The 288,358-nt window shown below is 41.6% G+C and overlaps 1 protein-coding gene across 3 annotated transcripts; it reads left to right on the top strand.

The window, feature by feature from the left end:
- The first annotated feature begins 87,423 nt into the window (after positions 1 to 87,423).
- Positions 87,424 to 261,605, top strand: ARID5B (AT-rich interaction domain 5B). Of its 3 annotated transcripts, XM_032842308.1 has the most exons (10): positions 87,424 to 87,851; positions 88,312 to 88,566; positions 117,982 to 118,207; positions 174,555 to 174,785; positions 222,122 to 222,234; positions 228,279 to 228,483; positions 230,431 to 230,483; positions 239,920 to 240,017; positions 255,820 to 256,018; positions 259,411 to 261,605. In XM_032842308.1, the coding sequence occupies exons 1-10, from the start codon at positions 87,831 to 87,833 to the stop codon at positions 261,577 to 261,579; spliced, it is 3,570 nt and encodes a 1,189-aa protein (XP_032698199.1). In that variant the 5' UTR covers positions 87,424 to 87,830; the 3' UTR covers positions 261,580 to 261,605. The 3 variants fall into 3 exon arrangements, with proteins under 3 accessions (XP_032698199.1, XP_032698205.1, XP_032698209.1); XM_032842314.1 differs by lacking the exons at positions 87,424 to 87,851; positions 88,312 to 88,566; positions 117,982 to 118,207 and adding exons at positions 165,557 to 165,561; positions 165,686 to 165,690; XM_032842318.1 differs by lacking the exons at positions 87,424 to 87,851; positions 88,312 to 88,566; positions 117,982 to 118,207; positions 174,555 to 174,785 and adding an exon at positions 220,296 to 220,677.
- The last annotated feature ends 26,753 nt before the right edge of the window (positions 261,606 to 288,358 follow it).

Below are 288,358 nucleotides of genomic sequence, written 5' to 3'. Positions count from 1 at the left end.
TGCTCAGAGCCACATACGGAGAATCACAAACCCACACTGACCCAGTGATTCTTAGGTATCATCAGCAGGACTATGAGGACAACTGCTCAGGCAGAAGTCATAAACTGTGTCCCGATTTTTCCAATGCCTTCATCCTCTCTGCCTTTTGGTAGGCTAGGGCCAGGGTCCCAACCATAAGCCTAGGCTCCAGCCCCATTTATCCCTAACCTGACCCAATAAGTAACTCTTCGGTAGAAGTGGCCCTCGGGCATGCCAAGCAATCAGGCCGGTTGAAACTATCACATAGAAAATCAATTTTATCACAAGTCATCACCTCAGTGCAAATGAGTTCTGATCTTTACTTGTCCTCAATAGGCCTTTTGTTTTATAGGAATTAAGTCTTTTATTCCCACAAGCAACATAAAGACAAACCATCCCCAACCAACCTCTCGTGCCCTCACCATTTCATGATCACTTCCCCTCTTCCCAACAAACACACACTAATAAGAAATCACCTGACCAACTAAGGACAAGAGTAATAGTCCTCTTGCACAGCCCATCTGAGTCTTTCCCTCCCAAAGCTCTCCCCTTCCCACACATCCCCTTATGCCACCTCCCTGTCTTTCAGTAGCTCATTTTACATGAGGGTTTTGCAAGACAAACCCCATTGTTCTTAAAATAATCTACTGTCCTCATTAGGGTCCACCTTTTAAGGCCCTTTAACTATTTTGAAATTCTTAACACTGTCCTTGTTCCCTGATTTGTCAGTAATGCTGCCAGATACAACGTATCATTCAATAAATCCTATTGCTTGTCAAAAATAGCAACTGAATTCTCCATATTGCCAACTCAGAGCTTGATCTCCTGAAGCCCAGACACAAAAATACATTAAGCTCCACAAGGTTCAAATTGCATTTGGAGATCTTTGGCTGAAGCTGCCAGTTCCCAGGACCCTAAGGCCTAAAGTCAAGCATTAGGTGAAAAGTATGCCAGAATATAGGACATCAGGTCTAGAGGGGACCTCAAAGATCATGTAGCCCAGGCCCCTTGTTTTACAAAAAGAGAAAATACGCCCAGAAAGGTTAAGTGATTTACTCAAGGTTACCCAGCAACTTAGTGACAAGGTAAGAATTGGAACGCTTGCCTGGTGGGCACCCTACACACATGCTTGCACCTCCCTATCACCTCTTGTTATTACAAATATTCACAGCACATTCTCTTCAGAGGGCCTAGGGAAAAAATGGGGCCAAATTTCCAATACCAACTCTCCTCTGGTAATATTATAGGTTATATGTTAACATCCTACCTAATAACCATTTCCATTCCACCTTATTTTCCCTTATCCTGAAAGAACAAGAAAATCCAGTTGGGGCAAATTTTGCTGTTGTTGTTGTTGTTGTTGTTGTTGTTGTTTTTAATTTAAGTATCAGGTTTTGTTAAGGTCATGGGCAGTGTAGAAGTTACAAGAATAAGGGACAGACTGTTGAATTCATGTGGCTTGGGGCACCTACTGAAATATCTCCTTGGCTCAACATACTCCCAATTGCTGGCTATGGTATCTACGGGAAAGATGCTTTAGGAACTAAAGAGTGTTAAGGGAGGACCTCCCTGACAAAGCAACAGTTGAACAGAGACCCAAAGGAGGTGAGGGAGCCAGTAGGGTGGGTATCTGGAGGAAATGTTTGTTGCAGGCAGAAGGCATGGTATCTGCAAAGGGTATATGGCCAAACTGAGCAGAAGGAGCCAAAGGGAACATGGCAGGTAAGAGTAGGATTGGGAAGGGTGGGGAGCAAATCACAGAGGGCCTTAAAAACCACTTGAAGAACTTTAGATTTTACTATGAGTGATGAGCCATCTGGGTACTTAGAAAAGGGAGGGGGCGTGACACGATTTGACTTACATGTGTAAGGAACATCTAAATAATGAGAGATCACTTCACACTCACTAGGATGGTTGGCTATAAGCAAAAAGTCAGATAAAAACAAATGTTGGCAAGAATATGGAAAAAGTATAACCTTCATACATTGCTGGTAGAAATGTGAAATGATGCAGTCACTTTGGAAAACAATCTGGCAGTTTTTCAAAAGGTTAAACAGAGAGTTACCATATGACTCAGCAATTCCACTCCTACTTATATACCCAAGAGACATGAAAACATATGCGCATGCCAAAGCTTGTACATAAATGTTCATAGCAGCATTATTCATAATAGCCCAAAGTGGAAACAACACAAATGTCCATTAACTGATGAACAGATGAATAGAATGTAATCTATCTATAGAATACAATATTACTTGGTAATAAAAAGAAATGAAACACTGATCCATGTTATAATATGAACCTCAAACACAGCAGGCTAGATGAGAAGTCACAGAGGATCACATATTGCATGATTCTGTTTATACAAAATATCTGAAATAAGAAAATTAATAAAGACAGAAACTAGATTCGTAGTTGCCTAGGGACTGGGGGTGGGCAGAGAAGGTTACAATGAAATAAGAAGTGGCCACAAAATGGTTTGGGGCTTCTTTGTGGGGGGCAATGACAGTGTTCTAAACTTTATTGTGCTAACAGCTTCACGACTCTGTAAATAAACTAAAAGCCATAAAATTGTACATTTTAAATAGGTGAATTACACAGAATAGGTAAACAATATTTCGATTAGGCTGTTATAAACAGCAAATCAATCTATCATTAGGATCAGGGTGGCTTGGATAAAACAGAATGTCACAGTCAGAAGCACAGAAAACAATTAAGAAGCAATCTCTGAAACAAGGTTTGAGATGATCGTAGCTGGGACCAGGGTAAGAAGCAAAGGTGGAAGAAATCAGTAAGTATTATATACCTTCTGAAAGATGAGTCCATATCCTTCATTCTGATGGATTAAGTATGAAATAAGAGTTAGAAGTAAATGTCATTTTGGGGTCTAAGCAGATGATAGGGAGAGTTAGTATGGACTCTGAAGGGGTCACTGCTGGAGGAAAGCCTGGAGGGTCGGGGGGACCCATGAGACTGGAGTTTACTCTAGGCTCTGTTAGCTTTGAGATCCTATTAGACACCTAAGTGGAAGTGTTGAGTGGGCACCTGAATCTGATATCAGAGGAAGAGGTCAAAATTGAAAAATAAGATAGGGATGGTCAGCATTTAGATATTCTGAACCATGAGATGGAATATCACATGGAGCATGAGATCAATACAGAAGCTAAGAATTCTAAGGGTGAGTCCTGGCACTATGCCAGCATTCAACAGTTTGGGAAATGAGGAGAAAGCATCAAAGGATATGCAGAAGGAGTGACTATTGAGACAGGAGGAAAAACAGATAAATAAGGAATCTTGGGGCCAAAGAAAGAACATATCTCAATGAGAAGAACTGATCGTCATGTCAAGTACTTCTGAGAAGTCCAGGAAGTTCAGGACTGAGAATGGACCAATGGACGTAGTAGTTAGAGAGCATGAGTGTGACCTTCACAGAATTAGTTTCAGTGGCCTTAATCTGGAGGCAAAAGACTGATCGGAGTAACTTCAAGAGAGAACAAAAAGAAGAAAAAAAGCATAAAGACAACTTGTTCAACTAGTTTTTTCATAGAGAAGTTCTAAAAAATGAAGTGGCAGCTGGAAGAAGTGTGTGTCAGGAGAGTTTCTTTTTTAAAAATGTGAACTCTTGGGGCGCCTGGGTGGCTCAGTGGGTTAAGCCGCTGCCTTCGGCTCAGGTCATGATCTCAGGGTCCTGGGATCGAGTCCCACATCGGGCTCTCTGCTCAGCAGGGAGCCTGCTTCCCTCTCTCTCTCTGCCTGCCTCTCTGTCTACTTGTGATCTCTGTCTGTCAAATAAATAAATAAAATCTTTAAAAAAAAAAAATGTGAACTCTTACAGCATGTTTGTATGCTGATGGGAAGTATCTGGCAGATGAGTAAACAGGGAATGTTGGCGATATAGGACAAGAGGAGACAGTGACAAGAGTCAACTTCTCCATAAACAAGAGAGAAAAGTGGAAGTCTGGCACCCATGATGGTGATCCAGACTGAGACAAGAGCATGGACTGCCCATTCACCGTGAAAAGAGGCCAGAGAAGACAGCAGCCAGAGTTAGGAAGATGTAGAAACTGGAACGTGAAGTCATCTTCTATTGATTGCATCTGTGAGACAAGAAGCAAGGTCATTAGCTGAGAGGGAAGAGGGAAGAGGAGAGGTAGGGATACAGCATTTTGAGGAAGGAGAAGAGGAAAAAATCTTCCTCTGGGAAGAGAGGGAATGACCATACCAGATATTTCAGTGACTATTAATTAAAGCATTACTGTTCATCATGTATGTTTTCACTGGCCACATTTAATTGTATGGGTACAATCAGAGTGTGGAACTTAATCAAGGCTGAGGTTTTCCAGAAGAGAGTAATGAGGAGGGAGAGGGTGAAGTCGTTGATGGGATGCAAAAAAAAAAAAAAAAAATGATTATAATGATGGCCCAGGGACTCTAAGCTAGTAGAGTGAACTGAGGACATGGAGGGGATTGAGGAACAGTGAAAGGTTGGTGGGAAAATGGAGTGTAGGTCCCAGTGGGGAAGAAAAAATTTGGAAGCTTGAAGGAGGAAGAAACACATTAAGCCATTATCAGATATCACCACCTCTGCCTGAATTCATTTACAGGCACTTGTTAAATTAAATTAAACTTTAATGCATTAATACCATCGGCAATGTTACATGGTGTATTAGTTTCCTGGGGCTGCTTTAACTGGGTGGCGTAAACAACGGAAATTTATTGTCTCACAGATCTGGAGGCTAGAAATTCTAAATCAAGGCGTTGTCAGAATTGATTCCTTCTTAGGGTTGTAAGGGAGAATCTGTTCCATGTCCTTCTTCTGGCTTCTGGTATCTGCAGACATTCCTTGACTTATAGACAGTATACTCCCTGTGTCTTCAATAGTCTTCCCTTTGCATGTCTGTCTCTGTCCAAATGTCCCCTTTGTATAAGTACATCAGTCTTATTGGATTAGAGCCCATCTTCGTGACCTCATTTTAACTTGATTACTGCTGGAAAGACCCTGATTCCAAGCAAGATCACATTCTGAGATATGGGGGAGTTAGGACTCCAATGCACTTATCTGGGGGGACATAATTCAACCCTTAACATTGGTATCCTAGGACGTAATATACATAAAGAAAAAGAAGTAATATACATGTTGAGGACATACACAGGCAGGTGTATGTGCCAGCAGGATATTTTAAACTGAGAGTGATCAAACTTGGACCTAAAAACAAAACAAAACAAAACAACAACAACAACAACAACAAAAAGTCTTTTTCAGTTGTTGGATGTTCATTTGAACAGGTACCAAGTCATCCATTACCCTTTACCTCTACTGGTGGCAATAGGAAGGTGAGAGTACAGAAGTGGGGAGTGAGGGAATAGGAAAGCCAGAAAAATTACCTGGATAATGGTCCAAACAGAGGCCATGGAGAAAAATCACACAGAGGCTTTTAGTCCCCAGCTAGGGACCCGAAAAACATTCTCCACCAGAGTCTGAAGCTCCTTTTCCTTCCTCATCACTATCTATGAAACGGGTTGGCCATTCTGTACTATTGGCCCATGGATGGACTGGCATTCTCCCAGCCTTAGGAAATGTCAAGCTCACTACTGAGTCACGGCAAACCACATAAGCCCTCACACAAGGCACTTCTCTCTCCAAACTAAGGCACCTGCCAAAACAAATGCAGCCCCAGAAGTGACCAATAGATGCCCAAAGACCTTGTTGAAAATATATAGGAAGCAGACACCCAGTGTCTGGGCCTCTACTTGTGGAGGTATTTGCCAGAAAATCTACCTAAATTAGGATCTAATTGGAAAAAGTCAGGCAATCTGGTTCACCAGACTTCTAGAATTATGATTATCAAACTAAGACCAATGAGACCCATCGATCGGCTGCCATTTCAATGGAAGAAAACCAGTCCTGATTTAATTCATAGCCATTCGGACTATTTATTACTATGTGGACTATTAGAGGTCACTAAATTTTAGTCTTCATAAATTAAAGTCAGTGCATTACAAATGGATCGAGGATGTTAATTCATTGCTCTGCTAACAAGTTTGGCTCCCAGACAATGCTTCGCGACATTGCCAACTCCAACATAAGCCAGGTACACACAGCTGGAATTCCCACAGGTTTCAGGAAGGATCCATTGTTGTCAATGTACTAGCAATGTTGTTTTGGGTTGGTTGGTTGTGGTTTTCAAATTGTTGCTATTCTTGTTTTTTAATTACAGATTACTGTGGTTTCATTATATCATTATTAATTGTGTTTGTTGTCAGTTGTTTGGTAAACCCTACTGTATGTAATGGTGCACATTTGCACCGAGTATTTTAGGTCTATAATTATCCAATAACTAAACTTCAAGGCAAATATGAATCATTCAGACCATTGCTTCTACAGCAGATTATATACATGTATATATATAATATGTGTGTATTTTATATATATACATGTATGAATACATACACATAAATATGTACATATAAGCATAAATATGTAGTATATTTACATATTAAGTGTTCCTTCCAAATTTGCTTGTACAATGGCATTTTGTTGGTGATAAATATTTGTGCTTTTTTTTTACACAACTTCCATTATTGGGTTATTTTTGTAGGTGTAGGGCATTCTTTTATAATAAGGAATCATGTATTTATGTATCTTATCTTCTCTTATATGATAAACAGTAGGTTTTGAAGTTGTAAGAAATGGATTAGTGACACTTTCTTATTTTGTTCCCCATATAAGAGGATATAATGTGCTGCTTTTGTAGGTGTGTTCCCTGCCAGGATTTATGTCTGAGGCATCTGAGAGTTGGAAGCCTTGGCACTTATGTGGGATGACAGCTTGACAGAGTTATTGGGATGGATATGTACAATAAGGTGAAGCAGTTCAGAGCAAGGGCCAGATCAAATCCTGACCCTACATTCTAGTGACATGACCACAGGAAACTTTTTCAATCTGAGTTCCAACTTCCTCATCTGCAAACTGAGGAAACAGATCTACTTCACAAGGTTGTTACCAAATTAAATGAGATGAAGCATGCAAAATCCTTAGCACAGGGTTTAGCTCCCCAAAATGGCAATATTCTTATTGCTGGGGTTATTACCATCATTAACATATCAGCCAGGATGGGCTAGTTTATACAGGCCTAACAAACAGCACACAGAGAAAAGCTCCGTGGTTTCCAACAGCAAGATTTATCTCTTGAATTCACTACGTATCCATTGCAGTTTCGCTGCAGCTTTGCTCCAACTCACGTGTGCTCGGGGACCCAAACTGGAACATTGCTAGCTATTGTGGCAGAGGAAAAGGAGAGAAAAATGTTGCTGGCTCTTAAAGCTTTTGCCCAGGAGCCCATGCATCACATTGGCCCATATTTCATTGGTGGATGCAAATCATATGGCCATTTGTACGTTTAACAAGGTGGGAACATGTAACTGCCCTGAAGAAAAGGTCCAACAAGGAGAAGGGAATATTTGGGGAGCAGAGATATCATCAGCCATACTATTACTAACTCAAAGACAAGGGGAGGCAGTTAAATGATGAAATGACCCATCTGAGGTTTATTCATGGAACCATGACTGGAAATGAATGGTGTCAAGTCTTGGTTACCGTGGGCACAATCCCCACTTCCTCAGTCTGGGAGTTGACCCAAGGTAACTGTTAGGGTCCAAACTCCCTGCCAATGCAATACAAGCTATACTGAACAATCATCTGAAAACAGACCCTACAATGGGGGCACCTCTCCAAATCTCTCTTATATTCAGATCTGCCTTCCGCTGCCGTTTCACGAATGCTCAGAGCAGTGAGTTCAGGCTGTCCTAACCACTACTGCCTCACTTCCAGCCAGATTCTCCCCATGCCAGAGCTACTCCAACACCTTAACAAATGCAAAGTGCTCTTCCCCTCTCAATTTCTCTCCTCCCCTGCTTCCTGAAGTGGCAGGTCTTGCTGAACCATAAATGTCCCCAAAGAATAAGTAACTAAATTATTTGTGTAGAAGAGGGAGGAGACACATAAAAAGGTAATACAATTTCCTGAGAGCTGAACTTAGAGAAGCAGAATGATGTCCACTCTCAGGGGATTTGTTTCTACATCCATTATGGGCCTACCACAAGCTAGACTGGGAGCTAGACTCTGGGAATGTTCACATCTCAGTCAGCTCACAGTCTCAGATTGAGTGGCCAGTAACTCAAAGGAAGGATTTAGGGATGGGAAAGCCAGGGGATGGGAAACTGAGTCAGGAAGCAAACCTACACTTACAGCAAATCAAAATTTGAGCTTATGTCAGTTAACAAATATAAAAACACACCCAACCTTGATGACCCTTCCCCCAAAGCCACTCAGATGCAAGCCCATATTTAAAGACTGATACTTGGGGGTCTGACACTTCCTGGACTCACCTGAATGATGAGGATGAATACATTAAATTCCCCCCAAATTCACAAGCCATCTTGGCAAACTGTCTAAAGTGTCACCTGGACAGCATAAGAGATCTAGTCTAGACCTGGCTCCAGGAAGCCGAGATGGTATTGTTGTACCCCTTTAAAGTATGAAGTTGAGGCCCATTGAGATAAAGACATGTAGGGAATGAGTGAGGCTCTGGCCTCCTGTCTCTACGCAGGAGCTTCCCCAAACTCCAGCCCTTCCTCTGCTACCTGCGGAAACCACACCACAGCTACGTGCCACCTGCCGTATTATAACCTAATCCTTTTAATATTGAATTACTCTTTTTAAACTGAACTTAAATTTAATCTTTTCCTAATCATTAGTAGCTGTGAACTCACAGCTTTGATGTGCTAATATTTTGCGTGATATACTTGAAAATAAATAACTATTAAAATATTTTTAAAATGAGTCCATAAACCCCAGGCCCCACAGGTGATGTGCACACCAAGCTCAGAGGACGTACTCTGCAACCTGCTGCCTGTGCAGAGTCCCACTGTGTGTCTCCGTGAGGCTGGCCATGCCTTCATTCTTTCTCCTATTCTTCCTTTATCCATAACACAGACCCAAGCCAAGACTTATTTATTTATTTATTTATTTATTTATTTATTTATTACTCAGAGGTGCTTCAAGGAATGATTTGACAACTTTGGCTTCTCTGGTAGACTCCTGAATTTCTTTTTGAATGTTTGGCTCACCTGAACACCAACCTGTACGTTGGGGGATTCCAGGCCTTATCAGCCCATCTCACCATAAAGTTGATACAAACTCTACTGGGCTTCCTGCAGTGAGGGCACAACCATGTAGTTCAGACTCAGCTCATCTGATGATCTCACATAAGAATGTGAATTCAAAATCTGGTCACACAAAAAGTGCCACCAAGAGCCCATCTACAGAAGGTAGCAGACACCTCCATCCCTCTCCTCAACAAGTTCATGATCTAGAACGTTCCAAACAGATGTCATTGGATAATTGTAATATACTGAAATAACTATTCTAATTAGGACAGGTGCAGAACACTCGATGCAGAGGTTATAGGAAAAATCACCAGGGAGGAGATATTTGTGTTGACTCATGAAGGATGGGGTTTCCTAAAACACTAAGGAAAAAAGTAGCTTAATTCATGTTACCTATTATTATTACCATTCGTACAAGATTTGAGTCACACAGGCATGGATTCAAGTCACAGCTCCAGTAGGAAGGTTACTTTCTTCATCTGTAATCTTGCCCTATTTGGTTCTGCAAAGAATAAGTAAGATGATTTAAGTAAAACACAAACTAAAATACTTGATACATAGGTTCTTCATAACTGTTCTTTCTCTTCCCAACTCTACTTTTGGTTTTAGTTTTGGTTGTTATTGTTTTTTTTTTTTCTTTATTGGAATGCCTTTCTCCACTCCATTTCCAACCTAGAAAAAAATCTACCTATTATTCAAATTGTACTTGAAATACTGCTTCTTCTGTGAAGCTATTACTTACCAAGAAGACATAATCTTCCCTCCTTTGAAATCCCTTTAAAGTTCATCTTGACCTCCATAATGCTTTGCTTGTGGTTGGTACATATTTGTTGAGATAAATTAAATTGCCCCCCATTCTGACTCCTATTCATAGTCTTAATGTCTGCTTAGCTGTTTTGTTCGTTTGTTTGTTTTTTCAGTTCTTTCCATGTGCCCAGCTAGCATTATGGCCATGACAAGGTAAAACTGATTTTTTTAAAAATACTTGTCCAGCAGTTGGGATAACTAAACTACAATGTGTCTTTGATCCCAAGATTCTGCATGTCCCTCCACTCTTAGTCAGTCTTGTTCCAAACCTGTTTTCTTCTCTCCACATGGTACACAGCTACTGCTCCTTCCACATACCAGAGAGGGTCATAGGCACTTAGGATATGTCAGTGAATAACACAGACCTTGTTCCTTGTCCATGCTGTGAAGGAACTTATACTCTAGTGTGGGGAGAAGGTGAGCAATCAAACAAAAACACAATGACAATGGTGCTACAATGGAAAAGTACAGACAGACTTGTTCTAGGTCCGGTCTGTCTCTTGTCTTGCTTCACCTAGCCACTCTGCCATCTTTTCTTCCTCTCCACTCTCATCCCAGTATCTGTAGGTCTGAATTCTTATCTTTAAGGCTCAGTTCAGTGCCATCTTCTTCATGAATGTAGAGAAAAACTTGTGCACCATTTAAGCACACAGAGAGCTTTTCATGTGCAGCTTCTCACCCATACTACAAGCTCCTGAGGACAAGTCTTCACATACTTCATCTGGGTGCCAAGACCTCCCAACAGAAAGCCAAGAAAGAAGCACTCAGTAGCTCTTTATGAAATGAGCAAATGGTCCTCCCCTTGTCCTGCCACATTATACCTAAGGAACCCCCCATCCATATTCTTTGTAGGAAACCTGTTCTGTTTCTGCCTCCATTCAGGAATATATTCTTTATAAAAGGTAAATAAACACTTGCCATCCAGAGATGCCAAGAACTTAGAACATTCTACATCATGATTTCCATGGTAACTGAAGTTGTGCGTAAAGAACTCTGCCATGACAGTATCTTAATCCAGAAAGGCTGAGCATTTTTCAAATTAATTCTGCTACTCTGGCCATAATGGTTACCTGGATTTCAAGCTGCTGCATACATCAATACTCTGCATTTTTAAGCCCACCGTCACCGTTCCACTGCATAGCCACCACGAATGTAAAGTACTACTCACCAACAGATCATCTGAAGTTGTTATTGGAGCCCTGGATCAAGTCAACACTTATTGCTATTAGTAAAGAAACAGAAACTTATAGAACATTAGGCTAGGCTATACACACGTTATTCCTCAGTTCCTACAGAGCTCACGACTTTTCACCATATATTTGATTTTTATCTTAGGTGCTATGCATAAACAGAGCCATAGGCACTGCCATAAGGGCTGGTGAATGTGCACGCCTCTGTTTATTTGGGAAATGTCAGAGCTGTGGGGTTTTAATTACCCTGAGCCGGTAGAGATCAATTTGAAAAACAAACATATTAGTAAAAAAATCAAGTGCTCTTTTGCTGCCAGAGGATTACAATTGAAACCATAGCATCTTGGAGCTTTACAGCTAGAAGAAACAGAAACCAGGGGGAGCCAAGTCCCTCATTTTACAGGTTGGAAAACAGAGCCCCAAAAGTTGAAATAGCATGAACCTTGTTTAAGATCTTGGGTTCTGCTATGAGATCTTGCTCAAATCCCAGGTCCATGACTTAGCAAATGACCTGGAAAGTCACTTGACCTTTCTGGGCCTCAGTGGCCTCATCTGAAAAATGGGGACAGTGATAGAGTTGTCAGGATTAAATGTGGTAATGGATGTAAAGTGCTCAGCATGGTACCTGACGTAGTCAATAATCAAAAATACGAACTTGAGTCATTATCATCATCATCATCAACATCAACATCATCATCATCATCATTGTCATCATCAAGGTCACAAGGCTTATTAGTAACATTGTTTTTGCCTGAACTAATACCTCTTTACACATACTGAGTTTGTTTTTATAAAGATTAAGAAATAAGGATAAGTCTTATCCCAATAATCATATGGTCCAAATTAGTTTCCAAATCAACTTTTACAGTAATTCAGTATTCTCCAGTGCTCACTGAATCTGCCAGTAATTGTACGTTCTACATTGTCGCAGTTCTGGAAATACAGTTCACTCAGCATGAATATATTCTTGTCCTGAATGTATAGCCACTCGAGAACTAGGATTTGCCAAGATGTTTTACTTTAAAGAGTACAGAATCTCAGTATATTTGGCTACAATTCTTTTACCCTTTCCAAAGGCCCCAACTTAACAAAACACGATGCTCTTTGTGGCTTAATCTAAATGGATAATCCGTGACTCAGAAAAAGATGATTTCAGAGCATGACATGCAAATGCAGAATTCATGGCTGTTTGTTTAAAATCTGGGCCCTTTTCCTTGACTGCATTTACTATAATTAGAAGACTAGCTGTTCTCACAAGGGGTTACAAACACACCATGGGCAATGTTATATGTGCGATGCCAGAAAAAAGATTAATACATTTATGCTGAAACCGTCAGCCCCCAACACAACTTGCTTATCTAAAAAAAGAGAAAGAAGGGCACCTGGGTGGCTTAGTTAGTTAAGTGTCGGCCCTCAGCTCAGGTCGTGATCTTGGGATCCCTGCTCAGCAGGGAGCCTGCTTCTCCCTCTCCCTCTGCCCAACCCCACTGCTTGTGCATGCTTGCTCTCTCTCAAACAAATAAATAAAATCTAAAAACATAAATAAAAAATAAAAAGAGAGATTCCAGAGAAGGGACACACTAGGAATTTGGATGACGATTAATAGCCAGCCAAGAGAAGAGAACTGTTTACTAGATTCTCCGTGGGATGGTGGGAGACAAGAATGGAAGGACTGGACTATGTGATGATCCAGCCTAGAATAAAATCTTGCTTTCAGTGGCAGATTCAAGTTTTGTGGGGTCCAAAGCTCACATAATTGAGGAGAGCCTCTTTGAGTAAAATAATACAAAGTTATAAATAAAAACTACTGGGACCTCTCCCAGAATCTTACAAAGGGCCCTGGCAAGGGAAAGGCCCTGAAGCTTAAGCTTCATTAGTAAATCTGGTAAATAGTAAATAGTAAAGTTGATACCATTTTCACATAGGTCAGATTTAGTAAATTGACTAACGGCTGTCAAAGTTGAGGAACTGTGGTTTGACTCCTGGGTTGACCATTTATAGCTGTGTCTGTCACTTTAGGCAAATGTCTTCATGTCTCTGATCCTCATTTTCCCCAACTATAAAAGAGAAAAAATAAAATCAACTTTGTATGGTTATGCAAATTTTTAAAATTCATGTAAAATACTGAAATAAGCATCTCACTAATATCTAGCAGGTGTTCCAAAAATAGTAATATTGTTTTTATTTTTTATTTCCTATATTTCTCATCTAGTTCACATATTAATCCTTTTGGTACACTTCTAGAAAATAGGTTTTCCCCTTCAGTGTCAACCTTTGATAATCTAGGGATTACAATTGTCTAAGCCTATATCTCTTGCTTCTCTCTTTTGATGCCTCACTTGTTCTCATGAATTGTTTTACCCAAAAATGAGTATGGGGCAGGGTGAGAAATGGAATTCGAATTAGCTAGTTAGTATCCCGGAAAAAAGAAAAAAGAAAAAGGTACCTAGTGTCCGAAGTATTCAATCCCTTGGCCCCAGGCCAGCTGTTCTAGATCAGCCATTCCTTCCCTGTAATGGTCACAGACCTCGGGGAGCAGGGGTGGGATGCAGGTACACACAGGTGGGCTTCTGCATCTTGTTCCTTCCTTGGTCAGGTTGAGAAGATGGAACATGAGACTCAGGGGTTTTCCAACTCTATCCTTTCTCCTGGAGATACAGACAGTGTCTTCGGGTTTAGAAATAAGGACGTGTCCCTACCTTTCCACAGTTTGCTATTGTTGACATTGCTGCCATAAACACTGGGGCAAACCATGCGAGACTCTTAACTCGAGGAAACAAAGGGTTGTTGGAGTCTAGGTGGATGGAGGTTCTGGGGTAACTGGGTGATGGACATTAAGGAGGGCACTTGATGGAGTGAGCACTGGGTGTTGTACACAACTGATGAATCATTGAACTCTACTTCTGAAACTAATAATACACTTTATTATAATACTAAATATTACTACTAATAATACTAATAATACTGTTAATAATTGAATTCAAATAAAATTTTTTAAAAAAGAAAGAAGGGCACAAATTTTTCATTGAAAAAGAACAGCCTTACTTCCTGGGGGTGTCAGTCTCACATTTCGGACTCTGCAGGTGGAGACAAGCTTCAGCTCTGCAAGGAGACACATCGTGTAGATTTGAAGTCACGTTCCACTACTGACTGCTGGTGGGACCTTGGGCAAGTTAGTTTCAGGAGATGTAACAATCGCACCTACCTCCCAGGATTCTTATGAGGGTTCAATAACATATGTATGTAAAACACACAGTATAGTTCAGGGCCAGAGGGGAGTGAGAGGGAGGGAGAGGGGGAGAGAGAGAGAAAGAACAAGAAAAAGCACCAAAGAAATCCAAAGCATTCAGTTGTATCTCAAAGTATGAAGAACTAGGGCATGTCCCAACAGCTAAAGGGCCTTCACAGGGCAAAAAGACTTCATCCTTTTGTGCCAAGACAAGCCCTGGGCACTTACCACACTGTAATAAGAAGGATCTTAAGGCCATATCCAGGCATAGCAGGAAGAAGTACCATGATCTATGAATAATGTCTGCCATAGACATGGGACATAGCATCTTGCAACATATAGTCCCCACCTACTAGCTCCGCCTTCTCTGCTCCTGGGGATTCAGATCATTTTCCCAGGCTCTGCCACTAGATAAATATATGAGGTCGCTATTTTAGGTACAACCTCAATCTTCAGAACTAAGAAGACCTACCATTTATGTAAAAATTAAATAGTTCTTCACAATAAATATGCCAGGAAATAACCTAAACAATAGGAATCTCTGTTGTTCTTCCTATTGCTTTATTAGTTAGCTACTTGGACCTTCCAATTCCATTTAATTTCTGCAGTGCTCAGCAAAGTCTGTTAATTCTCTTTGGAGACAGAAACAACCACCACCACCTCCCTGATTTACAGATTTCTAAACATTTCAAGACAGATGGTGTTCATTTTAATTCTGTACTGTGGATCTCACCTGACACTAACTTTGGTACACAATAGGTGCTCAATAAATACTTTTAATGAATTAATAAGATCTATTTCATGCCAGCTTCTTCATTCCAATAGACACTTCTGAAAGATATGATCTATTACTCATTATTTGTTCGCTTGCCCCATTCCCCCAAGTGATTGACATAGTATCCAGTGCATGGTAAGAGCTTTATAAATATTTGTTAAATGAATGAAGTATTAACGGCAGGACTGCCAACCCCCATAGCTTCAAATTCCTTCTGCTATCTCTTCAGTCCTCTTGCTACATAAGTCTTTCATATCAGCGCATTAGAGTATTTGAGAATTTCCCATTTGAAAAGCTCACCAGAGAATGTTCCTCATAAAGAGGAATGGCCCCTGTATCACCTTATTACTCACTAAGTTCACCAGAAGTGCCATTTGCTGAATTCCCCCAAGCTACTTCCTTTTTTGTTTTTTACTTTCCCTGCCACTATCTGCCCGGTTCTCAGAGGGATTGCTCATTCTCTTCTAGCCACAAGCAGTCACTGGGAGCCAAACGCCTTCTGGTCCCACTGTAGCAAATGTCATGAGCTTCCCTGCTGCACCTTGGGCTGGAGAAGTTTCCATTTACCCAACCCAGTAAGCACCTTTATAGCTCGATGACTCAGCAACTCATTTCTAACACTCGATCAACGCATGCTATTTTTCCATCACGTGTTGGTTAAGCTTAACTTAAGACAAAGATTTCTTCACACTCTTACTCCATTTTGCTTCCATTTCCAAGGCTCTTTGTGTTTGTGCGGAAACCAAATGGGCTTTCCGCAGGCAGATGGATGCTGGTGTTTTATTCGACAGGTGTCTACCTACTACCTACCTATCTTCTCATCTTTCTAGTCTTGTTTTTTTCTCTCTGCAGAAACTTGTCTTTTATTTGTTTCAGTTCATTTAATCTCATTTTATTGCATTCATCTTTGTTAGCTACTCAAATCTATTTGAACTAATATGGTTTATACAACTCAATGAATGTATATATGTGAATGTATACACACACACACACACACACACTCACTCACTTGAGGAACAACACAAGGGAGTGAATGGCAGACAGCAGCAAGTATATACTAGTACACAGAAGGTTAATTTGAAGGGACATTCAAAATCATCCCTCTGAGGTTAGGGACACTGGCCTAAAGTCACACGACTGTTTAGTGGCAGAGTTAAAACAAGTTCTCAGGTCTTCTAACACCAAAATTTGTGCTTCATCACATCCTCAGTATCTTACCCAGTGCTTAGTGTTAAGACAAATATATGTAGTAATCCTTCTGGGCAGGTGACTCAACAGATGTGAGATAATCTGTCATCATAAGGCAAACACCATGTATCCTCTAAGAGTTATACAAGCAAATGTCTGCCCTTTTTTGTTTTTTACAAAAGAAAAAAGTCTTTTTCAATATATTTCTTTAGTCTAATGGAACTTATGGTACTATTTGATTGGCTGAAAAACTCTCTAATTCTGAATCAATTCAATTTAAATTTATGTTTTTGAAACACTCATTTCTCTTTAAGAAGTATTTGAAGGAGCTTATAGTAGGAAAAAGAAAATTAATAAAATAGGACCCAAAAGGGAGATTCAGTCTTGAAAACAGTTGGTAGCCAGCGACAATAGTTGTTATCTTTGCACTTTAAACATGGCTCTGAGCTTCCTGGAAGTCCAATCAAAACAGAAAATACAATTAGTTGTGTGGTTCTCTTTAGGGAGAAACAGAATCATATTTTCTCAGAAGAGAAGAAATTTCCTTATGTTAAATTCTGAGATAATTTTCTCACAGGGAGCAATATTTGAGGGAATGTAATAAATGGTATTTTCAATGATAATTCTCAGCCACATCAAAATCCACACAACTTTTCTGTAGCAATTCCAGCAAAGAGACCAAGATGATGTCTTAAATTATATGAGAAATATTCTGTGAGGGACCCAGCAGTCAACTCGATCAAAGGGGAAAGTGTAGGTAATCTAGAGAAAAGGGCAAATTACATGAGCCTTAAATTATTCTTCTTCAACTTTTCTTTCTTCCAGGCTCTGAACAGGTTGTAGATGTGATACAGTTTCAAGGCCTTACTCTCTAGCAAGAACACAGAGTGCAGTTATCCAGAAGACTGCTAATTGTGGGGCAAAGTTAAAATTTTGACAACATGTAAGCAGGTGTTAAATTTGATACTGCCTCGGGCAAACCGTCAAGCCCAGGCCAACTTCCTGCCTGAGTGAAAGATCTCCACCCAGAGACAGGTTAAACTTCCTAGTCAGGAAAAAGTAAACAACTCCATGCTGCCTTACTCAGGGCTGCCTCAGTTTCCTCAACTGTAGGATGGGAATAAGAGTTGGCCAACTCACAAAGTTGTCAGTGGAGAGTGACAGTGATAACATGAAAACATCCTTGGCACCTAGTGGATTCCCAATAAAATGCTACATGCATGAAAAAGTTTCAGTTGATACTATAGACTTCCACTGAATGTGAACTACTCATCACTCCAAAAGAGATCTCAAAACCAGCTTTAAAGGACCTGTGTGTTCTCCCTCCTTTTCACGTGTGGTTGTATCATGGCTCCAGTCATCGAGAGCAGAGGTCACCAAACTACTGCCCTTAAACCTAATCCAGCCCACTGCTTGTTCTTGTAAATAAAGTCTTATTGAAGCACAGCCACCACCGCCTGCTCTCCTGATGGACCAGCAGCTGAATAGTTACAACAAAGACCATGAGGCCCATAGAGTCTAAAATATTTCCTACCAGGCCCTTTACAAAAATTTCTTGCTGACCTCTGAACAGAGCAAATGTCCTCTTAGATGCTGCACATCATTTCAAACACGGAACATTCCAAACTATGATTTTCACCGGAGCATGCCCATTGATGAGCATCCATGCCGACTTACCCTTCTCAACCTTAGATCCTGGTTCCTATCATTACTGCTCCCATCTTCTGAACCCAGTTAATGAATCAAATCCTACCATCTTCTTTTTCCTTTAAAAACTCTCACAGTCTACAGCCTTTCCGTTCTCTACCTTTTCTAAGGTAGCCCAGAGGGCAACTAGACCCGCCCTTTATTCTCTTCCCCTCCCCTCCCCCTCCTTCTTCTCCCCGCCATGACCTCCCACACACACTCTCCTCCATACACCTGCCTGAGCCAGTGGCCTAAAATGCCATTTTTACCCTTTTCCAATCCAGCTCAAGAGTCTACAGTGGCTCCCACCTGCCTTTTACACCAAGTCTGACTTCACTATCTTGGCTTTCATAGCAGTTTACAGCCTGGCTCCACAGCACATGTATAAGTCGAAGTCCCACTCCTTCCCCATCCACACGGAGCACTGTGGTCTGGCCCATCTCCATCAGCACCCACCTTGCTAAAATCTCACCACCGTTCTTCATTCCTACCACAGTCTCTGTTCTGGATTGCATTGAGTCCTCCAAATTCCATATGTTGAAGTCTGGACCCCTAGTACCTCAGAATATGACCCTACTTGGAAATAGGGTCATTGCGGATGTGATTAGTTAATAATGGAGTAAGTGGGCCTTATAAGTGTTTTTATTAAAAGAAAAAAAAAAAAGAAGAAGAAAGGAGAAATTTGGAACTAGAGACAGAGGGAAAACACCATGTGAACATCCAGGTCAGATGTAACTGTAAGCCAAGAAATGCCAGAGGCGTCCAGCAAGCCACCAGAAGCTGACACAGGGGCCTGGAACAGATTCTCCCTCATGGCTCTCAAAAGGGTCCAAATCTGCCAACACCTTGCTCCTGGACTTTTGGCCTCCAGAACTGTTGCACAATAAATTTCCACTCTCTAAGCCCCATCTTTGGTACTTTGTTAAGCAGCCCTGGCAAGCTAATACAGCCTCCTACCTGCCCCAGGCTCAGAGGCTTCCTGGAATAAGATGGCCCTGAAGGCCCTATGATATGTGGCCACAGAGAGGTGACAGGTAGAGAGTTCTGTGAACAGCAAGGGAGCAATTAGGGAACCCAGCAGACTGGCCCCTCCCTTCCCAAAGGAAACTCGGCCTGCTTCCTCACAAGCCTGCATGCTTTCCCGGACGTCACCTCATTCCTACCGGGTCAGAGGTCCAGCAGGATTGAGGAAAGCCCAGATCCGGAAATGCATTCCAGGGATCTGCCTTCCTTGCCTTGCTTCTAAATGTCCACTCTTCCCCTCCCTTCCTTTCCTCACTGAAGACTTAAGTCACAAGTTTTGTAAAAAGCAAGTTCTGAGCCAAGCAAATCCGCTTCAGGAGTCCAGTGTCCGCCCTCGCCCTGCTTCTGTCCTGGAAGTCTGGACATCTAACTGGAGATGGCCGCAGTCCTTGAACGAAGGCCACCCGCGAGAGGCTGCCAAGACTCCAGCGTTGTCCAGGAACTTCAGGGAGCTAAATTGGGACCTATCAACTCATTAAGGAGACTTCTTGTAGGGAATGTGACCCTGGGGAATGAAGAGAGGCAGAGGAGCTCTGTGGCCCTGTTTTGCTCTTCTACTCAAGCCCACATGACGCTGGCTGGTTGTTGGTGAGAAAAAAAAACCTCCTCCAAGTCACTTGATTCCAGGAGGCCAAAGGCCAAGCCAACCGTTCAGCCACCGAGTCATCACAGACTGTGTGTCTGTAAGTGTATTATCCTCTTCCCCCAGGGACATCTGGTAAATTCAAATGGCTTGGTAAACTTCTTATCTCAAAGAATGTAGAGCGAGCAGTGATCAGATTTTCTTAATCCCAGAGAAGAAAGAAAGACAGTCACTCAAGTGAGGACATGGCTAATAAGGTAGAGGGAGAAGCAGGGCCAGCTTCATGGGTATGCAGTGTGTGCACAGGAGGCATGCATTTTTATTTTGCTCTGAATCCTAAAAATTATGTAAACAGTTCTGGGGGAAAGTGTGTGTGTGTGTGTGTGTGTGTGTGTGTGTGTGTGTGTGTGTTTAGCCAGGAGGTAGGAGTTGATGATGAGTGAGGAGTAGAGAAAGAATGGTCCAAATTCAACCTGGGAGTAAAGAATAATGAGAAGTCCAGTCTGTTCTCAGTATTTATATTTACTCGGGTTCAATAAAGTTGCCACAACACTGAATTTGTGAACACTGAACAATGCATCGCTCCTAGGGGAAATACAAGGTTAGGTTCCTGTGAGCCTCTGGTCCCAACATTTTCACCAATTTATCCACATACAACCTACTTTTGTATGTGTTTATGTTTAAAGACACCTTATTAAACATACATTGTTGGTTTGTTAACATAAAACTCACAGCCCACAGCTCTATAACTCAAACGGGAACAAAGCTTATATAACCCGTTTTCTCTACAAAGCACACTGCAGCTGGTTTGCACTTGGGGGCACCAGACAGCACTTCAGCACAGTGTTCAGGGGCCACTTTAAATAGTGAAATCACCAGCAAAAAGCACAAAAGTGTGAAAACACGACACTGCACTCACTGTGAAAAGGACACGTGTTTACACCCTGAGAGAGGAAACAAGGCAGATGTTGCCTCGTTCGCCCTCTGCTGGGAACATACCTGCCCAGTGACTCAATTCACCACTCTTCACGGGTCCAAAAAAATCTGCAAAACTGCCCCAAGTATTGGCTGGGAGTTACAAATAATTCGCAAGCCTGGAATCCACAAATAAGGAGGATTGAAGGTGTCTTCAATCAGGACAGGGCGCCTGTCGGACAATTTCTGCTCTATCACTGCTGTATGACCTTCAGAAAGTGATTTATCCTATCCATTGCTTTCCTCTTCTCCATCACTTGAATTTCTATTCAAACTTCAAGACACAAGAAGCACCATTTCCTCCATGAGGATTGTCCAACAACCTCAGTAGAAAATGAATTGTTTCTTTTTTTGTGGTCCCAAGTCACTACTTCTCCATGACATCTGCCCCGCATCTGTTACGGTGCCTTGGATAATAGCCATGTTGTTGGAGCATGGGGCAGCTTTATCTACACACACTACACCACTCCGTCTTCCTCCTCACTGCCTTTAGTTCCACTGACCGCTACCTCCTGGCTCTCATGGCCAATGACTGCCACGTGGCTGTGCACCAATCCCTGCTTTATATCACCATCATGACGCAGAAAGCCCACTTGGGTTTTGTGGTTGGCACTTGTGTTTTTGGTGTGCCTTTGTGATGAATTGTTCCTTTATCCTCAATATTTCTCATGTGTGCCCCTTCTGCCATTATAAAGATGATTTAATTATGCTTTACTGTAATTCATTGTTGATCTTCTCTTATTCCAGTAAGTAGATTATAAAATCTATTAGGAGAGGGATTATATCTTATTCACCTTTTTAGCCACAACACTAGTGAGCCATTTTCCACAATACAGGTGGTGAATAGGGATTTATTAATTTGAAATAGGAATAATAATCCTGGCCTTATCTATTATCATTTTTTAAATTGTAGTAAAACACCCTTAGCATAAAATTTATCATTAGGAGTATTTAGTACTTACAATGATGTACAACCATCACAGAATATTTCAACACCCCCCAAAAAATACAACAATCCCATACCCATTTAATAGTCATTCCCTAATGTCCCCTTCCTTTAGGCCCTGGCAAGTACTAATCTGCTTTCTGTCTCTATGGGTTTGCCTCTTCTGGACATTTCATGTAAATGGAATCATATAATATGTGGCATTTGTGTCTGGCTTCTTTCACTTCACATGATGATTTGGGAGTTCCATCATGTTGTATCATTACCAATACTTCATTCCTTTTTTATGGCTGAATAATATTCCATTGTGTGAATAGACCATATTTTGTTTTTTTCATTCATCAATCGATGGGCACTTGGGTTGTTTCAACTTTTGGCTTTTATGAGGAGTCTGCCATAATATTTTAATACTCTGATTCACTACAGAAATGTTAGTGATAATGACTATTTTTGTTACACATAAGGACTGCCTATTTACCAATCCCCTACCACATCCCCACTAGACTATAAGGTCCTGAGGGCAAGGACTTTATCTTGCTCCCTATGGATTCCCTAGGGTCTTGGCTAATTCTGGTGCAGAGTACATGCCTCAATAAATCTGCTGACTGATGAATGATTTCTGCTTAGAGGTTTGACTGCCCTATCACAATAGATACAAGACATAGCAAAGCCTACTCTCCTAAAATCATAGAATATTAGATCTTGAAGAAGAAATCATTTGGTCCAAAATTGCCCTTGAATATTTTTGGCACCATCACTTTCTAGCTGTGTGACCTTACATAAGTTTCTTAATCTGTTATTCAGATTCCTTATCTATAAAATAGAGGTAATAACTTGATCTACCCTCTAAAGCTGTTTTGATGATTAAGTGACTTAATACATATTCAATGCTGACTATTAGGAATGAGGAATTAAGATCAAAAAGGGTAAGCAAATTATCCAACATTGCACAGCTAATTAAAGGCAGAGCTGAGATTAGAACCCATATCTCTTAGCTTTCCCATCTGCCATGTTTGAAGGCTACTCAGAACCCATGGGGAACAGAGCTTTCCCCTATACTGAGATCAGTACTACTTCCACAACCATATTCTCTGGGGCAAACATCACCTTCCTTGAACAGGTGACCTCCAAGCACAGTGGGCTTTTTTTGTTTGGTTTGGGGGCTTGCTTTTGTTGTTACTGGTTTTTGCTTTTATTTGTTTGTTTTTGCTTTTGCCTCCTTCCACATGCCAAATCTAAGTTTTTGCCTACCTCAGGAAAATAGGACATCTCTTGGAAACTAGCACATTAAGTCTACTAAAAAGTTCTAAGAAATTCTACATCTAGATCCCTGCTCACCCAGCAGTTCCAGAGCATAAGGAAATAAGAAATCTTTTCTCAGCAGAGAATCTCTATCACCATACTTGGAATGCCAAAACAAACATAGTGTTTTGGCAAACACTGGCCTCAGTTGTCACCCGTAACATCAAATGAAAGAATTTTGTCTAGTTTATTCACTAGAACAGTACCTGGCAACAAATGCTTTTTGTTGAAGAAATGAATAATTTTTTTTTAATTTTTTATTTTTTTATAAACATATAATTTATTTTTATCCCCAGGGGTACAGGTCTGTGAATAGCTAGGTTTACACACTTCATAGCACTCACCATAGCACATACCCTCCCCAATGTCCATAACCCCACCCCCTCTCCCAACCCCCCTCCCCCCAGCAACCCTCAGTTTGTTTTGTGAGATTAAGAGTCACTTATGGTTTGTCTCCCTCCCAATCCCATCTTGTTTCATTTATTCTTCTCCTACCCCCCTAACCCCCCACGTTGCATCTCCACTTCCTCATATCAGGGAGATCATATGACAGTTGTCTTTCTCCGACTGACTTATTTCACTAAGCATGATACCCTCTAGTTCCATCCACATCGTCGCAAATGGCAAGAAGAAATGAATAATTTTAATGAAGGTAGCTACTTGGAATTTGAGGTATTGGCCACCGGTGGAGAAGAAGCCCACACATCAGCTGCTGGGTCTTCAGTCTAATTGTCCCCAAGCAGAAGATACCCCGTTGAGTTGGCTTTCTCACAAGAAGAAGGCTCCCATCTACCAGGCTACTGGCCTCTTGCTTTCCAAGATGGCGAGTCCTTGTCAGAGCAGCCCAAGGATGTAACTCCAGTCACTGCTACCTGGGTCACTAGACACCTTCCTCAGGTTACCAGTGTTTCCAAAGGCAACAGTCTTCGTGACTTCCACTTAAAAATCAGGTCCCTTTATAGATCTGATTTGAGTCAACAGCTTAAATAAGTCTAACCTGAACACTCATCAGTGAATGAACTCCCTTCCACTGGGACCTGCCAGTCCTTCTGGGCTTATCTAGGCAGTAGCCAAGAGCACTAGGGAAAGGGAAGGCTGCTTCAACTTTTCCTGGCAAAGGGGCCTTCCTTTTTAGAAACTTTAGCTCAGCTAAGTGGAGACACCTGGTGTTTGTTGTTGCAACTTCAAGAACAATACATCAAAGGCTCCAGGCAGAAAGTCAGGCTCCTCCTAAAAATTGCATCATCACAAAGACCGTTGGAGAAGAGGAAATGCAAATGGCTGGCCATCTCACGCCTAGGAGACTTTCTTCCCTCTCATATTTTCTACAGTCTCTGGTTTTCCTCCATACTTTTGCCTTTAAAACATAGGGGAAAACGCAATTACACAGCACCCAAATTTTGTGAGCCGCCAGGCAGGAGGAGAAAGCCTCCTTCCTGATTGTTTCTTTTTGTCAGGTGTCCTATCAGAGTGCTAACTTGTGAGCACTAACTGGCAATACTTAATAAGTAGCCGGCGTACCAGAGTCCCCCGCCCCACCCCCAATTTTTTAAGTCTATACAAGGCCAAAAGAATATTAAAGTTTCACTGTGGAAGAAATATGGCCACTGCCAAGAACTGATTAGTCATAAAATCCACAGCATTATCATCATCCATCACTGCCTTTCTTTTAATGACTGAATAAAGAGAGAGACATCAAAGTTTTCAAAATAAGGTTATAAAAACGCTGTACACAGATGAGGCCTCCAAATATTTTGATAGAACCTGAACAAAAAAAATACAGAAAAATCATTGAAACAAATCACAAAACATATGTTGTTATGTTTTGCTCTAAAAACCATGAAGTTTATCCAGAACCCTATTATGGTAACTGCTTAGCTTTTCATGCATTCCTAAATTACCATGTAATCTAAAACCTTGTTTTCAGCTGCCCTATATTGGAAAGTCCCTTAAAATAATCAGGATGATTACAGGCTAGTATTCAGAAAGAAACTTGCTTTTATTATAGTAAATGAAAGTGTTATTTATCAGGCAGGCTCCTTTAAAAAAAAAAAAAAAAAAAAAAAAAAAAAAAACTACCTCAGAAACACAATGTATTCAGGAAATACCTAAACCAAGGATTGCATTTTGGGCTCTCTACATTTTCAAACACATGGATAGTTGGTGTAAAAATATGTTCTTTTCCTGCAGGGACTTGACTGTAATTAGTGTATGCCAAAACTCTCTCACAGAGATTTCATTGTCTTATCTACTTACATCATCTTAATGCGATTTTATTTTACTTTGTCAAAGTCATATTAATGTAAATGTGTTCTTGATAGCAAACAGAGTTCTTTTTTATGCAAAACAGGATTCAGCTGACTAATAAAACAGCTTGCAGTCTATTAGACTATAACAGTAATGTGCTTATTTTGTTTCTCAAATCAAGACTGTGTCAGAAAGCTATAGACAGAGATTTGTCTTGTTTTTCACAATAATTGCTAGGGTGGGGTTACATTATGATCTTTAAATGAATAGTATCGCTTAGAACAAACACTTCATATATCTTTTATCTTCCCCTGCATACAGTTCTGAGTTTTCTTTGAAAATGCTGTGCTACTTTTCCACATAAGTCATCAGAATGTTTCCAAAGAATTTTAACTGCCAGATTAATTATATCTTGCAAACAAAGATAGATTGCTTACATTCTTTATTCAGAATTCCTGCCAGTATGGAGCAACTGGCAACAAATTAATTTCTTTTGCAACCATGCAAAATGTTTTGCTATGAAAAGCTCTGGAAGGTAAATGGATCCTTCAAAAAAAAAAAAAAAAAAAAGCAGGTTGCTCATTCTGAAAGGCTAATCTGTAAGCAAAGAACAGAGGATTAAATGAACTTCATGCTCTCTCTCCCCCTTTTTAGCATCTATGTTATAGCCTTCCGTTAATGTATTCAGTTAATTAAGTATTGCTGTGACCTGGTGGCAATTTTTGAAATTCAGGGAATTTTTCCCCCTCTAAATTCTGCTTCCCCCACAGAGCAGAATATAATCTGTTTCCAGTCAGTCTGTTTATGTCAGCTGTGCCTCTACTACAAGCCTCTAAAATGTTTTAATAAATTTATCAACCAAAAAATATTACAAACATTTCATTTCCTTTGATTCAGACACACACACATACACACACACACACACACACACACAGACCTCTGCCTTCATTGCAAATTCTTGCTGGTATGAATCATTCTAAGTAATATTTGCTTTAACTTTTGTGTGGTTCTACAAACAACCTTTATATGGCTGGACTTCAAAGCTAGGAGAAATAAAGGTTAGAAATGTGATAGGAGTAATCTATTATTAGGCATGAAACATTAAACCACTTTTAGCTATAAGTCTTAAAACTTGAATAATCTAGGTTTTTAATGTAGTGCATATTTATGGTGCTTTCCTTACACAGGCATTTATCACAGGGAAGTGTTTGGAGGAGAAATATTTTCCATTGCACTATGCGTCACAATTTGGTTTAATTTTTCCTAATATTTAATTTAGAAAAACGGTAATATTATAACAGGGTTCTCATGTTTCCTCGCCAAAATGCTTGGTGTTCCTCACAGAGTAAAATTAATGCTACCAGCCTGCTGACCTGTAAGTCAGGTTTCAGTAAAGTAGGCACAGAGCCGGGAGAGCAGAGGAAGGGGGTGAGTTAGGGTGGGTAGGGAGATAAGATCTCTTTCTTTGACTAGAAGGAAGAAAAAAAAAGGGCTTAGAGGAATGTCTCAACCCACCCATGCCATCAAATGACAGAAAATAAGCTAAACGTGTATTTGAGCTGGGGAGTGTTTGAAAACATTTATTAGCTCCATCCAGAACGACTTGCACTACAGGAATGTTAATTGTTAAAATCTGTACTGCAGTGATTTCTTGAAGCTGGGGGGCTACATGGAGTGGAAATTCAGCTCCTCGTTTCTCTTTTTCCTCCACGTATATTTGCTCTTAAAACAAAACAAAACAAAAAACAAAAAAAACTATGTTATGAAATAAGTCAATGTCAGATGGGGAGCTTCCTAGCACAAGGGAATGCAAAACAGTGTTAAGGATATATGCATATGCAGGAACAAAAAAACAACATTGGTAACATTTTGTTCTTGATTTAATTTGTGCTCCTAATACAGCAAATTAAAAATAAGTCCAAATGTTAAACACATTAGTATTCAGTCACTACCCATGTGCCAGGAAAGCAGCTATCACTTTGGACCTGGCCAGACTCTCTCTGTAATCTTGAGGAGACAGGAAATCTGACCCCCAGGAAATCTGAGTCCCCAAGTCCATCAATGACCCTACAGTTTGAGGATTCCTCATTTTCATCTGCTGATTAAATCCCAGAAGCTACTTCACATCTTCTCACACTGTGTCAAAACTGGGGTCTCTCAACAAAGCTGAAAGAGAGTATTGGCTTGGAAAGATGGAGAGAAAAAATGGCTAACAACCAGCCACAAACAAGATACTTTTCGAGGAAAATTCAAGTTAAATTGTAGTCTATTCGATAATTATTTTTGAGATTTATGTCCTTTAGAAGGTTGGTGTAAGTCCCACCTTCCACTCCCCTAGAATTTTATGACTGGGGCTAAAGATAGGATTTAATTCCTATATGCCTGAACTAGAAGACATTCCAGAGATCACAGCACTCTCTTCTTCCATGGGTGATGCCCCGGGAGGTTAAAGACAGGGCGTGACCAACATCCTACAGTGAATCTGGCCCTTTTACTAGACAGGAAACCCAAGCTCCGGTTCCCCCAACACTGTCTGTTGTATGATACCACACTGCCCTTTCACTTTGTTCAACAACAAAACAAAACAAAACAAAAAAATGAAGTTAAACCCATGGGTAAGAAAAATAATATATTTCTTCAGGTAATTACAACAATGGCTCTTTACCTAATCTGTGTGTTATTTCACCTGTATTTTTATTTTATTTTTGTTTAAAGATCTGTTTATTTTACAGAAAGAGAGAGTAAGCTGGGGGAGGAGCAGAAGGAGAGGGAGAATGTCAAGCAGACTCCCCACTGAGCTTGGAGCCCGATGCAAGGCTCCATCTCACGACCCTGAGAACATGACCTCAGCCAAGATCAACAGTCAGGTGCTTAACTGACTGAGCCATCCATGAGTCCCACACCTCTGTGTTTTTGTTTTTTTTTTTAAGATTTTATTTATTTGACAGAGAGAGAGAGATCACAAGTAGGTGGAGAGTCAAGCAGAGAGAGAGAGAGAAGAGGAAGCAGGCTCCCCATTGAGCAGAGAGCCCGATACGGGGCTCGATCCCAGGACCCTGGGATCATGACCTGAGCTGAAGGCAGAGGCTTTAACCCACTGAGCCACCCAGGTGCCCCACCTCTGTGTTTTTTAAGAAAAAGTATAGCTTCTTTTTTTTAAACGAAAATAGCAACTCTACAGTTCTTAACCCTCCTTCCCTCACACACATCCTCCTCCCCCAACTTCCCCTGCTCCCTCTCCAGTGTACTTTTTTGTGGTCTTTGGTCAATCTGGTTTAATAGTTTACCTGTTGCTGACACTCTCACTTCATACAGAAATGAAGCTCTCTGCTGCGACATGCTTTCTGGAAGCAGAAGCATATGAGGCTGTGACATCTGTAAGTCTAGGAAGTAATAGCTCCCCAAAAGCAATGCGGAGAGCTGCAGATCTTGCCGGAAAGGAAAAGAGTTAATTGAAACTATTTGGGGCATGCAGTATTGAACAAGGAGACGGTTTCTGAGCAACACATATCTAAACGTGGCTTGCCAAAGACCTGCACACTTTTAATTTGCTCTACAAATTTAGTTAGCCCTATAAAGTGCAAATATCAAACACTGGTCATGGAGAGCATTAAACATTAACCAACTGAGACCTTAAAGACTGGAGTAGGACATTATAAAATTAGAGGAGAAAGATAGACCAGGCAACTCTGGGAAATTAGGTTAAAACTCCAAAAAAGAATGTTTGTTGGCTGAGTAAAAATAAAGTAAAAACTATTTTGAGACTGGTAACCATTTGTCTCTGTAGACAGGCCATTTCCCCCTCTGAGATTATATTTTTAAAATCAGGCAAACTTACCAAAGTCTATTTGATTTTCTGATTATTCTTTAAGATGCAATGTATTACCACCCAAATGAACCCTAAAGAGGGTATTTCAATTGCCCTTCCCAGACCCATTACCTTACCTGGAACTGTGCATTTTATCCATTCGTGTGTTGATGTGGCTTCCATGTTTCTTCATCAGGGGTTCAAATTCTGTAGAGGTTCAATAAACTTTTGTCAAGCAGCAAAATAAAAATGCTCTTTAAGGCAGAAAGAATGGCTCCCAGGTTCACCCATTCAGATTGTTGGATAAACCCTAACACAAAAACCTGCTTGAGTCCCAGATGTACTATCTTCTCCACAAGGGGAATAAGCACTTCCTTTGAAATAGCAGGATTCAGAAAAAGGAGAATAATACCATATTTAAGTACCTTGTTCTCTAAGTATCCTTTGGCCCTGCAGGCCTCATAAAGTAAATCCCTGCACGGTAAGAAGAGTTTTCTCTCAGGAGAAATTTGGTACAGTATTTCTTTGATATCTATTAAGTGTCTAGGATAAAGTAGGTGACAGCTCTCAATAGCCCCACATAAGACATGGGGAGTCTGAAGTAAAAATAAGTTAAACCACTACTAGGCCAAGAATTAACTCCTAAGACAATTTAAATATGGCTGCTTATCTTCGTAAGATTAAAAATACCTACTCATGACAGAACAAAAGAATCCTTAGGAGCCCTGTCTTAACTCGGGTTGCCTGAATAGTAGCCCCTGAGACAAGGATTTGAGTGAAGACATTGATTTGGGAGGCAAAAGAAAAACTGATCAAGGACAAGGGAAATGAGACTGGATAGGGAAGCCAGCCAATAAGAGATGTATTGACGAGCCAACTATCACCGTGGACAACAGGCGCAAACTCTGAGAGCCAGTGTAGAATACACACATCTGTGTTATCCCACCACAGAGAGGGGAGCCGGGGTATTTATATACCAGCTGCCATCAGTCTTCAGAGGAAGTTGTTCCTGAGAGACACTCATTCTGGGGCACAGAACAGCTGGCCACGCAGGCCGACAAAGCAGGTTTTGGTGACCAAAGGAAGCTCTCAAGCAAGGAAATGCAGGAGATGGTAATTATTACACAAGTCACCAGGATGAGAGACTATGGGTAGGGCCCTCCAAGGCCCCTTTGGTGGACTCTAAGTATCAGCACTAACTTCCAAGAAGTTCAACAGTCGCTCTTTGTTGTGTTTAATAGAACAGCTAACACATCGTAGGGACTTAATATTTGTCAAATAAAGGAAGGACAGAATAAAACATCAGTTAATGATTTTTTTAATGCTTCAAATAAACACCTTAGGCTCTATTCAATATTGAACTTTTTTTTTTTCTAAGGAAGCTATATAATATGAGCTCAGGCTTGGTATCAGACAGGCCAGAGTTTAAACCCCACTTCTGTCCCTTTCAAGCTGTGAGAGCATGAGCACACTACTCTTCTTCTAGTCTTGGTTACGCCATTTGCAAGGTGCCTATTTCATAATATCAAATGATACGAGGCTAGAAAAGTAAGAGATACAAGGATTGGTACAGTAACGGATGCATACTTCATACTCAATGCTACTCTAAAGACTCAAGAGTCAGTTCTCTGACTTCATATCCCACTTGGGCCACCAACCATCTATCTTCAAGCAAGTCTTCTTAGCCTTCTGACGCAAACTTCCCTGTCTTAAAAGTGGAGACGAAAGTTGTCTGCTGCTCATTCCCCAGAGACTGAGGCCCTAAGCAGATATCATGACAGGGATAAGTCACACTGATGAAGCATGTCATAGGTTATACAAACCTTATATATACGTGTCATCTCATTTCCGAACAGGAAAGGATTCTGGACTTACATATCATTCTTCCAATTTAAGGGAGTGCTTCTCCATTTCTCCAAATGCCCCCCACCACCGGTTCTGATTTGTGCTTAGATTATGTCATAGACCATGAAATGATCCAGGGACCTAGACGAAATCCACACAGGTACCCTGAGGAAATAGAGTTTGACTCCCCTCCTCAGTGCTAGGTGAGGCAGTCCGTGTAGGCATGAGACTGGTGTTCAGCAGGGGCATTCCCAAGTGGATTTTATAAGTCTATGTCAGGATAGAGTGTTAATAAAGATTCCAAATGAGCCAAGAGTAGAATTTATACCAGCAGCCACTGAACCAATGAAGTCATGGGGCAAGGGGTCTGAGTGGGCTTGTCTGAGACGGGCAGGTAAGGTAGGCCTCATACACACAAAACCCAAAGACAGAAGCTTAAAACTTTGCCTGAGGATGATCCCAACAGAATGTCTGAGCCGTCATTATGTGTCAGGTATGGTAAAGGATACACAGATGAACCTCCTTTTATTATCTCTGTTTCCTGGTTGATAAGATGGAGGCTTAGAAGAGGAAGTTATTTGCCTTGGTTATGCAAAACCATGGGCCTGCTCAGCCTGATGCCAAAGAGAGACTGATTTGAGAGAGAGAGAGAGAGAGAGAGAGAGAGCAGGCATGGTGGCTGGGGCAGGGGAAAACCCTGGCTTTCCATAACATTGTAGAATTGATAACATTCAAAATAAAACTATAATAGATAAACACCAAATAAAGAAAATCTAGTTGATAATATATATTTTTTAACTTTCAACATCCTGAGGGAAAAAAGCATTTTACAACAAATGAATGGAATGAGCATTTGCATCAAGAGTACACTCCACAAGAGAAAACAAAGTCATGGCCACAGCTCTCCAAACGCCCTTGTTCTAAGTCATTGCTAAGGTTTGCGCAAGAATTTAGCCAGGTTAACACAAATAAATTTAAATAATTAGTCCTGTTTGTGATCAGTTTCCTTCATAGCATCTCAATGAGCTCACTTTAATATAAGGGGAATCTAAGAATCAATTAATAATTGCTCACTAACTAATTATTTGCTGAGCACTTACTTCGTGGTAGGGCACTGACTCAGTGCCCTACCTAGCTTGTCGCCTGTATTCCTCACCACATCCTTCTGGAGTAGGGGCTCTGAGTTTCTCCTTTTACAGACGTGAAACTGAAGCTCCGAAAGGTTGAAGAACTTCTCCAAGGTACCATTAAACCTAATGAATGGAAGTTTTGAGATCCAAATCCTGACTCCCTGCTTATAGGACCAATACACTCCTTATCCAGAGTGCTTGGCTATCTCTGGAGCCTTGAACTCTAGTGATGGAAAAGTACCCACTTTTATTTAGGCATTCCCTATTACATGGGACAAATATGGGCTTTTAAGTATTATAAACAACTTCTTTTTTTCAATGTACTTGAGCAAACTCAGTTCCTAGGAATTCTTGAGAACAGAGTTTACGTTCCAAAACAAAACAAAGCTTCCTAAAATGAGCCTGTTCATGACATAAATGTATAAAGAAGTCCAATATATAATTACATACAATATATGATCCCAATTTCATACACATTTTTAAAACTTTTGATAAATATATATTTGTAAAACTATACCTTCAGAAAACACCCTATTTCTTATGCAAGTTTATAATCCTGACACTTAACCTTATTTTATGAGTATACAATCTCCATAAAATTCAGCGTGGAATAAAACTCTAGAAAGAAATACAGTACAACTCAAAACATGATCTCTATTTCCTCTTATCTAAAAGAACAATTATTATACTATTATCAGGGGAAAAATGAGCATTAGTATTTTCTCTTTCACCACTATCAGGGATAGAGCTGGGCTTTTCTCATCTATTATCTCAACTAATATCCGCAACAAGCTTGTGATGTAGCTATTGTTTTGCCCATTTTATTAATAAGGAAGCAAGATTCAGAAAAATTAGGTGGCTGTCCCAGGGTCATATGACTAAAACCTGGCAGACACAGGATTCCTACTCTTTCTTATTCCAGGCTAAGAGCTCTTTGCACTACAATATGATGCATTTACAAATTATTTTTCTTGGCATCTATACATGTCTCCATGGCAAGATGATTTACTGAGATACTAATTTATGCTATGTTCCTGACTTTATAGGATACTGGAAGGAAAAGGCATTTTCTCCACTCTAAATCAAAACTGTGGAGAGGAATCATCCCAAGACAGGAGAGATTCCTAGGGCAGAGGTGACCTACAAGTGGAAAGGGACGGACAGGGTGTTGGGATCGTTGAAGGTATGAATGGGATGCTGGCTCTCCAGGGAGGCTGCCCACGAGGCCCCCAATCCAGGCATTTTGCCCAAATATCCTGCTGCTTCAGCTTAGCCCATGGCAAATAAGGCTGCCCACCTTTGAAACAAGGAACCCCAGGATTGCTCAGAGCATAACTAGAAAACCTCCAACCTGAAGAATTCAATGAATGGAACTTTCTCCTTCTCTGTCAGGTCAGGGTTCAGACTTTGTAGCAAGGCGTTTACTCAGACACAGGCACGAAGCCCAATTCACCAGGGCCTCTGAGGTGTTGAACTCATGGGCACCATACCAGGAAATTCATCCTCGTTGGTAGGACAGCATGAGAAGCAAACTCTGGTGAATAGCCAATAGTCCCCTGCTCCTGTTTTTCAAAAGTTTCTCCTGAGGCAATATGGCTGCCATTTGGAATGGCCGGAGCCCACCATCCAGCAGAAAGGAGCTGATTCCCGGTAGCCTGTGGGCCACGTACGCCATGCCCTCCCCAAAGAAGCCACGTTTCAGTCCCATCAGCAATTCCTCTAGCTGCGCCCCCCAACCCCCCGCGTGGGCTTCACGTCGATCATTTAGCAATAAATAGAAAATGCAAGAAAACTCCTCCCGGAAGTCTCCTTTTCATTTAAAACATGGAGATTTCATTGCTTGTGCCATGGCTAATAGCAGGCCACAAAGTGGCACGGCAGTTCCCCGAGTCCATTCTGTGGGCAGGCGCGTTACCCTCGGGAGCGGGTCTTGTCCGTGGTGCGCGCATGTGTTTTATGGCACATGGTCAGGAACTCAGGTGCTGGGCCTCTTTAACTCCAGCTTTCAGCAGCTGCCTTGGCACTTCCCTTTCACATAATTAAACACCCTATGGTACTTAACAGAGTTATAAGTAGCACATCAATAAAGCAATAAATAATTGTATTCAGGAACACTCCAGAACCATCATGCATTAACCAGCAGCTGTGAGCAATAGTTTTGATTAATCAATAAAGTTATATAATAGGAAAGCAAAAGTCAGGCCGGCCCGGGGAGGAAGCAGCCAGACTCCGCAGCCGTGAAGGAGTCTTATCTCTGAGGTAACTTGCAGGCAGAATATCAATTGGAAGCACTAACCCAGGGACTAAGTGCAGCAGCAGGAATCCCCACCTCCAGAAACTAGTTAAAAATGCTAGTTAAAAACAAAGAAGCGGGACAATTCAGCTCTAAGGCAGGAGGGCTGCCTACTGAGACTATGGAGGGAGGGCCCCATAAAAGCAAAGTGCTTCAACCTCAGAAAACAAATCCTGGCAGCTGAGCAAGGAGGGGGAGCAAGAAGCAAGGAGGGGGATCATGACAGCCTGCATCCCCATCAACGTGCCCACCGTGAACTTGCCCAGGTGCCTGTGGGAAGGTACTCAGACTCCTGCCAACAGGGAGGCACTATGGGACATGATCAGACCACCGCTCTGAGGGCTGAGGCCAGGACAGGGCCAGGGAAATCATTTTGGGGAACTGCTCAGAGCCCTCAGAATTGGCTGTGAAGTTTTGGGTTGCAGTGGCTTCCCTGGGCCAAGGGCCTGCAAGAGGGACCCAGGAAACCATATTTTTAACACACTTTCAGGTTGTCCTGCTGCACGTCCCATGGGGAGACCCTCAGGTTTAGAGACCCCCCCCCCATGGACTTTGTCAGCTGGGTCAGCCTTGCCACATGGGAGGCATGAGGTGGTCCATGTCCTTGGCTTGCCAAGCAAAACCCATTTCTGCCATTTCTAGTTTTGTGAATGAGGCAAGAGCTTACTTGTTTGCACCCATAGTGCAGGGCCCATGCTGCACAAAATCTCAGGGGCTCTTGTCCAAGCCTCTGAGATGTAGGATGTTCCTCCAGTGATTCTGATGGAACTAGCCTAATGCCACTCGTGCTGAGAAACATGCATTGATTCCACAAAATACTGAGGACCATCTACGTGCCAGGCACTGTTCTAAACTCGGGATCTTCAGGGATGAAAAGTAGTAATGATCCCTGCTCTCAGGGAGCTTTGTTCTAGTGGTGCCCCAGAGGATGTCCATGTCTCAGTGCATGCGCGGGTGGGGACTGAGCCAGTGGACCTCACCCACCCAAACTCCAGTGTAGCAAGACAGCCATGTTTTAATGGCAGAACCGTAAAAGTACACAGAAAAGTAGGTGGGTGGTATAGTGAACCCCCATAGACCTCCAACCTATGTCCACAACTCTGAACTCATGGGCAATCTTCCATACTCGCTGTCACCCCTAACACCCAGGTTTTTCTGAAGCAGCCCCAGAAAGCATATCATTTCATCTGTAAGCATTGTCAGCATGCATCTCCAGGACACAGATAACAATTAAAAAAAAATAATAACGACTTCTTTTCTTACCTAAAAAGTTAACATTAATTTTTTAATATCATTAAATTTACAGTCAGTGTTAACCTTTCCCCCAACTGTCTCATATTTTTTAAGTGTATGTATGCAAATCAGAATCAAAATAAGGTCCAAACATGGAAATTAGTTGATACGTCTCTGAAGTCTTTTTGGCTCTAAAACATTTCCTTCCTCTCTCTCCCCCCCCCCCCCCCACTCTCTGCTGAAATTTGCTGGAGTAACCATGTCCTCTGTCCTGTGTATTTCCTGTAATGTACTAGTTACAGCCAGACATTTGCTGGGAGTTGCTTATGACTTTTCGGCAAAAGTGTTTCAGAGGTCTATCAGGAGGCTTTTCATATCTGGTTGATGTTTAGCTTTTTGTGAAGTCAGCAGCCTTGTACGGCCATCACCTAGATCCCTTATTTCATTAGGGGTTCGTGAAATAATTTGTGAATCACTAAGAGAATTCATCAGAATCATTACATTAGATCCCTTATTCAGTTACTGATATTCTAATTTGGATAACTTAATTTATCAGCTGAATCCTTTTATGATGAAAACTTCTTATCAGCTTTCTGGTTACTCTGAGGGACAGGAAAAACAGGACAATGTTCGATTTCTTTATTATCAGTTTTCAAAATTAGTTGTTTCTTATCACCAATCAAAGGTTTTTATAAGTATCAGTATAAATCCATGGGTCCAAACAGTTTGATGTGTTTTACTTCATTGCAGTTAATGTCCTTCTGAGCCTCATGTTTTCACACCTTTGTCCGGTGGAGCTAACTTAGATTGGCTTCTGGGTCCTTGCCATGTGACTCAGTGAAGTCTTTGATGAATGCCAAGATGTTCTGGTATGCTAAGATGTTCTAGGTGCTTCTTGTACCTATCCTGCCTCTGGTCTGGAGTTAGCCATTTTCCCAAAGAACCCTGCTGTATTTTTAATGAGCAATGGTATTTAAAGACCATATTCTGCAGTCCCACTTTTATCAGTTGTATTTACTGGGCTTTGGCATGAGATCCCATAGAATAAAAGGGTTTTGCTACTTAAGCATTTCTTTGACAGTCTCTTGTCTTGGGAAGAAAAAGTTGACAAAGGGTTAATGTGGAATATATCATGAGTTCCTGACAATTAACTTAAAATATAAATAAGTCAATGGAAATATAAGCAAAAAATTTCAATAGGCAATTAAGAAAAAAATACAAATGTACAGGAAACACAGAAAAATGTTCAAGCTTCGAGCTGTCAGGGAATTACAAACTAAATCACTAATGAGGTAGTGGTTTTCAGCCTTCGATTTGGAAAGATTTGAGCGTTACATTTTAAGTGGTGCCAGAGGTAACAGACATAGACACTCTCATACACCAATGTTGGGACTATTAATTGACCCAACTTTTTCTGGAAAGTAAAATTTTTAATATGTATAGCCTCTGACCCTGTAATCTCATTTCTAGGAATTGAGGCTATGGAAAGAAAGTGCACATAGCATATATTTGGATTTTGTCACAGCATTGTTTACAATGAAATTGAAGGGAAAAAATACGTAAAGTCCACTAGGAGGGTACTCGTTGAAATTATGACACATGCTATAGAATGTTATGCAGCTATTTTTTAAATGTTATATATTTATATTTACCAATATGTAAACATATCCATAATATACCCATAGTTCCACAACTAATAGATGTAGAATAATCCTATGTATATATGGATGGAGATATATATATATATCCATATATATGGATCTATGTTTATATACATATGTACATATAATAGATAGGTGGTAGTTAGATAGAAAGACAGCAAAATGACTCAGAGAAGATGCACAGCAAAATGTCGAGTAGTTACCTTTAGTAGGCAGAATGGGATCAGAATGACATTTTCAATTTTCAATGCTTAATTTCATATTATTGTTAAAAAGTGATGACAATGTGAGTAGTTCTCTTTTTTTTTTTTTTTTTTTTGGTATAACACCCCAAACCAAAATAAAACAAAACAAAACGCAACCCACCACATTAGCTCCAGTTAAGACAATATCATTTATCAAAGAATTTGACATGGGTTATCAAATTCTATCTTCATAAATCCATGACAGATACTTACAGAAGAACGTGGTGGTCAAGGGTAATTGCTACTCACTTCGACCTTGGTATTTGCACCATGATTTAGTTTCTATGCCCTCCAAGCTTCTGTGATCATGATAGGATGAGATGTTTCTTCAAGGCACCCCTTTCCTTGCACTGAGTTAACTTTCTGTGCTATTGCTTCTTTCTGTTCAGGTGTCTGGGTAACTGTTCCCAATAAAACTGTTGCCTCTGACAACTGTGGAAGCTTCAGAGGGTGGAATGCTGAGTGCTGCTGCTGAACTGTAAATCTATAAATTGTTACTGATTTCCTGGGACTCTCCCCATGACACATTACCACTGATCCCCATGGACTAGTCAAATGAAGTTTTTACCAAGGTGTTGCAGAAATTAAGAAGAATATAAAATGTAATCGAACACATTAGGAAGGCTCATGGGTGGCATTAAGTTTAAGGCTCTCCAGTGGGTGCATGATAGCCTGTCCTGGCTTCCTCTCTAAGTCCCATAAATTTTCTGCAACAGAAGATGGCTATATGGCTCATCTCATTTGAATGTGTATGGAGCCCTTGGTCATCATAGATGAGGTTAATCAACCCAACATCCCAAGGACATAGATCACGGTCATAATCTCAGTGTAGAAACCTAAACGCTATACTGCAGGTTAAACCACTTCCCTGAGTCCTACAACATTCCCTTATGTGGACACTCCTACCAATATTGGAGCTCTTCTTGACATCCCCAGGTCAGTCAGTCCTCAGACACTCTTTTTGGCCTTATCTTTAGGGTCATCATCTCAGTAATAGTCACGTCTCTTTGAGTTCCAAGTCAAAGAGATTTCCATTTACAAAATCCCATTTATAAAATACCAACCACTTGCAAATTGAGACACCTGCCCATGCCATTGCAGTGGTTTTCATGAGACCCCACAACTGGCCTCTAGCTCTTACAGGAAAGGCCATGAATTCATTCCTTTGAATTTCCACCACATTCCAGGTGCTGTCTCTGTCCAATATCCCTCACCTTATTGGACATTGGGCATATGGGATCTAGAAGAAACTTGATAACAAGCTCATTCATCCCCTTTTTAAACTCCTGAGCAAGTAGTTAGGTGGTCATGACTTACAATATATCATAAAGATCATTTCATAGCAGCCAGGGCTAGCGACCCACTTAACATGTAGATCTCCTGGCTTGGTCTAAGCACGTATTTGCCTTCAGCATGTAAATTCAATGGCTCCTCTAGCCTTTCCTTTCATTTAAATGTTTTCAGGTCTTCTCCAACCTCTTGATTCAGACTTAGCTGCAATATTTCCTTCCTTCCTACAAGCATTCTTGAAATTCAATTTTTCCCAGCAAAACTCATTTTAGGCTCATCATTTCTTGTATGATGATATGACTGAGGGGGATTCTAAATAACAGGAAAAGTGACTTCTCTGGATGCCTTTCCTTTTGCATATCTGGGAAATAGCAAATTCCTAGTTACCCTTCAATACCTTACACAAGTATAATGCCTCCTCTTAGCCTTCCCTACTACACCCTTTATCCTCTGCTGGGCAGAAGTATTTTCCTCCATTTGTGCTGGAGTGATTCACAACATGCTGGTCTCTCCTGCTAGACTATGAACTCCCTACACAAGTGACCACATTCCTATATCACCCCTGGGGCTCAGTACAGTGTCTGGCACACGAAAAGTGTTTAGTAAATGCCTGTTGAAACAAAATAAAATGGATATATACCATCCCTCCTAATGAACCCCTCATTCCTTCCCAGGATTTATTTTTTAATCTATTTAATTTATAATCTCTCTATAGCATGTAATAGTTTCTGCTCTTAAATGTTACATGCCACCTACATGTAGTTGGGGTCGACAACATTTCTAATTATACAGTATCATCAAAGAATGGGACGTTTCACATAATAAAATTTTCACTCTTCTTTTCAGGATTAATATATCCTTCCTTTAATTAATTGTTGGTGACCTTTGTAAAAAGTATTATAAACTTCCCAGAATTCTTAAACAGAGCACAATGATTATAACATATTGTTTTCCTGATGAGTCAAGCAACCATAGGCACACCAGTTATTGTACTCTGATATCACATAATGAAGCCCTCGGGGGCTATTAAGGAAAGTAGATTTGTTGCTCCCCCACCCCCCAATTCAAGACCCTAAGGTTCAGTGTTGTTACTGCTTGAGTCTCATTTTGGAGCTTTCTGTTTCCTTATTCGAAGTGCCATTGTCACTCTGTTAGCATCAAAATGTGAGACTTGCCTCTCCTAATTCATATTGTGTTTTCAATAAGTCATTGTTGACTGTGATGAATTGGTTAAAAAGCAAGGACTTTTTGACAGCTACTCAGCTCTTGTTCCTACTCTTCAAGTAAGAGGGACATTACTAATGTGAGGACAGCCAGGCAGCCACAGAACAGGAAAAATGTTACGTAAGGATTGGATGCAGGGCTCATGATATGAGAAGAATCAGAGACATGAGAGAAAAATGGCAACATTCTACAGGATTCCAAGGGAAAAATAGGCAGAACTAGCAAATGAACTGCACCAATGTTTTTATTCACTGAATTCTGGGGCCCCCCACTCCTCATTTCCCAATTCTTACACCATGGTAGACATCACCGAGTCCTCTGGTCTTTTTATTCCTATTGGAGAAGGTCTTAGAATCTTTCTGAGCTTTGGTCTCCAGAAAGCCACCATTGGTCCATCTTCAACTATAGAATAGAATACTTTCCAATAGGCAATCTGGTAAGTAGTTCTCTCTACACAAACAATGAATCATGGAATACTACATCAAAAAAATAATGACGTGGGACGCCTGGGTGGCCTAGTCAGTTAAGCCGCTGCCTTCGGCTCAGGTCATGATCCCAGGGTCCTGGGATCGAGTCCCACATCGGGCTCCTTGCTTAGAAAGGAGACTGCTTCTCTCTCTGCCTCTGCCTTCTTGTGCGTGCTCTCTCTCTCTCTCTCCCTGACAAAAATAAATAAATAAATAAATAAATAAAATCTTTAAAAAAAGAAATAATGATGTACAGTGTATAGTGACTAACATAACCTAATAAATAAAAAAAACAAAACAAATAAACAAAAGAACTATTATTTATTAGGTGGGGGCCATGTGCTAAGCAAAGTCACAACCACTTTATATCATTTAAAGTCTGCAATCACTCTATGATATAAGCAACATTATTTCCCCATTTCACAGATGAGGAAACTAAGGCCCATGGAAGTGATGTAACTTCCAAAAAAGGCAGAGCTTGCAAGTAGTGGCACTGGTCTTTGAACCCTGGGTCTTCCTTACTCCAAAGCCCATGGTCTCAAACAAACCCTATCCTGTATCTCTTTTCCAGGGAACTGCATTTCTTATCACTGAAGATATTCAAACACATACTGAGTGCCTACTTGGCAGGGATACTGTTGAAGGCAATTAAGTATCATATGAGGTTAAACCAAATGACCATTTAAATCCCTGGCAATTCTGACAGTCTTATATTTCCATTTGCTCCTTGATAATAGAATTACTTACATGAGACAAGTCTCATAAATCCCAAATATCACTAGATAATTTCAAAGGTTTCTGTGTTTGCAGTTTTAAGATAATACATAGGAGGACATTGTTAATGACGTTTATCTAAGAGAAGCCCACATTTATTGAATTCTTTTACCAGTGGAATATAATGAGTTAAAGCAGGTAATTAACCAGGAGCTAGAGATGAACATTCTATAAAGCTGGCTGGGTTGGAGTGGAAACACAGAAATGCCGAGTTGGGCTGCAAAAGACCTCAGAATCTTTGAGTGGCTGACCAACATCTGTTTCTCTCCTTTATGAGAAATACTTATTCAGTGGCTATTATGACTGGGCTCAGGGGGTTCAGTAGAGGTTCAGGTAGACAAAACTCTGTCTCAGAAAGTGGCAGTCAGCTGGAGGCAGCCTCCTCTGCATCAGGACAACTGAGGTAAGCTACGAGTCCTGGCTTCCCTTTTGAGGAACCCGTGGAATATATCTGCTGTCTCATCTAGTAGATAGCCACGCGTCATCTACTAGAAGTCAACTGTAATATCTCCTTCAGGTCTTATTTTGGGGGGCTAAGCACTCCCAATGTGTCAACCATCTCTCATACCATGTGGTTTCCAGCCTGCCTCCCATCCTGAAGAGCCCGCCCTGGATCCATGTTAACAAATGGATTTAGAACTATCATATTCCAATTGTACTTTGACCAATAAAAAAGATGCTAGGCTTGCCTCCTCCCTCATTAGTTTTCCGACTTTTCTTATGGACCCAAAGGGAAAAAAAAAAATAGTCAAGATAGCAGGCAACATCCTAGGAATACAAACTACTGTCTGTTGAGTACCTACCCTGTGCCAGGCACGATGTTAAGAATTTTCCTTGCAGTAACTCATTCACTATCAAATATTTTTCCACTTTAAACATGAAGAAAGGAGATTGTAAGAGGCTGTAACTTCTTCAAAGTGACATTGCTAGTAAGCACTGAAACTGGAATTCAGTTGGGAATTCAGAATGGGAAACCAGAGTTTGCTGTCTCCCAAGGTCACAACCTTGGTTTGCATCAGGTGCATCACACCTTCTCTGTCCTGACATCTGGAAGGTGGGAAACTTCCGTGAATAACCGCTAAGGTGGAAAGTTCCTTCAACCCCCTGCTGTGCACAGTTGCCCTTCCCAAACCTCCTATACCCAAACAGCAAATGGGGCTTATTCTTTCACTAATTTATTTCCCAAATATTTACCTAACAAATACTATGTAACAGGTACCATTCTAGGTTCTGGGCCACCAAGGATTAACGCGACAGACTAGATTCCTACTCTCTAGGACATACATACCTATGTGAATGATAAACACAGGAACAACACCCTGAGGGTAGTAATAAGTACTCTAGAGAAAAGTAAAGCAAAGGAAGGAAATAGAGGACAAGTGTTGGTGTTTCAAAATGTACTTGGGATTTTGGTTTTATTTAGGTATAGTGAGGCAAACGGATTAGGAGACAATTGCCATTGAAAAAATAGTTACTCACAGTTCCCACTAGGAGGGGGTCCACCTGGTCAGACAAGGCCACACAGGGAAGCACCAGGATCAGTCAGAAGGCACAGGGAGCGAAGGGGAAGAGGGGGCAAAAGCCCCTGTTGTGGTTTTAAAGGAAAGGAATAGGTGAGTCAAGGCAAGCAGTTGAGCTGTGGGCTCTGGGCTACAGGGTGATCTCCACTACCTGGCCCTGAGTGATTTATTGCAAAGGGACAGCTATCTGTGACTAGTGGAGCTTGGTAAAGGAGATGGCGGTGGGGGGTGTAAATCTCAGGATTGGTTGGTTTACATATCAAAGTCAGGCTCCTACTCCAAGGCAAGTGGTTTGCTCTCCCTAGGAATTAGCCAGCCCTGGGAGGGGCAGTCTCCCCCAAAGTCCTGAAGGTCCTGAGATGCCAAAGCCTCTTAAAGTCAAGAAACAGAACAAAAACAAACAAACAAAACATGTTTAATGTAATGAGATTTAGGGAAAGACAATAGTTTATCTATTAGTCAGGGACAAAGGAGGATTTGAGCAGAAACCTAGAGAAGATGAGGCTGGGGAGGATCCTCAAAGGGCAGAGGAAACCCCAAAGCCTTCTGGGAGAACAGGGTCTTTACCTGAATAGCAGTAAGAGGGCCAGTGTGGGGCGAGTGGAATGCACAAGGAACAGGACTGTAGGAGCCAGACCTCTCAGAGCTCTGGAGGCCATTCTAAAGTTGAGCTGTCTTCTCAATATAAACAGAAGACACTGGAGGGAATTTGGGGTTTGCTTGTTTGCAAGTTGACTTATTATAGAAAATTTCAAACATTTACCAAACTAGAGAAAAATAGTATCACACATCCCCATATTCTTACCACCCTGCTACAGCTGTCAATTCAGATGGCCTAATTCCATCTAAGCCCATAGTATGATTTCAAAAGAGATCCTAGGCATCATGTCATTTTATATGTTAACATATATCTCTTAAAAATGATTCTTTGTTTAAAAACATGACCAGTGTATCATAATCAGACCTAAAATATAACTAAATAAAATAATACCTGAATATCATCAAATATTTAATCATGTCCCCACCACCCACGCAAACACAATTTTTATTTAAGTAAGATCTAAATAAAGTCCAACTGTCTGTGTCTTAGGCCTCTTTTATTAATCTGTGGGATCTTCCTCCCACCCCCGCCCCCACCACCACTGCTAAGGATGACCAACCCTTCAGGTTTGTGTGGAAACCCTTCAGTGGGTTTCCAGAATACTGGACTTTTCAAATAAGTCCTGGGAAAACAGGTACAAGTTGGTCCCTTCTTTGCTTTACTCCCCTTGGTATTTCTTTTTTGACATGGCCAAGTTATTTGTCCTGTAGCAGGTCCCACATTCTGGATTTTGCTAAGTGCATTCCCATGTCTCACTTATTAAATAGACCTCTCTCCCTTGCATTTCCTATACATTGACAATTAGATGTAGAAGCTAGGCCAGATTTGGATTTAATTTTTTTTTTTTTTTTAGATTTTATTTATTTGACAGAGACAGAGATCACAAGTAGGCAGAGACGCAGGCAGAGAGAGAAGGGGAAGCAGACTCCCCGCTGAGCAGAGAGCCTGATGCGGGGCTCCATCCCAGGACCCTGAGACCATGACCTGAGGTGAAGGCAGAGGCTTTAACCCACTGAGCCACCCAGGTGCCCCTGGATTTAATATTTTGACAAGAAAACTTTGTAGGTGGTGGAACATACATCCACACACTTTTTTCTGCCTAATCTTAGCAGCCACTACCGTTAGCTAGGTATGTTTTTTTCACTAGATAGTTTTCAAATGGTGGTTTTCTTATTCTATCATTGTTTCCTTCTTTATTAGCAGAAATACTTTTATAAAGAGAAACTTTTTCTCATCCATTCTTGGTTACTGTGAGATACAGTCACTGAAGGATTCTGAGAGGAGAAATGATAAACATCTCTGGATGTTTTTCTAAACATCACTCTGCTGCTGTGTGAACAACCGATTGTGGGAGTTTAAGAATAGAATCAAGTAAGGGACGTCTGAGTGACACAGTCGGTTAAGCATCCAACTCTTGATTTGGGCTCAGGTCATGATCTCAGGGTCATGGGATCGAGCCCCGGTGTTGGGCTCTGTGTTCAGTAGGGAGTCTGCTTGAGATTCTCTCTCGTCCTTTCCCTCTGCTCCTCCCCCTACTTGCTCTCCAAATAAATAAATACATAAATACATAAATAGTCTTTAAAAAGAGAGACAGAATAGAATCGAGAAAACTCTTTGGAGATTAACCCAACGTTCTAAGAAAGAGATGATAGAACCAGTAGAGGTAAGAAAAAGTGGTCAGACTTGGGATGGAGAGTCAGTGCTGAGGGCTGGAAGCAAAGTATGAAGGAAAGTGGAGGAGACAAGAATGACTCTAAGGGGGGCGCCTGGGTGGCTCAGTGGGTTAAAGCCTCTGCCCTTGGTTGAGGTCATGATCTCAGAGTCCTGGGATGGAGCCCCACATCAGGCTCTCTGCTCGGCGGGGAGCCTGCTTCCTCCTCTCTCTTTCTGCCTGCCTCTCTGCCTACTTGTGATCTCTCTGTGTCGGATAAATAAATAAAATCTTTGAAGAAAAAAAAAAAAAGAATGACTCTAAGGTTCTGAGTAACTGAGTAGGCAGCAGGACAGTTACTAAGATGGAAAGAACTTGGGGAGAAACAGATTTGAGCTCAGGAGAGATAGAAAATGGTACAGTGAAACAAAATCTCGAAGCCTAAAATGCATCAAGAGATTTGAAACCATTCCAGAGAATCTTAATAATATCACATTCAAGTGATAGTCCACTAAAGATATGAGTCTTCTTTTTTAATTTGTGGTTTCTGCATCAAATAAGTTAACTCTTCTAAATATTTAGAAGTTGTTCCATTTCCAGTCTACCACTAAAGCTACATCGCCAATGCCATTTATTAGAGCTATGATGTCCATGTAAACCCCCGAAGGTGAGCCGTGCAGTACAAACATCACATTCACACATCTGTGTAAAGCAGCCAAAGCTGTAATAGCAAATTTACTTAGTCCAGAGGCTAAACTAATATTTCATGAAGGCCAAGAGCAGCCACTTTTCTCGCTGCTGACACAGCCTTCCTTTCCAGGGCCATTGTGGATGGTTGCGCAGATTCAACTCTAGGGAACGCCCTTCCCATTGCAATCCGTGTTCTTCCGTCCCCATGAAATCTCACTTCCTCAGGAAAATCCTGAAAAGAAAGAGAAAGGCAACTCACCTCAGTAGAGATGGTGGCTGTTTTGTAGGTAGCCAGAGAAGCCCTGGGCAGCTACTCTTCCCAAATTCCTCTCCCAGCATCGCCTGCCTTCAGTCGTGCTTTGCGGGCATGCTTTTTCAGATGAAACACCACCACGCGTACATTAATACACTTAAAGAATGCCGTTCAGCCAGAGCTCATCTACAGGTGTCACTCCCCTCCTGCCTTTTGTTCAGCCGCACGTGACATTTTGAATTTTACAATCTCTGGCCCATTAAGCCAAATATAAAGTTCAACCTAGCTGATATCATTGGGGAAAAGAAGAAAAAGCAAACACACTTCTCCATGTTTGTTAGTAGGGATACGTGACACACTATCATTGTTGGTATAAGGAGTGAGGGAAAAATGTGGGTGAGCACATGCATAGGTTTATTTGTCAACGTATTGACCCTAAAAGAGCCTACAAGTTTCCCACCATGGAGTGGGAAGCCATCTTGGAGAGAGGCAGTGGCACTGAGCTATAAACTATTACAAGACAAAAGTAAATAATAGCTCAGAGATGGGTAACACTTGACGGAAAGGAGGACTGTTTACATCATCTCTCGAGACCTGTCAAACTCACCTTGTGAGTTAGGCAGGACATGTCGTATTCACCCCATTCTCGAAATGAGAAAAAATTAGGTTGGGGGAAGATAAGGGATTTGCATGATCCCACTGCTTATAAAACAACAGAGCAAAGGTTCACTTCACATTCTGGATTTAGGGCCTTTGGATCTGGGGGAACCTCTGGCTTGCCCAGTTGCAATTAGTGAACTTCAGGCTTCAGTGAGGTAGATGTTTCAAGTGTTAGTCTTCCCCAGAGCCCCTCCTCAAAACCTGTGATGTGAATAACTATTCTCACCCACTAATGCATGAGGTCACGTGGACACTCCTTCCCCACACTCTAGACTTAAGCCCAAGACCCAGTTACCATCTTCACCGGGATGCTTTATCCTGGAAGGTCGATGTCTATCGAAAACAGCTATTTTGGTTTTCTTGTATAATGTACCATATATTTTCTTCTAATTTTAAGAAGTGTTACAACTTCATTGTTTTTAAAAGGGAAAATGCAGAAATGCTCTCTCATTTCAGGGGTAAAAATAATATTATGCTGTAATTCAACTGGAATTATATAATACAGATGTTTCTTTAACTATATGTACTGAAGTCATAATGCTATTCTATTTCATAGCCTGTTTTTCCCCCTTTCTATATCATGAGCATATATACCAACCATTAAATATTTTACCAAACTATTATTTTTGACTTCTGCAGAGTAATTTTAGCCTACCATATGGAAGAACTGTTATGCACTCAACCATTTCTTTTTTTGATGGACTTGTTTGTCCAGTTTCAGTTTTCTTTTCCTTTTACCTTTTATCATAGGGAACAGGTGCATATGTACCCCAATATTTACCATACACTTGAGTCCTCTCTATTCCTAATTTCATACATCTGACCAATCACTGACTCCTGCTGCCTTAACTCCTGCCTTCTTGCCCTCTGTCTTTCCTCCTCCACATCTGTTACCAATGCTCCAGTCCAAGCCTTTCCACATCCTTCTCTTAGACTGGGTTCCCTAAAATCCATCTGGGCCCACCCCTCTCCATTTTCTAACTCCAGCTTGGATGGTCTAAAACTCTAGTTGGACTATATTGCTCCCCTGCTTATAAGCCATTTTGTGGCCTCCCGTAAGCTAAGGCTAATGCCCAGTGTCCATTATATAGAATATGATGCCCTTGATGGTCAGGCCCCTAGAAGCATGTTTTCAAGTACAAAGTTCCGCCCTCTCAACCTCCAGCTCCCCACACCAAATGTAATAAATGGCCCCCAGCAACCACTCCTGCCCTCTCAAGAGTCATACTGTGCATTTTCTAGATCTACCATATCTACCTATGCCGTTTTACTGTTCCTAAAAAGCTTTCTCCTTGCCTCATTTCCTCACCTGGAAAGCTCTTTTTAGTTGTTCAAAACTCTGATCAAGAACTTTTCCTCGGGAGAAAAATCTCCCCCACTTAATGCCTCCCCTCATCACTTCACCTACCTGCAAGCCTGTGCTAGTAGCCCTTCCCTCTTGGGTTCCCACTGGCCCCTGGGCACATATTCATCAAATGCTATCACACATCGCTTGCAAGGATGTGCACACCTGTATGTGTCCCTTGTTAGACAATAAAATAATCCAGGGCCAAGACCAATTCTTTTTTACATTTCAACACCCATAAGCCTATATACAACACTTGGCACAGCACCGATGCTAAAGAAATTGTTAGTGAATTCAACCAATTTATTCCAAGGGAGTGAGGCTCGTTGTGTGCTTAATCTTAAACTTGTCCCACCTACGTTGCTTCTGAGTCTCATTTCTTGAGATTGACTTAATCTGATTGTCTATTTTTGGTGGTTTACTGATTATCTACATGCTCTGCATTTCACACACATGACCTAAATTTAATCTTACCACAAACTGGCGGAGGTAGACAGCTGGTATTTCTGCCTCCTTCTAGAATTCACTCTTCTTTCATCTTATAAACTTACTCCAAATTTTCTCTGCAGAGCAATCCATCTCCTACTCCAGAACCAAGTGATTTTGCTGGAGTGAGTGGTGTTAACAGCACACACAGTGAGTGGGCAGGTGACTAAGGCCAACGCCAAATAGCATAGCACGTTGTCCTAGCCACAGCGATTTTTTCAGAGGTGAGCACGTGACCAAACGAGCCAGTGAGAGGCAAGAAATGCAGTTGGGCTGTTAAGATAAATGTACATTCTCTTTCCCAGAAATGATGTCAGAACTGCTATAGCCATCATGCCCCACCTTAGCCTCCAAATGACACCAACGAAGAGAAAGGCAGAGCCAAGAAAGGGGAGACATCGTTGTGATGATGTTGAATAAGCCCTAGACGAACGTGGGTTGAAAGCCACCCCTATGACCTGAACTTGTCACTTGCATGAGCGTATCAACTCCTTTTATCTACATAAGTCGATTGGAATTAGGTTTCCTATAATTCACAAACCAAAAGAGTCTTAATCCATATGCCCATGAAGGAATCCATATATCTATCATTACTGGAAATAATTATTGTAAATTAAGACTCCAGAACATCACTATAGGCAAATTATAGCTAATAAACAGCACTACTAAGATTCAAATTCAAGATTTTATAACTCTATACTTTGCTGTTCTCAGTTGTATGATGGGAAACCAACATAACGTAGAAAAGGGAAAGCTCACACAAGCACACACACACACACACATATACACAAACACACAATCTCTACACCCTACCACGAGGGTATGACCTCTGTGAGTCATTCTGTTTTTCTCTCCAATTAAGACATATTAGTGCGTTAAACAACTCTGAAGGTCCGCCTCACACATTACAGACGAGTATTTCCAAAAATGTGGGTACTCATTACTTTTTATTAGTCAAACGTTATTGTATAGAAATATTCTTTATTTAAAGGGATTTAATGGCAATCCTTCTGCGAAGTGAAGAATCTTAATGTTGAGAAGAAAATGAGTGCCATAATTTAAATCTGGGCATTGATCAATCAGGATCCCTTAAAATAAGTCTGATTTACAATTTAAAGAGAAGGAATCCTGACAGCATGCAGGTCATGTGTAAAAGTCAGAGCATATCCTACTTTGTGTTTCAAAGTTTTGGACAAATAGATCATTCAAAATGTCCAAATTACTTCCAAAGTCCTCCCAGGGTAGAGATCCTCAACTGTGTAAAGAAAATCTGATTTAAAGCAAAACAAAACAAAACCAAAAACAAGAAAACAAACAAAATAACTTCTGTTGGAACAATTGGTTTATCTAGCAGGCATTAATTTAAAAAGAAATTTTGGGGGGGAACATCCTGAATTCCAAAGATTGTGCTAGGTGCCTGGGATATGACATTAAGAAAAAACAAGAAAGCCTGTTCTCTCAGAGGTTATAGTATAAATAGTGCATTCTGTATGCTGTACTAGAAATTGAATATACGGAGATAAAGAAAAGTGATACTATCCCTGCTCTCACAGAGCTTCATCAAGTACAATAACTCTAATCTATCTTTTTTATTTTTATTTATTTATTTATTTGACAGAGAGAGAGATCACAAGTAGGCAGAGAGGCAGGCAGAGATAGAGAGGGAAGCAAGCTCCCCTCGGAGCAGGGAGCCCGATGCAGGGTTCGATCCCAGGACTCTGGGATCATGACCTGAGCCAAAGGCAGAGGCTTAACCACTGAGCCACCCAGGTGCCCCCTCTCTAACTTATCTTGATTGTTTCACCCCATTATTACAAAGACTCTTGAACAAGCATCCCTCGTGAATGTATATTTACTTGTTTAAGTAATTTAGCTTTATTCTAATTTCAAGCATGTGTCACATAATGTATATACATCAAAACCAACCAACAGAAAGCAAGAAAGATGAGACCAAAATCTAATATAGAGTCCTACTATTTCCTTCCTACACCCTTCATTGAAGAGCACTGGTCTAGTAGACTGGGTCTCCAATGGCCAAGCTTTGTCCTGATGGAATTATAGCTCCCTGCAGGCAGAGTCGATGACTGACCTGCACTCTAGGGCTGGGGCTGGGCTGAGTTATTTCTTACTTCGGGCCAGAAAACCACCAGTCAGTGTCTGGCCACTGTCCGTGATCCTGTCTGGGATTCACAGACACCTAAAACCATTCTTCAAAACAGGGCAACCATGGTCAATCAGTTGGATTTTTATTTTCCAACCTTGGCTTTGGCATGGGGTAGGCACTCTGCTTGCACAAATATTCCTCACAAAATATCTCACTTACGCACCAAGAAGAGCTGGTTTATCTGGCCAAGGTGGAAAAGTCACAGACTAAGTCTCCGGTGCATTCTCTCCAGAACTGCATTACTTAGACACAGCTGGCTGCATAGTCCAACCAGGCCTTCAGTTACAAAGCACCAGTATTCTTGGCATCCTCTACTTCTAAGACCAACACGTGGAGCCCATAAGCTACATGAAAACAGTGTTTCCTTCCACAAATTTCTACTCCTATTGCTGCAAATCAATTCAACCAACACTTATCAAGTGCCTACCTTGAACAAGACACAACAGATAAAATCTTATTTTTGCCAAATGATTTGAGCCAACATAGATATGTAGGTGAAGAGACTCAGTTATAGGCAGAGCTCTCACTTTAAGAAAATTATTTCACAAAAAAATGAATGCTAAGTAGAGTTTTCATGTCCATCTCCTGGCATCATCGTGAGCATACATTAGCAACCAATAGCATGCTTCATTCCCACATACGCTAATGAAAAATGATTGCTTGTCTTTCTAAAACCAAACCAATTATTCTTGTTTTTGTTGAATGGAAATTTAGCTTGTGTTTAGTGACAGAATAACTAAATCAGTCTTATTTGGAACCCAAGCGTCAACGTGGATCCTGTCACTTTACTGACAGGAACTGTAACCCAGATAGCTTATTTGATAAAACAGGGCTATTTTGGCTTTGAAACAAAAAAAACCTCCACTCTTCTGACTTCAGAACGAATGAACCATGTGACCTCACCTCCATCTCTCTCTTTCCCTGGCGCCTGTCCTCACGCAGCCCATAACGAGGCAACATTTTACATAACCCACAATATCTGCTCCGAGCGGGTACACAAATGCCTACCTGATTGAATATCACTGTTTCAGAAGTGCTGCCTAATCACATTTTTTCAGGCTGTGTGAGCAAAATAATGTTTCTTTAATTACATGAACTCTTTATTTTTGATATTTTAATGACATTTTAGAAGATAGAATGGCCACTTCTCTTAGATCGGGTGGTATTAATCAGGTGTGACAGCTAGTTATTTGATACATTTTTAAATCCCACTTGTATTTTCACACGAGTAATCTGGGACTTGATTTCTCACTCTTGGGCCTGTAATGGCAACTTGTGTTTCTGCCCATAATGAGCAAAATAATTGAACCAAATTAGCACTATCTATAATTCAGTGGTAGCTTAGAGGCCTTATTTTATTCTCCTTTTTTGAAATGAAATTAAAAAGCACTCTCCCCCCCATCACCACCCCGCCCCAGGATAAATGTTAATAAATAAAGGTCAGTGAGATCTACATTCTTCATCGCGTCAGTTCAACATACGTTTTTCCCAGGGCTGTGCCCAGTGGCTACGCTAGAAACGCGGCCGGTCCATTTCTTCACTGAGCGTGTTTTGTGCTGGAAAACTGCTCAGACACACATGGGGGCTCCTTGACCCGGGTCAGGATGCTGGGGACCATTTAGTGCCTCTTAGACGTTGTTTGGGGATCACAGAGGATTAGCATGGGATACGATCTCGGCACGCATTTGTCATAAGTGCAATAATTGTTAATTTCTTTGTCTCTCTGGTATCCTGAATCAAGAGGCCCCAGAGGACAGGCCTGGGTTGCCTCTGCCTCGCCGGACTTCAGAGCCTCAGCACCCAGTGTTGTGTTGCAAGCCCTTGTCTGGAGACCACACCACTAGTAAGTGTTTTTGTAGAAGATAAAGTGTAAATACTGCTTGGGCCTCTCGTCTGACAGAGAGAGATGAGGAGGCCCAGAGTAGACTTGATCAAGTCATAAAGCCCGTATACTTGAATTCCATTCTCAAGTCCCAGGCCAGTCTCCCATTTGCTATACTGACCATCTACATAAAGCTGAGAGTCCAAACATCCAGCTTATAAGAGCAGGGACACCTGGGTGGCTCAGTAAGTTAAGTGCCTGACTCATGATTTCCGCTCAGGTCATGAGATCGAGCCCTGAGTCAGGCTCCACTCTTGGCGTGAAGTCTGTTTAAATTCTCTCTCCTTCTCTCTCTCCTTTTGGCCCTCCCCCTGCTATCACGATCTCCATAAATAAATAAATAAATATCTTAAAAAAATAATAATACTAAGAGCAACAGAACAGTCTTTTGCAAATGCTAATGGGCATACAAATCCCTTCCGGAGCCTGTTAAAAGGCAGCTTTTGATTCAGTAGTCCAAGGCCAGACCCGAGATGCTGCTTGTCTAACAAGCTCGAGGTGACCCCAGGACTGCCTGTCTGTGGACCACACTTTGAGTAACCAGGCCAGAGAATAGAACGATTAATCCCGCAGTCTCTGGGGTCAGGCTGGAAGGGCTCAAATCCTGACTCTGCTACTTTCTGCATGTTACTCTAGGCCAAGCACAGTGCTGCTACTATATGACTGACCCTACCCTGTAACGTCTACAGAAGACAGATAAACAAAGCAGGCAGTAGGGAGTGGGGGGAACTGAGGCAAACTGGAACATCCGTGCTTTTTCTGGGTAGTAGCTGCGGTTTATCTTCATTTGATTATTACATCATGGGAACAAAAGTCCTTGCAGAGAAAAATCTGCATCATTGATTTCGTATTTAGGGAAGAAAAAGACAAAGACAGATAGACAGACAGACAGGAAGACAGTTCAGTGATATCTCTTCATTTTTTAAAAGTTGGCAACTACTCCGAACATTTCAAAACACCTTGCAAGCCTCCCGTGGGCTGGGTCCTGCCTCTATCTTGTTACTTCTTTACAAACATGGTCTCATTTAATCTTCAAAACAACCCCAGGAGGTGAGTATTTTTATGATTACCATTTATCATCATGGAAACTGGCCTAGAGCCATTCGGGAGCTCCCTCTCCCTGCATGCTTAGATAAAGGCAGTGCCAGGATGTGAGCTGGGAATGACTGATTCCAAAGCCCGATGACTACACAGCAGTGTCGATCGTCACCAAGTCCTGTCCAAATCTCTGTTTCCCAAATACCCCCTGGGCCATAGCTGATGTGCCATGTTCTTGCAAAAGGGAGCAAACACCAATGACCATTATAAGGAGTTTGCAAGCCCAGCTGGCCTGAAAGATCAAACTTGTGACCTAGGCCTCCTGAGCGCTGTGCTATCTTGTTTCTACCACAGGCTCTGTCCTTATGCAGGTGAAGGTTAACAGATCGAAATACCTAAAAACACCACCTTGAATCTTGGCACCGTGAGCCACATAATGTCTATAGCCCTCAATTTGCCATGATGCCTACCTCGTTGGGCTAGTATGAGAATTAAATGAGAGCTGAGCTCATGGAGCAACTATACCAGGTGTATAATCATGCTCAGTAAATAGCCACCATATGTATAAATAGCTCCCGTAATCTCCAGGGCATCTCTCCTGGGACCTGAACACAGAACCGGAATGTTCCTTGTATGTCAGGAGATCTGATTCACAGTGCACCTTTCTCAGTAGCTAATCAAGAGGAAATCTCAGGCCACTTGAACAGTGCCTGACCTCCCAGGGTAATCACTTCTTATCTCCCTCTTTTGTCTTCCTTGCCCCCACCAACCCACCGCTACAAAAAAAGCCTATGCTCAGGAGACAAGACAACCTGGTCTAGATCCTATTATGCCCCTGGCTTCCCCTCAGTCACATCACAGGGACTACTAAGAGGCTCAATGATCCCAATTGAGAATGTACAATAATCTTTATCTCCTAAATTTTCTTCTGTTTTTTGCAGGAATTAGATGAAATGATGTATGTAAAATGCCTGATACATAGTAGGCACTTTGCAAATTTAAGTTCCTATATCGCCACCTCCCAGCCCCCGCCGCAGGGCCAACCTTATCCCAGAATGTCATCGGGTAAAGAGTGAGCAGATTATACCAAACATACACACATTCTCTCTCCATGCTGTGAAAAAAAGCCTGTGGCGGAGGCAAAATTATACCACATTCAGCACTGGACTGGGAATGGAGAACTTAGATGTTTGTTTATAAACAAACAAAAAATGCAAACTCTCATTAACCCCATTTTAAGGGCAGGGAAACGGAGGTTTAGAGAGGCTAGGTCACTCATACTCTGCTATCAAGGAAGATGCAGAGTCTCATTCCTGCATGGGTACACGCCAAGACAAGTCATTTTACTTCATCCATCAAATAAAGATCTCAGCAATATCCAAGCATTTAAGAAATTCATAGTTTTGTCCTAGCTTCTGGGGAGTCTTCCCCATCAGATTCTTCACTGAGACTAGAACAGGATGCAGCCCCTGTTGAAAAGGAGCCTAAGGCCCGTGGCTCGCCCTCAAATACACTGTTCTGTCCTGTTAAAGGCAAGTCATGTTTGGTGATCTGCCCCAATCTCCTTTCAAGCTGGCGTGTGTGGACAGTTGGGTAGTCTCTCTCTTGGATCTAAACTATTTTCAAGTGGCTCAGATCTCCAGGATGGAAAGGATCCTTTTGATACAGATCAAGTTCAGCTTTGATCATTAAACCATTCCCTACTTCCCTGTGAATTTTCACCAAAGCAGGAAACTGAGCCAATGCATGCACGTCGTCTCAGAGGGTGGGTGCCAGGGATCAAGGCGGGACAGAGGTAGGGGCACAGCTGTCTCCTCTAAGCTGCATGAAGACACCCTGTCAGGACTGCAATCCAGGGTGAAAAGAGGCCCTTTAAATAGAAATCAAATACTGCTACCCTGTCTTTCTCCCTCTCCACTCTCTTGCAAACAAACGCACAAGGTTTATGATTGGATAACCATTTGGTTTCATTCCAAGTGTAGAAATGGGTTTAGAAGACTTCAGTTTCCTGTCTCCTAACTTTCCTGACCACAAATATTTTTTATTGTAAGCCATGAAAGCAAAAGGTTATTTAATAAATTAACACTTTAAATGTCTTTGGTTCATCTCTCAGTTAGTCCTAAACTCAATTATTGGCCTTCTATTCATTTAGCTCCGGCACTTAGACCTGCCTCGCCTGTCTCTTAATTCCTTCACCTAGAAAGCTTTAGCTCCTATCCTTACTAGATTCTATGGGTTTACAATACTTTATTCAATTGCTGTATTGTAATATTTCTGCCCTCCTCCCCCATCCCAAATAGTTCTTTATGAGGAAGTGTAGACATAGCCTGGAATGCAGTGAGGTAAGCGCAGCAGTCTTTATAGCGTTTCACAAATTACTCTTGGCCTCAGAAATCACAAAATAATCACATTAAACACACACACACTAACAACAACAACCTAGCCCTTTGCCTGCAGGACAATGCATGTTTTTTTATTAAAAGAGGAATTTGAATTCCTTCTGTGCGCAGACTGTTTTAACTAGAAAGACTTAGAAAATTAATTTTTGCCTATAATCTCTTATAGATAATGCTATAAAAATAGTTCCTCTTTAAGAAGCATATTTCATGCAAATATCAAAAAGCCTTTTATCTGTGTTCAAGATTTCTTGTTCTATTTCTGTCCCTTGTTTCCTTCTCATAGGAGAAGATCAGATTTCGGGGGCCCTGGATCCCAGAACTTGGTGCTAGGAGGCACAGTGCAGGGAGCAGGCCGCAGGTCAGCCGGCCTGCCATCTCACAGGCACAGAACCCCAGGTCCCCGCAGAACTTCCTACTCTGTGCTGGGTCCCTGGCCATGCACTGGGGCCACGGTCGGGGGTGGATTCAAAAGATGGAGAGGCAGCACTGCAGCTGGAAAGATTGCGAAGGCCTGGCGCTGAGGTGCCCGTGTAGAAAGAGAGGGAAGGGCAGGAAATAGCATCTTGGAAGCAGTGTTACCCAAACCACTGTCACTCGCAAACCACCTTCAGGGTTTCTGCACATCCTAATACTGCCTGTATTATTATTTATTTAATATTTTGTTCAGATGATTCCCTTTTTTCCTTTAGGTCAGCCTCATTCTAAGCAATTGGATTCAGTGAATGTCACTGTTTAATGAGCTGCTCTATGTGTGTTTCTAATATACATTAAAAGAAGGACAAGCCATTAAAATGAAATGTTTATCCAGGTGCCCCAGAAATGGTCTCAGGTATACCACCAGGCATCCCCACGACACATTTTGGGAAACCCTACTGTTACGGACTGAATGTGTTCCCCCACCGCTACCTCAAATCCATATGTTCAAATCCTGTGCTCTAATGGGGTGGTACTAGGAGGTGAGGACTTTGGGAGATAATTACGTATTGAGGGTGGAGCCCTTATGAATGGGATTAGTGCCCCTAAAGTCACAAGGGCTGGCTCTGAGTCTCTGCCCTCCACTCTGTGAGGACACAGAGAGAATGCAACGGTCTGTGAACCGGGAATCAAGCCCTCCCCAGGCACTGAATTTTCTGGCACCTTGATCTTGGACTTCCCAGCCTCTACAACTATAAGAAAAATAAGTTTGTTACTTAAGCCCCCCAATCTATGATATGCTTGTTGTAACCACCCGCATGGATGAAGATACAGAGGAAGACACCAGGAAAAGGCAGGAAGGAGACAAAAATAGCTAGGACTCAGCATTTGTAGGCAAAGAGTTTCCGAACCATGTTGGGTGGTGGGGGGACGCCTCACCTGTTCACACACTCCCCCGAGGAAGCCCTGAAATCGAATGCTTGAGATGCTTTCTGTCCTTCTGTCCCCAGAGCCCCAGGAGACGCAAGACCCTGCAAGCTCATACTGTTTGACAGGTGGTTGGGCCTGGAGAAATCTGCCCACCTGACCACCAAAACACCCCATCGGAGCACACCTCCTATCACTATAGCCCATGGGATAAGCTCTCACCGGGGAAAGACCGTGCTCGGTGATACTCTCATCTGCCATCAACATGGTTCATTTATGGCCCACAAAGGATATGATACCTCCCCATGCCCTGAGTATCGGACATTTTGGTTTGCTGATTTGCTGAAGGCAGTTTCCGGATAGACAGCTGCATAGACACAACAGGATACGGGCTTATGTGTAATTCCCAGCATCCTGGCTGTAACTCCGCCTCTCATCCCACCTGTTGTGTTTGAGTTGGGAATCTATGTTTCAGAGCAATAACTCAAGAAATAGGTTATGGAGTCAAGTCTCTCTCCTGCATATCTTCCCAGATATTGACCAGATGAGCTGTCTTGGGTCCGTTACGTAAATCCTGTAAACCCTGTGACTCCCAGCTTCCATGTCTGTAAATGGAGATAATGATCCATATTTCTAACAGGTTTTTTTTTTTTTTTGGAGGGGGGCTGGACAAAATGCCTAGTGTATATAAAAACATAATGCTTAACACATAATTTGAAATCACACAGTATATATATTTCTTAAGATGGACTACCTACCCACTAGAAATGATAAAATTATAGTAAGGAAGACTGTAAAGCAATTATCAGAAACTCGTAAGGTGATTAAAAGATATTCCAAATATTCCAATATTCCCATTTTAATATATTCCAGTGTGTGAGTTTATGTACATTCACTCTAATTTCATATGAGAAAAACTGTGCATATTTATGGACCAAGACAAATAAAACCATAGTAAAATTAAGCTTTTTGTGCCTTAGAGCTGAAGAGACAGTCTGGCATAGAAGTGAAATCCCGAGTCCACTACACTGGGCTTTAATCCCAGGTAGGCCCCCTCCCAAATGTTATTTTAGCTAAGTTACATAGTCACTCTAAACCTCGGGTTCTGCTTCAGAAAAACAGGAATATTAATAATAGTATTCACCTCACAAGTGGGCTTAGCTGGTCTCAGTAAATTCTGGTGTTGAGTAAATTTGCAAGAAATAGCAGTGATATTAAGTTCTTAGCATGATGGGTGACACTTCTACCTTTTAGGAAAGGATCTTTATTCACTATCGAAAATGTTAAGTAGCCAAATTACAACTACAGTCACTGTGTTTCTGTTGTTCAATCCCAAAGCTGTACTGTGGGAAAGAGCTAGAAGAGCAAAGGCAGGGCCACCACCAGGCTGCCCGATCAATGCTAAGCCACACCTGGGTAGCTTGTGACCAAACCAGAGGGACAAATGTTCCCTTCCCACCTTGCACAGTTGAATAGGACATAATCATCCAAGTGCTTTTTTGTCACACAGAACAAATGCATCTGAAATACCCCTGAGCTGTATGCCTACCCCTGCCACTTCCAATTTTACTTCGCAGCTCCATTGGAAAAATTTAAACCCTCTTCAATTTAAGCTGCTTTTATTTGTATTCAGACCAAGATAGAGTGTGGGTGCCGGGGGATAACTTGACCATTAAAAAAAATTCCATTTGACTACATATATTTTTTATCAATTTGGGAAAGCTATCAAAGCAGGCATTTTCACTTAAAAGCTTGGAAATAAAGCTGATATTATCTGGTTGAGGGAGGGCTGGGGAAATCACTATAGCAAAAAAAAAAACAACAAAAACAAAAACCCTTTTGTGTATCCAATTTCACATTGCTGTTGTCATGTACAGGATGTATATTCAAATGTGTTTGCATATTTCTAAACTGATCATACATCAAAATTAGAGCCATATTGTTCCTTTTACAGTGAAACTGTTTATATAGGAAATATTGTACCAAACATTCCCTGCCTCCACCCTGGGTTGTGACTGATTGCAGAGTGAGATAAAAGTACTTATGTCCACAAACAGGAGAAAAGCCTATATGCATGCAAGAAATCAAAAGAAGGTGTGATTTTAACACAAACACTATTATCAACCAAGGGAAAAAAAAAGATTACTGGAGTTTATGCAAATCCAGAGGAAGCAAAAAGCATATACTTACACACTGACAGACTGAAAATTAGGGGTTGGGTTAGATAACAGAATTCAGTTTGGTACAGTTCACAACAGCTCCTGGATGGTGTTTTATTTCCATGTGACCCACAGAATTAGAGTCATTTACAAGAGAGAGCTATGGCCCACCAAGGGGAATCCACGTCCTATTCCACCATGGGAAACAGTGATAGAAAGCCCGCCCCTTGGTTCTTTAGCATATCCTCCTGAAGAGCTGAGCTGGTTTCAGTAAGTTCAGCTGAATTTTCCCTCCTCCACACTCAGCCATTTCTCCCTTCTTCTCGCTCAAAAGCTTGCTCCAACAACAAAGTGAAGTGGGAAGCTAGCAATTATTTTATAAATCCAGGTTATGTTGTTTGGTCAACAGAATTGTAGATTTGATAGAGCTTAAAGGAATTTTAGAGATTATCCCATCCTGCAGCTTTCAGACTTTAAATATTTTGTCAATGAAATCATATATAGAACCCCCAACGGATAAATTAGACGTTAACGGTATTCGCCATAAATTTATTTTAAAAGCAGGCAAGGAAAAGTCCTGATTTTAACATTTCACCTTTTGCATAATCGGCAAATCATAATGATAAGACTGATTTGGTAAGTATAAAATATTGGTATGTGGATTTACGAATGACAATTAACAGTCTTACATCTGCCTCAGCATCTAGTGTGTTGCTTTTGAAAGCATCATCTCTCACACAAATAAGCAGTGTAAAAAAGTGGCAGTTTCACATTTTAAAAGTATAAACAGAAAACTTGATTTAAAAAATGTCAAATGGGGGCACCTGGGTGGCTCAGTGGGTTAGAGCGTCCGCCTTCAGCTCAGGTCATGATCCCAGCGTTCTGGGTTCTCTGCTCAACGGGGAGCCTGCTTCTCCCTCTCTCTCTGCCTGCTGCTCTGCCTACTTGTGATCTCTCTCTCTCTCTCTCTGTCAAATAAATAAATAAATAAATAAATATGTCAAATGTTGGGGTGCCTGGATGGCTCAGGTCTTAATCTCAAGGTCATGAGTTCAAGCCTCATGTTGGACTCCATGCTGGGCATGGAGCCTACATTAAAAAAAAAAAATTTTTTTTAAATAAATAAATCTCAAATGTCAGAGAACACTGTATTCCAAGGCCTTCATAAAAACAGGGAAACGTGGCCACATAAGATTGATAGTCCGTAGCATGCAGAATTTAGGAGACTATGGTTTTTGTTACTATGATTCTTAAAATTGAATAGAAATCAATTTTAAAACAAAAATCAAATTAAAAGGCTACAAAACTCTTGAATATGGTTTGAAAACCACTGATCTGGTTCAACATCCATATTCTAGAAGCAGGGAGACGACGACAGGGAATTGAAACGGCTGGCCCAGGGACGCAGAGTAAAGCATGTGGCAAGCTCCTCCGGTTCCCCCTCCTCTTACTTCTCCCATTTCTACATCTCTGTGGATTGTTCCTGGAGTTCTAATAGGTTTTATTATCTCCCATTTTTTAAATCGATAAAATAAACAAAAAGCCTCAATGACCCAATACCTCAACATCTTCATCATATTATTACCTGCCTTCCTACTCTCACTTTTTAAGTCTCTTGAAGAATATCCTGGAGAGCCATCTCCTCTTCCGTCAGCTCTGGTGTGAACACCCGTCCTCCCTGCCTACAATTCCCAGAGTCTACTTTCCTTTTACTAAACTTTATTGTCTGTCACCTACACTAGATTGCTAACTTTATTATGACAGAAATTTTTCCGTGTTTTGTTCATTGACACATCTTGATTACCTACTCACAGTAGGTGCTTAATAAATATTTGTTGAATAAATTAATAAGTCATGTTAGTGTCCCTATCATTTGCAACTAAATCTGATTATCAAAAATCTCTAAGAGCAGAGTACGATTTTCAAATAATCTTTGCTAAAGGACTGAAAGGGAAGGGATATGGTTGGTCAAAAACAACTGCCCCATAAGAATCATTATAAGCACAATCATTTAATGGCTCTAGAAACATTTGTATTAGTATAAGAGACCAAGGTTTTTTAATTTTTTTATTAACATATAATGTATTATAGCCCCATATATATATGATATATATATATATATATATATATATATATATATATATAACATATAATGTATATACCCCAGCTCCAGGGGTACAGGTCTGTGAATCGCCAGGTTTACACACTTCACAGCACTCACCATAGCACATACCTTCCCCAATGTCCATAACCCAACCACCCTCTCCCTACCCCCTCTCCCCCAGCAACCCTCAGTTTGTTTTGTGAGATTAAGAGTCTCTTATGGTTTGTCTACATCCTGATCCCATTTTGTTTCATTTGTTCTTTTCCTACCCCCCAAACCCCCCACGTTGCCTCTCAACTTCCTCATATCAGGGAGATCATATGATAATCATCTTTCTCTGATTGACTTATTTCGCTAAGCATAATACCCTCTAGTTCCATCCACGTCATAAGAGACCAAATTTTAACCCAGCTGTGGCACTCAAAGTCCTTCTCAGTCTGAGTTTTATTGGTGTAGATGACACATGCTTCCATTTTCCATAAGTCCTGAGATTTGGAGCTTTTATATGCCCTTTTAACTTTACCTGTTGACCTGTCAGTTCATTTTCAAGTTCATCTCTTCCATGCCACATGCAGCCAACAGAACCTAAGTATACTAGCAATATTCTATTTCCCAAACCCCCATACTTCCTGGTAATTGCAGATGACATCCGATCAGCAGCTTAGGATGATAAAGTTTTATTTCCCATTCATGCCACACGCCCGCTGCAGGACAACTGCAGCTCCGTCCCATGAGTCTTCTTTATTCTCAGACACAAGCTCAGGTATCCTCACCTTTTGGGGACATTGCGTTCTCATGGCAGAGGGCAAAAAAGCAATGGTCCCTAAAGCTTCCGCTCAGAGGATAAGACACTTCTCACGTTTCATTGGCCAAAGCAACTCACACAGCAAAGCCCGATGCCAATAGTTGGAATGCATTCTTGCCATGGACAGCGAGGTCCTGTAGACAAAGAAATCCCATAAAGATAAAAGCAGTTAAGGGGGTAGTAACTATTTGAGGAGAGAAAAAGTAATAATACTGTCCTCCACAGTGACAGTTTGAAATATTGAGAATGAGAGAAAGACTGGAGTCTAGAGGGACTCCCATGTTTCTAGTCTGAGGAGTAGAGCAGAGGATAACGCCATTCCTCCACTTCAGAAGTAGAGATGGAAGAGCAAACAGTGAAGAGAAGGGTTATGGGTTATATTTTCAAACATGTTGAGATATTGCTGGTTGTGCCATTTCTGAATAGATATGTTGGTTGGACCCCTAGTTACACTACACTAACTTGGATTAGAAAGATGGTAACTGTGCCAAGATACAGTTCTAGAGTCATCTGCATGCAGACTGTGGATGGAGGCACAGGAGTGAATGAGGTCTCCAGGGAGTGTGAAGGAAGAAAGAGGTGAAGACTGAGGAAAGCACATTCTTGGAACTCCCAATTCAGTTGTCAGCAGTGGAATGAGAGCCTACAAAAGAAGAAGAAGAATGAAAAGATCCAAGAGAGGCCCATGGAAATCAGTGGGAGAGATTTCAGGAACTTGGAAACAGCATCAAAATACTAGTAATTGAGGGCGCCTGGGTGGCTCAGTGGGTTAAAGCCTCTGCCTTCAGTTCAGCTCATGATCCCAGGGTCCTGAGATCCTGGGATCAAACCCCGCATTGGGCTCTCTGCTCTGCGGGGAGTCGGCTCCCCTCCTGCCTCTCTACCTACTTGCGATCTCTGTCAAATAAATAAATAGAATCTTTAAAAAAAAAAAAAAAAGAAAGAAAGAAAAAGAAATACTAGTAGTTGACTACTGAATGCTTACTAGGTACAAATCACTGTTATAAGCCCTTCACACATATTACCTCAATTAATATCCACAACACCCCATAGGAAGTAGGCTCTACTGTGTACATAAAAAGACTAAGATAAAGCTGGCTGGCCTGCCCATCCATGCTCACAGAGTAAATGAAGGAGGAGTGATGTGGAACTGAAGTGTATAACTCCAGAAATCACTCTCTACTTCAGAGGTTATGGAGTGAAGAAAAAGGGAGTGAGCTTGATTGTCAAAAGCTGTTGAGTGCATGGAAGGTGAGGAGATGGAGGTGTGGGAATCCAGAAGAGGAAACAATCCCTTTTGGTTGAGCTGACCAGGAGAAACTTCATGATATGGGTACTAAAGGATGGACATCATTTGGACATTCTTTCCTTCCTTCCTTGTCTTCCCCCACTCTTCCTTGTCAAAGCTATTGTTCAGAATTGTGATTTTTTTTTTGAGATTTTATTTATTTTTTTGACAGAGAGAGTGAAAGAACACAAGCAGGGGGAGCAGAGAGAGAGGGAGGAGAAGGCTCCCCGCTGAGCAAGGAGCTGGACATGGGGCTCAGTCCCAGGACCCCAGGATCATGACCTGAGCCAAAAGCAGACACTCAACAACTGAGCCACCCAGGCACCCCAAGAATTGTGATCTTCTAAGAACTCCATCTAAAGGGCAGCCACATGGGAATTTTTCAACCTGAATAGGTTGTCACTTCCCTGTAACGACTATCCTGCCTTTGGATCTTCTGGCAGAGATGGTTGGCTGGTCACCAGTGTTTTCTCTTCTTGCAAACACAACTACATTTCCCAGTACGCTTTGCAGCAGATATGGTCATGCAACTGAGTTTAAACAATTGTAGGTGGGAAGAAATACTGTATTCCAGGCTTGGCCCATAAAAGTTCCCCCATGCCATTCCCCCATTCTCCTCTCTCTTTTGCCTGCTTCTTCTGAAGCCCAACATGACCTGTGCTGAGAAGCCACATGTTCAGAATGGCAGAGCCTCCATTTATCTGGATATCCAAATGACTGCATGGAGTAACCACCCACCATTAATAATGGGCACTATCTGGATGAGTCCATTAAATCACCAAGAAAGATTTATGGTATTAAACCTCTAATATTTTAGAATTTGTTTCAGCAACTATTATACCCCTAACCAATACAGAGATCTTTCTCTATGACAACCACCTCGCCTTTCCATTCCTTGAATACCTTTGTGTTTTCCTGGGCACTTTGCATACATCTCTAAACCTTTATACATTATAAATTGTACAATCTCGGGAGAGCAGATAACAAGAAGATGAAATTCAAGTGTCTTTGGAGGAAAAGATCATATGTCTGTGTAGGTGTTTGACTGTAAATTCCTCCCCTTTTTCTTTATAGACAAAGAAGACTGTGGAATTGACATGGCCTAACTCTCTTTGTAGCATAAAGTTCTGTTTCTGCAGTGACAGGGGTGTCACCAAGAGCATGTAGTGGTGAACTGATAAGGTGTCAGTGAGAACGCATGCTGGTGTAATGGAAGGGTGACCAGACTCAGTCAGATCACCTTGTTCCAGTTGCATGACCTCAGGCATGTCCCCTAATCTCTCTGTTTCCCTCATTTGTAAAATAGGGATAAAAATACCTACTATGTGGACAATTTTGTTTATTCATCCAAAATTGATAAAGGAACAGAGAGGTTGCCTTACCACATAAAGGGAGCACATATGTATGTGGGGAGGTGTTCTGTCAGCAGAAAGCACTCAACAATTTTTTTAAAAGATTTTATTTATTTGACAGAGAGAGACACAGAGAGAGAGAGAACACAAGCAGAGATAGTGGGAGAGGGAGAAGCAGGCTTCCCTCTGAGCAGGACTCAATTCCAGGACCCTGGGATCATGACGTGAGCTGAAGGCACACCCTTAATGACAGAGCCACCCAGGTGCCCCAGCACTCAACAATTGTCGATGACTGTGTTCCCGTATCTCTCTAAATAGGTTCCTGCTAGTGTGTGTCTGTGCTCAAAACCAATAAGACAGAGAAGAATGTTCAATATCATTATATACAAAGGATTATAATCTGTCTTGGAGACTGCAGAAAAGGGCTTTGTAAAACTGGCCCCCGTGTCCCACGGGCCACTTCGTTCATTCCTCACATTAGGAACACAGGTTTCATTCCCTGCTTCTTCTTTGTGAACCAGCATCACCAACATCCGCGCTCTCACTCTTTTATAAACTCTATGCATCCCCAGGTACATCTGATAGTCAAGAGACAGAATTTCAGCCAGAGGTGAGCAGGGAACAGAGCCCATCAGTCTGAGGCGCCATGCTAACTCACCCTTGGGATCAGGGATTCACTCGCCACGGCAGCTCGTCCACATCAGGCGGGCACATCTCATTTCCAGTTCTTGCTGCATTTCAGGGCCATGTAGAAATATGGAACCAAGGAGCTTTTACTCTTTCATGACCACCAGCCTGTGCCACCATGGACATCGTCCAAGAAGGTTGCCTCAGATTTGGGATCACTGAATGTCAGGACAAGACGGGAGAGAGAGGTTGGTAGGCTATTTTCTGATTCCTTTTTTTTTCCCTTTCAGAAAACATTTCAAATTCTGAAATAGTTCTGCAGCTAAATAGCTACAGAAAATTTGTAAGGCACTGAAGCAAGTGTCACGAGGCAAGTGACTTCCTCTCCAATCTTCAGTGTCCTCAACTGTAAACTGTGGGATATATTACATTTTATTTTTTCTGCTGCACAGGTTTGTTGTAAGGCACAAATGAAATCATTTCCACAGATGGTGGACATATTATCATCAATATCTTTATCACTATCTTATTAAAGATCAGCACCAAAGACCTATGCCTCGAAATCATGTCATTGACAGGACATCTTCTAGGTCAACCATCTTGGATGTAAGCCTACATTACTTCATGTTTGAAAGATGCAGGATCTCTCCGGAATTAAGGTCTTGAATAAGAGTAAAGTCTCGGGAATTAAGACACTGCAAATTCAGAATCTCTCACTCCATGGAGGGAGCTAAACTAAACGTGCCTTTGCACCAGTTACAAAATAAGGACTGAATGTGTAAACAAGGATTCAAGGGAAGTATTGACCCTACTCTTGAGTTAATCTTCAAAGCATTTTGCTCAGAACTTTAAGAAATATTTTCAAAGTGACGTCTTCCTATAAATAAGTCATACAGCAATTCGGAAATATTTTTACTGCTTTGTTACGGCAAGTCCCACAAGGGCCTACTCATGAAGATTCTGTTCACTGAGATTTCTTAATTAAAAATACATTTGCTGAAAATATTCTATAATTTATACTTCATAGCAAGAATAAAAATTACCTTTTATTGAGAGCCCATTGGGGCACACATCATCTCATTTAACCCTTAGGACAACATGACAACTCCCAGATATATTGTAGAAGCTATTGTTTTTTTTTTTGTATCAGCAGGAAAGTCTGGTTTGGGGAGTTTAAGTAACTCATCCAGTGTCCTAAAGCTAAAAAATGATAAAGCAGGGATACAAACCAAGGATTATATAATTCCTAACCATTCCTTTTTCCTAACCATTTTTCTAATTTGTCTCTAAATACAGACAGCCTCTCACCTAGTGAGACCAACTTAGTAGACACTTTGCTGCAATGAAATATGCTCAAAGGGTTAACCTTCACGTCGTCAGCTGGCATGTTTCTAGAAAGAAGAAGCCGCACTGGATCAGATCTTCATAAAGTCCATTCGGCCTGGCTGGGTGTCATCATCCATGGATGCCACAGGAAGTCTGATACTCATGATCATGACTTCCAAGTTCCCCTCATTGTCAAGATACTGATAAGTTTAAGAAAGGACCTGGGTAAGGTCACAAAATCACCTAGCCACTGGACAGTGGGCAGAGCAGGTTAACTCAGGGCCTATCAGGCTCATTTACCATCTTCTCCTTGACCCTCTGGCAACACTGCTCCCTGCAGCAGCCCTGGCACTTAGAGGGAAGGACAAGAAACATTAGTCTTTCTCGATCCTTCCCAAGAAAGAAAAGAGACCCAGCTGGAAAGGGCAGAGCAGTTGTTTCACGGTAATGCAGGCTTGAGAGGGAGCTGGCCCCAACATAAGGAATGTGCAACTCTATCCGCTGCTGATTTTCTCCCCAAAGAGAGACCCTGTGGAACGTAAACTTCAACCAAGAATTGGATTTTCCTTACAATGTCAACAATTACTTTGTTATTAAAGAAAAAATCTGGGAGGGAGACAGCAGATGGGCACATCTGACAAGAGGCAGGGAGGAGGGAGCAGTGTTCCAGGTAGTGGAGAAGTTGTTCAAGGACAATTTGTGTGTAAAAATATAACCCCTATAAATCTGCCAGAGCCAACAGGACTGAAGACGAATCACTTACAGAAATGTGTCGTCTCTCCCCAGCAAAGTTGACCACGGGCTTAATTTAGGTGCACGCCCTGTTTGTACTGGGTTTCATATATTTTTTTAAGTGAGGCATGGGCAACAAAGAAGTAAATTGATATCAGTCCCCCTGCCTTGTCCTGTTAATAGCGTCTTTTGCCTCCTGGTATTTTTAGAGCTTTGATTCAAAATATAAAAGTCTATGCCATAATCCAGATCAGCGAGCATATCATTGCCTTGGCAGTAGAATACTGGCCTAAGAGCAAGACAGCCAACTTTTTGTTCCCAATGCCATCATCAACTTTCTTGTTCTTGTCGGCATGACTAAAAAAGATGGAAGAGCTGATCCATTATTTAACCAGTTGAGAATTGCCTAAGCAGCTCATTCAACCCATTAGGATATAAGTCACATTAAGGCAGAGATTCTTTTTTTTCCCTTGTTCATGCCATATCCCCAGTGCCTGAACCATGACTAGTTCCGAGAAAGAGGTCAGTCATTATTTGTCACATTAATAAATAAATCATCCATCCATTTATCCATCCTTGAAGACTAATGCAAAATAGGTATGGGTTTCCTTTCCATGTAATTGCAAATGATACTCATTATCTCGCTCAACTTTTTCCCTGAGACATGGGTAAACATATTTCCATATTACTTTAACTGCTGTTCCACAGTTTTGGAATAGGAGCTCCCCTCTGGGACTGTCTTGCACCAATGAACACTTCCACTTAATTTTCATACCCACCCCTACCAACTCTGTAGTAGTGGCCTACTTTCTTAACTTCATGTGCTCGACAGCTTGGATAATATAGGTTACAGACAATTAAACAGAGTTGGGCTCAGAATCATTGCTCTCTGGATTATCAGATTACAGTTTTATTCCATCATACTTTCTTAAAATGAATGATCTATCAGCTTATTATGGGAGGTTTTAGAAGAGAGACTTCTGATCTGCCCTTGGCTAAGTCACTGCCAACTCCTCATTTGGAAAGAAACACTTGGACCAAGTCAGAGTTTCTAAAATGGCAACACTCACAGTGGATGGAAACCATGGGCCCTTCTATTTGACCTACATGGAAGTTTTTGTTTCGTGTGTGTGTGTGTGTGTGTGTGTGGTGTGTGTGTGTGTGTGTGTGTGTATGCATGTGTGTGTGGCAGAGGTGAGGGTGGGGGCTGGGAGAAGAGGTAAAGAAGTTTAGTTGCTTAGTTGCCAAGAAATAAAGACATCTTCACCTATCAATCCAAAAATCCAAATCCCCCATCTTCTCTTTGGAATTCAGATCTGGCATCACTGGGTCTAAAGTCTCACACTGTTTGCTTTCTAGTTTGATCTCTCTGGTTCTACCTGTGCTCTATGACCCACATCACTCCTTAATGCTGACTCCCTGAATTGGGGGATCTCTGAAATTCCTTCCATACTGAACGTTCTATTATTATGGAATTCTATGTAATACTGCCAAATGGTATTGGTTCTCTAATAAGCATGTGATGAGAGTCTGCAGTGGGTAAAATTCTGTGTTGTCACTATATATGACTTATTTACTTTTTAAGATCCTGGGGACACTTGATGCTCTGAATCTGTTTCCTCATCATTAATGAGGGGAAGGGCCGCTAAACTAGAAACTCTGAGGCCGAGATATCCAACCTACTGGCCTCATTTTGAATGTAAAGCTAAAGGATTGGAATGCTACCTCATTGCTGCTTCTCAAATATGCCCAGGTATTAACTTTGAATGACTATCAACCAAAGAATTTGCTCATTGACTTTCTTCTAGTCGATGAAGTAGATAGTATATGTTGTAAGCCAGTACATTTTTCCCATGGAACTCAATAAAGCTATTTTTATTTTGAGTAGAAAATAAAAACAGCCCATAAATTTTGTTTCTTTTTTTTTTTTTCCTGAGTAGTCCCTTCTATTTCTCAAATTCTGTGATTCTGTGTTTTGTTTTGTTTTGTTTTGTTTTAATGTCTTTCTCCACCCAGAACAAAATAGTCCAAAACTGGAGATATTCTACAAATATCATCTTGGTAGAAAGAAATAACACTGAAATTGCCTAAATATACTCTATATGTTTTCCAATACAATTACCTTCTGGTCTCACAGGAACCCTATAAAGTAGGTATCATCATCTTACTTTTACTGAGAGGCCAGTAAGAGCTGGAACTCAGTGTGGTCTGATTAAAGACCACACTGTCATGGCCCCCTAGAAACTATAGACAATTACATGATTTTAGGTGGAAAGAAGCACCAGTGAGTTGACTATCCCTCCATTACTAATATTACTAAATAGATACATTCTTCTCAATAAGGAATTTAAAAAGAAATTAATAGAAACTTGTAAATCTCTCAATAATTTTATCAGTAATTATTTTTCATTGTTGAGGGGTTTTTTTTTAACTTCTTCAACATTTTTGTTTCCTCTGTATTTATTTCTTTTTCCTACATTCTACTCATTGCAAATGACACTGATTTTTCTTTTAGTCATAAAAAGTTTTAAAAATGAGTCACTATAAATAAATAGTAGCCAGGGGGGAAATACAGGTGGCAAAATGAGACACTAAAGATCAGAAAGAAATGCCAATGTTTGAAGTTGGAGAAAGACTAATCTGAAGGAGAAGGTGTGTGACCAGAGCTCTTGGGAAGGACTTACTCTAGTTATAAGTTAATGAAAATCCCTCCCCAGGGAGCTGCCATTTTATTGGTTGGCTGTGGGAAAAGACCAGAAATAATGAAGGGTCAACAAGGAGAGATATTACTCAGAGAAGAGATCTCTTTTTGTCTTTGTAGTGTTTCTCATTTCCTCCTCCAGATACCTCTATCCTGTCTTTTAACTCCACCCAACCCAGGGCCCATTATTTTTCTATTAAGAGGTGCATGCATCTTTAAATCCCACTTAATTGGTCACTGATAAATCTGACTCCTCTCTTGAACACTGAAGTCACTCAACTCAAGTAAAAATTAAAAATTTTCTTGTCTCCTTAGTAGAGCAAATGGAAATTATCTGCATAAAAATAATAAAATAGATAAATAAAAATTCCTTCTGTAAGAAAGAACATTAACAAGAACACAAAGTAGAAAATGCCAAGTGTTTAGCAAGACTTCAGCTTCATTTTATTTAAATGCTCCATTGTTTGTAAAAAATTCTTAATAGCTTGCAAATCCAAATTTTCCACTACCAATTTTATTCTCGGCCACTTGGCAAGCACTGGCTTTTTTTTTTTTTTCTTTTCCTTTTTCTGCCTCTGTTACCCTAGTACAGAATTTGGAGATTTGGATATGTGAATTCTGAATTCTGAATTATGAACCATTGCAATAAAAATATCATCTCTGTGCTGGGAATAGCACTAAGAAGCATCAGGACCTAGACTGTTACAAATTACTGGGAGCAGACTATCTCTCCACCCTGCTATACAACAGAGATTCAGAACACACAAAGAATAGAGACACAAAGTCTCTAGGGGTAGCTGATCTGTAGTGAAATCCTTTTATAATTTAGTACACACAATTGCATCTAAATTTTATACTATCCACATATCATTCATTGCATAATTATTTCAGGATTGAAAATGTATGATCAATGTGTCATAACTCCCCCACCCCAACCTACACCATGACAGACATTACTAATCAATCGTGGAACTGTTTCCTGTTAGAATGGCATTGAGGAAGGATGGCCAGAAAAAGTGTCCTGATCAACCCTTTTCTTCATAATAAAATCCAGCTTTCCAAGGACTGATATTCCCATGGCTGCCAAAATCAAAGCCTCCCCTTATAACGCTGGATAAATATCATTCAAATTTTCCTCTTTTGGTTCTTATTTCAGAAATCCCAAGCAGTTCATGAACATATTCTTTCTTCTGTCAGATCCTAATGCAATGGGTTGAGTTTCAGCTTTGGTCAGGTTACTGCCCTTGAAAAAAATTGAAGCTTCCTACCTATGTCCCTCTTAATGAGTCATACCTGCATTCTAAAGGCAGTGAGTAAAAATCCTCACTCAAACTTATTTGACCCATTTTTCTTCCTGAAAAGCTTGTTTCAAAGATCAAACCTCAGGCAGTTACTTTAAGAAAACTTGCCAGAGTAGTATTTTCAGCATATTAATATTCCCCCTTGAATGGATATGAGCTATCCTCCTCTCCCTATGCCCACTTCAGCCACTCAGGCTTTTCCTTAGTCGGTGTCATTTCCAGGTCTTTGACCTCATTGATCATACATGAATTCTAGGTATTAGCCACACCCTTATAACAGCAATCTCCTCTATAACATAGGATTTGGCTTATGGTTTAAAATAATGCCCAATAATGCCTTGGATAAAGGCCTTTCACTTCTCTTACCTTACTTTGCTCTCACAATAGTTCAGTTAGGTATGAGCCATTTTGTGTCATTTGTCCCATTGGCAGATGACAGAACTGAGTATCCAGGAAGTAACTGAGAACACCTCTTAGTGATGACCTAACCAAGTCTATAGCCCATATCTCCTACAGTTCATGTTTGACCTAGAAGCCAATTCAATCCTTGCACAGAATAAGTTCAACACTTTTCACATTGGACTTTTCAAACACTTGAAGATTTATGCATTGAAAGCTTAGTCTGGTAGATTAGGTCTAACTTTAAATCACTAGGCTTCTCTCTACTGAAATAAGTAGGTTTGCACCACCCTAGTCATTGCTGTTGTTTTCCCACTGTTGTTATTTAGTAGAGTTCCTGTCCTTGGAGAGAAGAACAGCGTAACTATGTAACTTATTCGAAGAGTCACCACCAAGAAAAGAAATACACGCTGCCTATGGAGTTCCAGGAACACTGACATAATTCTCAGTTGATAGCATTAGAGAATTCTTCATAGAAGAGGGGCCCTTGAGTTGGGTTTCAATGAATGATGAGGAAGGGAAAGATGAGTAGAAGCATTCCAAGGATCATACCATCTTGAACAAGACTTCAGGCCAGTCATGAAAGTTTTCCTGTCTTTTCAAGATTCTGGTTCTCACTATTTGAGACAGAATATTAAGGATCATCAATAGCAATAGTGAAAGGAATTCCTCTGTGTCTGAAGGCACCCTGAGAGTAGACAGAGACCCAAGGATGCCAGGCAAATTTTTTTTGCAACTGCTCACGAGTCATTACTTGTCCTTAGGACTAAGTCACTTATCTGTGGCCCATTTTCTGATGGACACAATTAATGTTTTCTCATTCTCATGCTAAGTGCTATGCAAACACAGCTTGGGAGAGTTCTCCTTTCAACCATACTCCCACTCTTAGAGCCCTTCTGTTTAGAAGTTCTAAAGTTCCTTCAGCATTTAGTACTTCTGTATTTCCCATCTAGTAGTTGGGAGAAACAGCCAGATATCAAAGGAGGAGACTCTTCGGGCTATAGGAGAGAACATTAAATGTTCATAGAGAGGAACTGGGACGGGGAGGAATGGGTGTCTAGCCAACCAATCAAAATTCCCAAATTACCAAAATGAATTGAATTGATCTACTCTAGGCCCCTCCTCATATCAGATACCCTTTGTATCATACCCAATTTAAGGGGAAAAAGTCCACCAGGAAAGCACTTTCTATTTGATAGAAAAGTTAACTGGCCATCAAAAATCACACAATATAGTTATTTACCTATGCTAGACCCCCTTAGATCTCAATTTCTAATAATGGATAGCTTAATTTTTAACCAGGTAAACTTATCCTCTTTTGGGGGTTAACTAGCCAATTCCCATTCCCCAGGAGATGGTGCCTTAACACCAAAGGGTCAACTTTATTTTTTTTTGTTTCTGAATCCTACAGATTATTCACATCCCCTTCGAAGCTTCCTCCTTAGTGACTTTGAGCAAGTTATTTAAGCCCTCTATGCTTCAACTGCTAAAAAGGACTGCTGAGAGTGCTTCTATCATAAGAGTTGTAAAGATTAAAAGAAATAATTCATTCAAAGTATTTAGTGGAGCTCCTAACACATAATGAATGCTCAATAAATATTAGCTATTAATTTTACTTTGAACCATCTCCGGTTACAGTCACTGCCTGTTCTGCACATTTGCACAAGTTTGCCAGTGGCTAAAGCAAGGAAGGCTGAGGGGTTTCTATTATTGACATAAACTTGTTAAGTTTTAAGTTAAAAGCATTTCCTTTTTTTTTTTTAAAGATTTTATTTATTTATTTGACAGAGAAAGATAGATCACAAGTAGGCAGAGAGGCAGGCAGAGGGATGGATGGTAAGCAGGCTCCCTGCTGAGCAGAGAGCCTGATTTGGGGCTCCATCCCAGGACACTGAGACCATGACCTGAGCTGAAGACAGAAGTTTAACCCACTGAGCAACCCAGGCACCCCAAAAGCATTTCCTTTTTACAACAGTATTTTAATATCTTCCCATGTCAATAAACATGTTTCTATTACATTCTTAATGTGCGTGTATTTTTCCTTACTGGGGTTGTGACATGATTTTTATAGCCAATCTTCTATTTCCATTACTCATATTTCTTCCAGATTTGTGTTATTTTAAACAATGTTCTGGTGTAAATTATATATTCCTTTTTGTGAACTTGTCCAAAATTTTCTTTAACATAAATTCAGAGACAGAGATTTTCTGAGTTTGAAGGTATGCTGTATTTAAAGGACATATTATTTCCTGCCAAATTGTCTTTCAGAAGGACTATACAAATTGGCCCTCCCCTCGTTGGCGCAAATTCCATTCTCATACTTCCAACCCAACACTGGCTACTCTTTAAAATCTTTGCCAGGTTGATAGGTTGTAAATCTAATTTCATTTTTTTCTAATTTAAGTTTTTTTTTAATCAAAAGTAATGAAGAAATAAGCTTAATGCATTCATAATATTTGACTTTTTTCCTCTGTGACGTCCCTGACAGTGTCATCAAAGAGATGGTAAAGTATGCGTGAAGGGCACAAACACTGCACTGGTGACCTGAGTTTGAATCCAGACATTATCTCATTCTAGCTGTGTGATCTGAGGCAAGTTTCTTCTCCTCTCTGTGGTGGTGCACAACAGACCCAGTGCCTTTGTCTAAAATGTGGTTAATACTAGCACTTACCAAGATGTGCTGGCATTTAGGACATTTTTTGCGTGTTTTTCAGTGAGTGTGTTGGACTTCTTCAGATGGATCTGATGAAGAAGACAAGGAGGAGGAGATCTAAGACAAGTAATGGCATAAACAAAGACATAAAGGAACATGAAGTGTCGTGCCCGCTCCTACATTTGAACCTTTCCAATATTTTCATAAGACTTAAAGAATGAAAAACAAACATGGTTTCATGCACTGTTTTTCACTTCATGAAGCCCAATTTAAACCAAAAAAAAAAAAAAAAAAAAAAAAGCCTTGACAAGTCTACAACATGAAATTTTCTTGGTCCATGCACGGCTGTCCCCCTGGGTCTAGCATCTCTGAAGTCTTTTACCTGTAATGACCCTTGTTGAGCAGGTGTGATGAAGTTCGCCTACACTTGCTTCAGAAGTCTTCAGAATTCTTCGGAATTCAGGTCTGAATCTCAAAATGTAAATTATACCAAAATACCTTTCTTCTCCTTATTATGCAGCAAAAACGGGGATGTTTAGAACCCAATTTTGTGTTCTAATGTTGTCCTCATGTGTGGGTGACACTACCTAGAGAGCAGTCCTGGAAAATTCATGGAGAATCGAAAGAAACCTCAGACTTCATCCAGTTCAACCTTTTTAGTCAAACTGAAGGTTCTAGACCACCCTGGTCACAACAGACCCAAGAATGGGGGTGCAGATCACTCAGGGAGGCTTCTAACATTTGAGTTGAGGAATAGTCTAAGTAATTTGTTTAAAAATGTGTAAACCCAGCCCCAATGTTGACAGATCAGCTAAACATGAGGAGCCACAATTACTTTACCCCATTTGCCCATACATCCTATCCCAGAATGGCTTGAGGCATTTTACAAAGGTGGAATATATTTGAGAACCACTTGTCTAATATGCCAAACCTCTCTTCCAAGAGCTTTGCCTTGCAGAAGTCATCCAACACCACTTTGAATCTCTGGGTCTCAGTTTCCCTCACAGGTAAAAACAAGGGTACAGTTCTAAAATGCCTTCTAGAACAAACATTTCAGGATTTCACTTATGGGATCATGATTCCCCTTATTCTATTTAGGCATATATATTGACTCAAAGAACAGACTTCCCAAGACAAGGTACTTTACCACAACAGAAAATCATCACCCCTAAAATTACTGTTTTTGAAACTTAGCCCAAGGGGTCAGCAGAAATTATCAGCCAGGCACAAGATACAATTCAGGGCTCCTCAATTCCAGAACATGAGAAGCCAGGTACACTCCAAACAGGCACTGCTTCCAAAAATAAAAACATAGGGGCGCCTGGGTGGCTCCATGGGTTAAAGCCTCTGCCTTTGGCTCAGGTCATGATTCCAGGGTCCTGGGATGGAGCCCCGCATCGGGCGCTCTGCTTAGCAGGGAGCCTGCTTCCTCCTCTCTCTGTCTGCCTCTCTGCCTACTTGTGATCTCTGTCTGTCAAATAAATAAATAAAATCTTTAAAAAAAATAAATAAAAAATAGGGGCGCCTGGGTGGCTCAGTGGGTTAAAGCCTCTGCCTTCGGCTCAGGTCATGGATCTCAGAGTCCTGGGATCGAGCCCCACATCGGGCTCTCTGCTCAGCAGGGAGCCTGCTTCCTCCTCTCTCTCTGCCTGCCTCTCTGCCTACCTGTAATCTCTGTCTGTCAAATAAATAAATAAAATCTTATAAATAAATAAATAAATAAATAAATAAATAAATAAAAACACAGGTACTAACTTAGGCAAGAGACATTTTCAAGGTAATCTTACCTGACTTCACAAACAGGACTTTTGAGTACTTCCAAGTAAAAATTTTAAAGCTGCTTTTAATACCTTCTTCTCCGTGATGTTTTCCCCAAGATACAGTCCCTGATTTCCTCCCTGGGATTCTCACCTATTATTGCACATTAGAATTCCCTGCTTGGTGAAGAGGTGTAAAAAATTCTTATGACTTGTGTACCTACCCTCAGAGATTCTGATTTAATTGACCTGGGGGCATGACACCAGCATCATATCTTAAAAACTCTCCAGATGAGCCTGGCAGGCAGCCAAAGTTGACTGCTGGTTGTCTAGAAGAACTGGCCCCAAAGAGAGGTGCCTACTCCATTGGCATGCTGAACAAAAGTTTAGTTTCTCTTATATATATTTCAACTCTTTATAATTTATATCTTTGACTATATTAGTATCTATTATTACATTTGTAATGGATTAGTGTAATGGCAAATGTATAATTTATAAACAAATACACATTTATCTGGTATGCATTCCAAAACAAGGGTTTTCTGATAGAAGTATGTCCCTGGAAAGTTCGAATCTCAATAATTCATTGGGTAAGTAAGTAGCCATTTCTAGTAAGTGGGCCTTTCTTTAATTATAGTCTCTGAGGTCTGTTTTTAGCTAACTTGTGTAGTGTTATCTGCCTTTCATTTGTGCATTATGTCTTGTCTCCCAAAGTAGATTGTAAATGGCTTTAAGGCAGAGACTCTGTTTCTTGCTTTTTGCTGTTCTCCATATTTCTTGGCATGGAGACCCATGGCTGTTCAACTTTGGGTAAGCCTCACTTAGCTCCCTCACTAAAAAAATATTGGTAATAATAGTACCAACTTCAGAGCACTTTTATGAGGGTTAAATTTGAGACACAGTTTCTAATATATATCATGGGCTCAGTGAATGGGAATGATTTTATTACTTGTTTGTTGAGTTGAACTCTTACCTCATATATATGGAATACCAGGTCCATTCTAGAAAATGAGGAGAAAATGCACAAGACATAGTTCCTTTTAAGGAACTCATAGTCTAACAACAACAACACCCTAGACATTTAAACATACATAAGGACACATAATAGATGCTCAGATTGGCATATGTATAAAATGCTTTGTGAATATAGCTAAGATCCCATCTTGTTTCACTTTTTCCCTCCCTACCCCCCACGATCCCCCACCCAAGATGGGACCAGGGAGGGAGACAAACCATAAGAGACTTAATCTCAGGAAACAAAACTGAGGGTTGCTGGGGGTGGGGGGGTGGAGGGATAGGGTGGCTGGGTTATGGATATTGGGGAGGGTATGTGCTATGGTGAGTGTTGTGAATTGTGTAAGACTGATGATTCACAGGCCTGTACCCCTGAAGCAAATAATACATTATATGTTAATTTTTTTAAAAAAAGAATATAGCTAAGGGAACAATTTTTCCTAGGGCCTTGAAGCATGAATAGGAGTTTTCCTACAGACGAGAAAGAGGCATATGCTTGGAAGAATGGCAAAAGTAAATGCAGAGAGTACTGGTTCTCATAAGTGTAGTCAGGGGACCTATGGGAATTCCTGACACCACTTTATGTGGTCCACAGGGTTAAAATAGTGATTATAAATAATTATTTGCTTTTTTCCACTCATATTCTCTCTCAAAAGTATAGTGGCATTTTCCAGAAGCTACATGACTTGAGTTATTCAAAAGTTTGAATGTAGAAGCAGCTATGAGAATCCAGCTGTCTTCCATTAAAGAGATTTGTAAAATGTAAAACAATGCTTCTCTTTTCACTAAATTTCTTTGTTTTGGAAAATACAGTTATTATTTATATAAAAAACATGTTATGCCGACATGTAATGAGTTTATTATTATTTTAAAATGAGTTAATGAATATTAAATTTTTTTTCTAATATTTCAGTTATAATTTCTAGTATGTTAAATATCAATGTGTGTGTATATCTATCTATTTCTACCTACCTATCTATCTATACACAAAATCACCATAAACAAAAGGTTTTTGAGGTCCTCAACAATTTTTAAAGGTGAAAAGGGTCCTGAGACCACTAGCATAAAGGCATAAAATTGCATGGTCTGTCCAAGGAATAAATGAATAAATGAATACATGCAGTTAGCTAGCTGCCTCCAGTTCTTTTTGGAAGTAGACGAGCATAAATTATAAATATATACATCACGCATTCGTACACAATGAATCTGATTATCATATCCTCTCAACCCATGAATAACAGATAAAATACACCAGAATGTTGAAAGAGTTAACCTGAATTTATTGGTGATTTTGGGAAAGGAGTGGGGAGCAGATTGAGTTAATCCAATGAAAGTCATCACATATAAATTTGCAAACTAAAATACTCCCTGGGCTGAGGTCATGTGTTTAATTTTAGCAAGCAGAGTGAATATGTTTGGGTAGGTATTTATACTAAGTGGTGGACTGAGCTGGAGATAGGTTTGGCAGTGGAAACAGTGATACAACCTTTATTATTTTCAATGCAAAAAAAAAATGAACTATTAATGTGATGTTCTGGTTGAGAATTTAAACTCTCAAAAAATCTGGAAATTCAAAGTCATGGTACCCATAGCAACCATAACTCTGCCCCCTTGCATGCCCAGTGTGGAGTATTTTGTATTGCAGTACATGCTGTGAAATCTATGCCTAAATGTGCTATATAGCAGAGTTACAGTTGCTGTGGGAACTGTAACTTTGAATTGCCTGCCTTTTGTGTCATTAAACTTTCAGCTGAAGTATTGCATTAAAGGAATTTTTTTTTTTCCTCCACTGCGTTCCCTTATTTAAAAAAAAAAATTGATTGGGCATTTTTTTAAAAGGATGTAAATGATGTTAGACTCAAATGGAAGGATAATGCATTCTTGTTTCCCAGATATATGCACTGATATAGCATTAGTGAATTACCACATTTACATATTTCAACCTGCAATAACAAGTCATAAAATAATCCTCTATTTATATAGCACCTTTAATCCTGAAGGGTCCCATCACACACATAGACACACTGTAACCGAACCACATTGGACAAGGAAGCTCAATAAATATTTAACAGCGCCCAACAAAATTATACAGTGCTTTAGGACCGGCAGTAGGGAAGAAAGGTACTGTCATCCTGTGGTTGGAACACAAGCCAAGGAGTGCAAAATCTCATGCTTCAGTTTTGCTTTTGCAATGGCATTAGCTCTGCCCTTGAGTCAATGATTTGAATCCCGCACCATTCTGGGTACTCCATTTTCTCTGCTTAGTGGAGGTCCAATGGCAAGGAAAGACTTCAAGAGGTCATTTGGTGGTGTCTACTATTTCCAGCTAATGAACATACCTACATATTCTTGAACAGGCCACTTGCACGAAATTCTGCTATGAAGGGTACAATAGTAAATATTTTAGATTTTGAGAGCCATACGGTCCTTGTCACAACTCCCCACCTCTGCCGTTGGAGCGTGATAGAAACCATAGACAATACAGAAATGAATAAGCATGGTTGAGTTCCAGTAAAATGTATTTATGGACACTGAAATTTGAATTTCATGTAATTTTTATATGTCACAAAATATTATTCTCCTAGTGATTTTTTTCAACCAATTAAATATGTAAAACACATTCTTTGCTCGTGTCCAAAAGAGGTGGTAGGATATAATTTGCCAGTCCTTGCTCTAGAAGTTTGGGTTGCATGTTGGGCTCAAGGCTACCTTTAGACATAGATGTGCTTCTAAATATTTAACTAGCTTCCCTTCTTTAAAAAGAAAAAAAAAATATGTGTGTGTGTCTGTTTATATCTAGATCTAGATATGTACATATGTATATATCTAGATTTGGATATATACAAATATGTGGGTGTCTAAGTTCATTATACATTTTGCTAATATACAGAAAATGTAGACTAAATGTACAAGCAATAATAAAATATATAATACTTTTCACTGTAAATTCCATATAGCCAATCTATTCTCATATACTGTTTTTGTTAACTATTTGCTGAACTCCTGTGTTCCTAGCTAACCTATGATTGCATTAACAAATGAGTATAGTTCCACAAAAACAAAACAAACAAAAACCGAGTGAGTATAGTTTCAATGTGAATGTCAGTTGATCTTTTCATTTATACTAAGAAGAAGGATGAAAGTGAAAAAACAATGATGTATCTCAGGACTTTAATCTTTCATAAATGACCTGAGCAACTTCTTTGCTGAGTTAGGTTATCACTTTCAAGTATTTCCTCCACTTTTTTGTACTATTGTACTATTCGCAGTATAATTGGTACAGACCTAACACACTTTCAAGTTAATTTATATATTAGTCAGGGTTATCTAAAGAAACAGAACCAATAGGATGTGTGTAGATATATTGGCTTACAAGGTTTAAGGAGGCTTAGAAGTCTCAAAATCTGCAGCTGGTAAGCTAGAGCCCCAGGAGGGCAGTCCAGTCTGAGTCCAAGGATGAAGAATCAGGAGAGCCAATGGTGTAAATTCCGGTCCAAAAGTCAGCAGGCTCAGATTCATGTAGGGCCAATGCTTTAGTCTGAGTTCAAAGGCTGGAAAAGACCTATGTCCCATCTCAAGTACTCAGGCAAGAGTTCCCTCTTACTCAGACTTTTTGTTTTATTCAGGCCTTCAACTGATTGGATGAGGCCCACCACATCATATGGGGGGTGGGGGAAGGGGGGCAATCTGCTCTACCCAGTTCCCTGATTCAAGTATTAATAGCATCCAAAAAATCCTCACAGACACATCTAGAATAAAATTTGACCAAATATCTGGGCTTCCCATGACCCAGATTGATATATAAATATAACAATCACAATCAGCAATGTTAACATTTTTCTCCATCATTTTCCTAAGTCTAAACAATCCTAAAAAAAAAAAAAAACTCACGCCCCGATTTGTTATGTTTGCTGAGTTCCATGGTCTACATACTCCCACCAGAGCCAATTGTAAGCCATCAACATGCCAATGGACACAGATTGGGAAGAGAACACTCAGTAGCACATCACCTTATAGTATTGCAACTATAAAAATACAAAAGCTAAAAATAACTTCAAGAGTATATAGATAATAGTAAAATGTAGCAAAATAATTAGAAACTGATGAGTTTTGAGTATGTATTACCTTTGTTTTTAATACAATACTTAATTGTGAGTTCTTATAATTTAATGTTTAATAATAGAGATTTTTTAATAGCCAACTTGCAAAATTCTTGAAAATGTAACAATCAGCTCTGGTGAGTAAGTAATAGTTGGTTCCAGCACACCTCGAGAATGGAATTGTGCAAGCCCTGGGTAAGGTTTGTCTGGTCCCCTACCTTCTTTGTGAAAAGGCTGACCAATTTCATTGGGCCAAAGCTTACTGAAGACAAGAACAGAAACAATCTCACTATTCTTCTTGGTATTATTTTTCCTCTGAAGTACTCAGATCTCCTTACACCCTGAGTGAATTACTACATTTACATATTTCAACCTGTAATAACAAGTCATAAAATTATCAGTCTGTGGCACGGCAAAATGTAGGTGGAGGCAGCCAAGGGACTTGCTGGCGCTTCCATGGGTTTGGTGGATGGCCTAGCACAGGGGGCTGCCACTCCACAGATGACCAGTCTGGATAATTCTGCCACAATTATCTGAGAAATCCTGACAAAGCCAGAATTAGGGTTTGAGTCTGGCAGATAATTATAGCTGTGGACAGGGAGACATAGGAAATCATTGAAGAATGGTCCCCTTGACTTTCAGTCCAGTGATTTACCTACCATACCCACTCTGCTTCTAAATAATGAGTTGCTTAATGCCTGTCAAGTAATTTTAAGTTACAAATCACCAAATACAAGGCATCATTAACGTCCATTTGAAATCGCACGGAGAAATCTTTAGTAGGCAGTATATGAGTCCCCCAGTAGAGCCAAGACTCCTTGTTGTCTGTACATTTTCTTGTCTTCTTTTTTGAAAATCAGGTATGGTAAGATGTTTTAACAAACCTCAGATGGCTGGGATCTCTGGTTTTAGAATGACCTAAGATAGCTGTCCCCAGAAATACCAGGCTGAGGGGCAATTTGATCAAATTTGGAAAGAATTGTGGATCACAAATGTGGATCACAAACGAAGGGGAAGAATAAGGAGCCTGGAACTTACCACCACCCATCCACCACCTGAGATGAAATGGTGTGTCATCCCAGTAGAGGAACAAGGTCATGATCTAGTCAAATGTCATATGTACACCACTGCAGTACGCGCAATTTAAAAAAAGAAGAAATGAAGCTTATTTATTTCTAAACCAAATAACCCATAAATATCAAGGCATTTGAAGGCAATGAATTGTTAAAAATTAAAAGGGTTTGGGTGTATCTGTGATCAGGGTGAGGGAGAGAGACTTGGCTATCATTCACAAACAAATTTAGAAAAATAGATTCAGCATTGCTACTATAACTGGAAATGGTTTGGATAAATTTAATCCAGCTTCCCTGAGAATACCTAATTAATCTCAGGCCCCGGAGGAACATCAAGATTAAGATAGGAAGTCTCCATCTGTACTGAGGGCAGAGGAACTTGGGGCCTCCGTGTCCACAAAGGGCATCCCATGATCCCTCCCTGGAAGATCTTCTCAGAGTGCCTCCCTTCCCTCCTGGCTTTGGCCTCAAGTCCATGAGAAAAGTGTACCCGGCTACAGACCTTACTGCTTGACCTGAGTTGGAGACCCATGCCCACTACAGCCCAGGAGACAGGCGACAAATACGAGCCCCATATTTAAGATGTAGCTCAACCTTTGACCACTAGAGGTCTCCTGGAAAGCAATGACCCGTATAACCCGGTTTATCTTCCTTCAAACCAATAGACTTGTTGCACTAAGACCTGGCGAGCCTGCTCTGCTGGAGGCCGCATTATTAATAACGCCACCCACCCCCACCGCTGACGACGGCGCCAGGCTAGGAAGGGGGAGGGGACTAGGCGGTGGCTGACCCTCAGACAGTGCTGGTTTTTCGATCCACGAATCAGTCTGCAGACTCCGAGGCTACCCCCTCGAACCCCACTTCCTAACCAAGCAAGACGGGAGGGAGAGCCCCTAACTCAAGGTCCCCAGGTGGGCAGCACGGAGTCCCAGGGACTTCCCTCCAGCGATGAACTAGCAAACGGACCAATGTGCAGAATCACTTAGTATCAGGTCCACCAACAGGCCAGGATTCACCCTCCCCGGGCTTCGCCCCCACTCGTTCCTCCCTGCCACCGCCCCCCCCCCCCCCCCCCCCCCCCCCCCCCCCCCCCCCCCCCCCCCCAATACCTCCCCATCTCCTCTGCCTCGGGATTGCCAAAGTGGCCCGAGTTTAGCCAGTGGAAGGAGATTAGGGAACCATTCACCGTTCCTGTTCTGATCCATGCGGTATTTTCTGCAAAAATTAGCGGCTTCTCTCTGGAAGAGGAAAGGAAAAGGGAGGGGGGAGACGAGGGGGAGCAAGAAAGGAAACAGCCAGGTTGAATTCCCAGTCTTTATCAAGCAATTCGCTCACCAGTGAAAGAAAGCTGCAGTGGCAGATTCGAGCCACATGCGGTAGTGTGTAGCAATTAGTAGATAAAATGCTGACTAAAGTGCTAAAACATGAAGTATTATTGTAGCCAAGGTCAAAAATGCTTCAGTTGTCTTTTGCAATTTGGGGGAGGGGGGAGGCCCAGAGGTGCGCAGAGAGGTTTGAATTTTCGAAATGGTTGCCTTCTTTCTTCAAACTGTACTTTTTTTTTTTTTTTATGATCCTGTTTATTATAGCCCAAGCTGCCTAATTATGTCACTGCTGGTTTTTGCAACTAACTTAATCCTCCTGATCCTTTATGAAACGATTCACAGGCTCTGAAAAAATGTGTTTGCTGCTTCCCCCAGCCCTTGAGGGGGTGAGAATGATTTTTTATTTTTTACCTTTTAAATAAACCAAATAAAACAGAGAGATGGATTTTGGGCTAGCAAAGCAGCAGGAATATAGATGTGTGGGTATAGGTCCTGTGTTTCAGTGTAAGAAAGAGCCCAGAAAATAGTGGGTCTTATAGACATATACTGCTTTCTTTCCCGCTCCTCTTTTATACACAGTGAGTTCCAGCTACAAGCTTTTTTATAGATAAATAAAGCAGTTGCTTTCATGATTATAACTGTCCTGAATGGATTGTCTTCTTACAACATTCAATCTGTTTATGAGTATTTACTTTACATTAGCCCAAGGACCCTGCACTGCGGGAGTTTGCCTCTATTCCCCTGGGTGTCGGTGTCTCAAGTCTTACATCTCCTCTGTGATTGATGGAGCCTTGAATCCACCTTATTACTCTCTCACAAGCAGAAATCAAACAGGCTATTAACTACATTACTTCAAAGAACTGTTTCAGTACAATCTCCTTATCTTAATTGAAACTTTCTTTGTATGGATATTTGCTACACAGATAATTTACAGGTGCCTATCAAGCATCATATTAAAGAGGTAAAATAGAGAATATTTTTTTTTGTTTAGTTTTTGTTTTGTAAACACACACCATTGTGATCTGTAGTTTTAAAAGCCATTTATAGGATTGGACCAGAGGTTTGATTTATTAGATTTTATTATGTTCGTGGGGGGTGGTTTTGCTGGTGCTGTAAAAAGAGAGGGGAGATACCCCTCTGATCCAGTTTTGAAATTTAGCATTCATCTGATTACAAGACTGCAGATATTCAAAAATGTTCAGACCCAGCTCCCTGCAATTGTTAACATCTGAAAAACCTTATCCGGAGTTTACGAGAAGAGAAGATTATGCAGCAAGCAGCCTAGTTCAGCGCCTACCTTGAAGAGACATAGAAACAGGGTTTCTAATTAGATGAAGTCCCTCACAGGCACTTAAAGACTTACAGCACCAAAACCAACAGAAGTTGCTTAGATGCTCTAAAGAGCTGTGTATTTTTTAAGAGAGATTTAATATACAATCCAGGGATACCCTCAGGCATTCTGTTGAGGTTTCCTGCATAAGTGCTGCTGCATTGGTCATACAGGAAACTGACTCAGAGTCGATCTCAAATATGATCTTGTCAAAATACTGCAACTCAAGTTTTTAAATATAGGATGTCTTGAACTGGATGTATATATTTATGCTAACAGGACAGAGACTAACTGAAGCCTTAGGCATCTCTCCTGTATTTAAGAAAAAAAATACGTAAAATACCCTTCAGTCAAGTCCATTCATATGTAAAAAAATGAACAAAATGGGTTATTCTAATCAAACGTCTGCAGAATGCATCATAAAGTTAAAAAGAGAGAGAGAAAGCATGAGAGAGCTGTAATTTCTCTTTGTAACCCATGTTTATAAAATAGAAAGATCAGATGAAATTTCAAGGAAGATAATTAAAGAGTGATGTGCAAGTCATAATTTGGCTAATGCAAAGATGGGAGACTGTGAATTGTTACATTGTCCTCCTTCATTGTGCAGAGTTGTGATATTACTTTAAATTATTAAAATAGTTTTCATCTTTAAGAATACTGGCTCTTTGGCATGGGCTTTTATTACTTATTGTAATTGGAGGATCTGCCATTTTCTTTCGTTTATCTCTGTGTGTATAGAAAGGAGATAGATCTTGCCTTTTATTACTTCCCCATGTTCTGAATCAAAAATGTGGTTTAGATAATGTTAAGTGCCCTAATTCTTACTGCAGCGGACGCAGACGTTATGAGAAGGCATAAAAATACACACAGAGGGTCTTTCCACCTCATGTCACTGAATATGAGGCATTTGTGCTCTGCCGGGTGTATTAACTTCAGCCATGTGAATATAATTTTCATTAAAGTAATCCTGTTTCAACTAGATGCTGTGACTAGAGGTGAAACGTTGCGAAAGCGTTAAAAATAGCTTACTAGTAATTTCAACATCCTGTAATTTTATCACAGATCAAGTTTCAACTGTCATACTATACAGACCTTATTCCCCATATAGTACATGTTTACTTTTTTAGCATGCCAGACCCACTTTAGAAAGATTGGTGCCAATATAATAAAATCGGGGGGGGGGGAGCGGGAGGTGCTGGAAGGAGTGGGAGGAGAAGGGGGAAGGGGGTGGGGAGCGTGGGGGAAGCGAGTACACCATTTTACATCAACACTGCGAAAATGCAATCTAGCCTGGCGGAGGACGGGCAGCTGGGTCGGAGCGAGCGAGGGCTTTGCAGTCTCTGCCTGTTCCTTGTTCTGTCGCTCTTAAGTTTCTCTGTGTTTGCATAATAGCCGTGCATGCAAACCTCGCAATGCTCCAGGGCTCCAGAACAATAAATATACACATTTAAAACCTTTATTGTCTTACGGTTCATGCCCCCGGTTTTCAATAGCTTAATTTCTGGTTGTATTTAACTAGTTTGCAAATGGATTTTTTCAGTTTCAAACTATTATTGAGGAAGCTCCCCTCCCTTTTTTGGCGGGGGAGGGGTGGGGGTGGGGTAGGAGTCGGTATATTATTCCTGTAGCGCTGGGTTATATAAACACATTATCATTTGAGAGCGCCCTTGGCGTCCATCAGCATTGTAAACACGTACTAGTGTATATACTTCAAAATTAAAGAATGCACACGCAGAACCGGGAGCCTGAATTCATATTCCGAGCAGACTCGCTGCTCGCATTTATTGATTTATCATGCATCGTTTATTGTTCCAGTCCCTAAATGCAGCCGCTGTCCGTTCAATATTGTTTGCAAAATCCTGAGATGTGTGTGCACTGCTCACTTGTCTTTCTGGTTTTTTTTTTTTTTTTTTGGCTGAGTATATTTTGCGAAGCGAACAAATGCATTAATATTTATATGTTTATATAATCGATAACCCACTTTTCCCTTCCATGTAAATAGGCATCAAAAGATAATTTAACAGATTAGTTCTCGAAAACATGGCAGTGAGGAAGCGTAATTTAACTATCAAACAAATCTACATGTCTAATAACAGCAAATCTGCTAAGGAGCATTAGAAAGAGGAGCAGCGCCCCGGAATCTCTGCAGGAAATGTTCTTTATATTAGACATATACAAGCAGGTCCTGTCAGATGCACAGCGGAGCTTGCTAGCTCTCGTCTCCTCCAAAAATCTCATTAGACGACACCCCCAGACAAGGGAGATTGGGAGGAGGGAGATCTCATCTTCACACAGTTTTAGGGTGGATTTTATTTTTACAAACCTTTCTATATGTTTTTTGTCTTGATCCATCCGCTTCCCGCCGAGATCGGACGGAACCTTTCTTCCGATTATGAATTTGATCATCCCATATTTGGAAGGAAACCTACACAGTTTTGACAGGAGCTGAAAATTGAGTCGTCAGAGAAATATTAGGACATATTTTCAATCATTTTGGTGCCGAAGGGGAGGCAAGAGCTCAGTTTTATATTGAGACATTACGCCAGCTGAAGGCAGAGAATGTTTTTCCCTGCCAGGACCTGATGCAATCCATTCAAGCCAACAAGTTTGGAGAGAATGTTGAGTTCAATCAATTCAGAACGTCGAGATGGAGCCCAACTCACTCCAGGTATTTCGCTCTCCTCCGCTCCTCCGATCCCGGCACCCCCCGGCACCCCCCAGCCCCCCAACTCACCCACACCTCTGCACCCACCCACACCCCCCACAAACTTTTCACCAAACTTTTACCCTCTGCATCCCCCCAAATCATTTTTATTGTTTAAAAAAATCCCTGCACTGATCATACATACATAATGTAATTTTACCGCCTCGGATGGAGAAGTAGGGAGAGGTGGCGGTGGGGGTGCCCGGAGTTTTTTTGTTGTTGTTGTTGTTTTGTTTTTGTTTTTGTTTTTGTTTTTTTTAAGGGAGGCAGAAAATTTGTGGGCTCTATTATTTTTACACCCAGCTTATATCTGTTGGCTCCTCTGTATTAAGAGTGTGGATGTCTGTGTGTAAATGTGTCTGGGAATAGATGTTTGTGCTCTGATGGCTACGTTATTTATTTGGTGCTTTTTTTCCCCCTGCAGTGGGTCGGCTCACCGTGTGGCTTGCACGGACCTTACATTTTCTACAAGGCTTTTCAATTCCACCTTGAAGGCAAACCAAGAATTTTGTCCCTTGGCGACTTTTTCTTTGTAAGATGTACGCCAAAGGATCCGATTTGCATAGCGGAGCTCCAGCTGTTGTGGGAAGAGAGGACCAGCCGGCAACTTTTATCCAGCTCTAAACTTTATTTCCTCCCAGAAGACACTCCCCAGGGCAGAAATAGCGACCATGGCGAGGTGGTAAACTTATATCTCCCTCTCTTCTTTCTTTATTACCCCCCCACCCCCCAGTAATGCTTATTACAGGGCAAGCTTGAAAATACTGTATTCACTTCTGCAGGCGAGCAGGATCGACTCCTTTTTTAAAGGGGTAGCGCCACTAGCTGGGGCTCGAGTATTTTGCCATTGTCAGAGTTTGGCTGTCAGCTTTACAAAGAGGATCCAACTGCTGATTTTAGTCAAGATCAAATAACTTGTTCGAGAAGGGTTTTGTTCAAGGATGTGTGTGTGTGTGTGTGTGTGTGTGTGAGAGAGAGAGAGAGAGAGAGAGAGAGAGAGATCGTTCGCTCTCTTGCTACTGCCGCTTGAACATCACATGCTTTTTATATTTTTTGCCTTTTGAAAATTTTACCTTCGCGTCTGGCTCAGTCGGGGCTGGGTGGATTTCTTTCGGTGGGTTTCGATATTGTTCACTTTTTTTTTTAAGTAAGTATTTGATATGTTTAAGAGGGCGGAAATTACGAAATGGAGGCAGAGTGAGATCAAAAGCTATTGAGTTGGCAAAGACGTGTTGAATAAAGTGATAAATGACAGGTACTGGAATAATACATTCAAATAACTTGCAGATCTGCCCGGGCGGATTTCAAAGCGGTCGTGTAACCGGCACAAACACGTTAAGCATTAACAACTATCTCTCGCCCCCACCCCCTCCCCCTCGGACAAGCCATTTGATGTTCTAGTTTTCAATTACTCCACGCAAAGTGGACGTCTTCCAGCGCAATCTTTGGGGATGTGTGGGACCGGGACCAGGGGGGGAAGGCAGAGGGGTGTGTGCTCGCCCACTGGCTCCGCGGGTCCGGCGGCCTCCGTGCCCAGACGGCGCTCCCGGGGAGGGTGGGGAGGGACCGAGCTTCGCCGGCACGTTTCTGGACGGCCGCGGGGGCGCTAGCCGCGCTCCCGGGAGGACGCCCGAGGTGAGCTGCTGTCACCGGGCGCCGGGGCGGCCGCCTCCCTTCGGCTCTGTCATTTCATATGTGACCGCAGTTCTGCGGGCTCCCCTTGTCAGCTGACCGACCTCAGCGCCGTGATACCCACCGGGGGAACTATTTTGGGGAGGCTGTGACCTCGGTGCGGTGGGGAGGGAGGGCACGCAGCCGCCTGGCAAGGCTTTGTGTTGCCCGAGCGAGAGCAGGGTGATCAGACTGAGACTTTTGAGGGCAGGTAGCTCTGTGCCAGGCCCTCGAGCTTTCGAGGTAGATGTAAGGATCTTTTTGTTAAATGAATGGTTCCCCCGTTTAATTCATCCCGGAACGTGGAGCTGCCTGCCAGTCCTTCCAGAATTCCTTGGTCTGATGGAGTTGATTGTACTTTTGGCATCGCCAGTTCACTCCCTCTCCCAGGATCGAATTTCCCATCAGTGGTCTATGCTGGTTAATTACTGGAGTTCGTCAAAACCTTCGCCCTCAGATCTGCCTCTTCGGAAATAAGCCCCGCCCTCCTCCCCGAACGTTCCCCCCCCCGCCCCGCCCTCTCCCTCCCGCTTTGGGTTTTAAACGTTCGTACTTCCCGACGTCTGCCTGCAATTTTACAAAGGTGTTGTTTGGAAATACTGTGAAAAATCCTGCACCCTACCAACAGGTTGAGCTCTTTCCCCCTCCCAAGGTCTAGCTCTGTCCCCTCCCCCGACCCAACTTTCCTGCGCAGCTGTCTTCCTCCCCTCCCCCTCCTGATTTCTTATTATTTGCTTTTCAAATTTATTACTTCAACATGGCCTGTGATCTGGAAAAGGGAAGGATTAAATATCCAGAAAAGAGCTGGTGCCTAATAGACTTCTGCCTAAACCCAGAAGGAAATTATTCAGTGTTTTATGAGATATTTTGTGGTCACTCTCCTTCTCTTTCTTTTTTTTTTAAATTGAAATTGAAATATTTTTAAAGACCCCGAGTTGACCCCACTTGGTCCAGTTTTAATTTCTGTCGGTGTAATTAAATAGTGAATTCTGATTTAAGAGTAAAAACCATTTTAGCCCAAGGTTACATCTGTTAGAACTGCTGATAATGCATAGATACACAGTATTTTTAAATAAACGATTTTTAAAAATTGTTCATTAAGGGCAAATGAAAGCGAGCCGTTGTAATGATCTGTACATTTCGTCACTGCTATATGAGCCATACCTAAGAAAATTAATCTTGCCATTTAAAAGTAAACTCTAGGGGGTTTGCGGAGGGAGATGGCTCTATTTATAATCCTCAGCTGCATATACATCGTCTAATATTATGCATGATTTGTTTCTTAATGCTAACACGGCTGGTAATTAGCTGTATGATTATACTTGTATATTTCATTAGGACTTTGGCTGATGTCATTGTGAATTATTCAGCCATATTAAAACAATTTTCAATTGAGATAATGACACGCCTCAAAATTATGCAAATGCAGGCTGCATTGTGCAAAATAATTATGACAAATGTAAAGCAGGTAGAAAGTTTCCCAATCCAGATCGGTTTTCCACCCTGGTGATGTCATTTCCCCCCTGGCCTAAGTTAGTCATTCATTAGCTGAATGGCAGCAGCAGTCTCCTCAGGAGGAGAGCCTACGGAAACCAGCATTTACTGCAGGCACCTAGAGGGGGCAACAGGGTCCTCTCATTAAGAAATTTGCTTTGTTTTCACTTACTCCATTAACTTGTTTATATACAGTGAAATGATTTTTGTTATTGATTTTAAATAGTTTTGAATGATGCATTTGCCATTTGCAAAGTGTAACTGAAAGAGAAAGGTTTCTTGGTGATGTGCACTGTTACTTGGAGAAAATGTTCAGCACATTTAATCAGCCAGTACAGTTTATTTTAAGTAACCAAATGGAGGTTAATAATTTCTTGATTGAGCTGACATCAGCATCCATTTCGAAAGGACAGCCAGGACTCAGTATGCTTTTTTGGTTTAAGAGAACCATTCTGTCTATTTATGATTTCTTGAAATGTAAAGACGTCAGTTCTAAAAGCAGGAAAATTATCATTGTGCGAGATTAGAAGTAGTGTCCCTGTGTGGTTTGCTATCATCTGCAGAGGGCCTTTTTGGGGAATATTTTATTGATCCTTGCAATAATTGTATGAGGCTGGATAAGGCAGGACTTTGTATGCCATTTTACAGATGGAAACAGGCTTAGAGAAGTTATGTGGTTTGTCAAAGGTCACCAAGCTAGAACGTAGGCCTTCCTAAGCTTTAGGATTGTTTGTCCCCCCCACCCCCCCGCCACTGAATCCTACCCTTGACACCAGAGTTTTAATGCAACATATTATATTCTAGAAGTATGCGCTAATATGGGCAAGTCCTTGTTCATTTTAGAATCATGACTAATCAATCCATTTTGCCAAAGGTCACTGGATTTTAGGTAGCAGAACCATTCTTATTCTATAAAGTTCAGCTGATTTGAGCTCATGGTATCTAATGAGAGCAGTTGTGTTTTAATACCATTATTAATAAACATTAATAATTTATTATTATTTATAGTAACTCTGATAATGACTTACTGCTGCCTTCACGTACTTCCCGTGCTGGCAACTGGTGTGGAGAAAAAGCAGTCCAGAGTCACATCTTGATTCCGCAACTTAGTATTTGTTCGACCTTGAACCAGCATAAACACTCTGAGCCTCAGTTTCTTCAGCAGCAAAAATGGGGACAATAATGAGGCAGACTGTGGATTGTTGTGAATATCAAGAGGCATTATATGGGCAAAAGTACTTTAAAAATGGCACAGTCCTTAAATAAATAGAAAAGAGTGATGACTGCAGCGGCTTTTATTATAGATGTTATAATTTATGAACAATAAGCAGAGAAACTAATATGCCTGTGTGGAGGTTCTCAGGCCTAATCATGATACTGTCTTAAATTACCATGAAAGTGAATAGTAGAGCCATATACAGGAGTTAAGTGTCTTTAGTGATTACCCACAATTGCCACATTCAGCCACTACCTCTTCAGAGGAGGAAAATGGCAAAGTAGGCGGGTAATTGGTTCTGTTACTGGGTAACTTCTGATTACATTCATTTTCAAATTGCCAAGCACTTCATCTATTGGTAATATACCCTTTTAAAAGAGGTAGATGTGCAAGCTTGGATTTCAGCCAGACTGTGGGCTGGATTCTACAAGAAGCTTTCCTGGTCACCTGCAACTGTGAGTGTGGATGAGTAAGCTAAAGATGTCAGGAAGTCAAGGTCAAGCAGATTCTAGGCAGTAGTCAGGATTTCTACAAGTGGTTACTATCTGGTTAAAAATGGTCAGAAATTCATATTCCAGAGCCCCTGTTGAAACTAACTCGATTGCAATCTCTGGAATTGGGTCCAGGAGCCTACATTTTAAGCATTGCCTCACTTTTCTCATCTATGAAATGGAGATATAGTACCTACTCCCTAGGATTACCTTAAGGATTAAATGAGTCAATACATGTAAAGTGCTTACAACTGAGATTGGCACATAGTATATTCTCCAGTAGTGGCTGACTCATTGTTACTATCATTAATATTTGTACTGCTGTTCTCATTGAAGTTTGAGACCACCACCACTACTTTCTTTCTTTCTTTCTTTCTTTTTTTTTTTTTTTTTTAAGATTTTACTTATTTATTTGCGAGACAGAGCACAGCCAGGAGGAGGGGCAGAGGGAGAGGGAGAAGTAGACTCTCCACTGAGCAGCGAGCCACACGTGGGTCTCGATCCCAGGACCCTAGGATCAAAGGCAGAGGCTTAACCCACTGAGCCACCCAGGTGCCCCCACCACCCCTTTTCCTAAAGAAAGATTTTCTCTGCGAGAGGACAGCATCTAGGTTAGTTTGCTAAGACAAATACCCAATACAGGTCTCCCCAAATCAGGTTGGCTTTCATCCATAGGATGTATTTTGCCATGTCATCAAAATAAGAAGTTCCTTGAAGATTCACATTTCAGTATCAAACTATGCTGTCCTCTGAATCGGTAGGATTTGTTTAAAAGATTGCCTGCTTGTATCACATCTCGCATTAGTCAGACATGTCTTGAAATCTAGGAGGTGCTGGACCGACCCTGTTCTAACTGTGGATAGCTGCTCCATCTCTGGTCTGTATCCACGAGCTGACTTTTTAAAAATTTCCAAGTGACCTCTTCAAGTGACCTCACTGGCCTTGGACCATTTCTTTAGCTTTTCTGAGTCTCAGTTTCTCCATCTGTAAAATGGATCTAATGATCTCTACTTTGTCAAGAGAATTAGAAACAGTAATGGAAAGGGCCTGCCAGCTGGCATAAGCACTTAATACAGGAGAGCTCAGCAAACAAGGGATGCAGTCCCAGCAGTTCTTAGTAGTTTTAGTCATGATCTTCAACTAGGAAAAGGAGTAACTTTTCTCTGACTGGCTGGCCCTTCTGAACTAGGGTGAGAACTAATGAACTGTCTGGTGAGAATTCAGAAGACTGTGATAAGCATCAGTGAACTACGGCCTGAGGGCTGAATTTGGACCACTGTCTGTTTTTATAAAGTTTTATTGGAACATAGTCAGACTTGTTTGTTTACGTATTGTTTATAACTGCTTTCAAGTTACAGTAGCCGAGTTGAGTAGCTGTGACAGTGACCATATGACCCGCACAGTGGAAACTGGGAAATAATTTAGTTTGGTCCTTTACAAAAATGTTTGCTGACCCCTGGTCTATGTAGTTGATGGATTGTATACTTTTTTCTCTTTCTTACTTGGGTTGGAGCAAGACCCAGTAAAATCAAGAAATAATTTAACAGTCATATGTCAAAAATATCTTGCAAACAAATCTCTGTTTCAGCATTGATTCTAATGATATTAAAATTTAAGAATCAGTAGAATGTGTACTGAGTTAGATTTTGTAGGTTCAGATCCTAACTCTAGCAAATGTTGGTGTCCTCTCTCTTGAATTAATCAAAAACTACTTGTTGAGTGCTAACCATGTACTTGGAGCTCGGCTAGGTACAGAGATAGACGAAAAACAGTTCATGGTGTGACCCTGTTTCTCAAGAAGCTTATCAATCTTCATTGAGAGATGAGATCAACACGTTTTTAAAAATGTAAAAACAACATAAGACGTTATATAACATGTTAGTTAGTGGATTGTGCTGACAATAAATGCCGTATGTGTTCAAAGGAAGACTCGCGATCTGCATGATTTTGGAAAAAGAATTCATTCAGCTCAGAGACGTTGGTTGAAGACCTACTGTGTGCTGGACAACAGGATACAGATATGAAGGAGAATGGCCTCAACCCTCAAAGAGTTTACTGTTTACTCCCGTGGACAGACAATGGTCACAGAAAAGCTGTCAGACTTTCTCTGTGCTCCTTAGTTAAAGTGTAGATTAATTAAAGCCACTATTTATAGCCTTTCCTGATCTTTCTGGAAACTAGAAAGTATTATCTTTATCTTTGAAGTCTTGATCACTCAGAGCATATTTGTAGAGCACCTACTTGGTGCCAGAGCCTGTTCTAGGCCCTGGGGATACAGCCTTGGACAAGGTAGGCAGGAATCCCTGCCTTCAGGGCTCTTACTGGGCTGTGCTTGGCTTGCCCTCTTGTACTTTGCACATGCGCGGTCTGTGAGGGTTATCTGCGTCCTGTTCCTTTTTCTGTCACACCCCCTGTCCACATCCCCCCTTTCCCACCCTAGCGGTGTTCTCAGGAACTACAGGTTGTGACTTCTTCACCTCTGGGTCCCCCCTACAGTATTCAGTGCCAGTCACTAAGTATTTATTGAATGACTGCATGACCTCAGCCATCTAAAACGTTCTTTCCCACAGCCTGCTTTCTTAAAGGTCAGCCTGGTTTCTTGCTGTCAGAGGACCCATGATGGGTCATTCCCATGTGGGCCAGCTGCAGCACACCCCCGTCACATGTGTTCTTTCTCGTCTAAAATCCATCATCGTTTTTGCACAGAAGATGTGAAAAAGTGTAGATTTTCTTTCGGAGTACTCACCAAAGGGAACGGTGCATATTTGGGACTGATGATAAGGCTAGAGCCAGCATCTTCGTGTTTGAGTACTTTTCCCATCTTCAGCCCTCAGCTCATTAAAAAGTCGGGGCTGTGCGGTGGCAGTCTGACCACACACTGGACGCCAGGAGACTGGTCACCCCTCACCTGAGTAGGGTTGGTAGCTCCCGTGAGCTGGCGTGCTTTCCAGACTGGTGGTCTTAACTAGGCCAGTGTTTGATAGTGAGTCAAAATTGTAAGCAATTAAATCCTCCCGTGACATTTAGAATGTCAGGCACATACTAGGGAAATGTTATTTTTATGAAGTACACGAGTCCATACATGTAAATACTTCGTTATTAATTATTAATAAAGCATACCATTGTTCGTGGTGGATGCTAGTGATACACAACTCAAGCCCATTTATCAAAGTCTCGTTTTAACCAATATCCAGAATATAATTGCTCGGATCAAATGCATTTGCTTGTCATTTTTTATAGCCAGGGTAGCTGGATATTTGCCATCTTCCACTCAGAATAATATCATAGCTAGTGATTACCCGTTGGTTTGGCTTTTAAAGAAATTTAAAACAAACTTATCGGCTGTTGGCTTAAAGATTCATTCGCCTCTCAGAAATGCGGTCACGGATTTCCTGCCTTTCTTGAAAACTCCGCTCCTGTGGCCTCGCACAGGCACAGATGGCTTTTTCCAGCCATGTCGTGGTCTGCGCCGGCTTGCCGGAGATTAGAACCCGGGCCTCAGCCTTCCGAAAACACGACTCACGTCCTGGACGGTGACCGTCGGATCGGCAACACATTTTAAACATGCAGATGATGATTATTACAGAAAGGGTGCTTTCGAATCATGCTAATGGCATCAATCTCCAGCACACACTTGCGTCAATTAATTCTGCTTTTAAAATCAGATGCACTGTTAGCCGCGTCAAAGATGGGTATTTGACATTTATCACACAGACGAGGACGTGTGCTTTAATTACGTGAATTTTCTGGAGCATCTCTGTGGCTGTATAAATAGACGCACAGGGGTGCGTGTCCTTGCACGCATGACCATTGAGTTCATGGCCCTTTCTCCACCCCTGTGCCACAGCGAGGAAAAGACTGGGGAGAGGCCACGTGTTACTAGGCAGTCCAGTGGCCCCAGAACCCTCTTCCCCCCTCACCATACCTTTCCTTTCTCGTGACTCCAAACCTACCCCCTCCTCCCCAGAGCTGACTTCCAAGCCTGATCAGTGGCACTAAACATTAAACTCTTGTCTTTGAGAATAATAGGCTTTGCTTTCCACACCCTCAAGCATGTTGAGCTACTGTGCAGGCTGGAAAATAAAAATGTTCTAATTGTGTCTTTTAAATAAGCATAGGAGTGAATTAATTAGACCATATTTTGTCTTTAGTTGCTTAGTTACACAATAGTATTCCTGAGCACGAGTAAGATAAATTGGCTCTTTTTCTGCTGCCTGTCCCTTAATCATAATTACTGTATTGCTTAGGAGAGTAAGGCATACATAGATTTTGAATTTTTTATTAATAGTCAAAAATATGCATATGATATATAAAGTATATGCTGTTCAACCTGTTTTATATGCTTTTATGTGGGAAGAAGTTTTATTGTGGTGGTAACATTTGCATTAGTTGCTCAAAGATGTAGTTCTGGGAAATACATAATTGAAATGTTTTTGAATTGCTTTTTCTGGCCTTTTCAATCTTATTCAAAATAATAGTGCCTCCAGTCCTGGAGCAGTCATTCTCATTTGATTTAACATCTTTCTTTGCACTTTTGTGAAGGGCCCGGCTTAACCCTGGAGAGCCTAGGCAGGGCTCAGTGATTCATAGACCTCAGACATAGTGCCTTGTGTTTTGGGGCTCACACTGTCGGGGGTCGGGGGCAGTGGGGTGGCAGAGCGTTAAATGCCCTTTGCCCTTGGCACACTTACACGTTTCTGGCAGAAGTTTCCAGAGTCAGAAATCGTTAAGACTTTTTTAAACCGGGGATGGACAATGCTATATGCTTGCCTTCTGGGGTCTTGCAAAATGGGATGTTGCTACCAGAACCTGGGCTTCTGGCCCCCTAACCTCTCCTACCTCCACCGAGAAGGCAGCAAGAGTTGGACAGCTTGATATAGTTATTGAACAATGGGAGAGTCTGGCTTAAGACCCAGAATGCATGCTGGGTAAATGTATGTGAAAATTGACCCCATTGTTCTGTTGTATTTGAAAAGCAAGTAAATTATTTACAGATATTTGCTAATTAAAGCCCATGTTGTTTTACCAGCATAAAAGAACACAGTATAACTGGAGACAAAGAACTAAGTGCAAATAATTTAAACTTGCTAATTCTGTGTATTTTTCTGAAGGGAGGAATATGTTTTAAAAATACATATAAATACATACATATTAGAGTGTGTGTGTCTATATGTATATGCATATGGGGCTTTTTGTTTTGTTCTGATGCCTACAAGGGAAGCCTTGCATACTACAGAGATAACAGGCCAAGTTATTACCAGTTACCTGTCGCTGGGCCTGCCCCAAGCCCCCTGTGGACCATGGGGTTGGAAAGCACTGTGAGAGTATACTTGTTTTCCCTTTAGTCCAAGCTTTGCTTGCCATCTTCTGGGTTGAGCTCAGCTCAGGGTACCAGTGGAAAAAACCAAACTACCTAGATATTATACCAGAGAATAAAAATGTTCTTACTCATTGCCTTGTTCTCTGACTTTCCTCCACGACAGGCTCAGGTTTAGTTGTTTTTCTTCTGTGACTACCCAACTTTGGCAACATTCTGGTTGGAAATTTGCGTTGTGGAATAAGGGCCTCTTGACATGGGGCGAAGGGTTCAGAGGCAGAGAAGGTCGCCCAGAACATTCTCAGACTCTCAGAGACCTCCTCCTGGCTGGATGTTGGCAGAGCCAACCGCACAGACATGTTGGGCTTCAGCCGTGACTGGCTGGACATCCCTTGGCTTTGTTGATCAAGAGGATCAGGAAGACTTCCCATGGTTAGCTAAGAAAAAGGCTCATGTCTAATTTGCTATGGGCATTTGAATAGACTTATAGGACATTTGAGAGAACAAGTCCAGCCCCTTTTATTTAATGGACACAGAAAGGCCAGAAAAATCTTGGGCCTAGCAGCCAGTGCCCTCAAGCACAATGGTCTGCTGCTTTGAGGAAGAAGGGCTACTGTCAAGGTTCTACTCTGAGAAAAGTAGGCAAACGTTTCCCATGGGTGTGTTCAGGTAGATCATCCCAGTGCCTTGTCTTAGACCAGTAGATGGTGCCTCTGTGGGACATGACTGGTATGAAATCACTAATTAGAGTGTGGACGTTAATGCCAAGATACTCACCCAAGGGTCAGTGATTACAAAGAAACCAGGTTTGGTGTTCACAGTCCCCTGTGGACCTTACCTTCATTCCCATATTCTTTGCTGAAGCTAGGATGGCCCTTTGATGGTATTATTTATATTGGCTTAAGAAAAGCTTTGCTGAGATGGCACTCTTGGTGGCAAACGAAATTGGCATTTCTTCCACTCTCTGATATTCACAGATGGTTTCTTTCATTCTGAAATGTTTATTGCATGCCTACTATGTGTCATTTCTCTCCAGGGGGGACATTAAGAGCAAACACAATGACTAATGCGCAGATAAAAATTTCTGTTCCCATAGAGCTCACCCATTCTTTCACAGTAAGAAGGAAAAAGCAACTTGGTTGATTGATCCAAAATGGTGGAAAACCATCCCCATACATTTTGGTCTTAGAACCACTTTCACACTTCGTTTTTCTAAAGTTTTCTCTTTTCTATGTATCCACAACCCAGAGAAAATGCCTCTGGCTTTCTCTTTGCCCAAACCATCGGCCAGAGTTTTACCCACAGTGTTTCCTATGAAGTTACAACATTTTCTGTTTATGGAGTAACCATTATGTGTCAGGCATTGCATATATATTAATACATAAATTAAATGCTCATTTAATTCTCAAAGAAATTCTCTTAGGTTGGTTGTACTGTGACATTTTCATACTTCAGAGATGGGGCAGCTGAGACCAAAGGAGGTTAAGTAACTTGCCCAAGGTCACGCATAGTTAAGACTCAGAGCCAGGATTAAAATCCAGGTTTTCCTCGATTCTGCCAGGATTGGTGACCTTCATGTCTCCCTATCACTTTATATTGAGGGGCTAATAATGGGACTTTGAGTATAGACTGACTTATCCTGTAATTGAGTCTTCATGAATATTATTTCTTCCGTCCTTTATTTATTTGGTCAGCATGTGGTGCTTGAACGTTCTCTAGGAATGTGCAGTCCCATTGGCGGTTGAATCAGTCATAATAATGTGCACCTGAGGAATAAAATGTTTAAAAGGGCTCCTTAAATCCCGCACCCCCAAAGACAGGCACGTGGTGCCTCTCATTCACAGGAGAGGAGACTCGTTCTCAGTCCCCCTCAAGCACCTTCTGTGTGCAGGCCAGCCTGGGGCGCTGGAGAGACAGAGGTGGGGAACCAGGCAGATCCTGTCTTCATGGAGCTGCCTGTCAGGTGGGGAGTGCGTACTTCATCCAACTGTCAGAAGTAATGGGTTGTTGTGTGGCGTGCTCAGTGTGATGCAGTAAAAATTCAGGACCACTGACAAGAGTGCCTGATCTTGTTCAAAAGAAACATTTGAACTCAGGTCCAGCAAGATTCTGATGAAGGTTGCGAAGAGATTTCTTGCCAAGATGTGGAGGTGGGAGCACTGTCCCTACAAGATGATTTCTGGGCTGAGCCTCATCTCAGTGAGTCCAGGAAACAGCTTAGAGGTGCCCACTTCTGCCCACTGGGGGTACCTGTTGTTCTCGATGTCACTGAGACACCTAGACAGCATCCTCAGAGCTGATTTACATTGGCCGGCTGTGGGAATATTGAAAACACGACGTTGGTGAACTAAAGCCCACTGGTCAACTCTGGCCATCTGCCTGTTTTGTAAATAAAGTTTTATTGGCACACAGCCGCACCCAGTTGTTGACAAATGGTCTCTGGCAGCTTTCACTCTGTAGCGGCAGAGTTGAGTAGTGTGACAGAGACTGTGTGACACACAGAGCCAAACATACTTACTATCTGGCCCTGGACTAAAATGATATTAATAAAGGCAGTAGTAAAACTAAATGCTTAGGGTTCATTCTCCTGACCTTTTATTTACTCCTTACAACAGTAATACTATGAGATAGGTTCTAGTGTCATCCCCATTTTGCAGTAGGGCAATCTGAGAAGTTAGGCGACTTGTCGAGGTTTCTAAGTTCCTTCACCAGGTAAATGACAGGGACTGAATGGGAACTTGAGCTGTCTTGGTTCCAAAACACTGATGGCAATAACATTGCACCATCCTGCTGACAAGAGAAGGAAACCCAGGCAGTATGAGCAAAGGGTTGTAGAACTCACCGAGGCATTTCTCTGTGAAGGAAAACCTCGCAACCTTACTCAAGAGCCACCTCCTCTATGATGTCTTCCACTGTGTAGGGGAGAAGGGGACCCAGAGCACACACACATGTGTAAATGCCCATGGGGCCCGGCAGGTGAGACCAAGTAGAATGAGCCAGGTCTGGAAGAAAATATGATGCTTGAGGGGCCTGGGGGCATGTGACTCACTCGAATGTTGCTACTCACATCCTGCTGATCATTGCTGGGCAGGAATGTCATTTCATAGTGCCAGGTCTTTCCGTTTCTCAAGAGACGTGTCAGAAATCTAGATTTTTGTGTGAGTGTAGTTGGCACTTTGGTCCAAGTTTCAAAAGACGCTGTGGGCCAAACAAAACATATCTTCAGTCTGGATGTTTCCCCCCAGCCTCTCCCCCAATCCCGGCTGTCACCTTGCACTCTCTAGAGCAAAGCTTTGGACGATTCAGTTTTGAAACCATTCTTGCATTTGGCCCATTTTCTGTGAAAGCAAAAGGAACCTATTGATCCTGAAAGAGAAGCAAAGAAATGAGAAGGGGAAAACCAGGTAGACAAAGCCCTCACCCTTCCCTCTGGCCAGAGTTCCAGAGGTCTGCAGGGATGGAAGGGGCGTCTGTACTAGGATAGCAAGGTGCTGTCCCGCACGGTCAGGCCTGCCGGTGCGGGACTCGAACTGTGGAAAGAAGCTTGTGTGAGTGGGAGCATGGCCTGTAGTCACGCTGAAGGTATTCTGGAAATGGGAATCTTGGGAGCAGACCCTTGGAAGTAACTAGGGCTCTCTTGTATGGAGCTTTTTTGAGGAATCACTTGGACAGAGGGGCAAACCCCTGACAGAAGAAGCCATAGGAAGGACACAGATAGGAAGGAGGGGCATAGCAATATTGAATATGGTCTGCACTGGGCAAAAGGGCCAGGATTTAGTGGAAAATAAGGTAGACCGAGGCCAGACTTCAGGGGGTTTCGCAGATCAGGCTTGATTTGAATCTGAAGGCCAGGGCTGATTAATACTTCCACGTGTGCATTTTGTCTTTCTGGTTGGAATAGAAACTCTTAGTCTGGAAGCTTGAGAAAACCAAATATGCATCCTTACTTTGCCAGTTCGTAGCTGGATGTCATCTTGGTCTACTTACTTAATCTCTTTGGGATCTCAGTTGCTTTATCTGTAAAATGGGTTCCTCTTGCAGGGCTGTGAATATCAAATGAAATCTATATGGGCACAGAGCACCAAACCATGGCCTGGCTTCTCCTAGGCCTTTAGAGGATGCTTGCTATTGATCCTGCCCTGGTCAGGGGCCAAATGGAACTTTATTGTCTCAAGGAAGTCTGTCATGGTGCTAGACTGTTAATAGCTCATTAATAAGTAATGTATTGCTTGAGCCGCTGGGCTACTAACTATTGTTTGAAAAATGGTAACTAAAAAACTATCCATTCGAATGGAGTGAAACTCCCTGACTTCCCTTCTGTCCTAGACTTTTCTGTTAAGGCGCAAAGTTTCTAGTCCATGTTTGGGGCTTCCGGTCAGGTCCCTGTTCTGTTTTGTACCATTTAGGTCTTTAAGGACCTTGAGGGTGGAGGGCGTCTCTCCCATCAGCCACAACCAAATGGGATGAGACGGGGGAATGCTGGAGTCAAGAGACCAGCTCTGCATTCCGGGTGTTCCATCTAGGTACGCCCACGAAAGTCCAAACCTGCTGCTTCTCAGGTTCTGCCCCCCTTGTGAGGCAACCTTTGGGAAACTGGTGAGTTTATTTCAGATACTCTCACTTTCCCCCTATTAAAAAAAAGCCTCTCCTATTTCCTATTCTTACCCACCCTATTTGAAACATGCTCCCCACCCCCGACACCTCCTCTCTGTCCTCCTCTCGTAGCAGTGGTGGTGGTGGTGGTGGTCGGCAGTGTCTTTCACACACATCTTTAAGACGTGCAAAGGCAGATTCTTTTAAAAAGCAATAAAAAGCACCAGTAAAGGGATGCAAAGGGAAGGGAAGGGGTCCCAGCCAACATGGCTGGGGGATCTCAGACGAAGGATCTTCCAAATGGAGACTGCCTGCTGGGCCATTAAATCCTTTTGCTTTGGGTTAATCCCACAGTGTATATCAGATTCCTGAATTCAGATGAAAACACTGCTGTAGTGCTCTGTCTCCTCACCAAATTATTCCAAAATCGGGTGTACATGGGTTATAAATACAGAAAATAATTGAATTCTGTGTGTCTTAAGTGAAATAATCTGTTCCATTCTGTTTCTTGTGAATATTCTCCATAATAGTCTAATTGTGTTTTGTGCTCCTGGGAGCTGAATGTGTGTTCAGCAACAATGTATTGGGTTGTAAAATATGCATCCCCAACTATCGGGGCAGGCAAAAAGAAGGACCTAGTAAAAAGGCTGAAGATGTTTTTCTTAATGCAAATTATATGAATCACCTAAATGGTCATGTCTTTTAAAATTATCAGCAGGCTTTCTTACTGTTGTGTTGTTTTTTTTTTTTTTCCCTTTCCGCTTACAGGTCCTGTTTCTCACTCCACATTTTTGATGTTATAGATCAGTAATTCAATAGACAGCCAAGCAGGTGTTCACATCACTCCTGACCCCCTGAATTCCTTAAATGACCCCTCGAAGCAGTGGAGTGAAAACATTCTGGGAATATTGAGATACCTTGGTTGCCTTTATTTATTTATTTTTATTTATTTATTTATATTATTTATTTATTTTTTACCTGAATTTTTAAAGGCAATTTTCTGGCCTTTTTGTTTGACTTTTGTTTGTTTCTCTTTTTAAGCAAAGAGAAGCCACATCTTGATCTTGGCCGTGAGGGCTGGAGGATTGTGTGCCTGTGGGGCCTGCAGACTGTGCTTATAGGCAACACAATTCTGACTGGGCAGCTGTGCCAACGGCCTTCCAAAGATGAATCTGGAAAAGGTGGGAGGAGAAAAAGAGAGACAAGGCTTGGGCTTCTTCTCTGGTAGCTAAGAATGTAATACAATACTGCTCTTGAAAAACATTTCTATTTTTAATCAGAGGCCTTTGGGCTGCAGATTTTTATTCAATTCAATTCAACCAATATTTATTAGTATATCCAGGGTACTGTGGGAGGTGGCAAACAGATGAGTAGTATTGGCCCCTTACCCTTTAGTTGCTTGGAGGAAAGAAAACATAAAGTTAGCCTTACTTGGCAAGATTATCTTTTACTCTTCCCCTTCCATCCAAGAAGATATGCTCGTATTGTTAAATAGTGTTCTTGGAAATTTCTGTGGGTCTCCCAAAAAAGAAGAGGCCTCTTGTACAGGTAGTTGCTCCAGGATTTAGGCAGTGGCAGGAAGCATTTTTCTGCTTCCCAGCAGAAATTAGCCTAATTTTCAAGCAGATTCAAAACTGGTGTTTAGCACCTTCTTTCATAGACTTTATTTCGTTATCACACAAAAATGTGTGCATATATCCCATAGTAAAGGTGAATGTATTAGTAATCTATCGTTGTATAACAAGTTACCCAAATTTTTGTGTCTTTGGACAACACTTATTATTCAGTTGTTTCTGTGCGGCAAGAGTCCAGGTAAGGCTTAGTGGGGTGCCTCTGGTTCAGGGATTCTCAAATTTGTAATCACGGTGCCCACCTGAGCTACGGTCATCTCAGAGCTCACTGGGGTCGAATCTGCTTCTAAGCGGCTCACTTGCTTGTTGGCAGGACATGGGTCCTTGAGGGCTGTTGGGATGAGGGTCTCATCCCTTGCTGGCAGGTGACCAGGGCCTCCCTCAGTCCCTTGCCATGGCCGGTGGTGTTCTCCATGGGCAAGTTCCCAACATGGTGCCTGACTTCCCTCACAGTGCACAAGTGAGACAGAAGCCACAGCCCTTTTGTAACCTAATCTCAGAAATGACATCCATTTGCCCAGTTCTGTTTGTTGGCTACTGTGTTACCCACACTCAAGGGGAGAGGATTACCCAAGGTCATGACTGCAGAGAGGTGGGCATTGTTGGGACCCAAATTAGCTGTCAGCAATGGAACCAGTCACTCTAGCCTAAGGCTAGTCTGATGAGGGTTGAATGATATTCTTCTTACCCTATCCAGCTCTTCCCCCCGCCCCCCCCTCCTTTTGTTGTTATGTATTCTCCCTGGGTGGTTCCTTCCAAACACTCTCCTCGCTCTTCTGGGCATTTAATTATAGAAGACATACATGGTAGACAGCAGATTGCTTTAATCTTTTAAAGATTTGTTAGTCTTAGAGCATGTCAACAAGCCGTATTGGGTCTTTCTTAAACCTAACGTCTTGATCAGTGAATTTGGAGAGTTTTGCTTGAAACGGCATCGTGTCTGGTGTGATAAGTCTGCAGAGAGAAGGGGAAGGAGGCCCCTGTAGTTGGTGTAATTAAACAGACTCCTTAATGTATAAGAAAATAGGTATGTTTCACGCACAGTGGTTGAGGAGGGATATTAAGTCAGGTTGGTATGTGTCCATGTAAAGACGTAAACATCCAAATGAAAGGGATTGTTGTCCCAGTTTCTGTTTCTGATGAGGGTGCCTACAGGTGATGAGCATGTCCTAGCTACCCACCAACCTTGTGCATGTGTCAGAGAGCAGCTGCCCTTCCACCTTTTAAATTCTGAGGAAATCAGCTATTTCATGGGAAAATTTATCTATTTCTCTTTCTGGGTAGATGCAACTTGGTTTTCAACCAAGTGTTCAAAACATATATATGTAGGCATTGAAGGTTTGAGAAAAAGATGACAGTAAGCAAATTTTAGTCAATTTTTAACAATGGAAGTTGATATATAGGGTAGCTTCCATGCTAAACTTACCTGAAACTTAAGAGAAAAGGAGCCTGGATTCAAATGTAGAAGCATGCATCAGCTATAAGACATGCACCTTGGTGTGTGTGTTGCACCATGTTCCTCCCAGTGCCTGTGTATCCTCTTGTTTTCTCTGCATGCAATGTCCTGAGTTCTCCCCCCTCCTCCCCTCCCCTCCTGGCCTTGCAAGCTCCTGTTCCTTAGGGTCTTAGTGGAGAGACCTGCCCAGCCACTGGATTTGAAATCATCCCCAGTTTCACCCTTAGTCTTCCATTATTGCCTCTTCTAGTCTTTTTGCTTCCAATTTTGCTTATTATCTGGCTCTTCTGCCCCACTCCTCTCTCTCCTAATACACAGACCACACACCATATACTACCTACCACACCTAATGATGGCAGACTCCAGGAAGGTAGAGATTTTTGTCTGTTTTATTTCTGACTGACTTACAGTTAGTGCTCATTAAATATTTGTTGAATGAATGAAATCACTTATGACAATTTCTCATTATATAAATCATATTTAGCAGAGGGCTACCATTTACCATCTGCCCACCTCCCAGACATGCATGCACCTATCCACCCGTCCATCCATCTAGCCATCCATCTGTCCACCCATTCGTTCATTCAGTCATTCTTTAAGCTCCACTTGGGAATGTACAGGATATTGGAAGGCACGGAAGGCTATGCAAGTTTCTGCCCTCCTTTCAAAAATCTTACCTTGAAGAAAACTTGGCCTTTATTCTCTGGGGTTTGTACAACCTCCCTGGAGCAACAGCAGAGTTGGAATTAGGCCGTTGAAGTTGCTTGGGTCTGTCCTCTGTGCCGGCCTGCCCACTGCAGTCTTTGAACAGGAGTAGAAAGGTCACCAACTGTGGTTGCAAATTGGCTCTTGCATTAATCCTGGCTTATTCAAAAACACTCAATATTTTTCCAAACTGAGTTTAGAGCTTTTGATGGAAGCCTGAATCATTTACCACGGCAGAGCATATCACCAGTGTAGGGAAAACCAGAACTGAAAAATACAAAGCCCCTTTAAGTAATCCAATATAGGATAATTACATTATTAAATAAAGCTGTGGGTTTCAAATTATTCTGCCGCCATTGTACATGTAAGGATAATAATGTGAACTCTGTAAAGTGAACAGAGCAAAAAAAAATTGTTTAACAAGAGGGAGCATGTCTAAATCATATGTTCATATTTAAACAGAGGCTACACAAAACAGGAAGGTTTACTTGGTTTCTACATTAAAGCATTCTACATAGGCATGAGGCTTTTGGTGATACTCTGTGAAGACGGCTCTTTTCGTTAATGATAGTAGTCTATCAAGACTCCACGCCAGATCACCAGTAGCCCTGAATAATTCAGACAGTGTCCACCATCCATGGTTTTCCTCTACTAACAGGGGCAAAGAGTTTTCTTCTTCCTTTAGGTGGAATATAGGCCCTGCTGAACTGTGTCCAGGAGGTAACATGCATGTAAAAGTAGCTGAAAAAAAAAAGATCGGGAGATGTTAAAGGAATGGTTTGGAGTCATTTGGCATATTAGATCATCTGTGTTGGGTGGTGGTTGAGTTTTATTGTTATTGTTTGTGCTTTTATAGAATGCTCTCCGCTGAACTTTAACAGCAAAATTGGTCTCGTTTATCTTCTTTTGCTTATGTTTTAATGGCCAGAGCTAAGAATATGGGTGCCAAGCTAGTTTTCATTATAGCAACCTGAAAATAGTTAAAAAAAAAAAAAATAGACTGTGGAGTTAAGACCATATTAATTTGGCCAAAGGGAAGGTGGGCAGCCTCAACCACTAACACATTTTTCAGTATATACCAGATACTTGACTATTTAGAGAGGAAATATCTAGGACACTGGGATTCATCTTCTTGTTCTCTGTGTAAATTGTTTTTAATCTTAGGGAGGGGAAAAAAAGGCTCATACATGGTCAATCCAAAAGGAAAGATATGAAACTGGGAATTGCTGAGAGGATATTTCTGGGGCTTTCTTTAGAGATGGGCTTCTAGTCAGGGGAGCAGGCTGCAGCCTAACAGGTTTTAAATTAGCTTGTATTAAAAATGTATTTAGGAACATAAAATATTTAGGATTTTTGAATTACTTGTTTGATACGCAAATGCCTTCGGCTATACCATGAAGGATGGTCGCATTACATCTGACAAATCACACCTCAGAACCGTCTTCTGTTTGCTTACTCCCTCTAATTGTGCCAGGGTGGATTTCCAAAGTTCATTGAGCCACAAGCTTCACCTAAATGTCTGGAGGGAGGGAAGGAGGAGGTTGAAAGAGAAGGGGCTGGCTTGGGAAATTGGAACCCAATACACTAATGAGCCTCCATGGCAAATCCATTTTATCATGTTCAGGGAGTCAAATTAAACCTTAGCGCATATTTGAGAGGATATCTTCATCACTCAGACAACAGAAAATTCTTCACATTTTTAAAAAGCACATGAATGGCAATTCCTGTAATCTTACTTTGGGGACAAAAACAATACCAATCAAAAATTAAAATCCCTTTTGCTTCAAAATGACCTTAAATCCCAACCCCCTTTCTCCCCAACTCCCAGGACCCTGTTAGGGGAAAGTTCCCTTGTCCCAGAGTGGGAGTAGCAAGGAATGTTGCTGGAGAAAGGACCGTAGAGACCGATTTGCCAGCAAGACGAGGACGCTGCCAAATCTGGTTTCTGGTTCCACCTCAGTTTTCTCATCTCTAAAATGGGCCTGAGAACACCTGCCTCAGATCAGATAAGAGAAGGTCTATTAAATTCATGGATTACTGTGTAGGTGAAGTAAAACAGCTCAAAGTTTTCCACTGCTCTGTCCTCAAGGACTGAGGAGAATGACTTAGAAGGCCAGACGTTAATTGCTTTCTGGGCCAGCTTCCCCTTGGTGGTACCCAACAGTAGCTACAGGGGTATCATCGTTCCCTGATAAAGAATTAGGAGAAGTTAGGAATACACACAGCTACTCGCAAGTGGTATATGGATACCCCTCGTCCGCACTCCCGCATTTTCAGTTAAAGCCATGTGACATAGTAATAGCAATAGCCCTTATTTCTTGGGCGCCTACTCTGTGTTGACCATTATACTCTGATAGCTTCAACATCCTTATTGCCCTAGGAGGCTCGTTTGTTTTTTTGTTTGTTTGTTTGTTTTCCCCCATTTTTTTTTAGTTTAGTTTTTTTTTAAGTAATCTCTACACCCAACGTGGGACTCAAACTCACAACCCTGAAATCAAAAGTCACACACTCCCCTGACTGAGCCAGCCAGGCACCCCACCCCCCAACCCATTTTTTAGATGAGACCTTGGCAAAATGAAATCATGTCCCAAGATGACTATGGACATTAGACCTAGCAGAGCTGCATTTGAACCTAGTGAACCTGGGGCAGGCGGACTCCAAAGCCAGTGCTCTCTAAGTATCCCTTCATTTCTGCCAGCATGGAACATCCAGAGATGGCGTACCATGAAAATAGGCAGTTTTTGTATGCGTTAGGCACAGCACAGTCCTTGGTTCCTCGGGAAGTACCAGAGAAGTAGAGAGATTAAGCAAGGCTACCTGCCGCTAAGAAGTTTCTGCAGTGCAGGTGTTTACTGTAGAACGTGGAATTATGCAATTCAGCATGAAATCGTGGTGCCTAATAAAGATTTACCATTATGTCACAGATAATAAGAACAGTAATTCCCAGTCCAGAGACCAACTTCGTGTTGATATCATTTTATTTTGTCTACTCAGGACATTAAAAAAGAACTGCTACCTTCTATTACCCTCCTTATTTCTGAGGATAAATGGATATTATTACACCAGATGGAGGAGGAGGGATAAAGTCTTAAATGGGAAGAGTGTGTAGGGGTCCCACTAGGTCAGCCCTGCCCCCTGCTCTCTGCTCTCTGCCCTCGGGTGCACTGGTTGGAGTTCCTTAACAGAGCGGCTGGCCCTGTGGTTTCTCATGGGGTTCGACCATAGAGGTGGCCTGCCAGGATAAGGATAGGAAGGGGGGTGAAGGCAGGGAGTTATTCCCCGTTATTCCCTGTGAGCTTCCTCCAGGCTGTTGGTATCCTTCTAAGGATGAGACACTGCCACTGGTAGAGGATCTACTCGATCCTGTAGGACAACCACTGGCTCCGTGCTTGGACACTTTGGCCTTCAATTCATGATAACTGACCTGCCCTTATCCCAAGTTCCTGTACTCTCTCGATCTCTTGTGGCTCCTCTACATGCCACCAACACCTTTGTCATCAGTGCCGTGGTAGAATCGTCCTTGGATCATCACGACACAAGTATTCTAGTTCCTGCTGAGACCCCACCCTGGTACAGGGATCATCCTTGAGATCTAGCAAACAGAGCTTCAGGAAACGCTTGCTGCGCTCTCTTCATTTTTCTCATTTCATGGCTGGCCCGTGAAAACGTCATCTTATCGGCCCATGTTACCTTTGTGCCCTGACTTTGTTGGCGCTCTGGCTGGCAACCAAGTGCCTGTAGAGTGAAACCTTTTTACCCGCTCTGTAGGTGTCCTGTTAGTGGAGCACACCAGCGTCTAACCGGGAGAGTGATCGGCCACACGAGTAGGTGCCTAGAATTGCAGTTATCTGAGGGGGGCTTGAGAGCGGGAGAGGGACCAACCCAGCCAGGCCCAGCGGTGGCACCGTGCTCCTTGTGCACCATGGGCACGCCTGCCTACCCTAGTGGTGAGGGCATGAGCGGATGTGCTTGCGCTGGTCTTTCTAAATGTTAGCATTGAACAGGGTCTTTTTCTTTTCATTTTTAGTTTCTATCGAGATGAAAATATCCCACTTTTGTGGAACCAATTGGACTATTATTTTGGTTTCACTGTTTATTTAGCTAAGATCACCTGTTGGTGTGTCTGTGTTCCCAACATTTATCACATTTCAGTTGCTACAGAGAATATTTTAAAAATCTAAGGTGTTTGGGAGGATTTAGGTGAATATGCCGTGTTTTCCTGTTCTCATTCCATCCTCTCCCTGCCAACCATTTTGATATTACATTTATGTGTTCGCAATCATTTGGGCTTTATTAACATAGATGAATATTGTTGTCCTTTTTTTTTTTTTTTAAAGATTTTATTTATTTATTTGAGAGGGAGAGAGAACAAGCAAGGGGAGGAGCAGAGGAAGAGAGACAAACAGAGGCAGGCTTGATCCCATGACCCTGAGGTGATAACTTGAGCCGAAATCAAGAGTGGGATGCTTAACTGACTGAGCCACACAGGTGCCCTTGAATATAGTTATCTTAAGCAATGATCAGTTATTCCTTACCACATGGTGTGTTATAAGGAAGGTTGTGTTCATCTTGTCTCTCCTGAAGAATGATATATTTATAAAGATAGAGGTTTATCTCTGTGTCAGAGAGACCCAGAATTAAAATCACTTAGATAAGTCAGGAGTTCAAAATCTCTCTTGGATCACAGCCTACAGGTAGATGGTTCAGGGCTGGGAAGGTGGCTCTCCTCCCTGAGGTTGCCTAGAGACCCAGCTCTTCTGTCTTTTTCTCTTGAGAGATTTGTCCTCATGTGTATGGTCCAAAGGCATATCCATTCCTTTTAAGGTCATGACCTGGTAATGGCACACATCACTAATATATGTATATTGGTAAGAACTTGGTCACATGGCTGCACCTGCTTATAAGGGAAACAGAGGAAATGGTGTCTTTATTCTGTGTGCATCAAATTAGCAGTTTATTACTAAAGAAGAAGGGAAGAATATATATTGGGGGAAAGCTAGCCATAGTTGGGGGGATGTTAAATTTCTCTTGTGTCGGCTAAGATCTTTTCTTATGATAAGCTAAGTGGGCCGTGCAGTTCCAGTGGGCTTGAGTTGATTCTGAGATTTTAAATTCACAACACGGGACTGGAGTCTAGATGAATTTTTGGAACCAAAATATAGAATGTAGTCATAGGATTAGAGGGCGAATATTGGAATTCCTATGGAGAATGATTTCTTCAAAGAGAAACATGCAGAGAAGATCTAGACCCAGACTACATCTAAGGATCTATGTTTCCTACATTTTCCTGGTAGGGAGATAGAATAATGAAGAAGAGAAATTGAACAAAGCAAAGGAAGATAGAGGTGGTAGTTGTTGGGTGGGTATTCTTCATGGATTCGTTGAGTATTAACACATCCCGTGAGCAGAGCCACTGACCACCAGCTCTGGACAGTCTTTTCAAGGATGCTTCTATAGTGAACAGCTTTGGGAGACAGAGCAAATGTCTTTCTCCAGAACAAAGGCAGGTGTGATTACGGGTCGGTATTAAAGATTTGGGTTCCCTGCACTCAGGGTCCTACTCCTATAATGCACCCCACTCCACATGCACGTGTCATCTCAACCCTCTTTGGACCTCATTTTGGGAACTGGGTATTGAAGAAACCACACAAACATGATACTTTCACTGTGGCTATGAGTAAGAAACCGTTCTTTATCTCTGACCGGGAGTCTTGTGTGTTCTGCCAGTGTCCATAGAACTGTGGCAGGCCAACTTATAAGTTTGGAAGTAGAGTAATATCTCAGACGCTTCACAGTTCTTAATGAGGGGGAGAGTTTTGTCAAAGGTAGGCTTGTTCATTATCAAAAGCCACTAAGAGGTCAAAGAAAAAGAGAATAAGAGAAGGTCTTGGTTTCGTGATATGATACAATGGTTTTCGAAGTTTTTGGACTCAGGACCCCTTACACTCAAATTATTGAGGATACTGAAGAGCTTTTGTTTATGTGAGCTATAGCTACTGATATTTTACTGCATTATAAATTAAAACTGAAAAATAACCTAAAGTACTTGGTGACTCATTTAAAAATAAAAACAATGTGACATCCGTATGTAGAAAAAATGAATGTCAAGCTGAATCTCAAACCTTATACGAGATTAAGTCAAAATGGACCATGCCTTTAAATGTAAAGCTATTCATCTTTGGGAAGGAAATGTAGGAGAGTCCTTGTGACCTGGGGTTAGGCAGAGAACTCACAGGTGCAAGAGCAAAGTCACAATTCAAAGAAGAAAAAAAAACTGATCAAATTGGACTTGATCAAAATTTAAAACTTTTGTTTTATTGAAGACACTGTTAGGAGAATGAAAAGACAGCCCCGGGACGGGAGGAAATATTTCCAAATCCCATATCTGACAATGTATTTCCAAATCCCATATCTGACAAAAGACCTCTATTCAGTAGATACAAGAACTCTCAAAACTCAATTGTAAGAAAATAAACAGCCCAATTTGAGAAATGAGCCATAGACTTCAACATGCGCTTCACCAGAAAGGATATACGGATGAAAAAGTAACACCTGAAAAGATGTTCAACATCATTAGTCATTAGGGAAATGAAAATGTAAAACATGATGAGAAGCCACTCCATACATATTAGAGTGGCAATGATGATTTAATTAACAAAGACCATATCAAGTACGGGCAAGGATGAGAAACGACTGGAACTCTCTTCTCCATTGCTGGTAGGAGTGCAAAATGGTACAGCCACTCTGGAAAACGGTCTCTACAAAATCAGATAGACTCTCACCCAGCAGTTCCTCTCCTGAGTATTTGTTATAGAGAATTGAAAATGTCTGTTCACAGAAAAATCTCGATGTGAACGTTCACAGCAGCTCTATATGTAGTCCCCAAAGTTGAAAAGAAGCCAGTGGCCCTCAGTGGGTGAATGGAGAAGCCATCTTGTGACACATCATTGTCATGGGAGATGCTACTCAGCAGTGAAAAGGAACAAGCAGTTGTACATGCAGCAACATGGATGGCTCTCAGAGGCGTTATGCTGAGTGAAAGAAACAGTCTCAAAAGATTTCAGATGGTATGATTCAATTTATATGACATTTGGAAAGGAGAACGCGATAGCAAGAACAGATCAGTGGTTGCCATGTGTTAAAACTCATAGAACTGTACATCAAAACAGGAAATTTTACTGGAAGTTCATTTAAAAAATAAAAATAGTAATATAAACCCATTATATAAGTGCCACATTTTTGTGAAAATTAACCATATTTTGAAAAACAAACAAAAAAAAACAGTAAAAACAGTAGCATTGTTTTCCATTTTTATAAGCTCTTTACTGTCTTAGCTTAATAGAGACAGCTGGATTCTCATATCTGCTTCTGCATTTACTCTCCTGCCGTACCATATGTCATATAGTGTCTGGAAAACCCCACTATACACTTGAAAGAAAATAAGACTGAAAAAAGCAAATAATGTCTTAGTATTATTATGATCTTTGTTTTGCTTCTATGGACCACCTGAACTAGTCTTGGGGATTCCCCAGGGTTCCCAGACTACACTTTGAGAACCACTAATATAATACACTGTCCCAAATTTCAGTCATTTTCATAGCATCTTGTCTTTTATTGTTTTTTAAAATTTTTTTTGCCATACCCACATGTCCTGTGTTTACTTAATGGTTTTGTTCAAATTGACCTATTTTTTTAACTTAAATTTATTTAAAGAGGAAACTTTCTAAATCTCCTATAAATGGAAAACCAGTATCACTTTCCCATAAATGGAAGGTAACCACAAAAATAAATAAGCAGGGGCGCCTGGGTGACTCAGTGGGTTAAGCCGCTGCCTTCGGCTCGGGTCATGATCTCGGGGTCCTGGGATTGAGTCCCGCATCGGGCTCTCTGCCCAGCAGGGAGCCTGCTTCCCTCTCTCTCTCTGCCTGCCTCTCCGTCTACTTGTGATCTCTGTCAAATAAATAAATAAAATCTTAAAAAATAAATAAATAAATAAATAAGCAATGAGTAACTTATAAAAAAAAAAAGTTTACCCATGTACCATCTAAACTCTCTGCATGGCACCATTTGGAAAACAGAGCAGAGGACTCATGACAATGAACATGTGACTAACACTGTCATCCCACTGCATTTATGTTAGCCCATTTAATCCTCACAATTACCACAAGAGGTGGATTGTTTTATTGTCCTTTTTTTTTTAATACATTAAAGAAAAATAGAAGCACAGAGAGGTTAAAGAAGTTTCCCGGTGTTCCACAGTGAGTAAATTGCAGGCTTGGGATTCGAACCCAGGGAAAGGCTCCAGAGTCCAGGAAGAATGCCATGTTGGCAGATAGGAAACCTGGAGGCTTGTCAAAGTTCTGTTGGAAGTTGGTACGAGGCTATGTCATTGAACCTCACTGTCCTTGTCAATAACATGAAGGAGGTGGACTAAATCAGGGTGTGCAAGTTTAACTGCTGGCCGGCTGCCCTGGGGCCAGGCAGATGAGGGAAATGTCGACTGACTTTAAGACAGTACCTGGAAATCAGAGATCTCACATCTTATCTAAAGAAAACAACCACTTTCAACTTTTTTTTTTTTTTTTTGGCAGATATCTCTCATTTTATTTTATCTTATCTTATTTTATTTATTTTATTTTACTATTTTGTTTTATGAAAAGATGGAAGTCTGGAGACCTTGTGTGAAGTTTCCCAATTTTTAGAACGCGTGTGGAGACCAGCAATACAGAGGCTAATTTGTGACTTCATGACTAGATACTTTCCTCTGACAGAGAGGATTCCAGGATGGTCTGAGCTGCTTTTATACAGTGGTGGACACAAAATCCAAATGACAGAAACAAGCCATTTAAAACAGTGGTGACAGGGGATCTGGATTTCGGTAGTGTCTCAACACAACCTCCATAAATATTGATTGGGAGCTGGGTTAATTGAAAACCCAAGGTACATTATGAGACTAACAAAGTGTATTTCTTTGTGCTTCTTTTGTGTTGTATTAGAGTAAATCAGCAATATTTATCCAGCGCTAATGCTCGGTTTGCAGAGAGCTACTGTAATCATGAGATGAGCTTATTGAAATTCTTTCTTGGACAGAGGCTTGCCCAAGAATGGCGAGTATTAGGAACTGTAGTCAGGGCTCGCTCAGAATAGTAAATACGAACATGTGATTTATGCCATTGTGTGTACAAAGCAATGTTTCCTGAGACATTTTCTATATATATGTTCGCTGTTTTGTTTTTTGGGTTGGTTTGTTGCTCCCCCCGCCCCTCCGCTTATCAGATTTCCTTCTAAATCCTGGCATTTGACAATGTTGCAAGGCCAGTTTCTCTGTGATTCCACAGTAAAACATACTGGTGGTTGCACAATTCATCCAAACTTGGGTTTATAGCTTATGCGTGTTTATGTGAATTCCTGCATTTGTTTTTATGTATGTGGGTATATTCATAAAGTCTGCTTCTGAGAGAGAGAAAAGGAGGGAGGACAAAATCTATAGACTGAATCTTGAAAGATGGGTTTATTCATCAATGACATCATAAGGATTGTATTTTCTCTTGGTTAATAAACTATTTGTTTGGCGGGCGCTGTAAGCCAGCCAGAGCTAGTCATGCCATTTCTTGGAAAAGATCTGAAGCAACTGGTAATTGAAATGATAATCATTTGATCATAGTTAGAGCTATTTGAAAATAACACTCATCTCCAAACTGGCCTAGTCTAAGGAACCATATTTGGTAACATTTTGCCAAATTCCATCTTTGCTAATGTTGAGACTTATATACCATGAGACTTAATTATTTTCTGGAATATTCTAAACTTGATTTCTCGTGTGCCCTGTCCAGAAGCTGTTCCCATATGCTTTGAAACAATACCCAGCCTGAATTTTCATTCTGACATTTAATAATCACCATGTAATAGCTATAAAATGCGTGACAACGACAGATCTTTTATTTCAAGAGGATGGTGTAGTGAATCTGAGTGAAATCATCAGTTGAAATGGTACTTTGTAATATGCTCCATTGTTTATAAAGTACTGAATTTTTTTTTTTTTTCTTGAGCAGAGGATAAAAACAGTTTCCACTTTGGGTCCCATTCAGTGGAAGTTCATATTCAATCCTGATAAGAGAAAGGACTCCATTACGAAAGTTTTACTTTTCATTTTTGAGAGAGCATTTATTTTGCTGCTGCCTAACAAACTTGGTTCTCAGAAGCAGCTTGGAACTGGATGAGGAAAAGTGAAATTTTAGATCCTACCTTAAAACATTTTTAAAAACTAAATCCAGGATTTCTCATTGTGTGAAGCTTATCTTAATAAACCCTTTTTTGTTTGCTTTGGAGTAGCGTGTGCAGTGCTGTGTGTGGGTGTGTGTGTGTGTGTGTGTGTGTAGGTGGGGGAGGAGGAGGAAAGAGTCATGTTTAACAGCAAAATTAGCCAAAATCACTTGTGAATTCCTTTTGTTTAATAGCTTAGAGACATCTTCCTGTTGTTGTTTGTCAAAAATATTTTTAAGATTTTGTAAGCTTAGGGGTTTTCACAGCTAAGCTTTCTTCAGAAATGTGAAGTAAAAGAAATGAAAGAAGTCGGTTCAAGTTGAAATGTCAAATGCTTCAAATAATTTAACTTAAAACCCAGTGAGATGATCTTCTTAAGCCTTTTCCAAAGAATCTTCGGGTAAGAGAGGCCCTCTCACTCCATGGATGGATATCTATTAAATATCTTAATGGATATTTAAAGTTGGTTGTTTCCTGGAAGCAATTAGAGATGCTTAAAATTCAAATTTATGATCCATACGAGAAACTTAAGTTTCAACTACTTTTCTTAGATTCAAAGGCTTTCTCCTCGTTCACCCTCTCTCCTCTTACCCCATATGTATTAAAAGAAAAAAATCAGTTCATTTCTCAACTTACAAAGTTTTTAAGAAACATGAGAATGTGTAAGTTTCTTTCAGTGGGAAGCACATAACATTTATGAAGTATTTCTTTTGGGATTACATCACAGTTTTATTTAATTTTTAGGACAAAAGTTAAATTCAATATTTGTGTATAAGCCAAGGGAAAATGTACCATAAACATAGGAATTTGGGGGTGAGTCAGAGTTCCAAGAATCCCAGATTTACTTAGACCATTTATATAGAGACAGGCTAACCATTAGTCACCTAGTTCTCACTTTTTACTTTTGCAATTAACTGCACCTAAAAATTAGCTTTCGCCCAAGCGATTGGTCAGATGGGCAGAGTGGGCTTTGGCAACTAGCATAAAAAATGGCTCTCAGAATTTCTGACTGCCCAATTTTTGGACACTCTTTTATCGTATAACAAATAGATCTACATTATTTTTCAACTAGACAGCTAGCAGTGAAAAGCCCTTGAAGTCAGTTATTGAAGATTCTCTGTCACCAAAAAGCGCATTGTCTGCTTGCCTGAAGTTAAGCCACTCAAAGCGTATTTCAGAGGGGGCTTTTGTTGAAAACTTACCATTGGCCTCCCAGCCACTAATAACGTTTTGTTCTTCCCTGACCACCTCTTGTAGGATGAAGTCATCGCTGTTTCTGAAAAGGTAATCGTGAAACTTGAAGACCTGGTCAAGTGGGTACACTCTGATTGCTCCAAGTGGAGATGCGGCCTCCGTGCTGGCGCCGTGAAGACCACGGCCTTGGGGAGGAATGGACAGAAGGAAGCTTTGCTGAAGTACAGGCAGTCAACCCTCAACAGTGGACTCAACTTCAAAGACGTTCTCAAGGAAAAGGCTGACCTTGGTAAATATAATTTGTACTTCTAGATCGCATGTGTGGGTGTATACAGTAACCTACTTTTTTTTTTTTTTTTTTTGTCAGAGACTTTTCTGGAAACCCTGTCATATAGATAATTTTATATATACATAAAATTTCTTTGACCTCAAAGGATCCTAGGAATATGTATGGACAGATTGCCTGGGTGTGTGAGGGGGTGGATGCTAGCTGCGGATCGCAGGGCCTTCTCCACCTGGCCTTAGGCAGCTTCCTGTTGGTGTAAAGGCACACGACTTCATTAGGGTGCCTGAGATTGAATTAATGAAGAGTTTAAATATTTGTTCAAAGAAGTTAGTATGGCATCTATTAACACCATGTCGGAATTTCATGTGTTTGTTTACGTTGGGTGGAAAACAGAGTGAGGAAGAGAGAGGAGTTACTTAATGGGGAGTAGGAGAGCGATGTCAAATTGTTTAACCTCTCGGCCTCAGGTTCCTCACATGAAAAAGATGGGCACTTTACCGTGTCACTGAGATTGAAGATATAAAGGGTTTAGCACAGGGATGATTGGTGCCTAGGAGGGGCTCCCGAATTAATTCTGTTGCTTTAACTTAACACTTTCATCTCCAGAGACTTTTTGTGACATTTTCTTTTTTTTTTTTTTTTCCTCTCCCCCTTCTGTTCCTATCTCCCTGTGGCGTACACTGACTTATTCTCCTAGCATTGCTCAAGACCAAAGTTGTTGACCTCTGAGTTAGACTAGCTATTTCCTCTTTAGGCAAAGAGGAACTTCACTTTTAACATATTAAGGCATCTTTTTCTTTCATTCTCGCACAATGCTGATGTTCATAGCCCTATTTTATGCCTTAATGTGACAACTTCCTTTTTTTTTTTTTTAGACTAGGATTTAACTATTACAACAAACCTAGACTATTTACTTAATTGGCATAAAGAAACTGCATAACAGCAGTAACTGTCTTCCGTGTGATTCTGATTTGTGATGAGCTGTACTGTGTGTTGGGAATCATATTAATATTTTCTTGCAATTTGAGTCAACGACTAACAGTTTCCTGTCATCTTTTGGTAGATGTCAGGCGGTAATATTCTGGACATGGCAGCCTGACGGTCATGTGTACACTTAGGGAAAATTATTAATCGGGTGGTTTTATTTTAAAGCCCCCAAATTGTTTTTTTACTTAATTTCCTATATATGCTGTTACACTCCCTAATTTCATGAACACACAGTGACTAGTCTTCGGATGTATGATAACGGTGAATAATACATCTGTTGTATTACTTTCCTAATGTATACCCTAAGTTGTATTGCTATTGTCTTGTGTTTTCCCTAACATTAAAACGTTTCTTTTGTTTGTTTGATTTTTTTTTTTTTTAGTTATGGAATATACTGTTACTAATAAAAAACTAAACAGGAAACCCCTGGGGGAACAAAAGGATGTGTAGATGGTTAAGCTTGATGTCACACATATAAACAAGAGTATTTATAGCAGAGTTGTTTTCTGTTTAAAATTGATAGTTTATTAATGAATCTGAAGGGAAACTCAATCTCTTAATTCTGTCAAAAGATTTAGGGGTTTGATCTTACTGAATTCTAAAAAAAATGCCCATGATCTACTTTTTAATAATTGATATCAAAAGAAATTGATTTATAGTGAATATTCAAAGTTCTTGGTGGTTTTTAAATCTAGTTGTTTTTTAGACTCACTAGGGGAATTTAAAAAATAATACTGATTGCTACGTCCAGCTTCCCCAGATTCTTCATTCAGCGGAATTGAGGCAAGGCCAAGGAATGTGGACTTATAAAAGACTTTCTAGGTGATTCTAATTTTGGGGGGGGGGGCTGGAGGGGTCTCATAAGGGAAACAGCACTACAATTAGTGCTGAGGAAGGGAAAATAATTAACAGATTTGATGGGGAGGCTCTCCTCTGGTGAACAAGAAATACCATGTGCTTTTTCTTTCTTTCTTTTTTTAATGTAAAATACCCCTTTAAGGATAGTATTTGGGGCCTTGAAATTCTACTCAGTTGGTATGAACTGTGGGGAATTTGAGACAAATAGCTTTTGTAATTGGAATGCACACTGTGTTGTAATAATGTGGAAAGAGAAACAAAAACTTTCCTTAATGTAATGAGTTTCCATTATCTGCCTGATCTAAGGTTTACAAGTCTACATTGTTAGGATTTATATTGGGGAGATAGGGGGTGTCATTTGCTGTACACATTCCTGTCCCAGCAACTTTCTCTTCAACCTCTTCCTTTCTCTGTCTGCAACATCAAAATATTTGTTGTCTGTACTTTTCTTTCTACACAGTGGTTTTCTTATCTCTTTTTCTCTTGGCCACACTGAAACCACTTCCAATACCACATTGTTAATGGAAGTTCACACACTTATTAGGTTTTTCCTTCTGTAGAACACTTCCAACTCCTCATTGTTCTTACCAAAGAAAGAAGATGAACTCTGAGATTATTTAAGACCCCCCTCTTTTTTTTCTGGTGGAAGTAAGCAAAGAATGGAAAGATCTCACCTTTCTTGTGGCTAAAATAAAACTCCAGTACGTTATGTTTTTAACCGAAGTATTTCATCACATTAAAACATCAATAACGACAAAATAATTAGGTTGACTCTTAAAGAAGGGATTTTGCCATTTAAAAGCTAATTAAAGAACTCTTCTTGCTCAATGTTTAGGTAGAATAAGTTCCCTTTAATCCCAGTTTGTGTCACTTCCTGTCTCTCTCTGAAGAGTAAAAAAACAAGAATGTTCTCACAAATGTGTGTCTGCCAACAAATTAATACTCCACAAAGAGAAACTCTGCCCCAAATGGCAGCTTCCAATAACTGCTCTGATTCGAAACACAGCTCCTGTTTTTTTTTAATCTCCTTCCCCTTCAAGGACAATATTTATGGATATCATGTTTGCTTTTTACAAATCTCTGCAGTTTTCGTTTAAGATTCGAAATGACTGGTGACTAAAATGACACATCTAGATAGTGGGAAAACCAATAATCTTCAAAAACACTCCTGAGATGTGTTAGAGGGACTCTGTCCCCTTACCTCCTCTTTGTCCTTTTCAGAGAAAGAAAGTTCAATATGAAACCAATTCAAATTGTGACTTTACTCGGTGAGATGTTTTACCTTCTCTCAGACAGTTTCATACTGAAGTTTATAGAAAAAGAAAAAGAGAGAGAGAGGGAGAGAGAGAGAGAAAGGAGCTATGTTAAAATAGGAGGGTTAAGGAATGTATTATTCATAAGCATAACGAACACAGGAACCTGTTTTTCCAGAAGAATCGGGTTGATTAAATCATTCACTACACAAGCTTCTAGTTATTTATTTTTGTCTTTAGAATTACTTAGCTTTTGTAATAAAGTGGACTTGATACCCATATTTGGTATGGCAGTAGGAAGTCGTCAAATGAAGAATTATTTCATTTTTCAAATTTTTAGCAACTAAGGAATATAAACACTATCAGTTAAACATAGCAAACTTGCATTTTTTATTCCTTGGGCTATAGTTTGGAAAAAAAAATCAAATTATTTTATATAACACTGCTTCTTACAGAGTTCCTTTAAGTGAAGTATGAAAGCTGCAGTGTAAGCTTTATTGGCCTATAAATATGTCATTATAGTTGGACTACATTTATATGCTTTGGATTGTTGTTTAAGCCAAGAAAATATGTCTCTACAGGTTGACTTTTTATTGAAACCCTTTGAGGCATACAATAGAATGTATTTTAGGCCAAGGTTATTAAAACAGCATTTTCATTTTTTTGCAGCAGACTCATTGTCAATTATGCCGCCACAAACTGTCTGTGGATGGGCAGTTATGAATGGTTTCATCTCCAAATGTGTCTCTAGAAAAAGAAAGAAAAGATAGAAGTGTCTGAGCTGAAATTGAGAAAAGAGGCCAGAGGATGTGGGTGTGGGCACAGATGAATTTAATGATGGGGGTTCCCTTGGTTCAATTTCTGTTTCTAAAGGCCCATCAAATTGAGAAAGTGTGGCTTCCCCCTGTCCCTTCTGCTGCTCGGATTTTATTGTACTTTGGGGAATAAGGGGCCCGATGGTGTTGAAAGCACAGTGGGTGGGAGGTCAGGAGAATCTTGGCTCCACCTGTCCTGGCGATCTGTCACTTCCTGGAACAGTCACTGTCTCTTTACGTCTTTAGGTTTCTTGGGTGTAAAAGAGGTGTAATAGCGTGTACCCTGCTTTATCTCACTTGGTGTTTGAGAATATCAAGCAAGGAATAATTAGTTAGTGTCAATGGAAGCATTTATGATACTGAAGTCCTAGTATGATGAGCGTGTTATTATCAGAGGGAGATTTTGTAGGATAGGGAGCTATGCAATATTTTAGTTTATTTGTCCCTTTTGAACTTCCCTAATCACATGGTGTAGTGTTGAGGACAGGGTTTACTCTCATTATTATCTGCCTCAGTAGAAGACTATTATTAAAATCCTTCTGAACTTTTCATACATACATATGTGTGTGTGTGTGTGTGTGTGTGTATATATAGACACACACGTACATACATACTATAAAATGATATTTTCTATGTATATTACATATTAAATATAAAATATATCATACATATGTTTTATATGTTTCTTTACATATAGATATGTATATTTTTATGTGTATAACTTTTTTCCTCTTGAAAATTTTGTCAAAACATGCTGGGCCATGAGTGGCCAGTCACGTCAGTGACTTCTCAAGTACTTTTGGTTAGAAATTGACTATATAGTCTTTGGTTGGAAATTCTGGAGGCCTTGTATTTCAACTGGTTATTTCAGATCACTTTTGCATTTGATATGTCAAACTGTTTCCTGGGGTGTGGATGTGGGTAGGATTCTCACTCTGCATTGAAGAAAACATTTAAATGTTTCCAGTAAGAAGCATGCTAAGGTGCTGACAGTTTATCATAATGAAGATTTTTCACCTGATACATCTCATGAACTCACTAAGCTTGAAGACATGCTTATTAAGACAATCCTTTCCTCCCTCCATCCCTCCCTCCCTCCCTTCCTTCCTTCCTACCTTTCTCTTCCTTCCTTCCTAGGTGTAAACTTTGTATGTATATCAAACAGTCTTCTGAGCTTATTTGGTGTTTATATTTAAACTTCCATTGCCCCATTAGCTATACTACTGCCCTCAAGGTAGAAAGTTCTGAAGTTTCTTAGATGATATGTTGTTGAATTATTCTATTCATGAACACCATGAGGAATCCCTACAAAAGGGTCTCTTCGCTGAAATGGATCTGGCCTTTATAGAATCCTTGAGTTCAAAATAGAAATCAATTACCTATGGAGCTTATCAAAAATTTATAAATATATTTTCCAAAGAATTTTCTTACAAGGCCCTCTGACAGTATTTTTGTGTGAACCACATATTCTTTAAAGAAGCTCATTGTGACTCAGTTAACACTGGAGAAGTATGCTGTCGGAGGGCCAACATGGCTCTTCTTCATGAGCTCGCTTCATGCCATCATAAACTGACAGTCCAAAGGACTTTGTATGTTCACATTTCCAGGAGTCTGTATCCAAGACATTCACAGCTTTAGGACAACTTTTATAAGGATCTGGGAACAGATCAGAAGCTTCTTTATTTTCATTTTAAAGTTAAAATTCAGCTTGCCCATGTAATCAAACAGTTGAACATTGTCCTGAACTAATGGTAGAATGCATGTGTAAGAAGTGTCTTGAAAAAATGACAATCCTGTATTTTGTCTGCACTCAGCCATCTCGGCTGTTCCTGCTGGAAAGTCAGTCTGCAAAATCCACGCATGTGTGAGCCAGTCAGCAGCTGCTCATGGATATTGCTGTCTGGATACTCGTCTTGCCATCACTCATGATGGCTCATTCCAAGTTAAGACCCTCTCATTTGGAATTTCTGTTGACTTGTGGATCTTTTAGTGTTTTCTAGAGTCATGAATGCTTTTTAGAATTCCGTATGCTGTTTTCTCTTGAGAGTGGACTGAAGATGGATAGTCAACGGAAGAGAATTTTGTAGAATTGAAGAGTTTATTCTTTTAAAATTGGAGATTTCAGGGCAGAAGTAAGGGGGAGAACGTGAAATTGGAATTTTAGTGTTATTTTTAGTATTCAGGTTACCAGTATTCACCTCTTGACTACAATGCATGAGCAAGGTAAGAAACTCATGCTTTTTTCAAGGTCTTCAGAGAGTTTTCAGGCAGGACGTTGGTAGAGCTGATGCTTGAAATAGTCCTTAAACCTCTCTTTATTTGCCTAAACAATCCCAGTTTTTTCGATTCTTCCCCAGGATGTGGTTTTAAAAATCCCTCACCATCCTAGTTACTCATCTTAGGATCCATTTTGGGTGTTCTTTTTACACCTGCTTACCCATTTATATTTTATGAGCTCATCTGTGCTGAGAAACCTAGACCCAAATGAGGAGTGGCTTCCAGTGGAAGAGGGACAACGATACCCATCCATCCGGCTTGGCAGCCTCCAGGTAGATCATGACACTGACTAAAGTATTAGTCCCTTCTTCTCTCCAGCTATATGACCTGGACTTCTAATTCTCAGAGCGAAAAGGGGGAAATATGTTATTTAGCCACTACTCCCTAATTTCGGTTACCTGGGTATTTGGTTTTGTTTTGTTTTTAAACAGTAGCATTAAATGTAGACTATTACCTAATGAAAATCTTTGTCCGCGGATATGACAGGAATCTCTGGGCCTCAATACCAGTGCCGTACTTTTCCAGCCTCTGTGATTCCTGTAGTTGTGTATTATAGCATTTAAGGGAGTACTGGCCTCAGCTGGTTTTTGCCTCATTAAAGGTCCACAGTTGAATACCAGTGTGGTGTCCAGCTTGTTTAACCTGCTCCGATCAAATAAGATAAAGACCAACAAGTATTCCCTAAGTTATCATGTGTGTTTGTTGAATGCATCGTCCTCCTCCTGGACTCTAGCTGTTCTGGCTTTTTTGTTTGTTTTCATTTTCTGTTTTTCTGGCATTTTGTCTTTAGTCAGGTACTCTGTGGTCATTTCTATGGCTAAAAAAAAGGCCACGATGGAGAAAGCAATCAACCCGTAATTTTGTTTCAGCTTCATTAAAGAGAAATGTTAATTTCACAATGAACTACCTGTGGTGTCACCAGCTGATGGGAAAGTAACCAAAGATGGAAGAAATTCAGCTGCGCTCTGAGTCCTTTGCTATATGTGTGTATGTTACCTTTTGTTGCTGGTGACATACCTGGGCTCCACTGGAAAACGTCTTTGGGTAGCCTTAGCTTCTCGCACGCTCATGACTTTCTGGTATCATAGATAGATGGACGAACTTGGAGCAATAATTCTATTTACCTGTGGTGGAAGGAATGCAGCACTGACTCCGTGCCTCAGATGTGCTTGAAAAATGTGGTTTGATTCATCAGCTCCCCTCCCGGCTGGAGATGCATAATGCTTTTCTCCTATGATTGCAACTCTGAAATGTTTCTGTTTGCTCTCCACCTCTCCTCTCTTGAGCCACTGCATGTTACTGTAGGCCATTATTATAGCTGTTATCACGATGGCATCACCTTGGAACACAAAGCACATACATCCTACATGTGAATTGATGTGACTTTTCCAGAGGGTTTTGTGAGCAGATATTTGATTTGGGCATTTAGGCTTAATTCTCTTTAGTGTTGACGCTGATTCTCCCAAACAGCTCGTTTATCTTTTAGAGTACTTCAGATGTGAGGTTTTATTGCAAAACATTAATTTTCCTAAATGTCAAAGATTCACTCCCCTTCTCTCTTCCAGCATTATGGGTTTAAGTCTATAGTTTGCACAGGTCACTGCAGAGAAAAGCTGAGGTTTGGACTTTTACCCCATTTTAATAAATATATTTATTTAGGACAGACGAGAACAATGGCGGGTTTTCAAAGCTTTTCTGAAGTGCTTCATGCACAGTAGGGGCTGAGCAAATAGTCCTGCCATTTCGGGGTTTCCTGATTGCCCCGCCCCATGTGTGTTGGCCATTAGTGGTGATCGTGCTGGGGTAAAGTGGGGTCTCTTCGTTCTCCCCTGAAATCCCAGAACCGAGCCTTACCTCCGCCTTTCTCCCTTAGGACCTCTCCACCTGCTTTCTAAATTTTTAATAATTTCTAACATTTTTATACTTTGGACTCTTTTAAAATACTGGCTTTCAGCCTGTAGCCCCGTCCCTTCCTCATGCCTCCCGTAACCCCATGCCTATCGGATAAAGTACAAATGTTGTAGGCCAGCATCCAGCGATGACCCCAAGCTCCAGGGCTTTTCCTTTTTTATGAAATAACTTTCACTGGTGTTGTTTTTATTACCAAGGCGCTCCACGATCATGTTACAGAATGTGGGCCTTGCCGACAAAAAGCAAGAAAACGTATGTGGCTTCTTTTCCTCCCATCCAGAAGTAACTGCTGTTCGCGCTTTGATAGATGTACGCACTGATGTATATATAATGTGTGCAGAGACCTGAACGCCTATGCATGTACTTTCTCCCTAGCAAAATCTCATGTTTACCTCCCCGGTGTACCTCTGGACACATGTTTTGTGACAGTGTCCTCAAATGCTCTCTACGCTGTTTTCTTTCTGCCTGCATCATGTTTCATGACAGAGGTGTTTCTATTGTTGGATGTTTCGGTGGCTTCTGTGTCCCAAAAACTCGCTGAAATTCTTGGTGTTCTGCACAGAACTGTGACTATTTCCTTATTATCTGTCAAGGTGGAGCCGCAGGCTCGAAGTACACCCAGAATGTTAAGACCGCCTATCTCTCTGCCTTATCTCCTATCCTTTATGTAAACCTGCTTCAGTCTAACTAGTCTGACTGCTTGGTCTCCTTTCTCTTGAACAACGCCGACCTCCCCTCCCGCCCTCGATTCTGCAGTGCCTTTTGCGTGGCTCCTACCGTCATTCATTCTGGAGTTGCCCCTTCCAGGACTCTCTCTACCTGGCAGGTTAAGCCCTGGAGCCCTTGGCAGCCCGTAGGATTTTCCCTGCTTACAGAGCTCTTATCGTCCTTAGTGTCTCTACACCCACCGAGCGCCTCACTCTGTGAGGAGCAATAGAATGCAGTATCTTTTTCTTATGTGTTTGTCTTATCTTCCCCTTAACGGTCTTCAGTTTATCAGGCAGGCAGCTCTGACTTCAAAGCCATACCTGCTACGTGGAGTAAACGCGCCACTTTTATGATCAGCCTCGGAAATCTCTGGAGTTCTCTGCTCTGACTTGAACTGGGACCCCTCATGCCTTCAGTGGTTGTCTTGACTTCTTTCCCAGCTCTTCCTAGGATGACACCCTCTAGCGGAGGGGCTGTCTCATCGGTCCCTGGTAGGAGAACGTTCTTGGGAAGATGGGGGTGGGGGTGGAGTATGTCCTTTTTAACTATTTTGGCTTAATCTGTAGCCAGTCATCTATAGACTTTTTCTGGAAAACTCAATAGGAGAGATTTTGAACATGCTCGAAGCCAGCCCGTTAGCCTGAGGATTTTTGGTGTTGTCGGAGGGGTTGGTTGTGTGTAGACACTTTACATATTAATACTGGCACTTATTAATTCACGCCTTCCTCAAGGGGATCTTTTACATGTTTCAGGATTATAGCAGTCACAGAAGTGTGCAGGGAAATAAACAAATCCAGACTGGACTTGCTCTGCCTTATCTTTTTTATTATCGGCTTGTTCGTAATCTGTCTTTTTTTTTAGGCGACAGGTTATTAAAGAGATGGTTTTAGCATGACATCTAGTATTTCGTATTCTAGGCGATTGCACTGTTTTAATCCTCGCCTCCCTTAAAATGGTTACTTACTAATCATGATGGAGGGATTTCTCCACCTTCTAACTACCCATTCTGCTTCTTCGGTTCACAAAGAAAGTATTCTATTAGGCCCTACAAAAACAATGCTTCATGCCTGGCCTATTCACTCAATAAGAAATAAAACATTGTTTTCACGGCAGTGCTGATAATAAGGCAGATTTCAAAGCATGATGAAACGTATACTTTTCTAGCAGAGAAAAACCTGTAGTTACCTGGCTAATTACCCATCACGTGATGCTTGTGTGTAAATATAGGCTTCTGTACAGGTTTCTTTTTTCTTTTCTCTCTCTCTCTTTTTTTTTTCCTTAATTGAGAACACTTATTTAGATGACATTGTCTTTTCTTAATGTTTTCAACCAAAGATTTAGAATGACCAAACAGAAGCTACCATTTTAGGGTGCTTTCTTTTTGACCATTGTACTAAACCTTTGTAGCGTGGACTTTAAAATAAGACAGGCCTGGACTCAAATTTTTGCTCCATCAGCTGTATGACCTTAAAAATCGTAATTCTGCTTTGACTGCTTATCTGTGAAGCAGAGTTAACAATACCACAATACCTGTCTCAAGGGACTGGGGAAGATTAGATTCGAGCAGGTATGAGGAATCACCAAGCACACGGTGGGAGAATTTAGGCAAGAATCGTTTGTTTGTTTGTTTTTCCTTTCTTCCTTCCTTTAGAAAAGTAAATCCCACAAAGTACTATTTTCTCCCCCAGAAAGCAAAGTAGACAATTGCGACATAAAAGAATTCCAAGATATAGATAGAGTAGTACCTACTTCAGTGAGGTTCATTCATAAACATTTGAGTTATCCATTATAAGGCATAGAAGTTGATTCAAGGTTAAATAACTCATGACCTCAGTTTTCTAGGGGTCCAGAAAACCTCGAGGGTTATTTTGAAGTGCTTTCAGTGTGATGTTTTAAAATGTAATTCTTTTTGTCAGAGTGTACCTGTGTATTGTCCTGTAAACCATCTGCTTTGACTTCCTTAGATCATAATTAACAGCTGATCCTTAGTCGGTTAGAAAATTTGATGCCAGAAATTCAAATATATGTTGAGCTACCACACGTGAAACATGGCAATTACTGGCATCATCTGATGCTTCTCTGGCTGTGACCTCGCTGTTCTTGTGGTATATTAAGTGTGTATAGGGAGGTGTCTGGTGTTTGTGTGTTTGTGGAATGATCCAACCTGGAAATCTGTTTGTCCTGGAGGTGCCTAATTATTCTGCAAGAAACCAAAGCGTAGTATGAGGGCATGGATTTCTGTGTTTTCTCTAGGAGGTCATGGGCAAGAATTTTCAATGTACATCAGGACAGCGTGCATTACGCTACAGGAACAAATATCTCCAGAATCTCAGTGGCTCAGCGCAACAAAGGCTCATTTTTTTTTTTTTTTGATCTTTGCACAGTTAGTTGTGGTATACAGGACCCCTTCAAAACAAATTTTCCCTCTGTGCTGGGTCCACATCGGTGCTTGCTGCTTATAGGAAGGAGAACAGACATGGAGAGCTGAGTACTAGAGTTTAAATGTTTACACTTGATAGTAACATGAAGGAACACACATCACTTCTGCTCACACTTCACTACTCATTCAGATTAATTCCATGGTCATGACTTACTTCAAGGAGTTTAGGGTTTATAATCCTACAGCATTCTCCGAAGGAAAAGGAAATTGGATGTTGAGTACACATTTGTAATAGCTCACCCATGCCCGTGGGATATTGATCAATTTCATAGAATAATAAAATCTCAGAGCTGATAATTTAGTTACAAGATTTTAGTTATGACATCTTTCCTGTACTTACTGCTTCTTAAATGTCTTCTGCTGAAATCTTGATTAGTTGACCTTTTACTATTTTCTTTCTTTCTTTTTTTTTTTTTTTTAAGATTTTATTTATTTGCAGAGAGGCAGCGAGAGAAGAACACAAGTAGGGGGAGTGGGAGAGGGAGAAGCAAGGCTTCCCGCCAATCAAGGAGCCCAATTCGGGGCTCAAACCTAGGACCCTGGGACCATGGCCTAAGCCGAAGGCAGACGCTTAATGACTGAGCCCCCCAGACAACCTGACCTTTTACTATTTTCAATGATTGGGAACTCATTACCTTATGAGGCAGTTCTGGCCCATCTTTGATCCATCTCTGTGTTAGAAATGATTACTGTGTATGACTCAGTTTGAAATGTGTACAGTTTATAGTACAAACTACCGTATTCATGGTGTACTGTTGTTACTAATTCTATTCTTAGAACAACAGAGAGCAAATCAAATTTTCCTTTTCCTTGACAGTGTTTCAAATATTTGAAAAGAGCTGTCCCCACCCCCACTTTTTCATTCCCCAGCTCAAACACCAACGGCCTCAGTCCCACATTCCGTATGTAGCATGGCTTCTCATTCCTCCCCCTTGCTGGTAGTCCTCATCTAGAGGAATCTCAGCTGTCCCTGCCACTCTCAGAGTGTAACTATATTTGTCTCTACTTAAAGAAAAGATGGGACTACCACCCCTTAATTTTTTTATAATGTAAAAATTTAAACCATTCAAGTAAAAGTCCTTCTTCGCCTCTTTCCAGTTCCACTCCTTCTCTTAGAATTTACACATTACTAACAATCAGTGGTTATTCCTCCAGTTATCTATGTGTGTGTGTGTGTAAATTGTTTTGCTTAAAAAATAAGATCTTACTGTGTACCCTATCTTGCAACTTGCTTTTATCGGCTACTTAAGTAGCTAGAACTGTGTTGTAGAATATGGTAACCACTGACCACCAACAGCTATGGCGCACTTGAACCATAGCTACTGCGAAATAGAAACTGAGTTTTAAATTTTAATTAATTCCAGTTTAAAATTAAAAACTGAAGCAATTAAGATTTTTTGTGAAACACAGCTTTATTGCTTTGGTAGGGCTGCATATCATCTTGCTGAGTGTTTAGCATGCAAATTACATGTACTGTAAGTGTAAAATACACACCAGATTTCCAAAACTCACCATAAAAAAGAATATATATCTCATTAATAATTTTTATATTGGTTACACGTTGAAATAATGTTTTTGATATGGTGGGTGAAATAAAATGTTACTGCAATTGATTTTACCTTTTCCTTTACATTTTTTTATGACTACTAGAAAATTTTAAATTATGTGGCTCACATTCTGTTTATATTGGACAGTGCTGATCTAGAGAGATTTGAATAGCTGTGATGGTTAGCCAAACTTTTTATTTTGAAGTACGATCGCTGTTGTATGCACTGAGTGCTTCAGAAGTCTAGGGCATTGTATTTGCTGTGGAAGGAAGATAAAGGTGGAAGAAACCCAGGCTCAGGAACTCATAGTGTGGTCAGGCAGACAGACATAGCTAGGTTGTGACATGGGGGTTAGTCAGCGCACACATGAAGGTATAAGTGAGGTGCCCTGGAAGTTATAGAAGTTTCCATGGGTACGTGTCTTGCAATGTGAGCAAACTTGCAAATGCTTAGAGGCAAGGATTATGATTGTTGAATAAGTGAGGCGATTCCCATACCATGTGATTTCTCTGTTCTACCAGGATATTACTAGAAATAAAGAATCTCGTGGTCATCTCTGGCTTAGATCTTCTTTCTGAATGGCCTACTCATCTCACTAGGAACTTGGATTTTGTTCAAATTTGGCTTTCCAGTTAGAATTCCTGTGTTTGATGTTAAATGCTGACCTTTCATTGTCTCTGATAAAAACACTGGGTTCCTATCAAGCTTGTCTTGTTAACAGAAGAAATATGTGTATTATATATTCCTCATTGAAATTCCTAATATTTTGTCAAAGCTTTAGCACTTCTACTCAGAAAGTGTTCTGAGATGTTGAAGGGAAGATAATTAAGCTGAAGGCTCTTTCTTGATTTATTTGGATTTATAGAGTTCCATTCATTTCAAAACTAGGAAGACTTTTTATGCTTACCAATGCATTCTCTGGTGATAAAAGGATATCAGTTGAAACTCAAAATATTAAGGCTTTATCCTCTTATTGGGTGTCCTTGATTCATCAAAGCAATATTTTCATGTGATATTCCTTGCTTATATTACCCACAAGCGAAGAAAAAAGTTGGCAATTTTAGATTGCAAATGATAGAACTTTTCAGTGAAAATGTCAACTTTCTGCCTGGTTACATCATTCATAGCTGCAAATGGGGCTAGTGTGGTTAATCAAATCAATTCATATGAAACAATTTCTCCTGAAGGCAGTGGGAGTGGTAGATCTCACAGAATCAGAGAATTTACCCTGGGCAGAGCTTTCTGGCTGAATAAAACTTCTGTTGAATCTGTTCTGGAAGTGAAGATACGGATGGTATAAATCCAGACTACAGATAGCGGGTTCAAGGATTAGCAGACAGTGGACTGATATTCCTCCGCTTTCTCCCACCCCCCAAGATCCTGTAACTTAGGCTGTAAGTCAAGTGCCTGAATGTTCGGCAGAGGGATTATGAGTCACGGGTTCTTCATTCAGGACCAATGGGTACATGTTGGTGAGGATGCCTACCCGCCCCCACCACCAATGCCAAATCTTCATGCAGAATTCTGTATGTAAATGCACATTTTCTTGGGGGACGATTCAGAGCATTAATCTGACTCTGAAAGGAGCCTGTGATGATAAAAAGGGTATGATGTACTTTTTTAATACCTGATTATCATTTACCCCTCTCCCCAAAAAACACCCCTCATGCGCTTCTGCCAAATTTGATGTACTACGCTTTCCTGTTAGCCCATACACATGTGACCGGGAGGAAAGGTAGTCGAGTTCTATTGGCCTGATGGTGCTTAACCCTTGCCACAGAGGACTTTGAGAATCTAAAGAACACTGTGGGTTCCCTGACCGGAAAACACTTACATCCACCAAATTGGAAAGACATCGGAGGACATTCATGGACGCTGTCCTGAAATTGCTTTTTGAACTCTTGGGTCAACACTTATGGTTGAGTCCCTTTAAAGAGCACAAAATCGTTATACTAGGAAGAACAATGAGGGTGACGTGTGTCCAGCCACAACATTGGTGGGATTCCACTTTCTGATATGGGGATTTCTGGTTCTCAGACATGTGTGGCTCTCTCATCTCGTATATTTTTCTTCTATATTTTCAAATTATAAATTTTGACAGCTGGGTTAGGCCAGAGGCCATTCTTATTTTCTACTGTCTGGGTAATTCGAATCGGCTGTGTAGACATTATATCTTTATTAGTTACTTCCTCTATAGGGTGCTGTAAAAAGGCTTGAAATGGTGGGAAACCCTCTGTGAACTCCTTTTGATGAAATAGAGCGCCCTTTTGTAATGTAAATACATTTCCCATGTATTTCCTATGGCTTAATTTTTAGATACCAGATTTTCATAAAATTAGGCCTAAGGATTCCTTTGAAAGCCTTTTTGTCAAATCGACCCAGTGGCCACTTCTAACAGCAATTTGTTTATTATGTGAAACAATCTCATGCTCAATATTCTTAATATTTGTAAAATAATGACTTCTTGTCTTTTACTTAGGGAGCTCTGCCTGTTTGCTTATGGCTCTAAAGTTGGTCTCTTTCCTGGGAGTATGAGTTGAAGCCCAAAGTGAGAAACCTTTTCTTTTTTATTCTGATCAAGACCCTACCTGCCGTTTACTAGACTACAGTACTTCCAAGGGAGGGAGAGGGTCTCTCCCCCAGCGCAACTTTTAATCTAAGAGACTATGTGGCATGTAGTAGGTGCTCAAAACCTACACTGGATAAATGGATGGATGACTAGACTTTAATTCTTATATCTGGAGGCAGCATGATATAATGGTAGAAGTCTTGCAGACCTGAACTTGAACCCTGGATCCCCAAGTAAAAAAACTTATAATTATCCCTACCTCTCAAGGATATTGTAGGATTTTTTATTATTACTGAATTTACATCATTTACTTCATTACTTTTTATTACTTTCAGTATTATTACTGAATTTACATCATTTGCATATTACATTTATATTATTACTGAATTACATTGTCTTAAGACCCTGAAATACTGAATTACTGAAATTACTGAATTACTAAAATTCAGTATTTCAGGGTCTTAAGACAATGCCTGGCCAAAAAGTATTTGATAAATGGTAGCATTATTAAAGTCTCAGCCCTTAAATTAAGATGTCCTGGACTTTGGTTATTTATAAACCAACATCACAATTTTTGTCAGATCAATTAACTCCCTATTTTATGATTTACTTAATATTTTTCTTTAAATTAACTGCCTTTTTTTTTTTACCTAACTCAATTTAATAGAAAATTTTATTTCACTACTATAATTGGAAAACCTGTATCATTTGCTAGAAGTAACAGTGGAGATAAATACATAATTCTTAAAATTTAAAAAAAACCTGTTTATCCATGTACCACTTAAGATTGACTTGGGTACCACTAGTGTATACCACACTTAAGTCATTTCCTTTGAGGCTTTTCTCTTGGGCAACAGCCCAGCCTAGCTTATTGATAGCAAAGAGACCTGCTCAGGCTGTGGCAAGCCTCATGTCAACAGCAGGCTAGCAAGGCTTGGAACCAGTTACACTGAATTAATCTATAGGCTCAGAAGTGTAACTGCCACACAGATGTGAGGTCTGAAAATAACCCACCACACACCTGCCCTTGCTGTGTGTCTGTAAAAGTGTTAATTGAGCACCAATAGATGAGATGCTGTAGGAAGAGTTAGGACAAAGATGAGATGCCCAGGGGCGCATGGGTGGCTCAGTGGGTTAAGCCTCTGCCTTCAGCTCTGGTCGTGATCCCAGGGTCCTGGGATCGAGCCCCAGCATCTATTCAGCGGGGAGCCTGCTTCCCTCTCTCTGCCTGCCTGTCTGCCCACTTGTGATCTCTCTCTGTCAAATAAATAAACAAAATCTTAAAAAAAAAAAAGATGAGATGCCCAGACTTTTGAGATGCCCGGACTCTTGTGCATGGTTGAATACTCAGCCCAGGATTGGGCTTGCAGACTTAAGAATCTCAACTCTGGGCAGTTTGGAACAGGGGAACGAAGGCACACCTTTGGAACAAGCATAGGAAGAACAAAGGTGAGGACTCACATTGGTGTTGTGTTGCATAATTGATAAAGGCTGAGGAAGCGCCATTGGGGAACGGTTTCTCATCCTCACTACCCTCCTCGTCCTTCAGACATGGGCAGCACATTTCAGGAGCCTTGTTCATGACTGTGCGGGCACGTCGGAGGTCAAAACATCGCATGTGGTTTGAGACATGGGTCTGGATGTGCTTGCCAGACAGTTTGATTCCCACCATGTCTTCAAGACCATCCTCACTTTGACTGCACTCTACTCTGGTAGGCTGTGAAAGAAAAAGGTAATTCAGCCGAGCATTGCGCCGTTGGCTAGAAACACCACAGTTCTGAATACAAATATTACCAACAGTAAATGAATCATTAAGGGAAGAGTAGCATAAAATGTCTGACAAATGAACTCCTGAAGTTTGGGCTAGAATAAATTTTACCATCCGTGAGCAGTACCTTAATTCATCAACCAAAATATTAGTTGTCCATTTAAGTCGCCAAAAACATTGATAGTCTTAGAGTAAATGACTGGTAATTAGGACTTACAAGCTATAATATATAGCAGGGATTTGGTGATATCATAATAAACCACGAGAGAAGCTAGAGTGGTTTCTAATGTTAGTAGAACCTTGAGAAATATTTAGATTCATGTTCTCAGCGCTACAGTTAGTGTTTGTTTTTTTTTTATTGGGAGGCGGGGTTTTATCAAAAAATGTGCAACTCTTTTCTGTCAGAGGCAGTGGGAATATAGACTGTCAAGAGGAGGTTAGGTCCTTGTACACCACCTGAATCTTTTAATGAACAATATATACTTAAAGAAAAATAAAATTATTCCCCCCTGTTCCTCTCCCCCTCACTTCAGATCCCTTTCCTTTGAATGAGTTTTGTATAAATGAAAAAAGACAACAATGGAAAGTTCCCGGGCCTCTCAACTCCTCGTCCCCAGTTTGGCTGGTTTATCCCCTGCTTCAGCCTCTAGGAGTAAAGCATTCATCATTTCAGCTCTGGACTTTGTTTCCCTCTCTTTTTCCCTGCCGGTAGGTCTGGAGACATGACAGCCCTGCTGACCCACACCTGTGTCCTGGCTTCACTCACAATGCAGGGAGGCGGCCCGTCAGTGGGAGGGCCAGAGCTAGGCCACGTCCAGAGATGTAGTCTGGTGACATCAGTGTGGCGTCTCAGTGAAAGATCCAGCCCAACAGCAGGGGTACAGGCCAGTGTCACTGCCCCCACAGGACCAGCCCCACAGAGTGTCATTTATTTGAGCAAGGAGCAAGAGCGTTCTTTGTGAAGCCTGTTAGTCCCACAGGAAGTTCCATGGAAATGCAGGCCAAGTGGTGTTGAGGGGTGTGGAGAGTTGCTTGATCATGACAGCTATACTCTTCGTTTCTGTAGCCCATTTCAGGAGATTTCGGGCATCCTGGACTAGGCGTTGCTGTGTGCACTCCCTACAACTGTATCTAGCACCTGCAAGGCACTGGGGAAGAAATGTCCTGTGCGGCCAACACACCTACTCTAATGTCATTGGCGACAGTTGCTTAACAGAGCTCACACACAGGGACAGATGTGCCTGGTGTGAAACATAGTGCCGGGATCTGCCACAGAGTAATTTTATTTTTGCACATATCTGTGGTCCTCCGATCCCTTATAGATTTGCGCCTTTCTTGATTTTGAAGCCTGGATTCAAACCCAGAGTCCTGCTTACTGGAGAGTCAGAGTCAGGGGTGAAAATCAGCACGTGAAGAGCTATGAGGCACATGGTGGGCCCCCTGTCAGCAATGGGGGCCCTCCCCTCCAGGGTGGCTGAGATTAACCCGCAGTGCCTGGACGGAGGGGGTTCCCAAGGGAGGACCCAGGGATGCAGGGGAGGAGGCAGGGAGCATGGAAGAGAGGGGCAGGGGGCATTGGCTCTCTAATAAGCAGCAAGGAAGTCCTCTAGCCTTGTAAACTGGCGAGGCCATCATGGTGCCTACCAGCCAGTCTGGGCAGCCCTCCCTAGGGCACTGGTTCAGTGTGTTAACACGGGGGCAAGAACCTGCCTGGATTCTGTTTGTAGCTTACTGAAAGCCCACCCTACAATGCTTAACTGAATAGTGCTCTTCAAAATGCACCGACTAAAAATAGTTTCATCTGCAGTGTGAACATAGTTTCGTATTTATACTAGCATCTGGCCTAAGGAATTGAAGACTCCATTCTTTAAATAGCTCCACTCCAGCTCTTGAATACTCTGAGAAGAAAATCTATCCCAGTCAAACACCTTGTTTACATAGCCCCGTTTAAATGCAAACAAGCTCCCTTTTTAAAATGCAGAAGAATATTAATTTGGGAGTGATGGTGCTTTGGGGTAATCGTTTGAGGGAGGGGAAAGAGGGGCTGACTGAAGAATGAATTTAAAAATATGTCCATTTAGTAAAAAATGTCTGAGACATCTACTGTATTAAAATTTTCGTATTTTCCTAAATTAGGTTGGCCAACATGTAAATACTATGTGTGAATTTGGGGTGCCTGTTTCACTGTCATATGTGAAGCCCACTAGCATGAAGGTCTTGGGAAGAAAAATTTATGCCGTTGCTAATGCCCAACAATAATAGAAATATAAGCCTAGATATACTGTAACTTTTTCTACCAGCAAATGCTCTGGGGCCGGAAATCATTTGCCAGCAGGCAATGAATGTACTTTTGTTAGTCTTAGGGGGATATTAATGGTTAGTCCCCATGAAGAAAAATGTGAAAATAACACACTAAAAGTAAACATTACGAATGGATGGCTAATGATTAGCTGTTAGAGTCCAAAGGGGCAGGGTATTTTTTTTTTTTTTATAGTTTTATGACCCTTGCCCAGCCTTTATTGAAAGAACGTTGTATATTCAGAGTTACGTATTTCAGACTTCTACCTCTTTTGAACATCTCCTTAAAGATCATAGCACATACTCTCCGCCTTCATTTGTATGTTGTTGTAGGGGGCCGAGAGTTTTAAGTGAATACTGGTTTTAACATTATATGAAGGAAAAGGAACAGGCAGTTATTTTTAAAAATTCAGTTCGCAAAGCCACAGAGTGGGATATAATAATAAGTCTTCCCCTGTTCTGAAAATTAAGTAAGCGCAGTAGGATTGCTCTGTTAGGTAGACGGATTTGTACACGATTGCTACAGTGTCGTCAAGATAGAGCCCTGTCCCAAGTGAAGAGCTTTTGTATATGTAGGCCTGCTCAGAGAAATAAAAATGTTAACAGGTTGCATTTTTTTTTTCCTTATTGAAAACAAAAATGGCTGTTTTTGAGTCCCTGGGGGTTCTAGTTTTACAACTTAGATTAACTACTTTAGTAAATAAAAGAATGTCGGTAGAATATTGCCCACTAAAATGTTAACATGTGGGTATTTGGAGAGTAGGAACATAAAAGCAACTTTTCAGTCATTGCTGTTGAAATTAGATTTGAGGCCATGGGTTGTTCTTCACGGTCTAGGAAAGTAAATGCTCCGGCTGAATGAAAACTAGGTATATTCTTTTCTCTGAGAAACACTGAAATGTCATAATTTAGGTACACTTTCTTTTTTTTTTTTTTTAAGATTTTATTTATTTATTTGACACAGAGAGATCACAAGTAGACAGAGAGGCAGGCAGAGAGAGAGAGGGAAGCAGTCTCCCTGCTGAGCAGAGAGCCCGATGCGGGACTCGATCCCAGGACCCTGAGATCATGACCTGAGCCGAAGGCAGTGGCTTAACCCACTGAGCCACCCAGGCGTCCCTTTAGGTACACTTTCAATTCTCACCAGCGGAACTTTTCTAGATAAAAATGCAATCTAATTCTAAATTATCCTTTAAAAATTTTTTTTCCTTTTACAAACGTAATATGTTTTTTACTGCAAAAAGTAAAGATATGCAAAAAAGAAAAAATAAAAATCATTCATAGTCCCGGGACCCAGAGGGTACTACCACTGCTAAGAGTGAAACTCCAATTTACTTTATTTCTTAATCCCAAGATGCCGCTGGTTGTAAAGATGCACCCCTGATTTCACAACAGCTTTTGGGGAACAAGAAACCATTTCATTCCATCTTTTAGATATGTACTGATTTGAGAAAATTAGTAAGTTGTGAAGGGGACCAAGGAGTGCCCAGCTGTGGCCCAGCTGTGACCCTCCTTTTCCCAAGAAGCTGTATCACCCCCAGGTTCCCAGCTCACAGTGAATCCTGCCCTAGTCTGAAACCTTAAGAATTGTAAAGAACCTCAACAATTCCATCTAATCTCACAGTAATCCTTCCATTGATCGTCCAGCGATAGGACTTAGGACTTTACTTACCTTATACAATCATGGAGGTTTTTGTTTTTTTTTTTAATGTGCTCTGATCTTTAGAAAGTGTTTTGTTTTTATATTGGACAAAATAGTATGTCCCACCACATTTTTCCAATGGGACTGGTTTCCTTAAGAAACCCCACAAGAGAGGGTATACATTCTTTTCCCATCGAAAAGTCCTTTAGATATTTTAAGGGCAATTGTCATATTGCTTTCAAGAGCTCCTAAAGTTTACTGGTTCCTCTGACATTTTCTGATTTCTAGGTTAAACATCCCTGGTGCTTTCGACCTAGAATAATTCCTTATACTCCTGTTGATGTGGTTCGGTTAATCAGTGCTTGTTTAAAAATAGCGTCTGCAGACTATGGTGTCCAACCAATGTGGTGTAAAACAAGACCATTAGGTTATTTATTTTGGACCTATATTTCCATGAATTCTGACTGATGTTTTATTGTTTCTAACTAGCGCTCTTTTTTCTTTTGACTCCTATGGAAATGATGTTTAGCTAAGAAAAGTGGGTCTTTTTCATCTGAAATGTTAAGAAGGGCCATCACCGTCCTGTTCTTACATGATATATTTTTCCTTTCTTGAAACTAGGTGTAAGACTGCATTCTCCCTTATTACACTTAGCATTATTTGATGTTAGCAAATTTTTAGCCCTTTAAGAGCCGAATATATATTTGGATCATATCTTACGATCTCATATATTTGGATCACACCTTCCCACTGCAAGTTTGAGAATTGCATCTGCAAGTTTGAGAATTCTTCTGTATCGTTACTCAAGTCGTTGACTAAAACAAGCAACCAGCAAATAAACACAAGCCATTCTTATTGTTCGGATATGACCACATTCCTACTTGAATTTCTGTCTGAGGTATATATTCCTACTTTGACTCCAAGTATCTTACAGGAAAAAGCTTGTCTTACTAGTCAATATTTGGATCTTCTAGAGCTCCCAGTTCGGAGTCAACTTTTGATAGATCTCTTGGCCATTAGTGAGTTATACATCTGCCTCACCTTACCTTCAGCCAACACCACAGTTCTTTGTCCATGAACAAAGGGAAAATTAAATGATATGAAACGACACAATGGACCCTGGTAGAGATAGTTCACACGGTGTCATGTGTCCAAACACGAAAGAGTCCCTTTTTTTTCATCCATATGTTTTCTCATAGAATGACAAACAGAGCTGGTCAGTGGATCAAGGCTCTTCTTTCAGCTGGATGATTTATTGTATAAACAAACTGCCCAAACATTTAACTCTTGATCTTCCAGTGATGCTGACTTTATTTACCTTATACAACCATGGATTTTTTTTTTTTAATGTGCTCTGAATTTGAGAAAGTGCTTTGTTTTTATATTGGACAAAATAGTATGTCCCACCACATTTTATTTTTGCTAGAATGTAGACACAGCTTCCTCAGATACCTTTCTGGCTGGTGAATGTTAACATCTTTGTTAATATATGTGTCGTTTACAACAGAAGAATGGTGCTGGCATTTTAGTTTGACAAAGTGTTGGAAGGATAGCTCACTATAATAAAATGAGCAGCCCAGGCCCATGAAGCAGTTCCTGTAACCCTCTGGTTGGGATATGTTTGTTGTATTCATGCAGATAACCATCTGTTTGTACATTCTTATACTGACTTACTCATTCATTGGTTTAGTCATTAAACACTTAAGGGTCTTTTGTGCTCAGGCTCTGTTAGACTTTAGCTTTCCGGGAAGATTCTTGAAAATATTAATTTTTTAATTGTATTGCATAAAAGATATTTAATTTAGGTTAGCATTTGTGAGTATACAAATATACATAATCTAATAATGTTCAATAATATTAATCTCCATTATAAATTTAACACAGTAAGTCAGTACACACACACAAATATTTATATTATGTAAATGTATGTGTGTATATATATAAAGATATATATGTATTGGAACCTATAGTCTCACCATACCTTACTTAACACTATTATGAATGATGTGCTCTCTAGCATTTTCTTTTCTGTTACATTCTGTTTCATTTTTTAAAAATGGTGGTTGCAACTCACCTACTAGGTTTTGTAATCCTACTAATAGGCTGCAAGCCTCCATTTAAATGACCATGACCCAGAAGTAATCATTTTGCACAATGTCTTCTTTCTGGTTAAGAACTATTTCCAAACTGAACTGCTTATGGATCTGAATTTGGTCAGCTGTTACCTAGGTTCTCCCGTCCCTTTAACAATCCCTGCAGAACTTGTGCTTCTTTTCCAAAGTCTAGAAAGGAACTCTTCCAAGGTATCCTACTTCTAAGGCACCATTACCAGTATAGTTTTCTGTTCTTATTGATAATCTAATATGCAATATTGTCATAAGTAATTAAGCTGCCCATGTCTAAAGTAAAAAGAAAACCCTACATCATTGTCTGCTGTGACGAAGTGCCCTTGATTTTTCAAAACATGTGGGTCAGTTTGCTGTTCTTCCATATAAAGTATGTTTAGAGAATCCATCTTTTAGGCATTGTCTGAATTGGTGTGTGACTCCTTGGTGGAGAAAAAGCAATAATTTCCTGCTTCTTTGCCTTGGACCTAAGAGAAACTGCTTTCAACATCCCAAAGACAAAGAAAAGCTTCTATTTATAGGCTTCATGTGGTTTCTAAAGTTTTAACCAAAGTGAATAGAACAATAATAAATTGCTTTCACATTTCTGCCCATAGAATTGTTTATTTAGCATTTTCTGTAAAACAAGAGACCTTCCATCCTCATGAAAAGACTGTATTTTGATTGCCTGGGAGATTTGAAATGATTTCTAATCTTGCCACAACTGTCTTCTGCTGTATAAATGAAATGTTTCATTTTCAAAGAGACTGTCAGGGTATTCTGAAGACAGTTGCTTCCCTACTCTGCAACAGCACCCCCCCCCCCCAAATAAAGTGCTTTGCTTTGGATTTTTTAAGAGAACAATGGCATTATTTCATATATTGGAAGATACGATTTTAGCAGGTTCTAAAATGCTCATTTTCTACCAGTTTTTTGTTGTTGTTCCATGACATTGCTCCTAAGATTCTTTTTTTTTTTTTTTTTTTTGGATTCACTAATTACCAAGAGTTGCCAGTTTTGTGGGGTCATCAAACGGGACCATAGCCCTTTGGACACGGAGCAAGAATTGAACCTAAAATATCATATGTGTGCAGACCACTATCTCTTTTTTTTTAAGTATGGGGGTTGGTGGTCCGAACAATAAGTATCCACAACAAAACTCCCTTCCTTTGTTGAAATAGACAGGCCTTTTCTTGATAACTAGACAAACCATATCGAGGGACTGCCATTTTATCAGGGTGTTGAAGAGGACTGAGATGAGCTTATCAATCAGCCTTCCTGACCTTAGGGTTTAGCATTTTCAAATTATTTATATTCTCATATGCCCTTGCTGAACTCTAGACCTGCCCTGAGTGTGAAAGAGGCTCAGTGGGGTTTTTTTGTTTGTTTTGGGGGGTTTTTGGAGGCTCAGTTCTTTAATGGCATTTGACCCAACCAATTTTCTCTCCAGAATCATCATGTTCTGTTGTCTCACAATCAGAATAAATTGACATTTTCAATTTACTAAGTGCTTTAATTTTGTTTAGAAATAGCCCATAAGACTATTCTTTTGGATTTTTTTTTTTGCCCTAAAGTTCTTGATTTACATGCTACATTACCTAACTGATAAAGTTAATAAGGAGAGTTTTTCATAATTACACTTAAAGAACTGGAAAAAGTCAAGTTTAAAGCATACACTGTAATGCCATTACCGAAAAATGACTAACATCCAAGCAGAGAAAAATAGTTAGCCAGCCCACTAATTACCTTAATATATATAATCAGGTCTACAAGCTGTACTTAATCAATATCTTCTGCCTTGATTAGCCATATTGAAATACTTGAAACCCTGACTTATAATATGAAATTCAGTCATACTTATAAATGGTGATAGCTTTTATTTACTTAGAGTCAACAGTTGATGAAAAAGCTCTTACTTAAATAAATTGGCTTGGAGAACAAGGATACAAACAGAAACATAATTCATTCATTTTATAATTGTTCCTTTCTGCTGCGGACATTAGCCTTTGGCATCTGGTCTTTAACCATAATCTATGGCTAGATATAGCCAGGGCATTGGAGGCATAAGAAGGTGAATTCAAATTGGATAACGGTTGAGAATTCCAGTTAAAACAAGTTAACTGGAATCTAAAACACACTGTAATATGGACAAAGGAATTGTTATTATAGATTAAATGTATGTCGAAGATATAGAAGGATTATTGTGTCTGTTTCAGATGTAATTTCATGCCTGAGAATTTACATTGAAGGAAAAATGGTCTGGATCCCATTAGCGAAAGGCCCTGTTTTGCTGTCAGTTTAATTAAATGGAAACCGCTGGCAAGAGTTGCTCAGGAGGTTGATAGAAGCAATACTATTTTGTGTGTTGGAACAGGAAACTGTTAGGTCTTCCAGTTTGAAAAGGATACAAGAATGAAACCTGTGATTCATTTTTGTTTACAAACTCCCCTCCTAGTTTACAATGACCTAAGTGATAAATTAACTACAATAAGTTATACATAGTGTGCAGGACAATGGCTTGATCCCAAGATATGAAATGCTAATCTCTGATGAAGAAGGTAGAACTTATTTTAATGTGACTTTCCCCTAAACAATGCATTCTTCAACAAAAGTAATTGTTTCCTTTGGTTTATTTTTCTGTAAATAGATTGAGTTGAGAAGGGGGGGGACGGGTCTTCGGTTTGCTTTTAAATGTGTGTGTGTGTAACAAAAGAAAGAGAAGAAAAACAAAACAAAAGAAGAAAGGGGGGAAAGAGTAAAAGAGAGACCCTGGAACAGTGATTTATCTGTTAAGTGTGTTTGGCATCCTGCCTTTTGGCTGGAATTTTTGAGAGAAACATATTTGGTTTACTTTAATGGGCAAAAGCTCTGAACCTCATTTGTAGAAAAAAAGAGCATGTTTTCTTTTCCCTTTTTCAGTCCAGTTTATTATATCTTGACATTCTGTCTTGTAATTGAAGAGTAATTCTGAATTTAGAGCTGGAGAAGAAGAAAATTCAAGTGGGCCCTCCTCCCCCCTCCCCCCTTCTCCTCCTCCTCCTGTATCCACCCCCCCTCCTTTCCTCCCTCCTTTCTCCCCCTCTTCCTCCTTACATTTCAGAGAAAAGGACTGCTGATCCCAAAGTTTTATCTCTTTTCACAGCCACCCTTAGAACTGGCACCAAAAATGATTAATTTCACTGAGACTATGTGACTGTCTTTGTAGCCTGGGCTGTGCTGGGGCTTGTTGACATGTCTTGTCTATTCTAATAATATGAAATCAGTATGTGTTATTAGAAGGAAATTTTCAATCTCAGTTAAAAAAAGATAATCAGGGAACATATTCTGTATAATACTGTCATGGTGGATTCATGACATTATGCATTTAGCAAAACTCTCATACAATACACAGAACAAACCCTAATGTAAACTATGGATGTGATTAATAATAGTGTATCAATATATTGGTTCATCAGTTTTAACAAATGTACCACACTAATGCAAGATGTTTTAAAAATATATTTGACAGGAAAATACTAGCAGCAAAAAAGAAAAAAGGGTATATAAGTAGTACGCAAACCAAAATCCAGTTTTTCCCCCTTATTTTAGTATTGTGTTTTACCACTATTATTAACCAAATGTATTTATTGGATTATAATTCCCTTAGTAAATATGTTGAGGGGATATTATTAATGTTACAAAAACATAAGTCAGATATATTATTTCAAAAAGGTTAGTTCTATCCAACATTGGAAAATTAGTAGGGGGTCATTTTCTCTATCTGTGTCCATATTTATTTTCTTCATCTCTTTTAATTGTGCTTCTTTTCTTATAATAAAAGTATTGCGTGCTTGGGGTGCCTGGGTGGCTCAGTCAATTAAATGTCCGACTCTTGATCTCCGCTCTGGTCTTCATCTCAGGGTCATGAGTTCAAGCCCTATGTTAAGCTCCATGCAGGGCATGGGGCTTGCTAAAAAAAAAAAAAAAAAGAGAGAGAGAGAAAGAAAGTAATAGATGCTTATCATGTTAAGGTGATATAAAGAAATAGAAAAACAATTAATCACCCATAATACTACCTTCTGAAATAACTACTGGTGGTATTTACTGTTGCTCATTCTAGTCTTTTTTTCTCTGCCTATATGTGAGCTTTCATTTTTTAAAATTTATACTGTATCTTCAGTTTCATATTTCTTATTTAATGTGGTCTTTCATACACAAAAGATATTCATCAACAGTATCGTTTTTAGTAATGGATTCCACTGTATTCCATTATACAGAAGTACCATAATTTGTCTGTCTCTTCTCCTATTGTTGGACTTTGTTTTTTTTTTTTTCCTAGCTTTTGACTATTATAAACAGTGCCTTCGTGAACATCCTTGACGTTATATCATTCTTTGTATCCTTGATTATTTCCTCAGGATAAATTCCTAGAAGTGGAGCTTGTGAGGTCAAAGGTCGAAGCAGAATTCAGAGGCTTTTGCTAGGTGTTGGTTCAATTGTAAAGAACATCTTCAGTAGAATCAGGATATCATGTACACTGAAAATCCCTCAATGAAGCCAATGTAAAGTGAAAAATATGTTATCAAGTTTCAAGAGAAGTTGGGCAAATTTAGATATAGCCCATCTTGGGCAGATTTGTACTTGTGTGTAGAACATGTTTCTATAGCCAGAATTCTATCTCTAGTTTTTGCATTGTGATTGGGAAAGAGATCCCAACCCTAAGAGTGTCCCTAACCATTCCCTTCTCCAGCTGCCAGAATGTTCCACAATGTCCCTTTGAGGGCTTATATTTGCACTGAGCTTTCTAGTGAAAGAGACATACCTCCCTGCCTTTTAGAATGTTCTAGCTCCATGTCCTGTCTGTGTGTGTGTGTGTGTGTGTGTGTGTGTGTGTGTGGCATGTATGTGGTATGTATATGTGTGGGGTGTGTGTGATCTATGTGTGTGTATAGGGAGGAAGCCTTCATCTCCACTCTCCCTGTGCTCTCCTAATCATAGGTGACTATAAGGGATTCACATTTGAGAACTAGCCAGTGACAGGCTGGGACATCTTTGAAAGGGTTAAGCTGAAAGATTGTTGCAGCCAATGAGCGTTTATCCTGATGATGATGTCACAATGATATCAGAGGCCCCAGGGAATTGATTATGAAATTACTCAGAATTGGAAACATTCATTCCACTCTTAGCTTTTTTGAGTTTGACAAAACCAGGATAAATTGAAGTTTTAATAAACCAGGGCTACATGTGTTCCAGGTTCATGAAGATCATTATTCTGAGTACAGTTAAATTAATACACAGGCACACGCACGCGCGCACACACACACACACACACACACACACACCAGATGCCAGTGTGCAAAGGGGGAGGGAGAAGCTTTTAATCTTTGTTATTGATTTTCTGTGTGTACAGTTTTGTCTAAAGAGTATAGTTTACCAGCTATTGTGGGGTCGGGCTTTCAGGCCAATAAAAAGCTTTGGTCCTTAGAAAATAAAAGGAGATATTTGGGCAGCTAGTTTCTTTTAATTTCTTTTCTTTTCCACTTCATGACAGTATTTCAAATAATTAGGTTGATTTATGATTACAGATAGTTTTAAGATGTAGGACGCTTTAACAATGTGGTGCCAGTTTATTGTATCTGGCTTTATCCAATTATAAAATTGAGTTTAGTCATGTAATGATTCTCTAACTAAAATACCAATCACAGTGCATGGACTTTTCCAATGTATATACTGCGAGGCTATTTTAAGCTTCTCTCTTCAAGGCGCCCTCACATCTGAATATGCTTACTTGGCTTTACTCTTTAACATGTAAGAACACATGAAACTTTGGCTACATTTAGCCTCCCGAGTCTAATGCACATGCTTGGTGACAGCAAAGGGGGAGGTTTTGACGACGAGCAGAATATGATAGACTAGAGTAATTATTTCCGCAAGAAAATGAGCATCCTACGTTATTCGTACAAATAACACAAAGTGATTATTTGGCTGTGCCGTTGTAATGAAACAATAAAGATCATATTTAATTTAAAACAGTATCCCCCGGGGTCTTCTTTTTTATTCAGAGCATTTTTGGCTACTAAAACAAACATGATTTGCTGCTATGGTTAACAACAGCAATTTTAGAGGGGAGAGGGAGGGAGGGAGAGAGAGAGTGACTGGGCGAGGGAGAGAGAGAGAGAGAGAAGGAAGAGAAGCACATCTTTTCCTCTCTCTCTCTCCTTTAACTCTACCATTCCAGAAATCATGATAAGGGCATACGGAACAGGAATGTTGAAAGAAGTCGCTTATTGCACTAGTCTTTCCATATTGTTCATAGAACCATTTATTTACAATAATTTGAGTAATCTCAGAGTTCCTCCTAAAGGCTTTTTTTGGCCTGGATAAAAAGTGCAGCTTTAAGATATTTCTCCTAAAATAAATTTGAGACGGTCTCATTTATAGTCAGCAGTGCCTTGATTACTTGCAGACACACTGGAAATTTACATGCGCTTTTCTCCTTTATAAAACACTGATCTGTTCATATCATTAGTTCCCTCATGACTAGCGCTTGGCTGCTTGCCAAACGGTCTAAATCTGTAGTTGTAAATCGTGAGTTGAAATAGCAGAAAGTGGATTTGTAACTTAAAAAGTGTAAACAGTTTGGAAAATGAAGTAATTTTGGAGTATGATTGATTGCCTTGTGATTGTACTTTAAATTAGCCTAGGGTCTTGGGGGCAGATATGTGCTCTAACTGCTTATTATACATTTTCAGTTTTCCAAGGAATAATGGCATTGTTGGTCGGCTTTTAAACAATGTATGCATCTCCTGGAGTGACCTTTTAGGAAATGAATAGTTTTATTGTGTGTCCATTACTTTGCCTGAAACAACATTTTTGAGTTATTAATTTGACTTGTTCTATAAATAAAGAATTCAAAATGCAAAGCAGCTGTGCGACCCAGAGCACAGTAGATCATGCCTGTGCTTCAGAACCACTGTTTGAGATTGATAATTCACAGAACAAATGGTTTCTTGGGTGATAAATTAATAATGTTTTCTGGAGCCTATGGTTACCGGAGATTAGTCCTTAGATACTGCAGAAGCCAAAAATTATTATTAAGGAGGACAGTCGATTTGTTGGTCTTCTAGGGCACTGGTAGTATAGGTCTGCTTTTGTGAAGGGATCTCAGTTCATTGAATAGCACAGATAGAAAGCAGGAATAACCCAGTGGGTAGTTTCTGGGCAAAAATAGAGAAGCTATGTAGACAGAAAACCCTAGCGTCAGAACGCCTGAGCCCAGGTATCTCTCACCCTGATTTACCAACCAAGTCATGAGGCAGGACATGAGGCTCCATTCCTCTTTTTTCCCCACCAATAAAATGGGTCTAAGAATTTCAACCTCACAAAATCATTGTAAGATTCACATGAGATAAGCTGGAGAAGGATTTTATAAAAGTAGACTGCCTTGTATTTCTTATCGTCCTCACCAAGATCATTGTTATTTTTACTGCTGTCGTGCTATTATTACACCAGCTTTGTTAATTTTGCCTGTCTGTTAATATCATGAGGGGCTCATGGATACAAGCGTTGAACAACAGTCTCATTGACTCTTTGCTTCCATGAGGGAAAGGTCTAGGAATAGTTGTTTTGTGCTAACGCTAGAAATTTTTTTTAAGATTTTTATTTATTTATTTGTCAGAGAGAGAGAAACAGAGAGGGAACACAAGCAGGGGTAGTGGGAGAGGGAGAAGCAGATCCCCCACCAAGCAGGGAGCCCAATACGGGGCTCTATCCCAGGATCCTGAGATCATGACCTGAGCTGAAGGCAGAGGATTAACCGACTGAGTCACCCAGGCGCCCCTAACGCTAGAATTTTAGTTTTTGTTTATGGAAACAATTTTCCCAATATAGCCCTTTCCCTGTATTTTTTACTTTTTCATTGAACTTAACATTTCTTAGGGACCACATTTCTTTCCCGTGTTTAGAGATGAAGAATCTCGGTTCCTAAAGCAATTGTTAGAGCTTTTACTCCATGTCAGGAAGAGCCTGCAGTAGACATCAGGGACACAGAGGTAAAAGGAGGGTTCTCTTTGCCTTTGCAACCAGTCGAGCCTCCAGCAGCACTTTCCAAATAGAACTTTCTGTGGTGATGGACCTGTTCTGTATCTGTGCCTTCCAGTAAGGGACCCCCAGTCACATGGGGCTGGTGACGGCCTGAAATATGATCAGTGTGACCGAAAAACTGACCTGAAGCATTTTAAATTTTATTTGATTTTAATTCATTCAACTTTAGCCACCTGTGGCTGGCAGTTATTGTATTGGACAGCCCTGTTCCAGAATAAAGATTGGCTAGTTTAATTGCCAGGTTGGGAAGTAAACCTAAATATTGTGGAAGCACATGGAGACTAAATTACCCATGTTTCTTTTCTCCTTAATGAGACACAATGCCAAAGCTCAAAACATTGGCATTTGGATAATGCCATTGGACAAAATGGATGAATTGCTTTTTAGTGTGTGTGTTGTCAAAACAGAGAATTGGTGTGTATCCGTAGGGAAAATGCACAAAATACTCCAACAGGGCCTAAACCCTGAGCCCGCAAACGGTGGTGGTGCTGACACAGGATGCTGGCCGGGAGGAAACCCCAGCCGAGCCAGCTAGGGGTGTTTGGCTGCCCTGATGAGCGAAGGCTATTTGGGGGCATCGGTGCCCAACAGTTCTCTAAGTGTCGGATTTATGAACATCGAACTACAGAGTAAAGAACTCCTTGCCCCACAGGGAAAATGTGGCAACCTCACATTTTCATTTTGAGTTATCAAAATTCCTTCATATCCACGGGACAGAAACATCCCAAGTTACTGGGTGTGAGATGCAGCCACCCAAGACGGAACCGCACAAATCATTGGGGGAGCACCCCGGGGCGGCCAGAGCGTGCAGGGGCTGCTCAGTGGTGTGGGGCGGAGGTGCTGCATCTGTGGGCAGCATGGGGCAGCAATGCATCTTTGCAAGCAACCTGGGTTCCTCAAGGTCCTTGCTTAGTTCCTACATGAGTGAGTTTCCTCTGGGAGAGGAAGCAGCTTTTGGCATTGTGGAGCCGTATTTAAATACTTGTGGTGAAAAGTCTAATATTAGAATGGGAACAGAGAGACTTTAGACATCATGAAATCCGATCTCCTTACTTTGTTTTTACTTTTGGAATCCAGCGCTCCCGGCTGGCTAAGCCGTGGAGATCTCGGCAAGGATCTGGCAGAGTACAGGGCGGAGCGGCGGCCTGGCCTTACGCCCCGCCCCCTGACGCAGCTCTGACGTCATTTCCCACCTGCCGCTTCTGCTTTGGCCCTGCCCCAGCGGGGGGCCACCAGGAGGAGGTCTGCTCTCCATCCTTCTCCTGCGCACGAGACTGTTTTGCCCAGCGACTCTGCTCAGGCCCGGCTGCTCCAGACTTGCTTTCCCAGCGCCAGGTCCTCAGCCACCAGGGGCTTGACCTTCATCCCAGAGTCCCCGCAGCACAGCGCCCGGGGCTCACAGGACCTTTCTCGTTGCCCCCCAAAATGTTTCCAGAGGGGAATACAAACTTTTGGGTCGAAGAAAATGTTTTAATGTATAATATTTATATATTCGTCTTTATACCAATGCAGTCCTACCATGTAATATTAATATTTTCCTAGGGAGGAAGGGGCCAGGGAGGAAAATATTTCCTGGGGGCTTTGGAAGTCCTAATGCAGTGCTGCTTTCACTGTCCACTTCCTGAGAAGGCAGCAGCCCCATCGTTTTACAGAGAAGGCACCTGAAGCCCAGAGAAGGGCGGGAGTTTGCCCAAGATTTCAAAGCCGGTGCCTGGTACATCTCTCCCTTCTGAAGCTCCTTCTTCATATGACATCAAGGAGATGTCTTCTTAAAACGATTTCTTCTGGGGCTGGCTTTTCTAAGCCATAGTGTAATTGTACTTTAATCAATAAAAAAAATTTCCGGTGGAACAACTGGGAGGGTGGGGGAGGAGAGAAGCCCAGCACATGTGAATTGTTGTTTATTTGTCTCCCTTAAACGACGTTTCACCTTAAAGCAGTTGCAAATGAAATGGATTTATTATAACCTTCTTAGAAAAATAGCCACTGATCTCATAAATTCATTGAGCTTCCTGGTTCCAAAGGCCTCTCTTAAAATAATAAAGTGTCGCACACTCAGTAAATACCTGCGACCACGTAGTAGGCAGGGAGGGGATTATAACTGCAAAACCAGAATGGTTCCCTCTTGCCTTCTCCAAAGTGTCGGGTGTGGGTTCTGTGCTGGCTCCGCACAGGAAAGGGGAGGATCACAGCTTTCTCCCAGGACTGTCTCCTGTCCTATGTATTTTACGATGCCTGGATCTCAAATGTCATTCCTGGCTGATGGTCCCCTCCTCTGGGCGTCTCTCTGGCCCCGCGCACAGCTCACAGCTCTGTTCAAGGAGCTGCCCTGGTGGCCGCTCCCGCAATGTCATAGGTTTATCAGGGCATAGGTGTCTCTCAGAAGCCCCAAGCGGTGGTTCTGACCCAGTTCTGTGGAATCAAGCAGACCTGGATGCCACAGTGACCTTGACCAAGCTGCTTAATCTCTCTAAGCCTCAATTTCCTCTTCTATAAAATGGAAGCAGTAAACATATCCCTCAGGATTGCTGTAGTGATTAAATACACATTAAGGGCTTAGCGCTTGCCCGTCAATAGTGGGTGTTCAATAGAGGGACAGTGGAGGATAACTGAATACTCTGACAGGTAGCCCGAAGATCCGTATTTGTCTTTTTCTTTCATTTGGCATCAAGGTCTGTGATGACTGTGAAATGAATAAACATCAGAAATTGTGCCTGGCATTTTGCAAACTGGGCTGTATCTTACCTGTCCAGGTGTGTGAGATGTTCTCAGAAAATGGTTTCACGTCAGTCGTGCTTGAGTTTTGCTGGAGATGCAGCTGGTTCGTCAGGTTTAAGGTTTCTTCGAAGCCTGTGATGTACATTCCTCAATGCAGATCTTTCAACACCTGTCCGTTGCCTTATGTTGGCCATGGGAAGATGGGTTCGGCAGGAAAGAAACACCTGACTTGGGTGTAACTGAACTCTATTACCTTCTGTCAAACGCACACGGCAGAAGAGACTATTTCAGTCCCCCCAACCTGAGTGTCAGAAGGGTTTCACTAACTGTCTTTATAGAGTCTTCTTTGACACAAATGCATTTTTTATTTTTTTTTTTTTTAATTTTTGCAAGTCTAGAAATCTTATTTAAATCAATGTAATGAGACACTTTGAACAAAATGTAATCCTTCTCACTTCAGGCTTGGAAGAAGCAGTATCACAGCTACAGAGTTGGGCTGAGCTGGTTGTGTTCCCACAGGCTAGCGTTCTTGCTGTGTGCTCCGACCCATCACAGTGTCTCCTATAAGCAGGATTTTTTGTGTGTCTGTGCTAAGTGAATTATACTCTGGAAGAATTAAGAGGACTATTATTTCACTATGATTTTTGAAAGAGTGGGAAACTTCAGACCCAAGCAGAATTGCTGGGCCAGGCCTCTCCCTTTTTCTTCTAGGCCGCGTCGTGTCCTGAGAAGAGCAGTTCTCTGGTTTTCAAGAAGGTTCTATTGAAGTGGAGGTGTAAGTTTTCGTTTAAGTTCCAGGGATTGTGAGGTCAAGGGAGTCTGCACTTTGTCTTTTGCCACAAGACTATATTTATGTATTAGTTCTGAAATTTAAAAAAATATTTTTAAGAATGCATGAGCAAAGATAAAAGAATTCTCTCATTTCTTCTGGCTGAAGAAATCTGGTCTCCTCATGGTTACCTGTGAAGGAGCAACTCACAAAGAGCATTTTAACCCAAGATATCGTGGCTGGAAATTTTACTGGAAGAATCTCTTCCACTATCCGGGCACAAGAACATTGTCCTAGCTCTGAAGCCCAGCTCTGTTAGAGAGAGGTGAGAGGAGACTTGGCCAGCAAGAAAATGGCGGCATTGGAAGCCCCCTGTTTTGGTTCTCCTTATTGTGTAGGTGAGGATGAGAGTCTATTTCTAGATTTCAAAGCATGAGCAAACTTATAATAAGAAGCAACCCCCCCGCCCCGGCTAGTAAATTATGTGGCTTTTTAATCTAGAAATAGGCACCCTAAACAGAAAGAACAGAGATGACTTTCAATCACCTGCTTGATTTGAAGGCTAGGGGAAGGTAGAGGGATCTGATGGATCATAGGGCATCTTTCTTGGCTGCATGAGACCATGGATGGAGTCTCTTTAAGATGCCATTCGTGTGTGCCTCGGACTAAATCCTTAGAATAACTGGTGTTAGAAGTCCTCTAAGCTTTGAGATTTGTTACTGGAGCAAGGAAAGGGTCTTTAGGTGTCCCACTCGACTTGAAGGACCTGAAAGATTAACAGCCAATAAAAAGAGCATTGGTGGAAGATGAGTGCTAATTTTAGGCAAGAGCAGACTATTTCCTCATGCAAGCCCTTCCCTCCCTCTTTCCATTAAGAATTGAGGGGCCACAAAGGCTTTGTCTTAAGGTAGGATGACAGAGAGAGGTGATTTTCTCAAGTCAGAGAAGGAGACAAACATGGAATTTTTATAACATGTAATATTTGCTAGTATTTAAGTAGACTTTGGTGGCATCTTGGCTGGTGTTCAGAGACTTGAAATCATCTTGCTTGTAAAGAGTCACTAAAAGGAGCTATTAAATTGTGCTTCTTGAATTACATTTAGCTGCAAAGTATTGGTTCTGTCTTGGCCTTGTAAATGATAACACCTATTATCTAGATGTTCTCCATCCACATCCCACCTGAGGAAAAAATCAAATTGGGTTTGAATTTCAGTTGAGACAAACTATATTAATAATACCCTTCATTATTAAAAGAAATCTTGACCGCTTCCGTGCACGGAACTTGCCCCATTGAAGGGGTAGGTTATTTGTAAGCCCGGTACCAAAAATAAATATGAGAAAGGGAGCCTTTAAATTGTAGGCGACATAAGTGATGTATTTGCTTTTCTTGTGCATGAACCTGGTCATAATCCAAATTATATTTTTTAAACCCTTTTCTGTTCAAATTATTTCACCAGCCATTGCTTTAGAAATTTCAGGCTTGAACATGATGAAATAAAAACCATCACTTCTGCGGCTGGGGCATAAACACCTCCAAAGTGTGGAGTTTGTGGGGTTCTTTGCATTTTAATTCTTTGTCCCTTGGGCCCTGTAGTTCTTTTTGGAGCCACCATCCCTGCTTCACCTGGGGTCTTATCTCCTGGCTTCTGCACTGGAGCATAAGACTGGGAGCTCCTGGGGCGTGATCCCTGTCACGGTCACCAGTGAAAACACACTGAGGAGCAGTGTCTGGCTCTGAGCAGAAACTAAATAACGATTTTCTGAATTAACAGCTAAAGCAGAAGGCATTATTCTTGAATATCTGCTTGGTCAAACATATGATACCCTTCCTGGGATCTTGGCTTTGAATGCTGGCCACCGTGGCCTCTTTGTCCCTTAAAGAGACTTGATGGGGACGTGGAATATTGTCTCCCGTGAGCCAGGGACAGTGGACCTTGCTTAGGCTGCGGGGGCAGATGGAGGGTTCACTCGGTAACCTGTGATGAAAGGTGGAAAATGAAAGCCAGGGTTCAGATCTGGCTCTCCTCGAACATATCTTCCACTCTTGCTCGAATGAATGGAGTGTGATGCTGGAATGGTACTCCCAGTGCTGTCGGGGTTTAACCTGAACCCTGTAACGGGGCTCCCTAGGTTCTCTGCCACCTGTTAGAGGACCGAGCCTGCACTCCAGCCATGGTCCTTTAATCCCATCATCTCCATCGGTCCGTAGCTGTTAGAGCCCCAGAGACTAAAGATGTGCCTCTTTCCTTTTGAGACGCCCACAGCAGACAGCCCTGGGCTCTGGGCTCAGCTCCATTCCACAAACCTCCTTAGCAGTGTGACTGTGGCAAGTCAGCTCGTCTTTCTTATGCGTCAGTCTCCTCACCTGGAAAATGGGAATAATAGTAATAACTTCCCATAGAGAAGGAAAGAGATGTGTTCATGATCGACACACAGAAGGGGCAGAGGGAGGGATGGTGTTTTTAATCTGCCTTGGGGAGGTCTGTATACCCTTCAAAACTCAGCTCCAGCTTTGCCTTCCTGAAGACTTTCTTGACACTGTGTGGCTGCTGAGGACTCACCTGTGCTGTGATTCTTGTGCAATCACTTATTTATTTGTTCCCATGCCCACCACCCTTCCCAGGCTTCCCATCCTGAGAGGAGGGGCACTAGCTCTTTGATTTTGGTCCTCCTGCCACTTCCTAATCCGCAGGACTCGGTGTTTGACCAGTCAATGGATGGGTGGTAATTCTGACATCAAGTGTCACTTTTCTCATGATGCAGAGGGCATAGTTCTGTGAGCTGTATGTGTGATAAAGCTGGGCTGGTTTGTGAGTCTTTGTCCTGGGACCCAAAAGAGGGAGGAACTACAGAGAAATAATACTGCTGGCTTCACTGAGCCTAAAATTTGCTTCCTGAGGGGTTAACAGTGGAGAAGTATGCTGATGAAGGATGTTTTATACAATGGCAGTCTCCTTCTGAGATTATCTTCCAAATAAGGCAAAATCAAGTTTCACTTTAGGGATTGTTTTGAACATGAGACTGGAAGGGATACTTTAATAGCACAACCTGAAACAAGAACTTTGCTTCTCTTTAGTTCATAAAATCACGAGGATTTTCAAGGCCACCGGCCCACTGGAGAGGCCCAGGGAGTCTCTCAGATTCTCATAAATCTGCCAGAGCCCCTCTCAGAGGTTTGGGGCCACACCAAAGGTAGCTGGGGTATAGTGGGGACAGCACGATTTTTCGTGCCAGAGGACCTGTCCCTATCATTAGCCGGGTAACCCTGAGTCGGTCTTCACCTTGTTGAGCTTTCTACATCCTCGTGTATAAAATAGGGATATTCATAATAGATTTCAAAGGGGGTTCTGGGAACATCGAGTGAATCTAAATGTGTGAAGGAGCTTTATAAATTCTGAAATGTTATCCAGATGAGTGATTATACTATGCATAATGACCTACTTGTAAGTTTACAGTGCTAAGCAGGGGGTGTACGCAAGAAGGGGAGTTGCAGGGAGCTGGAGAGTCCTATAATCAACATTTGGGGGAGAAGTCCCCAAAATGCAATCAGAAAACGCTAACCTCTTCAGGTGAGCCATGAATGATCAAAAAAAAGAGATAGGGGAGGAAAGAAGGGAGAGAAGTGAGAGAGGATTCTGTGGTAAAATAAATTCAGGAAAGGCAGCATATTGCCTCTTGCAGATTGAAATGCCCCTTTGCGCGTCAAAGGCTTCAAGAAGCCGGTCTGTGCCACTTTTGTTAAACTCAAGTGTTTTCCATACTATGGTACCCTTTCCCACATAACACTTGGTTGTATGCTCCCTTCTCTCCCGGGAACTTGTGTTGTGTGAAATACTTTGGGAAACCACTTGCAAAGCCGTCTTAATCGTGAACATCTATCGAGTGTTTACTGTGCCCTACACTAGCCTCACTACTTTTTATCGTTTAACTCATGTGTACTCTCAGGAAGGCACTGTTTTTTATGTCCATTTTAGAGATTAGGATCCTGACGCTGTGAAGTTGTCACTCCCCGGATCCCACGGTTAGGTGCTGGCAAACTTCACATCCTGCTGCTCTGTCTTTCATACGCGCTACCTTGTTGAGTCCTACAGATGATTGAACTACAGGGCTCCTGCTTCCTAGACTCTCAAAGCAATTGATCTTCATGTTCGCCACTGTACTGGTACTGACAGTGGATAGACTACGGAAGCCAATATTACGGAATATGTGATTTTTAAACGTGTAGCCTACTTTAAAGAGCTAAATTGTGTTACCAAGAGAAAAGAGTAATTCCCGGTTTTAGTCACAGTGCCCCCTCTGGTCCTCTGGTAGAAAGCGCTGACCCTTTTTTCTGCTTAATCCACCCCTCCCGTACCCGCCTTATCTGTACATCTGACTTGAGGATTTTTCAAACACTCTATAGTGCTTCAGACTGGATTTCTGGTTATTTTCATCCTGTCCCCAAACCCGCATCTCACCATCTGTTTCAATAGGTGCTTGAACACCTGGGATACTTGTTACAAAGCACCCATCCAGAGACCTGAGCCCAGATACTTTCATTTCTCATGTTGGCAGGATGGCCCAGGGATCTTTATTTAAAGAGCCCCTCAGCCGTTCTGATATGGCTGGCCCACGGAACAAATGTCTTCTCTTGGTTTTCATTGAAACTCGGAGTGTGGGGACATCCTACTGCATTACCACTTGCCAAACGAGAAGCCTGGAGGCGTATCGGCCAAGGTTGAGGCAGAACCAGATTTCCACTCCAAGGGCTCAACTGGAGAAATAGGAACAAAGGGAAGCCTTGAAGAGGTGTGGTTAGGATAAAGAAACAAGAAGGGGGGTTGAGGCACCCGGGGACAGGTAACAGCAAGAAGCAAGGGAGGAAATACTGCTACCTGGTGAAGGCTACAGGCAAGGAAGAAATACCCCAACTTTTCTTTCCACCATCTGCTTTCCTGTGGGTGTCTTCCATGTGCTGAATTAAGAAAAAGCCAGAGTGTAAGGAACCCCAGGAATGCAACCCTTAGGGGTCATACAGCAAGGTAGAGAGGCTAGACAAGGAGTAGAGGACACCAAATAGTGAATAATCAGAAAACATTAATTTGAAATATTAATTGAACATTAATTGAAATTAACATCTGTTGAAAACCGACCATGTGCTCCATGTGCTTCACTTGTTAGGGATTCCGATGTGCTAGAGACCCTGCTCCTGCCCTTTAGAGAACCCACAGTCTAGAAAGGGGGACCTAGCATGAACAAATACACCCAGTAAAGTATGACAGAGTAACTGCACCTTGGAGTTAAACTGATTTTAATGATCCAAAATTACGGATTTCTGGAAGCAATAATCTGTTCTCCAGAATAGGAACCAGCAGAGACAGGGACTAAATAGATCAGATTTACTGTCCATGAAGTCTCTGTCACAACACAGCTCCATAACTTTGCAACTCAGCTGCTGTCTCGGGAAAGTAGCCACACACATTGTCAATGAAGGAGCATGACTGTGTTGCAATGAAACTTTATAAAAACGGGCTTCGGGCCAAATCTGGCCCATACTTGCCCAACCCTTGCTTAACATAAACCATCTCACAGAATTATCTGGAATAGGGGCACCTGGGTGGCTCAGTTGGTTAAATGTCAGACTCTTGATTTCAACTTAGGTCCTAAACTCAGCGTTGTGAGAGTAAGCCCTCCCTCCGTCGGGCCCTGGGCTCAGCACAGAGTCTGCATGTCCCTCTCACTCCCCTTGCTTGTTCTCTCTCTCTCTCTCTCTCTCTCAAATAAATAAATAAATAGAATCTCTTTTTGGGAAAAAAAAAATCTAAAATGGGGATCTGTAGCACTGGTTAACTCGTGATATGAAACCACAGAATTATAACTGGAATTAATACATTAGTCACCTGCGATTTGTTTATTGTGTCTTTTAGGAGAAAAGGGAAGTAGGTGTGGATATTAGAGATTGAGGAAAGCCGGAATTTTACAGTGGAAATGATTTTCAGCAGATGATAGATATTATGGGAAATGTGCATAAACCAGATTCCTCCTCCTCCTGTCTTACATCAGCTTACTCACTACTAAGATTGTACAAAAGGAAGTTAAGACAGAGCCTATCCATATCATCAGCTTTCAATGACAGTTTTCCACCATGCACTGTAAGAGCACATTAGAAGGTGCCACAGTTTTTATATGACTGCAGCAGCGTGAGATTGAATAGTGGTTTCAGTTTCCAGTACGTTTTATAAGTATCTCTTTCCTTCAGATGTTAAACTAATTTTCATATTGCACACACTAGAAAAAAGGAAAAGAAAAAAAAATACCCATTCTGAACAACTGATGTTCTCCTGGCATTGTGATAAAAAAATAGAGCAGATGGTTTATGGAAATGGCACCAGGTGAACTTGTAGTTAGAGCAGCAAAATAGATATAACTCAGAGAGAGGGCTCTTACCAGGTTTTATAGTTGAAGCTTTCTTTTCTTTAATTTTACCTTTTTTTTTTTTTTTTAATCATTCACCAGAAAACCAGAAGTGGCAAGCAAGGATCTCTGCTGAGATAATGACGCAGGGCCGCTTGCTACCCTTTGGCCTTGCTTAGGAGTTTGGTTATCAGAACAATGAAGTAACAGCCACCGGAGGCCTTCCCTCCAGGGTTGTTCTTTCAGTTGTGTTTCTGAACTTCTTAGGATCGTGGGTCTGAGAGTTCAGGACTGAAAGGCATCATGGGGACTGTGGCAGATACTTAGAACAGCCCCAACTGTCCCGGCTGCCTCTTCAGGCCCGGGCTGTCTATCACAGGGCTCTTCCAGTTTCTTTTCTGGTGGATTCTCTACCACTGTGCCATCCAGTATGGTAACCACCAGCCACAAGTGGCTTTGAAGCCTTCGAAACGTGGCCTGTCCAAATAAAGAGAGATCATACATGTTAAACGTATACCAGAGTTCAGAAACTTAATATGGAAAAAAAATAATGTGAACTATCACTCTAGTAATTCTTTATATTGCCTATGTGCTGAAATAATATTGTGAGTATACTGGGTTAGAGAAAATAGTTTTTGTTTGTTTGTTTGTTTTTGTTTGTTTGTTTTAACAACATACCCTAGAGGGGCACCTGGGTGGCTCAGTGGTTTAAAGCCTCTGCCTTCGGCTCAGGTCATGATCCCAGGGTCCTGGGATTGAGCCCCTCATCAGGCTCTCTGCTCAGCGGGGAGCCTGCTTCCTCCTCTCTCTGCCTGCGTCTCTGCCTACTTGTGATCTCTGTCAAATAAACAAATAAAATCTTAAAAAAAAAAAAAAAGAATATACCCTAGAGAAACACATACACTTGTCCTATGAAATAAGACAAAATCTTTTCTTGGTAAACACATGCATCATTGTGTTGTGTCCCTTAAATTAATACAGTGGTAAATGTCAGTAATAGTTCAATAAAACTGAGAGGGGCAAAATAGTCATTGAATTTGCTTTTAATGGTAAAAAATTAAAGCCAAAAAAAGATAGGTTATTAAAGTTATTTCACATTTTCTTCTTACTTTTTAGGTTTTATCTACATATTTGGCTTTAGATTTCCCAAACACTGTATGTAGACCTTTACCTGGTTTTCAGTGGACGTCTGAATTTTCTCATCATCAGTCTGAATGAGTTTTTTGTTAATAGGAGGTAGAAAATATTAAACATGATATCAATGGTAATTGGCTGTAATTAAAATGAACATATATGATTTGATAAAAACCTTAAGTTTTAAAATCTGTATTTATTAAAGTATAACAGTCCTGAATAAATCATATGAAATGTTTCTCCTTAGGTTTTATCTAATTTACTTCAAAAAAGTCTGGTAGACCTGCAGAGCATTCCACCTAGATTTAAAGGGATCAGCATCATTAACCTTGATCGCTCTGGCTTTTCTGAATTCAGAGCGCCCTAACACGGGCCAAAGTACTCCATTCCTACTGCCAAGCTTCATTAACAGAAATATCTGGAAGAAAGGAAAGAATAGAAGCGTCTGGTTTAAAGTGTCTGGATACAGCAATTGAGGAGGCTTCTTCAGAACTAGTATTTTGGTCGTCTCTTTAGTGCTCCTAAGACCAGGAACGGGTGACGTTAAAGAAGGAGACTGGCCATCTTGAATGCCGTCTCATCCCTGGGCACGTGGACAGAAGAGGGAATGATAGAGATGTTGAGGAGCTGTCCCATTTCTGTGTAGGTAGGCTCCTACCTACCTAGGCTCTTACTTTCCAAGGAAAGTTCTCGTCTGCCTTCTGGGTGGGGTTTGCCACTTTGAAGACCACTGATTTAAGATGAGCCACTGTTACCAAAAAGGCCTTTGCCCTCTTTTCCGCATGAAGGTGCATCCAAAGCCCTGCGATAATAAGAAAGAAAACAGTGCAATCTCTACCACGCTCGTCACCTCGGGAGGTGAGCTCCTGGAAGTCAGTGCGGTCATGTGGAGGTGGGTCCAGCACTTGGAGGGTGGTCCACACACTCCTCAAGTGGTGAGATTATTCAGAAAAAAAAAAAAAAAAAAAGTTTCCAAAATGAAACGTCTGCCTTCATTCATGACCCTTCATCTGAAAAGGCCTAGCAGTTCCTGACAGCAGTGCTGTTTGCTGGACAACTTTCTCCAGTTTCCTTCAGCCTTTAGGAAGTACTCCTTGACCAGAGCCTTGGGGGAACCCAGGACACAGCTGCTGTCGCTCCTGGACGGAAGGTCAGGTGCTTGACTGCAGGCAGCTACACTTGTGAGCACACGTGCGGGGGTCTGGGCCGGCCACAAGAAATGAGGGCACCACTTCTGTGCCCTCCAGGAGTTCCTATTGTAGTTGTTGGACAGACGCCTGTCCTCCTCCCAAGAACAACTAAGAGTGCCTTCAAACAGACAACAACCCCTGTGAGACATTTCCTTTTATATTGTGTAAACTATGCATCGCATTGAACATTTAATTATTTTTTTTTTAAGATTTTATTTATTTGTCAGAGATAGATCACAAGTATGCAGAGAGGCAGGCAGAGAGAGAGAGGGAGAAGCAGGCTCCCTGCTGAGCAGAGAGCCCGATGCGGGGCTCGATCCCAGGATCCTGAGATCATGACCTGAGCCGAAAGCAGAGACTTAACCCACTGAGCCACCCAGGTGCCTCGAACATTTAATTATTTTTTAATGTATGGTAGTGTTAAATATTCCTGTGATATTGCGTAAACGTCACCACTGTTTCCCGAACTTTCCCATCACCCCAAACAGAAGCTCTGTACCCATTAAGCAACAACTCCCCATTCCCTGTCCCTTCGTCCCACAAGCAGCCCCTGGCAACCTCTAGTCAACTCCGTCTGCAGGAACTGGCCTATTCTAGAAGCCGCATATGAGTAGAATCATACAATATTGGTCCCTTGGTGTCTGGCTTATTTCACCTCTCATAATGTTTTCATTATGTAGCATGTGTCAGAGCTTCGTGCCTTTTTATGGCTGAACGACAGTCCTTCGTTTGTATATTCCACCTTTTGTCAAGCTGTTCATCTATTGGTGGACGGTTGGGTTGTTTCCCCTTTCTAACTCTTATGAATAATACTGCTATCAACATTGATGTGCAAGTATCAGTTTGAGTCCTTGTTTTCAATTCTTTTGGGTATATACCTAAAAGTGGAATTATTGGGTCATATAGTAATTCTCTATGTAACTTTTAAGGAACTTCCAGACTGCTTTGCCCCACAGCTGTACCATTTTACATTCTCATTAGCAAAGAATAAGGGTTTTAACTTCTCCACATCCTCACCAACACTTGGAGTTTTTTGCTTTTGTATTTGTTTTTTTTTAAATAATAGCCACCCTGGTGTGTGTGAAATGGTTATCACATTGTAGTTTTGATTTGCATTTCCCTGATGATTAATAAGGTCGAGCACTTTTTCATGTATACTTTGTATAACTTCCTTGGAGAAATATCTGTTAAAGACCTTTGCCCATTTTTAAATTGGATTGTTTGTCTTTTTGCTGTTGTAGGGGCTCTTTTATATTCTGGATATGTGATTTGGAAATACTTTCTCCCATTCTTTGGGTTGTCTCTTTACCTTTTTTTATTTTTTTTTTAAGATTTTATTTATTTATTTGACAGACAGATCACAAGTAGGCAGAGAGGCAGGCAGAGAGAGAGAAGGGAGGAAGCAGGCTCCCCGCTGAACAGAGAGCCCGATACGGGCTCGATCCCAGGACCCTGGGATCATGACCTGAGCCAAAGGCAGAGGCTTTAACCCACTGAGCCACCCAGGTGCCCCTGTCTCTTTACTTTTTTGACGGCGTCCTTTGATGCACAATTTTTTTTTTATTTTGATGATATCCAGTTTATCTATTTTTTAATTCTTCTTGCCTGTGTTTTCGTGAAATCCAAAGTCATAACAGTTTCCTGCTATGTTTATAGTTTTGGCTCTTAAATCTGAGTCTTTGATCCATTTTGAGTTCATGTTTGTATGTAGTGTGCTGTAAAAGTCCAGTTCATTCTTTTCCTGTGAATATCTAGTTTTCCCTCACATCATTGTTGGAAAGACTGCCCCCTCCCCATTGAATGGACTTGGCTCCCTTGTCAAAAATAAGTTGACCATACGTTTGAAAATTTACTTCTGGATTCTTTTTCCTGTTCAATCACATTTTATCCTTATGCTGGTGCCACACTGTTTTGGTTACTATAGCTTTGTAATATGTTTTTAAATTGGGAAGTCCTCCAGCTTTGTTCTCTTCCAATATTGTTTTGACTATTTGAGATCCCTTGAAATTTCATATACCTTTGCCAGATGTTCCCATCTTTTAAAAATCACACAGTTAAAATGCAGGCAAACAAAGGAGAAAATAATCACATATAATCTCAAACCTAGAGGCATTCATCTACTAAGAATGCTTTTGAAACATTGAACAAAACAACAGGAGATGCCACTTCACATCCTCTAGCATGACTATCAAAAGACAAATAATAGCAAATGATAGAGAGGATATAGAGATGCCAGAACCCTCATACACTGCTGGAGAGAGTGTAAAATGGCACAGCCTCTTGGAAAACCAATCCAGCAATTCCTCAACAGGTAAATACAGAATTATTATATGACCCTGCAATTCCCTTTCTGAGTATATACACAAGAGAAATAAAAACCTATGTCCACAAAAACCTTTAAATAAATGTTCACAGCAGTATTATTCATAGTAGCCAAAAAGTATGAACAACAATAATATCTCATCACCGGATGGAACTGGTAAATAAAATGTGGCATATCAGTACAATGGAATATTATTCAGCAATAAAAATAAATGAAATACTGATACACTTGACGATATATATGAACCTTGAAAACAGCATCCCAAGCAAAAGAAGCCAGTGACAAAGAACCACATACTGTATGATACTGTTTATATTTAATGTTCAGAATAAGCAAATCGATAGAGACATAAAGTAGGTTAAGCAGTTCCTAGGACTGGTGAGGGGCAGGGAGATGTGGGAGCAAGAGGGTTTAGAATTTTCTTTTTGGGAGAATGAAAGTGTTCTAAATTTGATTGTAGTGATGGATGTACAAGTCCATGAATATACTAAAAGCTCGTACACTTCAAACAAATAAGTTGTCTGATGTGTGACTTATATCTCAGTAACGTTATTAAACAAAAGACATAGGTTTGAATATATTATTTCATACCTTACTTTTTTCTCACTCAATGTAATGGAATCTTTGCATGCCCTAAAAGTTATTTGATTTTGCTATTTTTAAGGGCCATCGAGTTTTAATGAAAGTAGACGTACCATCCTTTTTTTTTTGAAGATTTTATTTATTTATTTGACAGAGATCACAAGTAGGCAGAGAGGCAGGCAGAGAGAGAGGGAGGAGGAAGCAGGCTCCCCATTGAGCAGACAGCCCGACGTGAGGCTCGATCCCAGGACCCCGGGACCATGACCCGAGCCAAAGGCAGAGGCTTAACCCACTGAGCCACCCAGGCGCCCCCGTACCATCCATTTTATACACACACACACACACACACACACACACATATGTATATGTATAAAATGTGTATAAAATACATTTGATATATGTATAAAATGTCTTCAAAATGCTAGGCATTAAGTAATCAATATCAGTCTGTCCTACACTATTTGATGTTTAGTTCTCCACACACTTGTGTATTTTTTGTTGTTGTTGTTTCTCTATAAACCACGTTGGAATTTACGAGGTTTAGCCCGATTGGTGTTGACTACTTGTCCATGAAAGTCATAGCAAATAGCGATTGGTCATTTTGCTAAGGCACACATTTGGATCTTACACGCTGAGATACTGATGTGTGGAAGTTAATTATTTTGCTATTGATCTATCCCGTATCACACCTTAATGAGGTTTATTCATGAGTTGTGGGAGCTCAGGAGGGTCTCTCAAATGTAAAGGGTTTACACAGCTGCTGCATAGTGGGATTATGGTTCTTGCAGTGATGGCAAGTGTAAGATACAACTTGAAAATGAAAATCCGTATAGATTTATGAGGGGAAAGATGGCAGAAGTTATTACAGTTTTTAAAACCAGTTGGACTAATGAGGTCAGGTTTCCTTCTCTTCCAACAACTTTGTCATGGTCGCCACAGGGCTGACTGGATCTCGGTTGTAGTTCCTCATCAGCCCAGAAAAGGTTGAGTTTAACGAAGTTCAAATCCAATATAACAGTCTTACTGGACCACTAGTAAATAAATAAATGTGTACGTTCATCTCTGAGAAAACGTTTGGCACAATTTTTAGAGTAGGGAAAATTTTATCCAAGCCCTGGTTCCCTGGGGTTCTCGTGGGTCCTTTATATTTTCTTCTTCAGATACTGAAATTCATTTATGCTGAAAGAATGACTAACTAGCCTAACAGCGTGTGAAGGGGAGGCGAGTTAGGTAGGTCGGACCCCTTAGAATTCCACTCCAAATGTGGTCACCGCTTTCCCTACTTGAGAATCTGGCCACGTGGTCTCAAGAGGAGAGACACTCACTGCATAACCACCATCACCTGTGACACTCGCCTTCAGCTGACGTGAGCTGTATGGAAATAAGATGCAGAATTCTCAGAAGGAAATCCAGAGTGGCTCCTGAATGTGACTTAGAATTCAGTGGCCACTTGGGAGAACCTTGGAGGTGGAGCTGGCTGGCTTCCCAGTGGGTTCGTTTGTTACTCAGAGCGATGGCAGTGTTTGGTTTTAGTTCAGCCTGGCATTGTTTTCTTTTCGGAGTGAGGAAGCAACAGTCAGTGTAAAAGCCAATATGAACGTTCTAACACGTATTTTTGTGTGTGTGCGTCCATGTATTTAAAGTGGCTGGCTTTGGGAAACAGCGAGTTAAAAGCCCCAGGTTTTGCATTTGAAATATTCTTTGTTTACAACCATGCACGGAGATATTTTCCCACATTTTCTTTTTTATAAGTTCTCCAGTGATGTTTTCGTGGCCTTTCCTGGGAAGATCTGTCTTTCCATTTATCAGAACAAATGGCAAGCTGGGGACCATTTAAAGTCGTTTTTTTTTAGTTAATAAAGCCAATCTTCTTGTTCTGTTATGTTAAAAGTACATTATCTTTTTATTGCCAGCTCTCTATGGCTAGGTCTGTTTTCTGTCTTAGCAATCTCAGGGCTGCCCCACTTGCTTACTGGGTAGAGAATTACAAAATCAGCAAGGGTAGGGCAGCAGCAGCTGACTGACAGTACAAACCATTTCTCAAAATAACCACAACAGTGCAATCCTGATGTGTAATTTACGTCACAGTCTGTTTTTATGAAATAGTTTGTGGCATTTTCATTTCTATTCCGGATGGAATCTTGTGCTCTCTCCCTTTTAATCAGGCATTTAATTTATTTTTATTATTAATACTTTCCACTCCTTGTCTTGGCATGCCTCCAGTTGAACAGCTTTGAAGAGGGGGGGAGAAAAAAAACAACCACCAACAACCCATCTTCCCCCACCCCACTCTTCAACATCAGTTTAACTGCAAATGTATTTTCCCCTTTGATGTGTACTTACTTCGGGTACTAAGTTTACTGCCTTAGGAGAGATGTAGAAATATGGCGGGATGCGTTACACACAGACTTGGACTTGCATTCAGGAATTGATAAAGTTGATGTACAACTTTGGAATTTTAAACACTTTCAACCAATCCAAGCTATGTAGTCATACGCACTGCTGCATTTTGCTTTTACAAATGTCTTTCTGTATAATGTCCTGTAATTAGAACAGGAAATCATTGAGTAACTGTAAGATGAATAAGAGCACTTAGACTGAAAGGAAAATTACCTTCCGAGAAATTATATTCTCTCTCTCTATTTTTTTTCTTTTGTTTTTCTTTTTTTTTTTTTTTTTTTTGCTGCATGTTACAATGTTGGTAATGATAGTAACAGCTGTAGCTGCTCTTATCTGTAGAATTTTCATGCCTAGGTTTTCTGAAATAAAAAAAAAAGTTCCTTTTTGGTAATAATCAAAAATGAATGGACAGAAAATAGGAAATGCCTAATTATGACAAATATTCAGTGTCACAACAGAGCAGCAATTAAATGGAAACTTCAGTATAATTGTCAATAGCAGTAAGAATTGGACTGGTGCCAGGTACATAAAGTTGATGCTTTGCCGTTGGTTGGTTGCTAGGAGCAAGTTGAAAAGTATAAAGCTTTGAGAAAGGAATGCCTAATGTAATAAAGTAACAGAAAGAAGCATAAATCATTGTAAGAGCCTCTCGTATTGACATTATTTTACTTAAATTGTCTCAAAACTAGACATCAAGTTTTATAACATGAGCAAATTCATATTTGCTTGGGGAAAAAAAAGAACACGCTATGTTGTCTTTGAAGGACTGGGGACTTTGTGTCTCAAGCGTAGCCTTCATACATATTTGGAATCTTTTAAGTGAAAATCTTTAAATGTTTGTTTCTACTGGCATCCAAATGCATTTGCCCTAATACGATTAAGAGAACTAAAGGGCAAAATACTTGGCAGATTTTTCAGTTGAGGTAATTAGGTGCAGGAAGGAACATGCATACTTTTTCCACCAGGCTCTATAAAATCCTGGTGCAAAGATTTTTTTTTTTAAGCTTACTGATTTTAGAAGTAGATTATAGTGGTTTTCAGTAAGCATAATAGTGTGATGTTTCCGAAACAAGCCTTCCCTTCTCCCCACCCCCCCAGAATGAAAAAGAAAGTTACATTTCTAAATGTTGTGTAAAAGATAAAAGCAGATTCCTCCTCCGGAATTTATGTTTTCCGTCTCCTGTGCATTTGGCCACCATTATCTGTTTTAAAAAAAAATAGCATTATGGATATTTGAAAGTCAATGCTCCATTAATTCATTGTGTTTGCTATTTCATGCATCTCTCTTTGTATAAAGACAACTTGAGCAACGTGCTATTCAGAATGAATGCCTGCTCTTACCCTCTCCACCCCCCCACCCCTTCCCCATTCCCAGCCCAACTCTGAGGATTAAAGCAATGGTATACAGTTACTGTTTGAAAAGCTTGGGTGGAGTCTCATGTTATAATTACAGTTTCTCTGTGGAATTCTGTTTTGGACTTTGAAAATATATAAATAAGTGAAAAATTGACATTGAGAGAGGTTAACAAAACGTGTAATTATGATATAAGCACAGGATTAGAGTAATTTTGGTTGAGCATTACAAGCAGTGTACTTTAGGTATTAACTTTTAATAGGTAAAATTCTTCTCATTGAAGTTGAAATGAGGTTTAGTAATTTTGGGTCTCTTATTCCCTTTGAATATTTCATTTAAAAATAGGCATATTCACTTTTTTTTTTAATTGGTGGAGGGGAGAATTGAGGAATGGGATGACATTTTAATAGAATATCATAATATGGTTGAAAATTTCAGTCTTTGGGACCAACAATTTATTGCTGATCATTTTCTGTGGACAGAAATCAAGTAGTGCCTACATAACCCAACCAACTACCACTGACTCAAGTGTGTTAGAGTAAGATTCCTTGGGGTGATTCTTTGATTTCTTTTCCTATGTGGGTGTGGTTGAAAGAAAATCTTTGTTCCAGGAACACTTTGTTTGTCTTTTTGCTAAACAAATGTGCAATTTATTCATTCTTTATTCATTCTTAGATTTATCTGCTAGACCTATTATGAACTAGAAAGGGGGAAATGTCCTATGCAGCATTTATTGGTAGCTTCTGTTTCATGGGTACTGCATACGCATGTTTGTTTATACGTACATGAAATGCATAAGGAGGAAAGAAGTAGCTAAGGAATTTAAATAAGAATTCTTGAAAGGGTTGTTTGGCTTTATTTGTTTCTTAGTGTACTAGGGCAAAATAAAGTATGACAGCTGTTGAACAATTTAATAGTTTTGTAGCTGTATGAGGAAGAAGTTAATTTAATGCAAAGGCTTAGGGGAAAGTTATAGGATCATAGAATTTTAGATCTGGAAAGCTCTTCCAAACTCATAATTTTATTCTCTGTTATACATACTTTTCATGTGAAGGTGACCACGCTTTGTCTTGAGGAAAAAAATATTTCTCCAGTTAACTAAGCACTAGTTAACTGCATCTAGGGTAAAGTTTCTCTGAAGACACCTCAGAGAAACTTTACCCTAGATGAATTGTTGGTTCTTCCAGATCTCACCTTTACTCTGGATCTTCTCTTTACTCTCACCTAGAATGGTTTGTTAATTTTCTTAGCAGTCCTGAGAGTCTCATGGGCTTTGTCTGCTTTTTGGGGAGTTTCTTTTTTTTTTTTCCTCCTGTAAATATTAAAGGCAATTCCTCTGGGCATGTCTAATTGTAAGGTTGGAAATTTGCCTCTGTCTAAACAATGCCAAAATTCTGGTCCAAATGGAGGGTTCCTTTCATAAGGAACAAAATTATCATAATTTTTGTTTTGGTATTATTAAACATCACCACATTAAACCAGGTCCCAACTGGGCTTCTAGCCTCTTAGTATGGGAGAGGTTCAGGAGGCACAGGGTTTCTGGGCTTGCACAACCTAAAGTTGGCTTCATTTCCTATTATGTGGGTAGAAAGTAGGAAGGAGATATATGTAGTAACCCCCATCCATGGGGGGTACATGCTGAGACTCCCAGCGGTTGCCTGATACTACAGATCACATCAAACCCTATAGATCCTGTTTTTTCCTAATCATACAACCTAAGAAAATGTTTAATTTATCAGTTAGACACAGTAAGAGATTAATAACAATAACTAACAGTAAAACTGGACACTAAAGTAGTCTCTCTCTCTCAAAATACCTTATTGTACTGTACTCACCCTTCTTCCTGTGACGTGAGATGATAAAATGCCTGAGTGGTGAGAGGAAGTGCGACGAATGACATAGGTGCTGTGATATAACGTTAGGCTTCTACTGACCTTCTGGTGATGTGTCGGGAGGAGGGTTGTCTGCTTCCAGGCCGCTGCTGAACACAGACGGCAGAAAGCAAAACCTCTGGTAAGGGGGGGACCACTGTGCATAAAAGATGTGTCTCTACTGTTAAATCATGGCAGTGTGAACTGCAGTTTTCCAAAATCACAACAAGCTAACTTAACCGGAGTGGAATTCTGACCTATAACTGGATGAATTGTGCGGTTTGTGATGACAGAGAAGTTTCGTATTTTCCGTGACCAAAGGCCGTCACCCTCATCCCCAGGACTGTACCTTAATTAAGTCTCTAATAATAATTAGATGTTAAATAAACAAAGATTTTCTTTCAACCACACCCATGTAGGAAGAGAAATCAAAGTATTACCTTAATGATCATAATAATGTTGTTATTTGTATTTGTGACATTTTTGTCATAAGGAAAGCCCATCAAACTTGCAATTAAAAGACTGGGTGACAGTGTCACATCCATCACTTTCTGCTTTCTTGAGAGCCCGGACTAGTCACTTGGGTGTATGAACCTGTTATCTCACCTCCGAACTGGGGGATATTCATGAGCAGTAATCCTACGAATAGGGTTGTCGTGAAGAGCAAAAGAGCTGTGTTTTGTGAAAGACCTGTGTAATTTTTTTGTTTTCCTATCAGTACCGGAAATTATGGTAGTATTTCTAAACCAACAGTCCGTCTGTCCCTCTTATTTTTGGTTTTGAAGTCTTTTTTCATTTGCTGTCTTCTGTGCTACCTGCAGCAATCCTGGGAGAGTGGCGAGGAGAAAAGAATTTGGTCCTAGATTCTGTTCTGCGTACGGGGGTTGGCGGGGGCGGCTTTGGCTAGAAGCATATACCTGAAAACAGGTTATAAGTATATATATACTCAGGAACCCCAACTTGTGATGTTTCAACGTAACAATTTTTGACTTTACAATGGTGTAAAAGTGATATGCGTTCAGTAGGAAGTGTACGTTGAGTTGTGAATTTGGATCTTCTCCCAGGCTGGCAATTTGTGTGGCTCGATCACATTGTGGTGCTGGCCGTCCGCGACCAGCCACAGCTCCCAGGCGGCCATGCACTCACTAGGATGAACGTCCAACACAGAGCCATCCTGAGCCCATGCAACCATCCTGCTTTTCACTTTCAGGATAGAAGTCAATAAATCACACGAGATATTCAATACTTTATTATAAAATAGGCTTTGTGTTGGATGATTTTGCCCAACGGAAGTGTTCTGAGTACATTTAAGGTGGGCTAGGCTAAGCTACAGTGTTTGGTAGGTTAGATGTATTCAGTGCATTTGCAACTGAGGATATTTTCAACTGTCAAGGGGTGGTCGGGACATAAGACCATCAAAAGTGGAGGAAGATCTGTGTGTGTGTGTGTGTGTGTGTGTGTGCGCGTGTGCGTGCGCACACACACATACATACAGAGAGAGAGATAGCAAAACCCAAACTCAATAAATTACTATAAGTCTGTGCAAGAAGCTAAACTCTGACTCAGAGGTAGTGGTTTCAAAGGTTAATGTGCATGAGTTACCTAGAAGCTTATTAAAAATGTAAATTCCTGGGCCCCAACTTTAGAGATTCTGAGTTAGTGGTTGTGGATGGGCCCCTGGAGTCTGCCTTTTCCCAGTTCCCCTATGTGATCCCAGGGCGGGCAGGCCCGGGATCGCTCTGAGTGATACTGTCTCCATCATAGGACACATTTCCAGGACATGAACTAGAGCGAACTTGCTGGTTTTTCTTCCAACTAAAAGTGGATTCCTGGCTTGGCCTGTGTTTTGGGAACTGCATGAAGAAAGAAGGATAAGCTTTTCGAGCTGGGGGGTGGGGCGGTGAAGAGAAAACAAAAACAAAAACCCACCAAACAACAAACAAAAAACCCACATCATTTCTAAGCACCAAAGAGGCCAGGGAGCTGACTGGATCTAGAACAGAGAACTAAGAGGTTAGAGATGGTATTATCATGAAAAATGGTCGGAGAAAAACAGGAGGAGAATGAGGGGATGAGAAGAAAGTGAAAAGCTCCCAAGAATCCAGGTGACACCTTCTGCAAGAAAACGAACTCTGAAGCCTCCATTCTTTTGCTGTCATTCAACCTGAAAAGCAGAACTTCCCCCATCTCATTTCAAGAACTTGGAGATACTAGCGCAGCGCTCCCCCAAGTACAGAAAGCCAATAGCACAAGCAAGATAGACTTCTGGGAGCTGTGTGCAGATGTGCACAGTATTTACTCTTTGCAGGAGATGGTCTTAGGTGCTGAGCCGCCAGTACAGGTCCGGGGGGTTCGTGGTTATGCCCCTCCCCCTCATCCACGATGTCTTGGACAAGTAGAGGATAATAATACCATTGACACATTCAGGGGCTGCTTCTTTCAATAGGACTGAGATACTCTAATGATGATGTTTGGTGAATATTTCCAGTCAAAGCTTTTGTGCTTTAACTCTCCAGAAAGCACAGATTTGAACCCAAAGTGTCAACTCGTGTCTTGGTCTGCAGTAAAAATGTCAACCCGAAATGTCTTGGGATGTATATCAGCATTTAAAAACTGAACTTCATCTGGGGACTTGCGTTCAATATAAATATATTTCCTTGTAATTAAATACGCCAGCTGACAAAGTGGCTGCCCGCAGACCAGGCAGGCGTCTAAGAAACGTAAACTGTTAAAAGATGTCCTCTTGAAAGCGGCGAAACATCTCCATTCTCGGAGAAGCCTCCAGCCGGAGGAACTAAGTGAACATAATTAGAGATACATCTGGGTATTGGCCTCCTATCTGAGAAGGTCACATGCACACCTTCCGCTGGTACTGGTTATATTCCATCATTTGTTCTGTCCTTACTCATTTGTCTCCCACTGGTTACCAGATGGCCACGATAATGTTGGTATCCTTAACAACTGTCTTGTGCAATTCCCTGCAGCGTGGTAAGGACTCAAAATATGAGCGTTTTCCCTTTGGATAAGCCAGTGACATATCTGGGAATTGCTCACAAACGCCCCGATGGTGTAGTTATAGGGAGTGATGGCAGACTAGGTCATGGAGCCGAGATTCGGCTTGACGTGATCCAGGTGGCAGGCTATCAGAGGGGAGCTTTTGCCATTCCTCAAGCTCAAGATGAAGGAAGGGGTCCTCCAGGCCGAATCTGGTTTTTATAAATAAGCGCTTAATATCGAGAGGTGTAGATAAGCGGTAAGATCGTTGTGAAAGGGAGCTTCGTGAAAGTTGCTGAGACGTCCTGAGCGAAGTTGGTTCTGATGGAGCGGTCACAGGACGCTCAGGGAGTCCTCTCAGCATGGTTCTCAGAGTTGTGCCAAGTTACCAGATGGGTTTGAGGCACATTAGAATATAGGGAGCATGGGAAGGGGGGAGGGCGGGGGGAGTGGATGGACCAATCAAGCCGGGTTAGATCATGCTGCAAAAACGAATAACCCCCAGATCACAGCCTCACTTAAAACAAGGAAGGTTTCTTTTGTGCTTGTGTTCTGTGTCCATTTCCAACCAACAAGGGGCTCTGCTCCGTGTGATTCTTGCTCCAAGACCCTGAGTGGCAGCTCAGCCGCTCTCTGAATCATTACAGGTGTGCAGGACAAAGAGAAAGAGAGAGTGTTGTCAGTCAGACACTGACCCCTAAAGTCACCACTCACTTCTGTCCTATTTTATTGGCCCCAACAAGTCACAGGGCCACTTGACTGCCATGGGACAGGAGGCACGCATGGTCTTTCCACAAGATCGTAAAGAACCAGAAATATTTGTCGATGGCCCTAACCACCACCAGATTAGTTGATGCCACTATCTGAACTTATGGTCATCTCTCTGGGGCCAGATGACCCTTCCAGGGCCTTCTAGCCCTGAAAGATTATACAGTCTAATGAAAGAGCACTGGAAATATGTAGAAAGCAGCTCAACAAAATTCCAATTTTTCCTGTGATGATGACTTTAATGCTTGAAATATATACATATCAGACCCTTGGAAAAAGGTTTTTGGTTCTGCTGCTTGCTGATGACCCAAAACTTGCTTCATCTTTCTCTAGGGGTCGCCCCGACTCTTTCTTCCCTCCACCTTTCCTCTTCCCTGCCGGTAACCAGAGGTCCCTTTAGTGGAACCGGGGTGGTGAGATGGGGCTGGGAGAATGCTGGCGTTCCCAGACTGGGAGAAAGACGAACCGGTGTCAGGGTCTCACGGAAGACACGTTTTCATGACAAAACAGAGGGACCACCGCAATTAGGCCACGGCCATGACGGTTCTCTGTGGGAGGCAAGAGGGTAACGGAAGTGTTTTCTCTTTTGTCTAGGGGAGGACGAGGAGGAAACGAACGTGATCGTGCTCAGCTACCCTCAGTACTGCCGGTACCGATCAATGCTAAAACGCATCCAGGATAAACCATCTTCCATTCTAACGGACCAGTTCGCGCTAGCCCTGGGGGGCATCGCCGTGGTCAGCAAGAACCCTCAGATCCTGTACTGTCGGGACACCTTCGACCACCCAACTCTCATTGAAAATGAGAGTATATGCGATGAGTTTGGTGAGTCTTTTGTTCGTTTTCCTACATGAAACTTGTGCATGTGTGTGTGTTTCCTTGTTTTGGGTTCTTGTGCAGAGCTGCGATGGGGAGCAAGGCTTATTTTTCACCAGCTCCTCCTTTCACTTATTTTCACCCGCCCCTCCCCTCCCCCAAATTGTCGTGGCATAAAGCACCATTGCCTCCTGGGCTGCCTCTGTTTGCTAGGGTCAAAGGTGATTATTTAGAATTTGTTGTTCAGTATAGGGTCTGAAGTTGCTTGGTCGACCTTGAAATTGGACTTTAGGACAGGAAGCTTTCATGTTCAGTCTTTCTTAAAAGGCTTCGACTATTCAGATACTGGCTTGTTTTTTGTTTGTTTTTTTTTTTAACTGATCTCTCTCTCTTCAGTGTGATAAGGAACTATAAAAATGCGCCCATTGTAACCACTTCAGTACTCTAAGGTGAACAAAAAGATTGATGATAGATCCCTACGCCCCTTAATTTTTTCATGTACATGTATGGATACACATATATATCCATCTTTGGTGGGCACAGTGTATAAAAATATGTATAGATATTTATATATCTATCTATATTCAGATATATATCTATCTATATATATCTTTATAACTACGCCTCCCAAAGATGGATATATGCACACATAATTTTGTCTGCATCTCTCCTAGCTGATCGGTCATGTGTCTCTATAGATAGACGCACAGGCGAAGATATATCATAGGTTTGGGAGACTTTGCATGACGCAGTGAATGGCTGGAGGCAAGCCAGGCTCACATCTCTCACATCTTCAGTTTCTCATCTGTTTGTTGAAGAGATTGGATCATATCAGTGGTTCTCAACAGGCTGGGCAGGGATATCAGAATACCCTGGGGGTGCTTTATCCAGCTAGACATATTCCTTGGAAATTCCTGTACTTACAGAGACATGAGAACCCCCCCCAACCTCCCCCTACCCCCTGCTTTGGGATTGGCCACCCTGGCGTGACCAGTGTGATGGCTGACCTATGCTGAAATCTCCTCTTGGGGATCTGGGAGGACAAGAGGCTGAGACCCATGGCCCAGAGAGAGCATTGATGGGGTCACTTTGAGTCAGAATATCGGAACAGTCCTTGATTCTGTCAGTTAAGGTTTTCCCAAGCCTCCCCAGTTTGTGGATTATTCAGGTTCAGATTTTTCTGCTTAATTGTCACAGGCCTCAGCGTGGTTTGGGAAATCCACTGTGGCCTCCATACTCTGATTATTTGCCACTCAGCAGCCCCCTACCTGCTGCAGAGAGCTTGTAAGTAAGAGTGTCATGAAGAGATGATCCAAGAAGGAAGGGGGGAAAGAGGAAGGGGACCTCGGTTCATCAGACATGGCATCTTTTTCCTTATAAACTTTTTTTCGGATGCCTTTCCCAATTCTGCCTTACCAGATGACTGTCAGTCTAGAAGAGAACAGCAGCCTTTATACAAGTTATTTATTCCTACTTCCAAGAAGAATTTAGTGTCATATTTTTAATACTCAACTGTTGTAGTCATGTAGGTGAATGAATCCAATGTATCTTTTCAAAAAATGCCCTCTCTTTCCAGATCTGCGTTTACAAATCATCCCTTTTTAATTTCAGGGTGTTTAATTTCTGTTTTCAGAGTGTTTTTGTGTTTTGTTTTGTTTCGTTTTTTTCCCGCATATCCCCTACTCCCAAACCCTCTGTCCTGCTTGCCACTCAAGACATCTATAAATTCCTGACACAAAATAAAACTGAAAGAATGCTTTCCCTCATTTAAGAGTAGTCAGAGTTAGGGTATCATAATGTAACATAATGAAAAATGTTTTAACCTTTTTGGCTAATTTAAGAGTTATTAGTCATTGAGCTTCAAAGCTGTTGCGTCTGGAATTGGTAATAGAAAGAAGTTCCAATTTAACAGTGATCACAATGGTTGTTAAGAGTTACTAAATTAGTTTTAAATGTTCTCCACAAACACAGGCATCTGACTTTTGAATGTTTTCCTGAACTTTTCTTCTGGTAAAGCTAATTTTAATGCTGTTTTTCTTCTTCAGCCTCTTAAAGTGGAAACTTTCTTTTGGAATAAAGGTACTTTTAAAGAGCTTCTAGATGGTTAGTTTAATAATTAGAATATTAGGTTTTTCTTTTTATGGAATTTGTACTTCAAATAGTTTGCACTTCATGTAGTATTTTGTTTTAGTAAGTGACCCCCCCCCAAAAAAAAGCTTATTTTTGACCTGATTTGAACACCTTCACCAGCATCCCTCCCCCACCTTCCACTCTGTGGTCCTCCAACTAAATTTCCAGAGAACACCCTTTTAAACCTCCAACTGTTTGTATTTGAAATCAACATGGGTGAAAGGGTTTGTTAAAACGTGGGGTTGGGTTTCTCCAACCAACTAACAGTTGGTAGAAGAACATAAATTTAATTAGTGACTAGCATTAAACAAATGTTCCTAATATGAAACACTGCCAGATGACCAAAACACTTCTGTCAGATTACCGCGGGTGCCAGGGGGCCCACAGATGAATTTTCTGCACAGTATATATTCTGTACCACACTTTTGGCGACTCAGTAATTGGTCAAATGTAATTTAGGTAACAGTATGCCTAGGCTGTAAAAATCAAATTTTATTAGCCATATCACCAGGTGGATGAATGGTGGACCTGATGGCAAAGAGTTTATAGCATTTAGCAGCTACACTTTTGACACATGAAATTCATAAATTGCCATAAAGTACCTGCAAGGCCCTTCGCAAAAGGACAGTGTCTGCTTTCCTATGATTAAATAATGTTTATTTTATTAACTAATATTTTTTTGCTTTCTTCTATTAAATGGGATTATGGAAGGGGGAGCAGGAGAGGGTGTTCAAAAGATAAGTAAAACACAGTTCTTTCTTGTTTGGAGGATTTAAAAATCTAATTGGGGAAGACAGGATTAACGCACCTGAAAGGTTAACTAATGTTGCAAGAAAGTCAATGATTAAGTATTCGGTGAGTGTTGTAGAAAGCAAGCGCAGGAGGAATTTGGCAGTGGGGCTGGTGGGGGTGGGGGCGCGTGGGGGTGATCATGGGAGGGGTCAGGGAAAGCTTCATGAAAAAGGCAGGACTGGGTCTGGTTTTAAAAAATCAGGGAGAAAGGCTAATAGAAAAGTTTTGGGTCACTTATAATTCATGTCCTGACTCTCCATGTTGGGAATGGCTGCCTTCACCCTGGGTCAGCTGTTGGCCTCCCCTAGGTTTGTTTACCCTTAATAAATGGTCTGGTGCCCTCTCTACCAGGGGAACATGAATTTGAGTCTGTGGACCAAGGCTGGGACAATCCCAGGCAGTGCCTCTGGAACTGGAACTGGGCTTTCCTGGGCAAGGATGAGCCACATTTTCTCTGTGTGACCACCTTTCCCAACTGCTCAGACACCTCCCCCATCCCCACTCCCCCCCATGTTTCAACGTTGTCCACTGAATAACAAGTTTAATTGAATAATAAAAGTAAGGCTTTTAAATCTACAGTGAATCCCTATAAATAAATTCTCTGTGGAATTTTATGAAGCTGTTTAATGAAAAGTTTGATTAGAAACTATTAAAGAAAAATAGAATAGATGAAATTTCATCATTTAGTCCCACATTACAGTGGTGTCATTTTGATTTTTATTTACTTTGAGATATTCAGAATTGAGTAAATATATCCTGGTTTTAATTAACTATCCTCCTTACTTGGGAAAGGTTATTTTAGGCTTGAAGGGTTTTGATAGCGTACCATCTGCTTTCTTCCCTGTATTTTATTCAAGTCCCTTCCCCGCTTTACAGCACTGTGCAATGTCTAAACCTATGACATAAGCATAAATTGAATCATATTAATGACAGGTGATTGAAAAGCCTCAGCCTCGACATCCTGCCCAAATCCTTCCGTCTTGTCAGTTACAATGCTCTTAAAGGCCGTGTGCTCTTTTCTCAGCGCAAGAGAATTGACTGTTCTTAAAACTAAAGCAACAGACTGCCCCATGAAAGCATTGTGAAGACTGGCTGTGTAGCACATGTAATTAGGAAATGAGATTGTAATAATAATGAGGGGAAAGTGACATCAGGAATGACAGTTTTTCTCGTAAGAATCTTTACCCTACACGTAATTCCTGCCCCCACTGTCCTGTTAGAATCTCCAAACATGCAGCATTCTTCCACCGCCCCCCCACCTCGCTTTTACCACTTCTTGTAATTTGATTCCTCTTTTATAAAACAGATACCGTCATGTATACTGTATTATTGTCTGCACTCTGCAGAGAAAACAGACACACGTGCAAACATTTTGTCTGTTATCCCAGTTAGAACAATAAAATGTCCACCAGTTTGTAATGCACAATGTTTACCTTAATATCACACTGGCTGATTTCACATGTGTGAAGCGTTGACAGCTGAATCCAAACAGAGGCATGTGCAGTTCCGTAGATGAATGGACGACTTTAAGGTACTAGCTTTTACCAGAGAGATATAAGATCGACCCAATACATATAAATGAGACAAAATCAGTCCTTAAATGTGAGTTGAACTAAGTGAATGAAGACATGGTTGATTAAAGAAGTAATAAAGGATATGGCTTATTTTAGTCTGAGTTTTGAGTTGCGAAGAGACAAAAGTCATGCTTCTGAGTTCTTTGGAGTCAGGGTGTGTGTGTGTGTGTGTGGTGGGGGGGATGTTCCTTGACAAAGGAATGGTTTGGGGTTCAAGGAAGAATGTGGTAATTCACCTGAAAATAGCGGAGATGAGATGGGCTGCCATCTTGGCATTTGGTCCACGTGCAAGAAACCATGAGCTCTGGTGACCCTTAGGGAGATGGTGGCTACATCGGTATTGAAACATGTCTCTTGCTGAAGCCCAGGGAGGATAGCACAGTCTGGGTGGGGGGGGGGGGGGTTAAGTGCTGGGCTTACAAATCGCCTGATATGAATCAAGGCTCACATGTCTGATTTGCTGTTCCTCCGGGCAAGTGACATAAGGCCCCACACTTATCGCGTCTTTCAAACTGGGTAGAAATGGCTCATCACCAAGCTTAGACTAAGTCTGTATTCGCTTGATGAAAAAAACAGTCCTCACGATCAATGAAGATTCTCTACTTGTTTCTATTAGAATCTTAGGCCTTGGACAGCTTACAGCCATCCAAACCGATCTCACTCTGTAAATAATAAAGGAACCATTTCTCTAAGGCTCTGGGACTCTTCCTAGAACCTTAATGGAAAAGAAAAGTTTTCTACTTTATACGTTATGTTTTTAAAGAAGCTTTTCTGACTCTGCACTGAACTCTCCCTTTCTGTTTTCCTGTTGAGTGAAATAATGACTTTAGAGACAAAAGAAGAAAAAAGCCAAGGGAGAGAAGGAAACAGAAGAGGAGATGAAACCTTGACTATTTATGAAGGAAGATTCAGGATGTGTAAAATTATTTTGAAGCCTAGAGGACAAGCTGGACTCTGCCTCTTCCCCTCTAAACATCACATGTTTTGCTGGAAATGAAAGGAAAGGCAGTTGTTTTGTTAAGGATCATGGGAATTTGTAAGCGAGTAAACACTTTTTTTTTTCCTTGCCAAAGTAGGTTTCATGGTCACAGTGGATTTCGATGATCAAATGGCCATGTTCCTGGCCCATGTCCACATTCAGGCTTTCTCTCCCTGCCTGCCTACGGTGCCCACCGATCTCCCAGATGATAACAAGGCAGATGTTTCTCTTTAATTGAAGCTGAGTGGGAAAGGAGTCGGGCTTCCTGTATATTGCTATTTATGCAGAAGTCCTTAACCTCCAGAGGTCTCTCTTAGAGGACTGCTTTGTCTTAGACATTTTCTGGACATTGTATTTATCTCTAGAGAATGGTCTAACCAAAACCATGCTTGGCACCTTCTCTTTGTTGCGTGTGCTACCCAGGGAGGGGCAGAGGAATGCTTAAGTTCATCACGCAGTGCAGTCAACTGAACCCCCAAAAATCTGCTGGTAGTGGTATACGGGATGTGCTTGATAGGACCTATGATGATTAACATATGGCCTTGGCTTCCAGGACATGGAGACCCAAAGACGGCTGGGAAGCAGATCTCCTTGGACAGAGGTGTTGGAAGTTGGGTACCATCTCTCTTGAGTGTTAACGAACAGAATTTTTATGTTGTTACTCTAAGCTAATTTTCAGAGTCAGGATATATGGAATGGCTAGCATTCATGAATTTCTTTTCTATTTTTGGAAATTTCTTTTCCAAATAATTCCAGAATAATTTCTTTTCTACTCCGGTTTCTTTTCTTTTCTATAACTCTAGACTTTTTCTGTAGCTGAGGGAACTCAATGGGTTATTAAAAACTGTTTGGACTCATGGGTACAATAAACCCTTGTTCACTCCAGAAGAAAGGATTTGTGTCTATATTGGCTAATATCTCACCTAGCATTTCATTTAGAAAAGCAAGAAAGTTAGATCCCATTACATTAGCAAGATCAACATATTCCTCTCTAGGGTGAAACAGATATTTTTATCAATTCACACGTACACACACACACATGCACACACACACACACACATGCACACACTACAGGAAAGAACCAGGTCATTGAAAAATCACAGGCAAAAGTGCTAGTTAGGGATAGGGATGGTAGAATGAAGTTCAGAATAAGTCTGTATTCACTTGATTTTTAAAATCCTCTTGTTGCCAAAGATACCCTCTAAGCCCCTTCATTCTATCCTTTCAAGGGAATGGAATTGATTAAAGTTCCCTGGACTGTAGGAGAGGCTGTCTGGGGTCCACCAACATCTATCACATACCTACTGTGTGCCAAGTGCTGTTCTGGTCCCTGTGCACACAGTTGTGAACAAGACAGAAAAATTTACAGTTCTAATGATCTTACAATATTGTGTGTGGGGAGAAAATATGGGATGGCCATGGACCATATGTCGTGGGTATAGACCATACCTCACAGAGCTGTGGGGATCAAACACTTAGCCGGTAGATGGCAAGTACTACTTAAGTACTCCTCGTTAACTAAATCTCCTTGTACCTCTTGTGCTTCCCAACACAACCTTAACCACGCATCAAGTCCATAGTGGCTCCTCAAAACACATTTACAGAATTATTTCATACCTTCACAGACTCCTAGGGACATGAGGTATCATTTGCTACTAAAAAATCATTCAACATCCGCTCATTCCAGAAATACTTGTTTGTTTGTCCTTCTGCATGGAATGTGTTTCCCCAGATATCTTGGGTCTGGCTCCCTCTCATCATTCCAGCCTCAGCTCAAATGTTTGCTCCCCAGAGAAGTCTTCTCTGACTTTCCCCTTTGCACAAGTCTTGTCCCACCCCATCACCCAACCTATAATTATCTTCCCGTAACTTATCACTATCTGAAATTAATTCTCGTATTTGTTTCTTTACACGTTTATGGTCTGTCTCCCCCATCCCCACCTGGGCTACAATGCAAGCTCTTTCAGAGCGTGTCCACAGCCGTGTACCCAGGGACCAGAACAAGACTGGCCACACAGAAGGTGTGTAATAAATACTGGTTACACAAGGGAATGGATTCGTGCATGCTGTATGTCAGTATCCTTGCCCTCCCCCATTTTTCAGATAAGGACAATTCAGCCCAGCCAAGTTACCTCACTATCAAGTGGCAAAACCAGTTTTTGAACCTAGACGGTCTGGCTCAGTATCCATGCTCTTAACAGTTACACTAGATTGCCTGTCAGTTTGGACCTGGCTCAGGAAGATCTTTCCAGCTTCCTGAGATCCAGTGTCCTAGGAACAGATAACTGATCACCAGCTCTCTAGATATTGAAGGTACAAGGGGTTCTGTAGGATTTAGAGAGATCGGTGTGTGTGGGAGTGGTTAGGAAAGGAATGGTGGAGAAGATTCAAAATCTGAAAACCACTGGATGGGATCAGGAGACTTTCATGAGAGCCATGGTCCTCGCTTATCTGATTATACCAGCCTCCCTGATGGAGCCTTTGTTGCCCTGTGGTCTCTTCCACACACGCCCAGAGTGATGCTTCCCATCTCATCACAGAAGCAGGTATCAATCTAGAGCCCTATACAAGCCACAAGTTGAAAGGGGCAGATGGTAAACTGCCCCACATTCGTATGGGCTCTTCCTAAGGTGTGGGGTTGCGATGCTCACAGGACTCTGATTGTACACCTCTCTCTAATTTTCTGCTTAGAACGCATTGGCTTTCCCAACTTGGCATCCTCCCTTAATGAAAAAATTATAGGTCTAATTTCAAAAAATGAAATGTATGCAAGCTTTCCTGCTTCTGTCACTTCTTTATGCCTGTAGCACATTAATCATTTCCCTTTTTAAAATTAAATTTCGCTTGCCATGGTTTGGTAATGGGTTTTCGAAGGAGGCAAAGCAGCCAGGCTCTTGGCACAGGAGTGGACTGTGCTGCCTGCTCAGGAAATCTTCTCATCGCTGGCTGGCGTGGGCCTTGATTCCATCATCTGGGCTTTATGCTCCCTTTGGAAGTTGCCTAGAAATTCTCTCCCTTAGAATCTCTTTTCTGAACGGCCTTTTTGGCTCTCCAGTTGCCATCATGAAGGACTGGAGAACAGATGGGATTTGGGCAGAAAAAGACTGATATGTTCTAATGCTGGTGGGTGCTTCCATTCATTCACTGAGAACTGACTCAGTTGAAGGCAGAACTCCAGGCATTGTTGCAATATTGGTCTCTGCTGTCAAGACATTCAAAAATCAAGCTGGCCGAGATAAGACGTAGAGTAATGGGCCACTACAAATATTATTATGATCTTCTTAACAATTCTGGATCTTGCCATGAGTGACCTGATAACATCGTTTCCGCAGGGTCACAGGTCCGGTATGTTGCCAAAGTGGGAGTTAGCACCCCCCACCCCAGTCCCCTGACCCCAGGGACATACTTTTCCACCCCAAAGTGAGAGGAGCACGGGGCTAAGGTTCCGGACTTACTCTGATATTTTGATGTTCCAGGGAGACGATATCTGCCAGGCTTCCTAAGTGGGAAAGCTTTGCCACATACTGGCCCCTGCAAGGCAGTCCGCTAAGGGATGACTAGAGGAGGTCCAACTGTAGGTGCCCCTGGAGTTAAAAGATGTAAAAGAGAGCTGGGATGTCAAGGAAGGCCTCTGTGAGGAAGTAGATCTTCAACCAGACCTTGAGGGATTCAAAAAGAAGGAAGTTATTTCAGGTGAGGAGGTGGAAAATACTCGACTTTGAAGCTTAAGGAAAGAGGTTGTTTCCTTTGCCTTTTTTAGCTATCAGCATAGACATTTAACACACACACACACACACACACCCCAAAACAAAACAGCCTCCGCAAGCAAAATCTTTTTCTCCCTAGAAGATGTCACCTTCCCCTGAGGGACCAGGTGCTCCTGAGTCCTTCTCCCAGAGGCCCCATTGTGGTTAGGACCCGGGGGAAGCCTCTTGGGGGGAAAAATCAACTTGTCTCTTATTAAATTGGAAATTTCCCCTTGGGCCTATAAGAAGGAAAAGGAGGGATGCATCAACTTTGCAGCAGGGGGTAAAGGAGTGAGGTGCCTCGTTGGTTTCCTGGGTGTTTAAGGGGCTGCTTCTAGGTTGAAATTGTAGCTTCTAAAGAATCATCTTCACTCTGTGTCATCAGGAGTTTCTCAGTACTTTTCCAAAGTTGCTTTTTAATTCTGCTTGGTATTAAAGTTAATGGATTCTATTGCATTTCTCTTCCGTAGACTCTAAGCTCCTAGAGGGGGTAAGAATCATGCCTTACTCACCTCTGTATCAACGTATGTTTGTGGAAATGATATAAAAACCCTAATATAAAAGTCCTGCTAAAATCCAGAAGGTTTCAAATCATCGTTTTCTCTCCTTTCTTAGAGTCAAGTGGTTTCTTAACCTCAATCTTTAAGGTTTAGCTCATTGCCAGTTGATTTAATTCTCAAGGAAAAGTATCTAGCTCAAAGGACATGGTTTTTTTCTCAACATTTACTCATCTCTTCGAACCAGAGGAATGTGACTCATCAACTGGCCAAGGTCTTTGGTTGAAGATTGTTCATTTGTTATGATGTTTAATAGAGCTACACAACCTAGAAGGGTGTTCCCTGAGGAAGACAAGCAGTATCTGTAAGTTAAGGCAAGTGGTATCCAGAAGTCACCACTCTGATCTTTCCATTCTCTAACCTACAGATCTCAGAATTCAATGTGAAAACCAAGGGACAGTGGCAGAGTCATTAGCATATAGGACATTGACAAGTTCCAGTGAAATGTGGGCTATATGGACCTGGAACATAATTTAGATCATGGTTCAGGTTGAAATCATACCAGAAAATGTTGGGAAAGAAAAGGCTTAGCCAGCTTCATGTTCATCATTAGGAAGATTACTGGGTGGGTGGCACTTACACCCAGAGGATGATTTGTGGATCACTAGCCTTCTCTGTGGTATTTGTCGATGAGGATGAGGCCTTCTGGCTCTAAGGAGAGCTCCGTGGAGGAGAGCTCCATCTTTGGATGAAGCCAGTTCACAACATGCAGGGTTGAACACATCACACTTTCTTCCTCACAGTTCCAGACATGAACATTAGGTCTTTGAAATAGGAGATATTTTAACAAAGATATCACACAGAGTGCCAGAAACTATACTGCCCCATCCCCCAGCACAGACACCTTCCAAAAGAGAAAGGATGTTGGTGGAAGTGAGTTCTTTTGAGGTCTGTCTTTATCACAGACAAGATCACAGGTCCCATTCTATTGAGAATGCATTCTATCCCATAGTTGTTGAACGAAAGGAAGTTGAAGTGTGTCAGGACCAGAACAAAAGGGCTATTGGGAGCCCCCATTAAATTTCTTCCTGACCATTGGAACCAGTGTAATCTGCTGGAGCTGAGATCAGGAGGTAGTTTCAGAGAGCAGAGAGAGTGTGTCCTCACTGGTCCCAACCCAGCAACCGCTCAGCCCCGCCCTCAGCCCAGCCACTTACAATTCATGAGAGGAATATCTCCTACTTTTCAAATGGCCATCAGCCCATCTTCAGTGTCTTTCTCCTAAACAACCTTGTACAACCTCAAGGACTGGTGTCCATGACCCCCTTGGGAAGTTGAAGAACTGATGGGGAAAGTTAGCAGCTAAACATGAGTGCAGGCGTTGTAAGGCCACAATGGGACGTGGACATCAGCTTCCAGATCTGTGCTCTTGAAGCCATCCCCCCAAATGGGGCCCAGTCCTGAAGGGCATGGCCTCACAGCCATGAGATCCTGTGCAACAAACCCTAGTCAACAGTGATCTTCAGCCAACCAGATGCTCCCAGTCCCTCATCCCCTTTTGCCATGTTTCAAGGAGGGGAAAAAAATAGTAAAAACCAGCCCATATGTTTTTAAAAATATTTTTCTCATTATGCAATTATTTCCATTATGGAAAGGACAAGTATAATAATAATAATAATAATTGCCACTCTTCTGTGAACGTATACCATATGTCAGACCTTATGCTAAGTCCTGTCCCTATATGATCTCACTTACTCCTTAGAGCACCCCTGTATGGAATCTCATATTAACCGTCACTTCGCAGGGCAGGAAGCAGAAGCTAAGAAAGGTCACATCAGCCCAAAGTCACACAGCCAGTTAGTGGTCAGGCTTGATTCCAGATCAGGTCTGTCTACCTTCAAAGCTGGTATGCTTATCCACCCTTTGATATTGCCTGCCTAAATACCACCCATAATCTCATCAGGGTTTATCAATTCCTTCCAGACTTTTTCCAAAGAATCTTTATTTACTTGAGAATATTTTATATATGCAATTGCTACATCATAAAATTTTAGTCATTGTAAAATGAACATTTCCCTATATTATTACGAACAGTTTTACAAGCATCATTTTAACAGTTGCATAATACTGCATAAAATGACTTTATCAGAGTTTACATAATCCCTTTCTAGTAGAAGTTTGTTTTCGTTTCTTCCAGGGTTTTTAGTTTTGTTGCTTAAATGTAAAATGTATAATTAACACTGTAATGAACATCTTTTTTTTTTTTTGTAATGAATACCTTCATATATAAAAACATCAGCATTTTGATGGTTTCTTTTGGATAAATTCCAAGAATCTCTTATTGCCAAAATTATGTTCCTTCTAAGCAATAGCAGAGCTGTGGGCTAATCAGAGCCAGCTCTACTCTTACCCGCAATCAGCCCTTCCAGCTGGACCTTCTAGAGCTAAGGCTGAGGATGCTGAGAACCCAGGGTCCAGAATGAAGATCCAGAGTTTCTGCGTGGCTCTAAAGCAAACAGGAAAACAATTCTTCAGTGAATACTGGGGGGCCTTGGGCACGAAAGTGAGCTCAGCAAAGATTTTCAGTCTCCTGCAAAACTTACTAAAATTTTGATTTTTAGTCTCCAACCTCCTGAATTTGGATGGACTGTAACATCCTGTCACCAATATTTTAATTGTACTTGATGCACACTGAAGTTTGGGACTCGATACTCTAGGAATGCTTGTAGCTGTAGTCGGTGGCAGGGGTAACGGTGTATGGAAGTCAATAGTGTAATGATTACTGGCAGCCAGCTCCTCCTTCCTTAATTGCTTTCATCCAGGTGTGATGGCGGGGTGGCTGAGCGAGGATTGTGCTGATGTGCTAGAGGGTGGTGACAAGTCGCAGCAGAAGGTGGGGTATGTTCCCTGGGCAGTCACAGGCTCAGGTAAAAAGTCTTCCCTTAGGTAAAAGTGCAGAGCCATTGGGTGCCTGGGTGGCTCAGTCAGTTAAGCATCCAACTCTTGATCTCAGCTCAGGGTTGTGAGTTCAAGCCCCACATTGGGGTCCCCACTGGGTGCAGAACCTACTTAAAAAAAAAAAATGGTGCAAAGCTGTGATTTTGGAGGCATACACTCCAGTGCTATTAATTACCTCGCAATTAAGAAAAAACACAATGTACTTGAAAAGACACTTGACTGGTAGTCTAGAGAACAGGATTCCGGATCTGATCCTCTCACCAAATAGGAAGCTTTAGCGGCTCAGTTAATTCCAGGCTTCCAGTCTTACATGCGAAATGGAAGGTTGGACTAGAAATTTTTAAGCTTTTTGGAATCTCGGCCCCATTTGAGAATGTGAAGAAAGCCATGAATCTTCTTCTAACACAAATGTGCATGACTACATCATCACTATCATCATTATCATCATGACTTTGAATAATGTTAGCAAAAATTAACATATCAAGCAAGTGTAGGAAATCTGCATATATTTTTCTGGATTTGTCCACTTTTTGCAACCTTAGGTTATGAACCCCTAGACCAGGTGATCTTTCAGATCCTTTCTGTTCTCACATACTTGGCGTTCTGTCTGGGAAACAAATAGCAATGTGTAACGATTCCTTGATTCACTAGGCAGGACAGCTCATTTCCTGAGAATTCTGGTTAATTAAAAAATAAAATAACCATAACTCACACCTTTTATTGAAAGCATACTGTGTGTCAGGCATTGTGTTAGGTGCCTAAATATCGTCTGTGACCCTAAATGCTATCTATATAATGAATCATGTGTATTTTAGATGATTAATCACTTCTGTGGAAAGTTTAGTGGGGCCAACTTTCACATGTGTCAAGCACTTTATACACACATCAACTCCTTAAATTCTCACAGTACCTTAAGGTAAGTGGTGTCCCTGTTTTGTGGATGAAAAAATTGAGGTTCAGAGCTGTTGAAGAGGAATTCATCCAAAGTAGTCAAGGGCAGAGCTGGGATTCAAACCCAGCTCTGTACTTGACAGCTAGTGCTCTGATAGGGTGTGCTGTGCTTCTCTTTTTGGTAAACTGTTAACTCCTCTGATTCACTTACATAATGATTACAAGAATCCAGCCTGTGCTCAAAATTTTTGACACAAGGGACCAAAAAAAAAAAAAAAAAGATCCCACAGAAGTAGTAGTTGAGTACATTCTTCACCCTCACCTGCATGGTCTGTGTTTTCCCACCCCTGGGCGGTCACCATGTGATGATTCCTGTGAGTTTTGTTTTGTTTTGTTTTGCTTTTTGAAGATTTCATATTATTTATTTGAGAGAGAGAGAGAAAGCAAGCAAGAAAGAGCAAGTGGGGTGAGGGGCAGAAGGCAAACAGGCTCTTCACTAAGCAGGGAACCCGACGTGGGGCTCGATCCTGGAACTCGACGTGGGGCTCGATCCTGGAACTCCAGGATCATGACCTGAGCCAAAGGCAGACTCTTAACCTACTGAGCCACCCAGGGGCCCCGATTCCTGTGAGTTTAAACATAGTCAGTCACCTCAGCCTTCCCTGGGGTAGACTGAGCCCCTGCTATAGGTGAGGTGCGACCATGAGGAAGACCGAGAGTGAGACAGTTTGGTGCCTGTCGGGGGCACCTCGTCAAGCCCAGTGTCCCCTCAGGTGTGCATTGGGTCCTTTCTCACTGTATGCTGAATAGGGCATAGTATGGCCCATGGGTCACATCTGGCCCATCACCGTCTTCTGGAGTTTTTATTGGAACACGGCCAGGCCACACTCACACTCTTCCGTGTCATCCACGACCACTGTTGTGCAAAGTTGAGTATGCCCCGCAAGGCTGAAAGTATTTCCACTCTGACCCTTCACAGAAACGTTAGCTGACCCTCATGCAGACCAAACGACAAGGTACTAGATTTCACCAAATCTAAGACAACATCATGCGTAACACACATTGTTTTCATATGTACCATTAAAAAATAAAAAACATTATCATTGTCAGATCCCGTCAGTGGGGGGACCACCAATTCTGGAGACAGCGAAACGTGATAAGGCTTGCATACATTACGATGGAAATTGGATCCTTTCCAGAGAGAGGTTTTAGAGACATTTTAAAAAAATGAAATAGGAATTGTCAGGAAGACTATTTTCCCTTGCCCATAAATCGACCAAGCTGTTGACTCCCCATGAAACCTATAATAACAGACCATGTGATGGGACCCAGTGAATCAGAAAAGTGCTGGCTTTTTGGCATCTGTCTTGCCAAAGACTGTTGCTATTAATGAGTAGAAGAAATATTTTGGCTTTGTTCTCTGATACTATTTTCAACTCCCATTAGTATAAATATTTAGGGTGTCTCAGTACAGCGGCTTGTGTGGCAATAAAATTGTTAGTTCTTTTATCTTAGGGCTGGAATATTTGAACAGTACGCTTGTTCCTCAAATGGGTTATGAGGCTGCGTACGAAAGGCTTTGTAGTAGTTTGGAATGGGAAGCTTCTCCGATGCCGCTCATGGTCAGATTCTTACCAGTCTGAAAAATATGCTAATTACACACAAGGCTCTGAGCAAAGAGTGAACTCAATATTACGATTTTAAACTTCCTCCAAACAAAAACAGGACACCACTTCGGGCGAGATAGCGATTAAATGGCATCAACGACGTGTGCCCTGCGTGGGTACGCAAATTGATCGCCATGCGGACACACGTGTAGATCCAGGGAGCAAATATAAGTCATGGTATGATGTTTTGTTTTTCCTTCAAAAATAGAAATTTAGGAATTCTGAGTCAGGCCACTTATTATTTGGCTAATTCAGCTGCAGAGTAAGTTATTAATGACCCCCAGATGTTGTTTATAGTGATTGGATATTTTCAGTTGTGAAGTAATATTATCTTTTGTGTGTGTGTGTGTGTGCAAGTGATATTTCTTAATATGCTGTACGGCATCTGAATAAAAGTTTGATGGCAGAACAATTTGCATGTCCAATGTAATTGCTTCTAAGTGAGTTCTTCATTCTTCACATTTTTAGCTCTAATTGCTTTTTTTCCCATATGTCTAAAAATAAATATTTGCAAGTTTTGCGTTCTGCTACTCATTGTAATACATAAAATATTTGTACACTGAGCAAAATTCACTGATAATGTTCGCAATGGGCTATTTAGAGAAAGTAAGGTTTGTGTGGTAAGAGGAGATAAAATACGTTTTGATTAGTATAAATGCCAAAGAAAGCCATTTATCATATTTTGAAAGAATATTTTTAAAGGAGTGGCTAGATATTTGACCTCGGGGACTATTTAAATAGATTCAGTTGGAAAAAACGATCCAGAGTCAAAAATAGTCTGTTTTGCTATAGAATGGTTATTATAAATGATCTTTGGAAGGTGGCAATTAATTTCTGATTATCAGGGACAGGGGGCCCCACCACGCCGATCATCCAAGTCCCTGACTTCCCGGGCAGACCTCCTCTGCCTTCATTTGAGTCTATTCCCGCTCATTAGCACCTCCAGCCGAAGGTTGGCAGAGGAAAGGGGAGGAAGAAAAAATGAAATCACTTCTGCTGCTCTTAATGGCCTTTGGAAAGAATGGATCATGAATGAAATAGAAACTAGTGGGAAAAATAAGCTATTGGATTTTCAGTGTTTTCTTTTATCCTTACCTTTCTCCGTTGACACGAATAATCAATAGTTGGGCTTAAAGACTTTTAAATGAACTGTCCGTTGGAAGGCTTTGCAGTTGTAATAGCAATAGTATTCCCTTTACGCTCCCAAAGGCTGGGTGAATTCCAGAGAGGTAAATATTGTCCAGTCTCCACGTTGACGTGTTTCTGAGCTTGCTGCCTTTTTTTTTTTTTTTTTGGTTAAAATAATTAACAAATAACCTCCTCCCAGTCAGTTTTTTTATTGCACAGAATTCCCCTCCCCCCACCCCATATTAAATTTAACAATTATTTGTGTGTGTTCAGATCTAAACATCTGCTTGGCCGCCATACCCCGTGATCACGTCTGCGATACTGACCTGGCGATACTTTGCATTAATGAAAGTTGGCAGGTTTGGTCTTTCTCATCATATTTGCTTCTTAATGTGTTGCTGTATTTACAGTTCAGCCAGAACAATTTGTGACAAAGGTTTGCTTTTATTATAACAGCTGCCGGCTTTAGACCACCTCTCCGGGTTCTATTGGACATGATCATAAAAAGATTCTTCAATGTTTACATTACTTAGCCATCTTTTTGATATATATTCTTTAAGTTATCCTGGCTACATGCATCTCCAATTTCAGTCCCCCCTTTTGGACCACCATGCAGCCCAGAGCTTTTGAGCTTTGTCTTGGAAGCTCCTTCCATCAATCAGAATACCAAATTTACATTGTTAGGTTCCCTGGAGGTGTTAGAGCCCTGGATTCAGCAATTATTGTGAATAAGAACCTTGCAGCCAGGGTGAGTGCCAACATTCCAAGTGCTAGCACAATGGAAAAGAGAAGTGGTTTATGTTAGAATATGGTCACATTCTTCTGATTAAACCCACTCAAAAAAGACAACATTGTAATATTTTCCAATGACTGTTTATCATGAATTACGTCAGCCTTCGTTTAAATTGCTATTATTTCTCTTTAATGCTTCTTGGTGCCTGCATAATTTACGGCACTGGCAGCCTCGGGACTGTGAAATAACCTTTCACAACCAACACACAATAGTAAAGAACATGGCGTTTTTGTTGTTAATTATTATAGGACTCCTTTAACTTTTACAAAGTGACATAAAATATTGTTGAGGTATTTATGGTTCAAGCTACTTTTACACGGATCTATTTTGCTTCTGGCTAGTTCTTAACTAAAGCAATCATTTGTGGTTATTAGGCCGCCGGAGATATTATGTCAGAACTGGTTTAAGAGTATTACTATGTATCACATGTCATACACTACATGTCAGCACTTGAGGCTGTCTTTCAATAAAAACAAATGTAATTTTAGTGTGTGCTCTTTTAGGGATCGGCGATTTGTAAGCTAACCTGAGTTCATGTGAAGGTGTCCCAGCCTTGTTCAGGAGGGAGCCCGTCTCAGCCTTCCATCACGCCGGGTTAGTCCCTTTTCCGTGGATTTAAGGCCTTTCCAAAACAAACTTTGGCAAAGGTTTAATTCAGAGTGAAGATTTGCTTCTGGGGAGCCACAGAATTAGCAAGGACTAGTTAATTGCCCATGGCTGAGCTGGTTTTCATTCCCCCATTTTGTGGTTATTCTTATAGATTTCATAACCCCTGGGTCTTCCAGTTATGGCCTTCTGAAGAAGGGAGGAGAGTCCCAGCCCGTAGGAGACCCCGCCTCACACAGTCACAGGGGCTACCCCAACATTCTGGAGATAAGTCTTGGGTGAAGGGTGGTAGAAACAAGAAGGATGGGAACTCGTCTGAGTTTCCACAAAGCTCCACTTCCAAGCAAACTTTGAATTAATATGTCACTCCCCTGGGTTCCAAATACTGTGCATATTTTCCAGTCCTTGCTTATTTAAAGCAAGAAAGGAAGGGCGTGCCAGAAAGTTTGACAAAGAATGAAAACACATTAGTGACTCATGTGAACAATTACTGATTTTCTTAACATATAATTTCTTAATTACTGTCAACCAAAATAATTTGCATGATAATATTTTCCCCCTCCCCACCCCCATCTGTGTTTAAAGAGCCATAAAATAGTGATCAAAGAGCCTGTTTGATCAATAGGAGGGAAACTTAACTCCTTAATTCTTGGTGGATTGATGGGATTCTGACACTGGATATTCTTTACAATAATCACCTCCAACACAATGGGCAAAATGAGCTTTCCAGTAAAACAAACAGCTTTGCAAAGAGCTCGGGGGCATTTTCTTTAGCTTGAATTCAAGGAGGAAATTGTGACTTTTATGAAACTTGCATAAATTTACATGTATCCTGTCAGAGTTTTAAAATTAGACAACATGCCTGAATGCCCTGGAAATGAGTCTGCCATCCAGATTTAGAGTGCTTTTAGCTTTTTTAATTAAAGACATTTCACAAGCCAACCCCAGAGAAGAAGAGAATCAAGCATTACATAAGAATGTAGCAAAGTTTGAGATTTAATGAGTGAATATTACGAATTTATAAAGGAGATAAAAGGTGTGAAAGGAGCAGTTATTGGGAGTTTTCTGCATTTTTTTATATGTACGTGTACATATATATATATATATATATATATATATATATATATATATAAAAACGGGAAGAAGTGAAAAGGCCAGGCTGCCATTTGCTGTAGCCCTCATTCTGGAACTGGTTCAAAGCTCGCAGCACTGACTGTGGGCTGTGAGGCTTGTTAATGAGCACTTGTGGCAGTGAACTGGGATCATGGGCTTGTCACATGAATATAGATACACACATATATATAACTCAGAAGATAGAAGACAAGAACTGTTGCTGCCGTGTGGCTGCGAGAAACTCAAAACAATGAAAATCAGCCTAAAAACTGCATTTGTAAGAACTCAGTGCTGAACCCAGCAAATGCTCATTTCGAATTCTTTAATAACTGCTCAGAGTGAAATATAGTTATTGACAATTGTTTTTAGCTACATATGTTACACCGTTTAAAAAACTTAGACTAAATACTGTCAGCCCGTGTTTGCTTTCCTAGCATGTTATTCATTTATTGAGAAATTCAGAATGTAAAACATCTGGGAGTAAGCTGCTGTGTGCAAAGTCATCTTTAAAATGTGTATATTTCAGAACTTCTTTTGTGTATTTATTTAGAAATATGGGAAAATTCTATAAACATGTTCTGGAATATATGTAGCATTTGAATATGAAAGAGAAAGTTGGCATAACTGAAAACCCAAATTTCATTTTCTATAAATATTACTCTGTTGGAGGAAGGGGTTTCTGAAATTAGAAAATTCAGATTGTGGTTAGCGATATTTACAGGGAAGTGTCTCTCTTTGCCCTGGACTGAATGTGCGAACCAGAAATGTCCATTCTGGCTCCTTCTGGGGTGTGATGTGATGTTTATGTCTAAATAAAGGAGTTAATTTATTTCAGCATTTCAAGGCCCACGATGGAGCTGTACAAACCCAGTGGTGTAGATATAATAGAGTCCGACCAGAAAGGCTGCACCGCTGGGGTGTTAATAGCTCCCAGGTTTTTGTTCGACAATTAGTCCATATATTTTATAGCTGGGCCTTCAAGGAACTGGCGCCATCAGCACAATCACAGTAATTGGGAAGATGACACAACATAGAGAGAGGAGTCAGGAAGGGAAGTTATTAATGATTTGTCATTTTCTTCTTTTGGGAAAAGTAGAAATAAAACCCAATATCGCATAGCTCTTTTCGGTTCTTGTAAATTTCACATTCTCTAACAATTCTGGTAGCTCTGAAGCCCCAGGGTAAATTCCCTCTGCCCCAGGCTCTTTGATCCTTTTTTTTTTTTCCCCTGAAATAGAATTTGTTCTTTGTGATATGAGCAGAGCTTATATAATGAAGTTGGTTGGTATAGTCCAGCAGACTGCACTAGATGAGCTCCAGCTTCCTCCGAACACCGCTTTCTGGGGTTTCTCAAACCCATTCTGTGGATGAGATGCTCTAGACAGCATATGACTCTCCAGCTAAGGGGCACTCCAGCTTTATTTAACCCGCTAGGGCCCGAGGTCCTTCAAAAACCTTCCTGCTTTCCCTGTGCCCCCTCAGCCACCGTGATCCCTCATCTGTGGTTTTGGCTCTAGACTTGCTATGATTTGAGGGCCATCATCAAAGGAATATAAAAATCAATGTATTTTCCCAGGGCAACAATTCCCTGGGTCTTATAAAGAACTAAAATGATGGAAAGGAATAGGGAACATACTTTCTGGCAAGGAAGTTGACTTAAAATTTAAACTAAAAACAAACAGGCAAAAACCCCTCAATGTGAACAATCCACAGAACTCTCCTGTCACTGGAGTACAAGGTTAAATTTGTTCATTGACCAGAGCAGCAGAACCCACTGAGCCAGCGTCGAAGACCATCTCTTCTCTTAAGAGTTTAGATGAGGTCTCTAGATCAAGGAAATACTGGGAATAAGCCAGAGATATGCCTCCGTGTTTATCTCTTTCTTCTGCCTGGACTTCCAATACATTGGGGCAGTCTCCCACCCCTTCCCCAATACCTAGTAGCTGTGGCAGAAACATGGTGGTGGATGAGTCAGAGAAAACTTGTTTTGAGGATTTCAGCCCATTGCTATGGGTAACACTTATCTGTTCATTAAAGTAACACTGCCCTTTGGACATGCTTTGCTACTAGATAGTCGAATGTTTGCAAGTAACGAGATACTTATTAGACTATTCATCAGTTCAGACTGTCCACAGGTTTGCTCCTTAAATTTCAGTGAGAGACCTTCTCCCATAGTGCCTCCTTCAGCCATCACAGTATACAATTCACAGTATACAATTGACAGCCCTGGCATAAGGATGCTGCCTTTAGGGTTCCATGTATACGTAACATGGAGTCCTCCTCAGTCTACTCACACCCAGCTTGAGCAGATGGCATATTTATACCCATGTGGGCAGGCCATTGCCACATTTCGAGGCGTATTCTTATATCAGAAGAATGAAATACTGAAGTGCTGACGGAATTGGTCAGTTGCTTAGGAGGTGGGGAGAGACTAGAGCATCACATCAGAAACAGTGAACTCTTGTTCAGGAAAAGGGGGCAGAGAAAGAAGGATAATATAGTTGTGACTCTAAAAATAGAGACAGATAGTTAGATGTCACAGTAATCAAGGGAAGGGAAACCTCACTTACAAAATTAAGAAGCATGGTACTTTTGGACAAAGTCAAGAGGGCTATTTCTGATCTGCCAGTCAAGTCACAAATATTTAAGTGATAGCTGTTCTGCCTTGAACTATGCCCTAGGCACACTGAGGAGCCCAGCCTCTTTGGGAGAGTTAGTAAATATACATGAACCAATTCATAAAACAAATTGTGACTAGAAGAATATGGAGCTAGCTGTGTTATGAAGATGATATGCAGCTGAAAAAAGTTAATAATTATGTCCAGGGTGCTCAGGACAGCTTCCTGGATGGTCTTTTACTAGGAGGAGGATAGAGAAGGCTTAAGTATATCCACACTGTTTGCCACACTGGTGTTGTTTGAACTCGATGAGACGTTGAAGGCTAACATTCAGAGCAGCTCATTTTACAGCCTACTGGATTTGATGGATTTGCTGGTGAAATAGCCTACAGAACACAAAGCCACTAATCCATGGAGATGCAGCCTTTGGTTGGAGATTATGAAGGTTTTGTGGGTAATCTTTCACACCAGTGCCCCACATCCTTCCCCAATTGCACAGTAGCATTTTGCTGGTAAGTGTGATTCTTCTTGTTCCTCCAAGAGTCCTTTGAGTGGCTGGAGGGAAATAACACAAGCCCATTATTACAGATGTGGAAACAGTGTTATTGGGACTCAGAGCATAAACGTGTTAGTGGAAGAGTCTGGAATAAACTTGGTTCACCTCTTGTCACTGCTCTCTGTTTTAGTGATGGGATGTTGAGCTAGAAGCTACCTGTGGCCTGAGAAACGAAGCCACCATTCCACCATCACTGCTGTCTGCTCACCTCTGTGTAATAGATAATAGGTATTGAGGAAATTTACTCCCATTATTCATAATGCTTAGTCTGCTTTCTTGTTTGTTCTGTTGTTGCTGTTTATTTAGTTAACTTGACTGAACTTTCTCATCTCGAATACAAGAACGACAATATCTGTTTCCCATGGTTCTCATGAGGATTGGCCAAGACAATATATGGGAAATGTTTTGCACTGTGCTCCTGCCGTAGTAGTCTTAAAATAATAGCAATAGTAGTCATGATCAAGGTCACACAGAGACAGCTGGTGGTGTGCCCTCTGCTGCTTCACCCATTTTGTGTCCCAGATAAAGATAAGAGATAGCTCCTCAGCAATATACACACAAAAAAATGGCAGGTGTTGATTTATGTGCCTGTCCCCTCTGCATAAACACCTTCCCATTCAAACCTCAGTTTTCTTAGCTTCAAAATGAGCAAGACAGGGATGCCTGTCAGTTAAGACTTTCAGCTCAGGTCATGATCTCAGGATCATGGGATCGAGCCCCCATCGGGCTCCCTGCTCAGTGGAGAGCCTGCTTCTCTCTCTCCCTCTGCCCCTCCCCCTGACTCATACATTCTCTCTCTCTTTTTCTCTCTCTCTCTCTTAAATAAATAAGTAAAATTTTAAAAATAAAATAAACAAGATGATCCCCTCAACACAGGGTTCCTGATTCATTCTTCCATCTCTTTTTCTTTCTGTTAAGGCCACCATTCATCAATTCAATAAATAAGTTTAGGGATAACTTATTATATATCAGACATTGCATTAGACCCTGAGTCAACCTTAGTGAATTAAACAGATGTAAGTCCCTGGTCCTCATGAAGGCTAGAGTCTAGGGATGTGAGTAGCAAGCAAGGAATATATATATATATTACTATACATATTATTACATATACTATACATATAATACATATATATTACTACACATATTATTACATATACATATTACATATAATATATATTACTATACATATTATTACATATGTATAATATATAAAGGTAATATATTATATATTTTACATATAATATATATATTATATTTTATATATAATCACACAGAGAGAGAATTACAGGCCATGATAAGCAACAAACCCAAAAAGATTGCTGTCTGGGTTAAATGAAATACTGTGTGTGAAAATGCATCACAGGCTATAAAATATAGCCTGTGATTCAGAGACTCTTAATTTTGACTAACATAACACCTGCTGTCTTTATAGCAGCCAGTGGCTACTGCACATGCTCAGCATGTGAGGTTTAATGGTGACACCACCACTGCTTTTTCTCTGAGGCTTATTTCAGAAAAAAGAGTGGAAGGGAACCTTTCTGTTGAGTTTATAATAGCAATTATGGGCTGATAAGGGTAGACCATTCATCAAACGAACATACCTCTGGACTTTATCTCTTTGGGTCAAATGTTTCCTGATTGATATTGACTACCATATCTTAAGCAGCTTTGAACAGATAAGAAGCTAGAAAAGAAATTCCTTTGAAGGAGATTTGACAAAATTATGTTTTCTGATTTTTTTTTCTTTAAGAAGAGAGATTAACTTCTCATTGTTCCTCTAAAAAAGTACAAAAGCTAACAAACCACTGAATTGAAGAAAATCTAGAAAAGTTTTCATGGGTAGATACTGAGTTCCCACTGAATACAAATGATCATCTGTACCAATGTTCTTGTTCCGAAATGGTTTGGAAAGAACTTTCAATATACTGAGAATGACCTTATACCACAGAAATTTGGAGTAGACAATTATCTCAAGAAAAGAAACCCCTTTGATGGCTATATATAAATGCCCTACTAGAAACAGAGCTGTAAGCAAAAGTCTTATAGGTTAAATATAATTTACTTACGTAGAACATTATTTGTAGAAGCAACGTTTTAAAGGTGGGGAGGGTAGATTTCTGACCGTGGGCCTGATAACCAGCTTTTAATTGAAATGACCATAAACATTGTAATTAATCAACTATGTACTCAATTATAAAGTATATAATTACATTCTGAACAGTAAAAAGCTTCCTAAAGTGTATATAAATCAATTAAACAGGGCAATACAGTAACCAATCACATAAAATTATATTTAATGAGATGTGTCATCTATCACAGTGTTTTCCACACAGTTCTTATCATACATCTTTGTGATTCATTTGTGCCTTCTTTCTTGCTGCCACGAAGCTCACAGGGAAGGAACGTCTTTATCTTGGCTGTAGAATGTAGTGACATAATTTTGAGCAGACGTACATAGGTATCTTTACAAAGAGTTTGGGGGGCATGATTTTGGGTTATCGCTAATGGCTTTTGGGAAGGCTGACCTGAATTTGTCTGTCTGCCTTTACTTGTTATATACACAGTTTCCTATAGCAAGTGTGGGCATTTGCACTTGCTGTCTTGCTGCGGTATCCACAGTCTGTCTGTGGCCTTGAAATTAACTAGATGACCTATGTTTGTTTGTGTATGTCTGCAATAGCTGCTAGATATGACCACAGAGGTGTAATTAGAACAAGACACTGAATACAAATCTTCCTGATCAAGTCACTGCGCGTCGAGAAGCTAAGTGTAACTTGTGACCACGTTGTGGTGTCTATATTAGCAGAAGTCCCTCAAGTTTTCTATGTATAATCAAGCAGCTCATTCCAAGCAGGCTGACCCAGGGCCAGTGGGACAGGAGCTGAGGAAAAGCAGATTTGCATTTTTAACTTTGGCAACTTGGAAGGACTTCTAAAAAATTTGGATGTAGTCTATAATGGCGTTCGTTAAGTGGATGCTTGAGAGGTGTCTGTGTCCCCTGAGGCTACACCAGAGACCCTAGTCGTGCAAATTCTGACATGTGCCTCAGAACAGGCAACGAGGACATAACTGAGAAACTGCTCAAGGTCTGGCTTTCTAATAAGGTGGTGATGCCACTCCTTTCCCTCCTCCTCACCCCTTTCAGACGCGGACTGGCTTTTCCATAAGTGCCGTCAGTCTCTCATGCTGAGTAATTATACCCAATCCTTGCTGCAGGAAATACAACCATACAGAACAACTGGCCAGGGCAGGACAGCCCAATGGGGTGACCCAGAGGCTTTCTCCTCCACCCGCCTGGGAGCACACGTGGTTGTTTGGATCCCCACTTTCCCTCATTACTTGTTAGTAGATACTTGGGCTGTGAACAGTTTGTTCATTTATTTGGGTGTCCAACCAACTTGCTCTGATAATCAGCTATGGAACTGTGTGCTGCCCTGGGTGAGGACACGGGCCTAGTACGATCAAGAACCCAACACAGAGCTAACCTCTGAGGCATTCGTGTTTGCGTGCTAGTGGGGGCACCCTTGAATTAAACAGACACTTAGTATCTAAGTACTGTCTTTAAGGATTTAAATAGCATTTAAGTTCTGTGACAGAGTGAAGTGAATCCTTCTCAGATTCAGTAGGCAGAGAGGAAGATAGGTTTTTTTTGTGTTTTTTTTTTTAATTTTTATTATTCCCTAGAATATTTTACTGGAACTAATGTAATTGAGGGACTGGCAAGTTTTACAAATGACTAATATATTAATCCCACTCTTCCCTGCTGCATTGTGGGATTGTCAGCTGAGTCAGGGCTTAAAAATGGAACTTGATGAGATTTGCTCTAAAGATGTTGACTAATACCAATTAAACCCCTGAACATCACACACAGATTGATTACGCCTTTTTCACTTTTTTAAAGACCCAAAGATGCACCTAGTTAATAACCTGCTCCATGTCCTTAATGAAGAGCAGGCTAATTAAAAATTGTTTGCTAGCTGAAAATGAATAAATTAAGAATCAGATATTAAAACAGCCCTCCTCAGCCCACAGAAGGAGCCCAACACAGGCTGGTGGGGGGTGAAAGGAGTAATTGTGAGTCCTTTATCACCGAGCATGACACGTAGAAACGTAGCGCCCAGTCACGGAGATGGGGGTGTGGGGGCAGAAGGCTCTGGGAAGGGCAGGCCGCCAGGTTAGCCTCCCCTGTGTTCCTGATACAGAAGGAAGGGGCAGGGCACAAAATGGAGTGTGTGCTTCCTCTCTTCCTCCCTCCACCTCTCCTAATCCTGCCCAGCCGTCAGGCCCACCTGTCAGGAGTCCTGTGCCCACCTCCTCAAATCCCTCTGCATGTCTCTCAAAAGCCTGCGGCATAAAGAGTCTTCAGCCCAGGGATGCATGGGTCCCATGTGGTCTGGTCAGAGGACAGCAAACCCCCTCCCACCCCACCCCCACATACCCCTCCCTCCCTCTGGGTGCCGTGGGCACGCGGCAGCCTGGGACTTTCTCAGTTCCTCGAACTTGCTTTCCTCTCCTCGGACTATGTCTCTGTCTTGATATGTCTTTTCTGGAAGAGAAATCTCACTGTCACCTCAAACTGGCAAACGTCTTGGGCCCTGCCGACCTCAGCTTTCCCATCACTTCCTCAGAGAGGTCTTCGCGGGCTTCCAGAAGGTGAGCCCCCCGCGATGCTCCCAGCACTGCTCCTCTCGCTTGTTGGCAGCGCCCACCCCTCCACTTTCCTGGAAGTTCAGCTTTGTGAGAGTAAGGCCAAGGGAAGTCTTGGAGACCCCTGTGTCCCCAGTATGTAGCCCACATAATCCTAGGTGACCAGTGGCCGTTGAAGGAATATGCCAGAACTCCCAACAAGCAAGCTCGGTACTGCTTCCCTAGAAAGCAAGGAGCGGGTCTCGTGTTTGGCCCGTGACCCTCGTGAGGCTAACGGGTGCTCCAGAAATCTTCACCTCGGACGGTTCTTCGTGGTGATGGTGGTGTATGTACCTCGGCTGGCAAGGAGAGGAGTTTCCTTTCGGAGCCTGTGGGACCGGGAGAGAGAGGAACGAGCTCGGGCTTGCTTCCTTCTCGGTTTGAAGGAGTTACGTAAGCGCGGACACGCCGGCTTACCGGAGGGAGCGAGCAAGCGCCTGTCAAGAGCACGCTGGTTGTCGGTGCGGTTGCGGAGCTGCGTCTCCCCCGGAGCTCCCCCGTCTCAGGGAACCGCCTGCCCCCCCGCCAGTCGGGGTTTGGGGGCCTGGGGCGGGCCGCCGGCCGAGGCGAGGAGCGGGGCACCAGTGGGGGGAGCTCTGACCGCACTGGGGTCCGTGGCCCAGTCCGCACTCACTCCTACGTACCAGCCTTGCGCTCCAGGGCAATTCCTTTACCTCTCTAACCTTTAGTTTTCCCACCCTTAAATGGGCATTAGTGAGGGGCGACTGGGTGGCTCAGTGGGGTAAGCGTCTGCCTTCGCCTCAGGTCATGATCCCAGAGTTCTGGGATCCAGCCCTCGGCCGGCTCCCTGCTCAGCAGGGAGCCTGCTTCTCTGTCTCCCTCTTCCCCTCCGCCGCTCCTTCCATCTCTCCCTCTCCCTCTCTCCCTCTCTCTCTTGCTCGCTCACTCAAATAAATAAGATCTTTAAAATAAACTGGCGTTAGTGATATCACCCACCTCAAGGGGAAGTCCACATGAGGATTCCATGAAGTAGCGCACATCAGGCTCTTAGCACAGGGCAGAACCTGGGACGCTTGTTGGAGATCGACAGTATGTACCACAACTCACCTGAGTCCACGGAGATCTGCTAGCTCTACCGGCTCTCGAGATATGCTTATGGGACGGTTTGAGGTGGCAGTAGGGACACAGACGCCCAGGACTGGTCTGTCCAGAACATCCCGGAGCTATGACGTTCTTGCGTCTGCTTTCGTTCTCTTCCTCCACGTCCGGCCCCCTAACGCTGACACACACTGTGCAGACGCACGTGTTCCACACGCACCATGCCCTCTTCTCTCCGTGGATTCCGGAAGTTAACTCAGATGTTTTGTATCATATTTTTTATTTCATGTGATTTTATCACTGATCAGAGTCTCTTTTTTTTCTGTGTTTAAGCCTATTATCCTTAATATTTTTTTTCAAAATTGGCTTCATAGCAGGGGGAACCTGGGTGGCTCAATCAGTTAAGTGTCCCAGCATTTGCTTTCAGCTCAGGTCATGCTCTCAGGGTCCTGATCAAGCCCCTCCTCAGGCTCCACACTCAGCTTGGAGTCTGCTCATCCCTCTCCCTCCTCTTTTCTCCCTGGCCCACTGGCTCAAGTGCATGTGCTCATTCTCTCTCTCTCTCTCTCTCTCTGCCCCCCCAAAATAAATAAATCTTTTTAAAAAATTGATTTCATAAGAAAGACATAATCCTTGATTGGAATTAACCAAGATGAGAATGTATGGGCAAGAAATGGTGGGAAGATGAATCTAAGACCCAGAAATAATAATAATAATAGTAGTAGTAGTAGTAGTAGTAGTAGTAGTAGTAATTCTGCTGTTGATGCTGCTTATATGCCATTCCCTATGTGCCAGGCATCATTCTAAACCCTGAATCATTTTCTCCATTTTACAGATGATGAAACTAAGCTACCCATGTGAACCATATAGTGGAAAGAGTATGTAATTAGCTGAGTTTGCCCTTAGGATTCTGATGGAAAATTATTTTTCTTCCCTTAATATCCAACAAAAGAAGGAGATTCCCATTGCCATGAGCTCTACCTTTGTTTAGTTTAGACGTTTGACTCAATTTATGGAAGTCTGTGTCTTTGTAGCTTGATCATGACGTTGGAATGTCAAAAAAAAAAAAGTGCAGGAAAACACACTGTAAAATGAAGTCTGCATTTACTGGTAAGAAGCACAGAGCATTTGGCATCAGCGGAAAGCATAGTCTTTGATGTGGAAAATAGAAGAGTTCTTGCTGTTTCCATTTGGGTCAGAGAAAGAGACGATCACTATATGATAAGTTTAGTGGGTTCCAAAGCTAGATGTAATAAGTGACAAGCCACAAGTTGTCCTGCCCTGAGGATATGCAAGGATGAAATACACATGTCAGGAAAAATGTGGTCAGTGAGGAACCACACAACAGGAAAGCAGAGAATATTTAATAAGACAAGTCCTGGTTATCCTGGGAATGAGACTTGAAGAGGAAGCGATTTACATCTTTGAGTGGGGGACTGAAGAGGGATGATGGGAGAGACAGAGAGTAGGGGAGTAATTTATGGCGAATCATCTTACCCCCTGACATACAGAAGCCAGGACAGCTGCCTGAGAAGGAAGTGTTTTATTTTAGGTATGGCAGTGTCCTCGGTTTTAAACAATTTTCCCCCTGTTTTTGAAAGTGTTCACACAATTAATGCCTCTTGCATGTATTCAACAATAGTTGCCTAGCAACCATCAAGAAGCATTTTTGGAGCGCAAAGGGTCTAAAAATGAATGAAGAGCGAATACAGTTCGAGTTGCAGCTGAGATGACTGTATTTCAAAGTAGATCCCCCAGGAATCAGGCCATGCATCTTTAAGAGTAACGAGATCTGGTCTGGCATCCTTAGAGGCCCACTGAAATGTCCTATTCATCTTGGACACATGGAAAGGGGGAATATGTAAAAAACAAGAGAGACCTCTAAGTGAGGCTTGATACGCTTTTCTGCCTTCAGGCAGGACTGATTTCTACCCAACCCCAAATGCATGTGGAGATAATGAATTTGTGGGAAGCCTTAAGAAGAAGGACAATGGCACCTCTTCTGGTAACCCACCTTAGGATCTTGTAACCTTTGGACTGAGACCCCTGGGTAAAAGACATGGATTAATCGAGGAACTACCTGTTCCCGGCAGGTTACTGATTTATACCATTGGCTGGGTCTCCCGATCAGACCTGATTTGAAATGAAAATCTAAATGAGCTTCCAGATCAGAGGTCACAAACTCAGGTACTCTGTGGTGTCAGCATGGAGCTCAGGTGGAGAGGGGCTGGTGAAGCCTGTAAGAAATCAGGAACCAGTGGGTACCCAGGCTCTGTGTAAAGGAGCGACTGCTGTTCAGCTCCAGTCTTTTGCTGTGCTGTGGGAGTATGAGCCCAGTCTTGTCAGATCTCTCAACTCGTTAAGAAAAGCCAAACATATTGATTTTTATGTGACAATCTCATGATTTTAGATTGATGACAATGATTGACAAATACTGTACAAGCTAAATAAACTCTGGTGCCATGCAGATTTGGTCCATGTACTAGTCTTGTCTAATAAACCCCTAATGTTATAGATGAGGAAACAGGCCTGCTATTATTCAATTCCGTGAACATGTGAACTCGTTAAAGTCAGGATCTGCATTACCTTCTGTTTTATCCCCAGCTGCGCTAGCACAGAGTCAGGCTTGCAATGGCAAATGCAACAAATATTTATTGTGTAAACAAATACTAGTTGTGAGAAACAAAACCAGGACTTGGTTTGGCCAATAAGAAATCAGGTCCTTAAATGCTTCTTCTTCAATGACTCTATTTGCCTCCTAAGCGACCTTCCCTGACTTTCATATGGATAGAATTTGCTCTTCTCTTTTGCCACATCATGGCCTTGTTTATAGAGAGATTTTATTCGTAGAAATGTTCTTATAAAAATCCAGAGGGAAAGCTTTATGTGCCTTGTCTGGGTTTCAACCTTCCCATAGATCTGTCTGTACTGGGTCAGCAATGAACATAAGGTTGCTTTTCTTCTTGGCCTACTATATGCAATTCCATTCCGTTGACTGTCTATTTATTGAGCTCCTACTGTGTGCAAAGTCCTCTGTATGGTGACTCCAAGGTAGCGGGGATTCCAATGAGCCTGGGGACCTCAGAAATGTTCAATAATTCATTTAGAGAATGAAGACACTTAGCATAGTCTCTTTTTTATTTTCATTTTAATGTTTTTTGATCCTGTTTTGGCAACACTTTACTGTGTGGCAACTTTTCTTCTTCACTTTTTGTGTTGAGATTTAAAGTGGTCTAAAACATAGAATCAATTATTACCAAGACATGTTCTCCCCTTTTATTTTTTTTTTTAAGATTTTATTTATTTATTTGACAGAGAGAGATCACAAGTAGACAGAGAGGCAGCCGGGGAGGGGTTGGTGAGGGGACCAGTCTCCCTGCAGAGCAGAGAGCCAGAAACAGGACTCAATCCCAGGACCCTGAGATCATGACCTAAAATCCCAGGACCCTGAGATCATGACCTGAGCGGAAGGCAGAGGCTTAAACCACTGAGCCACCTGAGAGCAGGCGCCCTGTTCTCCCCTTTTAACAACATACTTATTGTCTCTCCGTTGATAGGCACTGCCAGAATAGACAACAGTCAGCCTCCAAGGAGGTATACCAGGTGTTTTTGTCAAATGATCCTCTAGCTTTCATTGTACTTATTCTTTCTTGCTGGATTCTATAGGTGCTTTTCTCTGTGCTGAACGTTCAGAGGTTTCCTGGGTGACCATAATTCTCCCACCAGAGGATCACTGGCCTCTTGAAATGCTTAAAGTGATATACTCTTCCCTTGTGTCTGTGCCTATAATAGTAATAATAATGGCATCCACCATTTATCAGTGTCTTCTGGGTACCAAATAATGTGTCAGGCATATTTTCTCATTTTATCTCATTCGTAGTCTTTCTCCACCATTTATAGTTTTTCAAGAGAGATACAATCCCATTTTGATAAATGAGCAAACTCAACCCCAGAGAGAGATGATGACTTGCCTGGGGTTGTATTGGTCGTGTGGTCCATGAAGTCAATGAACAGCTACCTGTTTTTCAAAGTCTACACCCTCTTTACATCCTTGTGAAACTTGGGGATCCTTGTGAAACTTCTGGATCCCCTTCCAAAACCTTCACCAGTGTTTTGGAGACGAAAGCAAAGATGCTTGGATGGCTTTTTCAGAAGCCAGCTCTAAGGGACATTTTAAACACAGTGGACGGATTTTGCATGAGATTGTGTTTAATTTCAGAACAGTGTCCTTTGCTGGCGAAGATAATCAGATGTAATGTCATCTGCAACCTCTCCGCATGCGTGATTTCATAAAACTGGTGTAGCAGTTTATTATTATAAAATTAGTATAGCATAGAACAAACCCGGGATGCAAGCCAGATGAAATAGACAATGAGTAGTTATATAAGGTTTTGGAAGCACATGTAGTAGAACACAAGCTCACTGTATTTTCTTCTCAATTGTCTGCTGTTTGTTCATGTTTCCTTTTCAACATGATTGCATCTCAGTTTAATAGCACTTGCCATCTCAGGCTTTATGGTGCCAGGCCTGACATAGTTACATCCCCTCTGTGCTAAAAATATTGCATGTATATATTCAACCACAGCCCGACATGTTTAGCTAATGGGTTACTCGGAGCTGTGCGCTTATATAATTAAGTGATGTATGTAATTTTGTGTTAACACATTTGCAATGTGTGTTTTCCTGGTGATTGCAATGCTTTATTCTGTGTAAAGTGTGACATTTTAATTCGCGCTGAACAATTTCCTACCTTGATTCGCCTTGTTTTCGTGGCAGGGGATTATTTTGCAATCAAGATAAAAGCATTATTTATGAAATTTGTAGACTATCCCATTACTGGGAACTTTTAACTGAAGATCAATCTCCTATTTTATTGATCCCTTTGTTAAAAATCTTTATTGGAATTTAAATTTAATCTCTACGTTATAGACTTGCCCAGACTTTTGTCTACAAGCACATTTTTTTAGGCAGCTTTGCAGGGATGGGGTTCCTTAAAAAGTAATTCTCAGGCAGTCTGCCATCTTATCTTCCCCAGGGAACTTAGTTTCTCTTCGGTGTCACTGACTTTATCCCTGTTGAGGGTTCTCCAGGAGAGACAGCATCTCTGTGGGTGGGAAGGTCTTGGCAAACCAGGTCAGACCTATAGATTCACAGATGGGGCAGATTTCTGTAAAGCATTTAAGTAACTGACAGGAGCTGGGCCTCAGAGTTATAGAATGGGAACTAAAATGAGGATATACTCTTTCTCTTTATTGATTGTAATTGTGACCAATGGGAGGTACTACGGACAGGAAGGTGAGCTGCCAAGGACAGCCCAGCCCCCTTGCCCTCTGCCGAGGTATTTACATACTCCAGTGAGATCAGAAGTTTCTGCAGTTTAATAAACATTTATTAGAATCTCACTAATGGCCAGGCAGTGCTTTCAAAATATGGTATGGAGAGAGTCACTTGTTCAGTAAATGTCTATTGAGCACTCACTCTAACCAAGACAGAGTCTGGTGAGGAAGAGAGACCTACAATTTCAGTTGGTATGATAGGAGCTAGGATAGAAACATGCGTGATGGAGAAGCTACGGTCAAAGTGTCCCTCCTCCGGGTGGAGGTGAGGGGAATAAGGAAGCTTTTGGAGGGGGTGTGATGCCCAGCGCCAGTCCAGGATGAAAGCATAAGAACTGAGCAGGAGGGACAAAGGTGAGAAAGGAATGATATTGTCAGAGGGAAGTCTGTGAGCATGGGGACGCAGGGGTGAAGCCGGGAGTAGTGCTTGCGCCCTCTAAGGCGTCCGTTATTGTTGGAGGATGGCGAGGCCACTCCACAGCAAGGTCCGTTGTGGTCTGTTTTCCTGGCCCCCAGAGGTCCTGAATTCCCAAGGCCTCCTCTCATCCAAGGAGGGCCCCTTCGTTTTTCAGCACGGCCCTACGACGTCAAGCAGGTGGCAGGCGCTGATGCCAGTGTTGGAAGGTCGCCCCACGGCGTCCCACGTGCTCGCCTCCTGGTCCCGCCCATTCGGGTCTGCGCAGCTGCTCCGTGATACACAGAAGTTTCGCCAGGAGGACCCACAGGCCGTGCGCTCCAAGTGAGCTTTCGCAGTTGTATGTTTTGGCATTTGAACACAGTGGGAATGTCCTTGTCAGCTCCCATTTGACTTTATTAATTGCAGTTCCTTGGAAAGTGTGTTTTAGTAATGTGGTCTTAGGATGACAGAGCCCGCCCTGCAGAGACCCAAGAGGAGGTATTCAGGGCCCATTGAAAAGCCATCTGCCGCCGATTGCAGTCAACACACACCCCCATGTCTCTGGCAGCTCCACCGCGGAGCTGTGTGACCGCAGGCAGAATTGCAAACTCTCTGGGCCCCCCTTCTCTGATCTGTCAAATAAGAGTTTGGACTAGTGGGATCTAAGGTTCTTCTTCAACTCTGGCATTCCAGCCTTTTCTGAGTTACTCAGAGGAAGAATCCTACGGTCATAATCGGGGGATTCACAGGCACCTAGCCGTGATCTTTGGTTCCAAATTCCTTTGAAAAGCCAAGAACAGCTTTGCCCGCTGCATGCCTTGGAGCCATTCTCTGGCTCTGTATTTGAGGAGGGTTCGTCTTCAAGAGCCCTCCAGTCTCGATTTTCATTTTTTAAGATACAAAGGGAATCATTAAGCCTCTGAACATTCCTAGAATATATGGCAGTATGGATCCCGTAACCCGTTTTATGAGTCCTGCTGCAAGACGCTGTCACCTAGCAGCTCCGTATTGTTTCCAGGCCCCGCCCCCCACCCCCACTTCCCTCGAGGCCTGAGGCTGTGGTTAATAATGTCAAAAGAATGTTTTAAAATTGCTCTTCTGTTGATTCCAAAGTCAGAGCCCTCACGTGGCTAGAGGCCTGGGCTAGGAGTCAAATTCTAAATTTAATTCCAGCCTCTTTGAACGTCTTCGGTTCTCGCCTCCTTACCATTTATCGATGTTTTAGTTTCCTCATCTGCAAAATAGGCATAAGATGCCTTGGTCCACGGAAGTGTTTGCAAACAACTCCGTTGTACCCCTGGATTAGCTTTATATCAGGGCAGAATATAATTTTCCATTCCATAATAGGAACGAAACAAAAGCCCTTTTGAGTGTGCACCTTGTGTAAACGCCCTATGCTTAAATTCTGATGAATCTCAGAGGTCAGCAAATCCCCACCCCCTTCTTTATTATTTTTTTTTTTTTAAGCTAAACAAGGCTAACTAGGGAATTCATTTTGGAATAAAAAGACATGAAAGAAAGGGTATTTCAGCTTGCACAATAGTACAAAGAAGAACAAGAATCATCATGTTTGCTAAAGAACTCACAGCTGTTTAATTTTATAGTAAAATTACTTTAAGAACTTTGCTAATTCAGAGACAAAACCAAACAACTATTGTTGCAAAACTGAACTTCCACGTGTGAGTGGAAAAGCCAAGTTAAGATGAATCTGCCCCTAAACTCGTATTAAACTCAAATTAAAAATAGTGTGTTTGTGAATGTAGGTTAGAGGAGCGGCTTTTATCTAAAGAGAAGGCACATAAAGAAGGAAATGGTGCATTTGCTGGTAATATGATGAAAAATAGTTTACGTTCTCATGTACTTTGCCCCCAGCTTTTTCTTAAGCTGCTCAGTCTGTTTTAATACCAGGTTTGTTTGCTTTCTGGGGATGGGCCTGTCAGGCAGGAAATTGTAGAAAGGCGTACAGCAGAAATTTTAAATGGTGTTTTAAAATTAAAATTAAATACCAAATGGAGTAACCAATTATTAAATTTGGAGTTCAGATTTTTATAAAATTGTATTTTTAGAGGCTATGAATGAATTGTATACATACACTTAGCTCTATAAACTCCAAGTTTCCATATGTTGCCTATTGTCAAAAACAAATAAGCTGTTCCTTATTTTTTTTTTAAGTGATTTTCTTCCATATTAGGGAATTATTCAGAGATTTCTTTCCTTGGTTCCTATAATTCCAAACCAGTTGGAACATCAGTCTATTTTTGGTTATGAAGGAACTTTTAAAATGTGGGCATGATTTTTTTGAAGTTTCTAAATCTCATAAAAATCAGTTTGCTACATATATCACAGTTATGGGAGTAAACATAGTGAAGTTATCCTAGTCCAGAAAGACAAATTTCTAATTTCCATATTACAGCCCTGCTCTCCCCCACCCCCCGCCCCTACCCCTGCCATTTCCTCCCCCTCCAATCCCAATCCGCATGGGAGGGTCACTAAATGTAAATTCTGAAACACAGACAACAACATAAGGTTGTGATTTGTGACTGTGTCTGTCAAGGATGAATGTGCTTACCTGTATTTGATTAAACTCTTGTTAGTTTCTGGGTTTTTATGGTCTTCCCACCACATCACATAGATTCACCACGAGAGGGCAACCAAGAGTTGACTTTCAAGCTAACAAAGCTAGAAAGGGTTTTAATATCAGCTAAGTGTTTTCTCTTGCTAAGGATTTATTTCCCCGCCTTCTGATTGCCACACATGCAGCCTCCGAGTTCCAACGAACAGCGAATAATAATCCAAATAAAGTTCTTCTGAGGGGAAATCTAGACAGACTGGTGCAGACAAGAGCTTTTGCCCAAATAAGGATCCCTTTTTGGAGACCCCATGTGTTAGATAACCATCAACTGACAGTTGGTCATGAGTTAATAATGTTGGATGCTGAAATATGCATACCATGTTGCTATAAAAAAGTTTGGAGGACAAAGACAAATACTGGTAAAGGAGATATCAGAAACAAGAGAGGTGTGCAGACTGTGTCCCTGGTTGTAGGTGGAACCTGCCAAGTAATTTCATTTAAAAAATGTTATAAGTACTACACAGTAGAATGTGTAATATTCACTGCACAATTTGTTGGTGTTGTAGGGATTTGCTCTTAATCTCTCTGCTTGTTTCTGCCTTCAGTGCTATAGCAACTCCTGCCTTCTAAGAAAAGAAAATATTTCCTAAGCTTATTTCCATTGCTACCATTGCTGTTCTTTTATTTTTACAATGGGAGCCCTAACTGGAGGGGTGGGGAGGGTTTCCATAAAATAATCCAGGTGGATGTGTGGCCGTTTGATTGGCCTGTTTTATTTGGAGACCTGTTAACGTCTAGTTCTGTTTCCCTGTTGTTGCTGCAGCAGGAATCAAAAGGTGAGGGGGTGGAGGGAATAGGCTTTGATTTCGGCTACTGTGACCAGTTATTTGGGTAGCTGGGACATTGGGCCAGGTGTCCACCAAGCAGCTGCTGTCTTCTTAGAGTGACACCCCAATGGCTTTTGGTGCTAAGAATGAATGGGGAAAGAATGTGTCTCCTCCTCTGCCCCCTAGAGTTCAAACCCTTTTTGTTCTATCGACTTTTCAGGGCTTATCGGAGTGCTTTGTCTTCAAAGAATAATCTCACTTTTCGTTTCATAGAACTGGGGGACTTGAAGCACCTTGATAAAGGCAAGAAGGCCATGCTCTTGGGTGCCTTTAGGACTGACTCTATCTGATCTCTCTGCTTACTTGCAAATGAAATCTCCCAAAAGGAAAACATAGCCAGACCATGAATTTATTCAACAATTTACAGTTAAGAAGCTTCTATCTTCCGACCAGCCCAAATCACTCAAGGTCTATTTTCTCTTAGTTTGCAAATGGCTAACATTATACCCAACCCACATTGGTAACTGGAGAGAATAGTTAGTAAAATTAATAATTAGCCTCTTTTTCTCTCTCTCTTCTACTCTTTCCCCCCAAGTGCCCGGTCAAGGCTTAACATTTACTTTGACATCTTAGTTAAGGAAGTTAATAAAATAATATCTTCATTGGGGCCATTGAGTAACCTGGAGTCAATGATTACCAGATCTGAATTTTGCAAAGGAAACACCTCAGCTTCGGCAAAATTCTCAGATGCTTGCTAACATCGATACATGACTACCCTTCCATATAACAGTAAATAAAATCCTAAATTTCAGTGAAACTTTGAATCATCACTTGCTGATGATTCTAGCTTCAGATGGTAATCTTGTTCTGTCTACACATTTTCAAGGACCTAGCCGTAATCATAACATTGGATTGTTGACTAAACCAGCATCCCCCAAGAGAAAGATAATGCAAGCCACATGTAACCTCCCATTTTCTAGCAACTGCATTTTAAAAGGTAAAGAGAAAAGGCAGAATTAATTTTAATTAATCCAGTATATTCGAAATATCATTTCAATATGGAATCAACATAAAATGTTATTAATGAGATATTTTACAAATATTTACAAATATTTATTTAAAATATTTTATATCTTGTCCTGGAAATCCTGTATGTGTTTTATGCTTATGGTACATCTCCGTTTTGGACCCGACATATTTCAAGTGTCCATTAGCCCCATGTGGCTAGTGGTGACCACGTGAGACAGAGCAGCTCTAAACAGTCATAGAAATGTTTTATCTTACACCGAAAAAAAATGGGAGGAAGTTCTAACCTCTTCTGTGTATTCTTTTTGTTCATCTGATGGTTATCTGTCCACGTTTCTCCACAATGTGCATACACTCCCTCCCCCTACCCGAGCACTCTGACTCGCCCTGCCTCTTCCTCACAGCCCCAGACCCTTGCTCTTCTCATTCTGGACCCTCGCTCCACTCCGCTTCGACACATTTTCCAGTATTGTGGCTCGTAGGTAGCCACAAACAAATGAAGTTCAGAGCTCATGCTGGTGGCTCACCGAAGGGAAAGGGCTGGGAGGGCTCTACCTGAGCAGAGAAAAATGTCTGGGAGCCTCAAACAAACGAGAATAGTCATCTATTTACTTATAAGTAAGGGACTTATCCAACTTCTTCAGTTACTCTTTCTGAAAGGTAGAAAAGCATAGAGTGTGAAAAATCCCTTTTAAGTACAAATTCCTTCTGGGATCGCTTAAAAAAGAGATTGGAAGCTTATTACTTATTACTTATTGGATGACCTTTTACTTTTTCTTATGTGTATGTGTTTGAAAAACTGAAATGTCTCTCATAACATAATAATTAGTCCAAGTCTGTGAGAAGTTAAATACCTCCATGTTAATACACACACACACTCACGGACACACACACACACAAATGTCTCTTTTACTTATTTCCAAGTAGGGAATGTTTTCTTTAGAGATGTAGCAAATCAATTATCCTCATGTTGAAAATGGAATATCTCATTTCCAAACCTGGAGAAATGGCTGAACAAGAATGTTCTGTTTATATGAGTCTAAAAACTGTTCTGATATTTGCTGCTCCTTGCAAGGCTAGTCAGCCCCCAAAAATGTAACTTTCACTTCTGTGCTGTCATGTTCAATTGTAACACCACAGAACATATCAATCATGGACTAGAATGAGCAGGATTTTTGATTGTAACAAAAAGGAAAAGAGAGACAAAAACCCTTTCTGTTTAAGAGGTCCTATCTTTATAAACTTCATAAATTAGAGACATCAAAATATCTTTAAAAATCATTTTCAGACTGGATCCTTAAAATAACCTAAATTTAAAAAAAAAAAACACAAAAACAAGTATCTTAAATTAATATTCTATTCTTATTCCAGACAGTCATACTAAGAGAGACTAAATCTGTGTTTATTGAATAGTTTTCAAAAAATGGAAACCTAAGTTATTTCAGAATCTTAAGAAATACCCAGTAAACATGGAAACAATGCACTTAATCTAATTGTTAATAGCTTTCATGCAGTTTTTTTTTTTTTTTTCCTCCATGTCCAGTACGATCTTCTCCATTAAGAGTGGAGCCCGAGCCCCAGGGCCTGGAAATGGACCCTGGGTACGGGGCATCCAGGGAGAAGAATAGCAGGAGAGATGAGCTGCCAGGGAGAAGGTTGAGCCCCTTCGGCATTTTGTTTTTAATTTTTTTTAAGATTTTATTTATTTATTTATTTGATAGAGATCACAAGTGCTCAGAGAGGCAGGCAGAGACAGACAGAGGGAGAAACAGGTTCCCCGCTGAGCAGAGAGCCCGATGCGGGGCTCGATCCCAGGACTCTGGGATCACGACCTGAGCTGAAGGCAGAGGCTTTAACCCACTGAGCCACCCAGTGGCATTTTTAGAGACCATTTTTGGTTTTGCCGGGTTTGCAGCTTCATGACAAGACCTTGCGGCTGGCGAGGGAAATCTGACCCTTTGTGTAGAGTGGTAACACCTGGACCAAACTGACATCAGAATGTACTCTGTGCACCAAGCTGTGTCCTCAGGTGTCCACTCGGCCCTGATGTTTCTTTACAGAATTGTAAAATGTGGACTTCCGTTGGCTCCCGATGCTGTGGTGCATGCAGATACCTCATCACCTCAAAGACAAATGAGCACTTGTGAAAGAGTTGCGGGCCTCCACCTCGGTGCCTCTCACGGGTCCTGAAGGGGACCTTTCCTTGAGAACGGGGCCCCTGGTGGATACTGTGAGGGGCCAGAGCAAACCAAAGGGAAGCTGAGGGTTTGACAGGTCGGGCATGGATTTCAATCTCCTTCCCTATTTCCAGAGTCAGTCTCCTGAAAACCTAGAATCCCTCCTCACTCTACACCCAGATTTAGCTCCCAGATTTTCCCCTTATTCCGTAAGTGGTAGTGGAAAGTGTCTCTAATCCCCTTCGTCTTTGCCAGCGCCCTCGTAGACAAGCCTGTTATACACTTCTAGAACATTTCTGCATTCCTTTGGAATTCACTACATTGTTTCAGAATAATATATAGATAACATTTGGTCATTTAAATTTCTCTCCCTCCTCGAGACACAGAGGGGAAATCAAGATAGAAATCTGCCTGTCACTGCTGGTAAAACCTGACTGAAAAAGAGGTTTGCTTGTGTTTTAATGGCAAGAACGCGTGGAGTCACATGCTTTCAAACCAATTAGCAATACAGATGAGCTAGCAAATCGAGTTCCATTTATAGGGTGGGGGAAGGGGAGAAGTCAAATAATCTGTGTTTTTAAGTGTTTCTGAGAAATGAAGACCTCCGGGGCAGAGAGAAGGCGGATCAGGAAATAGCTATGCAAATCACATGCCTATGAAATTAGTAAAACTTTGATCAGGGGCATTAACAATTGCTCCAGCATTCACAAGTATGAAACAAAGAGTGAGTAAGACAGGGCATGTTTTGGAAGGGATTACAAGAATGTTGACTTACGTGGTTTGTTGAGCAGTCAATGAAGTCCGAGGCTGTTGTGGACTTCAGCTGCCCAGGCAGTCCAGGTATGACAGACGTACTAAGACATTCCACTCTCATTAGTGACTTGTGGGGATCTCAGCGAAGCTGACAAACCGCCCAAGTGGCGGGACCTCGTGTGAAGCCTGCTTCCTTTCTTTTTTGCCCCCTGCCCTCCTTCTAACAAACACAACTGCTCACCCCTCACAGGAGGTGGAAGGGGCCCTGAGTTCTGAGAGAGGGTCGTTCAGTGGAAATGCTAAGTCGTGGTTATGGGCCCAGTGGTCCAAACAGCGCCAGGGGAGGGCTGGAGCCAAGGCAGATGTGGACACTTGCAGCGGCCACGACATCCAGGGTGGCAGTCTGATGGGCCCTCTGGGGCACATGCAGCGGTCATCGCTCAGGGCAGCTGAGAGTGAGGGCTTTGTGAGGGCGGCTCCTGCCTCAGTTCACGCCTCTGAACTATTCTCTTTCATGCCTTGGTTTAAGAAAAAAAATTACCCTGGAAAAGGGAACTGTCAGAACAGTTGCGGAAAATGATAACAGTCTTGCAGTGGGTTTTGTTTGCTGTTTGTCTTACCTCTTGCCTCTTGCAGTCAAGTCATCCTTTCGGTGGGAACGTCCCACAAGATGGAGTCAGGCACGTCAACGGCCCCAGGGGCTCGTGTCTCAGGCAACATGGTTGCTTCCCAGACATTCCTGTTGGGTGTAGAAGGTTGTTTATGGGAAAACAGAATACAAGTACATTTGAAAATTGTTAAATCTGTGTGTCTTGAATGCTCTGCACATTCAGGGAAAGATTCAACCAGTTAACAGACTTTGAGTAACACCAGCAGCCACCGCCGCTTCCTGGCATCTTTCTCTTAGGTGTGGAGCAGTGAGTATAGGGAATCTAGCTGCGGATTTGAAGTGAACGTTTCAGGGAATCATTTATGAATTTTTAAACTAAAAATGTTGGCTTTAAGTTAAAGCCAAAATGAGGGCTGAGAGCTTCTGTTTTTCTTTTCTTTTTTCCCAAGTATTTGAAAACTGAAATTCTGTAAGAGATTATCTGTGAAATGCCTTTCTTTTATTACACCCATAAATTTCAGGAGTGGCTTTGATCAAGCCTTCTGCCATGCATGGTTTCTAAATCTTTTACTCATACATTAATAACTTTAAAAACACTCATCCTATTTTTGTTGTAGTGAAAGAGGAAGTTTCTAAATAGTCAAAAGGGAAACATTGAAAATAGAACACAGTAAATGATAACTAAATTAGGGTATTTTTTTTTCCAGCAAGAGCAATGCTCCATGCTGAAACTTGCCAGAGTATTTTAAGATTATTGTCTATAAAGCAAATATACCAGAGAATTGAGATGCTCAGAGGAAAGGCATTACAGAAATGCAAAGTATTATCAGTAATGCATTCTATACATGGAATGATGTTTGTCAGTCCCTAATACATCAGTCAGAGGAGTTTAGTTTTCTAGGTTGTGTTTAGTGTTTAAAACACATACACACACACACACACACACGCACGCACAGGCACATGCGCACACACACAAAACTTGCAAATCAAGTGAGCTAACGCTCTGCCAACTTCCTCTAGATATTGACCCTGGGGGTCAAACTCTTAGGAAAATGATGCCTGGTTTTCCATCCCCTTAACTGCAGTCCCCACCAACAAGCAAGTCCTATCTCTAAGAGGGAGCTCGCAAAGAATTTCTCGAGAGAATATGGAGCTGCTTTGGCAACAAAATGCTCTCTGCAAAATGAGAAGAAAGAGTTGTTAACTGATGAGTCAATCCCGCTTTTATAGCAGTTTATCTTCGTGGTATTTCCAAGAGCATAAATGTTATAAAAAAAAGAGACGGTCATGACAGGAAGAACACAGTAGAAAAAAACAGGAACGTTTAAGCCAAAAGCAATTTACTTTGCCAGTAACTGGTTACATTTCCTTTGTTTTATTATTATTATTTCAAGAGTTGGGGTTGAGCTGAAAGTTTCCCACACCTGGCGCTGCCCTGACACGTAACTTGTCAGAACCCATAGTGAAGTGAACATATAAAAGAATGCCTGGAAATTCTGAGCTTCTAGACGCGTTAAGAAAACAAACAAACCCAAAAACCTTGTTTTGCTATGTTGTCTAAAAAAAAAAAAAAAAGGTTCTATTTTATTAATACTTGACGGAGTTAAGAAGAGGAAAAAAACAAAACATGCGGGTCAGATGTCAAAGTCGCCCGGAGCACCCGCGGTCGCCGATGCTCCTGGGATCAACACCAATGGAAATAGTAGTGACTTCACAAAGGCGCATACTTGTTAATTTCATGACGCTGAGTAAGAGGAACAGATGGGCAGTCAGAGGGGAAAGATTTTTTTAAAAACCACAGAGGTCTTTCACTGTTTAGGCAGAAGAGTCGGCGGCCTCCTGCAAAGGGGGAATGTGGATGGCTCTCTCGGTGTTAGGGACCTGTGCGGCATCAGTGGAAGCCTTTCACCTACCTCTGAGTCAGGTCGGCGGGAACCTGCTCTATGTCAAGCCTGTAGGATGCTGGTGGATGCCCGAGATGGGCCCTAGCACCCATGTGCTATGTGGTATTTGGGTGTTTGTGTTTGGGGAAAGCTCCCTGGTGACTACCAGCCCACGTTAACCATAGAGCTATCTCATTATGAGACAGAATGAATGCCTCTGTCTGTTAGAAGTTCCCTAAAACAGGGACTCCGGATAAAATCCAGTGGCCTGGGTTGGACTCCTTCTGCTACATGTAACCAGTTGCAAGACCTAAGACAAGTAATTTCTTCTGTGTCTCAGTTTCCTGGTCTGGAAAATGGGGATGATAATCTCCCCTTCCTGCTGGTTTGCTGCGAGTTTTAAATGAGTTATTATAGGCAAAGGGCTGACTGTCACAGAGAAAGTGCTCAGTAAAGAGCAGCTCTTCTTACTGTTTGTGTGTAGTATTGAAGACGTTCATGTGAAGAGCTTTGAACGCTGTGAGTAAGCCCGGCCAGAGCTGGGCTGTGGATTACATACACATGTGAAAGTCACCATGCATTTATGGCTTCTCACTATTTAGTTAGTTACTTACTTACTTACTTACTTACTTATTTTGTAGTGGGACTGACTAGAGCAGTCGTGCTCTCAACAACTTTACTGCTGGCTCCCCACACTCCTGACCACCACCACACCATAAAGCATTTGTTTTCACTCGCCCGCCTAGCAAATGATTTGTTCTCTTGACTCTGTGAGGAAAAAAAAAAAAAAAAAGTAGCCTGGAGTAACCAGAACTTTTACTCCCCCCAAATAGCCAGCCCCTCAATTCCAAAGCTTCCCCTGGGGTCTTATAGATCCCAGAGGTTTCAGAATATATTATGGGTCCCCCTCCCCCAGTCCTGCATGCTCCATTCTCCCTGGGACTTTGAACATCTGGTCTTTGGGGCACTGGGGCATTAAGGACAAGATCACAGTCCTTCCAAGATGCCAGACACAGGGGTTTAATGGTCGTCAGGAACCAAGAGCCTTGGGTTTTCTGTCTCAATTCACAGAGCAAACTTGCAAGTCTCTGGGTTACGTTCCCAGAGCTCAAGTGTAAATAGTGAAGGGAATGCAGTTTTACAGGTGCCTAGTACGACAGGTACGCACATGGCCAGGGTGGTGGGTTTGGCTCGTGAAGACTTGAAGGGGAGGTACCTGTGGGCATCTTTAGTTCCATCCATCACTTTTTCATTCACCAAGTTGATACTGTGTAATGCCATCTCCTGGGTGTGTGCTGGGCAGGTGACAGAAGAATCCACATGGTCCTGCCCTTCAGGACTCTCCAACTGAGGCTAAAATAACCCCTAAACCACAGCTAAAATACCACGAATACCGTGGCACCTTCCAGAAGAGAAGGCCAGACAAGGAGGGGAGAAGGGAAAGAAGAGGCGAGGTCTGTGAGTTTGAGGCTTGAGCGATCGGTGGGATTTGCCTAGCCTACCTGCAGTGTCGGCGACTTGCCTCATTAGGAACAACAGACTTTTTCTCTTGATCAGATCCCATTTAGAGTTAAGTTTGTGTGAGCAGAATATTAGGTGCTAGCCTGTTCTAAATTTATGATTCTCAGAATTTGCTGGGGAAGGGCATGTGCTTCTCTGGGTTCTGAAAACAGCTCAAAGAATGGAGAAAATAGACCCAATTTGAGGATGACCTATTGTCAGTTCCCGGAACCTCTGCCTGTATTTAAAACAGCCTGTTCAGTACAAGTTCTATCTAAAAGGCCTTTGGGATTTGAAGGCTTTCTGGAAAGAAACGCTTTTAGGTTTAAGTGGGTTTTTTGCCAAAATGCGAGGAAGGAGAGATTGTAGTTAACAAGTCTGAGAACAGAGGCGATTCTGTTTTGTTTCTTTTCGTGAAATGTCTCAGACCTACCCCACGTTCTGCTTCCTTTCTGTCAGTTCTTTCTGCTGGGCTATTATTTTGATAAGGGACATGAAAGGACATCCTTCCCTCACGCTCATTAAAGTCTTAGCACTTGGGTCCGTTGTGGAAACACTTCTGTGCCACACGGAGTCTCGAACCAAAATAGTCCACGCCCTGGCTCGGGGCTGAGGCTGGGGCCGGTTCATGGAAGGTGGTGGCTGGAGGCTGGGACAGGGGAGCAGGAGGTCAGGATCCACAAAACAGGCCCGATGAAATCACCAGCCCCGTGCAGGGCGGGGGAGAGAGCAGAGCCCTCCCTGCCCGTCTGGCAACTCCGGCAAAGTCCTCAGAGCTCATCCCACACACTCCGTGCTAGTCACTGCTGTGTGTTTACATGAGTAATGGAGCTGCGGGGGGAGGGGAGTTGTAAGCCGAGCGCGGAGCCTGGCAGCTCGCATTCGCAATCGCGTTCGCCTTGGGAGGGAAGCTGACAGCCACACCAAGTCAAATCGAGACTTCCAGGGACGTGGCCGGGAAGCGGTCACATGCTGTAGCTTTCAGGAGCGCAGACATCCTCAGACAGATGTTTGTCGACTGGAATGGGTAATCGCGACTTTCTCTTTGCTTTGATTTTTGTCTGGGAGTTTGTTTCCTCGTGATAATTCCAGGCTGGCTTTGGGGGATGGACTTCTGGACACTCGTCTGCTGGGGGGTGTGTGGGGGGGAGGAGAGGACAGGGGGTTTGGGATGGGGAGCCTGAGCCCCACAAGCCACTTTTTAAACTTTTGTCCAACTGGAAAGGCAGCTCCGCTTTCCTGAGCTTTCCCAGCAGCAGAGCTGTTATCCACAGTAGAAAAATCGAAGGAGCGGGACTTGTTCTGTGAGTGAGAGGAGTACAGTGTCAGATGTCCCAAAACGCCTGGTTCACTGTGTGATGTCAGGAAGATGAACAGCAATTAAAAGCGTCCCGAGTTGTTCGGAATTGGCACTGTTGTCATCCTACCTTAAAGCAATTAAAAAGTGTGGGTGTCTCGAAAAGGCTGGAAGAACACTGCTTGGGGTGTAATTCATTTGTTTGGAACTGTTCAAGGGCTTCTAGGTTAGTGCTTTGTTTTAATTTTGCTCAGCTTGGGTGACTGATGGAGCTCGGTGTGAAAGCTGATGCCGGACACTCGGAGCACTAGATAAACAGCCACTCTCTTTTTGCTGCTTTCTGTGTGGATCATAAAGGGATTCGAGCTCAGCATCAAGGATGAACTAGAACTTTGATTTTGCATCTTGTCTGTGGCTTTAAAAAAAGTATACCCTTCACGGAATCAGGCCAACGCCAGTGTGATCTTTGCAAGTTATTTTAAATAACCCTCGAGATCGTCATCAAAACTCCACTGGAAGGGAAAAGAGAGCATGCTGATTTGAATGTAGATGCCAGATTTGCTAAGATCTGAGACACGCTGGTCGCAATATTATTGTAAATACGTGTAAGACTAGCTTTCCGATTATTATCATGAACGCGCTTTCTGTGCCCTCTCCCTACTTATTTGTATCCTATCCACTTGTACGGACCACAGTTTCAGAAAACGCTCGTGTCTCCACTTTTGAGGACAGAGGGTTTCGAACACTGCATTACCAGGAGACCGCAATGGGCTGGCAAGTCACCTAGGTTTCTGAAAACGAGATACAAAACAAAAAAGAATCATCTGGGAGCCTGGCTTTGGGTTGTCCTTCAGCTCAACATGTTTCTTTTCTAACAATAGGGAAGTGCATTTTCCTTCTTATTGTCCTTGGGAGCCGAGAGCTTCGTTTTATGTATGCTAATCAGACAGGTTAGAGTGTGCTAGATTAGCTTTGGGAAACATGTACAGAACCGTAGAGTCTATTAAGACGCAAGCCTTCAGAGAGGGGAGCATAACGCGCAGGTAGGCTTGCACACCTGCGTGCCCTCCGAACAGGTTAGAGGGCACCTCTCTATTAAACACGCTTGGTCTCTCTTCATAAGGAAACCCATGCCAGTGAAAATGTACATGAGTTGTTCTTCGTTTGTTTTCAGCGCCAAATCTTAAAGGCAGACCACGCAAAAAGAAGCCATGCCCACAGAGAAGAGATTCTTTTAGTGGTGTTAAAGATTCCAACAACAACTCCGATGGCAAGGCTGTGGCCAAGGTATGATCGTTCGCTTCCTGCTCTGTTTGGCTATATCTTTTTTTTTTTTTTTCTTTTTTTCCCTTTTTCTCTTTATCTCTCTGCTCTGGTGTCTTGGTGGCAGTTTTCAATTCAGAATCTGGCTTTGGTATTCACGGTTCTCTGGGTCTGTTCCCGCCACCTCCCCTCCCCTGGGTGGCTGGGGGAGGGGGGAGCGTAGGCATTTTTGATTAGTCAACAGAAAGACTTCCCACCTCCCAGTCTGGCCTGTTGGGTAAAGGACAGATGATTAAGCGCCCACGTCACTGAAGCTGAGATTTCATAGAAGGTGACACAATGACATAGTTTACTCTGCTTGTATCAAAAATAGACCAAGCTGAACCATCCTCTTTCTGAACGTGTTCATCTAAATATGTTGCAGAGATTAACGGAGGATGAAATTAGCAATGGCTAGAATTGCGTTTTTTAGTTCTGTTTTTCCAAAGTCACCTCTAATTTATTGTAGAAGATGATAAACTGAAGATGTTTACCTGTATGGAAAAACAGTTACATGGATACAGGTACCCAAATATGCAATTGTATCTCCTGAAAGATCTCTATTAACACAGAATGAAAATCCAAATTCTAAACTATTTCTCAGGGCCCAGGCCCATTTTGCCCAAGCATTCCTCAGAGTCCTGAAAGTGCACGCCCGAGGTATTTAGCGCCATGGAGGGTGAAGGGTCACTTCATGTTTTTAGACTTATCTTTTTGACTTTTGTGGGGTTGGTCAGATTTGCACGGTTCTGTTTACCAGGTGTTTGCGCTTAGGTGTTGATTCTGTGCCGAAGGTAGCAATAACCCCTTTAGGACCCAAATTAAAGAACAGATTTCAACTGATCCTATGTTTCCAGATCCAAGGACTAAACTTAACGAAAATGGGAACATTTTCACTAGTGGTGACTTTGGAAGATTCTGATGTAGGAAAATAAGAATTTGGTTCTGTGTTGGCAGGCTACTATTACTCTGCCCTGTATGTCACTCCTCTTCCCAGTGTAATGAAGCCAACCCTAGACAGCCACAGTTTATAAATCTTATTTTTAGCGGATGATTGTTTTATCAGGAAGTGCTGAGGACTTTTTGGTTAGGATTGCGCTTTGTGCTTCCAAGAATGCAAAGGGTTAAGAAGAGATCAACCAGTAGAAATGTGTATTTTCTGGCTACACACCGATCTGTCTCTCCCTAAAGTTATTTTTGTCCTGCTCTTTTGACCTTCTGCAAATGAGTGCACATGGGTACCAAGAATGACATTTTCTAGTAATTTGGACATCTCAGCCCTAGAACTATCTATCAGCTTGCATGGCCTCGAAGGATGTCAACAGGAACAGTTTATTCCCTGTGATGTGGTTTGCAAGATACTGTAGGATGGAGTGAGAAAGTTTTAGGATCTTAGCCTTCAACCGAGCTTGCCCTGCTGCTATCTTAGGTTGGCCCCCTGCCCCATACCTCCAAGGTGACATCATGTGTTTACCCCAGTATGTTTGCACCTGAGCCCAACAGGATGAATGAAGCTCCTTCCCATGTCATCTGGGATGCCTCTGGGAATTTTACAAAACTCATACAAATTGATCTGAAAGACCAGCACCTCCAATATTTCTTACCATGGAAGGCTGCCCAACACTCACAGTAGGACCCACAAAACTGAAGAGAACAGGAGCCTGTTCTGTATTTCATGTTCACTGGATTCTTAGGCAGGATCGTAGTCAAACCTGGGTTTTCTAGGAGACTCTCTCCCCCTACCCCCATCAATGCTGCCATTCAGAATCTTCACAAGGAGGTTCATCATCCTTCCATCGTTGGTTTCAGTGGTGAGCGGATGAGGCACCGGCCACAGTCAGGCCCTGGGCACTGGTCTAAACAACCAGCTCTTCTCAAAGTCTTGGATTACAGTTCTGCCTTGGTCGCTTCCAGCGGGTCTGGCAAGACCACTTCAACTAAAGGAAAGAGACTAGTAGGCATGGAGTATGGTGGGCTTGTGTGTTGACACCAGCACACAGATGGGAAGTCTCTACAAAATGAACAGGCCACCTCTGGGACCAGGACAGCCACTAGAAAGGCATTTATGTCTTAAAGAGGTCTTTTCTCTTGAAACACTGTCATAGAGATTACAAGCCTGTGACCATCTGATCACTTGCTGAACTGGAAGCAATATTTCAAGTGACAGTTGGGCTTTATGACCAACACCTGTGTGACTGTGTTTTGCAAAAGTGTCTCAAACAGACTATTTCTAACCATGGATACATACCAGCTCCACACAGCAAAGCTCTCTAGACTGAGAACCTCCTGGGTTTGTGGTCTGCATGGCTGGAAGAGCAGTTCAAGTAATTTGCCTGTTGCCATCAAAAGGTTGTACTCTCTCAATGAAAATGTAAAAGCCAGCTTTGCCAGACTCTGTTTTTCAAGGGATGGAGGATCTCATGGCTTTCCAAAGACAGCAAAAGTCACACGGGGAAGAGGCTACCAGTTCTCTGAAGATGTCTTAAAAGTGTCCAACCAAATCCTGCTGTTTCCTGGGACCATCTTATGGCAGCTGATGTGGGCCCAAGCCCATTCATATGGTGATCTGTACAAGAAAAATCTTCTCAGTCCAGTCCTCTAATGGGAAGCCCCCACAGATAGAGGGCAAATGACTTTTCACATTCTGTAGGCACTTTTGAAAGGCCAGAAGTATATTACAGGTGCTTTATACTCAAAAAGGAACAAAAAGAGGGAAACCATGGTGTGCCGTATGTTCTTTCCTTTAAATCACAAATATCCCTTTGATATTTCACAAATGTGAAACTTTCATTATTTTCACTATGTTTCCTCCAGTTCCTCAGAACCACTCCCAGAAATTATCCTTCCTGCTTCACTGGAGGGAAGATGAGGGTCTCCTAGCAAGTTAATGACCACATCAAAATTAGACTAGCTGCTTCTTTCTTGCTGGTTCATCATATCTTGCTGCCCCCGTTGAGGCTGGATTAGTTATAACTCAGTCCAGTGAAGGGATGTGGTTAATATCAAATAGGTGGTGGTTCACTGAAAACATTAAATGTGGATTCTTTAATTAGCACTTCCTCAATCACTTTAGAAACCCCAAAGCTCTTAGTGAATTCAACAAGTAGAAGGTGTTCAGGTTGGGAAAAACAGATCTAGGAATTAACTGTCACCATCCAAAGGTTGGGCATTCTCAAGATCAACATGAAGACCACCTCCTGTTTTTAAAATTTCAGGAGATTAAATTGTTAACTGAAAAAGAGACTATTTGGGGTAAATGTGAAAATATGTAGAAAGGAAGTTGGCCAGGTCCTACCCAGAAATAGAGTAATAGCCTAAAGGGCTCCTTTATGTTAACTCAAGAAATGTATGGAGCTAGCTGGAGAAAGGAAACCACTTCTTACAAGGCATCTGTTTGTCCCCACCCCCCAGCCCCAAAGAGGAGAAACCTGCTGGCTCACCCACCAAGGTTCAAGATGGAGTTCAGTAGGTGGTAGCCTGTCTTGCCCAGGAGCCTTCTCTACAAAGCAGGGAGTCTGAATGACTTTGGACCTGGTTTGTGCACCTGGTCCATGCTTTCCTTCTATTTCTGGATGCTTCTGCACAGTTTGAGGCAGAAGGTTAGGCAGCCTTCTAGACCTTAAGGGAAGGCTCATACTTCCTTAACAGTGGTGCTTCTGACCTCATAATATAAATAATGGCCCATGATCACTGCAAGTTTAAGACTCGGGCTGTTTTATATGCAAATCTTGTATCTGCTCCTGTTTGTGCAAAACCAGGATTTGGTGTGAGGCCCACCTGAGTCCAAAGCCAGAGTTCTGACCCCATGAGCCAACTACAAAATACATAACCTCGCCGAGCTTCATTTTCCTCAACTATAAAATGGAGCTAGAGGCCTCCCTCTGATGATTGTTGTGAACATTTGGTGGACTATAGGAAGTCTACAGCACTGTATCCAGCTCATTGCTGGGCCTCAATTGATACTGGTTTCCTTCCTTTTGCTCAATATACAATAGAAGGAATGGAGCCCTTCTATGCTTTGGAAACCACCTAGTTTTATCTTGTATTCCTCATTTGATAGATCACGTTTCTAAGGTTTTATAATGCCTAGTGATAAGATGTGCTTTTAATTGGAAGTGTATTTTGACTCTGGATTCCATTTTTTTATGAGTGTCAGTAAATTATGGTGTTGATTACCGCAAGAATGAGACCACCTGGGTTCAGATCCCAAGCTCACCGCATACTAACTTGGACATGATCCTGTGGCTGTCATTCAGCCCCTCTGTGCCTCAGTTTTCTCATCTCTCACGCAAGAATAATCACATGCCTTGCTAGAGTTGCAGACACAAAATGAGATAACACCTTAAAAAGTGCTTAGAACAGAGCCTGGCTACATCATAAGCACTCACAAAAGGCCAGGGCAATGCAGATTAAAACTGGAATGATTTCTGATTTCAAAAGCCATTAAATTAGAGATTTCATCAGAACTTGAGACTCGGTCTAAAATTTGGCAGTGAGAAATGATGACAACATAAAGTTTCACAGGATGTTCACCTTAATGTAATGTGACAAAGTACTCAAGTTTGAAAATATTGTAAGTAAAAATTCTACATGGAAAAGTGTTTTAGTCCCATTTGCACAGCCCCTTAAAAATTAAAATCTTATCTGGAAGCCCAGTTGAATGAGTTGTACAGGAAGTTTTATTTTTTTCCAGAACCAGTCTAAAGATATTAACCTCACACGTTCGCTTGAGAGAATAAGTTAAAGAAAACCCTTGCAGGAGGATACAGTTCCCTTGTATAAATAAGCACAACCTTTTATATTCTTAAGGCCTAGAAAGGAGATGCTGAAGGGAAAGAGAAAGAGGAGTCAAAAATCTGAAATGGAAAACAATGTTGAATATGTGGGACATTTTTATTCATAACATTTCCCCAACACTTGCCCTATTCTCTCCGATGTTAGATACGGAGATGTAAAGAATATCAGAATGTACACATTCCCCATGGGCGCACTTGAACTCAAAGTCTGACCCTTTGTACTTGCCCCTTTTACAATTAAAATAGCTCAGCAACTTAGCGTTATATTTAACAACCATCAAAGGCCTCTTGTAGAACATGGCAGTGAACAGGGAACATTAGGTCAGCCACTCAGTTTGCCGAGTTCTGTATTCTCCTGGAGTGTGGAAGGAACAACATCTGGCATGTTGGCCGCCATTAATTTTTTAATTATGGCGCTTTCCATTACTCGTCTTCGGTTTTTAGCTGACCTCTACTCTTTCCTTTGTGGCAAGTTAATATCTCCTATTACATTCTCAGAGCTGACCAAAAAGCCATTAAAGAGTGGGAATCTTTTGTTTCCTACTGAGGATGTATCTGGGCATCCCCCTCAAGTGACAGAACCCACCTTGCTGGTGTTCCTGATGCCAACATCTGCTGGCATTGACATGTTCTTTTCAGGTGGCAGGAAATAGTAGCAACAAGAAACGTCTACTGTGAAGAAATAAACTTTCTTCCATGTTGATTCAAAGTGCGCAATATGGGATATTTATTAAGAATACACGATTTTGTTCAATGACATTAACAGATGGTGCCCCTTGGGAAAATAAAAGTGTGTAAAGAGGCAAAAGAATGGTTCCACCAGACGGGGACACTGTTTCTGGTTTCCTATCAACATACTTGCAAGGACTAGAAGGCTGGCGTAGTTTGGCAAACTATGGCCCCTCACCACCTGTTTCTATAAATAAAGTTTTATTGGAACACAGCCATACCCATTCACTTCTACGTCTGTGACTGCTTCTGTGCTAGTTGAGTGGTTGCAACAGAGACGATCTGGCCCCACAGCCTGCAGTATTTCCTACCCGGCCCTTTACAGAAAGTTTCCACCTGGTGATCTGAGATAATTCATACCCAGTGTTGCCTCTACAAAGCTACTTCAGGGCAAAGTTAATTTACTGGCTCCCCCTCCCACACAGTGAAAGCTGTCACCGGCTGTGTCTTTGTGAGTGCTCCAAGGTGGTACTTGACGTGGCGTATTTTTTTCCCCTTTTCCAGGTGAAATGTGAGGCCAGGTCAGCCTTGTCCAAGCCGAAGAATAACCACAATAACTGTAAAAAAGTCTCCAATGAAGAGAAACCAAAGGTTGCCATCGGTGAAGAGTGCAGAGCAGATGAGCAGGCTTTCTTGGTGGCACTTTATAAATACATGAAAGAAAGGAAGACACCGATAGAACGGATCCCCTATTTAGGTTTTAAACAGAGTAAGTATGCTTGTTTTCATTTCTGAAAGATCAAAACTGCTGCTGTTCTTTAAATTGGGAAAAAAATTTTGACTCAGGGTTATGTCGCAATCCTAATCTGGGGATGATGCTTTTTCTCTGTTTATACTAAATCTACAAATCATCCAGCCCAGGAATTTTTCTCCCTGCCCCTTTCCGCTACACTGTTCCCTTCTGAGGCAGTTGCAGTGAGATATTTATAGGCTTGAATCCACTGATTATGACTGGAAATAGACATGTTGAAAGTTTCTCATTTTCTGTTTTGTCAATCTTGAGAGTCTGTAACGCCTTTCTTCTGAGATAATAATATGACGTCACTTTATCAGGCCCAGATGTTGCCTGCAAAAAGGCAGCTTTAAAGAGGAGGACATTAAAAGGTGGACAAAACAACCAGAAAGAGAAAACGTATTTCCTAAGCCCCAAGTTTGTTAAGAGAGAACAAAAACCTCACTTCCGAGGAAACACAAAATACCCAGATTTGAACCGAAAGCCCAATTTTGGATTACATTAAGCATCATAATATGTTTTTAAGTAGAAAAGGAAACTCACAGCTGAGCAGAATTCCATAGGAAAAAAAAAGAGAAGAAACCCAGATCCGGTCCTGATTTCACAACCGAATATATATTTTGCCTCTGTCTGGATTTTGTAGCACACAAAGCAATGAGTCCCTGGCTTGAAATAGTATTTTCTCCAAATGTATCTTCCTAGATTAAAACCATGTGTCATTTTGATGAAGAATGTCAAACCTGTATGTTTTACATAACAATTTACATACCTAATAGCAATTGGCACTGATTGCAAGAGAACACTCGAAGCCATTATAAACTTATATAACTACGAATGATTACAATGTTTGTCTGAAAACTGGTTGCTTGAAATAGAAGTAAAATTAATGTACTGTGAACAGCTTTGTTGCATTATGCATAGGTTCAGATTAAATCAAGGCCGAGGCCGGGCTCCTCATAGCTTTGAAATAGTGCAAGGTTCAACGAGGCTTTTCCAACATGTTGTGTCAAAGAGCTTTTTTTTTTTTTTTTTTTTTTTAATTTTATTCTTCATTTCCCTTACCAAGGCATTACTTGAAATTCAATTTTCCCCTCTTGTAAAAGAGTCAAATCCATAGCAGTCCCATTCCATGATGTTTGGGACAAAGGAAGAAGGTTGCCAGCAATTTGGCATAATTGTTTAACAGCATCAACGTACCCAAACCCTGCAAAGGGAGATGTGTCCTAGAAGAGTATATATTCAAAACATCACACAAGCAAGTTAGGGGACTAAGTGGACTCAGGACTCGAGTCTTCTGTGAATGAGTTCTTCCTTCCCTTTGATCTGTTATGTCGCTGCAACTTCAAGGGTAAAATGGTGTGTCTTCTTACTCATTACAAGGCACCACGTGTTAGTGAAATACGGTATGGGTTCTTAATATAGTGCTGCCTTCAGACATTCTATTAAAAAGGTAATCGTGTATAAAAGTGGCTGGTATTTCTTGATTATGATAAGTTCTTATCTGAAGGAAGCGGGATATAGTCCCTTTAATCAATAGCTTCTTTCTAAGGGTTGAACAAGACCAACCCTAATTTTGAAATCTCACACTTGTCCCCAAGGATGCTGTTAACTTAGCTTCCCTGGGTGTGCTGATGGCAATAGGATTAAAACTGTGTTGTCCTTTATCCCCAGAGTAGAACCATTTCCGTATTTGTGACTGTTTCTTAAGAAATATTTTAAGTGGTAACAATATATCCTGTTGAATGCCCTTTGGCAAATTGTTTCCTAAGAACTTAGCTCTCTGGGGTACTAGTGTTTTGGGTTTTTGTTGTTTTTTTTTTCTCTTTCTCATTGAAAACAAAACAAAACAAAATGTTTTGATTGACATTTCTTGGAAGTATGTTAATGCAATGCTTATCTAAATACTTATTGTCCCTCTAACAGTTAACCTTTGGACTATGTTTCAAGCTGCTCAAAAACTGGGAGGATATGAAACAGTAAGTGTTTAAGCAACTTAAATGAAATAATTTTGCAATCTAACTCCCCCACCCCTTCTCTGACCAAAACGGAGAAAATAAAAAGCTAACCGTCCCTGACTGCCTCCTCAAATGGCTCCACACTTTTGGGGGTTTATTGGGCCGCTTTTGGAAATGATCCCAATTAGTTCCAGGTTTGGCAAAATTGTAAACTTGTCGTAAAAACTACAAGTGGAAAACATATGTAACTCTCCCCTGTCAGGGAAATTAGTTGGGTCTGTAATTTTTTCCCATGTTGAGAAAGGGCTATTATTGTACAACAAGCCAAGATTGCATAAAAGAAATTTCCCTTGGCAACATACCTGACATCTGTTCATGTCTAATATGGGAAATGTATTAAAGGCTTTCAAAAGTAATCAGTATTGGCCATTAAGGAATAGAATGCAGCAGAATCTTCTCTTATTCTAGGGCAAAGAAGCTTTATTAGACAAGGGTCAGTGCCGCATAAACAGGAAGTTATCAAACTTATTCAGAACAGGCTCTGACACTCTTTATCAGCTAATTCTAACTGACAGGAACAGGTTATTTTTAGCCCACAGGAAAATTTGATGGCCACAGATTTTACAACATGTATTTTGAACCAATAAAACGTTAGAGCAACAAACTAAGATTAAAATCTTGAAAGAGGAAGAAAGAGCTGTATTAATATAGCACGCAGAGATGAAATCTGTAATAAAATCAATTGACAGAGGAAGATGTCGTCATTGGAAATATTTTCTCCTCCACACAATGATCAGATTAAGTTGTGCAGTTTCTTCTGCGATTGAATAAGAAATTATTTTTTTCTTTCTTTATGAAGTAACCTTGAATATCTCTGTATCATAGTAAAATGACAGTAAGAGACACAGAGTCAAGAAAATGAAATTCATTTTTAGTCCCACCATAATCACCAGTGTTTCTTGCCAGGTATAGCATATTGTTTCACAAACTAATATAATGGTTTGATGTCAGGGATTTGGAATGGGGAAAGATGGCAAGCATGATGTGATTCGGATAATCTGGTATTTACTGTAGAGATACCTGCTATGAATTCTGACTCAGAACTCTAAGATGGGAGTAAATGTGTGTGTAAAATGTTTATTTAAGACCTGGGATCTACATATCCATTCATAAAGCAATACAATGCTCATATGAAGTATTATAAAATGTGTGTTTCATAGACACAAATTTACTTAAATATTTGTTTGACCAAGCACCCTCTGTAAAATAAATAATACAATTTTTCACTTGGTTGGATCTGTGGATAGGACAAAGAGATTGACTTCTTGCCAAGGTGGCTCATAGTTTTGCAAAATCTTAAGCTAATTATAGCTTTTGTCCATGTGAAAAAGATAACTTATTCAGAGCTAGTCTTGTGGATTTAGGAGCCCACCCCATAGCCTAGATTTTTAAGTCTAATGCTTGATTTAAGAACAGGAATACACATTTATATGAACTGCAGATAAGTTACGTGATATTGCACAATATTATGAAATCTCTTTTTAAACCCAGAAATGTATTGTTGTTTACTGATAGGGAGAGTGCCAACAAATTCCACAGAATCCGTTTTTCCTGCTTTTGTATCTTCTGTATCCTCCCAAAGATCTGTTTTTCTCCATGCAGCAGCAAGTGGGTGTGGAATACACAAAAGAAACTTCTGATAAATTTCAGGGCACTGGCAGTATTCTGAACACATAGTATTTTTTCTCTTGCTGAATGAGCGAAGTAACAAATGACCACGCAATCAGCAAATCACCGGAACACGTATTTAATAACTCTTATGTGTTCACGGCATTTTGGGGGATCCTCTGGAGAATGCACACATATCTAGGCCGGTGGTTCTAGTTGCTTGCCATTCAGGAGAGACAGGAATTATAATGAAGAGACAAGGTGGAAAAAGATCCATTGGCCGTTCAGGTTAAGGACGATTTCATTTAGAAAGAAGGGAAGAAGACTTGTGGCTCTCCTGCCTTCTGAGCAGGATTTTAGAGAATATTCAGAATTTAGACGTGAATGATCACAGCCTTCCAGGAAGAGAAAGCCAGATGGAGAAATAAAAATGTGGAGGTAGAATGATGTTGGACGTAGAGAGTTTGAGTAACATAAAGTCGGGTGACCAGTTGGCTGGGATGCACGACCTCAAAGGCCAGTCCAGAGAGGATGGAGCCCTGTGAGAAAGGCTTTTGGATGGTAGCCCCTGGAATTCTGTAGGCTGGCTGGGGGCAGGGTGGGGGTGGGGTCAGTGACGCAGAGAAGGTCGATAACAAGCTAAGTGTTATGTTTTGCCCCTCATTCTGCCGTCACTGTAGTGTAGGTGGAGTGAAGTAGAGAGAGGCTGGGATGGGGGGGCATCTGGGACACCAGATTGGCATCTGCTTCCCATCTGGTTATGTACGAGTAGCAAGCCTCTTCAGCCAAGCCACAAAGAGGACTGGCAACCTCTGGAATTGCTCCTTCCCTCCTTCTCTATTTACCCATCAACTCCCTCGTTGTTCATTGGGTCACTGCCATTCTTCACCCCCAATTTTTTCATCTACTCTGAGACAGTGAATCTACTTAGCCTTGTAAGCTATAAAATCTACATCCGGGGTCATAAACTAGATGAAGCTGGTTGGTAGGATTTTTCCTTCCTTCTTCCTCCCTCTCTTTCTTCTCTCCTTCCTTTCCTTTTTATTTTTTTTAATGCTTCATACTACCTTGCTGTCCCTATAGGCACTGCAGTTGGCTACTCCCACGCTATGTCACAGCTTTTGAATCCCCCAAGTACAGAATACGTTTTTCGATTGGTAAATGTTGACCAATAAATGAAATGAGATGTTCAGCGAGGATTCAGTTTTGAAGCTGCTCCAGCAGATGTATGCATAAGATCCCGTCTGAGGACTTAAGTTGTCATCGCTGTGTTATTGAAAGACATTTATCTGTAAGATTATCCGATAGCAGAAGCACATGTAGACTTGTCATTAGAGCTCAAAAGAGATCTTGGAATCTTCTAGACCTGTGGTTCCCAGAGGCCACTCGAAAACTAGGGCTCAGATTTTCAAAGGGGGACCTTTCAAGTATATGGATCTGTCTAGACCTCCACACTGAGACATTAACTGCAGTGGGCCCTGGGCCTAAGAACCCGAGAATCCTTTTTTACAAGCGCTCCAAGTGACACTAATTCAAAGCTAATGGTAACGGTGACTGTTCCCACCTCACCTACTGGCTCTTATGGCTCCTTGCTGCACAGTGTGGCCCCCTTCTAAGTCAAGCATCCAAGGTTAGAAAGTTGTCTTCACGCTATTACTAAAGAAGCCTGCCAGAATATTACCATTCCTTTGGCCCCAAAGCAGCACAAATTTTCCAGTGAAGGTTTTTCCATCCATGATAAGCCATTTTCATTTTGAATGAGGGAAAGTATAGGGTCCTTACCTTTTTTATATTTTGCGAATTGGCCTTGGTGCAGAGAAAGATACTTGTTCTGCTCCGATCCAGACCCTCATTTTACAAGTGAGGAAACTGAGGCACAGTGAGGCAAAATGAGTTCAAGGGGACATCGCCAGCTTCTTCAGATTCTGACTTGCTGAGAGCTTTCCGTGCAGCTGTCACAGCTTCCATCGCATCACTGGAAGGAAAGGGGTGCATAAATGACCATTCTTTGTGCCTACAATGCTTTCTCCCTAGTTTGGGTGATATATTGGGAAAAGCCTCTAACAGCCTACCGTCATTAGTAGCATCTTTTAGTCGGGTCTTTGTACCTGGCCTGAGCCTTACCTGACACACGAACTACTAGCTGAGATTTTTATCTGATTCTTGAGAAATACGCGTGGAGTTAGGAGATGGGTCAAGACGTCTGTGTGATGTAAACATTCAGTAATAATAAAAAATTGCAAGTTTAAAATTTGTAGATACATCTCTTCTGCTGTTAACTTGTGACTGGATAAAGACATCTCTCTGGAATTCCTTCTGGTTTTAAAAAGAGGCCATCTTAATTGGCTTGTTTTTGTTTGTGGTTATAAACTATTCCAAACCTTCTGGTTTGAATTGCGGATTATGGATTATTTCATTGCAGGCCTTCACAACCCTCAAATTGAATTAAAAAAAAAAAAAGAGGAGCAGAAGTTTTATTTTAAGCCTTTAGAAGCATTTGACTAATGGCTATATTCAGTTCTCTTGGCCTCCTCTGCCTTTGCTGGAAATGAATTTTTTGTCTCTGCATCCTTAGGTTTCGAGATCATAAATGTATTGAGTGGATTTGATTCCCTAAAAAACAATATCCCCGCCTTTTGACTGGTTGGCAGTGAGGCTCCTTCCTTTACAATCGTATATCCAGCTTCTCCTCCCAAACATTTTAGAGCAGGGTCACCTACAGTTGAGGAAGCGGATCTGGATACGGTTGCGCTGATGAGCGAAAGAGGTCTTCACTTTGGTGTCTGGTGAAGCAATTAAAGCGTGAAGAGTAGCTTGGGGTATTACCAGGATGCAGTGTGTGGAGGGTGGTTTGCTAAAGTGATTTCCATTTGGCTAACCATGTGATGGTGAGCCAGAGGCAGTATTTGGAGAGAAGGTAGAGTAGGGAAATGGGTCTTGAGAAAATCATATTCTAGAGACAGAGGACCATGCAAGTGGTACCTTCCAAGAATGCCAGTTTAGCAGCTCCGTCTGTCCCCATGGCTGAGACAGGACCATTATTTCTCATCTGGAGGAAGAAGTCACATGGCTTCTTGCTGGAAGGATTAGGCTTTGATACCAGATTCTGGCTTTGACATCATTTCAAGACATCCTCTGAATCTAACCCTAGTACTCTGGATGGACAAAGCCTCTTGCTTAATTCAGAACTCTTGAGGCCAAAGATGATGTCATGTAGTTTTGAAAGGCTCCAGTTCCTGGAGTACTACCAGGAAAAAAAAGTCATCTTCCTTGAATTCAGTCTGCCCTCAAGGTGTCCCGAGAAAGAGGCTGTTTCTCTGAACAGCCTGGGCAGCATTGCATGCAGCAAATGTTCCTTTTGACTTCACATCTGCTACATTCTTAAGCCATGGACACACTGTCCTGCAAGATTTCTGATTGCTGTTTCCTAACCAGGCCACAAAAATTCCAACATTATTTCATCCCTGCAACCTCGAAGGTAAAGAAACCAAGGCTCCAAGGCCATGTCTTAGGTTAAAATTGTTACCCAATTTTTTTTTTTTTAATAGCGGGATATTTTCATCAAATAAGCAATAGATGGGACAGATTCCTTTCCCACCCCCTGGACCCATTTTCTTGGCAGAGGTGTGGAGGGTTAGTTTCAGGCCACCTTGCAACCTAAAGAGCAGTTTGAAAACCACTACATTTGGAAGAAATGAACATACCTGAACATAATAGGTGTGCAATGCTCTTCACAGTTTTTTGGGTCTTGCCCATACCAGGGAAGGGAGTAACTGTCAAGTTGTCTTCAAAGTGAGATGAAGTCTCCACACACCTAGGCTGGTTTGCTTCCCTTGGGTGCCGTCTGCTCAGGTTTTCATCTTGCTTTATGGTTAATCATATGAGGTTATGCTTCTTGCTAAGTTATGAACCCTTGAAGGTAGTAGTAACTTCTCTTTCTTTTCATGATATCTCCCCACCCTCAACCCTCCATCCTTTCCATCTTTCCCTTCCGCACCTCTGTACCTGGCCCAGTGCCCTCAATGGTAGCCAGTAGAAGATGGATTGAGGTCAGGAATCCCTATCATTTAGGTGAGGGTCTTGCAGGAGATGACAAGGGAAGCACAATTCAAGAAAAATCATTGCTTGTATGAATTTGGCCATTTTCTTCAGGAAACAAGGAGCCAGAAATTCTTTGTATCCTTAAAAACCTACAATAACAGAAGGTCAGGTAGAAATGGGACCATGACTGGGAGGCTCCAGCTTAACCCAAAAGCTAGTTAGACTCACCCCATGGCTGGATCAGACTATTTCCAGCTGAGTGGAACTGGGGGCTAGACACTATGAGGCAGACACTAGTTTTGCCCCAGTGGGTTTTAGAGATAACACACATTCGGGGCAACAGAATAAAACCCGAGGCAAATGCATACTTCGGCATGAGGAAAGCATATTAGTGCAGGAGACACATTTATACAGGTGGGAGCACAATGCCCAGTAGCTTGGTCAGGAGGAGTTCTCGCGTTCTTTCCTTTCTCCTTATAGGGCTCTGGGACCCACAGTGGGTTTGGCCAACAGGGGGAGTTAGACATTTCTCACTTTAAAGCCTGTGGACAGCGTTTGAATTAAGAGCACATCTGGACACAAAAAATGGAGATGCATACCCAGGAGAACTGTGTACTTAAAAACATAAAAGCATTTAGCAGTTGGAAAGAGCACATTTTATGACTTTCCTGTGGAAAGAAAATATCTCAAAATGGCCTGATTCATCCAGGCCGGCCAGTGGAAGCTCGGTAAACAGGGACCACTTCCTGGAAGGCCCAGCCCTTGTCTTTGCTCCAGATCAACTCTTACTGGTAAAAACTGTATTTAAACCCAGAACTTGCTAGCAGGGGCTAAAACAGACCACTAACCAGCTGTGCATGACTTAACTAATGCCAAGTGACACTGGAGGCTGGCCCCTGCTGCCACAGTTTCAGTCCTAGCATGAGGAAGTTTATTTTCCTCCTTATGATAATTCATTATTTATTCTTAAAGAAGTTTGTCATTTCTGTGATAGGCAAGTGTTGAACAGGGTACTATCCCCAAGTCTAGAGGATAGGTGTAGGAGGGGCGGCATGGTCAGTTTCCATACATTAAATATCCCATCATCGGTGGTCTTTCATTCATTACACTTTTCACAACCTGTATTATTTTGTTTATCTGTGTAGTCCCTTGTTTACGTTTGGTAATCCTCCCCAACACACACACACAAACACACACACACACTAGGATGTGGTCATGTTGGGTGTTGGATCTGGTTTTCATTGTTGCATCCCAGATGCTAGCACAGCACCCAACAAGTGGGAGATGTTCAAGAAATATTTGGTGAATGAATGGCTGAGTGAATGGATGGATTCCAGTATAACTGAGACTTATCTGTGATTCATTGGTGAACATAATAGCGAACCTCTGTTCTAACTAGATACACACGTGGTCAGGGTAAAAGGAGCATAGTTTTACTGGGTGGAAGTAAAATCTCAGAGCATTATGTCTAACCCATCCCCTTGGATTTTTGCTGACCTTGTGGCTGTGCTATTTCTTCACTAGTAAGAGACCCACAGCTCAAAGTCGAGACCTTGTAGCAGAAGCTGTGATTTCCACAGCCCTCTACTCACGGGAAGCATAAGGTCCCTAGATTCTGCGTTAACACCCTGCTACACATGTGGGCTGTTCACCAGCTCATTCTGATAGGGAGGCTGTTTCGATGTAGTGAAAAGGAAGCCTGCTCTTGGGATCATAAGACATTTGTATGAGCCCTGGTATGACCATTCCACTGCTGTGTGTCCTTGGGCAAGTTGGGCAAACTCTCTGTGTCTTTCTTCTTCATCTGTGATGAGATTCCTGTAATCGACCTCACAGGCTGAAGGGAGAATGAAATGGTATCACGCTTGTGATAGTACTTCATAAAATATGAAACAGTGCACAGAAGAGATATAAGGATGACAAAAGGGATGATTTCCTCTGAAGTGCATGCAGAGACAGACCTGTTTTCTGGCCCTGCTGGACTCCCCAGGGCCCACACACCTCATCTGAGGGAGACAACTATGGAGGTGTGTTTCAAGGGGCCTTGGTGTGCTAAGGGCTTTGAGGAATAACAGAAACACGTGGGAGGGGATCCAGTTTCGCTCCTTCCCTTACGTAGATCTTGACTAGATCAGCCTGAAAGTGTATTATTTCAAAGATTAGAGGGAGATCGTAATTAAATATAAAATAATTACTGAAATGTGTATTTTGAGTGTTTTGAAAGGGGCTTGAAACCATATATTATCATCTAAACCAAGCTATAAATGAAAGAGGATATCTATTTTTAGTCATACTTGCCAGGAGATGCAAGAGGTGGTTCTGTCAAGAGAGAACTATAGAAACTCATTGGTTCAAGAATGCTTCCTGGGAAATTGAACAATGCAAACCTCCCATTGTCTCAGGGTCGAGAAGGGTTTATAGAAATAAAGGGGTTTTTATATAAAATGAAAAAGATGCCATTTACCCTGTAGTGTTTTAATCACCCCTCCCCTCCCCTCCTCCTTAGAATACAGGGACAGAGCCCCTGTTTGCGGGTTGAGATCGCTTCCCACCTCCCCAGGGCTTGCTGCCTTTAGCCCTTAAGTGAAGTCCGCTTGCAGCTCTGCCGGTATATTTCAAAAGAAGCCCCAGGGCGATTGTAGCCACTGCCACTGCCATGGGCACTTCTGCCACACCCTGCCCCCCCGCCCCCCCCCCGCCCCACACATTCCAATAACAGAGTTTTCCTGTAACTCTGTTTAGAAGCATTCACAAGGACCTCAGAATGGGCTCTGTCTCCTCCTTGCAAGGAAATACTAGACTTGCTCGGATGTAGTAAATGACGTGGTTTCCCCAGATTAATCATTTGCCAGATCATGCATCTGTTATTTTGTAAAATCTTAATTTATGTATAAAAATAAAATTAAAGAAAGTGATTAAACAGGGCCGTAGTATGCTGTTCTGTAGACTGTAAGCTGCCCGGGTTCTAGTCACCCACCTCCCCAGTAGACATAGCTTGCATTTTCATTTTGGAATTTGTTCGTTTTCCTAGTACTGGATGGATCGCCAGTTTTCTTGACCTAAGGGAATAAAAATAAACAGGTTGCAACATATACAGTTTCAGATTTGGGTTTTGTTTTGGTGGTTAGAGGAGCTGGCTGGCATAAAAATAAAGCCGGAGATGACTGCAAATTCCATAAGCAATTGGAACAATTGAATTAGTCTATGTAGTAATTTTATTTAGTGTTTGAAGTGGTCAACACAGCACACAGGTCAAAAATCAGAAGATACAAAAGCAGGTTTGGTGAAAAGCCTCTCTCTTTTCATATACCCTTGGCCGCCCATTCCCCTTAAGCAACCGGTGTTCATTCTGATTCATTTAAACTGATACATTAGCTAAAATCTTATTTTATTTTGATGCTTTATCAACACGACCTAAAGGATCAGAGTAAGAGTTTGTTCCCTTGGGGGGGGGGGGGGGGGGGGGTAGGATAACTACGTAAACTAGCCAGGGAGATGCCTTAGAGAAAATGCTCTAAGGGTGACACAATATAGAACCCAAAGCAGAATTCCACATTTATTGAAAAGAAAAGTACCGCGAGTGATATCCCCCTGTGAAACCCCGAGTCTCCCCACATGCTCATTTGGACTTTTCTGTCTCTGGGTTTCCAGAACAGACTGTCCTCTTCTGCATGTTGCATATGTACTGAATCCTGGCCCTGTGAATCTCTTATGATGCAAGATTGAATTCCCATTGCCATCTTTTCAGATAACAGCCCGCCGACAATGGAAACATATTTATGATGAATTAGGCGGTAATCCTGGGAGCACCAGCGCTGCCACGTGCACCCGCAGGCATTATGAAAGGTAAGAACCCCTCTCCTGGAAAGTCTTTGCCTAATTAAAAGTGCGTTCAATGCAAGAAGTTTCTTGTGAAGGATAAGATAAGGGGAAGTCTGAAGGACCTTTCTGGAAATAGAAAATATCCTCTGGCATTTTAGCTTGCATACTGCCTTGTGATTTTTTTAGGGGACATGGCTTTCTCGGGTTACTGGGGCTAAAATTAGATGTTCTTTTGGTTTGATTTTATCCTGTGGCCACCTATTTGACAATACCTTTTTATTTTTTTCCCCACAAGCCTAAATTACTCAATACGTTCTCCGTAGGTTTATTTGCTGTGAGAACCTTCCACTTCTGGAAATCCTAATTCTGCACTGTTACCATGGGGTTGCCATGAAACCGTATTGACATTGAAATGGTTTAATGTTGAATGTACTAATATTGAAAAGTAAGCACTGCTTTAATAAGAAAATTGGCCCCAGATAAGATCCATTGGTTTTTCTCCCCATCTTGGTATTTCTTTCTTCTACGGCTATGCTTTTGACCAAGAAAATCCTTTCTTGCCAAGCTTTGCATAGTTCAGTTTTCTAACACCTGCAGCTTCTCTCAAAAGGTGATGATCATGCAAATAAGAGGTAATGTGCTATGAAGGTTGTCTCCACAGGAATGTTCCCTCTTTGCATTAGGACCTTTGTTGCCCACAGCAGTGCAGGTCTGTTAGCAAATTCACGCATTATCCTTGCTCTCCGCTTCCAGGCCATTCTTAATTTGTTAGGGTTGCGCCAACTTCTTCATCCCTGGCATTTCAGTTCCCTGCTGACATGTTGACTGACTCAGCAACCTGGTTTCAAATTCAGAGCTTGTAAGATCCAAGCAGAGGTGTGTGTGTGTGTGTGTGTGTGTGTGGTGTGTGTCTGTCTGTGTATGTTTTAATAACGGTCATGGATGGAATGAAGTCAAGACACAGCTGAACAAACAGGCCAGTTAGCTTGCCAGTTTGAAAGGTAGAACAGAACTGCTAAGTGTGATGGTTGTTTTGTACAAGTCCATTAGCATGCTAACTTCGACCCAGATCACCCACCTTTGGATCCTCCAGATAATGTTACCTAGCGGATCTCCTCTTAGTCATATTTTGTTGAGCTCAGTTGTATTTTTATCTGTGTTGCATTTAGCATAGAGCCTCTGTTCGTATAACCATCCAGTGAAACTTAGAAAGTTTTTGTAGGTATAGTCATAGGAAACTAGGTTGGGTTTAGTACCCCATGAAAAATCCCCACAAAGTAGTAGCAAGAGATTGCCTTACTTGTCGAGCGATGACCCACAAAGATTTTTAAAAATCGGTGACAGGACTTAGCCTTTCTGTCAGTATACTACATCTGTTTTTCAAATGTGAGCATTATTTCTCTCAGTATTTAATATAAAAACCTATGGACGTAACAGGGGCACCACTGAAATCCTAGTACAAAATAGCATTGGTATCTCAGGTGAGTGTTAAGTAAACAGCACTTAAGGGAACACATTCAGTTTGGTGTTGACTTTAAAGTCAAGGCTTTAATCGGAGCATTTTCATTATAAACTCCGTCTGTATTTTCAAAGGACTTGTATTCTGATAGTGAACACCCCCCCCCGCCCCCACCATACCTCCATCTGCAAATGTTCCCAACATCTGAACCATCAAACTTCAAGGACCAGAGAGCTAAAATTTGCAAAAAAAAAGAGTGTATGTCAACTGTTAGCTCACTCACCCAGTTAAAGAATGAAAATTAATCAAACATATTACGGACATCGCATGGTCAAAAAAACAGATTAGGTTTGGGATGGAAAAAGGATAGGATCTAATAGTAGAGTGAATGTATGTGTAATTAACTCAAGCAGTTATGTGGATAAAAATAGCCTCAATCTTAAATGAAATACCAGGATATATTCTTTTGAAGACTGTGTACTTTGTTTCATGATTTACCTCATCTGGAGTAGTAGAATCCCAAATGCCTTCAGTCCGTCAAATTGGAAAATTCTAGTCGAGATCCCTCAAATTTAGCTACTAGGAAACATTATTTAAGATTCTTTAAAGATGTCTCTTCTCTCCTCGTTCTTGGGAGTAAAGGAGTATTTCAAAAAGGTTTGGTTTCCCACTGGATTAAATTTTTTTGAAAAGCTATGTCACCCACTCTTCCTAAATCTAGAATTTGTTGGGTCAGTGTGTATCAGTCAGGCTCCAGTAGGGAAAATAAAAACCACACCAGGTATTCAACAAAGAGAATCTACTGTAGGGAATTACTGAAACAAACATTATAAAGCACAACATTAATATGGAGGAAATGACCACAGGCTCCCTAGGGTCAAGAAGTAGGAGAAAGGGGGAATGGTGTTGCCACCCAGAAGTTTAGAGAGTATGCGCCACAGAGCTGGGGTTCAGATCCTTCCTGGGGAGAGGATCCCATCCAGTGCCGGTTTTTACTAAGCTCAGAGGTGGAGCACTGTGAAGCTAGGCTCAGACCTGAGGAGGCAGTGCTCCCTGGCTAATGCTGGACCTCAGGGCAAATGCCATAAAACTCTTCTGGGACTGTTGACAGAAGCTACAGGCTGGAACCAACTGCTGCTGCTAAGTTACTGTTGGGTTGGCCCTGAAATTCACAGCAGGCAAAACAAAGAAGGAGCCTTTCCTCCCTTCCCCTGGCCTGCTAGAGCCCCATTTGCAGGACCCCAAAAGGAAGACAGCTGACAAAAGAGACATGTAATCTGCAGAATCTCGGTCCCAGCAACACCAAGCAGGGCACAGAAGAGTAATCTGGGGCTGAGACAACAGTCAACCTCCAAGTGGGAACCCCAATATGGAAATCCCCGCACAGTCAGAAACCCAGGTTAGAACACAGCTGTCCCAGGGCGATCGGCAAGGGCCTTTACCCTTCCTTGGATATCCTTTCACTCTTTCACATTGCTGTGATCAGATGCAAGGGATGTCTTGAGTGGTGAGTAGTTAGTAATAGTGAAGTACTAAAATTTGCAGATAATTGACTTTAAAAAAAAATGAGACTCCAGGGGGCACCTGCGTGGCTCAGTTAGTGAAGCTTCTGCTTTTGGCTCAGGTCATGATCCCAGGACCCTGGGATGGAGCCCCCAGTCTCCCTCACATTCCCCCTCCCCAGCTCATGCACACTCTCGCTCACTCTCTCTCTCCAAGTAAGTAAGTAAAATCTTTTTAAAAAATGAGAACCACTAATAATTATACCAGTCTCACTCATTTTGAGCTGATCATGATCTGAAAGGAATCAGCCATGTTCCCGTGTGCTGTGGTCTGAAGAAGAGTCTGGGGGCAGCGGCTCTAGCTGTCTTACATCTTACTTCTCTTTAATGGTTCTACCAGGGAAGGGCAGAGGACACTCAGATCCGTCCCAGGGACGAGAAACAGTTCTGCTTTGGTCAAAAAAGAAGCTGAAGCTCTTGGCTAAAACTGTGCCAAGGGACTTGGCAGATTTCTTTCCTTCTCGCTAGTTACAGGCTACGCTAACACAAAACAGACAGGACTAGACTGGTGAAGGGCCACCGTTTTCAAGAAGGTTCAAGAAACTGAAAAAGATCAGGATGTTGTGGGCAAACATCTAGTCTGGAGATGCCCATAGACATGTTTCAAACCTCTCCCATCAGATCAACAGAATGACTGCGTTCGTCCTGTGCGAGCAGTCTTCTCGTCTCCTTCTTTTCATCCCGATATGCAGACGTGATCCTTTTCCTTTTTCCCTACTACCAGCTTCGCTTCCCTAGAAGATGAAGAAGAAATGAGTGATCTACTATACATTATCCACTGATTTATTTTTCATGTGGTGCGGTTCATGTTTCCAGTAAATGTTTTCATTTTCCAACAAGAAAAAAGTAGCCGGTTCCTCAGTAAATATTACTTGTATATTACTTGGGCGCTTTTGGTTTATTAATGAGTGTAATAATGAAAGTGTGGGTTGTTGAAAAGAATCAATGGGTGTTTTTATTTAAGGCATAGCAGAAACGGTACAATGCCTGTGAATGCATCATTGTCGCTGAAGGCCTGGCTCGTCCAAACTTGCCTCTGATTGGTTTAAATCAAATAGGCCCAAGCACTTCATAAAAATGTCTTTGTCAGCCTGGTTTTGCTTCCAAACCTATTCATCTCTGTCAGTTTTTAATATTAGTACCAGGCTCCTGGCCATAGTCCATTAGTACTGTACTTAATTGCTCATGTTACAGCTGATCACCAATATAAAAAGCATTAATGTTTCCCCATCGCGAGACTGTTGCTACGTGGATACCTCAAATTCAGCAGGGCTCATGAAGTGTGGTTATTCTGGAAACTTCTTCCTCAGGATTGATAGGAAAGTTACTATAGGTCGCAACGCAAAGAAAAATGCCCACCTCCAGCTGGGCAGGACCCTTCTAAGGAGGACATTTTCTTTCTTGTCTGACTCTCCATTTAAGGTGTCCCAAGTCACCTTTCTGAGGAAAGGAATAAAAAAAGGAAAAGGGTTATCTTTATGGAATTCTCTTGGCTTGATTTTCTGGAATAGCAATTCACTTTAAAGACTTTGTTGTCACGTGCAGATTTGTTTTCTTTTTTAGAAAAATATTTTTCAAGCATGTGCAAGAGGCAAAAAAAAAAAAAAAAAAAAATTTCACACAGAATACCAGATTACTGGTTTGAATTTTCCTGAACAAATTACATGGTGTACATCTGAGGAGCACATGAAGTTTTATTAAGGACAGAAAAGGGAGCATGAAGGCAAAAGGCCTTCATGATGTGCTTTACTGAGTATTTAGAAAATCAAGGTCATAAACAAACTATTTGTTTATACGGGAAATGACCAATGACGCTTCATCTTCTTACATACGTAATGCCCAGCTTCAAATTCTCACCTTTTGCTTTTCCCATGAGCATTCCCCATGCAAGACTGTCCTGCCACAGGGTTGGGGTACCTTCTTTTGCTGTGACCTGGGGTGAGCCAGACCCAGACCAGATACATCTGGGCAGAAACCAAATGATGGTCAGCTGAACCCCTTGCCTTTCTTCTCTGAAGGTAGAAGGCAGAGCATGGGAAGGTCACATTTTGAGTAAGTTAAATATGTGCATTAAGGTGAATGCCAAAAAGATACCAAGTTCTAAGGAACTCATGTTGTGAGGAAAAAGTCAAGGGGGTAAGTAAGGTGAGTTACAGCTCTCTTTATGTCTAGGACACGACGCGATGTCTTCTTGCTCATTTTGATACCCTTGAAGTTAATCAATACCCAACTGAGAAAGACATGGGCAAGTTCTCAGCATTTGAGATCTGAGAAGTCCATTAGTCAGCCTCTAGACCAGAGCTCCTCAAGTGAGGCTTTCTGGCCTATCTATGCTCTTGCGAACAGAGCAGTTACAGATAAGCATTGTTACACTTACATAGCAATTTGCCAGAATAATTTTATGTCCATTGAAACTAATAAAACATTGGGGCTTATATTTTATGTACCTTGCTTTAAATTTCTTTTTTCTACTAATTCATTATCATGAATTAGGAATTTTATGAAAGTCTCAGTCAACAACAGACAGGAAATTTAGAAATGTAGTCCTTCCCGGCAGATCGCGGAAGAAGGCTCCACACCACAGATCACAACCTCAGATGTTTATGAGGGAGGTGGCTAAGTGGGTGCAGATGGCCAGGTAGGAGGGTAGGAAGCTGGCACACATGGCCAGGCCAGAGAGGCCCAGTGGGATCAGCCAACACCACTGCCTTGGGCAGATGGAGTCTCAGTACTGTCAGACCTTCCATGATTTCTTGATAACTTTTATGTGAAGTCACCTGACTTACAAATACTAGATCCAATATTTCTGAAAATATTTTATGCAAGTTAAAATAAACATACCTCAGGGTGGAGGTAGCCTATAGGCTACCAAGTTCTGTGAGGGCTGAGCCATCTTTGGCACTGGGCTATTCTAGTCTCCGTGCAAATGCCCTGTGGTTGGGGGGGGCAAGAAAAAAGAGCCACCATTGACCGTGCTTTTCATCTAAACACTCTGCCACATGCTGAGCAAGACACCTTCTGTGGCTTCCCATTGACCCAACCTTGCCTTCTGAGGTTGACTGTTTCTGCGCATGCCATTTCCTTGGTGATGAGCCTCTGTGAGCCTGGCTCCTCTCTCACTTCAAGTCCTCCTATTCCATTCAGCCAAGCCTCAGAGCACGATTTATGGATTTTCACCAGCTTGGCCTGCTGTCATGTAGATGCCTCCAATTTGTGTCACTCAGAATACCCAAAGTGATTCCAGATGTGGCATATCATACTTCTTGGGATGTGGCAGTATCAGTCTATCGACATAGCCCAAGATTACGTTTGAAATTGGTAAGAAGCCCTCTCCCAGTGGCTGGTTTCTTTTTCTGGGGTAGGATAGTTTTGCCATTTGAGTGACTGCCTTTTTCCTTTGCTGCTGCCCTCAAGAGCCACTGGGTGTTTTTTGAACGTCTACCACGTGCACAGCACCCTCTGAGAGGATGAAAACCTATAAACCACAGGGTCTGGAATCAGGCTGGCAGACAGTGAGGAGGGGCCCATGCTACTACATTCCTGGCAGAGATTGCGAAGGGAACACCATACTCATCTCCGTGAGCCCAAGCTCAGCTTCAGAACTCCTCTTAGTATGGCACCCCAGGCCATTACTATTCATTAGAATCAGAAGGTGCTGTGATCCTTGGCTTACCTAACTTACCATATGATCTGACTCATAGTCCACACATATGTGCAGGAGGGTTAGATACTTCAGGCTATAAAAAATCTCAGAGAAGTAAGTAATTGACACAAATAAGTTCAACAGATATCAAAAACAAAGAGAGACTTTTCAGCTAGAATAAGCAAAGTCTTCTAGGAGGATCTAGAATTTGAACTGGATCTTAAAGAGTTTGGTTTTAACTTCAGAGGTCATTGTACATTGCCTAAATTGTTCCGCTGTAGAAATCAAGACCATAAAGATACTAATTTTGAGGGCAAGGCTCGTGGACTCTTGCTTTCCCGCAGTCTCCCCAGTGCACTCAGGACAGCATCATGAACATATCAGGGACTCAGAAATCAGGGGTTGAATGAATTACATTAAATCCAAACAAAAAGGACAGTTTCCTCTAGGAAATGTGTGTCAAGAGGTAGGGAATGAAGTGGTGGAAGAAGCTGTCTGGTGAATACGAAGGCCAAATTTCCAAACTGGATACACAAGGCAGGTATTACAGTTTATATTCTCGGGCTTTATTGGCTGTCTTGCCCCAAAGTCCAGCGGGTAGACCATGCCCCATCCTCACCCATGAGCACGTGGGGTTGCCCATCTATGGACTCAGCTCCTTTCTGACCACTGGCTTGGTGAGAGGGGCTCTGGCCAATGGGGACAGCAAGTAACACGTCAGCACCACTGTCACGCACGCCCTCTCATCAACCTTTTCCCCAAGCCCGCAGAAGGCCTCCTGGCTCTTATCCACAGCCAGCAGCCTGGGATAATCGAGCAAGGTGCTGAGACTCAGGCAGGCTGAGAAAGACCTCCAGAATCTCTCCCAAAAGGACAGTCCGATAACTTCATAAGCAAAAGCCTCCCTCTCTATCACTCAGCATGCTTAAAATGCTCGGATACTTTCCAAAGCCTGGATAGTTCTAGAAACTTTTAAAAAGGAAAACAAAGCCCTTGCCAGGCCCTAGAGTAGAAAAACTGGTTTCTGTTTAAAAAAAAAAATAAACAACAGCCTTTGGAAAAGTCTCTATTTTAAAATTCTTAAATTTGCCTCTGAATGCAAGTTGTAATTAATAGAAGTTCGAGTTTACACTCTAGAGTGTAAAAACACCCTTGGGCACAAACTGATCAAGTGTGTGTGTCATGCTGTAAACTACAGCAAGTTCTTTGTTTGACCCAAAAAAAAAAAAAAAAAAAAAAAGGCTTGCCAAACAGTTTTTCTTTGTCAGGCTCCTTTATTGTCTCATTTTTGTTTTCTCTCTACTCACACCTTTGAACCTGGCTCTATAGTATTTAAGAACGTTTGCAGGTCTGATGTTTTATTGATAGTTTTCATCAAGCATGAATTTAAATTTGAGAATAGATTAGGTGTTTTAGCCCCTTTTCTTTTTGATAAATAACAAGAGGTTTCTACTTATGATTTTCTGTCCTCGGGGCTTTATCATTAAGATTAAATAACTGTACTCGCAAGCATGCCACTGCACAAACATCTTTTCAATTACGTGAGTAGCAGATGCCTTCACAAAGGCACTATTGAAAATTCAGAGAGCCTCTTTCCAAAAAAAGAAAGAAAAAAAGGATCAGATGATAGAAGAATGTAATTGTTTACCATTAAAATATATCCTTAACTCTTCCACTGAAAACCTCTTGGAACATTTTGGTTTTATACAAGTTATTACAAAGTTTGATCAAAGTAATAAATGTTTGGGGGAATTGTTGAACATTTCAGAAGCTCTGTAACCTGTGGGATCTCACCTCCTTGGGAGTTAAATGCAATAGTTATTTGTCTGTTTTTACATAACGGGCAGTGCCCGCCTTCATTTGTGGGGTGCTCGTTATGTTGAAAACACTGTAGTTACATTTGTCCATTATTCTTGAAATAATAATGTTCACCTGCCCTTGAAATGGATCCATGCAACTTCATTCGGAGCTAGTCATTGTTTTCTCATTGAGAAGAAGAGTTGCTGCCGGCATCGTGGGGGGCTGGGTGCTGGTGATGGTCTGCATTCTCTGTTTTGTGCATGTATTTTAATCCGTGGGGCACAAAGTCAGCTTTCTTTAAATCCATCCCAACTTTCTTCATTGTGGTCTTCAGTTGAAAGATGATGGGGCTAACATCAGTGTAGACCCTCTTAGAAGTGGCATGGAGGCATCATAGAAGCAAAACACCTGAGGAGTTTTGTTCTAGCTGGGGAGGCCATGAGAACCTCAGCTGTGTGTGTAGATTAAGTGCTACAGGCTGGAATTCATGGAGGGTAGATGCTTGAGCTTCTTTTACCATCCACCAGCAAGTTGGACCTGATCCAATCACAGTTGCCACCTTTTAGAGAATCTTGGCCTAGTGATCCTGGCGTTTTGTAAGAGGAGCACTGTGCCCAGTGCCTGAGCCGTAGGGCTGTTTCCCTTGTACTGGATTGACTCTTTGCGGAATGGCCTCTGAGAAAAGGAGAATGCTCACCCTGATTTTTTTAGCGCTTTGAGAACTTAGGGTTCCCTGAAGCCATGGGTCATCGGTTCAGTATCTCCTTGTTGGTGATGCTATTTAGACAAGGTATGAAAATGCACTGCTGCCCTGCTGATATGAAGGCAGGCAGCTCCAAGAGGCCGGCAGATCTGTGTTTGAACTCAAATGCTGGCACCTAATAGCTGCATGCCTTTTACTAGTTATTTAACTATTTAACTCTGAACCTCAGTTTCCTCATCCATGAGATGAGGATAAAATAACGTACCTGTATATACTTTTTTTGTAATGGTTGAATGTACGACATACAAAATGCCTGGTATTAATAGGTACTTCATATGTGGCAGCTGCTATTAATGTCATAATGTCATAATGTCTAATCAATACAGAAGAACCACCAGAATTTGCCCTCCCCATCCTCCCTCCTCACCTTTTCACCAAGATCCCCATAGATCAATGTAACTCCAGTTCAGGGAGCCCATCATCCTCAAGCTACCTTTCTCACATTGACAATCCTTTATAGGAGTCAAGCCGCCATCTTGCTGGAGCCAACCTCCAGGTACCCTTTTTTTTCACCCTCCTTTCTTTGCTCAGGGTTACAGGCACTCCAGGACCATCAAGGAAGCTGTCAGTCATTAGGCCCAAGAAACAACACTCCCACCACTTCCAGGACAAAGATTCAGAATTAGTGCCTTCAAAAAACTTTCTCATTCATCTTCTACTGCCTCTCGAGTAGTGGTAGGCAGGTAGTTTTCCCAAGAAAGAGCTCTTCTGAAGACAAGTGGCCATATATTGTTGATAATAATGGGCCACATACCTTTTGGATATCTCACACAGAATACAAATGATGCGATTTATGCCCACTTCCTTATTAAAAAGCTTGGTACAGTTTACCCTTGGTGAGCTCATGGGCTAAGCTGAGTCTTTTATACAGAATCCGTGCTGCATTCTCCCACCACGTTCTTGGCTTACAGAAGTCCTGCTGTAGGCTCATTCTCTGTGGCCTGTATGTCAGCATGGACTCTGTCACCATGGTTTAATGCTCAAAGCCTTCAATTCACCTCTTCAGTGGTTCGAGGGGGGTACTGGACATCTATTTCTCAGCTCTCTTGGTTACTGATATTTTACTTCTCACCCTCTGCACTCTATTTTTTCTGCTTTAGAGAAACTCACACCACAAAACCAAGGAGATCGTTACTCAGAACCCACATCTTTCTCAGATGGAGCTTGGCTTTTAAAAAGAACAGGAACAAAGTTTCTTTTGTACTCAGTGAGTGTTGTGACCACTGAGGAAACATCCCACTTCTGTGTACACTGCCATAGTACATTTGTGTACTTGACCTTGGTTTTGGTCCCTATCACCCAAAGGCTCTTCCACCATTTTTGTCATGGTCTGGAACCCTGAGAGGAGAACCATATGTGGGAGTAGAGACTTTCTCTTCTTCTTGGATCCTTAACCAGTGTGCATACATCACCTTCAAAAAAGAAAAATATACCTTCTATTGGCTCCATATTTGGTGAAAGATTGCTTCCCACACTTCACAGCGAAGTTATATTTTCAGTTTCTGGCTGAGAAGGGAAATGTCTGGCCAAGCCTTAGAATTTATCAACCCTGGAATCAACTTGGAGGTATAATGACTTCATTTGGGATCAGATCAGGTCTGAAGCCCCATTGGAACCAATATGTCATTTCTTTTCTACGACTGTGAAAAAAACCTGATACATGTAAGAATAGCAGTAGCATTTTTGCCCTGACACGCATACCAACTTTTTTCCCCTCTGCCCCTAAGATATTCTGTTCCGAGGGCACCAGGAGGTCTTTGGGCCTAGACTTTTTCACAGGTCTTTTTAAAGCATCTACAGAGTAAATCGGGTGAGTTTGATGATCAACTACTACCCTAAAAATTTCCTGCTTTCTTTCCCCAACTCCCCAAATTGAATCAGTTTTAGACAGTATCATAATATCGTTTTGCAGAGCTCTATCAATAGACGGATTCTCATTCTCCTCCTGAGAGCTGTTGGCTCAGTGTTTGGGCTCCAAAGTTCCATCATTCCATGCAAGCATGAATCAATACAGAAGATTATTAGTGGTTACTCGTTCAGATGCGATTTGACATTATTTTCCCTCTGCCTATGGGGAGAGAAGGGAGAAGGCCGCCTAATAAAGATGAAGAGTCTTTTCTTCTTTTGTATGAAATGCAAATGATGAGGACATGTGCCATCTACAGTTCTGGAGCATGAGGCTGCTGGTTTTTGTTGAGAAAGAGAGGCAAGACCCCGGAGGATTTTAGAATTTGTAAATATAAAATTATCTGCCTTGGTGTTTTAAAAAAAAAATAAAAGGGAGAAAGAGTTGGCAGGTTGCCAGATTACTTACATTACAGTAATAGATTTGCTGACCCCTGACTTCTGCTGTAGAGAAATGTATTGAATTTTTCATAATATCAGATGAGGCAGATCTAAAAACCGAGTAGAAGGCGCACCATTATTTAACTTGAGATTTAACAAAGCCGAAATCTTTTCAAACCAGCAATTTCTTGTATGATGATAATTTAGTGGCTCAGATGCTAATAAATCAAGGTTATAATGCTATTGATTTGTTAATTTTAACTTGGGTTGATTTTAAGTCGTCTCTATTTTTAAAAAGGGAAAAAAAGAAAAAAGAAGAAGGAGAAAAAAAAAATCTTCCTTTCACAGTGACTGAATTTAATAAGAATCTTGGTGATAGCAAAAGGCTCCCCTACTGTTTCTGCTTTGGGGTGGAAAATGTTATTCTTGTATTATTCCTAGGGAAAAATAAAATCTCATGCTGCTACAAATCTTATGCCTATGGAAAGATGTTATTTTTTAATACATGATGGCTTACCTATTTCAGGGCCATTAATGGCATCATAAATAAGCATTTTGCTAATCTGAAATGTGAAATCTGGATAATAATAAAGGCCCATTTATCTGCCTAGCTTTCAATTCCCAGAGTAGATGTAGATCAGGGGTAAAAATCTCTCTGGATTTTCTAATGAATATATTGCTTCTCTTCCCCATTACTTCCGCCCACCTAAAACCCAACCCACATTCTTAGAGTTGCAGCCCATTGAAAATATTTCTCCTGAGTAATGAGTTCTTGGGGGCTGGGGTGCATTTTTGCTTTTATCTGTATAGTTTGGAAACTGATTAAATCTTTGTTGTACTACAAATATTTGAGGAATAATCATCCACAAGGCACAGGCATGTTGCATTATACTAGATTCTTGATACAATACGGACCGCCTCAGCTTCCTGCATTGGGCAATATTGACCTTAATATTGGCTAACCTGTTTGTAATGGTATCACATGTACGCTAAACGTTTAAATGTTCAGAAACCCATAATAGCTTTCGTCCTCTTGCGCTGTGAAAACTTCTAATAATCAAATGATAAGATCATATCCTGTGGGGTAATTGTATTGTACCGTGACAGGATAACTGAAAAAACATTCAGTGAAAATCGCACCGAACGGAAATCAGTATATGAACGGTGATTGTTTGTGTGCTGGGCGAGACCGTGCCCTGTTCTTCAGGGCTTAGCTGGTCATATTTCTACTTGTTTCCTTTTAGCTGCTGCCTTTCTTGTTTTATTTTGGGAACCTTTTTTCCCTGAGCCACTATAATTATCTGTCAGTGATTTAGAAGGGAGGGGGGAGCCACTCACTTGACCTTTACACACACACACACACACACACACTCACACACTCACTCACTTGCTCACATAGACTCTCCCTCTGGAAACCTTGAACAAGCAAAGCTTGTGTTTGGATTTAGTTTTACCTTAGTCATGCCTCTTTCCAGATACAAGAAACATTTAATTCCACATTTCCTGCTTCTGGCTTTAGGCCTTTGACCAGCAAAGTGAAATGTATTTTTTAACTGCTGTCAGCCAGCCAGCTGCTGAGTTGAGTGAAGAAGGAAAAAAAAGAAAGAAAAAGAAAAGGCAAGAAAAAGTGTGGGGGGTGGGGTGGGGCATGAAATGGAAATGTTACCCTGCTTCTTGAATCTGCAAAGCTGTGTGAGGAAATTCAAATCCCCTTAGCACCCACCCCTCTGGAGGGCCTGCTGGGCCCCGACCCCAACCCTCAGAGCTGAAGGTGAGGGGTCCTCTGGGGCCCATGCTGGCTGTCTCCCACCCAGATCTCTGCCTCCTCGAACCCTCTCCCCACACTCAGAGGTAACGGGGCCGTGCTTCCCTGCGAGGACATCTCCTCAAGGTGTCGCCGTGTCAATGAGGGAATGAAGTCGAGGGCAAGGGTGGTCCCGACAAACAGCCACTGTCAGAATACCCAGACTTCCGAGCTGCTCAGGTTCCCATAGCAACCAAACACAAGTAAAACAAACCTATCTGTCCCAACAATAAAAAAAAAAAAAAAAGTTTTCATTAAAGTCTATTTAAAATGTTTTTTTTTCCAATGTAAAATATTTGATGCCTTTCGCTCCCAGACAGAAATCCTCAACCTGCCGATGTTGAAAGGGGATCAAGTCCCCGGCAGAACTGTGCAGATAAAAGGGATTGGGGTAACGTTGGGGACTTTACAGACGAGACGGGATAAATTCAAGTATGAACAAGATTGCTTTTTTCTCTCTTCTTCTGCTTAGTTATGCTTTTTATTATATAAACATTAACTGTAATATTACAGTGGGAAGCCATATATTATTTTAGTAAGGCTACACAGAGAGAACAGTTCCCAGTTTTAGCAGCTGTAACATGTTTAAACTCAGTTTGTAATGGGATCTGAAGATAACTATTCCCCATGGGCTGTGTTGATCTTCATGGCTGGCCCCCTGCCAGATGGAGGGCTCGAAACTATTATTCACGCCTCCTTGCACATACCTTGTCCGAGCATGCTCAGTAAATGAATTTTGTTTCTCATACGTTGTAAATTGGGATTTCGTTTTCCCATAATTTACTTGGTATTTTATTAAACGGTGAAATATTATCATGAAGGACCCCACGTCTGTACTCGGGAACCTGTACAGTTGTGTGTGTTGAAGGAGCTGAGGTGTGGATCTCTTGGTTAGAAACTACTTTCGGTGGCTCGCTAACAGATAGCCAAACCAAAGAAGTTTCTGCCTGGAAGTCTTCGTTTAAAAATAATGAGGGTTCCCAATATTTGAACAGATTTATGTTGTTTATAAGCCAAGTACATTTTCTTCATTGAGTCAACTTGTCTTATTTAAAACAAATTATGTTTGCTGTATTAAAGTTCATATTTTTAAGGCTGAGTCTTGTATTAATCCCACAGTGAGTCATTAATCATACCAAATGCATTATAAAAACTTTAATCACTGAAGTTGAAACTGAGATTGTAATGCAATCCATCCCTTTTAATTACATCAGCTATTTTTCCCTTTCAGATCAAGAGCTATGTCGCAAAGGGAAAACAGATTAAAACTAGAGCTGTTTGATGTTTCTCTTTTTAGAACAATTTTATGTACTTTGTTTTAAAAGTTATATAATTGAAATGCTTGAATTTTTCAGCCCTCTGATTTTTGTGGCTTGAGTGGTCTGTCCGCCCTCCTCCTCCCAGAGGACCTCTTTTGTTTGGCACCCCAAAAAAGGAGCTCATACTGAAATCCCTTACCCGCCTCAGAGCTCTGGAGAAGATAGCTAGCTTTCTCAGCCCCACTGTGCTTGCCTTCCATAAGCCTCTTTATCGTCAGTGTCTGGTCTATACTTTGACGTGAATGAAAATATAAACTTCAGAGGCAGGCAGAACAAGGTTCATATTCCATCTCTAATAAAAGGTGTGATACTTGGGCAAATTTTTCAGCCTTTCTGGGGCCTCATCTGCCTCATCTGTTAAAAAGGGAGTGATACGGGTGCCTGGGTGGCTCAGTGGGTTAAGCCTCTGCCTTTGGCTCAGGTCATGGTCTCAGGGTCCTGGGATGGAGCCCCGCATCGGGCTCTCTGCTCAGTGGGGAGCCTGCTTCCCCCTCTCTCTGTGTCTGCCTCTCTGCCTACTTGTGATCTCTGTCTGTCAAATAAATAAATAAAATCTTTAAAAAAAAAAAAAAGGGAGTTGATAATGGTACTCATGGTGGTAGTAGTAGTAAGAACAATGACAATAATGCTCCACAAAGATGAGAAGATTACATGGAATAATCCACATAGTGTATCGAGGACATTAACCTGGGGCATACCAGCACCTCCCAGGATATGGTCATGAAGTCACGGGTTTTGAGTGTTTTGTTCACAGCTGTACCTCAGTGCCGTGAACGCGGTGCACACAGTAGGTGCTCCATAAATCACTGCTGGCAGAATGACAAATGAATGGCAGCCATCGCGAGTGTGGCTATTATTGCTGTGTTGTTGTTGTTGGCCCTTAGCCAGGTTCCATGAGCTGTGATAATGATGTTAACTTTGGATGCTTCCGTTGGTATCTTTGGTATATAGAGTTACAAAACCAGAAAGATGTCTTGCAAAGGAGTGTTTGTAAGTTGTGAGGTACTGGTTTTTGACCAAGGAAGTAGAGCCCAGAGCTGTGGAGTAAGTTTCTAGAAATACACTGGTGTTACTGGAGATGGAGTGATTCAATAATCCGCTTGCATTGAGAAAAGAAACTAAAACCCAGTAGCTTCAATGCTCCTGGAATTGCCTCCCATGACTGATCATCTCTTCTGCTATCCTTCCAGATTAATCCTACCATATGAGAGGTTTATTAAAGGAGAGGAAGATAAGCCCCTGCCTCCAATCAAACCTCGGAAACAGGAGAACAGTTCCCAGGAACATGAGAATAAAACAAAAGTATCAGCAACCAAACGCATCAAACATGAAATCCCTAAGAGCAAGAAAGAAAAAGAGAATGCCCCAAAGCCCCAGGAATCATCAGAGGTGAGTCGCTGTCCTCCATAGAAATACCTCTGTGAGACCTGTCCTGTCCCAGGTCTTCTGGAGCCCTGCGTCCGCAGCCGGGTCCCTGTGCCCCAGCAGCCCCAGACTGAGAGGACCCCCTCTCCCCCAGCTTCACAGTTCCCCAGAGAGAGGATCTGTAGGTCCACTGGGGTGCTGGAAGGCAGTGCGTGATATTACATGGGATAGGCCAAGAATAGGATCTAGAAAGAGGGGAACATCCTGTGGAAAACTGAGAGCAAACGCCAGCTTTGAGAGAGAAGGAACCAGAGCTTCAGCTCTGTGAAGCCACAGGACTCTGGTGTGAACAATGTGGCTTCTTTGCTATTTCAGAGCCAGTCTATCTGAGGAGCTGGTGGGCCTCAGAAACACGCTTTATGGGTTCTAGCAAGGAGAGATGTTGACACGAGGGACCGTGTCTCTGTAGGACTGTCCTCAAACTTTCAGAGATTCCTTTGCCTCCTATAACTGACCTCTGTGCAACAGCCTTGGGTTGAGACCAAGACTTAGAAATATCTTAAGTACATATTATTTATAGGAGAATTTTGAAATTGTTCCTCTGAAACCATTATTATCTCTCATGTTAACAGGTAGTTTCTGAACCTTTTTAAACCAGCCCCATTACCCACAGCCCCCACAGCTCTTTGGTAGAAGCCATTACTCGTCAGTGTATAGCCAGGCATGGAGGCTGATCTGGGCTCTGTTTCAACATGAATAATAAAAAATCCTGCAGCCCATTAAAAAAAAAAAAAAAAAAGAATTTAGCAGCCACATTTGGAGACAGCATGTTCTAGGATCCAACCCCAGAGGGAATTTTGGTGCTGATATTAAACACCCCCTAAAAATCAGGTTTATAATGAACACATAAAAGACTCTCTAATTAAACACTGGCTCAAAAAACACATACACACACACACACACACACACACACACACACACACCAGCCTCCTAACTAGAAATTAATCTACCCAACTGACTTCTGAGTAAGAAGATATTATAAATACCAAGAAAAGACTTTTGTGTTGCCTTCATTTTTGTTTCATAATTATTCTAAGCTTTAGTGATTAAAAAAATGGGGGAAAAAGATGATGCAGAGAGATTTCTAAACATCTGCAAGCTTGCAACATAAATGGCCAAAAGCAAGGAAATTCCAAGTTAAGGCTCACATTCCATTCTTCCTTTATCCTGTTGGCCTGCTGATTTATTACAGGGTTTTGGATCAGTGAGTTCTATTAGATACCATATGTACAGCATTGCCAAAGCACCAGAGGACAAACTGAGGCCAGAGGCCAGCTGACCTTTGAGTGGCTCCACTGTGGGGATGGAGTTTGAAATGGTTGTTTTTGTGAGGTGCAGGAGGGATCCTCAGCCCATTGCCCTGAAGCCCATCAGCGTGGGAGATGCCTGTCAGCAAGAGGAGGGCCCGGCTCCCTCTGGCTCACAGAAACCCTGAAAGCCATCAGGCTCCCTGTTTCTTATAGGCCCCAGTGCCTCGGGGCATTGTAAGTGTCTGTCAGGTCAAAGGGTATCATGATCAGTTCATCTGATTGACCTGGAATCTCACACCCTCCCCAAGTTGATCTTATGGTAAGAACTGCTCCCCACTTCCAACATAGACCCATGTGTTTGACCAGGTGTATTTCTTCTTTTTGACTGTGCGTTGGGGGTTTGGATTTTGTTATTGCCATTGGTGTTTTTATTGTCTTTAATTTTTGATATTTTCAATACGCAGCAGTGAACACAATGGAGATAGGAGGGCTTATAAAGCCCTTCCAGCCAAACCCACTGTCTTCAGGTCATTGGATTGCAAGTTGCCTGGTGGGAAGGCAGAGATTCCCTAACCTGTTTTCCAATGACAGCCACAGAGCTCTGTAACCAATGGCCTGGGTCACAGAAACTTCAGTGAGACTGAGTATCCCCTGTAGCTTCACTTCAAACCACAGCCCCATCAGAAACTAACATTTAAATGCAATTTGCCTTTTTTCCCTTGATGTACTCATTTTTCTGTATTTTCATGTAATGCATAAGCTCAAGAGACCAGTGATGATTGTTAATGTGGAACAAGAAATGATATTTGTCATGGAAAAGGCAGCTATTAGTACAAAAGAGAGAGAGTGAGAGGAAGGAAGGGAGGAAGGGAGGGAAGAAAAGAAAAACAATAAGCAAAAGCTCTTAGGTCTAACACATGCCTAAAAGACAGGGACATCTTCGAGTGGATTTAAGGAGAAACATCTCTGAAAGGGTATGATTCCTTAAAATGTTTATTTCTATGCGTCCCTACACCAGAATCCTCAATCTTACCCAAAGATGTTAATGTGTTCAACACTTCTTTTCTTTAACAAAGAACAACGTTTAAGGGATGAGATGCAGCAGAGTGGGAGGCGGGGGGCTTGGAAGAGAAGACCAGCTCAATTCAACTATTTTGTGACTGTTCCCTAAGACATGTCAGGACAGAGTGACAGTTTTGAAAGGGCCTGTCGGCCAGCTGGGTCACAGATGGAAAGTTAAAATGACCTTCTAAGGTCAAACTTTGCACAGCTACATAATGCAATGAATGGGTCAAATTGTGCCCACAACCTCGGTCAATACGGACACATAAAGAGCATCCATCTCATTGACTACGGTGTATTCCAGTGAGCAGAAAAGCTGTATTTGGGACGGTGCTCACTGCCTGAATTTTGATGACTTCATTTTTAGCTTTAATAGAAATGTAGTTTGCTGCAGCCTAGAAGGACTTGGAGTCCTTCTGTCCCTCAGGTAGACAGGCTGGTGTTGCATCTGCATAATTTTCCAGTATTTTAGAATTTTCTGCATGTCATATGGTGCTGAGTAGAAATTAACACTCACGCATTGCTAATTTTATGCATCGTACTGAACGCCCTGGGTTGGGATTTGCTCTCTCGGAGAAAGGCAAGGGGTTCTAGTAAGTTTGTTGCTTGTTGTTGACATGGGGTTGGTTGGTTTTTGAAAGAGAGATGCTTAAAAGAAAAAAAATCCTCCTCCAAAGTGTCATAAAGCACAACATGTAATTTAAAACCCATTTGGATAATTGACTGATTTGACAAGAAAACAACCTCAGAATTAAACTATATATTAGAATCAAGGAGTGGTAAGATGGTACAGAACACTTTGCTCTCTTGATAGGTGTCTCACAAGGGACTTGAGCGAAATATGCATTTCTACCCTAATGTTTCTGTAATTTAGATTTCTTTGTTTAGAGCTGTAATTGGGGGCAATAAAGCTTTACAGAAACTCCCTGAGCTGATTGACAAGACTGTTTTCAAGAAAAACTGCTGCATGTAATATTTTGTTTCATAGCAAAAGTGTCAATGCATTTGGCTTCCTTCTGACTGCCTTTTGAAATATTTTATCAGGTTTCATCAGAGCCAGAGAAGGAACAAGAGACTTTAAATCAGAAGACCGTCACTGAGCCTCTCCCGGCAGCGGACGTGAAGAAGAAAATGGAAGGCTACCAGGATTTTGCAGCGATGCCCCTGGGGTCTAGAGCAGACCCAGAAAAGGACAGCGACACAGATCAAGGTGCCAACACTGAGAAGGCAGCAGAGGAGGTGGGAGAGAAGGGGCCCGCTCCTCCACTCCCGAGTGCCCCCGCAGCCCCTGAGAGGGCTCCGGCGCTGGGCTCCGGGGCTGGCAAACAGTCCCTCACCTCCCCCAGTGCTCTTGTGGACTCAAAACAAGACCCCCAGACCTGCTGTTTTACAGAGAACCCCGACAGTGAACTCCAAGAAGCCCCCTTCCCTGGCTTCGCCACTACGCAGCCCCCCCTGACCAACCAGAGTGAGCTGGAGGATGACAAGCTGCCCGCGATGGCGGACTACATCGCCAACTGCACCGTGAAGGTGGACCAGCTGGGCAGCGATGACATCCACAATGCCCTCAAGCAGACCCCGAAGGTCCTCGTGGTCCAGTCATTTGACATGTTCAAAGACAAAGACCTGACCGGGCCCATGAATGAGAACCATGGACTTAATTACACACCTCTGCTCTACTCAAGGGGCAACCCGGGCATCATGTCCCCGCTGGCCAAGAAGAAACTTCTGTCCCAAGTGAGTGGGGCCAGCCTCTCCAGCAGCTACCCCTATGGCTCGCCACCCCCTCTGATCAGTAAAAAGAAACTGATGGCCAGGGATGACCTGTGTTCGGGTCTGTCCCAGGCCCACCATGGCCAGGGTCCCGACCACATGGCGGTCAGCCGGCCCTCAGTGATTCAGCATGTCCAGAGTTTCAGAAGCAAGCCATCGGAGGAGAGAAAGAGCATCAGTGACATTTTGAAGCACGACAAGCTGGGTCGATCGGATCCCCACCGCTGCAGTTTCTCCAAGCACCACCTTAGCCCCCTTGCTGACTCCTACGTCCTGAAGCAAGACATTCAGGAGGGCAAGGAGAAGCTCTTGGAGAAAAGGGCGCTCCCCCACTCCCACATGCCCAGCTTCCTGGCCGACTTCTACTCCTCTCCTCACCTGCACAGCCTCTACCGACACACTGAACACCATCTTCACAACGAGCAGACATCCAAGTACCCCTGCAGGGACATGTACAGGGAATCGGACAGCAGCTCTTTTCCTTCCCACAAACACCAAGAGAAGCTCCACGTGAATTATCTCGCGTCGCTGCACCTGCCGGACAAGAAGGTGGCGGTGGCGGAAGCCCCCACGGATGATCAGCCTACGGATCTGAGCCTTCCCAAGAATCTGCACAAACCCACGGGCAAGGTCCTGGGCCTGGCCCACACGGCCCCGGGGCCCCAGGAGAACAAAGGCGTCTCCCAGTTCCAGGTCATGAATAGCCAGAGTCGGGACTGTCACCCCAAAGCCTGCCGGGTTTCGCCCATGACCACGTCGGCCCCGAAAAGGTACCCCGAGTCGCTTTCCCGCTCGGGAAAACCTCACCACGTGAGACTAGAGAACTTCAGGAAGATCGACGGCATGGTGCACCCCGTCCTGCAGCGGAAGGCCAGCCCTCAGAACATTGGGGCCGCGCGGCCCATCAAGCGCAGCCTGGAGGATTTGGACCTGGTGATCGCGGGGAAGAAGGCCCGGGCCGTGTCTCCCCTGGACCCGGCCAAGGAGGCCTGCGGGAAGGAGAAGGCCTCCTCAGAGACGGAGAGCGAGGGCGGCAAGGCGGCGCACGGCGGCCACTCGGGGGCCTCGTCTGAAGGCCACAAGCTCCCGCTCTCCTCCCCCATCTTCCCAGGTCTGTATTCCGGGAGCCTGTGCAGCTCGGGCCTCAACTCCAGGCTCCCGGCCGGCTACTCCCATTCTCTGCAGTACTTGAAAAACCAGACCGTGCTTTCTCCGCTCATGCAGCCCCTGGCTTTCCACTCGCTTGTGATGCAAAGGGGGATTTTTACATCGCCGACAAATTCTCAGCAGCTTTACAGACACTTGGCCGCGGCCACCCCAGTAGGAAGTTCATATGGGGACCTTTTGCACAACAGCATTTACCCTTTAGCTGCTATAAATCCTCAAGCCGCCTTCCCTTCCTCTCAGCTATCCTCCGTACACCCCGGTACTAAACTGTAAGCCCAGCTCTGCCCGGCCTCCCACGTGGTGGCATGGCTCAAGGAGCTTCCCTCCCAACCCTGGGGGGTGCCGGCTTGTAGAATTAGAAGTCAGGATTTCTTCTAATCCGGGGGTGAAATCAGTCCCAGCCAAAGGAGCCGCCAAGGGGAGGTGAACATACCTGATTTTTCTGGGATGACTCCAGCCTTGGCTGGTCAGTCTTGAGCCCCTTCCGACACAGATGCCCTTGGACCTACATGGTTCGCTTTGCACGAGGGTCTTGTGAAGGGACGTATGTGTACCCGGGAAGAATTTAGAAGACCCCGTCTTGAGTTCCGATGGTCAGGAACAATTTGGGCAAAAAAAAAAAGGGGGGGGGCAGGCATTTCACAGGAAGGGGCAAGGAAGACTGGCAAGAGTTTGCCAAGGGATGCCCCTCTTTTCCTAAAACTCTCCAAGGTTCAATCAATGCAATGTATAGTGGAACTTCCAATAGATCTTTCATTTTGACACTATTAAACAATCCAGAGAAGTAAACACTGTTAAAATGACTGTATATATTTGCTTCTTAAAACTACCCGTATCACTGTTTGCTCACCTAATTTATATACAGGTAGTTCCATTTTCTCCCAGTTACTTCTTGTCGTTTTTTTTTTCTTTTTTTAATTAAACAGTATCGCTTTTGTTCGCAGGTCTTTTGTTTTTTTGTTTTGTTTTGTTTTGTTTTCGAGGCTGACTGACTGTCCTAGTTGTTGATGTGTGTTTGTAATTTTTCCACATCTTATCATTTTGAGCAGCTTTGGGTGGTAAAGTTATTGTTTACAAATTGAAGCAACTGATTTTAGTGGAACAAACGAAAAAGAAACAGTTGAGCACACAATAGTGCAAAGAATGTTCCTTTGCAGATCCGCAACTTAAGGATTTTGTTCCTCATAAATGGCATAGTTGAAAGAGCTTATACACTGCTCACCGGCCAAATGCTTTGCTTTGAAGTATTGGGTTATGTGAAAATATCGAGCATTGTACTTACCTTATCTAGGCTGTGAAACTGTCCTACATACCAGAGGAATCATAAAAACAAAAACCTCAGTGGCAGCAAGTCGCTGAATTACAAGAGTCTAGAGGACATATTTGTGGGCTGCACAGATATTTTAGGAATTTCAGAAATTAGAACAGAAGCCAAAATGATTTACATTGGTGTTGGCACTGATCCCGTTAAACAGTGTGGGAAAGGGGGTTGGGAAGAAGATGGAGCTCGACGATCCGGAAGAGAATGAGCGGCTGGAGGCCCGGGCGCCAGATACCTTCCCCGGGCCGCGGTCTTTTGAGTAGTAGGTAGTCACGTTGCCTTCATCGAATTGGTTTCTTGTTGTTCCCAAGAAGAACCTCCCAGGCCCCATCTTTGGGGAGAATTGGCATACTGGATGACCCATTTCAAAAGCAAGTCATCTTCTTGGGGTTTATGGGGCGTTAGATTCTGGTGTATGCGTGCCCACTTGGTGGCGTGTGTCATGTCTTTAACCACCTGGCAACCACGGTCCACCTTATGATTTCTTTTGTCGCTGGAAGAAATGGTCAAGTTGTTCACGCAGTCAGATGTGCAGAGTGTGTACTGTCATTCTTGCCCCATTGTTCCATTCGCTGCTGAGCTGTAACATCAAGGTGGATGCATTTTTCTAAGCGTGTTAAAAGTCCATCAATACAGAGTGGATTTTCTTTCCGAATCCCATCCCTGCTGATAAGACTGCTTTGATGAACTCCCCAGCCAACCCTCCCCTCCCCCAAAACTCCCAGTAGACAGTAGAACCATAGTTAACCAGTCTTTTACCTCTGAGATATTTAATTCTATGAAAATTGATGACAATTTTCAACTCCTAAGTAGGTAACTCGACTGCAAAATAATCACAACTGGTAAACAAGGACACTGCGGCTCTTAAACAAAGCCATGCATGCCGTGCATTTGTATTGAAATGTCTCCATGATATGAAGCCAAATATTCAATGTAACATACTTAATATCCAAAGGTGGAAACAAAAGAATGTAGAGATCTAGTGTTAAGAGTTCCATTTGCTTCAATTAATTATTTACCTTCCTGTGGAATTTCACATATATATATATATATTTACATATATATATATATTTAATAGAACAATAGGTAGACTAGTAGAATATAGATTATAAATGTGTGAGTGCAGATTATCCTGCTATTGCACAAGATAGAAGGGGAAAGAGATCTCAATTCCAGCTGGCAGAACACTAGCCAGGACACCTAGAAGAAAGTTGCACTAGACTGATTGGTCGCAGAATCAGAGGACATGGAAGAACACGGTATCTCCAGGGTTTCCGCAGCAGACATGGGCTAGATCGTGCACGGTCTCTAGGAGTTTGTTTCTCCAAGAAATGGGGCCGCCTGTCCCTGGTGGAGCTCACCTATCCATTTGGAATATGGGCATTTGTTTTCCCCGCTACAATGATTTCAGTCTGGTTTCATCACGTTGGAATTCGATCACACCATTTTTCAAACAATGTTAACATAGTCCAGCTTTTGTTTTTCTCATCTCTTCCGAGAGGAGACTCACTGTTTCTGTCTGAGGAAGCTCATACCCTCGGCAAAACATCAGGACGAATAAAGAGAAATGGGGGTATACATTCCCAACAGAAGCAGTGTGTTATTTGTTTTAAAACTCCGAACAGAGATCTTGGAAATCTTTCAAAAAGACCATTGAATTCTTCATTGGCTGAGAACTACATTTTAAAAAGTCTTAAATAGGGCTTTGTTTGCATTGTTTGAGTTCAAGGGGCCTTATTATTGAATGGAATTGCACAAGCCTTTCTTTGTGCAATCAAACCATTGTTATTGGTAGTTTAGTAAAGGAAACTGTGGAATCTAATTGGCAATGGAGTCATAAATCTATTTACTGAGCGTGGCTTCCAAGAAATGTTGCAATTCAAAATAGCACTAAGTCTGTGATTTACTGGAGATTTGGAGATTCTAAATAATATTAAAAAAAAAAAAAAAAACTTTCCGTGCAACTTCTGGTTTAACTTTTGGCAACTCAAAAAAACAAAAACAAAACCAAAAAAAAGAAACAAAACAAAACAACAACAAGAGAAAAAACACCCCAGCCCAGCTGAGTTTCAGAATTTAGTATTCTTCTAGTAAGTGATTGGAACTTGTAATATTTGCCACAGGACTGACTTATTTATTTACTAGCTAGAAGCTCTTAAGTTCACTTGTTTATCAGGGCATATACAGAAGGGTTTATTAAAACTCAATGTTGACTTTACAACTTTCTGACCTGGTGCATGAATTCTCAAGTACTGTATTTCAGTGTGTTGGTGTGTCTGATGGAAATTTCAAGGTGATCCCACAAGAATATTTTATGTAGTGTGCCTTCAAAGAGAACCATTTCTTTCTCTTCACTTGTTGTCCCACAAAGTCACATTTGGTGGTGGTCAGCCAAGTCCCATCTGGTCCAGTTTTACTCTTGTCCCAGTTTTAAAGAGAAATGGGAACAAGTTTGCCCTGGTGAGACCCACACCATTGCAATGATTATCTTGAGCACTTAATTCCAGTGTTGGCTGTTGATGTATTTGATATTCTGCTTGTCTCCCCATGGTTGAAATATGTCTGAAAAATAGCAGCATAATCTCTTGGCTGTTTATACTTTTTTAAACTTTCCTGTGTTGTAAATATTGTATACTTTTGGTGATTCCAGCTACGTAACCTCTATGCTCTGTAAGGTGATTATTTGTATATAGTAACATGGCCCAGTGATATTACATAGTTTCCCAATGGAGAGGTTATTGAGTAACCTTTGCATTAGTTTAAACACTACCAGAAGAATGCTGAGCCAAACTATAAACACTCAATTTTGTATGTTTTCCAAATTGTACTTATTACTGCTTTTGATACTGTATTACGTGCCAATAGTTTCCCAATCACATAGCAGGCAAGAGATATTTTGTACTTTTTGATCCACTGTAATATTTAATAAAAAATGTTACTATCTGTTTCCTTTCGGGTGTGAGCAATTTGTTACTTCTTCCTGAGGCATCCCGGGGCCTCACAAGGGTTCTTTCCACCCCCTTGTCTCCAAATTGGATCACAGCAGTGATGATGACGATGGCGGTGATGTTGAGGATGGTGTCTGTAGTTTGACATTTGACAGCCTGCTGGGTGCCTGGCTGGCATCCAGTATCTTTAGTGTTCACAACCCCACGTGAATACAGGTATGCCCATTTTACTGATGAGAAAACTACAGCTTAGAGGGGCAAATTAACTCACCCCAGGTCACGTGACTAACAAACCAGCAGAGTCAGGAATTGAACCCAGAGCTCTTAAGTCTATGACTTCCTTTGTACACCATAGTCCTCTCCTGGAAGATAACAAAAGTCCACTGTCTACTTAGTCCACAAAGAGTTGCTCATACCTCAACTGCCAGGCATAATGTTAGGAGCTGGCAATACAATGGTGAGGAAGATAAATATTGTCTCTGGAACTTATATATTTTATGAGAAAGAGTTATTCTAGTAGTCACCCATATAAATACAAAACCTCACCCTGATCTAGTTCCAGGAGAGAAGAGGGTGGTAACTAAAGTGATAAATGAAGAGGAAGTAGTGACTCAACTAACATGTGAAGGATGAGTATGAGTTGACCAGCTGAGAGAAAACTGGGAGAAGAGTTGTATGCAAAGGTCCTGTGGCAGAAACAAGTTTGGCTTATCAGGAATCAAAAAAAGAGAGAGAGAGGGAGAGAGAGAAAGAAAAGAAAGAAAGAAAGAAAGAAAGAAAGAAAGAAAGAAAGAAAGAAAGATGAAAAAGAAAGGAAAGAAAGACCTGTGTGACAGAAGCATGATTTACAAGGTCCAGGGAATGAGGTTGAAGTAAGGTGAGAGAGTATTACAGGGGCCACATAGGTAGAGCTAACAGACCAGCTGAACATTTTGGTCTTTTTCCTAAGAAGAGGTTGAAGCAGGGTGGTAACTTATTCAGATTTCTTTCAGTGTCGCTTTCTGTGGGAAGGTAGATGGAGAGCAGTCTAATACACTTTACATTCCACCACCCCAAATGAAATGACCAGTGCTTCTCCCAGTGCCAAGCAGCTGGGAGAGCAGAATGTTCTGACACCTGATGAAGGTAGAGTCCTGACCATCCATCCCCTTCATCCTCTGCCTCAGGCTCCCCCCTGGTTTGGCTCAGCTTACTGTGAGTTGAAATGAGGCATTCACGAAGTAGTACTCTGTATGCTCCCCCCCTCTTAGTGGGTCCCAGAGATCAGGCCTGGGGAGAGGCTGGACAGACTTTGGTGGGGGTCCTGTTTTACAACACACACCATCTGGTCAGGATGGACTAAAAACAGACAGGAGAGAGTAAGCTGCTAGCAGGCATGTCACCACAACTCTGGGGCCGGGGAGTGGGAAACAGCTATTCTGACAGAAGACACTAGATGCTTTTTCTTATCAGGGAAAGGACCAGCAGGAATTGCAGCAACATGTCCTGGGCTTCGCCCTCTTCTTGCTGGCTATCACCCCTTTGTAAATCCAAACACTCCAGACCCAGGTAGGACCCCAGCCCTGTGGTCCCCTTGCCTTGCCTTGGCTCTGGTACACATGGATTTCACCGTATCACGTGAACTGCTATGAGAACATCAAACAAATGTTCTCCCATCTATGACACATTCAGCATTTATAGATCTGATACTTGAATCATACACAACAGGAAACATCATGATAAGTTATCTATTTTTACCAGGCCTGGCTGGCAAATACTGTTGGGAAGGAGGGTGCTTTTGCTAAAGATGTCACTCGTCGTGCAAAAGCAATGAAAACGTCCAATGATTTATTCTAGGAAAGTGGCCAAAGTTGACAAGTGTTTTAGGGCTGATAGTGACCAGGAAGTGGGCGATCGTTTACATCAACAAGTATATAGTGGTAGGAGGTAGGGAGTGGGGTGAGGGACGACCTCTGGCCAGGACTAATGTGAAAGAAAGCAAAGACTTCAAGATTGGCCTAGGGAGTAGAATAAATCACATTATTTTGGGCTTTGCTAATTCAGAATTCCTGAATTTTGGAATCTCCAGACTAAGTCCTGGGATAAAAAGAAACATTCCAAAGTATTTGTTTAACCTGCTTAAAAGAACAAACTATTTTTAATCAAGTTAACCATAACCCTAGGCATTTGGCCAACTGAGTAAGGACAAGGTGATCTGTTCCCTGAGGCATCCATACAACAACTACTACTATTTTAATTATTGCTGAAACTCTCTCCAGAACAGAGCTGTCCAGGGGAACTTCCTGGATGTTGGAAATGTTTTATAATTCAAAGTTTTCCAATGCTCTAGCTACTGATCAGTGTGGCTACTGAGCCCTTGAAATGTGCCTCATGGGATGGAGGAACTGACTCTAGCTCTATTTTATTTATTTATTTAAATTTAAATAGCTTCCTGTGGCTAGTAGTTCCTATATTGAACAGCACTGCCCCAGAAGGTGCAATGGGTCAGTGTACAAGTGTGGTTATAGACCCTGTTACAGCCAGGTCAATATCTGCATGCAAACTTTAATACAAACACTAAAGGAGGGGCGCCTGGGTGGCTCAGTTGGTGTAGCGTCTGCCTTCGGCTCAGGTCATGATCCCAGGGTCCTGGGATGGAGCCCCGTATCAGACTCCCTGCTCAGCAGGAAGATTGCTTCTTCTTTTCCTCCCCATTTGTGCTCCCTCTCACTCTCTTTGTAATTATTTCTCTCTCTCTCTCTCAAACAAACAAATAAATAAATAATCTAAAAGAAAAATCCCTAAAGCAGACAACATTGAGTCTCTTGGCTAAACTCCGTTCATCAGTTGAGGGTGACTATAAATTTAACACTATTTAACACTATTTTTCACTATTAACACATCACAGGCATTTAAACACCCAAGTAAATGAGCAAATAAATCATCGAGAACACATCAAGAAAGAAGTCTCCAGTTACGACATTTTGTCATCAAGTCCTGCTTTTTCTCATCAATCTGATTGTGTAAGGTGGAACCGTGACTTCCAGAAAGTCTGCCATGTTGGTGAGGCCACACTGCTTCACTCCACGGCAACTCAATCTTCACCTCTGGAGACAGGGAGAGTCTTCAGCAGCATGAGGGAGGGTCTCAAGTGAGGAGAGGCGTCCCCTGGGAGCAAGAGTGGAGGACTCCATGACACAACATGTTCAGTGTCCCAGTCGTACTTCAAACCTGGGTGTGTCACTTTATTTCTCCTTCACAAACAGTGACAACAACTAAGGACACAGAGTGACAACTCCGTATGTATGTGACAGACACTGCTTTACGTGTTTTGTTCTCCTTGTCTTTTTGTTTGTATTTCGGTATTGATTCATTTGATCCTCAATCATCTCATGATGTAGGTACTATATTTATTCCTACTTTATAGTTGAGTGAAACAAGGCCGTAACTGAGCGTTTGATGTTCGCATGATGTTTGGCCCTGCATTACCAGAGGACTCTTTCCGAGTTTTTCTTACTATATCCATCTCTTCTTCTTTTTCCCGCCACCCTGACTCAGAAATTCAAGTGGTCAGCCAGAAATGTTGCATAACACCCTAAAGTTGTTTGTCAATTAATGAGGCGAAAAAGAGACAAGGCACCAAAAAAGAGTATTAGGAAAGAGAAAGAAGTAGACTTTTTAAATTATTAGAGAATAGCGTTAACTTTAAGACTCAACACTGGAAAACTTAGAAGAAAGAGCTATTTTCTACCAAAACAGAAATTAACAAAAATTTCCCAAGGTTGGGGGGGAACCCCAATGACAACGAAAAATTTCACCAGGAGTCAGATAGTTCTCCACAAAAAAGCACTAAGCCCAGATGGCTTTGAGAACTTCATCAGAGACTTGAAAAGGAGACAAATTACTCAATCCTTTTTATGGGTTTATTTTGACCTTGTTACCCAAACTCAAAAAGGACAGTGAAAGGAAAAAAAAACAACAGATCAGTCTTAGTTATAAACCAGATGCAGCAATTCTACATAAAATTACAGAAAATTGTAGAAGTTTATGTTTATATATATATATATATATACATACATACACACATAAATATGTATTCTATATATATGTACATGCATAATACACTAAATGTCATGAATATTTGAAATGTATTAAAAACAGTATTATAGCATTACCAAGCAGAGTTTATCTTAGAAACATAAAGTTGGTGAAATATTAATAATTCTATTAATGTAATAACAGGCAAAAACCAACTGGAAGAAAGTTCAGGCGGGCACATACCTCAAATAGTACACAATACACAGATGGATTTCAAAAAAGAAAACATGAGAGCACCATTTTATAATCCAGGAGTGGGAAAAGCCGTTCTAACCATGATTCAAAATTCAGAAACTGTAAAAGATGACTCTCTATCTATGTAAAAATTAAATTTCTATATGCAAAAAATTAGCAAGTTCAAAATGCAAATTTTATGTTGGTAGTAAATACTGCAATTCATAAAAATCTTGAAGAACATGGGCAAATGACAACAAAATGTCCAGGTCTTAAGTGTACAGTTTGGTGAACTTTGATAAATCTGTCTTTGTTTAGTGAACTTTGATAAATGTGTCCAGCCATGTGAGCAAGGTGAGGAACAAAAATACAGTTCACCTCTATTTTGGCGGAATGTTTTCTCATGACACTATCCAGTCAGTTGACTTACTCTGACCCTGTAGGCAACCATTATCCTGATTTCTATCATCAGATTTGCTTTACTTGTTTTCAGCACTCTTAAAAATTGAGAACACCGAGCACCTGGGTGACTCAGTCGTCAAGCATCTGTCTTCAGCTCAGGTCATGATCCCAGGGTCCTGGAATCGAGCCCCACATTGGGCTCCCTGCTTAGCGGGAAGCCTGCTTCTCTCTCTCCCACTCCCCCTGCTTGTGTTCCCTCTCTCTCTGTGTCGCACTCTGACAAATAAATAAATTTTAAAAATCTTTAAAAAAAAATTGAGAGCATAAAAGTATTTACCATCATGTCACTACTTTTATTTAACACAGTACCGTAGGTCCTTTGCACCGTGGTCTGACAGGGAAAGGAAATAACAGGTATAAACTTCAGAAAGGAAGAAATAGAATTGAAAAATTTCATAATAATATGATTGCTTACCCAGAAAATCTAAGAATATTTACAGATAAATTATTATAATGAATGAAGGAGCATAGCACATTTGCCGGATTTAAGACTAAAATACCTGAGTTCATAATATTTTGATCTACCAGCAACAATGGGAAGGATACTTAAAAAAAACAAAATTTCTTTTAGAGTAGCAATAAAACCAAAAGCTACCTAAGAATAAATCTCACAAAATAACTTGGAAAGCAATGTGGCAAAATCTAGTCAAGTTATAGATGTGTTTACAGTAAATTCAGCCAGCACACTCCTGGGTAGATCTGGAGAGCCCTCCCTCTTGGACTAAAAGAAGTAAGTAGGGGGTTACTCATTGCAACAGGGGTTCCCATCACACACAGAGGAACCCGGAGACCCCAAACCACATAAAAATCCATTAATGAAATACGGATAAGGAAGTATATGGATTAATATACGGTAGTTACCATGAATATTTTGAATATCTATGCAGCAATGTAAGGAATCAAAAACTTGATGCTGAGTGAAAAAATTGCAAAAAAGTTCACACAGTACGGTAAGAATTAAAAACATAAACCAATGGGGTAATATGGCTCATGAATATATTGAATGAATATATGAAGTCATAAACAGCAATGTGTCAATGCCAATTATTTATGGGAGGGAGGAAGGAGAATCTGTCAGGGGAGGAGTCCTTTAGCAGCCTATAAAATTCACTTCTTTTTGAAATCTGGAGCGAAATGGCAAAAGGTTAATATTTATTGAATTCGAGTGGAAAGGAATTAGTGATGTATTATGATTTAGTTTGTATATTTGAAATCATTCCTACTTCATAAAATAATCTAATTGACACCTAACGCTGCATGTGAAGTAAAGATACTTAGATTTGCGGCCCCGGAGCCTCAGTTAGCCCGTCTGTCAATGGCGGGTAAATAACCCGTGCCCGGCCTCCTGTCAGTGTTGCTGTCATGATGCCAGAACCCTCCCCGAGTTATGAAGTCCAGAGCAGCCCACATGGCTGCTGCCGCGGGTGTGAGGCAGCGCGGGCCCGCCCCTCCAAGGGGCACAGTTCACGTGGAGAGGACCAAGTCCCTCCCGGGCGTCAGCCCCTGGCTGACAGCCTCAGATGCTTCGAGCCCACGTGCCCTCCTAACAACCCAGAGAGACAAGTAGATGAGGGACTTCTATAGAAAAGCTAAGTGCCTGCCCCAAGGCTCCTGGGGAAGTGAGTAGAAGACACAAGGTCTGCTCCAGGCCCATTTCATTCCAGTGCCTCAGCTCCTGATCCCGGGGCGGCTGCTTCTCAGCTCCGGCCTGTCGGCGCTCACCCAGAGATACCTCCCAACGCGCGCGAGCAAGACCAAGACTCCAGCTTACTTCTCTTCCTACCCACCCCGTCTACCTTCCGGGCAAGGTGGGATTTTTTTCCTGGTCGCAGAATAGAAGCGTGAGGGCCCGGCGTCTCCTCACAAGGGCTCCGATCTCCCACAGATAGCTCCGCCCTTCAGGGCTCCTCAGCCCCAGGCCTCAAGGGCAGGGCCCTTCGCGTCGGACTAGCTGGGGCTGGCCAGCGATTATTAGACTGGTGCCCATGGACTGAACAAGAACACCCTTCTGCTTTTCTTTTGGGGCAAAACTTTGCAGATTTCAGGAACAGAATGGGCATGATTTCCAGTTAGGCTCCTAATCCCTGTGTAGGTGGGACAATGCTGGGCTGTGGAATAGCAAACAGGCCTGCCCAGAGGAGGAGGATGAGAATAGAGCAGGTGTGGGTGTCCAGACTCTCTCCTGAGAAACTGAGGCTGCCGAGTAATGGGCTAGTTTCCACGAGCCAGTAGGATTCATTTACAATTCGTCTTCCTCTGTGTGTGTGTGTGTAACCCAGGTACTCTGCTGAAGTGCTCCCACATCTATAATCTCATAACAATCCTCTGGGGTTTTGTGATTACACCTTCTTTACAGAGGGGGAAACTAAAGCTCAAAGAGGTTGCACAACTTGCCAAAGGTCATCTAAAGCAATTATGGCATGGCTGTAATTCAAGCCCAGACCTTCTGCTCTAAGAGCACATCACATCTTAGACCATCATCTCTTCTTTTTTTTTTTTTTTTAAGATTTTATTTTTATTTATTTAATTGACAGAGAGAGATCACAAGTAGGCAGAGAGGCAGGCAGAGAGAGAGAGGAGGACGCAGGCTCCCTGCCAAGCAGAGAGCCCGATGCAGGACTCGATCCCAGGATCCTGAGACCATGACCTGAGCTGAAGGCAGAGGCTTTAAACCACTGAGCCACCCAGGAACGCCATCATCTCTTCTATCTCACAGAGGCTTCAAAGAGGGAGGATGCTTTGCTGTCTAACAGAAGAACGTCCTACTGACTTCCTTCATTCCTGAGGTTCTGGGCATGCTCCCTCACTTCTTATATAATACCTGATTTCTGAAGCCTGGCTGCTCCACCCATGTGTTTAAACCAAGGCATATTCGGGAAGTAGGTCCAGCTTCCACTAATTTGGGAAGTTATTTTAGTTTAGAAGGGAACCAAGGGTCAATGGTCTTCACCAGGTTTAACATCTTCTTAAGAAAGCAGCTTAGATCTGGGGATATCAGTGTCAGTGGAGGAAAAACAGACTTCTTGCATGCTCTGATTTAGTGACCTTGTGAGACGAATGTCTGTCGATCCTTTGTTGCAGTGCAAACAAGGCACTGAGTTCTTCATGCGCATTATTCCATTTTTCCATTGAAACTTCTTCTAGAGGAGGAAACTGGGGCTCAGAAAAAGTAAGTGGCCTATAGTCACCCAGCTAGAGTGAGCACTGATTGTGAGCACAGGACGAATGGCTTGTGTCCGAGGGCCCAGCCTCTGCCCTGAGCTGACCCAGCATAGATTCACCTCTCAAGATTTGCTCCTTTATCACCAGGCTCTCTATGGGGGTAAATGTGAGGCCCACATCCAGGCACTTGGTCTCTCTCTGTCTGGCCTCTTGGTGACTGCTGTTCTCCAGCTTCTCTGGGTCTACCACCCAAACTTAGGGACGTACATCTTTGGGAGGTTCTTTTATTTATTTATTGTATGTTCTTGCTCTATTGCCACACACCGTCTGTGGCATGTTTGTACTTAGCCATTTGCTCTGCGGGCCGTGGTCCAGCCACACATCACAACCTTCTGCCAGAACCTGGCCTTCTATGTCCAGCCTCATGTGGACAAGGAGGAGGAACCCACAGAAAGCACAAATGATCAAGTTCCTCCACCCAGCTCGAACTAAGATCCATAAAATCACTTTCCTGGGAAGTGAAGCCATTATGAATCTTTTAAGTTAAAGATGGAGAGTTTAAATCGCTCACGGTTCACAAAGGCAAGGAAAAACCACAGCCATCTCCTGGGTCCTCATTTATTCCATCATTAAAAAGCGACGTGATTTTTATACTGAAAATAAGGCAGATATGTTATGTAATCAAAGACAAAATTCTTCTGAGTTTTAAGAGTAGAACCAAAGACATCAAAAATACCAAATTTGTAGCAGGCTGCTTTAGGCTGCAATCCGACAGAAACTCATTGGGTGGCTCCCTGTGCCAGGCATAGTGATGAACTCCCAATTATAGCACTGGGTAAGGCAGTGCTCGTCTGTTTCTTCTGGAGCTTGAAATCTAGCAAGGAAAACAGCTATGGAAGCAATACTTCAAAGTATGTTGAGTATTACAAGAGACCACCATCAAAGACCACAGTCATAGAGCAAGGGGAATGGTAACTTCAAGGAGTGTTCAGGGAAGGCTTCTTGGAGGAAGTGACTTTCAAGCAGAGATCTGGGAAGTGATGAATAAAGAAATAAGATACATGAAATCTCACAAACAGGAGAGCATGGGGTGTTCTAGAAATTGAGAAAGAGCAGAGAGATCAGTGATTGGGGTAGGAAAGCAAGGCTTTTGAGGTGAGTACTTGAATAAGGAAGTACAAATGCACTGGCTTAGTGTGTCACAACCGTAGTACAACTTGCCATACAATGTGAACAACAAATATTAGTCAAATAAGTGATCTGACAAATATTACCGCTTCAGGGATGATTTACATTCTAAAAGAGAATACCAGGCCCAGAAAACCTGAGAAAAATCACTGGAAAACAATATGAAACAATAAGAGAATTCATATATGAGTAGCAAAGTAGATATATAAAACCAATGCTTATTAGAAATTGTGGTAAAAGAAAAGATCTCATTTAAAATAGCAACCATCAAGAGTTCTAGGCATGAATTTAACATGTAATTTGCAGGGCTTTTATTAAAAACTTTAATAATCTATCAACAGACCCAAAGATGGCTTAAGACATTGAAAAACAAAGTATTATCTCTGATGGGAAGATACCAGTTCTTTCTACATTAACTTAAAAATGCAATGAAATCTCAATTAAAATAGCAATTTTTAACTTAACAACATGATATTTTAAATTTTTTTGTTTGAAACAGATGTTTAAGATTAATCCTAAAACTTCTTAAAAATAAAAGACAAGAACCAGCCCTGGCTGATATCAGCCAAAATCATTTCAAAGCTGCAATAACGAAAATTGTGCATTAGGAGTCAAAAATAGATCAATGAATAAGAATGAAGTGTCCATAAATGAAACCAAATTTGTGTGGAAATGTGACATTTGAAATGGTAACACTTTAAAAATATCGAGGAGAAGGTGATTAGTCAATAAATGGTATTGGGGCAATGGGCTAATTGGAAATAAAAATAAAGCTGGGTCTTTACCGTATTTATTACACTAATATCAATTCCACATGGGTCAAAGATTCAAATGTGAAAAAAAAAACTATAAGAATTCTGGAAGGCCTTGCTAAGTTGGGCTCAAAATCCAGGAGCCATACAGGAAAAGACTGGTATGTTTGATTCCATACGTGCTAAAATTTTGGGGGCAAAAATATACTATAAACCAGCGAAAAGACAAATGACAAGCTGGGAAAATATTTAACTCATGTGATAGGAAAAAGGCTCATTTCTTTCATTTTTAAAAAGCTCATGCAAATAGAATAGAGAAAAGACAAACAATGGTATCAGCAGTCAATTACCAAAGAAGTGAAATAAAAAGTAGTCAGTCAATAGGAAAACACGCTCAACATTACTCATAAGTAAAGTTATGCACATGAAATGGCAACAAGAGACCTTTTTGAACTCCGATTGTGAGAGAATAAAGTGAGGAGGCCCATCCTGAGAAGACTGGAGAGGCGAGCTCAGGTCGTCTCCGAGCCCTGGGGAGGGTGAGCAGCTGGTCCACTGGTGGAAGGAAACGTGGCAAAATCTGTCCGATTTTTTAGTTACTACTATAGACCGAATGTTTGTTTCTTCCCCACATTCTCGTTCAATCCTAGCCCCTTAATGGGATGGTATTAAGAGCTGGGGACTTTGGTGTGATCAGATCATGAGGTGGGAGCCCCATGAGTGGGATCAGTGCCTTATAAAAGTGACGCCAGAGAGTTCCCTCAGCGCTCCCTCCATGTGAGGGCACAGAGCAAAGACAGACATCTATGAGCCAGGAAGGGGTTCTCACCAAATGCACAAATCTGCTGGCACCTTAACTTTTGGACTTCCCAGCTTCCAGGACTGTCAGAAACAAATTTCTGTGATTTATAAGCATCTCAGTCCGTGGTATTCTCTTATAATAGCCTGAGTGGACTAAGATAGGTATGTATCATTTAACTCAGCAACTACTCTGCTAGGAATTTACCTGTACAAATATACCTACAGAAGTTGGTCAGGCAATATGTATAAGAAATATATTCCTATATTACTTAAAATTACTTAAATACCTCTTGCAGGGAGAGGGGCTCATTGACTGGTTATGAAAATAGAACAAAGCAAAAAAAAAAAAAAAAAAAACCATGTAGAGGCATATTCATTGTGGCATTGTTCGTAAGAGCAAATCCCAAAGCTAAAGTACAGGGTCCTCATGCGACAGGTTCTCCCGCAGCTGTGAAGAAGAACAAAATAGTTTCGTGCACAGAGACCAGGAAAAAACACGTATAGGACCATGGATCCAGCATCATCCATTTTCTGTCACAATTTTACAGGAAAAGATACATACAAACAGATGATGATAGGTAGATTGACAGACTTGTACACCAGTACAGAGATAAACAAATTTTCTAAAAACAATAAAAATAACTTATCTCTGGGCAGAGACACAGGCTTGAGGGAGGAGGCTTTTACCTTTTGTTTTGTATTTTGCTCTACTATTGGTAGGTTTTAAGTTTATAGAATACTTACATTTATTAAAATATGAACGTGGATTACCTAGGGAGTGGGATAATGGATTTTTTTCTTTGGATGTCCATGGTTTTAGGACGAAGTTTGAGCAGTTGGGGGATGTGATAAAGAAAAACACAGCAGGTTAAATCTTGGCCTTTCAATGGCTGGAGCTGCACGAGGTGGCATTTCCAGAAGTGGGGAACGTCTACCATCCCCCAGACTTCCCCACTTGCCTCCACTAATGATGGTTCCCTCACACATAAACTTTAGGGAACTTGCTGCAGCATCAACAGAGTTAAAATAAGTAGAAGGAAATCAGGCTTAAAAAGAATGTCGCTCCTATTTGTGTAAGCATTTCCTCCCTATAGATAAAATTGAACTAGATGACAAAAACAGACGCAGGTTCAACTCATGCCTTCTCTTCTCCTCAGCTTAGTTGGAGAGACTAAGATGGCTCTCACCCATTCTACCTTCTTATGGGCCCCGTGTGCCTCAGTGGCCCAAACATGCAGAAGGGTACAATGGGCATACCATCTTGCCCCTTGAAATGGACCTAGAATCTAGTCTCCCATTGAAATCTTAGGCCAAATCGAATTAATGTGACCCAGGAGAATGTTTCCTCCCTTCCTCTCTCTCCTTCAAGCTCAAAACTATTTCAAAACCATGTACAGTAGACATGACTTATTCTAGTGCACAATGAGAAGAGGATGAGGTTGGTTTCTCAACCTTTCAACTTGTTGAACCCACAAAGAGAATTTCTGCCTTCTTCCATTTCCTCCCAATGAGGCAAAGCACCATGGTGTCATCACTGTGTGTCAAAGAGTCAGGACGCCTCCGTTCTGACCTGTGTGCATTCTTGGATCTTCTCTTAACCTCTCTGAGCTTCAATTTCTTCACTATAAAACAGGAACGTGGGACAGCAGGGAGAAGGGAGGGGAGGAGTTGCTTAGAGAAGTTCTTGGGTTCATTCTCCTATTTGTGGTTTCTTGTGGTCCTTGGGGCATCAGAAGGTTCATTCCATCACTCACTTATTTCATAAATATCTGTTGAGCAACTCCCCTGTACAGGGCACGGGTTAACCACTGGAAATACCATGGTGAAGACAACATGAAGAAGTCATATAACTTCAGAAAGGGATAGGAGCTGCAAAAAAATATCACTAGGAATAGGCTAGAGCATCCTGGGGGTGAGATGGCTGGTTGAAGAGGTGGGTCCAGGAAAGCCCCTCTGAGGTACGAGTTTGTGCTTAGCCCCCATAAGGAGCTGGCCACACCCTGGCTCTGTGACCGGGAATGCACACTTGTCCTCACTGTGAGCATGTTTCCAAGATGGCTGCCCCCAGTATCTGAGGGCATCCTAACAGGGCCAGACTGTGGGTCTTCATGGTTCATCGTCCATCAGGGTGGGTGTAGGCAAATCTAGTGCTGTTCAGAGGAGAGGAGGGGAAGGCCGATGGCTATGTCAGCCAATTTAGGAAGGCAGGCAGGAAATTCCACCCTTTTAATTTTATCTATATTTTCTCTCATCTTTTTCATTGGGGGGGGGGATTCTTCCTAATGAATATGGTATATTATTGTACAATAATAGCAAACACTTAATAGTGCTTGCTATGTATTTAGACATTGCTCAAGGTGCTCACATCTGTTAACTCATTTAATCTTCACAACAACTCCATGAGGTACATGCTGATATCATCTCCATTTTACAGATGAAGAAACAAAGGCACAGTGAGTTTAGTGGACTTTCCCCACTTAGGAGGGGCAGAGCAGGACTTGGAGCCGAACAGCCTGGTGCCAGTCCCTTCTCTTAACCATTACTTGTGCATAAAATGTGTTACAAAATTTGTGTATTGGCTTCTAAGCATATTTATTTATAGTTTTGCTGGAGATTTGAGTTTGAGTTTTTTAGAAATCTTCTGTCAAAAGTTTAGAGACCGTAACATTAGCTATGAAGTCAAGGAGAACTGGGTTTAAATCTGTTAATGAAAAATATTATTCATGATGCTTGTTAAAGATGATAAGGCAGACTTTATTCAAGGGGGCTACTACAATGGGGCTTAGCAGGAGGGGGGAGATCAGACTCAACTCTGAATACAACAAAGACAAGAGGAGGTTTATAGCCAACGAGTAGAGTGGGGGTTACCAGATGGAGAATACTAAGAAGGGACATGGGGAGGGGGTGCCTGGGTGGCTCAGCTGGTTAAGCAACTGCCTTTGGCTCAGGTCATGATCCCAGGGTCCTGGAATCGGGCCCCGTGTCAGGCTCCTTACTCAGCAGGGAGCCTGCTTCTCCCTCTCCCTCTGACTGCTACTCCGTCTGCCTGTACTCTCTCTCTCTCTCTGTGTCAAATAAATAAATAAAATTAAAAAAAAAAAAAGAAGAAGAAGGGACATGGGGTAAGGAGAATTCTGGTTGAAACAACTTTTGTAGGATTTTTGCTAAAGCAGGCCAGAGTAGGGGATGAAAATTTTGTGTTTTTTGGTTTGGTTTGGTTTTGCCTTGCTTTTGCATTTTATTATGGTTTTATCATGATGAATATACTCTTCAGCCCCCATCCACTATTTCTCCCGTCACCCACTCACCTCCCCTCTAGTAATCGCCAGTTTGTTCTCTATAGTTAGGAGTTGTGTCTTGCTTTCTCTCTCTCTCTCTCTCTTTTTTTTGCTGCTTTGTTTTGTTTCTTTTTTAAAAAAGACATTATTTGAAAGAGAGAGAGCACATGCACAAGCGGGCAGGGGGCAAGAAGGAAAGGGAGAGAGAGACTCTCCAACAGACTGCCCACTTAGAACAGAGCAGGGCTGGATCCCACAGCCTGAGGCCGTGACCTGAGCCAAAATCAAGAGTTGGATACTTAACTGACCGAGTCACCCAGATGCTCTATTTTGTTTTTTAAATTCCACATATGAGTGAGATCATGTGCTATTTGTCTTGACTGAATTACTTCGCTTAGCATTATACTCTCTAGGTCTATCCATGTTGTTGCAAATGGCAAGATTCCATTCTTTTTCATGGCTGATTAATATTCATGTGTGTGTGTGTGTGTGTGTGTGTGTGTGTGTGTGTAGCACCTCTTTACCCGTACATCTATTGATGGACACCTGGGCTGCTTCCATAGTTTGGCTATCTTAAATAATGTCGCAATACGTACAGGGGCACATATATATCTTTGAATTAGTGTTTTTGTATTTTTTTGATCAGACAGCAAGTTTACTAAACTGACCCAGCAGGATTTTGCTAAACCTGGACTAAATGGGATAAGGACAGAGCCCAAGAATGAAACCTCATCAGAAAGAGACATCAGAGGAGCCTAACTCACGTTTGGTTAAGATAAGTCTGGTAAAAGAAAAGCTTGGTAGAAGTTAGCTCCTTCAGCAACAAGAGAAAGCTAACTTGGTAAAAGTTAGCTCCTTCAAGCAAAATGAAGCAGTTGCTGGTAATTGGAAGCTGGGCAGTCTTGTATGGAAATGGAAAGACCCAAGGAGTTTCAGATAGAGCCTGAGAGTTTGTTTCTTTTAATCAGAACTCACTACCTATGCTGATGGATCATGGGTTCTGAAATAAAAGGATTTGAATTAGAGGGTCAGCTTTACCACTCGCGATGAGCCCCTCTACTTTTCAAGGCTCATTTCCTTATCTGCAAAATGTGGGAGAGAGACAATAAAAACTTCTCACAGGATTGCTGTGAGGATGAAATAAAATGATGTATATGAATGCTTCTTGCTATATACTACATAAATAGGCTCTTTATTTTTCTTTTATTTAAAAATATGTGGATGACAACAGTACACTGAGTATAGATAATACTTGCAAAGTTGGAATGGAGTCATGTGACTCTTGATTCACGTGACTCCTGAACAATGAACATCAATGTTCAGAATGAACCCAGGCAGGGCCCCTCCTGGATTTTCTTTAACGAAGACTCAGTTTTGTTCATCTGCATTTGTACATAGAGACTATTATGGCAGAGACTGACAAATGTTGATGAAAATTTGTTGCCTCTTCTTGCTGGGCTCCTTCCTTCCTTCCAAGTCTCCTTGCTCTTGGGAGAGGCCATGTGACTGAGTACTCATCAGTGGAATGAAATGGGTTCCATTGTTAGTCTTGGTCCATAAAGCCTGCCCTGAGCCCCCATTTTTGTGTTCTTGCTCTCCTCTGATTGGTAGAAATGGAGAAAATTGCCAAAGGGACTTTGGAAGCCACTCATTAATGATGGCACAGCCTCAGTTCAAAGGGGTCTCTGGATATCCCAACAACCTAAACATATTTCCATTACTGTTCCACAAGGAAGAATGCTTGACACTTCTATTAAATTCAAACCACTATAGATTTTTGGATTTATTTGTTGTAGCAGCTACCATTACCCTAACAATTAAACCCATAATATATACAGAAAGATTTCCACCAAGGGAGTTTTGGCTTAACTCTGGGTTAATAAGTTTTCATTAAGTATAACTGACTTTTTCAGATATTCTGATTAACTGTGGTTGTGTTGGAGGGAGCTATGACCATACAGGGCAGTGCAGAATGCAATCAGTGTATTGTGAAATTAACTCCCAACCAATAGGCTTTCTAAAGCAGCCCTCCAACTGGAAAATTCATCATATCCTCGGCTAGCCCCAGGAAGAAAGAGCAGAGAATCATGTCCCCACCACAGCAAACATTTTCTACCTGAGAATCTTCATCTTCAGGTATCTCTCAGATAAAGGCAGGTGAAGGGTATTAGATACGTTTTTTATGAAAGACCATTTGGGGTAAGACAAGCAATTTCTTCTTCCTTCTTGATCTAATGAAAGATATACTGAGGGAAGCAGCTGAGACTCTGTACTTTTTTTGTTTTGTTTTAGCTTTTTTTTTTTTATTTTTGTTTATTAATTAGTTCAAAAAGACAATTACTATCATCTCTATTCCAGTTATGTGTGGCCAAGTAACAAACTGTCCCCTAATTAATGTCATCAACAGCCATTTTATCATGCTCACAAACTCTTTGGAATTTAGACAGGGCAGTGGGAATGGGAATGTCACCCAGGCACCCCTCTTTTTGACTTTCAATGTAATATCCTGAGTGCTTCTCCATGTCATTAAAAATTCTTTGAAGATCTTTGAAGATAAAAAGTATATAATTTTTTTATCCCAGGTGTGTTTCTTAGTTTACTAAATGCTTCATTCTTTGTCTGTCTTTGACTTTATAACTGTCATGAAAAGCTCTAGTTAGAGTTATAATACTCAGGTCTAATTTTCTTCATCTTTGTTAAAATAGAGGTATAATTGACAGCACACTTAACAAATCATAAGTTGTACAGACTGATGAATTTTTACATGTCTGTGCACTTGAAAAATAATGCAAATCAAGATATTGAACATTTCTATCACCTAAAATCTCCCTTGCAGTCCTTTGCCAGTCATCTCCTCCCTCCCAGAGGTGATCACTGTTCTGACTTTTATTGTCATTGATTCATTTTGCCTGTTGTCGAGTTTCAGACAAGAACTCAAAGGGTATGTACTAATTTGTGTCTTACTTCTTTCATTCACATATTTTGTTATGTTCACCCATGTTGTTGCATATATCTATGGTTGTTCTTTTCTTACTGCTGAGATATTTCATGTGTGAATATATCACACGGGATGTATTCATTCCCCTGTGGATGCACAGTAGATCATGGTTCCTAGGTTTGGGCTATGACGACAAAAGTAAAAGAGTTACATTTTTGTATGTGATTGTTTCTGGACATATTTACTCAGTTCTTTCAGGTGTATAGCTAAGGGTGGAATTTCTGAGTCAAAGAGCAGGTGTATATTTCGTACTTACTACTAAATTGTTTTATAAAATGTTTAAATTAATTCATATTCTCCTAAGCAATGTATACAAGTTTCAGTCGCTCTATATCCTCAACAATACTGGGCATTTCCAGTTTGTACAATTTTAGTCATACTAATGGGTACATTCTACTATTTTACTGTGGTTTTAGTTTTCATTTTCCTGATGAATAATGCTCTCAGTACTTTTTCATATGCTTATTAGTCATTTAGATATCCTCTTCTGTGAATCGCCTGTTGAAGTATTTTGCTAAGTTTAAATTGTGAATTTTTTTTGTCTTTCAAATATTATTTGCAGGAGCTTTTAATATATTCTGGATTTAAATCCTTACCTATGACAAAGTCCTTTCATAAACAGAAGTTCTTAATTTTAATCAATTTCAACTTATTGACTTTTTTATAATTAGTGCTTTCTGGTCCTACTTTAAAAATCTTTATCCTAAGATCATTAACCTGGACACACATCCCTCATATTTTTTCTTTTAGAAAATTTCAGCCTTAAGTCTATATCCACCTTGCATTAACTTTTACACATGGTATGAATAATGATTAAGGGTCTTTTTTTTTTTTTAACAGAGGAGGGTTTCAAAATCATTTATTGAAAAGGCTGACTATTCTTCATTGAATTGAAAAAGGATGTTTTGTGTAAATCAAATGACATTTACACAAATGATATTTGTGTAAATCAAATGCAAATCAAATGAAGTAGGTCTATTTATGGCCTCTCTATTCTGTTCTAATAGTTCATTTGTCTATACTTGTCCCACTATCACATTATCTTAATTACTGCAATGCATATAGATATTCCAGGAAGTGAGGGGAATTAAAGATTTGAGTTCAGTCATGTGACCAATAATTAGATCTTTCATGCCTACGTAATCAAATCCGAATAAAAACTCTGGACACTGGCGCTTGGGTGAGCTTCCCCAGTTGGCAATTATACATTGATATATTGGGTGGGTGATGTGTCCAAAGGACAAAGAAACTTCATGTTTGAGACCCTCCCTGACCCCACCTCACTCAATGTGCCTCTTCATTTGGCTTGTCCTGACTTGTGTCCTTTAGAATGAAACCATCATAAAAAGTAAAGCACTCGGTTCAGTGTTGTGCCATTCTGCCAAGTTATCAAACCTGGGGGGTGGGGTGAGCGGGAACCCTCGAATTTGCCAGTTGATTGGAAGAGTGCATACTCTGGGAACCTGTACCTTGCAGGAGTCTAAAGTGAGGGGAGCTTTGTGGAGAACTAAGGTGTTCATGAGGTTGGCACTAACTCTGGGTGGTCAGCATCACAACTGCAGGCACATTAAGGTTTGCTGTATCTTTTCAGAGAATTAGCCCCTTTACCGTTATGCAATTCCCCTCTTATCATTGGTAAGTTTCCTTGTTCTGACATTGGCTTTATCTGAAATTAATACAGCTACCATAGGTATCTTTTGATTCATGTTAGCATACTCTGTATTTCTCTATTGCTTTTGATATATATTAAAGATATTTATAAAATATAACTTTTAATCTGTATCTGTGGGTCACCTGCTGACGACATTTAGCTGGGTATTGTTTTCTCTGGGTGTCATTAAATCCTCTCTGAGAATCTGTCTTTTAGTTGCTGTATTTAGACCACTAACATTTATTTTTTTAAGATTTTATTTATTTATTTGAGAGAGAAAATGAGAGAGAGAGAGACAGCATGAAAGGGGAGAAGGTCAGAGGAAGAAGCAGACTCCCCGCTGAGCAGCGAGCCCGATGTGGGACTCAATCCTGGGACTCCAGGATCATGACCTGAGCTGAAGGCAGTTGCTTAACCAACTGAGCACCCAGGCACCCTAGACCACTAACATTTAAACTGATCATTGATATAGTCAGTAATAAATTCCATATTTGTAACTTTTTTTTATTCATTGCCCTTCTTTTCTTTATTTCTCTTCCACTCTTTTTTTGTCTTCTCTGGTTTTAATTGAGCATTTTATATGATTCCATTTTTCTCTCCTGTCTTGACATATTGATTATACTTCTTTATAATGATTTTTTTTAATGGTTGCCCTGCAGTTAGCAATATGCATTTTCAGGGGAAACAAGTCCACTTTCAAATAACACCATACTGCTTCACAGTAGTGTAAGTACCTTGAAACAGTGTATTCCCAATTCTGTTCTCCTGTCCCCTTTAATATCATGGTCATTTATTTCAGCTGTCCATAAGCTATAATTGCCTAGTACACTATTGCTATCATTTTGAAGAAACTATTATCTGTTGGATCAATTAAGAATTAGAAAAAATAGGCTGGGTGCCAGAGTCAGTTGAGTATCCAGCTCTTGATTTTGGCTCAGGTCATGACTTCAGGATCCTGATCTCAGAGTCATGAGATGGAGACCGAAGTCAGACTCTGTGCTCAGTGGGGAGTCTGCTTGAGATTCTCTCTCCCTCTCCCACTCCCATTTGTGCACTCTCTCTCTCTCTAAAATAAATAAATAAAATCTTAAAAAAAGAGAGAAGAAGAAATATTTCATTTTACAGTTATTTATTCCTTTTCTCATGCTCCTTTCTTCAGGTAGGTCTGATTTTTCTCACATATATTATTTTCCTTCCATCTGAAGAATTTTAACATTTCTTGCAAGGCAACATATTTCCTCAATTTTTGTCTGAGGAAGTCTTTATTTGTCCTTCACCTTTGAAGAATAATTTCACTGATAATTTCTAGGCTGGTGGTTTTGTTTTTCAACAATTAAAGTATTTCACTCTAATCTTTTCTTACTTCTATGATTTCTGAAGAGAAGTCTGATGTACTTCCTATCCTTATTCTTCTGTTGGTAAGTTGCTGTTTCTTTTCTGGCTTCTTTCAAGATTTTCTCTTGATCTTTGATTTTCTGCAGTTTAAATGTGATACACTTGGTGTAGCTTTTCCTGGTATTTATCCTGCTTGGTGTTCTCTGAGCTTTCTGGATTTGTGGTTTGGTGTCTGCCATTAATTTGGAAAGTTCTCAGCCCTTATTACCATTCAAACAGCTCTCTGTCCTTTTCTCCCTCTTTTCTCCTAATATTCCCATTATATGCATGTTATACACTTTGCAAAAGCTCCATAGTTCTTACATTTGGTCCCATTTTTTTTTTCTCCTTGCATTTCAGTTTTTGTGTTTTTTATTGATGTGTCTCAAAATTTCCTGATTCTTTCCCTGGCTGTGTCCAATCTGCTGATAAGCCCACCAAAGACATTCTTCCTCTATTTTACAGAGCTTTTGATTCGCAGCATTTCCTTCTGCTTCTTAGAGTTTCAATATCTCTGTTTACATTACCCATCTGTTCTTTCATGTTGCCCACTTTTCCACTAAACCCCTTAACATATTAATCATAGTTATTTTAATTCTAAGTTCTCTGCCATGTCTGTGTCTCATTCTGATGCTTATTTTATTTCTTCTGACTGTTAGGGGTGGGTTTTTGTTTTTGTTTTTGCTTTTTTTTTTTTTTTCTTTTTTGCCTTTTAGCTCACCTTGTCATTTTTTTGCTGAAAACCAGACATGATGTATTGCATGAAAAGAGCTCAATTAGATAGGCCTTCAGTGTGAAGTTATATGTTTATTTGACTAAGAGCTAGGTAGTGTTTATTGTTTGCTGTAGCTGTGGTTTTAAAAACTAAAATGCCTCCTAGTGTCCTTGTTTTTGTCTCCCTGGCTGTTTTGGGTTTTCCTAGACACTTTAAATAGGGTCTGAGGCCTGCAGTTCTTGTAGCTGTAATCCTCTGTTATGGTACAGGAGCTGGATTGATGTGGTAATAAATGTGGGGGGAGGGGAATTTTTCTATCATCCTATAATTAGATTTTAGGTTTTTAGTAAACCTGAGTTGGGTATTTTCCCTTTCCCCAGGGTGGTTAGGCTTCAGTAAAACCACAGTAGATTAGACACTGTAAGTTAGTTTCCCTTGAGGGCAGGTCTTGTTAAGGGGAAGAGTGAGCTCTGGGTGTATTTCAGAATGGTTATTTTCCCCTCCCCCTGTCAGAAGCATGAGGGGATTTTTCTTCAATCTTCACTTTCAGAACTTGGGAGAACATCTTCACTTTCAGAACTTGGGAGAACTCACAGAGACAAAACTCACAAAGGTAGGGAGTCCTCCTCAAACTGGACCCTCTCAGAGTTTCAGACTCTCAGACTTATCCACACCGAATCCTCAGCAACTTGCTAGTTATAGTTTAGAATATTCCTACCAATATTGGCTGCAGTGAAGGGTTTCTGTTCCATGGAAGCTATGCTTCTCTTCACTCACTCATCTGTCTGTCCAGTTTTCAGAGGAGCATTTTTCCCTGTGACCCCAATTCTTTGCTGGATCTAAGAAGAGATGTTGATTTTCGGTGGGTTCAGCTTTTTTTTCTTGTCACAAAGGCACAAGGGACGAATCCAAGCTCTTTACCTGTTGGACTAAAAACCAAAATTTCACCAGGTCTGTTTTTAAAACTTAAATTAACATATTGAGGCACCGTATGTCCATAGCAGCAGGAAGTAGTATGTCTTTTTGTTGGAACCTCCTGGCTGTATTGCCCAAGATACCAGTGTTTAGTCTAGTTAGTTGAGCTTTGAGATATTCCACAGAGACGAACTGCAAAATCTGACCAGTCCACTAACAAATTCAGCTTTTTATCCCATATCACTGCAATGATGATGTTAGACTATCATCTCTCCCAGCCCAGTGCTGCCTCCTCCTCCCATAATGTTACCTTGCAGCTGAGACTATAGGAGATATTTGGGGGTGATCTTAGGATCTTAGTATTATGCATATGTATGTGTGTGCTACTTTGGACTCCCGAGGTTATAACTGTCCTACTCATACATTCAGCCAATGTTCCAAAGTGAACCCATGGTGCCAAGGTAGATAATTTAATCGTGGCATCTACAAACCTATGCTACCTTGTCTTCGTGGTGAATTTCCTCCCACTTAAACTTCCTTTCCTATAAGGACGCTTCACTCAGATCCAATAAACTGAGACCCCATCCAATAAACTCAGACCCCAGATCTTCAAAAGGGAAGTGTTTAGGTCTAGGTCCACTTGGTTCATGCACTCACAATCCAGAGACTAGTCCAGAGGGAGAGGTTTGGTTAAGGCACCTGAGGATCTACAGAGGACTGCCCTGAGGGTGTAACTATGTGGCTTGCATTTGCTTAGAGCTAGAAGCATCTGGGAGTTTATGTCTAGCATCCTCCCCTACCTGCCCTTCACTAAGGTCCTGCCATGCCCTTCACCAGGCCCTTTGCCTCAGGTTGGAAGTGAAATGAAATTAATATTCCAAGTTTCCTCCTAGGGATCAGGGTGAAGCTACTTCACATCTTTTCTTGGTTTCCCTCCTTTCCCTGTCTAGCTTCCACCCCATCCTCACCCATTTCCTTTGGAAGCACTTACCTAATCAACCACTTCCTCATGGCTCTTATCTCAGAGTCTGTCCTTGGGGAACTCAACTTAGGACACCATCCAAAGTGTTCAAGATGGTAAAGACCTTCTGGTCTTACATTTTCACAGCCAAAAGGGTTCTTCCCTTGATCTACTTCAAAATGATCTGCCTCCCCCAAGTGAAGAGCGTGACGCCATTCAATTGGCCCCTGCTCATACAAATAAAGGAAGTTTTCTATGCCTACCCAACCAAATTC

This window comes from Lontra canadensis, unplaced genomic scaffold, assembly GCF_010015895.1.
Source record: "Lontra canadensis isolate GAN:19392208 unplaced genomic scaffold, GSC_riverotter_1.0 scaffold3, whole genome shotgun sequence".
NCBI classification, from domain to species: domain Eukaryota; kingdom Metazoa; phylum Chordata; class Mammalia; order Carnivora; family Mustelidae; genus Lontra; species Lontra canadensis.
Note: the sequence above shows the minus strand (reverse complement) of the source record. Positions and strands in the feature narration are given on the sequence as shown.

Excerpts from the sequence above, each read along its gene's own strand:
- ARID5B (XM_032842308.1), top strand. The coding sequence starts at position 87,831 with ATGGAGCCCAACTCACTCCAG. Across the intron at positions 230,484-239,919 it reads AACTGGGAGGATATGAAACA|ATAACAGCCCGCCGACAATG; the intron begins GTAAGTGTTTAA and ends CCATCTTTTCAG. Across the intron at positions 240,018-255,819 it reads ACCCGCAGGCATTATGAAAG|ATTAATCCTACCATATGAGA; the intron begins GTAAGAACCCCT and ends CTATCCTTCCAG.